Below are 230,760 nucleotides of genomic sequence, written 5' to 3'. Positions count from 1 at the left end.
GCTATGCAGGACTGGCACATGTGGTGCTTAGCTCCTGACCAGCAAACCAGGGTGGAAGGTCTTGGGGCTTTGCTGGGGCGCCAGCCCAGCCAGAGGCAGTGGGAGAAGGAAGGAGGCTGCAGGGCAGACTTTTGGTGTGCTGAGCACTCTGAGCAGGGGCGGATTCTCTGCAAGCACTGCGAGTGGGACATGCCTCTCTGGGGTGGCATATGGAGGAGGAGTGGGGCTAGGAGGGCTACAGGGGCAAACAGGTAGAAGACAGCAACTGGGGGAGCTTGTAAAGGGCCAATGGGTGTGCAGCAGAGGTGACATAACCAGCTGCCATCTGGTGCCCACTCACACTCACCAGCCACAGCAGCTTGCATTGAGTGACGGCTGGAAATGGGACAGGGGATGAGACCCTGTTGGCTGAGAGCCAGCATGTAGTGGAGGCTGAACGATGGACCACAGACTAGCTGCCAGCAACTGGTGCCCTAGTCGAACCATGCAATCTGTGCCCCCACCTCCAAAACCCTCAATGATATTGTGCCACCATTTGGCTCCCCATTTAACTTGGTGCCCTAGGCGACTGCCTAGTTCGCCTATATGGATGGGCCACCCCTGATGAACCAGCATAGAGCATGGCCATATGCTGCAGCATTGCCCTGCTGCCAGCCTTGCATGCCCACCCCCATTGTCAGTCATTGGACACCTCTCTCACTCTCTACTGGTGGGAAGATGAATGGTAAGCAGGATCATCCCGTACTTATGGAGCGAAGACACAAAATATGGGGCAATTTGCCTATTTTTAAGAAAAATTATGGACACCTGCAGGGGGGCTTCAATACAGGACTGTCCCTTTAAAACGGGATATCTTATCATCCTGCTACCAAAACAAGACACTGTACTGCACACTTTTCTCCCTCTGGGGAGAGGAGGAGAGAACAAACAACATGTGACAGATTTGTTGTCATGTTGCTTAATGCTCTTTTGGAAGATGCCCAAATACTAGCGATGAATGCAGTATAAAAACCTGTATAGCAGTCTCACTTGTTGTAACTAGGAGACCTGGAAATAGTAGCATTGTGCACATAGTACATTTGTACTAGTCTGTGGCTGACTGGGAACTACAATATTGTCTAAGCCTTAACTATTAACTTAACTGATAACTATTGGAATAATGTTTATTATTAGCTTCCTATTGAACTGAATTGACTAAAAACTGTACTGTGATTAAAGCAGAAAGACTATAGTCCTTAGTAGAAACTGAAATACATTATATTTGTATTGTGTTGAAAAAGATATTCAAAAAGGAAAATTCTGATGATATCAGTAACTCATGGGTTACTCTGGTTCTCATTCCTATTTTAACTTAAACAAAGACAAGGCCATCAGTCATGTACTGGAAGAGAAGTAGGAATATTCACAACTACAAGTTAATGACTATTTATCTTTCCGTAGCACGCTGTATAACGTTTAGTTTACATTTCTCACTAAAAGTACACTGTATTTTGCACATGGAAACATACACACATTTTATGTCAACTACTGAAGGGGGGGGCATTTAAATTTCAATTTATTTTATCTTCAATTACAGATATAGTGATAATTTCTAAATCAACAGGGTACAAATATAAATTCTCACTCATCAGAAAAACAATTTGGAAATATTTTAAAGTATATTCACTAACTGGATAAAGTAATATTTGTACTTTGGCAGTTTTGAGGATACATTATGTGAATGCAGTTTGCAAAGCCTTGTCCCTTTGGGATTTGCCAGGATGATGACATATGGGATATGCAGAATAGTTATACTTCTAGGAAGAGTGCATAAACAAACAAGAAATCATAGAAATATACACTTGATATTATTCAGGATATTCATGTGTCTGAGAAACAGCTTCTGAGATGCTACAATAATACATTGCTGTCTGGCTGTCAGATTAGTTTTATATAAAACTATGTTTTCTGTGAAATATCCAGAGTATGATGAGATAGTGGTATACTACAAGGCTGTGTCTACATTGGCAAGATTTTGTGCAAAATCTTGCCACTTGTCTACACTGTCCGCGAGTACTTGCGCAAGAACACTGACGTTCTAATGTATAAAATCAGTGCTTCTTGCGCAAATACTCTGACGCTCCCGCTCAGGGATAAGCCCTCTTGCACAACTGTTCTTGCACAAGAGGCCAGTGTAGACAGGCAATGTTAATTTCTTGCGCAAGAAAGCCCAATGGCTAAAATGGCCATCAGAGCTTTTTTGCGCAAGAGAGCGTCTATACTGGCACGGATGCTTTTGCGCAAAAGCACATCTCTTGCACAAAGGCACATGCCAGTATAGATGCTCTCTTGCGCAAATACTTTAACACAAAAACTCTTGCGTTAAAAGTATTTGTGCAAAATCTTGCCAATGTAGACGTAGCCCAAATGTTTTAGCAGCTCTCATTTGGAATAAGTGGCTCACTTGTGGTTTTGCCAATGGTGAACGTGGTTATACCAAATTCATGCCATACTATACTTTCATGTAGTTGCATCCTCTCTAACATTTCCTATCGTTTTGAGTGTTAACGGTTCAACTGCAATGTTCTGCTAATGTAGATTTTTGTATGGATTATTTAACAAAGGTAAAATTAATAGGCTGATGTATACTATTTAACGTAAGTTTAATGTATTAAGGAAACTTTTAAAAGTTTTCCTTCAGATCTGTAATTAACAATTTGTCTTTGTTACCTAAAAGTAATGTTCACAATTTACTACGGACCTGAATGCCAGATGTAAACTGCATAAAATTAAGCTGATTACTGCAGCTACAATTTAACTATAGAGAAGTGGCCTGTGAGAGGAGAATGAAGAAAATGATACTTTCAGTGATTCCTTACCAAAGACTCAATGAGAAAAAAGTAGTCATCTAATGCTACACACTTCCTCTGCTTCACTGTTCAGCTTCATTATAGAATTGTCCTCAAATGGCCTCTGTGTTAAAATAGTCTCATATCTGCTCCTAATATTTTGACTTACTAAAAATATTTAACAAGAATTAACATTTAATGTGAGATTATAGATCCAACTTTCACAAACTTCAACACTTGTTCAGATTAAGTCATATTCACTGTTCCACAGTCTAACCGTGTCTTGTGTGAAAAAGTGTCTCCTTTATCACTTTTGGATTTACCACCTTTCAATTTAATCGCATGTCTTGTATTATTAAGCCAGGGAGAATAGAAGCTCTAGTCCGCCTTGGCCATTTATTATTTGGTATACTTGTCATGTCCCGTTATTCCTGTAAGGTAAACGATCCCGGGCTACTCAAGTGTGTCTCAAATAATCTCAAGCTACTCAATGCCTCTAATTGTTCTTATTGACCCCCTAGATACCTCTTCTTATTTTTCAAAATCCCAAATTATGTTATGGGTGATAATATTCCTGAGGAGACTGCACCATTTATACAATGGCATATTTTCTGTATTATTCTTCAACCTTGTCCAGGGCTACTCAACACCAATGGGCCTGTGGCCTATTTGTTTGCGGCCCACGGAGCAGTTTGGATTTACAAGGGGCTCAGCATGCGGCCCATGGGTCTTTGGTTGATATACGTTTTAGTAGTGAAATTCCTGGACTGTCATTGCTCATTAAAAGTCCTGTCATGTGGGTGGAAATTGGGTAAATATTGCATTTTTATTAATATCAGCAGAACTGACCTAATTGAACCTGTGTGTTGTGTACTCTTCCCTTAATCTTTATATTCATGCCCATCAGTGTGAAAGAAGCTATTTGTACATATTTGTATATATATGCAACCACACTTAAGTTGCGGGCCTCGGCATCTGCTGTGAGGTATCGTGGCCCATAGGGCTTCCAAAGTTGAATAGCCCTGCCCTATTCCTTATGCATCCTAATATTTTGTTTGCTTTTTTTACTGCACCTGCACATTGATCAAAGATGTTTAATGAGCTGTTGACAATAATGCCCATGTCATGTTCCTAAACTGATACAATTTAAACCCTGTAACATATATAACTAGTTTGATTTTTCCCTCTAATGGACATTAGTTTGCATTTATACATATTAATAATCAAGGGTGAACTTAATTTGCCTTCATACTGCCCGTTCATCCAGTTTGATTAGGTTCCTCTGAAGATTTCAGTTTTCCATGGCCTTAACTAATCTGAATAATGTTATGCCATCTGCAGATACAGATATTTCACTGTTTATCTCCTTTTTCAGATTATTAATAAATATATTAACCAACATTGGTCCTACTACCAAATTGAATGAAATTCTGCTGCTAAACCTTTGTCATAACAGAATACTGTTTCCCGTCTCTTAGTTAATTTTTGATGCATGACAATACTTAACCTCTCATCTCAGACTGTTTTCTCACTGGCCTCCTGTGGGAGACTTTCTCAAAGGTAATTTGAAAGTCTACATAAATTGTCAATCTGTTCTTTTTATCCATTAATTTACTGGCTCATTCTAGGAATAATAAATGCGTAGTGAGGCAGAATGGTTATCTCCTCCCTCAGTGAAGGAAAATGATTTATAAATATTTTCAGTTTTGCTTCCCTCCTTGCATTAAATACTGAGGTGATCTAACAGTCACTGTGCTAAACTTAGTTGCAGTTAGAAGTCTGGTGAAGTCTTCTTTCCACTCAGGCCACTTCATTGGCCCATTAAACTGAAAGCCTAGTGGAGAATTGAAATGTGGCATTTAATTTTCCTTTCCTTTAGGCTGGTTTGTGCGGAGTCAACTTCTGAGTGTGTGCCTTGTGACAACAGAAAGGACTGCTTTCTTGTAATACCAAACACTGAACTTTTATTAGACTAAGGAAAACAATATTGGCTCGTTATGGGGCAGTCCCTAACATTATTCCCTATCTCTTTCTGCTTGGTGGGGCCTCCATCTTAATTTATTGTGGTCTTCACCCTGCCACCCGCTGTCTATCCAGACTGCACCTTTCTCTTTGAGGAATGATGTAGGTGTAGCAGGCAAGGTAGGTTTGGACGGTGCTCATGGATTAGCGGGCCTACTTATATATTTCTGACATCTCTCTACAATGGTACTGACTTCAGTGTAGCAGACTAGAGAGAAAAAATTGCAAGTTTTTGTCTTAATTAGTTTCTTCCTTAATTAGGAGAGTGCCCAATGTGTGTAAAGCCAGCGGCAGGTGAAGCGGGGGTGCTGTTGCTAGGGGTGCTGTTGCTAGGGGTGCACCCACTGGCTGGAAGGAATTAGTAGCAAACACCCCTCGATACCCCCAGAGCAGGCTCCCCAGGGACCATGCGCGGGAAAGGGCTCGAGCAGCCGCCTGCGCCGGCCCTGAGAGATGCTTCGGGGCCATTGGAATGTCTGCGGAGCCAGCGAGCGCGGCGGGCAACCAATCACAGGCGAAGGCTGCAAGCCGCTCCATCTCCCCCTCCCCAACCGCAGCGAGAGGGCGCGCGCGCGCCTCTCACCCTCTACGCCTCCCCCCCCCACCCGGCAGAGCGCGAGCCCTCCCCACTCCCAGCGACCGTTGGGGGCAGTTGCGCTCGTTGGGGACTGTCAAGCCGGGTGCGCGCGCAGCCTCTTGCGCCGCAGACGCTTCCAGCGTAGGCGGGCGGGGGCGCGCGGCCGCTCCTCACCCGGCGCCTGCGCGGATGGGCTCCTTTTAGAGCCCATTGGCGAGCGAGAGAAGGACTGGCGCGCATGCGCTTCCTGCCTTCCTCCCTGTTTGTGGTGGTGCCCGCTCTTCCCTCCCCCCGCCCCGGCTCAGGTAGCCGCTGCTGAATGACAGGAATCCTGAGCGGGTGAGCTGCCGCGGCCCCGGGCGCGGGTGCCCGCCTGGCGGACGGAGGGTCCCTCCCCTGCCCCGTCTCCTACGCAGGTGAGCCCGGGGTGCGCCCCCGCCGCACAGACGCTGCCCCCAGCCCCGGCGGGAGCGAGGCCGCCGCCGGTGCCGCCTCCCCGGGGAGCCGCGGCGGGGCATTGTCCATCTCCGCAGCGCTCGGAGGAGGAGAAGCCTCCGCTTGGATCTCGGGCGGGGCGGGCGGCGCCGGGGAGGGTCCGGACCCCGGCAACCGGCGACGGGTTCACTGACGCCGCCCTCCACCCACGCGCCCGCCCCGCAGAGCGCCGCCCGGGCCAGGGGGCGCTGGGGTCCGGGCCTCCTGCGCGCGGTGGGTGCAGCGGAGGGTGGTGACGCCAGGCCGGGGCGCTCGGGTCCCGGCTGGGGGCAGGGCCGGCCGTCTCCTCGGCGGGGTGGGAAGGAGCTGAGCGCTGCCGGGGGTGTCAGGAGCGTCCCCGACTCATCCCAGCCGGCAGCGTAGTGCGCTGCGCGATGGCGAGAGAGCGCGGCCTCGGCCGGTGGAGGGGCCGGCTCCCCGCTGGACGGGACCCGGGAGCGTGGGTTCAAGCGCACGTGTTTGGAAGGTGAGCGGCCCCTCCTCCGGGGCCCCACCGTTTCCGAACGGGTGTGTGTGTGGTCACTGGCGGGGCAGCGCCGGCCGCGCCTGAGTCAGAGGCGGACAGCGGCATGCGAGGGTCTGCCCGTGCTTTCACTTGGGAGGTAGAGCGTTTGTGGCTTGAATGCCTCCGCTGTTGTGAGGTGTGGGCATAGGGGAACTGAGCGCTGTGGCGTGTGGAGTGGGTCTGTGTGATGATGATAAGTGGCTATGGAACAGCTTGAGTCCCAGGATGAATTATAGCATGCACATTTTGAACTAGGATGGATTGCTATGGGTGTGGAGTGGTGCTCTAGCATAGAGACTTTTATAAAGTAGAGGGAAACTCTCTGGCCTGTAGCTGGGAATCATTCTAGTAGAACACCAGTAGGGATGGACTTGTAGACACCAGTCCTTTTTGGACATGATGGCTCTGGGAGGCATGTATATAAGAAAGAGAATTAGATGCAACTGTTTATGCAGACTGGTGATGGGGGGGAAAAACATTTGCTCTTAAACACGCCGTTGGAGGCCACTTCAGTTACTATCTCACAGTTTATTCAGAGAGTTGTATGCTCAGAGGAGGCAGTTTAGCCCAGCTGTTACTTTGTTTGGGATGGTAGGGGGAACGGACAACAGTGCTTCTATAGGTGAAAGAGACTGGTAAGATACTGGATTCCTAGTCAGAGACAATAAAGGGCAAAAACCAAATATCCAGGCAGTAGAGAATTTGTACCATTGCAGTTCTGCTGTTTATTCATTTGAAGGTTGGCAGTTGCTATAGGCAGCTATTTTAATGGAGTTACCAATTTCTTAGAAAAAGTTTGAATTTCTCTAGCTGTAATTATCTTATTGGTACCAGTTTTCTTTGTTAATTTTGTCAATGAGTGATGTATTTTTCAGTCAATTAAAGGTATTACAGTCATAACCAGTTGTAACTGTGCTTCTTATTTTATTGTGCACAGTACTGTAGACTCATTGTTCAAATATTTTAATTTTGATGTTTTTAATGTTACATATACACATATGAAAAAAACTTTAGAACACTTAAGACTTTTATGTGCACCACCAAATAAACACAAACTGTACTGACTTGGACCCTGATTATGTTATAAGATCTTCATGCAGATTATGTAATTCCTGTGAAGAACATCATTTATACCTGGGGAAGTTCTGCAACAAAAAATGAGAAAATCTGTACATAATATTTTAAAATTCTGCACAGTTTATTTGTAAAAATAACAATATAATCATGCCAGTTTCAATTATTTTAATAGTTTATTTAAACTACAATACAGTGGATGGAGAATATAAGTGAGGAGGATTGGAGGAAATCCCCGATTTCCATTTGTCCAATAGTAATGTAGGCATTACCTTTTATTTCTAGTTATTAGTCAACAAATATATGCAGCCATCATATATGTATTACATTATAAGTAAGAAAAACTTAAAAAATAACGAATACTCTCGCAGCACCTTAAAGACTACAAAACATGTAGATGGTATCCTGAGCTTTCGTGGGTACAACCCACTTCTTCGGATGACACTGAAGAAGGTTGTACCCACGAAAGCTCAGGATACCATCTACATGTTTTGTTAGTCTTTAAGGGGCTGCTAAACCAGTGTTTCTCAATTTTATTTGGCCATAGAACCCTTTTAAACTTGAAAGAATTTTGCAGAACCCCTAATATCAGTCTAACATATGGAGCTGAAAGAGTAGACCACAATAAGTAAGCATGATGATAATAAACAAATACTAAACAAGGTCATGAGATCAACATTTAGTATAATTGCACATACAGGCAGTCCCCGGGTTACATACAAGATAGGGACTGTAGGTTTGTTCTTAAGTTGAATCTGTATGTAAGTCGGAACTGGCGTCCAGATTCAGCTGCTGCTGAAACTGATCAGTTTCAACAGCGGCTGAATCTGGAGGCCAGTTCTGACTTACATACAGATTCAACTTAAGAACCCCAGGCATCCCCAAGTCAGCTGCTGCTGAAACTGATCAGCAGCTGATTCCAGGAAGCCCGGGGCAGGGGCTTCCTGTAGTCAGCCACTGGTCAGTTTCAGCAGCGGCTGACTTGGGGACACCTGGGGCAGAGCAGCTGGGGTGCTGCTGGGTTGGTCCAGTGGCGCCCAGAGCGGCACTATGGGACCAAGCGGCAGCGCCCCAGCTGCTGTACCACAGGCGTCCGGAGCAAAGCCGCGGAGCACGGGGGCAGCGGGACAGCCCAGACGCGCCGTGGCTATCCTGCTGCACTCGGGCTCCGTGGCTTTGCTCTGCTCTGCTCCCCGTCCCCCTGGTCTGCAGACCAGGGGGACGGGGAGCAGAGCAGAGCAAAGCCGCGGAGCACGCGGCCAGCCCAGACGCGTCTGGGCTGTCCGCTGGCCGCGTGTTCCGCCGCTTTGCTTCCTCTCCCTGGTCTGCTGGAGACCAGGGAGAGGGAGAGGGAGGGCCCCGTTCGTAACTGCGGATCCGACATAAGTCGGATCCGCGTAACTCGGGGACTGCCTGTATTTAAAAACAAAAGTCACATTTAATGTGTACAAAAAATAAAGCTAAAAAACTAATATGCATTATATTGACAGCTTTCAATGTGAAGAGTGATTTTTCTTCCTTCCTTGGCAGATTCTTTTTATATTTGGTTTAATACTGGAAAGTTGGATTCACATATCTGGCGCGGCATTCAGTTGATTTCTGTATTTCGTTTTTGTTGCTGCGTAATTCGAGAATCCAGTTTTGCACAAGTATGTGCTGGTGAAGGGTAACAACTGACCAACTGTATGTCTTGATAAAGCTGAATATTCTTGACATAAGCCACCCCAAAATGTAATCAGAGAAACTTCTTTACATTTTTGTATTAATTGGCTGTCTGAAGCAATTTTGATCACGTTTTCATAATATTGCGTAGAAAAACCTACTGCCTTTTCTGTTATACTTAATGGATTTTGAATCCAGTTATTGTCATTTATGGTTGGAAACTACTTCATGATGTTTGTGTATAAATCGCGAAGATGATCCGCAATGTCGTTGCGAATATCTTCATCAAGTGGTATATAACGGGTGATCCTGCCACTGACTGACTGCGTGCACAGCGCTGAATAGTGACATTGTCGTCCCCACTCTCTGGCTAAACTGGGATTACATAGGGACAGTAATAGAAATGTAGCCGTGTTAGTCTGGTGTAGTTGAAGCAAAATGCAGGACTATGTAGCACAAGTGTACATAGGGACACTTATTGTGGCAAACACAAATGACCATTTGGGAAACACTGTGCTAGACTATTTGTTGTTTTTAAGCTTCAAAGGAGTAGCTCAGTTAGTCTGTAACAGGAAAAAACAACAAATAATCACTTTAAAGACTAACAAAACATGTAGATGGTATCATGAGCTTTCGTGGGCACAACCCACTTAGATCTGTTTAGTTTCAGACCAATTCCAGAAGCCAGATACACAGTGAAGGATTGGAGCTAAACTTCATTCACAAGTTTAATTCTTATGCTAATGGTTTGAATGGTGATATTGGATGGCTCTCACATTATCAACCAACCAAACAATGAAGGTGCTAATGGTTCTTGATGTCTGTGTAGTATCTGGTGTTGGTCATCTTCCTTTCCTAGTGCAAACTCAAGGTTCTTATCAGCCTCTTGTAACTATTTAGTCTGTGAGATGCTACTAGACTAATTGTTGTTTTTTAAGTTTTTCCAGTTAAGACTAACTTGGCTACCCCTCTGAAGCTTTTGAACGTAAGTGAGGGCTGGGGAATGAAATTGAAAATTTATATTGGCTACTGATCATCATCAGAAAGGCCAGTAGTAAACAGTTCACAAATCACATTTTGATATGAATTTTTTCCAGCTCAAATTTGGACCCATTCTAATCACTAAGCACCCTAAGCATTTATAAGTCCACATTGTTGTTTACAAAAGGCTCCTTTACTACTGGGCAATCTAAAGGAACTTTTAAAACTTGCACTTGTTTTATATGCCTGGGGAAATTCACTAAGAATAATGGGAACAATTCATTAAGCAAGCAGACTACCTCATTCTGCTCTTCCCCATGCCTACCTCAGAAATACCTCAAACCCTGCCACACCACCTTAGGCATGCTGCAATAGTGAGCGAGAGGGACTGAGTTTCTCTCACTTGCATATACATGCCCAGCCTTGCCCCCCCCAGTGGTGATTGATGTCTTCCCATGTTCACAAAGCCCTGCCCCCTGTGTTCCCTCTAAGCTGCTTGGCAGCACAGCTTCACAGGTGATTAATCAGTCCTGCCCAGTCAGTCAGCTCCATGCAGGGAGTCCTGAACCTCTGACTGGGTGGGGCTGATTAATCACCTGTGAAGCTGTGTTGCCAAGCAGCTTAGAGGAAACACTGCCTGCCCCCCAGGGTTGACTGACATCTCCGCTGCTGCTAGGGCGGAGCACATGACCACTCTTGCAGCTCTCCTCCTTCCCCATCAAAAGTCATTTTTCTGCAGGGAAGCAAAAAAATCTTCAGGGGATATGAATTCTGTGTGCACACAGTGGTGCAGAATTCCCCTAGAAATATCCATTTAAGTTAACTGGGTTTTATGCTGGTGCAAGAAGCTGCTTGTATAGATCAGACTGTGGCATCAGGGTCTAGTGCAGGCGTGGGCAATAATTTTTGATGGGGGGCTATTCAAAGAATTTGGTTAGTTGCTCAAGGGCTGCACTCTTCCATGATATTAATGGAGCAGGTGTGCAGTTTGGATGGAGGTTAGGTGCAAAAGGGTGCTTGGGGTAAGGAATTGTGGTGCAGGAGGAGGTGTGGGATCTTGGAGGGAATTTCATAATCTTTCATAATTATTTGGAATTGATACCAGATGTATCTCTATCTAGATTGGGGGTGGGGAACCTTTTTTGGGTGGGAGCTGCTGACCTATAGAAAAATCAATTGCAGGGGGCACGTACATAATTGAGAAGGAAAAAAAATCAAACCCTTACTGATGTGTGGCCCCTTATTGAGAAGGAGAAAGACACTCTCCACGTTCTCCTTGCACACGAGAGCCTGGGGGCCCCAGGCTAGTAGATTTTGTGTGCTCCCACCCCACAGGGGGAAGGTAGGGGAGCTGGAGCGCCAACACAGGCTCGCCAATGCTGAGGGGACCCCCGAGCCTCAGGTGCCCGATCCAGGCAAGCTGGTGGCCGCATCGACCCTGGGGCCTTAGGTTTCCTACCGCTGATCTTAAAACTATTATTTTCCCAAGACAAAGGGGGAATTCCCAGACTTCAGAAGTTTCAGGTTCCATTTGAAAGAGCCAAGGCAATAGCACACAGCTTTAGAATGAGGCAATTTTTGGTTTTATTTCCTTTAGTTAAAATTAAACAGACCATATTACTGCAAAACTATTATCAAATTCAGTAATTTTCATACTGTTGTCTAATAATAATTTTGTTTTTCTGGGCTTAAACAGGTATTTACTTAGCAGTTTCACAAGAAAAACTAGTTTATCCCTGCAAAATCGTGTTTTTTAAAGAATTGTTTGGGACCAAATCTGTTTCCCACTGAAGTCTGACTTCATTGTGACTATATTGCTTTTTTATACCTACTCTGAACCAGTTGAACTTCTGCTTTCATTTAGTAAATGAGGCTGAATTGAAAATTTTGCTTTAGGGTTGGGTAGTGTAATCTGATTACAGTAAACTTCTGATAGTCCGGCATATTTGATAATCCGGCACCCCCTGGGTCCTAAAGGTGCTGGATTATCGGAAGGGGGGGCTATGAGGGGTCTGGAGTGGGGTGGGAGGGGATGCCACCCCAGACCCCTCATAGCCCCCCCCTTACGATAGTCAGGCTCTGCCCCAGGAGTCCCTGATTCAGCTGCTGCTGGTCAGTTTCAGCAGCAGCTGAATCGGGGATGCCTGCAATAGAGCAGCTGTGGTGCTGCCGGGTTGGTCCCCCAGCGCCGAGGGGCGGCGCTACGGCACCAACCCAGCAGCACTCCAGCTGCTTTTGGGGATGCCTGGGACAGAGCAGCTGGGGTACTGCCCGGTTGGTCCCGTAGCGCTGAGGGGCGGTGCTACAAGACCAACCCAGCAGCTCCCCAGCTGCTCTGCCCCAGGCGTCAGGATTCAGCCTGCTGGTGAAACTGACACTGCTGGTCAGTTTCAGCATCGGACGAATCCCGACGCCTGGGGCAAAGCAGCTGTGGTGCTGCCGGGTTGGTCCCGCAGCGCCAAAGGACGGCGATGTGGGACCAACCCGGCAGGACCCCAGCTGCTCTGCCTCAGGAGTCCCCGATTCAGCCGCTGCTGAAACAGATCAGCGGCTGATTCCAGGAAGCCCGGGGCAGAGCAGCTGGGGTCCTGCCGGGCTGGTCCCGCATCGCCGTCCTAATTAGACATCCTTCCTTGGGTAAGATTGTGGTGAGACAAGTCCCATGGTGCCTAGATGCCTTTCATATGTTTGACCCTTATTAGTCTTCAAAGGGGTAACTGAGTTAGTTTGTACAGGATAAACTTAAAAAACAACCCATAGTCTGGTAACACTTTAAAGACTAACGAAACATTTAGATGGTATCATGAGCTTTCCTGGGCATAGCCCAGTTCTTCAGATGACTGGAGTGTTCGTTGTCTCTGTGCTCACTTCTTCAGATGACCAGCTCACGAAAGCTCATGATACCATCTACATGTTTCGTTAGGCTTGCCTGTTGCAATGGATGGTCAATGTCAGACTAATAAGGATAAACTTAAACAAATAGTCTAAAGTGCTATCAGACTATCTCCTCTCCATAGATAAAGGCAAGGTGTCCATACTGGAGACATTAGATTTCCCAGCTACTTTTGATAGTGTTAAGGTATTGCTGACTTGCCTGTAAATTCTTGTCAGGATTATGGGACTGCTCTTCAATGATTTTTTTTCCCCACTTGGACAGATCTCAGTGAGTAGTTGTGAGCAGTTGCTCTTCTTGAAGAGCTGTCAAGTGTGGGGTGCCTCCTGTTCATGCTGTGTGTGGGGCCATTAGGAAGACTAACATAGAGTTAAGTGTTTTCAATGTGTTGGTGACACGTAAGTGTAGCCTTTTGTCTAGTCTTTCTGGGATGATGCAATTCAGCTTCTTCCTCAGTGTTTAATTAGCAGGTGGAAGCCTCACCCAGATAAGACTGATTCTAGATTCAGGCTCTGAGTCAGCATTTGGATGCAGAGGTGCTCAGTGCTAGGGCAGTGGTTTGGAGTGAAGGAGGGGGTTCATGATGGGGGTAGAAGTTTGGGATGTGGGCTCCAGCTGGACACTACTTATCTCAGGTGGCTCCTGGTTGGTGGTGCAGTGGTGCTAAGGCAAGCTCACCTTAATACTTTAAATTTAAATAAAATAAAATGTATACCAGAATATTTAAGCAATATAATGGCAGATTATAGTGGTAGAGAGATTCCCATGTGGGAAGGGGAGTAAGTAGGTATCGACCAAGAGGGGAGGGGAGGTAGCTTAGGAGAAGAGGCAGGGTGACTGCGACTCCTGGTACCTGGTACCTGCCATGAGGCTGTGCTTCTGGATGCCAGTCTTGGGGCCTCCGCAGTCACCCCTACCTTTTCCCCAGTGTCCCCCCTGTTCTCACTCTTCCCCCACATTCCTGAATTTGAGCTCTGCAAGTGAGCTCTTTTATCCTACCAGAGCTTCCTCTGTGCTGCAGAGGAATTGCTGAGCATGAGGCTAGCTTTTACTTCTGAGTGCCTCAGCCTAGGAGCACCAGTGGAGATTCTGGACCACAGGATGGTGCCGGACTATGGAAGTCTAGACTATAGAGGTTTAACCTGTAATAAAATTGATCCAATTTGGGCCTGTATACAGGAATTTCTGGTGTGTGCGTGTGTGTGCGCACGCTTGCTCTTTTTTGTAAATGTATACCACGAGAGTGTGATTGCACTCCTCGTGGTCCCTCAAGTAAGCAGGGAAATCTTTCCCAGCCTTCCTCCGGCTGGTCAGAGCATGGGGTGGGGAGGGAGGCTCAGGCAGCGCTCTGCTCCTGCCTTCCCCTCCCTGGACGGAGCATGCTTACTTAGGGGATGATGGGAGGGAACTATTACACCCTTTGCCCCCTGCTTGTATAGGAGCCTGTAATCGATTTACACCTTTGAAGGAAGAAAGATTGCTCAGCTGTCACTAAGACCATCGTTTGGCCTGGGAAACCTTCATTACTTACGATTACTTGCATGAGAATCCACATCTCATCTCTTGAAGCCCAAATTGAGTTCACAAGGCTAGTAGTGTGTCTTTTTTTTTTTTTTTTTAAAGTGGATGATAACTTTAACTTGAGAACTGAGTACATCTGATATGGAAATTGAGACACATCCTGAGTCATTTTTAGAGGACAGCTGCAATTTAAGCTCATAATACCTTTTGAATACAGTGTGGTAGAGGCATACTTATAAAAAATTATATCTTGATAAAGGTGTAGTGATAACTTTGTTTAAAACTGGGTAGGCAATCTGCCAAGGTAAAAATGAATTTGTAAGCATGTAAATGTTCTGTAGAATACTGAAATTTAATTATAAACAGCAAATGGCTTGAATATATTGGAATATTGGTAAATCCTTGCAAATGCTTATTTAAGGATGATTGTAATTTAAAAATCAATACAAACGTTGAGATTCTAACCATCAAAATATTGTACTGAGATTTACACACTGTTCACACAACGTTTTTCTGTGCCACTAAAGTTAGTGGTACAATTTTGTAGTAATTTGTGTCTGCAGCACGTAACTGGTAAATCATAGCCACGTGCCATCTTACATTGATTCATTTTCTGCAAGTAGTTAGTTACACTTAATTTGATATGTCTGGGCACACAAACTTTGCCATTTTTAGAAATTAATCCAGTCTTCATTCCTTTCCATCGTTCGGTGTGTGCTTAGACTGCTCATAGTCTACATTTCTGTGTGTTGTGGGTTCCATTCTATGTATTTGATCCTGATGACTCTCTCCTATGTGTAAGCTGTCCCAGAGATTAACTGTTTGTGTCTCCTATATCTTCTCTATCCTGTATTTGTAGTTTAAAATGACCAACTTCTCTTGCTGGACATGTTAGGGAAAGCTGTGAGCGGGTAGATGCATTTGAATAGCTATAGCCCATTAATCAACCACATTTGATTGAGAAATAGGCATAGAGCCTGTTAAGGAGATCAAGACCCTGATGGTTATGTGGTGTGAGACTGATACCTGTGATTAAGTGGGCTTTTGCCCATGAAAAGCTTATATATGGGTGGTTAGTGCAGCTGGGGCTGGGGAAAGCAGGCCCCCAGCCTCACCTGCAGTCCTGCCTGAGGCTCTGTCCCCCAAGGAGAGGGGAAGAGGCAGGGCAGTGCACTGAATGTGCCCCTCTTCCGGAGGGGAGGATGCGGGGCCCAGCCTCCCTGGAGCACTGGTGAGGGGAAAAGAGGTGAAGGGGGGCGTGGACGCAGTGTGGCTCTTGGAACACGGGAGTGGGGGGGTGGGTTGTGTGGTTCCAGCCTCCCTGGCGAGGAGCACAGGGAGGGCAGGTGCTAGGGGCAGCAACACTCTTCCCCGCCCCACCGCTGCCTGGAGTGTGGTTGTGGCCAGGCCTGGTGGTTTGGGAAGGAAAAGCCTTCCTCTGCCTAAGCCACCGGATGCCTATGCTTATGCCCAAACAAATCTGTTGCCTTTAAGGTGCCACAGGACTCCTTGTTGTGTTTGCAGATACAGACTAACATGGCTACCCTTCTCATAATTCTGAGAGTAGAAGCAGAGAATATTCCTGGTGCACTTTGGAAAGCCCCAGTTACATGTAAAGCCCTTAATTATTTCAGGAGCAATGTCTGCCTTGATCACATGAACCTACATTCCCATAATTTTAATGTTTTCATTTTGGTCAGTTTCTTACATGGAGATCAACCCCTGGCAAAGAATTCTGCCATGAAGTTGTATTTGGTATTGATAGATAGGTTCTATACTGCTGTAGCAATTCTCAGGTAACGTCCCCACACACAAGTTATATGGATGGATTTTATTGTAAAGCAGCTGTCAGCACTTAAACCAAGTTGAAAGCAGGTCTCCAGTAGGTCTTTTAGCTAGTATAATAATACTGGTTAGGAATATTATTCTTTATAATGATTTTAAATGGGCAAAATGTCCTAGTGTAGGTTCAGTTATCTTGGCATATAAGTCTGTTTACCAGTGTACTTTAATTCATTTGGAGAAATGACTTAAGCTATATTGGGAAAAGTTTGTGTAGCTATCTTCCCTCCTGATGCAGGAGATGAGTGTGCTTTGCCCTTGTTGCTAACAAATCTTTTCTAATGTAGATAAGACCTTAGTTGTCCCCATAAAACTTAGTCACTTTTGTCTACATGATTATTACAAATCTCAAAGGGCTAGCTGTGTTAATCTTTAACTTTAAAAACTACGTGTAGTCCTATAGTACCTTAGAGACTTAACAAATACATACATACACACACACACACACACACACACACACACACACACACACACACACACACACACACACACACACGTACTAGGGGGCTGTGCCCCCTGCTTGCTACGCTCGCCAACCCCCTCTCTCACTGAGCTCAGCTGCGCTCTCTATGGCCCCAAGTCACTTGCACCATTCTCCACTCCCACCCATGACTCCCCTGGATGGGCCCTTCTATCCGAACGCTCTCAGCCCATTCCACCCGCTCGTGCCCTTCAGTCTCCAGTTAGTCCCCCCTGCCCGCACCCTTCCAGCTCCTGCCCCACCTGCCAATAAAATAGTCCATGGCCCACAGCCCTCCTTTCCATCTCTAACCCTACCTCTGTCCTCAATTCCTACACCCACCATCCTCCCTAACCTCCTTTCCCCCGCCCGTCCTCCTCCTTCCATCCCTACCCTCACCTCCATTCTTATACCCACCCACCCTTTCTACCTCCTGCCCCTCCCTACTCCACACTGCCTATCCCTATTCTCTCCTCCTTCCTCCATATTCTTCCACTCCCATTCTTCCCTACCCCCTCCCCCTCCACACCCACACACTGCCCATCCCCCTGCCTCCATTCTTCTATCCCCTCATCCCCATCCTCCTCCTCATTATTGCAGCACCTATCTCCTCATACATCCCTCCTACACACACCCTGCCCCCTCCCACGAACAGGCAACCTAACCAGCAAAGAAATGGCACCAGGCCTGTATGCAGGGATTTATTGCGGGGGAGGAGGGGAAGGAGCTGCTCCTGGTACTGTGATAGGATCTGGGAAGCTACCTGGAGAGAAGGGGCAGCGCAAAGATGGCATTTCTGGGATGCTGTGAAATGGGAAAGGGGGATGTCTGGGCAGAGGAAATGGAAAGGAGGCAGAGAGAGAGCAGGGGTTCCTTTGGAATGCCAGGTTGAGAAGCGGGGATTGGAGTCTGTGAGGGGGCAGGAGAGGGGCTGAGGACACTCATGGAGGATGGAAAGAAGGCTGGGGAGCCATGTAGTGAGGGGGGGTCTCCAGATGCCGCTGTGCAGAGCAGTCTTCCCACTACCTGGCCCCCACTCGGCCACATTGGCAGCTGCTCCAAATGCTGCTGGGCCTCCCCTTTTTAATGCCTCGGGCTGCCGGACTGCAGTGGTGGTTTCCACTGGGGTGGCTCAGTGCTGGTGCAGCCACTTAAGGCGTGGCGGAGTATGGTGCAGCGGGTGACAAGGGACACAGAACCTGCCTCTGTTCCCTACATCAGTGGACTGCACCCCAGGCATCGCATCAGCTGAAGCAGTGCCCCAGGCTGGAGGGCTGAGAGCCCCTGCTTGGGAGGAACACAGCCTTGTGGCTTCTGTGGCTGGGCGGCAAGCCAAATATCAGCCCACCCCACGCACACAATTGCACACTATAGGTAGCCACCAGAAGGGGACATAGCACAGTGGTGGCTTCCCCCAAGCAGGAGCATGCAGCCAGTGCTTCCACTTAGCCACCAGGCTCACATGAAGCACCATAGGGCCTCTGGCCTCTGAGAAGTTGGAGGCCTTCCCCGGGTCCAGCCACCCCAGAGTCTCTATCTGGGACTACACTGCCAATCAATGGCAGTGGTGCTGCTGAAGCTCCATTCCCTGCGGCAGGTTGGTATAGAGTGGCATCCAGTCCCTGGATGGAATTGCTCCGTGCCCCAGACACTGTTTGGGGATGGGTAAAGCCAGGCCTGGGCAGATTCTGCCTCTGATGGGTCCTGCCTGCTCAGCTCTGGTCACAGCCTTTTGGGAAGCAGAATCTGCCCAGGCTGGGCAGCCAGGCAGCTTTACCAGACCCTGAAAAGTGTCTGAGTCAGGGAGACTGAGAGGGCAGAGCCTGTGGGATGCAGTGACACGTCCTGCAGGAAAAGCTTTTATAAATGTGTGTGTGTGTGTGTGTGTGTGTGTAAATAAATAAATGAGAGAGAGAGAGACTGACTCTCTATATATAAAATGTGTGTGTATCTATATCCAGTACTTTATATTTTAGTCCCTAAGGTGCTACAGGACTACTCATTTTTATAGTTCTTACAGATAAAAGGAAAAAGAAATGCTCACCACCTGAGTAACATCAACCTGTGTGGAATTCCTGTTTGGGATTTTCTTATGTTCTTGAATTGCTTCTCTGGTGCCTGTACACAACCTTGTTTGGCATTTTACAAATACGTATTATATTCTGTCAGGATTGTTTAAAGGCTGTATAATTAAGTATTTTGAAGTGTTAGGTAAGAGTACAGTTTTTTTTATGCTTTTCAGAAAGCCTGTGCTAATAAAATATGGATTTACCAATTTTTTATTTTTTATTAGCTTCAGAGGACTAGCCGAGACAGTCTGTAACTGGAAAAATTTAAAAAACAACGAATAACTTAAGGTGCTGCAAGACTATTAGTTTGTTTTTCCAATATGTTTTAGAAAGTGTGCTTGTATGTACATGTTTTTTAAAAATGACTACAGAGCATTTATGAAACTTGACTGTGTGAATAACTTATAATACAATTTGAGATGTGTATATATATGCTGCTAGTTGTGTTTTACTAATATTTTATTAATATTTATGAGGAGTCAAGCAAATTTGCCTTTTTTGGACCTATCATGATATAATAAGTGAGGAGAAACGGCAATTGCGTATAGTAATTGAAATATATGATATGACAGATATATGCTATATATGAAACTTCAATTTGTAGAAATAGAATGTGTGTAACTGATATTGCAGCTAATACCATAAATATAAAAATCAGAAGTGCGACAAAATTAGTTTTATGCATTCTTGAGTGATCGGAAGAGGGAAAGAAACTGAAATAGCCACAAAATAATTCAACATTTCTCTTTTATGTTCATGTGGAGGTATTTAAATCTGGCTTGATTTAAAAATCATATGATAAACTGAACAAAAAATGCTCTTGTATGTCTAATGAAACACAGTGTGGCTAACATATGCAACTTTTGAAACCCAGAGAAGACAAGACTCTTGAGAAACTTTTGGAAATAGCCATGATTGTGTGGAGATATAAATTCAACAAAAGATTCCAAGATTATATTCAACTCTGACTATAAAATATCTAGAGTGATCATATACTGTGTAAGTGGGACTTGAGTGGCCCATTGTTTGAACATTATTATTCTATAAGTTCTGGCCCATGTCCATTCCATGTTGGGTGTGAGCATGCTGCATGCTTTATTGCAGCAGTGTGCAACCTATGGGTCGCTGCTGTTTTTCTGGTGGATCGCAGCACTTTGATCTGGCTTGGCGCCTGACATACATGTGGCGGGGATGGGGGGAGTGGCAGGAGAGCGGGCCAGTGCTTTAAATTAAAGGGCCGCAACAAAATGTTCCCGGCCCCGGTTGTTGTTGTTGTTCAACAAAAATTTTCCCAGCTCTGGGGGTCGCAAATGAAAAAAGGTTGAGCACCACTGCTTTATTGCCAGGAATTCCCTAACCCTACCCCAGTGGTATCCATAGGACTGTCTGTAGTGTCCCTTATAGCTCCACTCCCATGTGCCTATATAAGGGGTGCCACCAGCCTCATGCCCTTCCTCTTTCTTCCTTACCAGCAGTGACAGTTGCTGGAATGACTTTCTATTGTGTTTGCAAGCCTTCTCCAATGAGAAGATCAGGTTAGATTAGATAGACCTCTATCAGGGATGGTCTCGATGGTGCTTGGTCCTGCCATGAAGGTAGGGGACTGGACTTGATGACCTATCAAGGTCTCTTCCAGTTCTAGTGTTCTATGATTCTATGAATGGTTGAATTGGGCAGTTTTTGTACATAATTCATTATATATAGTTGGCAGAGTTAGACACTGCAGGTGCTAAACCAGTACCAGTGGTTGACCCTTATTTGAGCTGCTTAAAGTGCCTTGGAGGAACTCACATCAAGGAGAGGTGTAAAATCTTCTGAGACTTCAGGCCACCCACCTGGAACTAGGGATGTAAAATCCTATTGAATTAGTTAACAAGTTAACTGAGCTGGAGTGGCCTCTCCCTGTCCACCACAACTGGGCAGGAGCTACTCCAGCCCAGTTGCTTCTGACTCTGCACTGGGCTGCCAGCTGCCAGTCCATATGGACTGGGAGTCAGCAGCCTCAAAGGGTTGAAAGGGAGCCAGCAGCTCTTTCCCCTCTCCCTGCTGCCGCTTCTGCCCCTATCTCCCTTGCCCCATGTGAGGCTGCTGACTCCCAGGGCCCTCTCCCCTCCCCTGCTGCCACTTCTGTATCCCCTCCCCAGAAGACTGCTGACTCCCAGCCCACAGTTACCCATTCACATTCCTACCCAAAATTACAGGGACATTCATTTGAAGATATTGTTAATAAGAAGCTGCCCTTGGGCCAGCTTTGGAGCCAAGCTGCTCAGACTTCAGTGGTCCTTTAGCACTATGGCTTCCTTGGCACTGTTTTCCATCCCGATCCCTGAGAGAGCAGCACAAGAAGCAGCATGCCAAAATAGGGTGCTCTTTGGTGGTGAAGAGGGACAAGAGGGGAATGGTTGATAAGGCGAGACCTATGGCAGGCCACTCTTCTTCCCTACAGCTGCACTTGGCAGTGGCAGTAAGTCCACTTGTAGCACTAAGCCTGATTTACGAACCATCACTATTGGGAGTGGCTGGGGCACATTACATCTGAGACCCTATCCAGGCTGGAGATGTTTCAGGCTGCAAAGGACTTCATGGCCCTTCTGGTGCTGCCTATACCTTAGGACTGTCTGCCTGCTCTCTTGCAGCTATTGAAGCTAAAGAGGGAAACTTGCCATTGGACCTCAGCAGTGCTCCCTGAAATGGCACTGATTTCTGGCACTGATCACCAGCTTTGCGTAGTCAGTCTCCAGTGCCAAAGCATCAGTTGCCAGACCCACATCATTATTCCAGTCTCAGGCACTGCTCCCTAGCCTCCATCATAGCTGGCAGGAGAAAATGGTGATGGCTCCACCTTGACCGTTGAGCAGCAAGTCTTCATTGGACTCTAGAGGGGCTTCTCTCCCTCCAGAACATCAACACTGTGGTGTCCATCAACACCTGATGTTTCAACAAGCAAGTAGGAGCTTTCTCTGGCCCTCTGTCAGGAAGTCCTGTGGCTACGGGGCTTATATGTGAAGCATTCCATTCACCTGGTAGCATCACATCTTCTGATTACCATGGTTTACAAAATCCACCTGAAGGTGAAGAAGGACAAAGCCATTTGCAAGAGTCTTCTGCTGCGCCATATTGCCAGATGATAGTAGTAGGGTAGTATCAGAGATTTCAGTTAGTGTATCATAGATATTTCCAAGCTTATGCTGAAGAGGCTTCAAAATCAGTTAGAGGAATTCATTTCTATTCTCTCTTGTATGCCATTGACTTTACCCTTCATATTACTCCTAATTGGCATAGCCGTGGCCATGTAAGTTCTCAATAGATCACAAATTCAAGCTGAAGGCTTGGGGGAATGTCAACTGCTTCCATCTTGGTGTTTGCCAAATTGAAGTTATTTGAGGAAGGTACCTTTTTGCTTTGCTCTCTTATCCGTTTAGCCTTCCTATTAAGATACTGAGCTGTAAATTGTTTCTTCTTATCTGCTATGATTTTAATTTTCTGACAAATTTTGCGCAACGTATTTCAACTAAATTATCAAAATAGAGAACAATGGTAGAATACTATTTAACTAAAAGATAAATGAATCAAAATGATTAGTAAGAAGGATTAAATGTAGAGTAACACATGGAGGAAGAAGAAAAATTATAAATTTTCAGTGCCATGGGACAATGAAGCGTCTAGCTTGTACCTATTGAAACCTTTCCTGGTGAGTTGCTGCGCGTGCGATGACATCATAGTAACATAAGTCTGGCAAATTTTAATTTATTTTATCATTCAACATTTACTTACAACTATTTAAAAATTAAACAGAAGGCCAGAATTTCTATTATTGAACATTATTACAATTGGAAAGAAAGGAATGTATATATTAACATTAGCAGTCAGGTGTTGGAAAATCGGGGCTTAAAGTAATAGTAAACTGTAATTGTGTATTTATTGTAGACTATCTTAAACTTCTAATTCTCCTTTTACAATCTTGTCAAAACCTTTTGCCAGTTTTTTCAAGTCCAATACAGTACAAATTCTTTGTGGGCACAACGTCTTTGGGATCACTGCTCATAACATGGCAGAGCAACTGTTGCAGGGTGATGACCAGCCTTCACTAAGCAGCGAGTAGCACTGACTCAGCTATATGACTGGTGAACACTGAGCTACTGATAGCAACCCGCAGGCAGCAAACCCAGGCAGCACTCTCTTAAAGCTATGCCATGACACATTTTAACTGTATTTACATACCCAACTGGTAATTTGGTGCCCTTTGAAGTCTGGCACCCATGGAGACTGATTAGTCCCCTTACCTGGGTCCTGCAAGCACACATGTACATCTTTCAATATTAGTGTAAGTTCCATACATTTATGGGAAGGATAGTGCACTATGAACGTAGTGGAAAACAACCCATTTTTTTGGAGCCACCCTCCATAGAGGTAGTAGTAATCTTTTTCTGTCTAAAGATGGTCAAATGTGGCTAAATCAGCCCTCTTAAAAACAACCCTCTTCTCCTAAGTCAACCCTCGTAAAAACAAACAGAACCTGCCCCCCTCTCAAAACCACCAAAAACAACCCCTCATTTTCCCAACCCATCTGTTTGAACATGAAGCTGTTTACTATGACTATAACTCATAGGAAACTGGCTAATCCTGAGATATATTGTGCTTTGAAGACTAGCTATTTCCAGTGACTAGCTAAAGCTGGATCCAGGAATTGAGCTGGGATGGGGAAGACTACTAGAAGTACAGTCATTAGGTCAGGGCTCCTGAGACGAACAGGAACTCTTATTTCCATGAGTCCCACTTCAAGGAACTTCTACATTTGATGCTTGGTTTAAGATCTCTCTTAGGCCTTTTAAGGGTTGAAGGCCTGTGGAAGAGCACACATTCACATTCCTCACTAAGGGTAAGTCTACACATCAAAGCTATTTCGGAATACAAGAGGTATCCCGAAATAGCTACCCCATGTCTTTTGAACACATCTGCTATTCCGAAATATAGTGAATGCGCTATTTCGGCATGCCGGTAACCCTCGTTCCACGAGACCGCACCAAATTCTGGAATAGCATATTTCTAAATAAACTCGAAATAAGATACGCAATTTGCATAGCGAAAATTGCGTATCTTATTTCCAGTTGGCAATAGCCTAATATTCAAGCAATGTGACTAACCTTTATAGTAATTCTTCCTGAAGGTAGAAAGAGAGATTGTGCAGATCCTTTAGGTTTAAAACAGCCGCCTCGTGCTGCTATATCTGTAGAGAGTGAAGTATATTTGACCAGGTCTTTCCCTTAGCTGTGCATCTAGCAGATAAGAGACAACTGATTTGTGGATAATATAAAATGGGGGGGAAATGAATGAATGATTTCTAAAAGTGTATATGGCTTGTTCACTGTTCTTAAGATGAAGGCAACAGGATTTGTTGAACCAATCCTTGCAACAAACCCTGTTGCCATCTCTGTGTGTACATCCACTCAAATAACACCATCATAGGTGCTAACCAGGTCAGCCATACCCTCAAGGGCTCATTCACCTGCACATCTGCTAATGTGAGATGCTATCATGTGCCAGCAGTGCCTCTCTGCCATGTATATTGGCCAAATTGGACAGTCTCTACATAAAGGAATAAATGGGCACAAATCAGGCCTCAAGAATGGTAACCTACAAAAAACAGTAGGAAAAACCTTCAGTCTCCCTCAACTCACAGTAAGAGATTTAAAAGTGGCCATCCTTTTTAAACCCCTTCAAAACAGACTTCAAAGAGAAACTGCAGAGCTGCATTTCATTTGCAAACCTGACCCTGTTAATCTGGATTTGAATAGACTGGGAATGGTTGGCTGCTTTGGTATTCACACCTCCTGACTGAATTGGTCTAGTTCCGTGGTCACCAACCAGTAGATTGCGATCTACCGGTAGATCTCAGGGGCTCCAAGAGTAGCTCTTGAGCCCTCTCTGAACTGCGCACCTGTGCAGTGCATTTACATTAGATTGCCTCATGTAATGTAGGCGGGGCTTCAAGGAAGGGGCGGGGCAGTAGATCTTTGCCTGTTCTGAGACTTAAAAAGTGATCTTGGGTGTAAAAGGTTGGAGACCACTGGTCTAGTTAGTACCATCCTTCACTTGATAGAGCAACTCACTTCATTTCACGTGTTAGTATGTTTATTCCGGTATCTGTAATTTCTACTCCAGTGCATCTGACAAAAAGGGTCTTTGCCCACGGGAGTTTATGCCCAAATACATCTGTTGGCCTGTAAGGTGCCACAGGACTCCTCATAGTCTGTATCTGCAAAAACAAATGCAGACTTTGATACCTAAATTATATAATTTTGGGATTATTTGCCTTCTGGCTTTTGATCCTTCAGAGTTTGTTTTCAAGTCTTTCTCTATAACTGTAAGGGCTAGTAAAAGCTGAGATTCTCATGTAAGTAATCTCAAGTAAATAAGAGCTTATATTTTAAGTAAAAAAAATCTTGAAATTCCTGATAAAATTATAGTTGGCAACCCTATACATACTGTAGTCATATAGTTGTAGTTTGTTCCCAGGGAGAATAAACATAACTTTTAGAACTAACTTTCTGATGTGGATATTTGCAATTTTAAAATTGCTTTCTGTGAATGGTTTGCAGTAGCTCCTTGAAATCTGCTGTTAGGGCAAACATTCTTGTGAGTGAACTAAAGTCACTTAATAGAATATTTATGGCAACAGTAGAGAATTTTCTATATTAGTTCTCACCTCTCTATTTATTTTATTTAAAACATTTTTGCTGTTAACAAGCATGTTAGTTTTGGAGACATAAATCCACAGTTTGAGAACTGCAAAACTAAGCATCTCTGGTGGTAGTTTCTAGACTGAGTACTGAGTCCCATTGGGTAGACAGGAAGATTAACCTGAATAATTTATACAGAAGCCTCTGGAACCCCATATGATTGTGTCCCTAATCCATGAACTCTTGGAACTCGTTAACAAAACTGTTCTTAAACATTACTAGGGATGTAAGTGACTAGTGACTCGACTAGTCACTACCCTCCCCCCCCCTCCGCTGCCTCTGATAGAGAGGCACCAAGGGTAGGAGCAGGATATGGTGCTGGGGGGAGCGGTCTTAAAAGCCGGTTCCCCCAGCACTGTGTCTGTGGGGAGAAGGAGCAGGAGCATAGCAGGGAACTGGTGACCCTTTTGCCTTTGAAATGTAACCCGTTTCAAAAGCAGAAGTGCTGTGGGGAGCCTGGGATGAGCTGGAGACTCAAATTGTCACCCACTGGCCCTACACTCCCTGCTTTTGAAATGTACAAGCACCCCTGGAAGTCTCTTGTACATTTCAAAAGCAGAGAGCCCAGGGCCAGCAGAGGACTGCTTGAATCCCCCCACAGGCTGTGTCCCTGCAGGGTTTCTACATTTGAAATGTAGGAAGAGCCGGCAGGGCTCTTGCTACATTTCAAAGTCGGAGGCTCCCTTATTGTGACTAATCAAATAGTCGATCCAAATTACGTGGACTATTCTAATTTTCACATCCTTTTACATATATTGTCTCATACTATAGAATATATTTCATGGGGAAATGAGATCTTTGAGCTATATCTTAATTAAAACTATTTTTAGATAAAATGCTTTTGGACCAAAAAATCAAAAATCTGTTTGTTTTTTTTTATCCACCCTGATGAGGACTCTGGGATCGAATTCTACCATTGTTTGGATGACTGGCTAGTCAGAGGCTGGTCCAAGGCTCAGGTACTATCCAGTTAGTTTCTCATACAGTTAACCTTCAAAGCTCTGGGTCTACTGATCAGTTTAGAGAGAAACTATCCTGTGATCAGTTCAGAAGATAGAAGTTATAAGAACTGTCCTAGACTCTGCTCAAACCAGGGCTTTCCTTATGGACGCTAGGTTCCAAACTATTTGATTTCTTGCTTTAGATCTCAGGCGCAGCCAGTCACAAGAGTTTGAAACTACACAAGAGTCTTGGGGCATATGACCACATGTACATACATAGTCCAGCTTGCCAGGCTATATTTTAGGTTTCTTTAAAGTTGACTGGCTTCTGCTTATATTCCAGGTCCTCACAATTTGAGCTATATGCTGAACAGGCCCTCTGGCATGTTCACTACTCTAGATACAGACTGCGTTGTATGGGCAGGCATTCTATTTGGTCTTAAGTCTACATAAGAATATGAGTTTTTGGCTCCTCTGCCTATGCGTGTTTTCATGCAGTGTTTATCTTGTGACCTTTAGGCTCATGCTGAAAATGAAAGCTAAATTATTTTATAGAATCATAGAATATTAGAACTGAAAGGGATCTTGAGAAGTCATCAAGTCCAGTCCCCTGACCTAATGGCAGGGCCAAGCACCATCTAGAAGCAGGAAGCCTGCTCAGCACCAGTGGGGCTCCTGGGTGATCAAGATGCCAAAGGAGCAATCAAAGACAGTGAAGTCATTGTGGATAAGCTAAATGAATTCTTTCAGTCTTCACAGCTGAGGATGTTAGGGAGAGTCCCAAACCTAAGCCCCCCCCTTTTTTAGAGGTGACAAATGTAAGGAATTGTTCCAGATTAAGGTGTCATTAGAGGAGGTTTTGGAACAAATTGATAAATTTAACAGTAACAAGTCACTGGGACCAGATGGCATTCACCCAAGAGTTCTGAAAGAACTCAAATGTGAAATTACAGAGCTATTAACTGTGGTTTGTAACCTATCCTTTAAATCAGCTTCTGTACCTAATTACTGGAAGATAGCTAATGTGACACCAATACTTAAAAAGGGCTCCTCTAGTGGTGGTTCTGGCAATTATAGATTGGTAAGTCTAATGTCAGTACTAGGCAAATTAGTTGAAATTATAGTAAAGAATAAAACTGTTAGACTCATAGATGAACATAATTTGTTGGGTGGGGGGAGGCAACATGGTTTTTGTAAAGGGAAATCATGCCTTACTTATCTTCTAGAGTTCTTTGAGGAAGGGATGTGAATGACTAGTTGACTATCCGATAAGCAAATGCTTATGGGATAATTGACACACTAGTCACTGTCGTCCGTCCGTCCCCGTCCCCCCCCCCCCGCTGCCTCTATCAGAGTCAGCAAGGGGATGAAGAGGAGGAGGTGCTTCAAAGCCAGCTCCCTTCAGCACTGGCTTGGAAGAGCCGCCTGCTAGGCTTCTTGCCTCTCTTCCCCCCCCCACTCCCCCCACTGGCCTCCGTAGGAGGCAGCAGCATGGGAACAGGGAAGGCTGCTCTGGCATCCCTCGGACAGGGGCTCCCAGGGAGTGGGGCCTGAAACACACTGGCTTCCAGCCCACTCCAGAAGACTATTGAATAGTCGTGTAACTGCTAACATCCCTATTATCTAAGTCATAGATGAAATTTGTAGTGAGGATCAGAGCCCATCAAGGTATTTCGAAGGTTTAATTTTCTTTCTCTAGTGCAGTGTTTCCCAATTTTATTTGGCCATGGAACCCTTTTCAGCTTTTCAAGGAACCCCTAGGTTTGTCAAGTTGAGGGGGGAAAAAAAAAAGAGGGGAACCCATCAATGCATGAAAATCGCATTCCTTCTCTGAGGCCCCATCGCTTTGAAGCATCCATTCTGTTCCCCTCAGCTCCATCACTGGCTATCCCCAGCCCTTGCACAGGGTGGCAGGGGGCTGGGGCCAGGGAAAGGGTGGTGCTGGGTGCTGCGGTGGGTGACAGGGCGCTGGGGCCGGGGACAGGGTGGTGCTGGGTGGTAGGGTGCATGGCAGGATGCTGGGGACAGGGTGGGGCTGGGTTCTAGGGTGCATGGCAGGATGCTGGGGACAGGGTGGGGCTGGGTTCTAGGGTGCATGGCAGGGTGCTGGGGCTGGAGACAGGGTGCTGCCGGGTTCTGGGGTGAATGGCAGGGTGGTGGGGCCAGGGACAGGGTCCTGGGGTGGGTGGCAGGGTTCTGGGGCCAGGGCCAGGTGGATGGCAGGGTGCTGAGGCTGGGGACAGGGTGCTGCTGGGTACTGGGGACAGGGTACTTGTGGAGGGACGGGGCACCTGGCAATCCTGCAGCACCTCTGGGTTCCAGGAAGCGTGCGACTGCACTTCCCCTTCCCAAACAGCTGGCGTGCGTGCTGCCTGAGCAGCAGGGGCTGTTGCACTCCAGCAACTTACTTCCACAATGCTGTCCTGCAGGGGGGGAGTGCGGGGAGTCCCAGGGCAGAGAGCGCTGCCTGCACAGTCAGAGCTATGCAGACTCTGGTCTCCTGACCTCTCCTGTCCCCTCCCTCCCCCCCCCCCCCCCTGCAGAAAGGCTGTGGAACTAAGTTACTGGGTTCCATAGCCCCAGCTGTTCAGGCAGCGCGTGCTTCCCTCCCTGCTGTGGGTCACGTGGGGTCATCCCTGTCTGGTCCCCCCCGAAGTGTGCTGGCTGGAAGCAACTGTTCCCCTCTGCCCCCGCCTCGCTATGCCTCTGCGTCATCAGGAAGGAAGGAGAAAAAAGTGTGCTGCTTCTTTAAGAAGCTGGTTAGCTGGCGTTCTCTCCCTCACCCCCCTGAAAGAGTGCTGGCTCCTCGTGGAACCCCTACTTTCGCTTTGCAGAACCCCAGGGTTCCACGGAGTACCAGTTGGGGAAACACTGCTCTAGTGTCAATTGAGAAGATAATTGTTTTCACTAATTCATTGTGTTCTGGTTTAACTGATCAATAGTTACTATGGCAGTAGAGTAAAATGTTTTTAAACATAACCCCTTCACAGAAGATCAGAAAACAGAAGGTACACAGAAATCAAATAGATTGGTGGATGATCCTGAAAAAATCAGTGGCTTTTTAGAAACCCAAACTTTTATGGACAAAGGTCATAGATAGAAAACTTTATAGTTGATTCCTGGTTCTTGTTCAGAAAAACTAGTTCCTTAAGCATTGTATTTGTTGTCTTTTACAAAAAGTTATAAAAGACAAATGATTCTTGAAGTTGTGTGAGGGGGAAAAAACATAATTTTGAATGGAAAGTCTTTATTCCACAATCGCAGGCACAGCTGCCTGCAACGTATACAACTATTTGTGTGTGTGTGTGTGTGTGTTTGGTTCATTCAACTTGCTGCTTTAAATAGTTCTATCCTTCTGGTGGATCCATGCGATGAGAGGCAGGAGCTGCTTCCTTGCATGAATCTGTTCAGATCCTGTGACAAAGCTGCATCCTCTACTGATTAACTTTTGGCATGAGTCATCTTTGAGCATTGCTACTTTTGAATAGTGGTGGTCAATGAGGTAAGAAACTTGGGTATACTGTAATTGATGTTCAAGTTTTAAGTGGCATTTTGTTTTCCTGTTTTGTTGTGAGTGGGTTTTTTTTTTTAAGCTGAGCTAATAGTTTTCTTCTCTCATGGTTTCCTCTAGGATTCAGTGAACAAACATGTCCATGTTTCATGTCCAGAGAGAAGACTTTTAGATTCTTTTAGATATTTCTGTCTGAAATCTTGCCAGATGCGGTGGTGGTCAAGGGATGTACCAATCTTGGAAGTTGGGCAATCATTGGATGCTGGAGCACAATAAGGAGGTAATTTGAGAGCTGAGATTAGGTTAGGGGCATGAGAATTGGCTGAATTACCACTTCTCTTAACTAATGCCCCCCCTTTTTCTTTTCAGAATTCAAGAATGTTGAAGAGAAGCATCAAAGCAACTACTTGATTATTGTGCCAACTAATAGTAAGAAAGCATATTCACTGGTTGTATGTGCGGGGAGCTGCTTAATTTGTCATTTTTTAAAAAAAATCCTCTGGTGGGAAAAACCAAGAATATTTAGTCTTTTTTTTGTATTTAAACTAAGGATGTTAAAATGCGGTTAATTGACTAGTCAACTAGTCGATGGAATTTCCATCGACTAGTTGATAGGCACTTCCTGATTCCTCCTTTGAAATGTACAAGAGCCCCTGCACAGAAAGAATGCGGAACTCCCCATCTGGGGAATCCCCATCTGATCCCAGGTTCCAGGGAAATGCCATAGGGAGCCTGGAATCAGCTGGGGAGTCCCCAGCTGACTCCAGGCTCCATCGCTGCCCCCTTTGAATTGCGGCATTTTAAAGGGGCAGCCTGCCGCACAGCTGATCCACAGATCAGCTGTGCAGTGGCAGCCTTGGGGTTTTAAAGCAGCAGTGTTGCTATGCGGTGCTGCCGCTTTGAAGTACCCCTCTCCTCTCCCCCCCCCCCTTCCTCACCCCCCCCGTATCAGAGGCAGCAAAGGGGGGGGATATTGATTAGTCAAAAGACTATCTGATAAGCAAATGATTATCGTATAGTTGACTAGTCTTTAACATCTCTAATTTAAAGCATATTTTTGTCATTCATTATTACTCTGGATTATAGTTATTGTGGTTGCATTTATACTGGACAGAATTGAGACTAGCCAAGCACCTCATTGACTGCTTTTTTGCAACTGGTATGTGAGAGATGGAATTGAAAGGTAACCACTATTGATAGGTTGCTGCTATCTAAAATACTAGCAGTTGTATGGCTGCTTTAAATTGCATCAATGGACTAGCTCAACATATATTGTGCCAGGATTTATGGACAGTGAAGAGATCTTGAAAGCTTCAGGATATAGGCCTGTATTTGGAATCCTCCCCACTTTTTTTTTCTTTCCCACAATGAGCTTTTTAATCAGTTTTTTTTCCCCCTTGGAATGCTCAATTACTTATATTTTAGTTATTGCAATTTCTTGGTCTTTTGAATTACCTGTTTGCCAGATGTAATGACTAATGAAGATTACTGCAAGAAATTTAAAACTAAGCTGTATACATTTAAGATTGTTTTTGAAAGAACTATCATGGAGAGGAATAATTTTATTTTGTGTCTTTTGTCTAATGGCCTTTTACTGCAATAAAACACTTTAAATGCCTATCAGATTGCTTATAGTTATATTAAACAGTCTGTTTTTTAGTTAATTGCAACCTTGACACAGTTCTGATTTAGCTTCTATATTTGAAAGTCAAAATTCATAAATAGAAATTCAGTAAATGTTATTAATCTTAAACCATTAAAAGCTGTGCTTGGAAACTGATTCTCAACACAAGGGGGCACTAATATTTCACAAAACTGAAAACAAAACAAACCTTTACATATGAATGCTACTGATACATTTTTTATTGCTTTGGTAGTCCCAAAATATTTTTTGTTACTAAGCAGTTTTTCTATATAGAAGTGAAAACTACAAAAAAAAAAAAAAAAGCATTATAATAATAATACAATTTATGACTTTTAATTTGCTTGTAGGAATGATTGTTCTCTTGCCCTGGAAATGAAGTGACTACCTTGTTGCTATAGATGTAGGGCAGAAGATCAATGGTGTGGGCAGCATGGAGCTAATGAACGGGCAGTCGACCAATGTTAATTTTGCTGCTACTGCTTCAGAGGTAAGGACTACAAGCCTAGAACACCTTACTGGTTAGTCAGATATTTAAATTCATTAAAATGTATAGGGTTACGAAAACATAAGGCAAATTGAAATGGTAACTCTTCTTCTACAAAAATATGTTGTGCAGCAGGGTCTTTTCTGTGGATCTGACGCTTAACATTTCATATTTCTTGTGGTTCGAATTTTTGACTTTTAGAATGCATACCAGTCAGGAGCATGAACCAGAGCCTGTCTGTATTTGCCATAGGCAGTAAGTGCCTTTTCTCAGTTTTTGTGGCTGTGGTAGAAGCTGTTCATTTGCTTTATAGGCTGCATGTTACACAGAAAGAAGACCCAATGATTGGTTGTATGATTGGTGTCACAACTGCTGCTAACTGAGAAAAGGCAGAGTTACTCTTAATGTGGATAAGCAATAGGACATTCAGGCTGCTGGTCAAGCTGGCTGGTCTGTAGTTTCCTGGGTTGTCCTTACTTCCCTTCTTATAGATGGGCACAATAATGCCCTTTTCCAGTCTTCTGGAATCTATCCCATCTTCTCTGACTCTTTTTCAAAGATGATAGCTAATGGCTCAGAGAGAGTATTCTAGGATGCATTTCATCAGGCCTTTGGTGACTTGAAGATATGTAACTTTTCTAAAAGACTTTAATTTGTTCTTTTCCTGTTTTAACTTTTGAATCTCTCCAGCATTCACTGTTAGGTATCCAATCACCATTGACCTGCTTTGTGAAAACTGAAACAAAGTCATCTTTATGCACCTCTGCCATTTCCATATTTTCTGTTTTTCCTTCTTCATTGAATAATGGTTCTACCCTGTCCATGGTCTTTCTCTTGCTTCTAATATATTTTTAGTTTATTTCTTATTACCCTTTGTCTCTAGCTAGTTTGAACTTGTTTTGGATCTTCACCTTTCTAATTTTGCCCTTGCATAATTGTGGTGTTTGTTTATATTCATCCTCTGTAATTTTACCTGGCTTCCACTTTTTGTAGAACTCCTTTTCGATTTTTAGATCATTCAGTATCTCCTGGTTAATCCAGGGTGGTCTCTTGCCATACTTCCCTTTCTTATATAGTGAAATAGTTCACTCTTGCACCCATAATAATGTCTCTCTGAAAAACTGACGACTATCTTCAGTTGTTTTTCCTCTTGGTCTTGCTTCACATGGAACCGTAACTACCAGCTTCCCAAATTAGCTAAAGCTTGCCTTCTTCAAATCCATTGTCTTTATTTTGCTGTTCTCCCTTCTACCATTCCTTAAAAGCATAAACTCATTTCATGATCACTTTCACCAAAGCTGCCTTCTGTTTTCAAATTCTCAATCCAGTTCCTCCCTATTTGTTAAAATCAGATCTAGAACAGCCTCCCTCCAGTGTGATCTTTGGAGCTATTTTGTTTATTTGGTTGCTTTTTTTTCTTCTGAATAATTTGAGTTGTATCAAAAATTGCTGAACATTCTAGGCTAATTCAGTGAAGCAGTCAGTTGGCTTTTAAAAAGAAAGTTGGTATCCTTTTACTCAGCACTGTAATGTGAGTGTTCACATGTTACAAAGCACATTTTAATGGAATTTAACTTTCTACATTATCTTGTACCATATAGTTGAAAATATCTTTTGACTTTAGTATTACAAGAACCTAATGATTGGTGTTTGGAGGCAAGTTACTATTTTTAGACAATTAGAAAAAATGTTTTTTATCATGAACTTTTTTTATTAAAAACTGAAGCATGTGAGGTTAATGAAGATGTACGTCTCTGGTTTTCCTGATGCATATGTTGAAAAGAGATTATATTGTTACAATAAATACATTACTGTAATAGGCGTAACTGTACTTTTCTGCTCCAACAGCTCTTTAAAATAAGTTTAAAAAATGGTGAAGACTGCATTATTTAAAATTTCAGCAGGATTACTTCACTGCATTTCCAGGTATCCGAATACCCATCTATATGTAGCTATAACTGATTTTAATGAGTAAAAAATACTGTGTGCTCTGGTTTTCATGGCAAGATGTTGAGAACATGCGAACAGCTTTCACTAGTTCTTATAGAAAAGTTTCTTGGAACAGAGAGACACTTGAAAATAAACCCTTCATGGTTTGAAAAGAAATGTATGTTTTCTTTTTTTTTCTTTTGACAGAAGAGTAGCAGCTCTGAATCCTTAAGTGATAAAGGCTCTGCTGAACTGAAGAAAAGCTTTGATGCAGTGGTATTTGATGTTCTGAAGGTCACACCAGAAGAATATGCTGTAAGCAATCAAGTTAACTTTTGTGGCAATGTTTTCACTTTTGACTGCTGCTGTTCACAACCTTATTTCTCCCCATCTTCCACCCATAGGTGTTCAAAAAGAGTCCCTCTTTGGTTCTTTCATTACATATTCTGTTTGTCTTAGAAAAGCTCCTTTGGGCTAGTTTGCCGCCTAGCCTGTTTGTATTAAATCTCAGAGTCTTCTTTGGGTGATGTGGGTGCTCCATGCAAGGTGTAGGGATGTCCTGGAGCTATGGAGTGGATTTTTTTTTTTTTTAGCGGTTGTCTGCGGGCTGCACGTGTACGAAGGGAGCCTTGCTGCTGTGCTCAGTTTGGTGCTTCGTGTGCGTGGCCCACCCCCTCTTCAGTTCCTCTTCTACCGTCCTCAGTCATGGACGGAGCTCTTCATACTCCTTGGCTTCTCCTCAGGGGGAGTGAAAAACCTTTTGGATTCTCTTCCCCTACTTCTCCTTTGCATTCTTTATATTGCATTTCATACTGTACATCTGAAAAAAAAAATGTCAGTCTCCCTCCCTCATTATACCTTTTTTTTTTAAACACAATAGCTTCAAATGACAATAATGGATATAGGGGCAACCTCCAATGTAATGCTCACTACGACCCTGACAGTGCAATGCCGGGATCATCTGGCTTTGAAAAATGTCAGTCGTGCCAGGAGCCAATGCCACAAACATGCAGACTGTATCTGCTGCCTCGGGGAAGCGCATGTACCCCAAAAATGTGAGCTCTGTTGCTCTCACAGCGAGAGCAAGAAGGGACAGGGAGCTGTGGCACTGCATGATTTTATTTGACAAGGCGATGCAGCCTGAGTGCTCTCAAGCCTCTCTACTGGCAGCACAGCTTTCAAGAAAGAGAGCCGCCTCACCATCACCTCACAAGCGATCTTAGAAGGGGCCATCCTAATCAAAGTCTCTACCCCAACTCCATTTCTCCGCTCCTCTCCTCTCCCCCCGAGTGCCTGGAGGAGACCAGATGAGCACCGAGTACTTGAACCAGCACCATGACCTCCACGTCGTGTTCAGCCTCGGTGCCAATGAGAGCATCGTCGGCACCAGAAGAGCTCTCGCTGGTGCTCCCGCACATCGGTGCTGGCACTATATTGAGAAATGCGGTACTGAGATCCGTGCCACCACCAGACAAGCAGTCCTCCCACAAGAGACTGCCTTTGAACATAAGCCCCTCAATACCTAACTCAATGCCGCCCCCCCCCCCCCCCCCCATGGAGGCTCCGACATGGGCACAGGATAAGGCCGTCACAAATGGCAGGCGAGAGCTCTCACCTCCTCTCTAGAGAGGCTTCCCCTCTCCCACTCTCTTTAAGACTCTCTCCACGTCATGACGGCTCTCCTGTACTTTCGGAGCATGCTGTCTTTGATCGGGGGACTAATACAGCGTCTTTTCCTCAGAGCACTCGTCCCCTACTACCTCTTCATCCTTGCTACTACCTTTTATAGACCACCATATCCACCATGGTAGTCAGAGTGGCTGTACCCACCATCCCACTACCCACCCTGCTGGGTGTCATGGGACACTGGGGCGCACGGAGAAGATGCTATGCCTCATCATCTACCTTGAGGAGGAGACTCCTTCCCATCTCTCATAGTGCCAACCACCGCAGACTCTGATGATGAGGAAGAAGGCTAACTCTCTGATGAACATACTAAATTATATCACACAGAATCATCCCTTGATACCACCTCTTCAAGATATGAGGAAGTGTTAATACCGGACGATACTTACCTATCAGATGACCTGAAACAATTCCAGGAGCTATTTAAGAGGGTGGTGACAACCCAGAATGTCCACCTCCATTACGTCGGAGAGAAACAGCACTGACTTCTGAAAAACCATCTGCCTCTCTTCACAGGGAAGAATCGCACTTCCTACCAACGAGGCAATAATGGATGTCTCCGGTGAAATCTGGTGAACCCATGCTTCAATTCAGCCGAAGTGCAAGAGATCTGAAGGGAAGTTCTTTGTACCAGCAAAAGATTTAGACTTCCTTTTTTTGCATCCAAAAGCAAGTTCTCTCGTCGTGGATGCTGCTAACCAACGTGCAAAGGCCTCTCAGGCCAGATCAGCATCCAAACAAAGAACACAAGAAGCTAGACCTATTTGGGGGAAAAAGGTCTATTCTTCGAGTAGTGTCCCCGTGGGTGCTCCACTCTAGGTGAAGGGTCGCCCTGAGCTGCAGATCGGAGCTTTGTACAGCAGTTTTCCCCATTGAGCTGCGCGTGCCCAGGAGGCGTCTCGAGCCCTTCCTGCCTCCTGAAGCGCACAGCTCAACCCCCTCCCTTTCAGTTCCTCTTTAACTGCCCTTGTCAGCGGACGGAGCAAACAGGAGCTTCCTGTCAGACTCTCTGACTATTCTCCCTCTAGCTAGTTTAGGCATAGTTGTTTCCCCTGTTATATTCCAAGTTAGCTTTTCCTTGTTTCTTTCTAAAAAACTAGTAATAGGAAGAATACACTTAACAAAATCCCCCCTCGGGAGCTTGAACCCGCTTTAAACCAGGACTCTGATGAACCGGCGTTCTCCCAGCTGTTCAACACAGGAAGGAAGGAAAGAAGAGATTTAAAAAAAAAAAAAAAAAAAAAAAAACACATGGAGACAGACGACAATAACAGCTAAATAAATAAATAGAACAAGCTCAAGGAGGAGAGAACGGGCCATGTCTGGCTCCTCAGGCTTTAAATATGCGATCAATGCCGGGTTCCTATGCCGGCTTCACGTGGCCATTCAAAGTGCATTTGCTGTTTGTGGGAAACTCACTCTCCCCACAGCTGCACTCATTGCAATTCACTCACGGCGAGAGCCAGAAAGGACCGAGAGCTCCGCCTGAGAGTGATTTTATTTGAAAAGGCTTTACAGCCCGCTGGGGAACAGGCGACAGCATGACAAGAGGCCCACCCACCCTCCAGGAGTGAGCCGAGAGGCATACCCTCACCATCCCACTCCTTTCCAGCCTCTTCCTCTCCAAAACATAGAGGAGAGGCACACCAAAGTGGGCAGACCCCTGCCACGAAGGCTTCGGAGCGATCCTCTCACTCCGCCCCGGCATCAGGGCGTGCTACAGCTGAGCGGCCCCGGGAGCGCTCCAGGCAGCCGGCACAGCAAGAAAAGCCGGCGTTGATTCAAACCGTGGCACCGCTTTAAACCTCGGCGGCACCGAAAGCCCCGACACAGCTTAAAGCTGTGGCGCCGATTAAAGCCACGGCACCATAGCAAAACGAGGTCCAGTCTGCTAAGCGGCCGGCACCGGCTACAGCTAAGCAGCATGATGCTGCACTGACACTGCCAGCACACCCAGACAAGCAGCCAGATGAGGCTGCTAGGGATCAGCCCCAGCAGGAAACTGACTCACACAGCAGGCATCACTATCCGTGCCTGCCTTCTACATCTTACTCCCCTGGGAGGTCTCCATCAAGGCAATTCCCTCCCAGGTCTATGTCACCTTTATCCTTTCAAGACACTCCTCTTCCTGAGGACAACCATCACAGGGACTATTCCTCGCAACATGCATCACTTAGGAAGTCTCATTCCCATCATTACAGGGCTCCACCACAACAAAGCCCATGGCACCCATACTGGCCTTACCCCCACCTTATCCACCACAATGGGGACCCTGGGAACACTGGGAGCCATACGGATACCGCTCCCCAGCTTGCTCCACTCCATCCTGGAGAAGCTTACCTCGGCCACAGCCCCTACCTCCAGCAAGTCTTTCGGAGGAAGAGGCGGAACGAATCTCAGACAGTGAATCAGACATTCATTCAATAAATGTCACACACTCTGATGCCCTCGATGCACAACCAGATGATGCCGTAGTACCATCAGACTCTGGAGCAATTGACGATCTAAAACAGTTCCAGGAACTATTCAAGAGAGTAGCGACAAGCCAGACTGTCTCCCTGCAAGAGGTTCAGAAGAAACAATACCAATTGCTAAAAAATCTCCATCCTACACTACATAGCAAGATTGCCCTGCCCATAGACGAGGCAATAATGGAGATCTCGGAAGACCTGTGGAAAACACCCGCATCCGTTCAATCAACTAATAAGAAAATCGATAGAAAGTACTTTCTCTTCACACACTCACAACCTAATTCATTAGTCGTAGACTCAGCACAACAACGTGCAAAGCTCCCACAATACAGGATGGGCAACGCAGACAAAGACCACAAAAAGTTGGACTCCTTTGGCAAGAAAGTATACTCCTCTTCCACTCTACAACTCAGAATATCAAATTACTCCGCTCTCTTAGCAAATCATGACTTTGACAATTACTCGAAACTGGGAGAATTGATGCCACATCTCCCTGAGTCCAAAAGATCCATCTTGAAAATAATAGTTCATGAGGGCTATATGATCGCCTGCACCGCTCTCCAAAATGCAATGGATGTTGCTGACACCGCAGCCCGAGTTACAGCTACAGCGGTGGTGATGTGTAGAGCTTCTTGGCTCCAGTCGTCTGGAGTTCCCCGCAAACTCCAGCCGAAAGTGGAAGACTTGGCATTTGACAAGCAAAAGCTATTTGCAGCTACTATGGACAAAATGCTCCATAACAGCAAAAATTCTAAGTCCACACTTCGCACGTTGGGCAGTACACGCCGCCCTATAAACACAGACGATACACCCCATATAACTCATACAACCGATACCAAAATGGGCAATACAATTGACCACAGAGGCCCTATGAGGACACCAGACCAAGACAACGAGGTCCCAGAAGGCGTCCCAACCAGGCCCACCCACCAACTACCCAACCATCTAAGCAACAAATTTGAAGATTTGGTCGAGGGCCTGCAACACCTCTCTTACGATCTACCACGAGTTCAACATGGCCATCTATTCACCCACTGTTTGTGGCCATTCCTTCCTCAATGGAAATCCATAACATTGGACCGCTGGGTTCTAGAGATAATTCGAGTGGGCTATACCATCCCATTTACCTCTCTCCTCCCTACCCTTCCCGCATCCCGTCCCTCTTCAGGGACCACTCTCACGAAACCCTTCTAAAACAAGAGATCGATTGACTCCTAGTCATCGGAGCTATAGAAAGGGTACCCTGAGAGTTCCACAGGAGAGGGTTTTACTCAAACTATTTCTTAACCGAGAAACAAACAGGGGGTTGGAGACCTATATTGGACCTCTGCAAACTGAACAAGTTTCTCAAGAAACAGCATTTCAAGATGGTCACTCTCTCTCCACAATCATTCCTGCGCTAGATCAAGGGGACTGGTTTGCAGCCCTCGACCTCCAAGATGCCTATTTCCATATAACCATCCACCCCTCCCACAGACGCTACCTATGCTTTGCACTTGGACCAGACCACTTCCAGTACAAGGTTCTTCCTTTCGGTCTCTCATCAGCTCCGAGGGTATTTTCGAAGGTATTGGCGGTCGTAGCTGCGTATCTCAGATGGCAGAATGTCATCATATTTCCCTATCTAGACGACTGCCTTCTAAAGGGATCCTCGTACACCGAAACCACCTCTGATACATATGACCACGGCCCTCCTCAGTTGTCTAGGCCTTCTAATCAACCAAGACAAATTAACTTTGCACCTGGTTCAAGATATAGAGTTCATTGACGCACACCTGGACTTGGTTACAGCCCGAGCATACCTGCCTCAGCAACGTTTTGCAACTATACAGGAAATGATAAGCGGGATGCTCACAATTCCTACCACCACAGTACTTACATGCCTCCGACTAATGGGACACATGGCTTCCACCACCTACGTAGTTCACTATGCTCGCCTGCACTTTCGATGCTTTCAGCTCTGGGTTGCAACTGTTTATATCCCATCACGACTCCCTCGAAACAAAACAGTTACTATCCCACCAAATGTGCTTGCATCGATGGTGGACAGTGCCAAACAATCTTCTGGCAGGGGTTCCATTCCAACAAATCAAAGCCACTATCCAAATCACCACAGATGCTTCCCTGCTTGGCTGGGGGGCACATATGGATGGTCACAAAGTTCAAGGCAGGTGGTCCCCAAACGAGACACTCTTACATATCAATCTCCTCGAATTGAGGGCAGTAAGGAATGCCTGTGCACACTTTGTCTCTGACATCACCAGTCATACAATCCGCATCCTAATGGACAACATCTGCACAATGTTCTACATAAACAGATGGGCGGAGCCCGCTCCCGCTCTTTATGCGCGGAGGCTATTTACCTGTGGAACTCATGCATCCACAACCAAGTCACCCTTATAGCATCCTATCTGTCCAGAGTGAACAACACCAAAGTGGACTCCCTCAGTTGAAACTTCACCTCAGACCACGAATGGAAGTTACATACGGAGGTCACAAACTCAATTTTCCACCAATGGGGATGGCCATCTATAGACCTCTTTGCTTCTACCCAGAACACCAAATGTCCCCAATTCTGCTCACGTGCAGGACTTGGCAAACACTCTCTGGGGGATGCCTTCCTAATTAAATGGACAGCCCCCCCCCCCCCCCACAGTATGCCTTTCCCCCCATACCGCTCATCCCAAGAGTTCTGCTTAAGATCCTGAGACACAAAGCTCTAGTCATCCTGATTGCGCCATCATGGTCTCGCCAAACTTGGTACCCATACCTTCACAGGCTAGTGGTTCAGCCTCTCTACCCACTACCATACCGGATAGACCTACTATCTCAGGACGACGGCAGGATACTGCATCCACAACTCAGTACCCTGCATCTTCAGGCATGGCTTCTCTCTGGTTCTCAGAGATAGAAGATCGCTGCTCCCAGTGAGTAAAAGACATCCTCCTCCATAGCAGGAGGCAGTCTACTTGGAAAACTTACCAACAGAAATGAACACGATTCTGTCACTGGTGTCAGCGAGCCAAAGTGGAGCCCTGTGCCTCCCCAATAAATACCATCCTAGACTACATTCTGGACCTTAAAGCATCAGGATTGTCAATCTCCTCTCTAAGAGTACACCTCTCTGCAATAGCAGCATTTCATACCTCAGTGGACGGCTTCTCCATTTTTAACCATCCTATTACGAAGAGATTCCTCAAGGGACTCCAGAATGTGTACGCACCATATAAAGCTCCATCCCCTTTGTGGGACCTAAATCTTGTTTTGGACTACCTCACCAGACTTCCTTTTGAGCCATTGGCAACAGTACCACTTCCTTTCCTTTTTATGAAAGTCTGTTTCCTCTTAGCCATTACCTCCGTTAGGAGGGTGAACAAACTCAGAGCATTAATGTCAGAATCTCCTTACACAGTTTTCACGAAGGATAGGGTCATACTTAGACCCCCACCCCACGTTTTTGCCGAAGGTCTGTACAGAATTCCATCTCAATGAACCGATCGTATTACCTTCCTTTTTCCCAAAACCGCATTCTTCACAGACAGACGCCAGCCTGCACACTCTGGCCTTCTTCCTAGAAAGAACAAAACCATTTCGTAAATCTGAAAGACTTTTTATCTCCATTGCTGAATGATCCAAAGGGACACCAATATCATCGCAACGAATCTCAAAGTGGATACCAACATGCATAATTAAGTGCCACTCTCTGGGCAATACACCGCTACAGCTCCCACCACGAGCGCATTCCACTCGAGCCACGGCTGTTTCTACAGCCTTTCTGGGCAACGTCCCCTTAAGAGACATTTACCAGGCAGCAACATGGTCTTCAGACCATACCTTTGCTAAACATTACGCTAACCTTCCACAACTCAAGAATGATTCAGCAGTTGCCACAGCAGTGCTCTCCACCACTGCCAAACACTGACTCCGGCTACCTCCAGCCATATATTGAATACTGCTTTGTAGTCCCCTAGACTGGAGCACCCACGGGGACACTACTCAAAGAAGAAAAGGGAGTTACTCACCTCGTGCAGTAACGAGTGTTCTTCAAGATGTGTGTCCCCCGTGGGTGCGCCACAACCCTCCCTCCCTCCCTCCCCTCTGCTCGGAGTCAAAATTACTCTGGCGGAGACGAGGAACTGAAAGGGAGGGGGTTGAGCCACGTGCTTCAGGAGGCGGGAAGGGCTCGAGACGCCTCTTGGGCATGCGTGGCTCAACGGGGGAAACTGCTGTACAAAGCTCTGATCTGTGGCTCAGGGCGACCCTTCACCTAGAGTGGAGCACCCCCGGGGACACACATCTCGAAGAACACTCGTTACTGCACGAGGGGAGTAACTTCCTTTTCCTCAGCTACTCTTCAATTAAGAATTGCCAACTACACAGCTTTGCTGGCAAACCACAACTTCGATAACTGTTTCCAACTGGCTGAGTTGATGGAACGCCTACCAGAATTCGAAAGACCCATACTCAAATCAATCATACACAAAGGTCACACTACTGCTCATTCAGCACTCCTTTCCTCTACAGATGTAGCCGACATGGCTGCCATGGCAAATGCCACAGCCGTGGTAATGAGAAGAGCTTCTTGGCTCTTATCAACTGGAGTACCCAAAGAACTCCAGTCCAGGGTAGAAGACCTCCTCTTTGATAAGCTCAAGCTTTTGGTGGCTACTACGGATGAAGTCCTATACAGTAGCAAGGACTCCTGCACTACCCTTTGAATGCTTTGCTGTATACCCACCCATATCGTTGATGGCACTATACCCCATACAACAAAAATAGAAACCGCTACTACAACCGTGTCCAGCAAAGGCGGTATGATTGCAGTTTACAAACCTAAGCTTCACCCCTTACACAATACAGACTTGCTTACATGGTGGACAATTCCCACCAACCTTCTAACAGGAGTGCCCTTCCACCAGCCTCAACCATCCCTGCAGATCACCACTGACACCTCCCTTATTGGCTTCAACACACAGTTCAAGGTAGATGGTTACCACATGCGTCCTCACTACACATTAGCCTCTTAAACTCGGGGCTGTGGGGAATGCATGCAATCATTTTTTCACCATCGCCAATCACTGTTCATATATTTACCGACAACATGACAACTATGTTTTATATAAAAACTTCAGAGGGGTAGCTGAGGTAGTCTGTAACAGGAAAAAGTTTAAAAAACAACAAATAGTCTAGTAGCACCTTAAAAACTAAATAATTACAAGAGGGTGATAAGAACCATTAGCTTGCACTTGGAAAGGAAGATGACCAACATCAGATTCTATTTAGACATCAAGAACCATTAGCGCCTTGGTTGGTTGGTTGATTGGAGATCCATTAATGAGCGTCCAGGAAGATAAGTGTTCTCCAACAGGTTTTTGGCCAAACTGGACAGTCTCTACGGGAAAGAATTAATGGACACAAATCAGATATCTGAAAAGGCAACACACACAAACCTGTTGGAGAACACTTATCTTCGTGGACACTCATGCAGGTGCTAGTTCTCATGAAGGTGCTAATGAATTCTGCTGACATGGCAGCTTGCTCCATTTTTTCCATCCATAGTCCTGCAAAGAGCTTCATGGCTCCTTCATTCTGGCTTCCCCAGGGAAGTCCAGGTGATGGTAGAAGACTTACCTTTTGAGGCACAAAAATTGTTTGCAGAAAACATAGATGTTTCTTTACACACGCCTGCAGAATGATGGCCGGATTTGCAGAGCTCCTTCTTTAAGATTCCTGTGCAGAGTTTTCTATGCTAGTTTAAGAGGACAAACTTGATTTTCTTTGCATCTCTGAAGGCAAACTTAGGGCATACGTGGTCTCCTGCACCGTGGTGACAGGGATGTTGGTCCTCAGGAGAAATTCCTGGCTGTTGGTCTCTGGTCTTCCTCATGAGGTCCAACAGATCATCTAGGACCTCCCCTTCAAGGGCTTTTACCTTTTGAAGGTGCTAACCTTTTCTCTGAAAAGACTGACATCCAAAAGTTTCTCCTCCCCCCCCCCCCCCCCCATACTTGTACTACTCGGAAACATTTTAGGCCGCAATCCCTGCCATGGTTTTTCCAGCATTGTAACAGGCAGAAAGGCTTCTAAGGGAGGAATACAAATTTCAAAAAGAAACCTGTTCCTCCTTTAGATCAGGGCTCTGGCCAGTTGAAGCCGCCTTCAGGCCAGATATACAGACCTCTTGAAGGTGTACTTGAGAACAGTGTATGACCATGAATACTGGATTTACCCCCACCTTACATTCATGTGCTGACAGTCCCCTTTCTACCTTTTGTGGGCCCATATTACATCAGACCATTGGGTGCTCTATGCTATAGAAAGGGGATATTTCCTCCAATTCTTGGCCCTCCCATCCCATTTTACTGGCCCTCTTCAGGGACCCTTCTCATTAGCAGTTCCTCAGACAGAAGGTACACTTACTCCTGTTACTGAAGGCAGTGGAAGAGGTTCCTCAGGAGCTAAGCAATTAGGGTTTTTATTTCTGGGATTTCCTAATACTGAAAGCCAAGGGCAGACTCAGGCCTATCCTAGACCTCAACAAGAGATTTCAAGTTAATGAAGAAACAAGTTTCCGATAGTCTCCTTGGACTTCATCATCCCTGATCCATGGGATTGGTATGCCGTCATCAAATTAAATGATGCTTATTTTCATTGTAATTACTCCATACCACCTCAGGTTTGTGTAAACCACATTAATTACTAGATCGCTGCCTTCCTGTTTGCCTCCTTAATGGTGGCTTGAGTGTTACCAAATATATGGCAGTGCTGGCTGCTTTCCTTTGCAGGTGACAGGTTTGGGTATTTCCATGCCTAGATTACTGTTTAAGGCAGGGATGGCTGGGCAAAGAGCCATGATAGCAGTGGATCCACCCGGGGCAAAGTTGTTGAGCAAAAAAAAAAAAAGGACTGCAAAGGATGGCTCCCCTGCCCCGGGTCAGCACGGCTCGTGACCCTCAGGTTGGCCACGGCTGGATTAAGGGCTATTCTAGAGATTGTGAAGGCACAAAACGGGTTTGTAACAGTGACCTTCAACAAACTGGGCCTCATCCAAAAGGTGCAGCAATCAACTCAATGAGTTCCTAATACTGGACTAGGAGTAGGCCATGGCATATGTCTTGGAAGCATAGTTCCAGCCTCTGGGCAGTATCATTTGAAGCCTCAGGCAGTTTTTTACTCCTTTTTCCAGATTATTTATGAATATATTGAATAGTACTAGTCCTGATACAGATCTTCAAGGGCCATCACTATTTACTCCTCTCCACTTTGTGAACTGACAATTTATTTCCATCCTTTGTTCCTATCTTTTAACTAGTTACCAATACATAAAAGGACTTCCCTTTTATACTATGACAGCTCACTTTACTTAGGAGCCTTTGGTGAGAGGCCTTGTCAAAAGCTCTCTAAAAGTACACTATATCACTGGATCACCTCTGTCCACATGCTTGTCGGCCCCCCTCAAAGAATTTTAGTAAATTTGTAGGTATGATTTCCGTTTACAAAAAACATATTGACTCTTCTCCAGCAAATCGTGTTCATCAATGGGTCTGACAACTCTGTTCGGGTATGTCTACACAGCAAAGTTATTTTGGAATAACTGTCGTTATGCAAGTGTCTACACAGCAATTCCATTATTTCGAAATAATGGCTGTCTTATTTTGACTTCTGTAAACCTCATTTTACGAGGAATAACGCCTATTCCGAAATAGATATTTCGAAATAAGGTGTGTGTAGATGCTTAATTTCTGCTATTTTGAAATAGCCCCTCACCAGGGACATTCTAAGTTATTCTTCCTGGGACTCTAAATTGAGAGAGCACGTCTACGTTAGGGAAGCCTGCCTTAGATTATTTTTGAGGCTTCCCTGTGGTGTAGACGTGCTATTTTGAAATAAGTTATTTTGGAATAACTATTCTGGAATAGCGGCGAGGAGTCCTGTGGCACCTTATAGATTAACTGAAGTGTTGGAGCATAAGCTTTCGTGGGCAAAGACTTACTTTGTCAGATGCATGTGACTGGAATTGCTTATTCCGAAATAACTGTGCAATGTAGACGTAGCCTTCTTTACTGTAGTTCCAACCAGTTTGCCCAGTATTAATTGTTTAGCTGTCTTCCTGTTTGATGTACTTAGCCAAAAAAAAAATTACTTTGAGTCTTGGTCTAGCTGTTCTTAATTATACTAGTATACTTCATTTGCCAGAGTTTATGCTCCTTTCTAGTCTCCTCAATATGATTTACTTACACTTTTTAAAGTATTTCTTTTTGCCTCTGACTGCTTCTTTTATTTTATTTAGCCATGTTGGCACTTTTTTGGTTCTCTGTTTTTTAATTTGGGAGGTACATTTAAGTTGAGCCTCTATTATGATGTCTTCAAAGTTTCTATGCAGCTTGTAGGTGATTTCACTTTTGGCACTGTATCTTTTAACTTTCGTTTAATTAACTTCATGTATGTGTATTTTCCCCTTTCTGAAATTAAATGCTATCATGTTGGGCTGTTGTGGAGTTTTCTCTGCCACAGAGATGTTAAATTTTAATGCTATTATGGTCTCGTTACCAAGCAATCCAGCTATATTCAGTTCTTGGACCAGATCCTGGTCTCCACTTAGGGCTAAATCTAGAATTGCTCCCTCCCTTATGGGTTCAAAGACTAGCTTCTCAAAGAAGCAGTCCATAAGATGCTAAGAAACTTCATCTCTGCATCATGTCCTGACATGACATGTACCCAGTCAATATAGGAATAGTTGAAATCCCCACAATTAAGTTTTTTTTATATACATGGGCATCAAGTTTGCATTTCATATTCCCAGACATTAAGGATTTAATTGGGTTTGATCATTGTAACAATTTCATCCTGAATTATAATTTAATAACTATAGGCAGGTTTTTTAACAGTGTGGTGAAGTTTTTTTCTTTCAGAAAAATTCACTTTTTCTTGTGTCTTCTAAAATAAAAAAGTCAGTAAAAGGTGTTTCCAGTTACCCAGACTGTTCTGAAATTAAAAACAGCTGTTCTGTTTGTATCATAAATACATAATGTAGACTATTGTAGTTGCTATGGGTCAGAGGTTGCAGAGAGAAACTCTTACATAAAGGGTGAGGAGTATGGAAAAATAATTTATTGAAATTCACCACTTTGTGTTCCATTATTCATTGCCTCTGAAATGAACTTCTGAAGCTGGCTAGGTCAGTCTGGTGTGTCCCTTAGTACAGTGGTGCCCAACCTTTTTGATGATGGGGATGAGCAAACTCATTCACAATTTTTTTTGGCGGACCAGTGGCATTTTATTTGCATATTCATTATGTAAATGAGGAATATGCAAATCACTACTGGTCCACCAAAATCCCGGCCCCCAGAGTTCCCAGTGCCAGTCCTAAACCCCTAGAGCCCCCCCACATCTCCACTACCCCCCAGTACCAGCCATTGACCCTAGAATCACCCCTCAACCCCGCGTGCCAGCCTCCTGCCCTCAGAGCCCCCCGGTGCCAGCCCCCATCCCAAATGCCACAATGCCAGTCCCCCATGAACTAGACCTCCTAGTGCCAGCCTCCTGTTTTCAGAGACCCACTGCACCCAACTGCCCCAGTGCCAGCCCCCAATATTAACCACCCCCCAGGGCTCTCCCCAGTGCCAGCCCTGCCCCCAAAGCGCCCCCCCCCACTACTAGCTCAGCTTCCAAAGCACCCCAGCACTAGCTCTGTCCCTGGAGACCTCAGTGCCTGCCCTACCCCACTTACCTAGCCCTCTGCTGCTGCCTGCGTTGCAACAACTCTATCACTGGTCAAGAAAGAGTGCTTCCCTGCTCAGTGTGGGGGCCATACGGGCTCCTCCTGCAGCACAGGAAAGTGCTCTTTTGTGGCTGCCCAGTGGCTGCTGAGAGAGGTGTGTTCTGACCTGCCTCTCAGCCAGCCAGTGCCAGGCAGGGGCGGGGTCTACTCTGGACCGCAGAAGGGCGCTTCCCTGCGCTGTGGGAGGGCTGCATAGTGCAGCGTCTCCTCCGGGCCAAAGAAGAGCGCTTTCCTGTGCTGCAAGAGGAGACCGCATGGCCCCCACGCTGAGCAGGGAAGCACTCTTCCTTGACCAGGAGGAGACTCCCGCCCCTTCCCGGTGCTGGTTGGCTGAGAGGCAGGGCAGGACAAGTCTCTCCCACAGCCGTGGTGAGTGGTGTATCCCAGCTCTGGCCCCCAGAGCCGCTGTGGCCCGGAAGCCAGAGGTCCATAGCAGCTGGGAACCACTACTTTGAAAAGCAGTGTGCTAAACTCTTTTTCTCATGACCCAGTTGAAGAAAATTGTTGATGCTGGCAGTCCAACATACTTTGACTAGAGAGTGGGCTTTCGGGGTGTAGGAGGAAGCTCTGGCTTTGGAGAGGTGTCAGGGCTGAGACAGGAAGGACTTACCTTGAGCAACTCCTAGTCAGCAGTGCAGTGGGGGTGCTATGCCAGGCTTCCTGCCTCTCCTGGCAAGCCATGCTGCATCCCAGAAGCAGCCAGCAGTAGGTTCCCAGCAAATTGGAGTGCAGATTTAATGTTTGGACAGGGGCAGTACGTGGAGCCTTGTGCGCTCTTCCCTTCCCCCATATAAGACCTGTTGCTGGCCACTTCTGAGGCATAGTGCAGTCTGGGGTGCCAGGACAGGCCACCCTGCAGCAGTGAGACCCAGTGCCTGACATCCTGCGACCCACTACTGGGTCGCAACCCATAGTTTGAAAACCACTGCTTTAGTAGTTAGTTAAAAGTGTAGTGTTAGAATTCAGCATAGCTTCTGCTGTCATGGGGAGAGAAATATTCTTGCTACTTGATTGGGAGTTAAAAATCTATTAATACAAACTGTTAAGAAGGCAGCTTGGGAATTATTATTCTATAATTTTTAAAAGGATCTGAGAAACTTTCTAGTGTCTGATAGTGATAAATGACAGACTAAAAGCAACTAGTTGCATAGTAACGTATCAGTGATTCCAGGGAAACTTGAGAGAAAAAAGTGGCACTAAGACTCCTGTGGTACGTCTATGCAGCATTATTATTTTGAAATGCCAAAATTCTGTCAAGCTGGAGGACGTCTTACTCTGACTCCTGTAACCCTCATTGTTTGAGGAGTAAAGGAAGTTGGAGAAAAAGTGCTCTGTTTCGAAATAAGTGCTGTGTAGATGCTCCCAATTTCAAAATAAGCTATTTTGAAATAAGCTACACAATGGACGTAGCTCAATTTGCGTAGTTTATTTTGAGTTAAGCCCTGCTGTGTAGATACACCCTTGGTTTGAAAAGTCTGTGAATGTTGTTGATGTCCAAAAAAAGTGTCCAAATATGCACGCGCGTGGTGGGTGTGTGTGGGGGGGGGGTGTGTGTGTGTGTGTATAAAATCCATCTGTAGTTGACTGTAAAAATCAGTGTAACTGGGGTTTAGTATCATGCTTATGCCCAGAAATCTCTCTCAGAAGTAAGACATTTTTAAGACCTAGTTCAGTTCTATAACAACATGATCAGTTGATCTCCCAGTGCTTACCCAATATCCGTAATTGGAGGACTAGCAGTTTAAAGAAAGATAAGCATGAGATGTTACCATTTGTAAAAGAGAAGCACCTAAAAGCACTTCTTTCTAAAACATCCCACTGTTGATGGCATCTGCTTTGTGGTTGTCAATAGTCTTGGAGTCCTTTTATGCTCAATTCTGTTAGATGCCCAAATAGCCATGGTAACAAAAATGCCCACAGTCTTTTGGGGGCAGGCAAAGAGATTTTTGGTAAGTACATTGGTTACAGAATTTGTCACAGATTCTCACACACGGGATAAGCTGGCACGACTGCTGCCGCTCCTATCTAGGAGTGAAGCCATGCCCCGAAAGAGCGCTGAGAGTTACAAAGCATAGTAGTCTTTCTGTCTAGCAACCCAGGTCACTTTTGGGGATGTTGTGCTTGTGCTTTTTTCTCTGAATTGGCTTTCCTTTAAATGTGGTCTAACTTCAGTGACTGTCCTACAGTTCAAATCTTTCCGTGCTATTGGCTTTTGTTTCTGGGCAGACGCTCTAGTTTTCCAGCCATGCCCTTCCATAGCAGCCATATTTTACTGGACTCATGAAACTCTCAGCAAGAAGGGGATATGCAGAGTAGTTGAACCCATGTCAGTCCCCGTATATTAAAGAGAGGAGGAGGAGAATGCAATATATTTTTATTGGACCAACTTTTGTGGTGAGGGACAAGCTTTTGAGCCACACATCTCTTTTTCATGTACACAAGAGATGGGCGTTTCAAGGGAACACAAGAAAAGGCTAGATGAAATTCATTGCTCGAAGAGAGATCCGAAATTACCATGGAATTCAGCATTGAAAAATAAACACAAAATCTACCTTGCTCATTAGTTCTTCTCACACGGAAACATAGTTCCCCTGCTCTCCTGGTGTCTCAAACAAAAGTAAACCATGTTTATTAATTCTGTGTGGTGGGAAGGAAAAGAGCTGTTCAGTTATTAATTCCTGGCATATAAACTGGTACAGTGGTGAGTGAGGGATGGCCTATAAGAATCTAGTCAGACAAGAAAAAAATATATTTTTTTTCGTCTTGTGTCTCTTTGGTCAATGGAACCACTCAGCTTTTTGATTCACATGCTACGTACATGAGAAATGACCCCATGATTGATTAATGAGAGGTAGAAATGTTTCAAAAGATACATATATAATGATTAGAGAAGGTTGTTTGAAGCAGAGGGAGAGAGACTGAGAAATTGAAAGTGCTTTCTTGGTGATTTTTTTTTTTTACAAGTCTTTCTATAGTTTATCTGATGGCTTATATGTGTTAAATCCTGATTCACACAAATGCAGGATTAGGTTAATAAAAATAACATACTTGCTTGTAGATAGGATTTTGTTTAATTGAATAAATGTACAATACTGACCACTGGTTTATATTTCACATATGCAGCGTTTCTTAATGGTAATAGCAAAGGTATTTGTTGGTAACTGATGATATCTGATATTTCTTGTATGATTAGAGTGAAACAAGAAAATGCATCAAAGCAAAACAAGCATAGCTGGCATCTTAGGTATGATTTTTAAAGGGAAAGAAAATTAATTTTGAATGTAATGTATGACTTTTTTTTTCAGGGTCAGATAACACTAATGGATGTCCCAGTATTTAAAGCTATTCAGCCAGAGGTGAGTAGTTCATGAGTTTTGTTTTCAATTTAAAACGAAATAGTCAAGATTTTGTGATATCAACCAACAAACGTAATTTCTGGAGCTGGAGAATATATATTCTCAATTATCTTGATTTTTTTTTTTTTTTTCCGTTTCTTACAAAACTTGGAAGCAGATGGCTTTAAAACATCATGAGGATATCTGGATATAATAATGGTGTGTTTAGGGAAAACTGGAATTTAAACGGTCAAGTAATGATAAAACAAAGTTTCTGTCTGAATCTTTCTTTTGCATGGTTTCTGAATGTTAAACATATGTGGTTGACTATATATGATGGAACTTTTAAAGTATTAACTTTTCTTACTAGGTAAAAACCAAAATTGTTATACAGGCAGTCCCCGGGTTACGCGGATCTGACTTATGTCAGATCCGCACTTACGAACGGGGCTTTTCTTGCCCTGGAGGATGCGGGCGGCAGGACCGCCCAGACGCGCCACGTTCCCGCCGCCCGCGTCCTCCTGGGCGAGAAAAGCTGCTCTGCGTCTCCCTGGTCTGCAGTGGGGGGGTCCCCCCAGCAGACCAGGGAGATGCGGAGCAAAGCCGCGGAGGACCCGGGCGGCGGGACCGCAGCGCATCTGGGCGGTCCCCCCGCCTGGGTCTTCCGCGGCTTTGCTCCGCGTCTCCCTGGCCTGCTGGGTGGGAGAGGCGCAGCTAATGTGCCCCCCCCCCTCCTTCCCCGAGCAGGCCAGGCTTTTCTCGGGACACCTGTGGTAGAGCAGCTGGGGCACTGGCGGTTGGTCCCGCAACGCCGCTATCGTAAGGGGGGGGGGCTATGAGGAGTCTGGGGTGGCATCCCCTCCCACCCCACTCCAGACCCTCATAGCCCCCCCTTCTGATAATCCGGCACCCCCTGGGTCCTAAAGGTGCCGGATTATCGGAAGTTTACTGTACTCCACTTAGGAAGGAACAATCAGTTTCACGCATACGGAATGGGAAGCGATTGTCTAGTAAGGAGTTCTGCAGAAAGGGATCTAGGACTCGTAGTGGATCACAAGCTAACTATGAGTCAACAGTGTGATGCTGTTGCAAAAAAAGCAAACATGATTCTGGGATGCATTAACAGATGTGTTGTGAGCAAGACCCGAGAAGTCATTCTTCAGCTCTTTTCTGCGCTGATTAGGCTTCAATTAGAGTACTGTGTCTAGTTCTGGGCACCACGTTTCAAAAAATATGTGGAGGAATTGAAGAAGGTCCAAAGAAGAGCAACAAAAATAATTAAAAGGTCTAGAGAACATGACCTATGAAGGAAGACTTTAAGAATTGGGCTTGTTTAGTTTGGAAAGGAACACACTGAGAAGGGACATAATAGCTATTTTCAGGTATCTAAAAGGGTGTCACAAGGAGGAGGGAGAAAAATTGTTCTCTTTAGCCTCTGAGGATAACACAAGAAGCAGTGGGCTTAAACTGCAGCAGTGAAGGTTTAGGTTGGACATTAGGAAAAACTTCCTGACTGTCAGGGTGATTAAACGCTGGAATAAATTGCCAAGAAAGGTTGTGGAATCTCCATCTCTGGAGATATTTAAAAGCATGTTAGATAGACATACATCTATCAGGGATGGTCTTCTAGACAGTACTGGGTCTCGCTGTGTGGGCAGGGGACTGGACTCGATGACCTGTCGAGGTCTCTTCCATTTCTAATGTTCTAAGATTAATAGCAGTTACAGCAGCATACCAGTTCCCAAGAATCCTGGGTTTGAGACTTGTTATTCTTTGACTCTTAAAATCTCCTGTTCTGGTTCAAGTGGAGCTGGGCACTGCAACCTTGTATACCTTGGTCAGATTGAAGCGCATTGAACAGGGAGCCAAACTTGGTCATCACTAGGGGACAGGAGCTGCAGGAGCCATTGTGTAGCAGGCTTGCTCTGTAACTCCCCAACCACCATGTGTGGCCCTGGCACCTTTCTTCCCCCTTGTATAGCTTCCCATGCTCTCAAGAGCATGACCTGGCCTACTTTAGCTACCTTAAATGGTGGGATGGGATGTATAGTATGCTCAGTCTGTTCATCTCAGACAGTTATGGGGTTTCCATTGTGTTAGCTGTCTTCATGCTTAATATTTTCTAGGCTTTCACATCATCATGTACTCTCTTTCCTTAGGAAGGAGTCTATTGTTCATTAGTAGCTCTTTGGGCCTCTGCCTTGGATATATCTCAATGCTGTCTAAGGTCACTGTTTTTCTGGCATTCGTGCAGAAAAGCCTTGAATTCTGAATTGTGATTTCCATGTACAAATATAGTTTTCTTCATGAGCATATGGCACATTTGATTATTCTGAGATGGGTAAGACTTTTATATCTGCTGAAAGATTTAAGTTAATGCAAGAATTATCAGTAGAAAAGTTCAGCCTTCAAACTCTTAATTGCACCACCGAAGCATGTTTGCAGCCACTATGTAATGAAATGGGTGGTAGGATTTTAAAAAAACAAACCACTTTTACTAGAAAGAACTTTTTCTAATGACCTTCCCTGTATAGGAATGGAATCGTGGCTGTAGCAATTTTTTATTGCTTGAGCTTGCATGTGTTTTATTCTTGATACTCTGCCAGCACTGCACACAGCAAGCAGTCAGCTGTGTACTAGCAACGAGGCAGTGACTCAGATATGAGTGGTCCAGTGTCCTGCAACTCTTCTTTTATTCTTTGTTCAGTGTCACTACTTGCATCGTATGGAGTCACCAGAGGGAGGGGAAGAAAACTCAGCAGCCAAATTTTGCTAGGTTACTCTGTGTAATAAACACACAGGAGGTGGAGGAAAGGCAGAGACAAATAAGTGTAATAATCAAATTCAGTTCTAAAAGAAAAACTAGATAGATTAAGGAGATAAGGGACTTTTCTTTTACTTCTGTGGTCCCCTTCCTTTGCCTAATGGTAATGGCATTCATAAATCAGAGTGGCTTCTTTCTTAGGGCTCATGTAGACTATGCTAACGTATCGAAAGAGGTTATGCAGATTCTGTGGAAATTTGCATATCTTCTGATCTCACTTTCGGAACCTCCTCCTTTTGAGCCATGTAAACCTCATTTTTTTGAGGAAGAGTGTCTTTTTGAAAGAGAGGGTTTGATGAAAAAGCCACATCCAAACTACTTTCACTTTCGAAAGCTCTGCTTTCAAAAGTGCAATCCTCTTTTGACACTTTAGTGTAGTCTAGATGAGCCCATTGTCTCCCCAGATCCTAAGCCCACACAGCCTAGTGACAGTTGTCCCAGAGAACTTCAAATGATTGCCTTATAAAAGCCAAAAACAAATCAGAAACAACCCCCCCCCACCCCCCGAGCTGTGCTTGATTCTATGCATCTATTCTCAAAGACTTAACAGGTGTGATAAATGAAACTGCTACACAAAAAAGACGAAGAACGCAACATAGCCTTCTTGAATGTGACGCTTCAGATTCTATATCACTTGAAGGAAGGAGATTTGTCAGAAACTGACTCTGAAGAATCAGATTCTCTCTCAAAACAGTCTATTTTCCCATGAATATTTTAAAACCACAGTAAGGAGACATTTATCTTAGTTGTACCTCCAAAATAAACCAAGCAGAAATGCCATCTCCTCATAAGAGAAATATTTTCCCTCTAGCTCAAAAACTGAAACCTATTTCCCATCAATGGAGTTGTTGAAGTGATCAGTTTAGAATCAAAATAGCCAATGAAAGAGAGGTGCTTTAATAGACATCTCATGAAATATTATAACTTCCAGAAGGGGGGAAAACATCTGTGTGGTGCAGATTCTGTGTATGTTTCCATGACTGCTGAGACCAAAGAAATAGTCATGCCTATTGACAGATTATTCCTTTTCCCCACTGACAAAGTGTATAGGAAAATACAATTCTCATTGGCTACGTCTGCACTGGCACCCTTTTCCGGAAATGCTTAAAACAGAACAGTTTTTCCGTTAAAAGTATTTCCAGAAAAGTGCGTCTACATTGGCAGGATGCTTTTCCGGAAAAGCACTTTTTCCGGAAAAGCGTCCATGGCCAATGTAGACGCGGTTTTCCAGAAAAGCCCCGATCGTCATTTTCGCAATCGGGGCTTTTTTGCGGAAAAGACTATTGTGCTGACTACACTGGCCCTTTTCCAGAACAGTCTTTCCAGAAAAGGACTTTTGCCAGAACGGGAGCATCATAGTTTTTCCAGAAAAACACTGACAATTTTACAGTAGATCGTCATTGCTTTTCCGGAAAAGCAAGCGGCCAGTGTAGACAGCTTGCAGCTTATTCCGGAAAAGCGGCTGCTTTTCCGGGATAAGTGGCCCAGTGTAGACACAGCCACAGTGTACGGATAATTAAGCCACCGGTGAATCTTTTCTGTCTGGCCTCCTATTTTTGTTTGAATAGATCAAACCTGGTTTAGAGCAGTGGTTCCCAACCTTTTAAAACTGTTCATGGACCTGCTCTGATATATTTGCATATTCATGATGGTAATTTTATCCCAACGTTTTAGAAGGCAAATCAAAGGAGGGGGGACATGATGGTTACCAAGAATTTGAAAAACTGCCACGCACACACATTTTAAAAAACCAGTAAAAACTTTTGTAAAGTCTGAAGACTGTTCCTGAAGCTCCAACTTTTGGGGAACCAAACAGGATAACAGACTGATTGATTGCGTCTGTTCCAAGGGTCTTAACCTTATTTTACTTGTGGCTGACAGATTAATCACATGGAAAATCTTAAACCTTTACAGTACTTTCTTCTTTAAAGACTTGTTGACACCTCACATAATGCCTTAAAATACTCTCTTGGCCCTGGCGGCTGGAGCAGCTGCTTTCCATGTGGCGCTTGGCCCCCATGACCAGGGTAGGCGCTTTCCAAGCAGAGCTCAAGCACCACAGCCACTCTGTGAGATCCTAGCAGCCAGGCTGTGTAGCAGCTACTCCATTAAGGACTGCCTAACCAGGGCCCCGGCCCCGGCTCCAGCTAGAGCACACCCGGCTGCCAGCCCCACCACTCAGCCTACTGCTGCATTGGGAAGTGATTTTTGTGCATGTGCAGGCATGTAGCTTATAGGAAATCCCACTGGGTAGGGCTAATTAGAAATTGAGGGAATGGCCTGGCAGCCGCAGACCGGCAGTTGGGAACTGCTGGTTTAGAGGACTGCTCCTACTGAAATATATGGAGGCAGCCTGCCTTAACATAAAATCTGTCACATCATCCTTCAAGGAAAATGCCACTGTGGATTCAGTCACATTCTCCACCTAGTCAAATGCATCCAGGGTAATTACCAGAACACCTAGGAATCCTATCTGAAGAGCAGACAAGTGAAACAAACACAATTTGTGAAAACAACCTGTGGTTTCCATTTCTTCAGCTGAAAAGGTGATACACACACACACACACACACACACACTAAGGTGGGTGATAGAAACTCAGAAAAGAAGTAGAAATCTTTCTGCTGTAGAAGGCCATAACATGGGATTTCAGAGAGTTCCATCATTTTCTATTTTGATACTCCAGGTTCAACAGAAAAAAAAATCAGATACCAAGCATTAATCAAGCAGGAATTTCATGGGAGGGAAGTCCTGGCAGGAGTGTGGGCAGTCCTTTAGCTCAAACAAATGCACAAGCTCTTCTTTGAAGGTTATCAGTACTGTTTTATATTAAGCAAAATCAAAACCATTCACATCAGAGGCCCGGGCCTTAAATATTTGTAATCTCATTAACATAGGCACAGTACCAAAACCTTGTCTCTTTACTTACTTTTTTTGTTTTAAGGTTTAGTATATTTAACTAAAGGGCTTGATTAATAAAATGTTAAATATATTACCTTACGTTACTCCATTATTAAACCTAAAATGCAAACCTAAAAAGATATAACCCTCTTACTCAAACATCTCCACTTGGAAGAAACAGCATCTCCCTATCTGATTGGAGGATATGTTTCTCTTTCTCTCTTCTTCACTCCCTCCTTCCAATTTGAAAGAACTCCATTGTAGATATATAGGTTCTTATGATAGAGCGAGGGTATTTGAGTTTGAAAAGTTCCCAAATACTTGTATTACAGACATTTAAAAAAACTAACAAATCCTTCAACGGTTTTTGGCAGTAGAACCACTACTTTCCATTGGGACAGTAGAACCAGTTCCCTAAAGAAGTTATTCAAATTTAATTCTATCTCTTTTACCATAAAGAAAAGATCTGGCGTGATTGGGCTTTTGTTGAACATCATAGATGCTCAAGTACAGGGGATTCCAAAGGAGACATTTCAGAATACAGGCAGACCCCGACTTACGCGGATCCGACTTATGTCGGATCCGCACTTACGAACGGGGCTTTTCTCGCCCCGGAGCTCACGGGCGGCGGGTCACCACCCGTGTCCTCCGGGGCGAGAAAAGCTTCTCCCGGTCTCCCTGGTCTGCTGGGGGGGTCCAGCAAAGCTGCTGGACCCCCCCAGCAGACCAGGGACACCCGAGCAAAGCCGCCCAGGCGGCGGGAGTCCCGCTGCCTGGGCGACTTTGCTCGTTTGCCCCGGAGCAAAGCCGCCCAGGCAGCGGGACTCCCGCCGCCTGGGCGGCGGCTTTGCTCTGGTGTCCCTGGTCTGCTGGGGGGGTGGGTCCGGCGGCTTTGCTGGACCCCCCCCAGCAGACCAGGGGGACAGGAGCAAAGCCACGGAGCATGCCCGCAGCGGGACAGCCCGGGCACGCTTGGGCTGTCCCACTGCGGGCGTGCTCCGCGGCTTTGCTCTCCGTCTCCCTGGTCTGCTGGGGGGGTGTGCAGCTAGTGGGCTCCCCCCCCCCCCCCAGCAGACCAGGCTTTTCTTGCCTACCCCTGGGATAGAGCAGCTGGGGGCTGGCGGGTTGGTCCCGCAGCGCCGCTCCGGACCAACCCGGCAGCACCCCAGCTGCTCTGCCCCAGGCGTCCTGATTCAGCTGCTGCTGGTCAGTTTCAGCAGCGGCTAACTTGGGGATGCCTGGGGCAGAGCAGCTGGGGTGCTGCTGGGTTGCTCCAGTAGCGCCGAGGAGCCGCGCTACTGGAGCAACCCAGCAGCACCCCAGCTGCTCTGTCCCAGGTGTCCCCAAGTCAGCCGCTGCTGAAACTGACCAGCGGCTGACTGCCTCGGGCTTCCTGTAGTCAGCTGCTGGTCAGTTTCAGCAGCGGCTGACTTGGGGATGCCTGGGTTTCTTAAGTTGAATCTGTATGGAAGTCAGAACTGGCATCCAGATTCAGCTGCGGTTGAAACTAATCAGTTTCAGCAGCGGCTGACGCCAGCTCCAACTTACATACAGATTCAACTTAAGAACAAACCTACAGTCCCTATCTTGTACGTAACCCGGGGACTGCCTGTACAACAAAAAAATCCCAAACCTTGAATTCAATCAAAATCAAAACCTAAAATCAGATTTTGAAAATTTAGGAGTGGTATTTACATAGTAAACAAGATAGAAATACCATCAAACATACCAAAACAATTTGGAAAAAGTGTAACTGGAAAAAGTGTAACTGTGTGTATTTGTTACTTCTGTGACAACGACCCTCCTTAACCTTAGTGTCTCCTGTGCTTACTCACTTCAGAGGCTCCCAGCAGTTCTCAGGTTAGACCCTGGCTTGCTGTTTGTTGAGCTACTTTCATCATTGGCCAACATGGGGGAAAGAGGGAAAACCAAACATCATAGTCTCTGTGGCCCCTCCAGGTTGTACAGCGTAGGACAAACCCTTGTACCAAAGCCAGTCTCTTCCTATTACTGAAATGGACAGTTGGTGGAGGAGGAACCCAGGACCTGCCCTCTACGCTGGCTTCCAGCTCAGGAACTCTGTAATAACAACTGTCTATAAAGTTTCTGGTAACAGCTGCATGACAGCTATGCATCCCTGGCCCACTTCCCCGCAGCCTTCCCTGGCACCAGATGTTCTTCCTCCTTGTATCTGTTTGCCTTTTCTTCTCCCAGACTCTCCACCACACTTCCTCTTATCAGCTTCTTCCTCTCACACTGAGCAAGCAGAAGGGAAGCCCTTTTTAAACCAATCTCAAGAGGTTTTTAATTGGACCCCAGGTGTTCTAATTAATCTGTCTCCCTTGAGTCTGGAAACCTCCTAATTGATTCTAGGTTAGGGGTCGGCAACCTTTTCAAACCAGAGCCAAACTATTTCAAAATTCAGAAAAGTGGTCAATGAAGAACCAGTGTGAGAGTGCCCATTTATATGACTGAAAATATGCAATTTAATATTATTATTTGACATAATTAGTAATAGCATAATTGAAACATTGTATTCACAGACTTTATTTAATGGGACTTCTGTTGCTACATCTTTGCACACATTTCTTTGAAGTTTATATCATAACTGGTCAAATTTAGCTTCATGCACACGTTCAGGCTGTGTTCTGTCAATCTTGAGCACAAATTACCTTATACTTCATGGCTTTGTATGTGACAGGAAGTTCTTTCCAAGTTTGCAGATTGAGATTATCATCGTGCTCCAATTTCTTCATGTCAGCCCATTTGTGCCATTTTGCCAGTTCTGCACGTTGTTGAGCAAGGCATTCTAAATCAGAATTCAGCTTAACGAATTTTTCCATCCAGGTACATAACTCACTGAAATCTGCCATTTCCATTTTCAAATCGCTGACTGAGATGCCTGGAATGACTGTCAAATCCAGTTCTTCAACGGACGCTTTATATGAACAAATCAAAAACTTAAACAGAGCATTGGTTGCAAAAGTCAACAAAATGAGACTTGAATGCCATCAAGAGCTCAGAAACAAACCTGGCAAGCTGTTGCAAATCAAGGCTGTTTATTTGTATTCTCTCTGATACAAATCACGAAACATTCACACCTTTTGAAAGATTACGAGTCTTCCCATCTTGATATCTTTGAAGAAAGTGAATTTTAACTCAAATCCAAGCATTGCCTGCTGCAGTCTCAGGACTGTATTTTCTTGCCATGTAGCTTAAGATTCAGCGTCTTCAAACAACCAGTTATGTTGACAAGATAGTAAAACTTGAGCAAAAAGTCGTAGTCTGAGCGCTTGGTGTGTTTGACACCCTTCGTATCCAAAAATGACTTACTTTCATTAATGCAGGTGGCAAAATAAGACAAAATTTTGCCACAAGATAATCAGCAAACGTTGTGCATTTACAGATCTGAGTGTTCAGAATCTACTTCCTCGAACTGTCGCTGAAATTGACTGTGATTAATGGCTTGTGCAAGAATCCAGCTGACAATGCGAATGACCAGTCTCATTAGATTTCTGACTTTGGTTCCACAAGATTGCGTACAAAGTGCACAGTGCAATAAATGTTCAAAAGCGGGTGGTTCAGTTGTTCTGGCAAGAGTAGGGAATCCCCGAATTTGCTGACAATGCTAGATGTACCATTTGTACCCACAGACACAAGATATCCAACTGTATTTTTCTTGTTTACAAAGTTCATCACAGTTTTAACCCTTTGTTTGATTTTTTCATTGGTAATATTGCAATTACTTCTTTGTGCACAGCACTTCCGCAAATATATTGTCCCAGAATACACAACTGATTGTCACATGTCAGTTGTCTCATCCAAAGCAAATGAAAAATAAGTAGCTGTACTTAAATTTTGCATTTGTTCCTTGTAGATTTGATGGGCCATTTTCACAGCTCTGTCATGATCTGTTTTTGCAGACAATGGCATGTCTTGAATTTTCTGTAAGATTTTTGTCCTTGCTGTGAAACTCGTCAAATAGCTCATGACCAAATTTTAACATGCAACTCTTCACGTAATCCCCTTCAGTGAAAGGCTTCTCCTCTCAAATAGTGTTGTAAGAGCTCACAAAACTTGCGGAGTTTAGGCTCCCGCCTTTCTTTGACCAAGCCAGCGGGCTATTTTGTCCAATGTTCATTTTTTTGCTGCAGCTCCCCACAGGCTTTTTTGTGTGTCACCCTTCAGGTATATTGTAGCAAATGCGGCATGTTTTGTCATGAAATGCCATTCTAAATTCGATTTTTTTTTTTTTTTTTTTGGTTTCATTTTCCTTGAGGACAGTATCTCACTACAAATGAGACTGTGGAGATCCAGACCTCTCCATGAATGCATAGAAGTCTGTCCACTCTTTTTTGAAAATTTTGGTACATGTCATCTTTCTTTTACTGTTAGGGGGTCAGAGTTCACCATCACTTATAATGATGGAAAGATTTCTCAACCAATCAAATAATAAGAGAATATACATTACCTTCAATGAGTGGAGAGGATTGATGGTTGTTAAAACGAACAGTTAAAGGTGAAATAGACAAGGGCCATCTTGACATGAGTAATTACCTGTTTTTAAAATTTTGAATTTTTCATTTTTCATTAAAAAAGTTGCATGTATTTTGGGAATGACAAAAGAGCCATAGGTTACAGACCCATGATCTAGGTGTTTTTAATTGGCCTAATTGCTCTGAGTCTACCAGGTTTGTGCTGCTTCTGGATCAGCTGTTGTTAGTCTACCCTAAGAACAGAGACCTATTTAATCTGGGGCTAATATATTTCCCCTCTACTACTTTCCTGTACCCCTCTGACCTGACTGTCATACTTCAGTACATTCCATTTAGTTTGTCAAAATAAAGAAAATAAAGATTTGAGTATCTTGAAATGTATATAAAAAATCTCTTTGTAGTGTACTGAACACTCTGATGGCACTCAATAAACAGTAAATATTATAAACTAATTTTTCCCTCGTGTTCCAGGAATTGTCAAGTTGTGGGTGGAATAAGAAAGAGAAGTACAGTTCTGCACCAAATGCAGTTGCATTCACAAGAAGGTTCAATCATGTGAGTTCTTGCATATTATAATGGCAACACGACTATGTATCTGTTAAAAATCATCCAAGTGGAATGTTTAATCTATATGCTATTTGTCATTTACTACTAAAGATTTGGGGGTTGACATGGCTGTGATGTAAATGACTTCCTTAGGTGAAACTGTGATTAATTTAGAGCAAGTCAACTTTGTAATAATTCACATTCTTTTTAAAGGCCTGCTTGTTCTATAAACTGGTTTGTTTAATAATAAATTTTGATGAATAAAACAAGGAAAAGAGGTTAAGTGGGTTTTCCCATAGATATTTGCTATACATTTCCTTTTATAAGGCGATCTGGGTGAAGGATTTAATGTAAAAAGGATTGTTGATGAAATAGAAACATTTTCCCATTATAAGACTATTTAGTGACTTTGATTTATGTAGCAGTTCTTGTCCAAAAAAGATGTTGAATTCCATCAGAATGACTATTGAGCTTCTGAGAAGACTGTTGAAAATGTGGCTAGATGGTCATATACCGCCGCTAATCCCAATTTATGAAAGGTAGTGAGAATCTGACCACTGAAAGCAGATGGTTTAAGTTTATTACAAATCTCAAACAGCCTGTCCTACTGTGCTAAAATGAATTGCCAATGAATCTCCTATTTGAGCTAATTTCTCAGCCAGAAATGACCTGAAGAAGAGCTCTGTATAGCCCAGAAACTTGTCTTTCACCGGTTTCCAGTTTGTCCAGTAAAACATATTACCTCACCCACATCTTGTGTCAACCAATATATTTCCATTTGCTTAAGCTTATGAAATCAGTTTGCCACTTTTGTTTAGTTTTATTTTAAACTAACTTTTTAAATAAGTCCTTGATGTTATATTTCTATAATGCCATATTTTTGTATATCAGATGTGGTAATTCTCCCCTCTGGAGTCTTTCAGGGCTCTTTCCTTGAATGACTCTATGCTTTAACCTCGGCTTTCCTTGTTCTCATGCAAGAATTTAACAGTTGCTTCTGTGATTGAGTCTGATAGCTTTGAATCTCACCTCCCACTGTCTCATCCCTCTGTCATCTTCCCTGGGCATCCATACTCCTGCTCCGCAGAGGAGCTCTCTCCCTAGGGCCCCGCCCTGCTCTTTTCATCAGAACAGGTCGGATTTTTCCTGACGAAGGGGCTGCAACAATAATAGAAGCAGCAGACGTCCCTCCCGCTCGTCTTCCGACAGGAGGGCAGGGCCCTGCAGCAAGCCCCAAGGCCCCAGGCCAAATCTCTGAAGGTGCAAGCAAGGACAGTGCACTAGTCTCAGACTGGAGACCCTTTACCGATCACCTTTTCATCTTCCATCCTGCCTGATCCCATATTACGATGGACCACTGGGTCCTGGATGTGGTAAGAAGGGGACACTTTATTCCCTTATACTTCCACCCCCCCTTCCCATTCACCCTTCCCTTCCCTCTTCAGGGACCCCTCTCACGAGCATCTTCTCAGGGTGGAAGTGCAGAAGCTGTTACCCATCCCCAGAAAAACAGAAGCTAGGGACACCATTCCTACCCATCCTGACTAATAGCTATTGATGGACCTAACCTCCATGAATCTATCTAGCTTTTTTTGAACCCTGTTAAAGTCCTAGCTTTCACTACATCCTCTGGCAAGGAGTTCTGCAGGATCTCTCCCTCCAAATCAGTGTCGGGGAACTGAGAGCTATTCACCTCGTCTGGGGGGGTTTCCTTCTGCAGCTTCAAAACTGGTGCATTTTGATTTTGACCGGCAACACGGCTGCAATGTTTTATATAAACAGACAGGGTGGTGCCCGCTCCTATCTCCCGTGCAAGGAGGCTCTCCTCCTATGGGAGTTCTGCGTGTCTCACAGTATTCATCTGGTGGCCACTAATCTCCCTGGAGCCCAGAAGGAGCTGAAGGATTGCCTCAGCAGGCCCTTCAAGGGGCACGAGTGGTGTCTCAGGGCAGATGTAGCCCTCTCTATTTTCCGCAGGTGGGGGTTTTCCCCCTGTACCTGTTTGTTTGTGACCTGCATCAATAGGAAGTGTCCCTGGTTCTGCTCTCTATTCAGCCACAGCCTGGGGTCTCTGGGAGATGAGCTCATGATCCCCTGGCCTCGGGGACTGCTGTGTGCCTTCCCCCTTTTCTGGTAACCCTCAGGGTCAGGGAATTCCAGGCCTCAGTAATCCTGATAGCCCCGGCAGCATTGGTTTCCAGACCTCCTCACACTCTTAGTGGAGTGTTTGAGTGTAAATGACTAACCGTTTAACTGACCTGGTTAGTGAAATTACTGTAAATTGGAGTATGAAAGACTTCTGTAATTGAGGACTGTGGAGAAAAAGAAGCAGGGAAGCAACCGAGTCTAGATCATCTGTGATAGAGCAGGTTAGATAGATTTCTTAAATATCTCCAGTGATGGAGATTCTACAACCTCTCTAGGCAACGTATTCTACTGTTTAACACCCTGACAGGAATTTTTTCCTAATGTCCAAGCTAAACCTCCCTTGCTGCAGTTTAAGCCCATTGCTTCTTGTCCTATTATCAGAGGCCAAGGAGAACAATTTTTCTCCCTTCTCCCTGTGACACCCTTTTAGATACCTAAAAACTGCTATCATGTCCCCTCTTAGTCTTCTCTTTTCCAAATTAAACAAGCCCAATTCCTTCAGTCTTCCCTCATAGGTTGTGTTTTCTAGACCTTGTAATTATTTTCATTGCTCTTCTTTGGACCACCTTCACTTTCTCCATCTTTTTTGAAATGTGACGCCCAGCACTGAACACAATACTCCAATTGAGGCTTAATCAGTGCAGAGCAGAAGAATGACTTCTCGTGTCTTGCTCACAACATTCCTGTAAATGCATGCCAGAATCATGTTTGCTTTTTTTTTTTTTTTTTTTTTGCAGTGTCACTCTGTTGACTCATTTATTTAGCTTGTGGTCTACTATGACCCCAAGATCCTTTTCTGGTGTACTCTTTCCTAGACATTCGCTTTCCAACTGATTGTTCCTAAGTGGAGTACTTTCAATTGTCCTTATTAAACTTCGTCCTATTAATCTCAGACCATTTCTCCAGTTTCTCCAGATAATTTTGAATTATGACCCTATCCTCCAGAGCAGTTGCAACCCCTCTGAGCTTGGTATCCTCTGCAAACTTAAGCATACTCTTATGGTATCATCTAAATCACCTTTCAGAGGTGGAGTGCTGAGTTTGGACCAATTCACCTCTATGTGCAGGTTTGAGTACTGGTCAATAATAGTCCTACTTACAACAGCTTCATTAATAAATAAATTAAGATGCAGTTGTTACTGTTTAGTGTGATCCTTGGCCTTGCTCAGTTCTCCGATCTCGAGCTCATAGTTTGAACCTGCCAGCTCCATTTCCCAGTGGCAGCAACCCTCCCACTTGCAGCTTCAGCATTCCTCCCCCTCCCCCCCCACTTCCTGTTCCCACCTGCCCGTAGCTGCAACACCCCCTGCTGTCCCCAACCTGCCCGCCCATGGCTTCAGCATGCTGCGGCAGTAACCAGCCCGGCCGCCACGTGTTCTAGGCCTGAAACGCCATCCACCCCACAATGTGGCCTCAGCCAATGGCAGCTGGCCACCCACGGCTGCAACACTCCCCTCCTCTGCAGTCCCCAAGCTGCCCAGGGCTTCAACACACACACACCCTGGTCCTGAGGCCACTTTTGGCTTCAATACCCCTGCTCTAGTCCCCAAACCCCTCTCCCCTTCCCAGTGCAGCCCTGGGCCATCCCCGTCAGCAGAGCGGCCACAACACTTACCTTCCAGGAGCAGGAGGAAAGTGAGAGTTCCTGCAGAGGTGGGCAGGCTTAGATTTTTTTTGTGCATCATTGTGTAGGTACGCACATTAAAGGAATATTGGCACAGGCTGCCAGGGGAGGTGGGATGGGGCTGAGCTCCCATCTCCCATGCCAAGGAAAATCGGCTCCATGTGCCATTTGTGGTGCACATGCCGAGGGTTGCTGATCCCTGATCTAAATCATTGGTGAAGATATTTGAACAGAACCAGTCCCAAAATAGATCCCCTGCGGAACCCCACTTGTGATGCCCTCTGAACCGTAAATAACTACTCTCTGAAAATGGTTTTCCAGCCAGTAATGCTGTGGTAAGTTACCTTAGAGTAACCCCATCTAGGATGTAGTTTAAGCTCATTGCTTCTTGTCCTATCATCAGAGGCCAAGGAGAACAATTTTGGTCTCTCCTCTCTGACACACCCTTTTAGATACCTTTAGATACAGTCTTCTTTTTTTAACCCTTGTCCTGTGGTGAGTCAGATAAGGCCTGAAAATCATTTAATGATTCTTCCCTCAAACTTGAGGAATGGGGTGGGAGAAGATCCCAAACAACTATACACATCCAACAAAATGCATCTCAGGGCTTCTTAGCATTAATACTTTGAATAGCCAATTTCCAGACAACCTACTGGATCACTCCCATCTTCTTACTGATTCTGTTCCTCCCTTAACTATCCAGTTTTATACAGTTTCCTATTGCTGTATTAGTTAGTGACCTTGATGATAATGACTTATTTCCAGAGATTTGTATTTTGGGTGTAATTCCCCCATTGAAGTCATACAGTCTTTTTGAGGAGCTCAGGTTAGCTAAAATTAAGTGATCTATAAAATTACAGACTCTGTCTTGATTAGGTATACTGCATGTCAAACTTTCTCTGTTCCAATGTACACTGAAATTTTGACAAACTGTACCCCAAAGCAATACCCTAGCACCCTCATATTTACCATGATATAATTATGATGATTTTGTACAAAGTAGGCCTTGAGAGGTATCATTTTATAAGTCTTAATCTGCTGGATTGTATATGCTATCCTTGTAAGTGAAGTTGTGTTACTAAAATATGAGGCTGGGAATACCACAACCAGCCTTGTAGGTGCAACCGGGGAGAGGCCAGATAGTTGATCACCCACTAAGGGAAATGGAAATACACACAACAATTAGGGACTGAGATAGCACATACGCATTGGAGGCTGTTTGACTCTTATCACAGCAAATTATCTTGCCAGTAATCAGGAAGAAACTATAAAAGGAGACTATCACTTAACTTTTGTCTTCACTTCCCTGACAACTTGACACCTGAAAACCATGTTTGGAGAGCAAAGACTGAACAAGGGAGGTAGTTGCAGGGCTGAAGAGATTTCTAGTCTGTATATGGAAGATAAGTGGCCCGCTTATATTGTCTGTGAAGGTGAGATTCAAATCCTGTCTAGTCTATAAAACTCAGAATATGGTGTTGTTTTTTCCTTAGATAATCAGCTTTGAGTTGTATGCTATAACTTACACTCACTTAAAATCTACCTTTCTGGTTTACATTTTTTACTGGAAACTGAGTATTGATTAAAATGTAAAGGGAAATCTGCTCAGGAATAGGAACTGGTGCTTTGTCCTCTCCACATTCAAGGAGAGGTGGACAGGGAAATGAACTTCAACTGGTCAGGCTTCTGACTCGGGAAAGATGGTAAAGCTCTGGAAAGGAATTGGAAATGAATATTAAATCACTTATAGATGCTTTTCAGCAGTATTGATCCACTGATTTTGGAAGCAACAACGATCGTGTGCAGTAGACTGAAGTTCATCAAGAGAACTTTGTATCGAGCCACCAACTTTTGTCTATCATTCATGTGTATGCACATTTGGGCTCTTGGGCTAGCTCTGAGCATTCTCAGCTCAATTACTTGCATGGATATAAATGCAGTGCAATATGAGTGTGTACTGCAGTGTACCCCTTGCTGCGGTGTCTTGTTGGACATTTTCTTAGTGCTTTGTGGAATGCCATGGATTCGCTCATGGATTGTGGGAACCAGATTCTTATTTCCCTGAAATGTCACTTTCATGAACACTACACAGCTCATCATAAATCATATTTATGCTGACACAGGATGCATTATCCTCCTGTATCTGTAGAACTTGCAAGTGCAGTGGCTAGATGCTGTTGAATACCAGTGGCAGCATGGCATTTTTCTGACATCATGTAGTATTACTGTATGGTGGATTGCTGCTTCTGTGCCCAAGAAACCAGCACTGATTGGTATTATCACATCATAATGCAGGTGTGGAATGACAAGCTGTGACTGCAGAACTTGTGGATGAAAAAGCCAGAGTTTGGATCTGTGCACCAAGCTTTACCCAGACCCCTACCTGAGAAGTACCATAGCTAAAATTGCACTCATAGAGGAGAAGCAAATGGTGGTTACACTTTGGAAATTTGCAGTGCTGGATTGCTATTAGTCAGTGGGCAATCAGCAGAGTTGGATGAACAACTGCCCCCTCTCCCCCCAAATTAATTTTCCAGTTACGGCCATTAACTATCTACTGCTGCACAGGTCTGTAACTGGGTAATATACTAGAAACAGGATGAATTTGCAACAACAGAGGTTCTCAAACTACTGTGGAGTGATAGCATGCATATCCTATTCTGGCACCAGCCCATCTTGTGACTGAGTACATCAACAGAAATGGATACTTTTCCATGATTATGGAAGTTCTAGTGGTTCCCTGGGACATTTCTGTAATATCTGTGGAAAAGTTGGTAAAAGTACACGATGCTTGCATTATTAAGAACACAAGACTTTTCGGAAAGCTGTAATCAGGGATGTTCTTCCCAGAGAAGCAGATTACCATTGATGATGTTGAAATGCCAATTCAGATTGGACCTCCCTGATCTGGAACCGTTGGGACCTGACCAGTCCCAAACCAGGGAACTTTCCAGACCAGAGAGGGTTCCCTGCCACAGCCCCCAGCTGCCAATTCTGCCACCTCCCGGGGAGGGGGAGGATGGGCACTACCTCTAGCCCTGGCCGGACTGCCTGCTGAGTTTCTGACCCTGCTGCTGATGCCCCAGCCAGACTGCATGCCTGCTGGGTTTCAGTATTTCACACTGCCATGGGCTGCCAGAGACTCTGGCCCTGTGCTCTTGCGGGCTGCCAAAGGCTGGCTATAGCATTGGTTGGGCTGTCAAAGGCTTGGCCTCCGGTCCCAGCCCCGTGGCAGCCCTTGAGCTCTGGTCCCATTTCTGCAGGCTGCCTGGAGCTCTGGTGCCATGCTCCTGTGGGCTGGTGGGGCTGCTGCTAGCCCCAGCCATTGTCCTCTAGCTATGGGATGCAGAGGGCTTGGCTCAGGCTCCTGCCCCATAGCAGCCCACTGGCTGTGGCCTTGCTTCTGTGGGCTGTCTGGGGCTCTGGCTGTGGCCATGGGCTGTCACCAGCCCAGTCCTGTGCTGCTGGAGGCTACCTTGAACTGGTCCTACTGCTGCAGGCTGCTGGTGGGGCTGCCTCCAGCCTGTCCCTCTGCTTCATCCCAGCCCCTCCTGGATTGCTGTCCTGCTACTAAGCTGCCAAGGTTCTTTGATTCATGAATGTCCTGCTGGACCATGGATGTGCCAGACCAAATAATTCTGGTTTTGGGGGATGCAACCTCTACTGATTCTGGGGGACCCAACCTACCCTTTCCTCCCCTGACTCATGAAACTTTTTACTGACTACCTGAATAACATCAAAGAAAGAGCCACCTTCTGGCCAAGCAGATGCAGAATGGTTGCTGAATATGTGTCTGGTAGATTGAAGGGACTCTGGTGCTGTTTACTCACTAGATTGGATATAAACAATGGAAATATCCCCTTCTTGATAGCTGCATGTTTTGTGCTGCATATCTGTGAGGTGAAGAGGGAAGAACTACTGTGAGGGTGTGAGTGAAGAATGAGTGTATTATCTGCTGAATTCCAGCCAGCCATGGAGCAATATAGCCGAGGGAGTCCTTAAGACATTTAACAGTCTGCTTCAATAGTGTGGTTAATGTTTTTATGAAATAATTATCCTGAGTATGGAGATTAAATAGCAGGAGGCAGTAATCCATCCATCTGAATTCTGTACTGCTTTGTGTTAACCAATAAAAATACACATTCTAACCCCCCCTTCCCCAGAATGTTGCACACAAAGAAACAGACAAAATTGAAGTGCTATTAAAAAGCATCAAGTTGAGAACCTGTAGCCAGCTTTCTAAGGGGAGTGAATTATTATTTAATACTCAAAGGAAAAACTGAAGTAAACAGCGAACATTTTTGCTTAAGTATGTAAAACCTACGGCAATGTAACATGAAATGACAAGACATGCGGTGACCTGTGGTTTTCATATATGCATGTGTGTATCTTTAGTGCTTCTAATTGTCACAGGCATGAAATGGTAGGAGTTAGGAAGTATACATTGTTGCCACCTAGGCTACGTCTAGACTGCAAGCCTCTTTCGAAAGAGGCTTTTTCAAAAGCCTCTGTCGAAAAAGAGCATCTAGACTGCAACCTCTTCTTTTGAAAAAGTGAGTCACTTTTTCAAAAGAGAGCACCCAGGCAGTCTGGATGCTCTTTCGAAAAAGCCCTGTTTGCATTCAAGAAGGCCTTTTTTCAAAAGAACACTTTCGAAAAAAGGCGTTCTTCCTCGTGAAATGAGGAGTACCGCCATCAAAAGAAAAGCCGCATTTTCGATTTAATTTCAAAAGAACATGACTGTAGTCTAGACGCAGGTGAAGTTTTTTCGAAAAAAGGCTACTTTTTTTTTTGAAAAAACCCTGCAGTCTAGACACAGCCCTAGTGTGTTGTGAGTGCTGACTATGGTGTTCTCCAGTGATTGGAAAGACTGCTGAGTCTTTTGATATGTAGGTCAATAATGCTTTGCAACATCTGAGTTTGTTTCATGAGAAAACCCATGATGTCCTGGTGTATTTTCTAATGACCTTGTTGAGTCTTTAACATCTCCTGCAGCAACTGTTCTCTCCGCTCTTGGACTTTTCCACGGTCACGGTTATATGGCTTGTCCAAAGCCATAGAGGATTGAGGGATCTTGGAGGCCATGTACTCCATAGTCCTTTTTTCTTCTTTCCGGGATCAGGCATGCAGCAGGTGTGGAGGGAGTCTCTCAAGGCCACCACATTAGAGGCTGCTAATTCTAATAGATAGATTCTTAGACTTAGTTACAGTAAAAGGGGAATCTTAAAATCCCCTTGCATTTTCCCCATAAATGCCTTTAATAAGAAATACCAGTTGTCCTTTGGTTCTGTAGCAAGGTGCTCCAAAAAGTAATCTACAGCTCTAATCATGGTGAATATGGCTTAGCTGAGTGGGGGGGGATATACGTGTTCTGTTGCACTGAAGCTTAAAACACTGGGTGCCCCTCCTGTATTGGTGTAAAAATGCATTGAATAGTGGCAGTATTTTACAGACAGTGCGTAATATTCCCTCTAAACCTTTCTATCCATGTATGGATTTTTTCCATCCATGTGCAGAATCATTTTTATGTCCACCAAGACATGTGCGAATGTATACCACCAGTCAAAACAAAAACCACTAGTGTCCCTCAGAGCCTGGACTGTACAAAGCCACATCACGTGGTAGGTGCATGGGCTGAGCAGGCTGGGGGAGTGGCCCAGGGGCAAGTGGACGCTGGTCAAGGGGGCATGCGGGGATGGAGGCACTTTGTCCTATTTCACAAAGTGGTCACATGGATCAGGCCTCCTGGGGATGCAGAGTGACATGCTGATGTCACTCAGTCGTCCTGCAGGAAATGTTTTCTTTGCTATATAAAGAGAAAAACTAAAAAACCCTTTTTATTCTTAATCTCTCACCCATTCTCTGCCTTTACCAATCCCTCTCATCATGCTGGGTTCCCCTGGTTTTTAAATGTCTCATTTGTAGGCTATCAGTTCCTGTCTCTGGCTGTGCTCAGTGTATCAACCACTTCTGAGGAGACGTGCATACTTCAGAAATGCCCCCACTGCAAAAAGTTACCAGCAAGGTCACTGAAGGGACGATCTCTCCAACTAAAATATCTCTTCATGGAGAAGTCCCTAAGACCCTCTTTGGAACCAGTCTCTACCTCAGCAAGGGTCACTGTCAGCAGCCTGGGATCTGAGTTTACCTATTCCTTTGCCTCAAGATTTAATTGTTGAAAATACCACGAAACAAAAATGGCAGTCGTCCCCATCGAGTGAACAGCTGGCAAAAAAAAGTTCCCCAGGGCAAAATTGCCTTGGAATCACTAGTACCATCCTCATTGGATTGACCGTCTGGTGCTATGTATATTAGCCATGTATGTGTCTGCAATAAAGGATTAATAGACACAAATCAGACATCAGGCATGGTAACACACACAAACCTGTAGGGGAGTATTTTAACTTCCCTGGACATTCAATAATGGATATAAAAGTAGCCATTCTTCTACATAGGAATTTTATCACTCCGTTACAGAGGGAAACTGCTGAATTGGAATTCATTTACAAATTCGGCACTCACAATCTTTATTCGAGCCCACATTGAAACTGGTTAACATAGTACAAAGTCAGTTTTCTGCACATTTGACATTTAAATTTGCATATCAGATGCTACGAATGGGACACATCCAGCCAGACTCAATTAACTAACACATACGCACATGAGCACACACATATAACTTCCCATTTCCCAAATTCCCAATGAAGTGTTGTTAGAGGAGGTTTTGGAACAAATAGAAAAACTTGACGTGAACAAATCACCGGGACCGGATGGCATTCACCCAAGGGTTCGAAAAGAACTCAAATGGGAAATTGCAGAACTGTTAACTGTGGTTTGTAATCTATCCTTTAAATCGGCTTCCGTACCTACTGACTGGAAGATAGCTAACGTGACACCAATATTTAAAAAGGGCTCTAGAGGTGATCCTGGCAATTACAGACCGGTAAGTCTAACATCGGAACCGGGCAAATTAGTCGAAACAATAGTTAAGAAAATTGTTAGGCACGTAGAAGGACATAGTTTGTTGGGCAAAAGTCAACATGGTTTCTGTAAACGGAAATCATGTCTTACTAATCCATTAGAGTTATTTGAAGGGGTTAACAAACATGCGGACAAGGGGGATCCGGTAGATATTGTATACTTAGATTTTTCAGAAAGCCTTTGACAAAGTCCCTCACCAAAGGCTCTTGTGTAAATTACATTGTCATGGGATAAAAGGGAAGGTCCTTTCATGGATTGAGAACTGGTTAAAAGACAGGAAACAAAGGGTAGGAATAAATGATAAATTTTCAGAATGGAGAGGGTGTCCATTTAAATGGTGTCCGCCAAGGGTCAGTCCTAGGACCAATCCTATTCAACTTATTCATAAATGATCTAGAGAAAGGGGCAAGCAGTGAGGTAGTAAAGTTTGCGGATGATACTAAACTGTTCAAGTTAGTCAAGACAGAAGAAGACTGTGAAGAACTTAAAGATCTCACAAAACTGAGAGATTGGGCAACAAAATGGCAAATGTAATATGATGAAGGCTAATTTGGCTATGACAAATCAGGAAGGAGATCTTGGGGTTATCGTGGATAGTTCTCTGAAAACATCCACACAGTGTGCTGCGGCGGTTAAAAAGGCAAATAGAATGTTAGGAATTTATTAAGAAAGGGATAGAAAATAAGACACAGAATATCTTACTGCCCCTGTATAAAACTATGGTACGCCTACATCTTGAATACTGTGTACAGATGTGGTCTCCTTACCTCAAGGATATTTTGGCCTTGGAAAGGGTTCAGAAAAGGGCAACTAAAATGATCAGGGGTTTGGAACAAGTCACATATGAGGAGAGGCTAAAGCGACTGGGACTTTTTGGTTTGGAAAAGAGGAGACGGGGGGGGGGGGATATGATAGAGGTATATAAAATCATGAAAGGTGTGGAGAGGGTGAATAAAGAAAAGTTACTCATTAGTTCCCATAATATAAGGACTAGAGGACACCAAATGAAATTAATGGGTAACAGGTTTAAAACTAATAAGCAAAAGAAGTTCTTCACACACCACATAGTCAACCTGTGGAACTCCTTGCCAGAGGAGGCTGTGAAGGCTAGAACTATAACAGAGTTTAAAGAGAAGCTAGATAAATTCATGGAGGTTAGGTCCATAAAAGGCTATTAGCCAGGGTGTAGGAATGGTATCCCTGGCCTCTGTCAGAGGATAGAGATGGATGGCATGAGACACAATCGCTTGATCGTTGTCTTCGGTCCACCCCCTCTGGGGCACCTGACTCTGGCCACTGTCAGCGAACAGGCTACTGGGCTAGATGGACCTTTGGTCTGACCCAGTATGGCCATTCTTATGTTCATTTACTTTGGTAAGGAATGGATAAAAACTGAGTATGGAATTCAGGATTTTCTTTTAAGAAGGTATAGTTCAGTTCTGAAGTACAATGAATATGAATGTCTGATGCTGAATCTTCATTTCATACAAGAATTATGTCAGAGCTGTTTTACTTTGTGATAGTGAATTTAGTTTAGACCAAATCAGTATAAGTTCAACGGGAATACAGTATTTTAGGGACTTGATTATCCTGGCACTGTTCTGTATAAACAAATAAGGAACTGTAAAACTGCACAGTGTGAGGCTAGATAGGATAAACAAGATTTTTTTTTTTTACTGAAAGTAGACATAAGGATAGTGTCTGGTTATATATCCTGCCGGAGTCTGCATGAAATAATTTATTACTGTCTCAGAAGTTGAAGCAACAGTACAAGTTTGGGGATGGGAAGAGTAGAATATAGCAGAGAATGTTTCTATTTATCCTGTTTTATTTTTTAGAACTCTGGAAACAGTAGTTGTTACATTTTGTTAAGCCTTTTCCAGCATTTTATAGTAGTATAAGTTTCAAGATAAGGTACATCAGTGTTCACTGTTGCTAATTTGTCACAACTAAAAAGTATTTTTATTCTTTGATATTAAAACTTTGTCAATTCTATTTTCATTTTTACATATTTAAAGTGAAAAATTTAAATGTTAATGCAGTTTTTGATATGTTGTATTTGGTAGCAGCCAAACTTTTTAAAAGAGTGTTCCAGTAACACATTTGATGTACACTTCACACAGTGTGGTATATAATCATACTACAGTAGAATCTCAGAGCTTATGAATACCTTGGGGGAATGGAGGTTGTTTTAACTGAAAAATTTGTAACCGTAAATAAAACGTAATGGTTGATCTTTAAACAGTTTACAGCTGAATGTTGGCTTAGTACAGCTTTGAAACTTTACTGTGCAGAAGAAGAAAAAATTGCTTTCCCTTTATTTTTTGAGATAGTTTAGCACACTACTGTACTTCAGTTGTTTTGAGAGTGTGCATGTGCATGCGTGTGCGCTGCTGCTGCCTGCTTGTGTACTTCGGTTTCAAATGAGGTGTGGTGTTAATCCATCAATTTGTAATGCATGTGTTCATAACTGAGTCTGAAGTAGTATATTTTTTTAAAAATCACATTTGTGAATCTTATAAGATTTTAACAAAGAAAATGCATAGTGTAAATTACTTGTCAAAATCAGTTTATCTAACAGTGACAAGATATCATACTGTGGACTCTAGAGTGTAGGAAGGCTTTCCTACTTTAAGCCTTTATTTAGTTTAAATATTATTGGTCAGATTTTCAGAAGCACTGAGCATCCACAAATCCCACTGAAGTTAATGTAAGGTGCAAGTGCTAAATACCTTCGAAAATCAGACCATATAGCTTTGAAGCTGTGTTAACTGTTATTAAGCGTTGTAATTGTTTGTCTTGCAACTGAAACTTTCCTCTGTGAGTGAACTCTTGGCCCCAACTGACAACAATGGGAGTTTTGCCATTGATTTCAACTGGAGCCAAAACTTAATTCAAAGTTTCAGCTCAAAATTGAATGTTTTCTGGGAAGTTTACTCAAAACATATTCATATATTTTTGAGATGGATGATTCGGGGGAAAAACACTTTTCCCATTTTAAACATGAACTTTTTATACAAAGTCAACTCAGACAGCAAAACTTTAAAGCTACATTTATACATGGCTAGTCTTCAGTGAGGAAATCCATGAGAAGTTTTTTGCGGGGGGAAGGGAAGAGAAGAGGATTTAGAAACAACTTTCAAATAAGAAAGTAAGGAATTAGAAATCTGCATATACATGCAACACACTTATTTTACTGAAAGTTTTTAGTTAGGCCTTGAAGTATTGTGGCTACATAATTTCATAGTGAATAAATACATAATTTTGTACTTTCAAATTATATTTTTTCCTTAACTTCAGGATATCATAGGTTAAAATTTGTGGCATCCTAGAAAAACACAATTACATAACTTCATAAGTAAAATTTGTGTAGCTGCTGTTGCTGCAGGGTCTTTCAGTTTATCACTATAGAATAGAATTATGAACTTCATATTGTAGAATAGCATTTAATGTATTTTTAAATGCTAGCAATGTTAATTGTTTTGCATTTTATAACTTAAAGTTGCAAATATACTTGGTTTGTAGTTTTTTAATATAATTTTTTTCCACTTAATATTTGAAACAAATATGCTTTAACTACCTTTTTATGTGTTTTAAAACGAGGTGAATTTTCTTTTTCAGGTGAGTTTCTGGGTGGTTAGAGAGATTCTTCATGCACAAACTTTAAAAATAAGAGCTGAAGTTTTGAGCCACTATATTAAAACTGCTAAGGTAAGATTTTTATTTGTTTTGGGAATTGCAATGCTGAAACTTTCATGTCTGAGTTCACCCTTTCAAAAATGTATGTGCATAAATATTTGTTTAACACTCCATTTGGCTGCAGTGGTGTCTGTTAGCATGTGGTAGTGTTTGGCCTCATCAGTGTGGCCACATTAGCGGAAAGGGTGACACACAGAATTTACATGACTAAAGAAAAATTAACTTCATTTAAGAAAATGCTCTGATTATTTATTTTAAATGTTTACTAATTCTGTTTTTCTGTTCGTATAATTTATCATCCATTTTGTTGGATAATCCTGATAGGCTCTGACTATTTACTTTGCTCTGGCTAAGCTGTTTAAATACATTGTTTATTTTTGCTTTTGAGAAGGAAAGGACCTGAGACATCCTTTTCTTCTAGTAATATCATGGCTAATATCAATCGGTCTATTAGGAAATATTTACATCCAAAAGAAATACAATTTCAAAATACTACTTTGAGTAAAGAGGTAATAGGTCAAGCAGCTGCTGGCCATGTTTCCCTTGTCTCGTAATGTTAATATCTATTCCAGTACATTAGCTAATCATTAATGTACAAATCCTGTTATTTCCTGTGTGAATATCCTTCCCCTGTGCAAGAATCTGGGGAGGCTTCCAGAAGAGTGCAACCTCTGCATGGGGTTGAGCTCCCTATGAAGCTCTAGATAGCTCCCTACAAACCACAATCATTTTGAGGACAAGGCCAATGTGCTATTACACTTCCTCATCCACATGTTTCTTGGTTTTCTATATCAATCATTAGTTTCCCTCACTTCCCCCATAGATTTTAGCACCCATTTGAAAGTCGGGGGGGGGGGGGAGTGGGAACAGTGGGAATTACTTGTTTAGAGTTCAAAACCCAGGTATGTCTCAACAGTGTTGCTTGGGTTGTAGTGATTAGGATTTGTCAGATGTCTTGCAGAAAAAATGTGGAAAATACAGATATCTCCTAGGGAGGCAGTGGTTAACCGTGACCCAGCTGAGCTGAAGCAATCCCCTGCCCAGTGCAGTCCGAGGCCTACTCTAGCCTATCTAGGCTCGCTGTGCCATGAGGAGGGGGGGCATTCCACGACTTATGGCAGGCCTGGCTGGGCCAGAGCAGCTGCACTGTGGGTATGGAGGCTCTCCAGCCCACCCTGATTTAAACAGTTGACCAGTTAAACATAATATTTAACTGGTTAGCTAATTAAACAGAATTTTATATCCCTAATATTTCCTTATGTGAGTACATACAGCTCAGAGTCAAAGGCCTTGTTTACACTGGCACGTTTTGTTGCCAAAAACAGTGAGAGCATTCATGCTACAATGCAACTTTTGTCAGAAAAATCACCAAGTTTGGGTGACACAAAAAACTTCCTCCCCTGCAAGAAAACATTGTCTTTCCCCCTCCCTTTATTGTCAACAAAGAGCCAGTGTGGACTCCATTTGTTTTGTTTAGAGAACTGGCTTCTGCCATTACCTCACAATGCCTGCCCTAATGGCTGTGCTCAGGGTTTTATGATCTCTGCTGCCCTGTAGGTATGTGCCCCTCCCCTTTCAAAGCTCTGGGAAGTATCTGAGAGTTGAGTGAGCTGCTCGGTCGGCTTGTTCCCCAAAGAACAGATCATTGGAGTGCTCCTGTTCTGTCCTGCACTATGAACACAGTAGCAGGCAGACTTCTGTGTTGCTTTGACATTCCTTGGCAGGGAGAACTCACAGCTATAAGGGAACCCCAGGAAATTCAGGGATCAGCTCTGCTTTCCCACAATACTGCACTGTGGGATACTTACACACGTTGCTTTGCTCTAACTGTTGACAGGGTGGTAGCAACATGGCCATGAAATGTCGACAACGGGAGGCAGAAAAAGTGGTTTAAGCAGTTTTCACTTTTGGCAACTTTTGCATGTCAACAGCATTTTTGAATAGTAATAGAGATGTAGCCGTGTTAGTCTGGTCTTGCTGAAACAAAAGACAAGACTATGCAGCACTTTAAAGACTAACAAGATGGTTTATTAGGTGATGAGCTTTCGTGGGCCAGACCCACTTCCTCAGATCAAATTGTGGAAGAAAATTGGCATGACCATATATATCAAAGGGATACAATTAAAAAAAAGTGAACATATATAAAATTGACAAATCAGATTTTAGAACGGGGGTGGGGGGAAGGGTGGAGGTTAGTGTCTGAGATGATGATGATATTAGGGGTGATAATTGGGGAAGCTATCTTTGTAATGGGTAAGATAATTGGCATCTTTAAGGCCCATTTGTAAAGTGTCAAATTTAAGCATGAATGACAGTTCAGAGGCTTCTCTTTGAAGTCTTGTGTTAAAATCTCTTTGAAGCAGGATGCAGGTAATCAGGTCATTGAGACAATGCCCATTCTGGTTGAAATGGTGAGAGAGTGTTTTTCGTTTGTGAAACTGTCTGATGTTGATTTTGTATGCATTGATTCTTCGGCAAAGTGTCTGAGAAGTTTGTCCAATATACATAGCAGACGGACACTGTTGGCACATGATGGCATAAATTATATTTCTGGATGAGCAAGTATATGTGTTCTTGATCTTAAAAGTGAAATGGTTAGGTCCACTTTAAGAATAGGCCTTAACAAAGATGCTGATCTGAAGAAGTGCGTCTGGCCCACGTAAGCTCATCACCTAATAAACCATCTTGTTAGTCTTTAAAGCGCAACAGCATTTTTGTGTGTAGAGCAAGAGCTTCACATATGATGTGTGGAGAATCACAAACAAGAAAATGTCCATGAAATTCTAAAAATAGTAGCTACAATCATCCAAGGATTCACCTGTCATACACTGTAAAGATTTAATTGACACCATTTTTACACTGTTGTACAATGGGTCTTTTATGTATGAGCTTAACTTGTCTTCTGTGTAATCTTAAAGTGTTTGATCAGTATTTCAACCATTGCATTTCCATCACTTTACTGCGTTCAGAGTATTTTTTCAGTTGAATGTGTTTTCATCCACAGAAACTTTATGAGCTGAATAACCTGCATGCCCTTATGGCAGTGGTGTCTGGATTGCAAAGTGCCCCCATCTTCAGGTTGACTAAAACTTGGGCGGTAAGTAAACTCAAATAGGGCAACTTGTGATTCCTCTCCCCCCCCCTTCTTGAAAGATAGATTTATTATAACCTTTTGTAGCTTGCTTCAAGGATCCAATGATTATTAAAGATAATTTTGAATCCATTTATACTGCATACAGTGTGTTTCCAGTCATTTATGTCTCCATTCTCCTCTTGAGTCTTTTTTCATTTTGGCATTGAAATAATTTCATTTTAAAAATTGTTCCCTGCAGATCCCATTATATGCAGTGGTTCCTAATTTGGCCAAATGCTATTTTGTTTTAGTTGTTGGAATATTATAAGAGCCAAAGATAATTTGTATTTTAATTATGGAAGGTATCATACTGTTGGAGTTTTTTTAGCTATGGAGAATAAATGTCCCAAAATTCCTTGATCGTGATCACGTGCCATAAATCATTTTCTTATTTATATCACTTATTTATGTCTTATTTATATCTTTTTCGGTGTTTCCAAATATATTTCATAGTTAGTTAATGTACTGAACAGTATATGTGCACATCTCATTTTTATACCAGATTTTGAAAGAGTGAAGTTCTTTTAGTTTGGTGACCCCTACCCTCAGACTATATTTGGCTAAAGTAGAAAGTTTCATGATCTTTCTATTATATGGGTTTCATTGGTTAGCACAACTTTGGGAATAGCTTTTACTAAGTACAAAGCCAAGAAAAATATTGTCCAATTTTGCCATAAATTATATGCCTGCGTAGCTATACAGATGGGCTTCCACTTTTGCAATGTGTTAAAATATGGTAAGGTTTAATCAGCAGTTGCATTATTTCCATGTGTAAGGCATCCACAGGAATTGACTTGTAAAATGAAGGCTGATAGTTCTTGGTGCGGGCATGTCAGTAGATAGAAATTTCTCACATGCTACTAGAGTTGTCAGGAGGCATTGTGAAAGATAGTATTTTTCATTTAACATGAACTATTGATAATGCTTCTGATGAGGTGCTTTTTTCCTTGAAAGCTTGTGCCCAAATAAATCTGTTAGTCTTTAACAGACAGAGCCCCCAAGGCTGGGAACAGGTCACTGATTCCTGTGCTGCCTCAGGGAGCTATGTAAAGGCGGTCATGTTGCAGTGAGGAAAATGGTGGCAGCCTGCCTACTGCTGGTGGGAGTGTTTCAGGATCTAGGTCAGGGATGAGTAAGACAGCATCCACAGGCTAGGTCCAGCCCACCAAGCTGTTTGGTCTGGTCCACGGCTCCCCTGCCGCTCCCCCACCCCCAGGCCAATCAAGACCTGGGGATGGGGGAGCACACAAAGTCGCCTCCCCCAGCCAGGGGTGCGCAGTGCCTAGAGGGAACTCCAGTGGTTCAAAACAGCTGGTGGTACTCTTGAGGCTCCGTGTACTCCTGGCGGGGGAGGGAGGAGAGATATCACACGCTCCTTCACCCCAAGCTAATTAGGGTCTGTGGGTGGGGAAGCACACCCTGCCTTTTCCATCTGAGACCCCTCCCTTTCTGGGGCAGCCCGCAGCCACTTCAAAAATTTGTGGAATAGCCCTCCTTAAAAATGATTGCCCACCCCCAATCTAGGTGGTGTCTTCTCCCCCCTCCCCTCCATTTCATGAAATTGGCATATCAGTATGTAACTTGAGGCAATTTGGCAAAATTCATCATGACAATTTTTTTAAGTTTTTAAAGTTACAGTCTTTTGAATATGTATATTCTGTTTTTGTGCATGTATAATTCTTTTTTGTGAAGTTAGAAATATGTAGTGGGGATCTGTTTATAATTCTAAATATTTTAGAGGGCTAGGGATGTTAAATTTTGATTAATCAACTAATTGAGTACTCAATGGAATTTCTATTGACTACTTGATTAGTTGATGAGGGAGACACTCGCTGTCCTGCTGCACCTCTTCCTTTAAAATGTACAAGAGCTGCCCAGGGAGATGGTGCTGGGGGGAACCAGCTTTTAAGCACCAGCTCCTGCTCCCCCCTCCTTGCTGCCTCTGCCTGATAGGCGCAGTGGGGGAAATGGGAGGAGGAGAAGCAACTAGTCAAGTGACTACTTGCCTATCCAATAAACTTATACTTATCCGGTAGTCAACTAGTTGCTTACATCCCTATAGAGCAGCATTTCCAACCTTTTCCAGATGGGGACCCATTTTGACAATTCAGGAAGACTTGGTGACCCAGGGCAATTCAAAAACGGGGAGGAGGGAGGGCAGAGCCACCTGGGGAGACACTTGGTGACCCTTTTGAAATGTAATGGCGACCCATATTTGGGTCCCGACCCATAGGTCGGGAAACCCTGCTATAGAGGGATGTTATTGATACTCAGGAAACATAATAGCTGTGAGCCCAGACTGTGGGTTGGACCTAGAAAGTAATGTGACCATGCCACCTGGTGTTGGAATCCATCTTTAATCTGGTATTTTTCCATGGAGATGAGCTTAAACAAAGGGCTTCCATCATGGGGGAAGTCTATTTAAAGAAAGTCTATTTAAGGAATGAAAAACAATCCGTCTTTTGTCTTCAGCTGCCTTTTGAATTTGACTAAGAATTCTAAAGATACAAAGAGCTGTAAACTCAGACCAGAGAATAAATAAGTTTTATCTTGAATAGTGGTAGAAATTTAGCCGTGTTAGTCTGGTGCAGCTGAAACAAAAAACAGGACTGTGTAGCACTTTAAAGACTAACAAGATGGTTTAATAGGTGATGAGGTTTCGTGGGCCAGACTGGTTTTTACCTGAAATAAGGTCAGAGAGTGAGCTATATTCTTTGAAACAATTTATCTAAGATACGTGTAAGCAGCAGGGCTAAAGTTGAATTAAGATAAGGCAACTTCTGCTTCGTCAATTGTGTAATTTACGTCAAAATAGCTTAATTCGGTTTTTGGCGTTGTCTATGCAGCAGGAAGTGGAAGGAAGAACACTTTTCCTTCAACTTCCCTTTCTCCTCATGAATTGAGGGTTACCATGAGTTGGAGTAAGAAGTCTTATAGCTCAACATTGTTTTGAAATAAAGGCTTATACTGAAGACGCACCTTTTGTTATTTCGGAATAACACCATTATTACTGAGCATGAGGTGCTGCTAATTCAAATGTTAGGGCCTCCATCTAAATATGGACAAGAAAGTGATGACGATGCTTTGAAAAATGAACTATTCTGAAGACTTGGTACCTAAATTGTCTAGGGTCTGCTTTTCTCTCTATGCTCTGGCACAGTCTACTCTCTGCAGAGGTGTTTCAACTACTACATATGATCCCAACAAGCCATTATCCTCATGGCTGTCCTCAGCTTTATATCTTTCCCTGGAAATCTGAAAGAACCTAGATATAGTAAACTGTCATAGTAGATGTAAGACTAAATTTTTTCACAGATGGGTGTGGGGCCAGAACTTTAAGTAACACAATTTTCAGAATAGTCTCCCTTTAAAATGGTGTTTCTCTGAAAGTTGGTGTAATGCTTGCTGTATCCTAGAAATGTTAGTCAGCAGAAAATATAGGAAAGAAAGCAAAAGGCATGAAATAAATGCAATTACATTTTTGCAGGCGTTCATAGATTTGTTCAGTCATTGCAATGGAAAGCCAGGTAGATTTTGGTTGTAGTGGCAATGTCAATTCTCAAGATTAGGTACAAAAGTGATTAGGGAATGTAACAGCTTTTTTATGAGGAGAGATTAATAAGACTGGATCTTTTTAGTTTCAAAAAGAGATGACTGGTAAGGGGGATATGATTGAGGTCTACAAAAATCATGGCTGGTGTAGAGAAAGTAGATAAATGCTGTTTATTCATTCTCATAACAAAGAACTAAGTGTCAACAAATGAAATTAAAAGACAGATTTAAAACGAAGTGTGTGTTCAAGCAACACAGAGTGAATCTGTGAAACTCTTTGCCAGAGGATGTTGTGAGGGCTAAGACTGACAGGATTAAAAAAAGAACTAGATAAATTTATGGATGATAGATCCATCAGTAGCTATTAGCCCGGATGGGTATGGGATGGTAACCCTAGCCTTTGCCAGAAGCTGGGGATGAGTGACTGGGAATGAATCATTTGATGATTACTTGTTTTGTTAATTCCCTCTGGAGCACGTGGCATTGGTCTCCATTGGAAGGCAGAATACTGGGATAGATGGACTTTTCGTTTGATGCAGTCTGGCCATTTTTGTGTTCTGTTCTTATTTACTAACATAAGGATATCTCTTCATTGCACTCTTTTAATTCCTAATTACTGTACATCTTCACATACAGCTAAAACTTTGAGAGACTAGGAACACGTGTCAAAACAGTCAATATAAACATTTTTTGTTTCCTTAAATGTTGACCCAAAAATGTGTGTGTGTGTGGGGGGGGGGGGGGAAACCTTTGTGACCACTCAAAGATAGTGCTGTTAAAGTTCATTCTCTCTCTCATAGTATTTTGTCTATAGTTAATTCTGCTGAGTACAGTATAGATTTACAGTAAATGATAGGTTAGTTTTTAAGTTTTGGTGTTATAGCTGATGATTCTATGACATAAAAGATCCAGTACAATTATCTTTTTGCTTATAGAACAAAATACACTGATGGTTTGTGCTCAAAACATTGTACTTTTTTGTGGATAAGGCACATCAAGCCCCAGTGCATCTTTCTCTTTCTAAACAGTATTTTTTATGTCTGCATTAGGCAATACATTGATTTCAAAGAAGTATAAGGCATTTTAAAATTTTCACTATATTTTAATGTTCCTATTTCCTTCACTAGAAAATAAATTTATAGGGGAAGTTCATAGCTTACAGACTATTAAGTTACAAGATTTAAAAAGTCAATAGTAACTCAACCAAAATGGCATAATGGTGAAATGGGGCTTTATTATTATACACTCAAGAGTAAGAGCTGTGATTTCGGCTGTAATAGTCCGTGTTCTTCGTATATAACAAACTGAGTAAATCCCTGCTTTAAGTGCAAAATTTAGCTCAACTCTAAATGAACTGCAACCCTTCTAACTTTGTGTCTCTCTTGTAGTTATTGAGCCGAAAAGACAAAACAACCTTTGAAAAGTTGGAGTACGTTATGAGTAAAGAAGATAATTACAAACGACTTAGAGACTATATCAACAGCTTGAAGATGACTCCTTGTATTCCTTATTTAGGTAGGTAAACTTAATAACTTTAGTGTGCAGTATTAAGTCAACAGTACTTGCAAAATGACTTGCAGAAAAACTAAAAGCCATCTTTTAAACAGTATTTGAGAGTATCTTAGTGCTTTAACAAAGACTGTAGAATCATCTGGATGTCTGTAAATGTTTTATATATAGAAAGAAATAACTTCTTTCTTTAAGAAAAATTTCCATTAAACCTCTCAAATGCTGCTAAGATTTTATATAGAGTATCAGTTTTCTTTCGTGATGTATAGATTTAATGGTTGACTCATGGAGAAGCAGTTAGAGACTGTTAAGCCTGGCAGTGCTTTTCAAGAACTGAACATTTCATTATAGATTGATTTAATAATGAAAAATTTTCAGTCACTAACTTCAGAGGTAAGCATGACTTTTGGAATCCATTTAAAATGCCGTGGAATCTGATTACTGTATAAATTGTCACTTTGATTACACTGAAGTTACTAGGAAATTAGATTGGCTCTACAAAGGAGATTTATAGAGCTTTATTATGAATAATTTGCCTTCCTGTGCTTCTAAGAGGGTATGTCTACACTACAGCGTTATTTCAAAATAAGCTATTTTGAAATAACGCATCTAGACACAAAATGCATTTCGAAATAGTGTTTTGCTATTTCAAAATAGTGCATCCACACTGATAAGATGCTGAATCATATTTAAGGCTGGCTGGAACTGGTTCTGGCAGGGCATCAGGTCAGGAGTTAGCCTCGGCAGCAGCCATACAAGGTATCTGAGACCTGTGCTTAAAGGGGCCCCCCGGACATCCGGTTCTAAAGTTTCCCTGCTTGCTTTCCTACTTGCTGATGGACAGCAAAGCATTTTTTCTCTCTCCATGCTCTGGTTGCCCTCACTCAGGGTACCACAGCACTCTGCAGCATGGAGCCGGAGCCGCCCCTGGGCACTCTGGTGCTTCTCCTGGACGTTGCTGCGAACCTGGCGGCACGTTCTGCAGGCAGTAACAGTCTCCCTGGTGTGCTCCACTGGGGCCTTGTGCCTCATTCCTCCCTCACATCCTTCCACTTACCCCTCCCTAACCCCCCTTCCTGTTGTACACTAAAAGACACATGTGTTCATTACAACAAAGCCTCTATATTGAACAAAACTGGGAGAGGGGGGAATGAGACTGAGGAAAGAAGGTGGGAGAAGGGAGGGGGAAACCTGGGAGGAGGGAGCTGGCAGGGAGAAGAAGGGGGAGAAGTTCAGGGCTCAGGGTTGGGGGTCTCACTGGTTCAACTGTCTCCCAGTACCGTGGATGTGGGGACCTCGGCATCCCTGGGGATGTGGGGAGGGTGAGGAAGAAGAAGTGGGATGGGGAGAAGAAGTGGGAGGAGGAGCAGTAGCTGGGGAGGCAGCAGGGGCTGGAGCAGCAGGAGGCAGCAAGCTCTGCCTCAGGTTCAATGACCACCTGGGGGGCACAGACAGTCCTGCCCCCCAGGAAGCGGTCCATGGCATCAAAATAGGGGTAGGGATCTGGATTTGCCCCTGGTTGTGAGTGGCCCCCTGTGGCCCTGGTATATGCCTGCCATAGCTCCTTTATTTTCAAGCGAACCTGCTCCTGGCCTTTGGTGGCCAGGCTGGCAGCCATCCACCTGTAGACAGCTGTGTTCCTCCGTTTAGTGCGGAGATCATGGACGTTGGAGGCATCCCCCCAAACCTGAATTAGGTCCCTGATCTCCACACTGGACCAGGAAGGCACCTTTTCCAGCCCCTGGCAGGCTTCTGGGAGCTGGCAGACTGGTCCTGGGGAGCAGTGGAGTGCCGGCTGGCACTGGCTGCCTGGATCATGCTGGGGCTACTGGGTCAGGTGCAGCAACTGCTGGCTCTGGGCTGGCAGGCTTGGAGCTGGCATAGGCACTGTGGCCAGTGGCCAGAGTCTGCCCCTTTAAGGGTTCTGGGGAGTGGAGGAGGGAGAGGATTTTTCTTGGTTGTGGCCACCAGGACACCCTGGGAAGGGCTGTAGGCTCCCTATTTTGAAATAAGCATCTACACTGCGCTTATGTCGAAATAGCAATTTCGAAATTGGCGCTATTCCTTGTGGAATGAGCTTTACCAATTTTTAAATAAGCCCTCCGCTATTTTGATTTAATTTTGAAATAGCGGTTTGGCTGTGTAGACGCTAGTCAAGTTATTTTGAAATAACGGCTGTTGTTTTGAAATAACTTTGCTGTGTAGACATACCCAGAAAGCTTTATTAATTTATTTCTATGATTTCTTAGTGTATATAGTTTTTATTGTCATAAATAAACATTTTCACCAACTTTTTTGGATTACTTGACTGGAAAGAACAGATTTAAGCAAGATTAGCGCCTACCAGTGTGTGTAAGATATTTGTCACTGAATGTTAATTTATATAAACTTCTCTTCTGAGATTGTGGCAGCTGATGTCCCTTCAGTTGCTGGGGGGGAAAATTATGCCAAAAAAGCAAGGTTTATTCTTTGACTTCATCCATTCTTATTAAGTGTCACAGTGGGGAGTTTCACCTCCCCTGGGGGTAAAATACATAATTTTCCCCTCAGCAATCCGGTCAAGGTAGAGGTCTCCATGGCCTCCTTTCTCTGTAGCAGTGTCAGTCATGATTGACTTGGGCGGCCAAGATGCAGGCACATGGTAGCAGCCCAATGTGGCCACTCCATTAGGAAGCACCTTGTCTTCCCTTTTCTTGAGAGAAGTGCCAGAACAGCAGTACGCTAGAAGGAAAATCACATCTAAGTGCCTAAAGCTCACACTTGCGACTACCACTCCTCACTGTGGTGCTCTTAGGTCACATGTGAAGGGCTTTGAACACAACATGAATGCCAGAATGTTTAGTAAGGAGCCTTTACTCCTAATCCCATCCCCATTCCTGTCTTCTCTATATCAGACCTCTTAAAGATCCCCTATTAATAACCCAGGTAAGGACACATAAGAGAAAAGGAGACACATTTGAGAAAAAGAGAAAAAGAATGTTCCAATTGTTAAAGTGCTCTTCTATGCTGTAAGATGCAGGTTCACTTCCTGCTCTGCTACAAACATCCTGTGTGGCCCTGGACAAGTCACTTGGTATTTTTGTTTTGTTTTGGGTTTTTTTGTGGTTTGGCTCGCTATTCGCAAAATGTGGAAAACCTCACTACAATGTTGTGATGCTAAATGCATTAAAAATTGTAGGTGGTCAGTCATTACTGTGGAGGGGACCACATAAGACAGGAGAATGTTGCCAATGTGGGATCCCATGAGGTAGAATTGGACAAACCTAATCCTAGAGCAGGGGTGGCCAACAACCCATTTAACAAAGAGAGCCAAATTAGTGGCGGGAAAAAAAGAGCTGTACCAGAATTGTTGAGGGAAAAAAAAAAAGGAACCCCCCCCTCGCCCTGGAATTGTTGAGGAAGGGGGAAAAGGGAAGCCCCCCCCAGAATTGTCAAGCTCCCCCCAAAAAGGAGGCTGCTTCTTTAAGAAACAAGCTTAGGCTTTTTGGTCATATCAGGTTCCCATTGACAGCTACCATCTTGGGTGCCATTTTGAATTGCTGCCCCGGTGAGCACAGGAGGGCTGGGGGGAAGCTGGGGATGGGGGCCATAAGGGGGGGGCGCAGGAGTGGCTTCACAAGCTGCACTTTTGGGGGAGAAGCGCCGCAGGTTGGCCACCCTTGTCCTGGATCATCATGGTTCTGAGGATTCCATTCCTGACCCCCAGCCCACTTCTTGAGATCCAGAGTGAGATTGAAAACAGTAAGCAAAATCTCAAAGAAAAAGGAAAAAGTGGAATCTTACTTGAGAGAAGGGCTGGCAAGAGGATCAATACAGCAGATATTTAAAGTGTAAAAGAAAGCATTATCAGCTAGGCTTGCAGTCATAATGCTATGAAGCTTTGATTAGTAGTTCCATGGCTGTCCTCAGTCTCATTTTTCTATAAATCCACCCTAAGGCTAAAATAACTTCAGAGTTTGCAAGAGTCAATTCAGGCTGAAAAGCTTCATATGACTTTCAGTCAACAAAAAAGAATGGGGGAAAGGAGGAATACTGCATTCAAAGATACTCTTGGGAATCAGCTTATTGAACCTATTTTCTGTCTCTTGGGCAATTCCAGCTTGATTTTAGCAGTGACTCTGCTCATGATTTCATGTGTAGATAGGTTGATCATGTACTTTACAAGCAAATTTTTCAGGTATTCAGATATATTGCATAGGAGATTGATTAATGTGATTTATAATCACTGCTATCAAATCCAAACTGAACTTGTATGGAGGAGGCAAAACATATCAGAATGGAATTTTAAGATTTGACTTCTTCTAAACCTCCCAGATTAGAAAATGTTTGTGTACATTTTTAGAAAGCTCCAACTTCCAATTATTCAAAGGGTTTTTAGCATTAACTTTTATCTGTTATAGATTTGAGATATCAGACCATGCAAAAACAATTTATCAGGTAGATCAGGCTACATTGAGCATCCCGAGAATCCTTCGGATTCTCTGCATCTTGCTTATACAGTCTTTGTTATCTAATGTTTGAGAGAATATCTATTTCACTTCTAAATCTAGTGTATTTGGATTTTTTCCTGTTGCTTCCTTAAGTGTACAAAATATAAATATGTAAAATTGACAAAGAAAAATAGAAAATAATGCAAAACTGTATGATCTTACTTTTATTTCCAGTTTGTGCCAGTGCAAACATCTCTCTTTAGACTTTAATTAATTGATGTGTTCTATCCAAAGATTTACTCTGCGGAAGAATTTAGAAAATAAGGTGTTCATGTGTCTAATGTGTATTTTCTTTCTGCTTAGAAATTAAAAAGGGTTTTGTTGCTTCTTGCTGGGACCAGCTGTAGTTTAAAATCTAATCGATCATCTGACTTTATACAGTAGGAGTTTTTGTTAGTGATAAGAATGCCTTATGTTTCCATTTTAATTCTCAAGAGGGATATTAAATTAGGTAAACTTTTTTGGGGTGCTTTCCCTAAAGTGACTTTAATTCCTTATGGTTAAATGGCTGGAAAAGCGAGTGAAAATGGTTTGGAACAGTAATTTTGGTAAATCTTGGAAGTTTAACTGTTCAGTTCAGTTAATCTTGCCCTGCAGCCAAAAGTGTAATATAGTAAAATCTATTCAGAATTTGAGTATTCTTTCTAAAGCTTGTTAACTAGGGACTTTTTTCTGAAATGAATAGAAGAATATTCAGTAGAAGAGCAATTCACTAACCTTTTGATTTTCTCTTTGTAGACTATAATCTTTGAAAGATTGTTTGTTTTGTTTTTCTGTTCTTTGGTATATAAAATGTGTACAGGAGTATTGCTTCTGTTTTAAACCACATAGAAAATGCTGCTAAAAGATTAATTGATTTAGTGGCTGTGCCGTGGCATGAGAAACATAGTTTGGAAAGCAACTTTATAGATATCATACTCCAGGAACTGGGAGAATGTCATTGCTTTATAAAGGTAACTTTCTGGGCTTACTAGTCAGATTGATTGCCACATGCTTTCTGAGTTCTCTGCTGCTAACAGAGAAAGTTACATTGGTACTGGTTATGAAGGACCTTGCTGGGAGTGAGGTTAGAGGACTCTGCTGATGGTGGGGTTAGGAAGGACACAGAAATAGGAGGATTGTTTCAGAAATTTAAAATGAGTTCAATTTTGTATTCAAAATTAGCATGGGTGTATCTTCATGGCAAAGTTAACTTTAGCTCTTATTTGCATGTTGTCTCTAAACTGTCTTTCATCCGGTTACACAAACCTCTAACATGAGTTTGTTGCTTTTACTCGGGGCTTGCTGATACACCTATGGTTATAGGCTAAAGCACAAGTGAGCATGCAAGCAACGCCATTTGTGGTGATATTTCTTCGATTCCCTTTCATAATTCCCCACTGCTCCCTGAAGGTCAGACACATGCTACCAAATTCACTGGGAAACAAATCAAAGCATTTACACTTATTACACAGCTAAGAACCTTAGGCTTTGCTCCTAGAATTCCTAGTGACATATAGGCCAGTACAGCACCAGAGTGCACCCAGTAATTAGAATCATAGAACCATAGAGCTGGAAGAGACATCAGAAGGTCATCAAGTCCAGCCCCCTGCTCTAGCTAGGCAGGACCAATCCCAACTAAATCAACCCGACCAGGGCTTTGTCAAGCCGAGACTTAAACACCTCTAGGAATGGAGACTCCACTACTTCCCTAGGTAACCCATTCCAGTGCTTCACTACCCTCCTAGTAAAATAGTTTTTCCTAATATCCAACCTGGACCTCTCCTACCACAACTTGAGACCATTGCTCCTTGTTCTGCCATCTGTCACTACTGAGAACAGACCTTTCTCCATCCTCTTTGGAACCTCCCTTCAGGAAGTTGAAGGCTGCTATCTAATCTCCCCCCCCCTTTGCTTCTGCAGACTAAACAGACCCCAACTCCCTCAGCCACTCCTCATAGGTCATATGCTCCAGCCCCCTATCATTTTGGTTGCTCTCTGCTGGACCCTCTCTAATGCGTCCCCATCCTTTTTGTGGTGGGGGCCCCAGAACTGGACACAGTACTCCAGATGTGGCTTCACCAGAGCCGAATAAAGGGGAATAATGACCTCTCTGGATCTGCTGGCAATGCTCCTCCTAATGCAACCTAATATGCCATTAGCCTTCTTGGCTAGAAGGGCACACTGTTAACTCATATCCAGCTTTTCATCCACTGTAACCCCCAGGTCCTTTTCTGCAGAACTACTACTTATCTGTTTGGTCCCCAGCTTGCAACTATGCTTCGGATTCTTCCGTCCCAAGTGCAGGACTCTGCACTTGTCCTTGTTGAACCTATTTCTTGTGGCCCAATCCTCCAATTTGTCTAAGTCACTCTGGACCCTATCTCTGCCCTCCAAGCATATCTCTCTCTCCCCCTAGCTTAGTGTCATCCACAAACCTGCTGAGGGTGCAATCCATCCCCTTCAAATGTGGCTTTTCAGTGTGGCCGCTTGCACCTAGGCTAGGCTAACCTGTGTGCTCAGACTTAGATGCCAGTCACCCAATTCTGCAGTTAAGACATATCATCTGACCAGTTTTTAAAAGGCCAGTGCAAACTTAGAATGTGTAAGCTATGTTTATTTTATTCTGTAGCAAAAAATAACCTCTCTGAAAGGTTTATAATGGAAATTCTTACAAAACCCTAGTTATAGTTGTGCTGCCAGACTACACAGTAAAACAAGTGGGTCATTCTGCTAGAAATAAAAGATGTTTTCTTGGCTTAAAATGCACTACTTCTCGAAATAGTCTTTTATATTTGTGTTTCACTGAAGGTGAACTCAGTTGTGCTAATCTGTGGGAGGGTGTTCTCAGAGTAAAGGTGTAAATATTTGTCTGGTGAGTACTAGTTTGGCAAGTCATAAGGAAAAAATTGTGTGTGAATTATTGCTCTAAATCTGAAAATCATTAAAAATGTTTGTTTATTCTTGTCATAAATTACAGAACAATCTTAAGTGTTGTATTGGGAATTTGGCACTTTGACAATACTCACTCTGTAACAGAGAGAAAGGAAAATTGTGCCCTGCATAGGGGTATGGAACATGATAGATATCCTCCATGTATAATTCTTGTTATGCCTACTTCACCTGCATAATAGGAAAGCAATACAATTTACAGTACTGTCAAGTCTGTTCCCCACTCTGGCACTTGGAGTGTAGAGGTGGGGGCCTGCAAAAGACATTTAAAATACATCGCCACTAACTGCTTTTGCTTAAAAACTCCCCAAGGTTACTCATTTGCTGTCCTTGACTGGTATGCTGCCACCACCCAAATGCAAAAACCACTTTGAGAACCCGGGAAGATGCACTTGGGAATTTCTTCCTGTGAGGTACCCCTGTGCTCTTTAACCTTCTCTCAAAAGAGAGCTTTAAAAAAACCCTCTAATTTTATAATAGCTGACCGTTCAGTATTTGCATGTGCATACAAAACCTCTTGCCTTCTAGGACACAGGAATCAGATTAGAGTCTCTTTAAAAAGGCAATTTTATTATCAAAACAAAGAAAACATAGTTGGCAAAGCTTACTTGTTTGGAAGAAGGAAGATTAAAAACACAGAGAATCGCTTTGCTGGCATTCAATTTTAAAAGTTAGTGTACAGGAGGGTGATAGAAATGTAGCCGTGTTAGTCTGGTGTAGCTGAAACAAAAAACAAGACTATGTAGCACTTAAAAGACTAACAAGATGGTTTATTAGATGATGACCGCCAGTTCTGACTTGCATACAGAATCAACTTAAGAACCCCAGGCGTCCCCAAGTCAGCTGCTGCTGAAACTGATCAGCAGCTGATTCCAGGAAGCCCAGGGCAGAGCAACTCTGCCTGGGGCTTCCTGTAGTCAGCGCTGGTCAGTTTCAGCAGAAGCTGACTTGGGGACGCCTGGGGCAGAGCAGCTGGGGTGCTGCTGGGTTGCTCCAGTAGCGCCGCTCCTCAGCACTACTGGAGCAACCCAGCAGCACCCCATCTGCTCTGCCCCAGGTGTCCTGATTCAGCCGCTGCTGAAACTGACCAGCAGCGGCTGAATCAGGACCTGGGGCAGAGCAGCTGGGGTGCTGCCGGGTTGGTCCAGTAATGCCCAGAGCGGGCGCTGCAGGACCAATCGGCAGCGCCCCAGCTGCTCTGCCCCAGAGTCCAAAACAAAAGCCTGGTCTGCTGGGGGGGGGGGGTGGAAGCACACTAGCTGCGCTTTTCCCCCCCCCCCCCCAGCACACCAGGGACACGGGGAGCAGAGCCGCAGCGGCAGCGGGGTGCCACGCCTCTGAGGCTTTGCTCTGGCAAAGCCTCAGAGGTGAGGGACCCCGCCGCGGCTGTGGCTTCAGTCCTGGAGCCTGTGGTCTGCTGGGGACGGTCCCCAGCAGACCACAGGCTCCCGGACTGAAGCCGCAGCCGCGGGGGGGGGGGGGGGGGTCCCGCGCCTCTGAGGCTTTGCCAGAGCAAAGCCTCAGAGGCGCGGGGAACCGCCGCTGCTGCCGCTTCAATCTGGGTGCCTGTGGTCTGCTGGGGACCGTCCCCAGCAGACCACAGGCTCCCGGACTGAAGCGGCAGCAGCGGCGGTGTCCCGCGCCTCTGAGGCTTTGCTCTGGCAAAGCCTCAGAAGCGCGGGAACCCGCCCGGTGCCCCTGGTCTGCTGGAGACGGTCTCCAGCAGACCAGGGGCACCGGAGCAGCTTACGAACGGGGCTTTCTCGCCCCGACTTCCGGGGTAAGAAAGCCCCGTTCGTAAGTGCGGATCCGACATAAGTCGGATCCGCGTAAGTCGGGGACTGCCTGTATACCAAAGGACACAATTAAAAAAAAAAAGACACATGAAAAGGACAAATCAAATTTCAGAACAGAAGGGGGATGTGGGAAGGGGGTGGGGGAAGGAGGTAAATGTGCATGAGCTAATAATATTAGAGGTGATAATTGGGGAAGCTATCTTTGTAATGGGTAATTCTCTATAGTAGTTCAGAATCCTCCCTAGCTAGCTTTCTATCTCCAGCTGTTGGAGATGTCTGATAATAGCAGTTATAGATGGGCCATATCCCATTGTAGACAACCTTATCAGAGCATCTCCTTCATAAAATTATTAGACTCAGCTTTGAAACATGTTAGCTTGCTCATATATGTTCCAATTAGGTGTGTGTGTACTGTATGCATAGCTGCTGGAAAGTTATACCCTAACTGCTAACTGTTGGGTTGACTGTGGAGCCTCCTGGAATGGCGCTGGTGCGGTGCCCCTATTATATGACCCTGCCAATTCAATTGGCCCTCAGTTCCTTCTTGCTGTCAGTGATGGCTGTTAAAACTGTAGCACTCTTGCACAGGGCAGGGGCAGAGCAGAGAGGGCTTCGCATGCTCTTCTCTCCCCCCCCACCCCTCCCCCGTTCCTAATTAGCCTGGGGATGGGGGAGCACATGAAGTCTCCTCCCACCCTGCCAGGAGCATGTGGCACTTTGAATCGCCGGGTGCTGCTCGCAGGGTGGGTGGGAGAGTGGAGGAGACTTCATGTGCTCCCCCCGCACCCAGGCCTTATTTTGCCTAGGGGTAGGGGAGTACAGGAAGTCTCCTCCCATGCCAGAGGCATGGGCACCTAGAGAGAATGTGGGGCGGGTGGGAGGGAGGCACTCCCTCACTTCCAGACCAATCATTGTCTGGGGGTGGGAACCAGGAAATACTTTGGCCCCGCCCCTTCCACTTGACGTCCCGTCCCTTCCTGTGTGAAAATTTTCAAAGTGGCCCCGAGCAAAAAATTATTGCCCACTCTGCCCTTAAGGAATCTTCAGTCTCAGAGACAGGAGCCGGCACTGAGTGCCATACCTCTCTCAGTCCCAGGACTAGCACTGAAGGACTCCCGTCAGCACTGGTGCTGTTCTAACTCACTAGCACGGACTTCCTGTCAAGCCCTTGGCGTCGGCGCAGACAATACCTGCCACTTCATCCATGCCTTCCACATGTGCGGGCCCTGACAGACTTTGGCCACTAGGCACCAATATGCCAAGCACCTCCCATGCCCTGAATTGTTTGAAATCATCCATATTTGTAGCTTGAATATGGTGGAAAAGATTCTCCCAGGCCAGTTTCCATGCCTAGTATTTTAGAATATTTAATGTACTTCAAGGCTAAAGGGTTATCTATCTCCTCTTTGAAAGTTCATTTGGCAGCTGTGTCATGCTTACTATGCTTTAATTCTTGGTAAAATGTTGTTTAGGCAGTATACAAATAAAATGGGGCTTGTCTGATATGTATTCTCTCTTTGAGGGTTCCTGTCTCCCCTTAGGATCTTAATTTGGTCTTATCTAAACTCTTGAAGCCATCTTTTAACCATTTGGCTGAGTGTCGTTTTTTGTTAAGGTGATATTCATTATTTTATTATCCATGTTAGCCAGAGAGGTGAATAAATTAAATGCTATGATGGCTGATCCCAGATGTTTGCCAAAAGTAGTTCCTGAATTTCACATCCATCAGACAAATTTTGTCTGATTCTTGTTCCAAAAATGACCTGGGTCATAGGGTGTATTCCCAGGCTACTTGTAGATGGTTTAAACAATGCATTGTTGAAAGTTACCCGGTAGTAGAAATTCCTGTGCCTACAATGGTACTATCTCATTCAACCAGAGCTGTGGCAATGTCTTTTGTTTGCCTTACAGTACCCATAAGAGTGGATACGTAGAGTAATTGCAAGAAACTTAGGTTACAAGAAGAAAAATTAATTTCCCATGGAGATGCCTAGCCAGTTCCACTCTCTCCCATATCCCTCTCCCTTTCTAAAAAGCATGGTTCATTGGGGACATAGAATCATAGAACTGGAAGAGACCTGAGAAGGTCATCAAGTCCAGTCCCCTGCTCTAGGCAGGACCAATTCTAACTCAATCAACCTGGCCAAGGCTTTGTCAAGCCGAGACTTAAACACCTCTAGGGATGGAAACTCCACTACTTCCCTAGTAACCCATTCCAGTGCTTCACCACCCTCCTAGTGAAATAGTTTTTCCTAATATCCAACCTGTACCTCTCCCACCACAACTTGAGACCTTGTTCTGCCATCTGTCACTACTGTGAACAGCCTCTCTCCATCCTCTTTGGAACCTCCCTTCAGGAAGTTGAAGGCTTCTATCAAATCCCTCCCTCACTCTTCGCTTCTGCAGACTAAACAGACCCAAGTCCCTCAGCCTCTCCTCATAAGTCATATGCTCCAGCCCCCTAATCATTTTGGTTGCCCTCCGCTGGACCCTCTCCAGTGCGTCCACATCCTTGTTGTAGTGGGGGGCCCAGAACTGAACACAATACTCCAGATGTGGCCTCACCAAAGCCGAATAAAGGGGAATAATGACATCTCTGGATCTGCTGGCAATGCTCCTCCTAATGCAACCTAATATGCCATTAGCCTTCTTGGCTACAAGGGCACACTGTTAACTCATATCCAGCTTTTCATCCACTGTAACCCCCAGCTCCCTTTCTGCAGAACTACTACTTAACTGGTTGGTCCCCAGCTTGCAACTATGCTTCGGATTCTTCCGTCCTAAGTGCAGGACTCTACACTTGTCCTTGTTGAACCTCATCAGATTTCTTGGGGCCCAATCCTCCAATTTGTCTAAATCATTCTGTACCCTATCTCTGCCCTTAGGCGTATCTACCTCTCCCCCCAGCTTAGTGTCATCCACAAAGTTGCTGAGGGTGCAATCCATCCCCTCATCCAGGTCATTAATAAAAATATTGAACAAAACCGGTCCTAGAACTGAACCTTGGGGCACTCCACTAGAAACCGACTGCCATCCTGACATCAAGTCGTTGATCACTACCCGCTGGGCCCGGCCTTCTAGCCATCTTTCTATCCATCTTACTGTCCATTTATTCAATCCACATTCCCTTAACTTGCTGGCAAGAATATTGTGGGAGACCGTATCAAAAGCCTTGCTAAAGTCAAAGTATATAACATCCACTGATTTCCCCATGTCCACTGAGCCAGTTACCTCATCATAGAAGCTAATCAGATTGGTCAGGCACTTTGTGAATCCATGCTGACTATTCCTAATCACTTTCCTCTCATCCAAGTGCCTCAAAATGGATTCTTTAAGGATCCCTTCCATGATTTTTCCAGGAACTGAGGTAAGACTGACCCGTCCTATAGTTCCCTGGATCTTCCTCCTTCCCTTTTTTGAAGGTGGGTACTACATTTGCCTTTTTCCAGTCATCCGGGATTTCTCCCAATCTCCACGACTTTTCAAAGATAATAGCCAAAGGCTCCTCAATGACATCTGCCAACTCCCTCATTACCCTCGGATGCACTAAGTCCGGACCCATGGATTTATGTACGTTTAGCTTTTCTAAATAGTTCCTAACCTGTTCTTTACCCACCACGGGCTGTCCATCTTCATCCCATCTTGCGTCCCTTTGCGCAGAAGTCCAGGAGCCGACCTTGTCCGTGAATACAGAGGCAAAGAAAGCATTGAGTACCTCAGCTTTCCCCACATCATCTGTCACTAGGTTACCTCCTTCATTAGGGGACGCACACCCTCTCTGATCACCTTCTTCTTGTTAACATGCCTGTAGAAACCTTTCTTGTTATCCTTCACATCCTTAGCCAGTCGCAATTCCATTTGCGCTTTCGCCTTCCTGATAACCCCCCGGCATTCTCGAGCTATACCTTTAAACTCCTCCCTGGTCATTTGTCCAAGTTTCCACTTTTTGTAAGCTTCCTTTTTGTGCTTAAGTTCACCAAGGATTTCCCCTGTAAGCCAATCCGGTCTCCTACCATGTTTGCCTCTCTTGCTACGCGTCGGGATGGTTTCTTTCTGTGCCTTCAATAAGGCTTCTTTAAAATACTGCCAGCTGTCCTGGACTCCTTTCCCCTTCATGTTAACATCCCAGGGGATTCTGCCCATCAGATCTCTGAGGGAGTCAAAATCGGCTTTTTTGAAGTCCAAGGTGTGTATTTTACTACTCTCTTTTCTTCCTTTGGTCAGGATCCTGAAATCTACCATCTCATGATCACTGCTTCCCAGGTTGTCACCCACCTCTACTTCCCCTATTAGTTCCTCCCTGTTTGTGAGCAGAAAGTCAAGCTGCGCATGATCCCTGGTCGGATCCTTTAGCACTTGTCAAGAAGTTATCCCCAACATTCTCCAAAAACTTCCTGGATTGCCTGTGTACTGCCGTATAGGTTTCCCAACAGATGTCATCCCATCATTGAGAGTAAAGATACCAACACTAACAGACATCATTGAGAGTAAAGATACCTACACTAACAAGTTTTGTCAAAAAAAGTGTCAACACCTAAAAGTCGATAAAACAAAAATTGGCAGAGGGTGTTCACACTTGCTCCCTCTGTGGACAGATCATGTCCATACTGGGGGCATCATCATTGCCAATGTGAGCAATTCATTATGGGTATGTGTTCCACAGTGTCATGTTTTGAGAAGGCAGAGCTGATCCCTGTGCAGTTATCCTACAGCCTCTTCAGCTGCTAGGAGCAGCATCATGAGTAGCTCTGTGAACTCTCAGGGCTGAGGAATATCAAAGTAGTACAGCAACCTACCCCTCCTCCTCCAGCAGCAGCAGTCTGCCCGCTGCTATATTCCTAGTGCAGGGATGAAGAGGAGCTGTCCAATGATTTGCTCTTAGTTTGTTCCCCAAAAGGAGTAGCTCACTCAGCTATCAGATACTTCCCTGAGATTTGAAAAGGGAGGGGCACATGCCTGCAGAGCAGCAGAGTTCTAGGCTGAGCAGAGTCATTAGGGCAGGCATTGTGGGATTCTGGCGGTAGCCAGTTCTCTTGACAGACAAATAGCAGAGTCTGCATTGGCTCTTTGTTCAACAGTAAAAGGAGGGGAAAAGAAAATACTCTCCCATAAGATTGGAAGTGTTTGTTGCTGAAACTGGGCATTTTCCCTGACAAAAGTCCCATTGCAGTGTGTACGCTCCCACTGTTTGTTGCCAAAAGACAATTTTGATGCCAAAACTTTGTAATGTAGACATAGCCAGAGTACTCCTGCTCTCATTTTTGGTGTGTGGCCACGTTGCAAACAGAAGCAGAAATTGAAGGGAATATCCTCTGTGGCCCAAGCAGCCTGTGCTCGGGCACGTTCAGAGTTGATGGACTCTACAGAAGATTTCACTGTAATCAAAAAACTCCATATTGAGCATATGTGAAGCATGATTTTTCCCCCCTCAAAAACTACTTCTATTTTTGCCAATTTTTGGTGGATTTTCACAGAGATGGCAACAAGGAAGCACACCCCTAATACAAATGTCATGTCCCTATCAAATTTCAACTTCCTGTTCTAAACCAGTGATCAGAGGCATAGAAAGGGTGTTATGCACCTGGGGGCAAAAGCAAAATTTGCATCCCCATCCCGCCACTGCTGTGCTGTTGGGCCCCGAACCTGGCACACAGCTGAGCCCAACTCTGGGGGGGGGGGGGGAAAGGGGAGCTTGTACTGCATCTTCCCTGCCCCCTCCAGTTTGGGGCTGGGTCCCCGCATGCACTAACCCACTGGTAGAGATGGAGGAGGGTGGAGCTGGGAGCAGAGAGGTGGGGAGGAGTTTCCAGCAGGTGGCAGTAGGAGGAAGAGGAGCAGGCGAGCTGAGGGATGAAAGGAGAAGTGGAGGGGGACTAACTTGCCTCCCCCCCGCCCCCCAGTGTGGCACTCGGGGGCAACTACCCCCCTCTACCCCTGCCAGTGGTTCGGTCCACAAACCCCTGCACTGCCAGGTCACACCCCCAGATTCCCCACATAGCAGCAGGGTGAGTGGCCCGGTGAACAACCGGGTATGTGGTGGCTGGAGCTGGGGCTGCAGTGAGACTGTCCATACTGAGGCAGCCTCATTGTGGCCCCGATTCCAGCTCTAACAGCTGCTACATGGCCTTGCTGGTGGGCCCACGTGATGGGTAGCTGTAGCGCTTGGCTGGGGCCAAGTGCTTCATGGAGCCTGGCTGCCGCAGCACTTAAGCTTCCACATGGCGCTTGGCCACAGATGAGCACTGCAGCAGCCAGGCTCCATGTGGCATTTGGCCAGAGCTGAGCACTGCAGCTGCGCTCTGCAGGGGCCCGGCTGACATAGCACACAGCTAGGGCTAAGCCCCACATGGATCCCAGCTGCCGTGGCACTCCGCAGCAGCCCAAAACACTGCGGGCTCTGTGCAGCCCTCCTGCCGTGCAGGGAAACACTCAGCTGGCGGCTGGGAGGCAGTGGAAGGGGTAGGTGGGGGGGGCAGGGGGAAGGGAGGCAGGCATGGGGGGGCATTAGAGATGGGAGGACTGACACTGAGGGGCACTGACATCCAAGATGGGGAGCTGGCATTGGGGGGGCTCTGGAGGTGGGGCTAGTAGTGAGGGATTTGGGGGGCAGTGTTGGGACTGGGGGCTGGCTTGGGGGGACCCAGGGGTTATTGGATGCAGTGGGGCTTTGGAAATGGGAGACTGCAACAGAAGCATTTGGGACAGGGGAGCCGGCACTAGGGCACTCTTGAGGGTAAGAGGCTGGCACTGGGAGGGTTGTGTGCAGGGGACTCTAGGGTCAGTGGCTGGCACTGGGGGAGGGTAGTGAAGGGGAGAGGTGCTCTAGAGTTAGGGCTGTGTCTGGGGGCTGGGGCTTTTTGGACCAGCAAACCCATTCACAAACTTTTGGCAGACTGTTAACATTTTATTTGCATATATGAATATGCAAATGAAGTGTTACAGGTCCACTATAAGTTTGTGAATCGGTTTACCAGTGCCTGGTATAAAAACAGTTGGAAACCACTGCTCTAAACCAGTGTCTCAGAGAAGTCAGTAGCTTTTAACTTGGGCAAAACAAATTTCACACATCTCTTTTCTCAGAAGCTGCTGCATTGTTTTGGTGTGCTACTAGACTGTTTTTTAAGTTTTTCAATTTTCTAAGAATCAGGTTATATTGAAGGAAGTCTAAATTGATACAGCTGTGAAATAACTGTCTTAATTATGAATGTAATTGTAATTTAGATCAGTGAAGGGTGGCCAAACAGGGTAATCTGATTGCGGACCATGAAATATTTTGTTGATTGTCTACAGGCACTGCCCCCTGCAGCTCCCAATGGGGTGGTGCCTGCAAGTGACACGGACACAGGGACGTGCTAGTCACTCCTTCCCATAGTTCCCTTTAGCAGGGAACAGAGAACATTGGCACTGAGAGCTGCGGGAGGGTGCTGCAGATGGCTAATGTCAGCAAAATGTCCCACGGTCTACAATCAGATTTCTCTGATGGGGCCGCAGATTGCCCTCCACGGATTTAGATAATGTGTATTCTCTACATTTTTTCTATCGAAATATTTAAATGAACTCTGATGTGACATTGAGGTGGTAGTTAAAAAGGAAAGCTGAAAACTATTTTAAAGTCCAGTGAAAGCCTTACAGAGAGAATGACATGCTGCATTTAGTTCTGAACAACAAAAGGGACATTGGGAGACAAGACAAGTGAGGGAATATCTTTATTCGACCAACTCCTGTGGGGGAGAGAGAAAAGCTTTCCAGCTGTGCAGGGTGCTTCAGATCTGGGAGAGTATCACAGTTGAATACAGGATCAAACAGCTTAGCATAAGTAGTTAGCACATATTCGGGACCAGTTAGGCTGAAGTAGCCCATGCACAGAAAATACTTTTATATTGGTGATGGAAGAATGCAGCCCCATTTTGAAGTCATAAACTTCTATTTCTGAGAGCAGATTTTTGAGGTTTTTTTGTACTCATATTTCCCAAGAAATTTCAATTAGTAATTAATGGAGGAAAATCTTTTTTGAATTCCATTGTTGCTAACTGAATAAATGTTACATAAATGTTAGCTAATGTTACTCTGTATTTTTCAAGAAAATATTCCAACCTGCAATATTTGTAACCATATTTTTAGTTTTATCTTGTGACTTATTCTCATGAACCTAAGTCTAAAGCACTTAATTAAGCAGGTTAGATTTGTTTAGTATTCACATTATTAGCCAATACATATATGTTAGGCATAGTGCACATTGCTTAAATATTGTTTTATTCAACATGTGCACAGTTACATTAACTGAATTATTTCTTTCCCACAATCCTGTCAACTTCCATTCACTGTCATCTTTGCAAGGCGGCATGTCTATATAGCATGAAGTCAGCTTTGGCACTGGAAAATATGAAACATTCCCAAAGACCAGATATATTTGCTCTCTGTTCTTTTACAAGTTCGAGAGATGTTCACTGGAAACTGGTTTGAAATGTAGTATCCAAAAGTGAGAGAGAAATGTACATCATGGTTCCAGAAAAACAAGATACAAAGATAATTGGTAAAGCTTAGTCTTAGTTGATGTACTAAATGCCTTTACTTAGTAAACAATCATGATGCAAATATCAGGTAGGTAGGCGGAAGGAAGAGGGAATGTATTTTGAAGTGCTTCTTCAGGGTAAAATGAACAGGATGCTGTCAGAAACAAGCTTCTGTAAAGGATTCTGTAGACTAATAACTCTTTTCTTTCTGCATTGAACTGCGTCGTCTTTAGTTGATAAACTTGACTAGGCTTCACTGTTTAGTCTCAACTTTTTATTATCAATTCACAAGTGTAGTTAAGCAGTTGACTATATTATAAGCAGTAACTTTTCAGTTTACCTGTGTATTGATTCTAAACATGAAATGAATAAAAATAAAATATTTACAAAACCATCACTAGTTAATCAGATATATTAATCTACAAAGATTGTGTTTCACACTGTAGAGTGTAGATGGATTGATTGATTCTGAATATATTTTAATTGAAAGAGCTTGCTATTGGTGTGCCAACCACAATACCGTTATACATAACTATCCTAGAACTTCACTCTCAGCACTTCCCAATTAGCTGCTGTTTGATTTACTCTTGTCACTTCTACTGGAAATGCAGCCATCAGTTGTTGTTTAAATATCAGGCTTTAGCTGTCTGGGAATCACTTATTTCCCTGAAAAAAACCTGAGAGAGACTCAATCTTGGTAGGTGTGAGATGTGCCAGATTGCTATCGGAAATCAGTGAGTACTTCTAATTAATGCATTTAATTTAGAAACCTGCATATCTGTTTATATCTAAATCTAGTTTACTTGGGTGATTTCTAGAGCATCTGTTTTGTAATATCTGGCCATCAACTTGGACCTCTTCTGAAGCTGAATTTATAATGTTTACTGGGTGTAGTGTTCCGAGATTTTTAGGGAAGAGTCATAATTCAAACTTCAGAAGTCAAAGTTCCAAAGCTTATTCCTCTAAGCAAGGGATGGAGAACCTTTTTGGATTGGGGACCACTGTCTTACACAAAAATCAGTCAGGGTTGCACATGTGAGAAGCGAACCCCTCCCCACCCCCTACCCCAAAAAACCCCTCCCAAAAAAGAAAACCTTCCTCACTGACATGGCCCCTAACTGAGAAGGAAAAAGACACTCCCCACATTTCCCTCACGTTTCCATCACCAGGGCCTAGTGGGGCCGAGGCTAGTAGATTTTGTGTGCTCCAGTTCCACAGTAGGTGCCAGGCTCTTGCATGTTGATGGGGGGGGGGAGCGAGCCCTGGGCCTCGTGTGCCAGCTCCAAGCAAGCCAGAGGCTGCATCCAGCTCCTGGGCCTGAGGTTCCCCATCACTGGTCTAAGCCACACAGCCTCTCATCTGTCCATAAGATGCTGTTTCTTCTTTTTATTATTGTTTCTGCTCTCCCCGTTTCAGGTCAAGGTAACTATCAGTTTGCTTATCTAGATTTCAATAAGATTAAAGTTGTTACAGCATGTATTACTTGGTGTCTTACTTTTTTTTCCCCAAAAAACTGTAGAGGGGTAGCTGAGTTTGTTGTTGTTTAAGTTTATCCTGTACAGACTAATAGTCTGATAGCACTTGAAAGACTAATGAAACATGCTTTCGTCGGCACAGCCCACTTCTTCAAATGACTGGAGTGTTGGATGTCCAGAACCAAAATAAAATGGGGGGGGGGGGGGAGGAGGGAAAAAATGTGAAGTGGGGTGGTGGGGGGTGGAATAAAGAGGCAGTGGGTATATAACTATCAAAGGGAAAACCTGAGCTGGTCCCTTTGACAGTTAAGAGGCTGATAAGAACCATTAGTATGCACTAGGAAAGGAAGAGTACTAACACCTACTAACAGTGCAGGTGCCAGTGATTCTTGATATCTGTGTAGAATCTGAATAGAGATGTAGCTGTGTTAGTCTAGTCTAGCTGAAACAAAAAACAGGACTATGTAGCACTTTAAAGATTAACAAGATGGTTTATTAGGTGATGAGCTTTCGTGGGCCAGACCCACTTCCTCAGAACAAATTGTGGAAAAAAATAGGCATGACCATATATACCAAAGGAATACAATCAAAAAAAGAACACACATAAAAAGGACAAATCAAATTTCAGAATGGGGGGAGGAGGTAAATGTCTGTGAGCTAATGATATTAGAGGTGATAATTGGGGACGCTATCTTTGTAATGGGTAAGGTAACTAGTGTCTTTATTAAGACCGTGGCGTAAAGTGTCAAATTTAAGCATGCATGAATGACAGTTCAGAGGTTTCTCTTTCAAATCTGGTGTTAAAATGCCTTTGAAGCAGTATTCAGGTAATCAAGTTGTTGAGACAATGCCCTTTCTGGTTGAAATCGCAAGAAACCGTTTTTTCTTTATGATACTGGCTGATATCCGTTTTGTGTGCATTGATTCTTTGGTGAAGCGTCTGAGACATTTGTCCAATGTACATAGCAGATGGACACTGTCTGCACATGATAATATAAATTATATTTCTGGATGAGCAGGAATATGTGTTCTTGATCTTATAACTGAATTGGTTAGGTCCAATAATGGTGTCAGCAGCATATTTACTCTGGCCATGCCTATTTTCTTCCACAATTTGATCTGAGGAAGTGGGCCTGGCCCACGAAAGCTCATCACCTAATAAACCATCTTGTTAGTCTTTAAAGTGCTACATAGTCCTGTTTTTTGTGTAGAATCTGGTGTTTTAGTACTCTTCCTTTTCTAGTGCATACTAATGGTTCTTATCAGCCTCATTTAACTATTTAGTCTTTAAGGTGTTAATAGACTATTGGTTGTTTTTTAAGTTTTTCCTGTTAGACTGGCTTGGCTATCCCTTTGAAACTTATCTACCCACTCTCTCCCCCTACATTTCCCCCCTCCCCTTCTTTTCTTTTTTATTCTTGGTTCTGGATTTCCAACACTCCTCCAGTCATCTGAAGAAGTGGGCTGTGTCCACGAAAGCTCATGATACCATCTACGTGTTTTCTTAGTCTTTAAAGTGATACTAAACTATTTGTTTAAGTTTTTTTTTTCAGGTTAAGAAATAATAGGCTTAAATTGCAGCAAGGGAGATTTAGGTCACCCATTAGAGTGGTTAAGCAGTGGTAGAAATTATCTAGTGAAATCTCCATCACTACAGGTTTTAAAGAACAGGTTAGAGATACATCCATCAAGAATGGTATAGATAATACTTAGTCCTATCTCACTGCAGGGACTTGGCTAAATTTCTTACTGAGGGTTCCTTCCAGTCCTGCATTTCTATGATTCTGAATTCAGAGCTGGCAAATACGATATTTATTTAAGGACCCAAGAAAAGTCTTAAAGTACATGACCATTTTTGTCTTAAGTGCTGAATTTCTCTTCCTTATAATTCCCCAGATATACTTTGTTCCTTAGACCGATGAGATCATTCAGCTAGAGATACAGTTAGGTAGAGATACAATATGTCTTTATAACAGATAAGCAAGATAAAATTTAGTCTACAACTCTGACTCTTACTAGGTATTACAGTGTAAGCTGCCATGTGTATACTGTGCAGAACTTTTCTGTCTTCAGTATAATCTTCTATAGATGTGGTGATGGGATTTTCACACATCTCTTAAATTGTGATATAAGCTTGTTTACTGTGATTTTTTTTAATCTTTAAATGGTATTTCTCAGGCTAAACAATCTGTTCTTATAGTGTTCATAAAGGCAGATTTGAGATAATCACAATTTTGCATATATTCTGTTGTAAATGTTTCAATTTAGGAACTCCTCAGTTCTTAACGTCAGGTCTTTGTAATTTTTTCTGATAATTAACTTTTGAGGCTCATAACATAGAATTGGATTTTAAAACGTTTTGTTGAGCCAACAGTAAATAGTGCTCTATAAGGGACTGTTTTTTGTTAATATTTGTCAGTCAACTTGAGTCTATGAAATGAAGAAACTCTTCACTTATTCTGGCTTTCTTGTGTACCTGGATGGATGAAATGAGATCATAAAAGTATATATCCCTTCCTTCAACTTGTATCTGGATCACAAGAGTATCAGCCCAGATTTGCATTAGAAATATCACTCTTGTCTTGTATGTTGGTTGTCTTTCGTCATCTAGGAAAGCACAAATGTTCTTAGGCTGCATTTATATAAAGTTTAGAGACCAATTAACATAGTAATTAACATTAATTTCTTCAGCTACATCATATTTTCTGAATGAACTATGTAGTGCCAATATGTTATAACATGCTAAATTCTGTTCAAGTCATGGAACTAATATTTACAAAAATCAAATTTTAACTCTGTCTTGGAAACTCAGATTAGATTGGAATTATTTCAAAATGCCAGTTGGATCCTAAATTGCAAAAGGTTGAGAACACGTGTGTATTATATATTTTAATTAAACTGTTTTTACCTTTTTTGCTGATTGTCTGAGTTACAAGTCATCAAGGATTATTCCCCCACTCATTAGTATGTATAAGCACTGTTTACCTGCTATATTTGTGTTGAATAGAGAGACAAATAGAAAAGACATGAGCACTGAGGAATTTACTTATGCATCTATGAGAGTGTTTGTGGTGTTGGTTTTTGTTTTTATTGTGCTAAGAAAACATTTCACCTAAATGCTTTGAGGGAAAACTGATACACATTTCCTGTAAGAAACCGTCTACGTTATTAGCAACTATTTTATGTTGAATTCACAACTTCATGAGGCTATAACTGTTATGGTTTATTTGCAACAAAATACATGTCTGCTGACAAAACTGGAATTTCTCTCCAATTTTCTGTCTACTTTGGAAAACATATTCCATGTATTTGTAAATGTTAAAAGAATAACAATCAGATTTACAATGAAAGTAATCTTATAGTAATGATTTTTAGAGAGAACCCATTAAATAACTGAAAATGAATTCATTTTCATATTAAAATAAGGCACATAGTTGTTTCAGATATTCACAGAATCATAGAATACTAGAACTGGAAGGGACCTTGCGAGACGATCAGGTCTAGTCCGCTGCTTTCCTGGCAGGACCAAGCACCATCTAGGGATGTCTAGCCAACCTACTCTTAAATATTTTCAGTGATGGAGGTTCCACAACCTCCCTAGGCAATTTATTCCAGTGTTTCACTACCCTGACAGGATGTTTTTCCTAACGTCCAACCTAAACCTCCCTTACTGCAATTTAAGCCCATTGCTTCTTGTCCTATCATCAAAGGCCAAGGAGAATAATTTTTCCCTCCTCTTTGTAAAACCCTTTTAGATACTTGAAAACTGCTATCATGTCCTCCCTCAATCTTCTCTTTTCTAAACTAAACAATTCTTTCAGTCTTTCAATATTTACATTTAAAGATTGAACTTATTTGGAGAATCTTGTACTGTAGCCTAAAGACTACTTTAATCATTTTAATGGCTGCAATTAATGTAACATGTAGGGCTTTAATCATGTTAAATATTTTATTTCAAATGTTTAAACCCTTTGATGTTTTGTAAATTATTATATGCTGTATATTTATCACTTATTGTATCACAGTGAGAGTTTATAAAAGCAAAACACCACAAATAGTGGTAGCCCAGTGCAGGGCTAAATTGTGCAAAATAAAAGTTTAAGTAATTTTTTTTTCTGAAGCTCAAACACTGAAAAGTTTTAATATTTGAATACTTGAGACATTGGTTGTGGTATTTTTTTTTCAGTCAATGGGTCTGATCATCATCTGAACTGCTTTCAGGGAGTATGAACCTCCTCTGTACTCAGCCCAAAAAATCCCATCCTGATATTTGCTTCTGTAATGGCCTCCTCTGTACCACACGCCATTAAGGTTAGAATGTGCGCAAGCATTGTACCACCAGCCTCCTTTGTGAAAATGGGCACAATTTCCTGTTGGGAGAGAATAAAATAAGTGAAATCTTAGCACTCCAGAGGGGAAATGATAGACGAGAGGTTCTCAAACTGGATTATGAACTGCATATTAATAGAGTGCTTGTTTTCCAAACCATTTTGCCTCTCTTTGATGATCAGATGTTATCCACTTACAATTCTCTAAACTCCATTGCAATTGCAATAATTGTTTACATAGGAAAGTAATAAAGTATTGAATGTGTTTTTAGTTTCTTTCAATATATCTAAGCTGCTGAAATGAAAGTGGAGAGCCAGTACCATACGATCAGCCAGCGCTTCTCAAGTTACCAACAGTGCTCTGTGAACTGCAGTCGAGTTTAGGAATGTGTGCTGTAAACTGTTTAGAAGTACTGTGGTGGGAGCAATGTGACTTGCGTCTTGGGTTTTAATTTCAGTGATGGAATGGAAATAGTGTTTGGTCTTTTCTGACGTTTTAAAAGTAACAACAGCAATTGTGTTAAGTCCTCATTATTTCTAAGGTACTGGAAACCGAGATGCTATAACATGGTGTGTTTTTCGGAGAGTCTTTTTCAGTTTTTAATCAACCAACAATTTTATATTATATTAAAGCTTTTTATCATAAAATATTTTAGATTATTTCCCTTTAATCTGAAAATGCTGCACTTATTATAGATGAAATATTTAATTTTATACACCTACAAATAGTTCCATCAAAAGGGACTACTGAGTGATTCAAGTTGTGTGCATAAATAAATCTCTGAAGGATGGGGGTATAACGTTGCTACTAATGAAGTAGATCAGAAAAAATAGTAGTTTTTTTTTCTTCATTTCTTTACTCTCCATATATTTGGTTTTGCTGTTTCCTGTATATAATCAGTTGGTTTCTCTCTCTTGGGGAAAAAAGACACTTAAAAATAAAAGGTTGGGGACAGAAAAACTGTTGTAAAATATTTAAAAGTAATTCTTTCAAAGGGCACGCCATTACATTAGCTTTAGTGTTCCTTTGAGAAGTACATACAAAAGCACATATAAGTCTCCCTAATCCTTAGAAAAATAGCCTTTTCTAAACTGCTAACCAAAAGAGTGCTTAAAGAGACCCAGTAAGTTTTGATTTCTATTTTTAAAATAGACTAGATTTCAAAGTAATCCATCCTGGAAATCTTTGAGTCTTTATAATTGCATTCCAGCACCTAGCACAGTGGTAGGTGGCATCGAGGCCTCACTTTAATAATAATCCTATTTCCAAAAATGTTTTTCTCTCCTCTTTCAGTATAGGAAAACTCTCCAGAAAACAGGAGACTGACTGATTTTTGGAGGAGAATCAATAAAGTTACCTTGCAAAATGCACAAAAAAGAAATATTTCTTTTTTTTCCTATGTTTTGGTTATAGCAAAAGGTTATAGGTTAGATGTTGTTTGGTAATAATAGTAAGTACAGCATTTGCAGAGAAGTGTCCCTGCAAGGGAATGGTTATATAACATTGTCAATTAACAAGCATAATAAAATAGGTAAGGAGTCTTGATTTTTTTTCACGTGTTGGTTAAAACAAACTCCAAAACGAAGAAGTTTGCTCCTTTGTAGGATTGCATTTGGCCTATACACAACTAAAATCCCACTAATACATCCAAACCAGGCTTAAATGGGTATTAAGTTATATATAGACCTAGTGATAACTTTTTGGGTGAAGGTTCAACAAGAAAGAGAAATGGCATGATTTCTGAGAATAATGGCAATGGTTTTATATGGAATGGAACAAGCAAATGGCTTTATTCAGTCTTTTTACTCCTGTTGAAACTGACAATTAAAATAGCTACTGGTAAGTCCCCAGTTGTGCAACAGGCTTCATGCAGATGCATGTGTCTGCCTATATGGAGTAATTTGGAGGGTTGAGGTCCATGTTGGTATCCTTTACTACTGAGTGGATTGACTGAGTCATTGTCTATAAGAGAAATTCATCTCAATAAGAGTCTTTAAATTCTTCTGGATCATGAAATATTTGATCTGAGTTTCCACCTTCTGAATTATTTCTTGAAACAGTTATTTACGTAAAAGGTGGCACTACCAATAGAATCCGTTCCATTGAACAGCTTTTACATGTATCATTAAAGTTCCCTTACCTGTGTATGTATCTCTATCTCTATCCAGTGTTGTAAATTGTTTTCCATTGTGCCATATCATGGAATCCCCTGCATTTCCCTGATAAGTTCCCAGACGCAGCCTATAGAATTCACTTTCAGGCTCCAGACGAAAACTGCTGTATTCTGCATAGACTTTCTTATTACTCCAGTCTTCTAGTTCGATCAATAGCCTGTAATTGTCCTGATTGGTCAGCATATATATATTTTCTAGTCCCAGCCAATACTCTCCATCAACATTTCCAAATCCTTTCTGTACAAAGAAAACCAGAATGTGAGGTTAAATCTAGTGGATTTTCTGAATAGATTGAATGAAGACATTTACTAGTAGTATATCCCAGTAGAATTTTTGTGTCTAACCTAAAAAACTGTTAGGCTTTTAATCTTCTGCTCCACCCTTTCAGTTATTTTTTCTGGGACATACTCTGTGTCCCTGTTATTCAATTTGAGTAGTACTTCACTCCATGAGTAGAATTAATTTTATCAGTGGGACTACTGGTAGTGTAATGTATTAATCAGCATGAGTGAAGGCGTCAATCTGGTCCTTTGCACCTTTGATTCCCCGTGTGTGTGTGTGTGTGTGTGTGTGTGTGTGTGTGTTGTAGGTGAGGGTGTGGTTTTTTGGTTTGTTTTTTTTGGAATACTGGAACAATAATTTCTGTGGCACAATAAATGCTATCTTTTAAGACCATATCAGTAACCCATTGCATGAAGTATATGTAGGCCATACAAGCTAAGACAGCACTCAAGCTGCGTAACTTTATGTACCTTTTACTAGACAGGCTAGTATTTCGCTATATATGTAATTGGGTAATTTGTGTGCAGTAGATTTCAATTCTAGTAAATTGAATGAAAACTATTAGTCTTGAATCACAAAACTCATGGTTTAGCACCCTTTTCCTAATATTTTCAAGCCAATGTTTCCTTTCCCTAAGAAAATATCCATTTTGCTACAAACATCTGAAGTATTTGGGATTATTATAAATACCGTATATACTCGAGTATAAGCCGAGTTTTTCAGCACAGTTTTTGTACTGAAAAATGCCCCCCTCGGCTTATACTCGAGTCAGAGAACTGAGGCGGGCAAAGCCTCAGAGGCGCGGGACCCCCCCCGCGGCTGCGGCTTCAGTCCGGGAGCCTGTGGTCTGCTGGGGACGGTCCCCAGCAGACCACAGGCTCCCAGATTGAAGCGGCAGCAGCGGCGGTTCCCCGCGCCTCTGAGGCTTTGCTCTGGCAAAGCCTCAGAGGCGCGGGACCCCCCGCGGCTGCGGCTTCAGTCCGGGAGCCTGTGGTCTGCTGGGGACCGTCCCCAGCAGACCACAGGCTCCCGGACTGAAGCCGCAGCCGCGGGAGGTCCCGTGCCTCTGAGGCTTTGCTCTGGCAAAGCCTCAGAAGCGCGGGAACCCGCCCGGTGCCCCTGGTCTGCTGGAGACGGTCTCCAGCAGACCAGGGTACCGGAGCAGCTTTCCCCCCGACTTCCGGGGCTAGACCCGGTATCTATCTTCATTTTTTACATTTACCAGTAGCTGCCTCATTTCCTACCCTAGGCTTATACTCGAATCAATACTTTTTCCCAGTTTTTTGGGGTAAAATTAGGTGCCTCGGCTTATATTCGGGTCGACTTATACTCGAGTATATACGGTAAGTCATTGTTTTTAATCATGTGGTGTTTGGTAGGATTACAATTTTTCCCCCCGACAAAACGCTCTAGGTGAGAGCTAATTTCAGGGCCATTTTTCCCCCCCAACAAATTCATCGATTTAAAATAAATAAATAAATTAAATGTGTACACACACCGCAAAACTTTCACTTTCTACTGAAATGGTCAGAGTTACTCTTTGAGGCTATTAATCTGAATGAAGTATTTACTTCTGTGTATAAAAAGTTTTTGGTTTTGTGCTTTAGTGTCTTAATCTACTTTTTTTCCTTTTATAAAGGAATGAATTAAAAAAAACCCATGAATTATGTTGTCATCGAGGATGCAGCTTTAATATCAGATTCTGAGAAATGCAAAAGTTAAACCTCTCGTAGTTACCTTAATTGATTTCCTGTGCACATTTAAGAAGTAAAATTTGTAACATGATCAGCTACATATGATGATCTCAGTTCACAGAAAAGAAAATTAGTTTTTGTGGCTTAACTCCTTTTTAGATTTTATTTTTCTGTTTTTATTAATCTCCCCAATTTTTGTCAGTTCTCAAGTAATTAACCATTTTACACCTGATTCTTTTTTCAAATGTTGTTCTTGCAGCACAATTAACTGCAATGAAGTGTTGCCTTGAAAAATAGAATCTTGTGAATATTGATAGCAGATACTAGTGGTTACTGTACCCACCAAAATGAAGCTGTTACCTTTCTGAATTCTCAAATTTACCTTGTAGTTGTCCCAATTCCTGAAGAAATTAACAGATCCATCTGTCCTTTTTTGAATAACTGCCCAGCCTCCAGGGTCCAGGTTGTTCTCACACCATAACTGTACAGGTTCATTGCTGTTTTCAGGTTTGATCATATATATCCCACTGTTGGAATGCCCAGCTTCTTTGGCTTGTTTACAGTCTTTGAATGGACCTGTTTGAAAAGTACTGCCTTAAGCTTAAACTTATTTTTTTAAATATATAGGCAGGTCATAAGCTGTATATAACATGTATTTAGTAGCATATGTACAAGAAGGCTTTGTATTGCAATGCGCAGCTTTATCTTAGAGGTGGTAAATATCTAAGATCCCATTTTATTGCTGTTTCCTAATAAAAATTGCTTATTTTCTCATTGTAAATGTGCAAATATAAATCTTCCCTGGTAAACATTGCAAAATGTCCTTTCCAGTTTATAATTTTTTTTTTAACATTTTGTCTTTCCCCCAGTAACTTTACAAATAGACCTATTTTGTGAAACGGGATGAATTTTTGGATCTTTTGCACCTTTTATTTTGGTAACTTTTCTTGACCGTGTGTATACCAGAGTTACATCTTGATCTTAGACAAGTAATGCAACTTACATTTCATAACTACTTTATTGTGTATAGCCTTACCAAACATTGGATGCTGGCTTACTTCTTCCTTATAGTGCCATGGTGTCCAACCAGTTCTGAAGCAGTAGCCACTATAGTGACTACTGCTACAACAAATTAGCCACACGCAACCGGACAAATAGCCACAAGTGGCTAGAGGCTAGCATGTTGGGCAACACGGCTATAATGTCTACTTTTGAAGTGGTCATAAAGTAAAATATGAACTGAAATTTAATTAGAAAACATTTGTCAAAATCTGCAAACAGGAACCTTTATAAAATGAATGATTTTTATACTTCCCTTTCTTGACAGTAATGATATGCATGCATACTTGTTAGCAAAGGCAGCGTGCAAGAAGTGGACTATGTGTATTTTTACAAATAGTGCTCATTTATTGAGTTTTGAACCTACAGTTATATAGAATGCAGCTACTGATCTTGAAAGTTCTCTTTTAGGTGCTGAGTACTATATTTACAAAACATAGTCTCGACTTCTGAAATAATGTGTTTGTTCAGTAGGAAACACAATCAGCTTACATTTCTGAGATCCTTGCTATATTGGTGTGTCACTCTTAGATTATAGCTGGATTTCTAATCTTTTTATCACTAATCCTCCCCTCCCCGAAGAAATTAATGCTATTAATACATCAATATAAATAGTGATTTTTGACTGGTATTAGAACATCTAATCAGTTTTTTCATAATGAGGGAGTGGATATGTTCTATTAATGGCTAGCTAGTGATGAATCCCTAAAATGCAACTTAGAAATAAAAGTTGTTTGTTATGTTTAAAGAGACTTTTTGTCGTGTTAATATAAAAATATTCATAAATTGTGCAGTTGTCCCCTATGTGCTCATGCTACATCTAAAGTAACCCTTATTGAGTTACTATTATGATACTGATTTGAAACAAATAAACGTAGCCTGCCCAATTAATAATTTAAACAAATAGCAATATAGTGATCTTTTAAATAAATATTTTGAGATGTGTATTTTTCAGTCCTATTTAATGACTAAGATGATGGACTAAGTGCAATTGTCGTAATTTGAGCTCGGCTCTGTTTTTGAATGCCAATGTGGATGTGTAATGACCTATGGTAACCCACCTGCAGAGAGAGAGAGTATATTCTGTGTGTGAGGGAAACGCAATGAAGTTTGATATCCTTTCATTGTTCTTGCTTAGTGAAGACCATTTTTACCCTTAAATCCATCTTAATGTTCTTTACCTGTTCTTTAAAAACCTGCCAGTAGTAGTCTGGTATTAAGTGTGGAAGCCTGTGACAACTGGGATATCCATAGAACTAGTCCACAGCTGTTACAAGTTGATACAGAGCTTGCATGATCATACAGTTTGATATTCTGGGCAAATAGAATCATGACTTATTTATTGCAGCTCTCAAAGAGATTGCATTCGTTATTAGCAAGTCATTAGGGCCTGTAATTCTCCAGAGTCATGCATTTTACGGGTCATGATTATTAAAAGTTTATTTAGTTATAATTATAACTACGTTGAAACATGACAAAGTTTAAAGGAGTTGGGAAAAAATAGTAACCTGATAACAGGTTACAGAAACACCAATAGAACTAAGCTCTTTGACAATTGTAAATAGTTCTGACTACTACAAGATGTTCTACAGGAATTGATTAATGGTTTCAAGAAATTGTGTTGATGTATTATCAATGTTTGTAACTGACGAGACCTTTTGTCCAAGCTAGTGGTGCATGCACACACCAGGTCTTGGCATAGTAAAGGACATGTGGCACTTTAAAGCCCCACTGGCATATGAACAATCCACTTTTACTGGTCAGAAACACTGCCAGTATACTGCAACATTAAGAAGTTTACAATGCATATGACAATAGTTCATCTAGCAAACTAATGCTTTAACACTGAAGAATTTTTACTTTAAGACTTGAAAATTGTATCTATCAGAATTCTGAGACACCTAGGTAACTAAAATAGATTTTGAAGTATAAAGACTGCTTCTTTAACAAAAAAGATGCTTAAATTTCAGAGAAATGTTAATTCTAAAATCTGAAATATAACTTGTTTAGGATTTTCTTTAAAGTTTCTCAGATTCTCCCTTGCCAGTTTTATTATTCATGAGAAATTTAAACGTGAATTTTAAAAAGTTGGATGAGTGGAAAAATAGGGTTTTTAAATAACAAACTAGGATATAAACTAAATGATTGCCGCTTCCTTCGCAATATATCCAAAGCAGTCCCTGCCTTTCGGTCATTACTTCCACCACCTTTGACAATACCTTAACAGTCTACCACTTTGAGTACCATAGTTTTCTTTGCCTTCTAAATACTTCTTCCTATCCAATGCAGCCAAAATGCTGCTGCCAAAGTCATTTCTCTTGCTTGCTGCTTTGAACCATTTTGCTTACTCTCTCTCCGTTCCCTTGCCTATTTTAATTTTCTTCATTCTTTTGTATTATGCCTGAATGTGTCCTGTTGTGAAAATTCCCTACGGCACGAGGAAATTTCTGTAAATTGGCTTAGCACAGTTTGAATGGTGTGTTTAAAAACAAACAAATAATAGTGGCTCCATGATGAATACTATTCTAAAATAATTTTTTAATTATAAAAGATGCGATAGCAGAAAAATAGAAATACTTTATAATGAAGATTGAAATACTGAAACAGTTGAACAGATCTATTACTGTAGCTAAAATACTATATTCTGTGTAGAGGGAAAGAATTTAGGATTCTCATTTCCAGGGCCATTAGAGACCAAAGCAGATGGTGGAGCTGTTTTGATTTGCTGCCAATAAGGTTGCAACAATCTGTTTACATAATAGCTTTTGACCATTGCTTAAATTCAGCTGGCATTAGTCTCTCAGGATGCAGTTTGTCTACATTTTGATGCTTAGGATTGTAGACACTGTTGAAGTAGAATATTAGAGTGGTAGAAGAGGTTTCAAAGTTATGTTGTAGAATAGAGTTGAATGAATCCAACAAATCGCTTAGCTTTGATTAATTATCCTACATCTTTCGTGGGGCAAATACATCCTTTGATGCATTGTGGCATAGGAACTATGATCCACTTTTTTGTGTTTGCTCATTCAAATACTAAGGTATATGACTTGATAAAATTTGCTCTATTAAAGTAAAGGGGTATGTTTCTATGCTAATGAAAGGAATAACATATCCAGTGTACAATTCCTATTATCACTTCATGTAGTATTATCATCCTTGAAGTCTAGTTGTGAAAATGATAATGCCCAAACGTAAATTATACCTTTCTTCCATCAGCAGATTTTTCTGTCACTCAAATTCCATCCAATTACTAAAGTTAGATGCCGGTGTAATTGAGAGCATAATATGGCCCCGTGTTTCTAAGATACAACGGTTTATTGGAAAACCATATTTTTACTACTATGAGCTGTCATTAGCATTGAAGATCCAAATACAGATATTAGAGCGGGATTCTTTTCTGATTCCTACATCAAGAAAATTAAGTTTAAATTATTATTATTTTTATCATAGCCAGAAAAGTTTACTATTTCCTCATGAAAGCCAAATACATACGTTTCTTTAATGGCTTTTGGTTTTTAAGAATTAAATACTGATATGAACAAGACTGCAATTTTGGAATTTTGCTAAATATGGACATACAGTGCCCTCTCTTTGGACATACAATGTATGTATATGTTCAAAAAATGTAAGATCTTGAGAGGAGCATAGGACCCATATCTAACTTATTTCCTTGGATGCTGTTGTTAATTTGCACTCTTTGAGATCATGTTCTAAATTATTACTATTGCAATAACAAAAATGCATTCTACGCGTGTAATTTAGCAAATGGTTGATCTCTAGCGCGTGATATTTTGGCATGTGTTGGTTGGTGACAAAGGAAAATGATGGAATGTTACCTTTTTTTTTTTAAATGGGATATAACTTTTTTTTAAAAAATCCCAAGCTTGATTTGAGTGGAACAGGTAGTTGACGCCCTAATATAGATTGTCCAGCAACTTAGTTATTGCTGAGTTACTGCAATTTGTACTTACATGTCTTTCATGAGTATTTTGGAAACAATAAAGAGAAATCCACAAATCAAGGGGGGGGGGAACTAAACTAAAAATCTGATTATAGAACAAAGATGTGTAAATGTAAATGTTAATTTGTCTTATAAGAAACACTGAAATACAGACGGAAACTATGCTTTCCTTGTTGTGATTTTAGGAGGAGTTAACACCTATGTATAGGACACAACTATCGTTAATGTGCCTAAACATTTATTTTCTAAATGCATTTATCATTTGCTCAAAACTCTCTCAATTTTTCACCTTTCTGGCTATTTCTGGTTATTTCCCAAGTCTGATCTTTGGCTTTTTTGGTGAGTTGGTTGTTTTTTGTTTTGGGGGAGTTTGGAGTTAAGGGGAGGAGTTTGGGTAAAAATGTTTCAACTGGTTTTTGAGTAGAAGAACAGTAGAGGAAAATACTTCATTCCCTTAAACTGGAAATAAGTCATAACTTTTAATAGTGAGTAATTATTCATTGGAGTAATTTACCAAGGATCATAATCAGTGTTCCCTTCACAGGTGATTAATCATCCCTTTACCCAGTCAGTCAGCATCCTGCACAGAGCCCTGAGCCTCTGACTGGGCAGTGCAGATTAATCACCTATGAAGCTGTGCTGGCCTGCAGTTTAGAGGGAACACTGGATTCTCCATCACTTGCTTTTTAAATCAAGATTGGATTTTTTTTTTGAAGATATGTACTGGGAATTATTTTGATGAAGTTCTATGAACTGTGCTATAAAGGATGTCAGACTAGATGATCATAATGGTATATAACTTTTAAAAAAGATACACAATTAAGTAAACCTTCTGGCCTTACACTTTAGGAAATTCAGTGTTCTAAAGCTTTTATTAAAGCAGCTCTGATTCAAAAACTTGGAAATAGACATTTGAAATTGGGCAGAGAGGTTGATCTTAAGGTGGAAAGATGCTTTGAATATTCCACTGAAAATTGGTTTTGATTTGACCAAGTTATGAGCAGCGGAAGACTGTAGTTCACGTACGTTTTACTTTCAACCAACAATTTAAATAAATAATATCTCTGTAGAAATTAAATTAAGTACTTAAAATAAGGCCCCGCCCTGCAGTTCAACTTGTACTGGCGTAAGAGTTCTCCTCCATAGATCCAATTAAAATGTAGGATCAGGTTTATCAATAATTTGTTTTGATAAAATAGTTCCAAATATAGATATTCAGTTTAATTTTCATGCAGAGCAATTTTGTTTTAATTTTTTATAGTAAATTAATTACCTTGCATGCAGATTTTCTCTATCTGTAAGAAGATACTTACAATTGTTGCATTTCCTTATTTCCTGTGCATTCTAACTTTTTTGCTGAGCCTGAATTTTCAGAAAGCAAATTAAGCATGTGCACATTCACAAGAATGAAAATGGCTGCACTGAAGTTTAAAATTACACATTTAAGTATATTGCTTAATTGAGTGTGCCTGAGTTAATGATTTTGCATTTACATATGTATCTTGAATTTGTATAGAAAATGTGTTTTGCCCCTTTAGGAACTTGTCTTCTGTGGGATTGACTTTTCTAATATTTTCACCTCCCTGTAAAAGTAGCTTTCTCAGTGAGCTATGAATTTTCCTCCTGACCCACCACTGAAGATACTATTACATATCCAGAAGACAATTTTATCTTTCATGTGTGCATCTTTTTTTCCTGCATTTTAACAGTATTTATCTGATGAGGACAGCCATATTGGGTTTGCTAGTCTTATTTGGCAGCCTATCCATTTGCAAATATTTTGTCATAATCTTCTAAACTAATCTGCTCTATCACATACTGGCACCTTAATTTCAGGCTTCAGAGCAAGAACTAGGAATAACTCCAATTTATTGTATACTGATACTTTAATTTTAATTATCTACATTTTACCAGCTTTGGAAATACTCAGTCCTTTTTCTTCTACTTCCATTAAGGTTGCACATTCCTAAATTTCACAGACCTCTTTATTTAAAGAAAACACTCAGCAAATTAAACTATTCATGATAGAATAAATTGACTGAGATTCCTTTATCTTAGTTTCCAGAAATGTGTAGAGGTGAGAGATTTTTTTTGATAAACGTTTTAATGAAAACATTCATATGTACTGTTGGTTTTCCTCATATGTACATACCTGTCTGTTTATAATTATAAAGCTGGGGGAATGGGTATCTGGGGAAACAATAAATCACTATGCAGTTTTGCTTTAAAGTTCTTTTTTAAAGAAAATGTTGCCGTTGCTGACTAGACATTAATACAGCTTTTTTATATATTAGCTGTGTTTCCTTTGTGTCACTTACAGATGATTAAGTTTTCATGACATCTGGCATTTCATTTGTACTCTGGGTTAACTTTTCTCCAAATCCCAAGCAAAACAGTCCTTTTTTTTTTTTTAAACAGCTGATTGGTTGTAGTGTGTGCCAAATAGCCACGCAGTATAGGTGTTCTTGCCTCAGTAACCCATTACCTCTGAATAGGGATGTAAGTGACTCAATTAGTTGCTTCCTCCCGCCCACCCTTGCTGCCTCTATCAGAGAGAGGCAGTGGAGAAAGGGGGGGGAGGAACAGGAGCCAGTACTGGGGGGAAGTGGCTTAAGAACTGGTTCCCCACAGCACTGGTAGGGTTCTTGCTACATCTCAAAAGCAGAAGGCCCTTGTACATTTCAAAAGCACAGGACCAGCAAGGGACTGCTTGACTCCCCCAGTAGCCCCATGCTCCCCACAGTGCTTCCACCAGCGAGGCTCTTGCTACATTTCAAAGATGGAGGCGTCCTTATGGACTAATCCAGTAGTCATTGGCAATTCCATCGACGGTTCGATTAATTTAAATTTAGCATCCCTACCTCTCAATGTCCAAATGAGTTTAAAACCTAGTGAAGAGCATTTTGCAATGTAAACTCATGAAAGGCAAGAAAAAAAGATGGTTACTTTGGAAAGCCTGGATTTAAAAAAAGATAATCCAAACTTTCAGGATTGAGAAGAATAAATTGCAACTGTGTGATGAAGTTGGAAATAATTTATTTATAATATATATATATATATATATATATATATAGGAATCATATCCGAGTTACAGTAACTCCCAAATGAAATGCACTTTTCTTTCATTGTCATTGGTTTTGTGTTTAAATGCTATATGAATATGTATGTAATTGGGTGAAGTAAGACAGTGAACTGAAACATTCAGCAAATCTCCTAAATGTATTGCCATGATATTTTCATAAAAAACTCAATATTGTCTTTCCTTGTTAAGTATGTTGTTTTAAATTTTAAATATCCATCGTGTAGATTTTTAAAAGGATCCCAAATGAGACAGGCACCTAACTTCAATTTTGGAGGGAGTTGGGTTGTCTTACTACCTGAGGCTCCTTTGAAATTTGCAGCCTAAAGAGGATCCTTGTAACATCAGATTGTCTTACTGTCATAAAGTCAAAATCAGCTGTAGGTTAAGATTCATTAAAGCTGGAAATATGAAAGTGCAATAATGAACAGTGAGTGTAAGTAGAACTGGAGAGAATAGCAAATATTGCTACATCCATTTACTTCCAGGAAGTTTGTCTCTCACTTTGTTTGCTATTCACAAAATTTTAATGTAACTTATGAACACTAACATTATCTACAGGTCAAGAATTAGTCATAGAAATTACTTGACAAATAAATTGGAGGAAAATCTAAATCTGATGTCAATTTATTTATGATCAGAAGAGGCTGAATTTGTTGAATAAAGTATTTATTTTGAATTATTCAATCCACTCTAGTTATGAATTAGCATTGTAAGTGGGTTGCGTATTTTGTAACATGGCATTCTCTTTATTTTGGACATAATGTTAATCAACTCACCTTCGTTGATTAAAGTTAATGGTGGTATCCTGAAAGGACTTTTTGTAGGAGAAGTAGCTGCATCAGGTGGTGGCCTTATGTCTCTGGGATAACTTGGGTCCCTCTGTATCTCATTACCTCCTAAAAGGTTGGGAGTATAATGCTGACTGTTAGGAATGTGCTGTGGCACCACCTGAACAAGAGGAGGAGATCCGTCGGTGTCCTGTCGTGACAGCATCTGCAAGCATTGCTCTTCCAATAAAGAGATAATCACAGACTGATTATTTACAAGATCAGTTAGTGATGCATATTTTATTTCAAGCTCCCTGTAACGTGTTGCCATCTTCAGCATTTCTGTTGTAACATTGAGGATTTTGTTTTCCAGTTGGGAAAGCTCAAGTGAATTATCACGCTTTCGTATTATCTCATGCAAGAGCTGCATGTAAAGCTGAGTGACCCGGGAGTTCATGTTACGGCTTTCTTTTCTCAGCAATTTTACCTCATTCACAATATTTCCATCCACATCCACCACTAGCTGCAAGATATCAATCTCCCGCTTCTGCTTGGACAATACTTCCTTCAGGTTCTCTATGTCCATCCTTGTGATTTCATCTTTTCTGTTATCTGCTCCTAGTCCTTTGGTGTTTACACAAATTGGTCCTGTTATTTTTTGTTCAGGAACCAAGAACGTGTAACCACATTTTTTCCCTTCCTCTCCACCGTCTGTTGAACGAGGGTGTCTCTTTGGGGATATTTTATTGAGTTTAGACTTTTCTATACAGTGTCCTGTAGACAGTAGTAGGAATAACAACACACTCAAAGTCCATGTAGATCTCTTCATTTTGAGGTGAACGTAGAAGACTAATCATTGGATAAATAGAAAGAAAGTTAATATGAATCCAGTTTCACACCATGGAAGAGTACTAATTTTTACTTATGACACAAATGCAACCGAGACTTCTCTGCTATAGATATTGGCCAAGCTGACATTTTCTTACCATGTTAAAAATTAATATCACAAAATTGCTTATTTATTTGGAATTACATCACACTGACCAACTTGCCTCCTTTCTTGAGGCATATTAAGACCTGAAAGATTTCAAGCAGTAGGTATTTTTTGGCTTAATTCAAATGAATAAATGTTCAGAAAACAAGCACCAGTATATTCAGGTAAAAAAGTAGGTTTTGGTCATAAGCCTGACTGCATGCACATATTTATAAATATTAAAATACAAATTGGAATATTGTAAAATACTTTTGTAGCTCCCTTCCCCAGCAAATTCTGATTTGGGCTTTCTAAAAAATCTGAAGCTGAAACTATTTTTATAATTTGTGTAATATTAGCTTTAATACTACATATTTTATACTTAGGTCTATAGCAAGATTTATAACTAGTGGTCTTGAAGATCACTATATCATGGCTTGCATAATTTTGCAAGTACTATTAAAATGTATTCAAGAAAATTTGGTTAGTAGGAAAAGATCATGATGGGATTAGCTGTGAGATCATATGCCCTGACTTGATTAAAATGTGTCATAGCCTGTCTTCATTCATAAATGAAAACAAGTAAGTGATTAACTTTGTTTTTGTGAAACTAAATGTTTTCTTTTCTTCAGTAGGAAATTAGTTTGGGATCATTAGATGTTTAATATTGACCACTAAACATTACAGAACATTGAACCTGCAAGCGGGGACTACCCAGACTAGTTAGTGTGCAATGTGTTGCTTTACTTGAGAATATTCACACCCCATCCGTGTACATTACTGCACCTTGTGGACAAGCCCACCATTTTAATGAAAATTCTGATGAAACGGTTCATTAACAAAGCATATTAAACTTCTGTGAAATTTTCTCCTATAAATTTGGTTTCTACTCTGAGGTATAGTAAAACAAATATACCACAACACTACAAATCATGGTTGAATGAAATATGATAAAAGGGGAAAAACATTTCCCACAAATGGTTTTGTATTTCAAATTATATTTTCTTCAAGTTAGTTTACTTTTCACAAAACACAAGAGTTGGCTTATGAACTACATCCTGGCAGAAGTGAAGAAACAATAGGAACATACTGTTAAAGTTATGAATGCTTTTAGGTGCCCTAAAGACTATTATGGGTTTTTTATTACCAATTTTTTGCCTTTAATAAACTGTCTTTTTCTTAATGTATTTAAGTTTTTGTCATTATTCCAGGTAACGTGTAAACAAGCATCCCATTAATCTGTAAAAATATCAAGCATGTTTTATCAGCTGTAACTAGTATACGCCTTTTTAAACATGTCACATTAAAATAACGTATTTACTTAAATTATGTAGGGAAAGAAGAATGCATTGACAAATCTGAGAACTATTGATTACATTTTTCCATTTCTCTGTTTTGATGTTTGAGGTTATAAATAGGGAGTGGTACTCAAACCCAGAATAAATTAACTATTTTTTTATCTTTGACTAATTGACTTGTGGGAAGGTGATGGCTTCAGAGTTGATTCTCTTGTCAAAGGAGATCTCTCTACTCTATTGGCGCTTGTCTTGGCTATGGGTGAAGCTGAAACTAATTTTTCCTCCTCAGCCTAATCAGCGGATTGTACAAGATACTGCACCGTGGTCTCTGTGTGATTTATCTAAGTCAGCAGAGTAAAACTGAACAGTTCATCAGTTTCATGCTACACTTGCAACTCCTGCACAAATGCTTTATGTAAGGGTACGTCTAGACTATATGCCTCTGTCTCCAGAGGCATATAGATTAGGCTACCAGACATAGTAAAATGAAGCGGCAATTTAAATAATCGCCGCTTCATTTAAATTTACATGGCTGCCGCGCTGAGCCGACAAACAGCTGATCAGCTGTTTGTCGGCTCAGCGCGATAGTCTGGATGTGTGGGTGTCGACATCAAAGGTATTTGTCGACCACCCAGGTATGCCTCCTGGGATGAGGTATACCTGGGTGGTCGACAAATACCTTTGATGTTGCCACCCGCGCGTCCAGACTATTGCGCTGAGCCGACAAACAGCTGATCAGCTGTTTGTCGGCTCAGCGCGGCAGCCATGTAAATTTAAATGAAGCGGCGATTATTTAAATCGCCGCTTCATTTTACTGTGTCTGGTAGCCTAATCTACATGCCTCTGGAGACAGAGGCATGTAGTCTAGACGTACCCTAAAAGTATCAACCCAGTCACAATCCTCCCTTTCAGGTGTAGGTATCCCTTGATACAATAGATGCCCCACTAAACCCCATTTTCATTGGGCAATCCCTGATTGGAAACAGCTGTTCTGCATCCCACGACCAACAAAACTAAACTGGCAAAGTCCAGAGAGAGACAGAGACTTGTCATTTAGAAGAAAAAATACCCTTAAACCTAAAGGAAGGTGCACTAGGATGCGATTCACTTAGCCACAACTTCTTGTCTTACCTGCGCTATTCACTAATGCTAGGATTGTAAAATGGATAAAAGTTGGAACACTCCTTAGTAGGGAAGGAAAGAGGACAAGTAGAACTTACTTTACTTACCTGATTTTACAGATTGGATGGCAAATGAGATGTTGCACAAAATCATTTCTGGTAGTCGTGGAAAGAAACCAGATCTCTAAGTGAACAATATTTGAGTTTGCCATGCTTAAACAAAAGGCCTTTCGAAGTAAAAGTGACAAATCTATGGTTGCCCTATTTATAGTCACTGCTCTAGTCACTGTATCTCACAGCCCAGGAACTAAACCTAGGCATATTGATTCCCAATATTCTGTTGCTGTCTAGCAAATAATTGTGTAAACTACTGGTGTATTGGCAGGTTCCCCTCTATGATTTGGCCCATATGAAGGATGCCTATTTCTGTTGTCAATTACTCTTTAGCTTAAATTGTAGAGATCTGTGCTATTTATCTCCTGGTTTCAAAAACTGTTGATGACACACGCAGGAAAATACTGCATGTGGCCATGTAATAAAAGGTTACAGTGTATTTGAACAAGGTGTCAGAATTCAGGCTGCTGTTAGGAAATGCTAGAATTAAGATGACTGATTTTGAGTAATTGATTTTGCAAATTTCACATTTTAACATTGTTTTAACATTCAAGACCGTCTCTTAGTCAATGAATTTAGAACATTTACAAAAACAATAGTAATGAAAATGTAATTGAAATAATTTAAATGTTTATATTCATGCATATTTATATACTGCAACTGTTTTTTCAAAAACAAAGCATTCAGAAAGAAAATACATAATTTTAAATACTTTTTCCATAAATGGAAGTTATGTGTTAAATATATAACATCTTCTAAAGCAGTGTTTCTTAAACTGTTCCAGGGCACATTGGTGTGCTGTGGAGAACAGAGTTCAAAATGGCCACCCTTAAAGGAGTAGATGACTTTTTTCTGTTGCTCAATAACTCCCCTCCCCCCACACACACACACTCCCCCCCACCCCCCCCCCAACAAAAAAATCCTTGGTGTTCCTCAAAAAGAAAATTGTTTGGTGTTCTTCGGTCTTAAAAAGTTTAAGAAACACTGTTCTAAAGGTACACTGTCTATGAAGTCAGTAGACAATAGCAATGTTTTTTGTCATGCCATATTTCAGAACAAGTTATGGGGTAATCCTAGTGAAAAGGACAAAAAGTCATAGTTATGTTACACTGTATCACTCATCTGTGTAGCCTAATACATATGAAGGTAATCGCCTCTCCCACATGTGTAATGAACGTAAAAAAATTGTGCAATGCTTAGTGTTGAAAGCTCAAGGTAAACTTTTAGGTGAGCCATGGTAAAAATATCAGAAATTAGCGCCATTTTGTGTCATATACTGTATTTTTCAATAGTCCCTGGACCAACTGAATTAATCAAAATAAACTTGTAAACCCAACCTGGCTCTCTTAAATCTCAAATAATTTTATAACTGCGGTGGATGGAGATCTTAGAAATATTCTCTGTCAATACTATGCTCTAGTCCTTTGCACACAGACATTTTAAAAATAATCTTGTAAAATTAAAGTATGAATATTATGGAATTCATGGTAACTGTCTCAGACACATCCTAAATAACCATTTTTAAATAACTGAAAAAATTAAATAAAATTGGTATACTAAAATACAAGTAATACATGTTTTTAATAGTAAATGCACAGCAATAAAGCACTTAGTCCAATCAGATATTCTGCAGTAATCTACTTTTGTACATTTTTAATGAACTAATTACATATATATGTCTGTCCTGTAAACATGTAGTGCTCCCACTTTATTCATATGATGAATGATGTACCAAATATACTGAAGTGATTTTAGGATTGGAGCTATAGACATTGTCTGACCGTAAATGAAACTAAACGATCTAAAATAGAATAACCAAATGTACAGTTGCTCAAGCTGTGTTTTAGAACTCTAAAATAAACACGTTACAAGCTTTCGCTATATGGACAGCTGGTCTGAAACTAAGATGTGTCTATAAACATGCAAAGAAGAGTTTCTTTTAAGACACAGACATCATTGTTAACCTGTGTGCTGTTACAGACGCTTCCAACTGTGAAAACTTTGGCTCCCTTATGTGTGTGTGTGTTATTCAACAGTTCAATACAGATGTTGGTGACTGACACAGCTGGGGTTCCTAATAAGGTTGTAATAACGAATTATTCTTCATGTGGTTCTGCATATTCTCTCACCAAATAGTAAAATCTTCTCCAAGCAGTGGCCATTGGAGTGCACTTGTGCCCCTCTTCTATCTCTCCTCAGTCTTTCTCAGCATTTTGAGAATGAGGCTATATTGGGGACACTGTAATGTCTATCGCTTCATTTCCTACCGACCTTTGCACGAGATCAAAGTGAACTGTTTCAGTCTGTTTGAATCTGGGAATTTTCTTTATTGATAGTGCCTTCGGTAATTTATAGTTTTTAGTTGTTCGTTTAAGTATAGTGATAAGTGTAGGCAATTTAGTACAGTTGGTAGGCTTGCTTCTATGCAATGATGAAACCAAAGAACGAGCCAGGATTTAAGAGACGTGTTTAATACACAGCTATCTTCCTGGTGCAGGATGAACATTTTAGGAGCCTGAAGTGCACGTGAAGGCTGTTCTTCTGGGTGTTCGTTTGCAGAACTTTCACATCCAGAGGCACAGTGCTTCTAATTAAGGAAGTGCAGGTTCTTCTACTTAAGGAAGATCTAGCTGCAAAACCTTGTTTTGAATGATTGTTTGATTCATAGCTTTAGCTGTTGCAACTGTGAGTTCAGCTTTGAAGACCCAGACATCTGAAGCTGAGTATTTCTCCAAATCTGGTACTCTCCAGGTCAATGAGATAGGAGTGGAGGACAGAGCCAATCTGAGGAGATCTTTTACTGTGGTGACAGATACTCACCATCCAGTGTCTCAATGGTTCTCTGATTTGACCGAGAGGCAGTTGATAAGGAAGAAACAGGCTTCACCACCTCTGCAATCGGCATTCATTCCTTATGAAGAAAAGAGCAGAGGAGACTCACTTTTTCTGTGAGTTCATCTATTCTGCGTTGTCCTGAGAGACTCCTTATAAAATGATCAAGGACAATCTTTTTCTCTCCTTTTATTTCTTTTCCCCTTTTTTTCAGTCTCATGCTCCAGTTCAGTGTTTCCCAAATGGTGTCCCGCGGAACCCCAGGGTTCTCCGACATGAAAATAAGGGTTTAAGGAGAAAATTCCATTACAATAACATTTTAGGATTTAAAAAAAAAATTAAGCATTAATTAATTTTATTGAAAAGTTTTCATTTGTGTTTGCCATGATGTGTTCCTGTGTAATGCCAGCTTAGCCAGAGAGTGGGGACGATGATGCCACTACTCAGCATTGCGTGCGCAGTCAGTTAGTGTTGCGATCGTCTGTTATATACCACCGTAAATCCCCGTTCTCACTCAGGGAGTGTGGATCACGTGGGTGACTGAATATGTATATACTAGCGCTGCGTCAGACAAAGTTGAAGCTTCAGCTGTCAAACTGGTTGCTGCTGTTAGGGGTTACACAAAATTCTTTCTTGTTTAAAAGGGTTCTGTGGTCAAACGAAATTGGGAAACATTGCTCTAATTGATGCAGTCCGTGGTGCATCAAAGATCGGATCCTGATTTTGAGGAAGAATTAAGAGACCTGATTTATTCCAGTTCATAGTTACTCATCTAGAGTTCCCTGACTTCTTTTTTTTTTTTTTGCTCCTTCTAAAAGTATATTTCCTATTGTAGAGACTGCCAGTAATGGAATCCATGGTCCTATTCGGTTCCATCAAAGGACTGAGAAACCATGTTTCATCTAATAAGGGATATGTCTGCAGCTCAGAAAGTTGTTCCTGATATGCTATCTGAAGAAGATGAGGAGCTCCTTTTTGAATGAGAACTGAAAAATGAATTTGATATCAGTTTATCACCTGATGAACTGGTGGGTGTGGCTTCTGCTTTTTCTCCTTCTGAAGCCACTCTACAGTCTTATGACGTGATAGATCAGATGGTATCCACATTAAGCCTGTTTTTGGTGATTGTGGAGGAAACCTCCCATATGGTATTCAATATTCTTGGGGCTACATCAAGAAATCAGCTGTCACTGTCGATTCTGGTTGGTTCTTCACAGCCTAAGATTGTTTGAGCAATTCCTGCTTCTTGCCATCTTCTTTCCAAAAAAGTGGACAAACTGTATCTGATGCCCCATGAGAAGTTTTCTTAGTTTGATACGTATCCTGTGCCTTAACTCGCTGGTGGGGGCTGCCAATCAAGAGGCTTAGGTCCATCCAAGCCCACTCCAACTCCTACTGATGCAGAGGAAAAGAAAACTGAATCTGGGAGATTTTTTTTTTCATGACTCTTCTTGCAGGATAAGGATGGCTAGTTACCAGGCAACGATGACCCATTATTGGTTCCATCCATGTAAAAAGATGGCTGTGTTTGTCCAAGATGATGAAAGAAGACTCATGAATGCTATTTTCACAACAGAACAGAGTGGCAAAGCATGGTCTAATTTGGATGCTTTGGACTTTTCCACTAGAGCATTGACTTCCACAGTTAACTTGATCATGCTTGGCTGTGTTCTTCTTCCCATTGCTGTGATCACAAGAATTCAACTGGAAGATCTCCCCTTTCAAAGGGGAGCTTTTCTGCAAGAAAACAGGTGAAGTGTTGGAAAAATTGAAGGAGACTAGCTCCACTGCTCAGTCACTGGGTCTTTATCTCTGTGTTAAAAGTAATCCTTCTATGTTTTCTTTCTGCTGTCAGGCAGTTTCACCTTCATTCTTAGTATTGCTGATAACATGACTTGAGGAAAAACTATCAGCAAGCTATGTCTTTATGCCAAAATCCGCATAAAACCAGGTCCTAAGAGGAAACAACTTGCCCCTTCCTTTTTGTCTTCCTTTGAATGCCAGGCATTGGTTTTCATGTGAGGATTGAGTCTCATGGAACAATCAGTGAAAACAATATTTTCTTTTATTTGGAGACAAGCTATCCTAATTCATGAATAAATGGAGATTTATTGCATAGGAGAACTGGGTCCTAAAAGTTGCATAGACTGTGTCTTTCAATTCAGAAAAACGATCATCTTTCAATTTGCCACCTTCTAACCGTTTCAGGAAACCTTCTCACAAGGCTATTCTACTTGTGGAAGTACAAAAGTTGTTCCTGATAGGAACTGTCAAGAAGATACTTAAACATCTGTCGGATCATGGTTTTTATGCATATTTTCATATTTCTCTCCAACATTCATCAAAAATATCTCCATTTCAGTGCTAAGAATCTGTAAGTGCCTTACTCTGGTAGCAGCACATCTGAGGAAGTACAGTATTTTTGGTTAGTCATATTTGGACAATTGGTTGCTGAAGTAAGCTGCATGCAAAGATCTGTTTCTGTACATCAGTTGTATAACCTTTCTTCTTTTGGATCTGGATCTGCTTCTGAATGACAAAAAATTGAATTTCTGACCAACCAGAGAATTCTTGTTATAGGTACTGTGTTGGACTTGGTAATAAGGAATGTTTTTCTGTCATGGGACAGTTTTCTGAAAATGAGAAGTCTGTTTTGGAAATACAAACTTGTCAAATCTGGATAGTTATCTGCCTTGGTCTCATGGATTGAATGGCACGGCACCTATTACTTATGTAATTGTTTACTCATCTCAGAAAGAGGCTGATGCAGCACTAGATATCTCAAATCTAAAAACACTATGTAGACAGACTTCAGATTTTGTCACCATGCCTGGTGATTAGTCCAAATTAATTAAAACAATCATGATTACAAAAGTTAATTGCAGTTTTAATCACCACACTAAACAATAAATACCAATTGAAATGTAGTAAATATTTTTGGATGTTTTTCTACATTTTTAATGACAGAACATGAAGTGTACAGTGCTCACTTCAAAAAAAATTTACTCAATTCAAATATTTGAATAGTAAAAATGATAAACAAAAGAAATAGTATTTTTCAGTTTACCTCATACAGGTACAATAGTACAATTTCTTTATCATGAAAGTGCAACTTACAAATGTAGATTATAACATAACTGCACTCAAAAGTAAAACAGTACAAAACTTTAGAACTTACAAGTACACTCAATCCTACTTATTCAGCCAGTCACTTAGGCCAGTTTACACTACACCCAGGAGGTCAGCTTGAGTTACGTAACTCCAGCTACATGAATAACGTAGCTGGAGTCAACGTACCTTAAACCGAGTTTGGCACCATCTCCACAGTGAGAGGTCAATGGGAGAAACGTTCCCATCAACTTCCCTTACTCTTCACGACAGCGAGGACTACGAGTGCTCATGGCAGCACTCAGTATTCGATTTAGCAGGTCTTTTCTAGACCCACTAAATTGAACCTCAGATCAATCACCAGAGCATCAGTGCTCCAGTATGTGGAGATGCGGCCTAAAATAACAAATGTACATTTACAAAAGATAATGCTACCAGGTTCTTATTTACAATGTTACTTGAAAGTGAGAAGAGGGTTCACATGGCATATTTGTACCAGGCTTTGCAAGGAATGTACATGCCAGATACACTATACACACTTCATAGTTCATTCTTTAGCCATCTTCATAGTTCAGCCACCATTCCAAAGGACATATGTTATTAAATTTATGACTCAACTGCTTGGGAGAGAATTGTATATCTCCTGTACTTTGTTTTATCTGCATTTTGAGATGTTACAGCAGTCTCGGATTATGACCCAGCAAGTTACTCACTACAGATTTGACCAAATTTAAAGACTGAATCAATGCAAGATTTCTAAAGATAGCAACACACTTGGCCCAAGGGTTAAAAGTCTGAAGTGCCTTCCATAAATCTGAGGGACAAGGTGTTGGAAAATGCTTTGAAAAGTCTTTAAAAGAACAACACCATGGAAACTACAGAACCTGAATGCCCTCCCTCCCCCCCAAAAAATCAATCTTCAGCTGGTGGCATGTGACGGATAGGAGGAAAATGTACATGAGTTGATCCGTATGACTCTGGAACATTTATTGAGCAGAACCCACTAAAAACCAGGATGGATGTATATCCTCTGGAATGGTGAATCTTTAGTACATTTGGTACATAAAGCACGTGTTGCAAAATATTTAACTTTCAGTTGTCATTGTAAACAAGAAGCAGACAGCATTTTTTCCCTACAAACTTAAACTTGTTTGTCTGAGTGGAGGAGGAGGACTGAGTGGACTTGCAGGCTCTAAACTTTTACATTTTCGAGTGCCATTATTTTTTGTAAATCTACATTTGTAAGTACAGCTTTCATGAAATGAGATTGCACTACAGAATTTGTAATAAGACCTGAAAAATGCCATCTTTTTTACAGTGCAAATATTTGTAGTAAAAAATAGTGAGCACTATTCATTTCATATTCTGTGTTGAAATCGAAAACATTTGAAAGGGTAGAAAACATAAAAATATAAATGGCATTCTATTGTTTAACAGTGCAATTAATGTTTTAAATCATTGAGGCCTATTTCTAAATTTGTTGAGGAGAAGGATGGACAGATCAAATGTTCTGAGAGGTGATTTGTTCAATCTACCTTCACCATTGGTCACCATAACTTCAGATTATTAATCAATTTGGAACACATTTAGGTTGTGTACAATTCAAATACACTGAGCTTTTCAGGAAATCCAGCTAGCTTTTAAATGTGTTTGAATTAAGAACCCTTCATTTGATTCTTAAGTATTTCCTTCCTTATATTGATGTGAAGATGGTTCAGATAGAGATGGACTATGCAACTGTTATATGTTACATCTAACAAACAAGTAGGTGCTCACTCCTTCCAGTTATGTGCCAAAGTCAAATTTTGGGACTGGCGTATTCTTTGCAAAGTGTACCTGGTGGCCCTGCATTTAGCAATGTATTGGTAGATAATCTAAGCAGGAACAGTTTTCAGATGCACAAGTGGTGGTCCTTAAATGTCCAAATAGTACAAGACCTTGTCTCAATCAGTGATTGCCTCAGTGTAGAGCAGTTGTTGCAAGGTTCAGCAAAAACCGTTCTCTCATGTTTAAAGGCAGGAAGGGACAGTCATTCCATCTTGCACATCTTCTTTCTCAGTTGGGGAAAAGGGTCTTCTGTATGCCTTCCTCTACCTGTTTCAGTTAATTCAGAACGTGGCAAAGATTTGTCAGGTCAGCATGAATTATGCTGATTGGTCCAGTTTGACCAAGGGAGCACTCGTATACTGATTTGCTTCAGCTGTCAGCCAGGGTTTGCTTTCAACTCCCTCTGGTTCGATTTCTTATCCCAACAAGGCCAGATCCTTTATCTGGATCCTCAGCCTTTTAAATTACCAGCCAGGGCTGTTAGACTTGGACTAATCTTGAACAGCCCTGTTCCTCATTGTTGCAGAATGTACTATTCAGTTCTACAAGAGAGTCTGCTAGAAAGTGTTACTTTATAAAACGGTATAGATTTGTTGCTTGGATATAGAGAAATATGATTTTAAAGTTCAGCTTCCATTCTCTGTATTTTGGAACATTTAATGGAGCAATTAACTTAAAATCTGAAGGGCTATCCAGTTATTTAAAAGTTCACTAGTCAGCTATCTCAGTTTACCATATGTTGGTTGATAGTCGATTATGTTCGTGCATAGTATAGGTAAAAGTTTTATGAAGGGCGGGTTAACTAAAACAAAACTACTTCTTGAACTAAAATGAAACCACCTTTTGTCATTAAACTATGAGAGGTAAATACCCTGAAGTGTAGGGATAGGGTTCAGAGAGACCTAGAGAAATTGGAGGATTGGACTAAAAGAAATCTGATGAAGTTCATCAAGAACAAGAGCAGAGTCCTGCACATGGGGTGGAAAACTCCCAAGCACTGCTAGAGGTTGAGGACTGACTAGACAAAGCGCTGGTTGGGATTGGCCCTGCTTTGAGAAGGGGGTTGGACACAATGATCTCCTGAGGACTCTTCCAACCCTATGGTTCTATGACAGGCATGTCCAAAGTCCGGCCCGCGGGCCAATTGCGGCCCGTGTTCCGGTTTAATACGGCCCCACATGTAATTTGGCAATATCTATCTTTTAAGGCCCCCAACGAATCCATATGTATTGAGATGAATACATTGTAAAATCTCAGTTAATGTCAGTTGGTCTAAATCAGTTATAATTATATTTGGACACAACATGTATACTTGGTGTTATGTTCCTGTTCATATTTTCTGAACTTAAAAGTTGACAGACAACCTTTATTACCAATAATATGTAATGTACTTTACAGTGTTCCTGACATATATTTCAGCTTCCTGGATTTTTTTTTTCATCTGGCCTTCAGATATGAAAGGCAGAGGGATTTAACACCTGTTTAGATTTGTGATCCATGTGACGAAATGAAAAGTATGCCGTTTGCAATAAACTTTGCATAAAATAGTTAATTTGCATTTAATTTTAATGGTTCAAAGAATGTTAGGCAAAATGGTCGGCCCTCACGCATGTTCACTTCATCAAATCTGGCCCTCTTTGAAAAAAGTTTGGACTCCCCTGTTCTATGAGTATAACCCTTGGCCAGTTCCTTCTTTTATTTATCTAGTAAAACAATATTCATTATTGCTATAACATCAGCCAGAAGAGTGAGTGAACTGCATGCGCTAATCATGCCATTTATGATTTTTCATAAAGATAAGGTGGTTTCTTAAACCTGACTTGGATTTATACCAAAAACGATTTCATATTAATCAAAACACTAATTCACCAGTACTTTCCCTAGTCTTTGTGCTAATAAAGGGGAATCCGTATAACAAACTTTGGATTCCTAAAGGATTCTTGCATATTATTTAAATAGAACAGAGAATTTTAGAAAATCATCTAGATTGTCATGTTTGTTTCTTCTGCCAAGAATCATACAGGTCACTCTGTTCAGACTATTTCCAGATGGGTTAAATAATGTGCTTTATTGAATGTTACTTGTTAATAAAAATTCCTGTGCCTGTTGTTGGGTTTATTCTAGTGTAGCCGTAGCAGCATTTTTTTGTTTGTTAAACATTTTCTGATTGGAGAAATGTGCCTGCTTCTTGGAGGTCAGCACATCCATTCATGCCCTTAAGTTAGGCAGAGCATTGTCTAAGAGTATAAGAATGGCCATCCCGGGCCAGACCAACGGTCCATCTAGCCCAGTATCCTGTCTGCTGACAGTGACCAATTCCAGATGCCCCACAGGGAAAGAACACGTGAGGTAATCCTCACATGATCCCTCTCCTGACACCCATTTCCAGTCAAAACAGAAATTTTGTCTGAAAAGCTTGAGTCATTAATTAAATGGTACTCTGGTTCCATGTCCTGAGCTATCAGCTCTACTTGTGGAAATATGCAGTCACTTGAAGAAATAAAGGTTATGTATTTGTAAGTTGAATTAATCAAGATGACTATGCATACTCCTATTTTTTTTTCTCAAAATCATGTTGGTGGAACAAACTGAGGCAGTAGAGTGCATAGTGCGCATTATATAGCTCACCCTCAGAACTTTTGGAAATGGTGAGAAGAGGGTTAGAAGGGGATGCACATTCGCTCTCACAGGCACTACTTAGAGAGTGTTCTGCCATTAAACACTATCAAGCAACTCGGTATCTACAAATACATGTATAAGGCATGTCTCATCCCCTGTGATCCAGTCCCAGCATCTGGCAGCAAGAGCATTAGGATAACTCAATAGTTGCCCTGTTATGTTCATTCGTTCTGAAGTACCTGGCAGTGTCCACTATCACAAGACAGGATATTGAACTAGATGGACTATTGGTCTGTTGCAGTATGACCATTCTTACATTGTGTTAAGTAGCCTTCATTTCTTGCTTGAATAAATAGATTGTTTTATTTAAAGATTAAACTGAAATGTTTTGGAAACGTCCTGCAGCACCTTAGAGACTGACAAAAATGTAGATAGTATATGAGCTTTCATTTGTTTTAGACAAATACACCTACCTTTCTGAGACTTGAAATGTTTTGAAAAAAATCCAAAATTGATGATAAAATGACCTGAAATTGACACACACTTTTTTTAAAGAAAGAGGTCAAATGAAAGGTGTTTTTTTTTTTTACCTTGTTAGTCCTAGATTGAAGAATTCAGATTCATATATGTTGCCATTAGCTGTTATAGGGATTTTAAAAGATTTTTTTTTAAAGCAGATCAAGGGTCTCTGTTTCATATCCAAGTCTAGAAATGCCTACAACTACAAGGGGACATATAGAACTCCAGAGCTTGAACTCAAGTCTTGACAAGCAAGTGGGGAGAGATTGCAAGCACTGCTGGTTTAAAATGCATTTATTTGTAGTGTTTGACTGTGTCCATGTATCCTGCCAGAGATTAAAGATCACAAACAACAAACCAGGTAGTGCTGGAACTCAGCGGTAGACTCGTCTGGCAGAATATCCGTTTCTGCAGAATATTCACTTTTAAATTTTCTTAAGTTTTGAATACTTAACACAGTGATGGAAATGTACTAAACATGAACTAATGCAGTTAGTGTCTTAATGAGTCTGTAAACAAGCAAATAAATGTTACTTGTTTCAGTATTCGTTACTGTTGAAGAGACAAGTAGTGGAGGTAATATCTTTTAATGGACTGATTTCTGTTGATGAGAGAGACAAACTTTCAAGCCACACAGAGCTCTTGAACTGTTATATTGGTAAGCATTTTAGCAAAAAAATTCAGGTACTGTGGATTCGGGGTGTAAAATCCCAGTTAACCAGTTAGTGACTTAAGTGGGATCCTGATCTGGGGACCACTCCAACCTGCTTGGATCAGCTCCCTGCCCATAGGGCTCCCATGGTTGGGCTGAGACTGCTGTGGCTCCCAGCCCAGCCCAGAGCAGCCCCTGTCTGTGCAGCACTCTGGCTCCCTGTGGACGAGGGCTGCTCTGGACAAGAGCTGCCTCTCTCCATGGCGGATTACCTGCTTCAGTCCCCTTTGCCCTCTGTTACCGGTGAACTGGTACGCAATACCCATTTTGGGTGATGCTTACTGGGTAAAGGGTTAAGCTTTCACATCTTTACTGTAGATAGAGCTTGATTTAGAGTACCATGAGATTTTTTTTTTTTAGACTCAATCTTAAAAGAAAATACAGAGAAAACATTTCAGTTCATCTTTATTTTTGTTTCAAAATTCATCTGGTTTATTTATTACAAAGCTACTATTTAATTGGTAATAAAGAACATTATTCCTATCTTTTTTTAAAAAAAAACCAAAGCCCCCAACCCAATTTTTCATTTGCAAAGTAGCATTGGTTTCTTAGTATTTGTGATACGTTATTTAAAAAATATATTGTATTTATTTGGGTAAGTCAGTGCTGGTAGAGGTATGAAGAGGGGGTAAATGTGAAGGGTATAATTTTGTAATCAGTATATTTGAATTGTACATAGACAACTATTTTTTTCTGATGTGAATTGATGTGGTTTTCAGACTATGCATACAAGAAACTGTAATGTACATTGGTTTCAGTCATGTTACTAAATGTGATCTAACACACTACATATTTTTCAAGCTTTGTTGATTTAAGGTTTGCAGCAGTCTTTCAGTCATGTGGAATTGTTCCTGTTCTTTTGCCCTCGCTTTTATTACTTTATATATTTTAATTACATTTTGTATTTTGCTTCTCAGGATAGAATTTGAAAATCTAAAACACTTAGCTTCTCTAGTAGGGATGATTTGATTTTTCTAATTGATACCACTTTTTTTAATTAGATTTTCTCCTCAGTTATGCATCAGTTATTGCCATTGAAACTGTTGGGAATTTAACGTGCGTACAAGGACACGTTTTTGGCTTTCATGTTTGAGTGGAGAACATGTCAGTGCATTTTTTACTTTCTGGACAGTTCACATTTAAAATGTCATAAATATTAGACATTCTAAAAAAGTTAGAGAAAGGTTGAGGTGCTCTGTGCACATATATGCACATAATTCTGCAGTTCCATAACAAAGCAAACGATTTTTCCACATTGCATTTTTATATTATTTTAACATACATCTGATCAGCTCTGTCCTTGTTGTTCAGCAAGTGCCTCTACTTTGGACTGCATAACTGGATTATATACATTTGTGTTCTCTAGAATCCAGTAATAACACAATCTTGAATTTAGTACAGGATATCAGTATAATGGCACAACAGAATTATGTTTAGCATTTATATTCAAAATATTCCTTTAGACAGACAAACAGGCTGTTTACAAAAATTAAAAGTAGGTAGGCTAAAATCTTAGATTTTTTTAAATAGTTTTTTTTCAGCAGGGAAACTTGCTAATTGCTTTTAAAATTAAAATTGAAAGAAAACCTCTTGTGATTTTAAAGACAGTCTTCCCATACTTTATGAAAATTCAGAAAAAAATCAGTGAAATCCTCAGGGTTTGTTTTAAAGCTATTCAGATTGAAAAGTCCCATTGTATTTCTGATAGCCAGAAGATTTGTTTTTGTTTGCAAATATATTAACTCTATGTAACTTTTTAACAAGCAGAAATACTAGGCTGGTGAGCATTGCACATATTTAGAAATTCCCTGCAGTACTGATATTGAAAACATTAGACTTAGCAGTAGTTAAGCTCTGAAAATTCTTGGTTCATTAATCAGTATATCTCTCACAGACCAGATGAATAACAGCACATCTGAGGAACACCAAGTTAAAACCAGTTATTGCTGTCAGAGAAAACTTGGTAACAGTTATGTAACAGTTGGCAGAAGCTACAAGTTCCAAGAGATTCAAAATATTCTGGATCATTCTTGTTTGGTGACTATGAATATTTGATATTCCATTGATTATTTAAAATAAGCACTTAAGAGTAAACCCCCTTAGTTTAGGTTCCAAAACATATAGCTTTATATTGTTCTGGAATGATTGACTCAGCTGTTCAGATTTTAGGAACTGTTCTAAAATGTGTATAGCAAAGACCTTGAATAACAAAATGTGTCAGTAGTAGTAAAGACTACTTTACAAAACACACAATGTAGACTTTCCAATGGCATTCTGCTTTCTTGGTTGCACTCCATAGAATATTTATAAGGGGGAGCCAGAGGAGGATTAGAAACAGTAATCATTTATCTTTTAAAGGCTATGAACCGGTTCTCAAGAATGTCCAAGGCTTTTGTTTTATGCCATACTTGTTGTTTTTCCCAAAAAACTTTTTTTTGCCACTTTTACATTTTCCTTCAGTTTTTTCTCTAGTATCTCTTAACCTGCAGGTGATTCCTGAGGATTGGTAATACAAAGTTACTTCATATATTTTCCATTGTTCCAGAGTTTTATCTGTTTATGTATTTATCCATCTTGAAAAATGCATATGGAGAGATTAAAAGTGCAAACTGTTTAAACTGTTGATATATTTTAATTCTGCTTTTTTCAGTACTAATAACTAAATTTTAAGTTTAACCATTTTGGTTTTTCAGATATAAAAACCACGAGTGGTTTTTTCCATTTAGCAATAAAACAGTGATAAACTAGGATTCACAAGATTATTTATGAAACATTTCAAGGGCTTTGCACTTTCAGTAATAAACTTCCATTCTCTTAAATTTTAGTCCTGTCGTTTTTGTAATGCATTGAGCACACCAGTAGCCAAATTTATATACAGCTATCCTTTATTATATATACATAGTTAAAGCTTTTAAAGGAAAGAAAAAGGTGAGTATTTGGCTGCAAGAATTTGAACAGCTTGATTATCAAGTTACAGGTTTAATGTTGTTTTGAACCCATATATTCTAATATTAGTCTTGTTTGTACAACTTGAATAATTATTTAATAGAAAAAATGCAACTAGTAGTCTTAGAAATTCTCCAAATAAAACATCTGTTGGATTGATGTGTACTAGTAGCTGTTTGAGTAATTAACTATGCTGGTCTGTCTTCTTTTGAAGTGGTTTTACTTGGATATTCATTTTCTAGCTCTTAGTAGTGCTAACTATCAGTTCACTCTGTGAAATTGGGTGAAATCCTGGCTCTTTTAAAGTCAGTGGGAGCTTTGCCATTGACTTAAATAGAGCCTCAGTGTTACCCATTATGTGCAAGATACATTGATTACGTACACTAAATAATTTATTTTATGCTATCAGCAAATTTTCTATAACAATGTATATGTACTAAGTCAATAAGCTAATCTAAACTAAAATTTACAGATGTAGTAGAATAAAAATTTGATTAGAAAGTGTTTCAGAACAACTCAAACAAATTGGTTAATGTCATGATTTTCCTCAGTTACTCTGGTCTAGAGTGGTAGAAGTTTTTAATGGTTATCAGATGCTATAGAAATGAGTTTGTTGTCAAATAACTCTTAGGATGGTATTATATACATAAATGTGTCAATCTCATGCAGAATTGTATATATGTACCACATCCACATGCAATTTGTTTGCAAATAATTCACGTATGGATTAGCAATTAAGCTTAAATAAAAAACTTACCAAAACAGATTTTGTTGCTGCTTTTTGCTTCTACAAGAGATTGAAAATCCAGAAGACAACTTGTTTTTTTTCTTCTTGTTACCAATGTTATTGTTACTCTGTAGTTCTAGTGAAAACTTTTTTGTCTTGCCCCATTAGATCCAAACTGTTTTAAGGAATTAGTCGTCTTCCTGCTGATTTAATAGAATAAAAAAAACTAACTAAATCACTTTAAGAACCATAACTGAAGTTCCAGTATATTCTATTCCAGAAAAAGGGATAGTAATATGTTTGAAGCTGCTGTATCTTATTGTCTGTCACATGCAGAAATGCTAACCAGCTACAGCTGACCCAAATTCCATATACAGTACGCTTGGATGGTTTTGTTTCTCTTAAACACACACTAGACTTAGATGTTCAGCCCACCTCTGACGTCACTACGAACTCACTGAAGAGCAAACAAAACTCCTTAGGATTTCCTATCGTAGCCTTTTACCAAAAGGGCAGGGGGAGGCTAAAGAGTGATGCACGAGAAAAGATTATTTGCAGGTTAGAGGGAGAACACTCTATGGAAACAGACTGTGCAAGAGTTCAGCAGGCAATTACAAAACTAACATTTTATTGCACAGCCGAAACATGCCTTTCAAGTTGTTACAGTACTGGGCTTCATTTAGAAGAAAGATTCTTTCAGACTGATGAATTCAATTTGTGTTCCCACGAATAAAAGAAGCAGACTGACTGGGTACAACAGGAAGAATGAACCATTTGTAGTCTAGAAGAATGCTGAACAGAACGTCACATTCAATTCTTGAAGCTCACTTAATAGGAAACAGTTTTAGCTGTTATACTCACAAAGAATCTAATACATGTGGAAAATGTTAAAGCTATGTTTGGTGTCGGGTAGGTATTGGAATATTTGATGCCATCTGATTGGTATTAAAAGAAGCAGAAGCCACATGGATTATATACTTTTAAGAAGCAAAGGTTACCATGTTCAGCTTTTAATTCTGTCTCTTGGCAGTTTGTGTATAGAGTAGAGACATTTTGGAGTGTTTTGTATAGCTGTCAGTTTCTTCAGAAATTACACAAATTACATTTTGTTTTGTGTTTTTCTTTTAAAATTGTTTTAGATTTGATAAATAGGTCCAAGGATATACTATGTTGCAGAGTTCTCTAGAAAGGTTCTCTTAATTGTGCCAAAGATTAAAAAAATGCTGTCACTTAACTTTAGGCAAGAAATAATTGTCCAGGTATACTCTGTTCACTAATTTAGACTCATAACCAATCCTGCCCTTTATACCGTATGAATCTCTGCTCTATGACCCAGGAAACATTATTTGCTCTTTTTTTTTTTTTTTTCCTATTTTGCATTATAGACGGCTCAGGGCAAGGACTTTCATTTACTGTCTTTGGACACTGCCTACCACGATGGGGCCCAACATGGTTAAAGCATTTAAGTTCCGCCACAATATAATTGTTAAATTAATTACGTCACAAAATGTTATTTATCGGTGTAATTAATTAATATTCCAATATTAGCTGAACAAAAAATCTTGAATAAAAAATGAGATGAAAATAAAATTAAACTCAATATTAGATGCTGTTAAATAACTTCTTGTTACCTTTCAGCCAGAAGGATTATAACTTGCTTATATGTGCATACAGATTGATTGTATATTAATATTAGAGCAATGGGCAGAGACCTATTCAGCATGAGGAGCTCTAGTGTGTTAGGTGTTGTAGAAACACAATCACTGTGCCCAAAGAAGCGGGTTTTTTTATATATTTTTTTTATCTGTAAAGCCAAAAGTTTTTATTATTCTTACCTAATTATGCAGGTATCAGAAAAAAGAAGAATCTAACTAATTTTAGAAGCCCTCTAAGTATTACCTAAAATAGCATTTTTTGTGCAACGTATTGAATTTAAGAGTGATTATATTGAGACCTTCGAGTGATACAAGTGCTTTATGTCATTAGAAAACTGAGATCTTCCCCGTTCCCAGGGTAATCTGTAAAGTTCATCTCACTCTGTACAACCATGCAGACTGTACCTTGAACAATGAAAGGAACTATTTCTGTAACAGAAGTTTTACATGGTAGCAGAATCAAATTACGCCGAAGTTTGGTGTTGGCATAGTCACAGTAAAGAAGGATTAGTGAGCAGTGTGTAAGCAAAGCAATACAATTTTCTTGAACCTCTTCACTCCAGGAAATATCCATATTGTATGTGCATGTGCACTTCCATCCCTACAGTGAAATGTGCAGACCATAAAAAACTATTACCATGTGCTAAAACAGCAGTAGATGTAGAAATAGTAAATAGAAGACACACAGTTCAAACAAAGACGAGATTTGTACAGCCAGTGTGGTGGTAGAGCAGCTGAAACAAAAGCATTTACTGCTAAAGAATCCAAAATGAGGAAATTTGAGAGAACTGAAAGAAATAAAGACTTTCCTTTCTCCCATAGTTTTGCACAGTTTTCCTTACTGATTTTAGTGGAAAAATATTAGGAATAGTTATGATACATAGCAACCTGCTCTTAAATCAATAAAAATAATGGCAAAATTTCAGGGGGATAAAACCCATACATAACTGTCATTTCTTTACCATAGACAGATGTTTGATATTGCATCTATCCCTGCTACAGAAAAAGCTTTTCAGCACTTTTGAAATCTTGTATTAAAAAATAAGCTATTAGTGAAATGAATTTAAAACTTGTGTTGGTAGATTGGGACATTTATGTATATATTTAGAGTGAAATTCACCCATCCTCCCATAAAGCATGAGGCTTTGCATTGATAACTCAGCCAAGCTTCGAGGAGTCCTGTGGCACCTTATAGACTAACTGAAGTGTAGGAGCATAAGCTTTCGTGGGCAAAGACCCACTTCGTCAGATGCATGCATCTGACGAAGTGGGTCTTTGCCCACGAAAGCTTATGCTCCTACACTTCAGTTAGTCTATAAGGTGCCACAGGACTCCTCGTCGCTTTGCAGATTCAGACTAACACGGCTACCCCTCTGATACTTGTCAGCCAAGCTTGTGATGGAAATGAAATTCAGTAGTGTTTTTTCACTCCTTATGGTGCATTCTTCACCTGCTTTATTTGTGGATGGAGGGCCCCTCTTCCAACATGCAAGGGTTGGATTAAAAGGCAGGTGATGCAAGAGTCATGTTGGTGAAAGGGAGTAATGTTGCATTTGTTGCATCAATACAGTGTTATGGCTGTAACAAGGCTTTTGGAAGTAGAAAGGAGAGGAATATTTGGACATGATGTAATCACCTCCCCTCGCCCCCTCCATTCTTCCCACACACTGCTGTTAAATCCTCCTTGCTTTAACTCCAAAGTTGTGAACCTTTGGGACACAGAATAATTAAGTTACTAGTGGTGAAGAAAGAAGATGGAAGAAGCTTCATAGATGAAACTTGGAATTAAAGCACAAAGTACTCATAATCATTAATGATCCTTAGGAGCTTTTGCAAAGTGAGTGAGGTAGGGCTTCTGGAACAATTTAAGTAATGGAGGTACTGAAAGCTGTTGAAGCAAACTGTAAATCCTGTATCTAATGGAAATCATTTGAAGTCAGGGATGTGACAGACCCCGCCCCCCATAGATCCTAGTTCCAGCACCTGTGTGGAGAGGGTTGTAATTCAAGTGTCCTAATCAGATTTCAATTTGAGCATATATTATGCGTAGCAAATGCTTGACTTGTTGCTGCAATTTTGAGAAGTTTTTCTTCTTTTGAATTTGTTTAGTTGTCATAGAAAGGGAGATTCTTCCTTTGGTCTGTTTCAGCATAGCTAAGATGGAGGAATTAAATATTCATAGAATAAAAGATAATTATCTAGTCTAATAGTAGTATATAACAGGCATAGAACTTCTCCAGATAATTTTTAATTTGATAATATTTTTTAGAAAAATATTCCATCTTTAAGTGATAATTGCTCATGAGTGAGAATTCATCATAACCACTGATAGTGTCATAGTGGTAGTTGCCCTCTCCTGTTCAAAGCTTATACCTTATTATATTTTAACACAATGAAAATGTTTAACAGAATTAATATTTTTGAACATTCTGTGTTGAATATCATTACATACATGTCAAGTGAATGATGATTAATTGTTGGATGAAACAAGCTTAGAAATGAGATCTTGCATAGATGCACATAGTTTGATGCCGACTTTGAAGATTCTGAAATGTTAATATTTTTCCACTGTCAGAGGCCTCATCTATGCTGGCCTGTTTTGTCACCAAAAACCACCTTTTGATGGCACAACAGTGAGACACTGCAATGCAACCATTGCTGGGGAAAAACACCTAGGTTTGACAACAAAAACTTCCGTCCTGGAAAGAGACTTCTGCCAGTAACCCATAATGCCTGCCGTGATGGCTGTGTTCAGCTTTTTGTGATTTTTTTTTTTGCTGCCCGCTGACATGCACCTCTCCCCTTTCAAAGCTCCAGGAAGTATCTATGGCCACATCTATATTTACTGCACTCAAGATGGATCTTCTGGCATTTCATTTAATGGGTCTAGTAATGACCCACTAAATCGAATGCTAAAGGTTCCCCCAGTGGACGCTGATTCACAAAGAGTAAGGGAAGTTGACGGCAGCTGTGGAAATGTTCCCAAGCTCTGCTTAAAGCACATCAACTCCAGCTGTGTTTATGTAGCTGGAGTTGCATACCTTAAGCCGACCATCTAGGTCTAGTATAGACCTGGCCTGAGAGCTGAATGAGCTGCTCTGTTTGGGGAACAAACGAAGAGCAAATCATTGGTATGCTCCTGTTCTGCCCTGCTGGGAACACAGCAGCAGGCAAACTGCAGCTGCAGGGGGAGACGTGGAGAGATTGTTGTGCTGTTTTGACATCCTCCAGCACAGTGCTACAAAAAAATTCCAAGAAGCGCAGGCATCAGCTCTGCCTTCCCATAACACTGCACTTTTGTGGGATGCTTACCTACATTACTATCCCCTTTTCAACAGATAGAGCAAAGCAATGTGTCCATGAAATGTCCACAATGGGAGGCAGAAAAACTGATTTGACCTGTTTTCACTTTTGGCAACTTTTGCGTGTTGGCAGCACTTTTGTTGCCAAACCTTCCGAGTGTAGACATAGCCAAAGAATAAAAGTCAGTGTGTGCCTGGCCCTAGTATATAAGGAAAGCTTCTAGTCTTCCACTGTTCCTGGCCTCTGTGGAGAGAATGAAAGTCCTTACATTCAAAAAGCACAACGCCAGTATTACTTCTTAAGCTGTTCTTTATAAACAGAGCTGAGAAAGGGGAGAGGCAAAACTACTGGACATGTGATGAAGAGGAGTATATACTGAATCCTCTAAAGGGGTAGCACATTACCCCCAAGGAGCTCAAAGCAATATTATTTGTGCCTCCTTGAGATATAAACCAGCACAGAGCTCTTGCAAACTCAGGGCTTTTTCTCCATTGTGCCCAGAGCAAGATAAAAATGAAATACCCCTTAAGTGTGAGAAGTTATGTTCAAATTAAATTGCTTTCAAAAAATATTGAAACATTAAATAAAAGAAATTCTCACTCTAATCTTATTCATTCAGGTATTTATCTCTCGGACCTGACGTATATTGACTCCGCATACCCATCTACAGGGAGCATTCTGGAAAGCGAGCAGAGATCAAATTTAATGAACAACATACTTAGAATAATCTCAGATTTTCAGCAGTCCTGTGAATATGGTAATCTAGCTCATTTATTTCCTTTGCAACATTACTGAGGGCAACTGATTAAGTAAATATGTTAGTCTTCTATTGTACTTTTATTTATTAAGTCTTAACATAAGAATATAACCCATTAATGTACCATTCACATATACAGGCAGTCCCCGGGTTACATGGATCCGACTTGCATCGGATCCCTACTTACAAACGGGGTGAGGCAACCCCGCACTAGCTGCTTCCCCCCAGCAGACCAGGGAGATGCGAAGCTAGCGCCCCCCCCCTCCCCCCAGCAGACCAGGGAGACACGGAGCAGCTTTTCCCAGCAGACACCTCAGCTTGAGAATAAAGGACTGAGGGAAGTGAGGTGTGGGAGAATAAAACTGAGCTCTGGAGAAATGTTTGGCTAGAGTTTCCCCTACAATATGTACCAGTTCCGACTTACATACAAATTCAACTTAAGAACAAACCTACAGTCCCTATCTTGTACGTAACCCGGGGACTGCCCGTAAACCATAAGCACTAGTAAAATGAAATTCTGGAATTGGGCAATCCTCTCCTGTCAGCAGAGAGAGGCAGAATGAGAACTATTCTCTACTTACATCTTCTGTATTTTCAAAATAACTAAATACATTAGTTAAGTTCTCACATAATATATGAATATTTTCTTTCTCACACTTTCAGACATCATTAGTAATAAAAGTAGCAGATATACTTTCTGCACGAGAAACATTAAAATATATGCTGTTTATACTGGTCTTTGTTTTTAGACATTTCAGTAGTTAACAGCAAAGAAAAGTTTGAATGTATTTGTTAACAAACGTGGTCTCCCTAACAGACCAGTTTCTCCTCTGTTTGAAGCCTTCAGTGAAGTGGTATGGCTGGATTTATGACAGCATAGTCATTTTCTTGGCAACTAAAGATCACTTGTAGGATCAACATAATAAGAAATGGGCTGTGAGTGGGACAGCTGTTACTCCAATAACATCTTCAAAATTCCAGACTTGGTACTTTAACTTCCTCCTGGACCAATGAGCCCCTCTGGCTAACTCCGTATCATAGGGAATATGCTCTGAAGAGGTTCACATCTGGCCTTCCTTGTGTGCAGAGGTGACTTGCCCTGCACACAAGCATAGTTATGGTTGAGGGGAACAAAAAACTGCAAAAGAGTGGTGACGGATTGTATTTTATGGCCCCACCTAAGGTCAGCAAGAGAAATGTCTGTTTGTATACAGGTGTTTTCAAGAAAGTACTTTTATCTAACAATTAATGACATTGTGATAACTGATATATTGTGTCTTCCCCAGATATTCCTCTGTTGCCTCATGTTCAAAAATACTTGAACTCAGTTCAATACATAGAAGAGCTACAAAAGTTTGTTGAAGATGACAATTACAAGTAAGTATGAAATTTTACAACTGACACTCTAAGGCTTCTTTCCTTTTTTAAAAAAGTGAGTTTTACGTTACAAACCTTGCATACAATAATGAGCAGGCAAGATAGCTTACTTTCACTTAGGTAAATAAATCCACACTCTTAATTCCGTAAGTCTATTTTTTTTATGTAAGGTAAATGAGAAGAAACTGCAGTTAGAAAATAAGCAACTGTAGTTGTGATTTAAATTTTTGCTTTAACCATGTTATTTTCTGTTACTGTGTGAGGGATGGATATTAAGAAAATTAAACATTATAGTTGGTTTAAAAAAAATCAAGGATAGTATCTTTGCTCTCCCATAAAACTGCAAAATATTTTCAAAGGTAGAAAGCGAACTGAACAAAATTGAAATGGTTTTTTGTTACTCTATTTTAGTAATTGTAGGTGTTCTAACAATAGAAAATTAAAATTGTAGAGTGGAATTAAAATTGTGTTGTGTATAAAGATACACAAAGTAACGAATGGTAAAGAGAAGGTAAATTTGACATTCCTATCTACACTTTCTCACGTAAAAAGTAAGGGGTATATAATAGACTGGAAAGCAATATATTTACATTTGATAAAAGAAAATTGTAATACAACACTTAATGTATAGCTCATTTGCCATAAGATATAATTGATTCTGATACTTTAGCAGAGTTCCAAAATGAACTACATGTATCTGAGTAACAAGAACATCCATAGGTTTATGAGAGTTTAAAAATTACAAGGTATATAAATTGTCATGCTTCAGGGCGTAAGCCAATCAGCTAGAAAGAAAATTCCACATAAGGAAGCTATTTTCTAATTGTGTTTTAGAGATTCTTATACTTTCTTGTGAACCATCTGGCATTGACCACAATCAGAGATTAGATGTAGTGAATTGATCCAAAGTAGCAATTCTTACATTCATTTTATGGACTAGGGAAGTCAGTGGAGCTGAGTAATGTGGTTTAACCAAATGAGGAACATACACCTTTTGTGTATTGAGAAAATTGTGGAGATGATGATCTTAAATCTCTCGAAGGTAAAAGAAGATGGCCATAGTTTGAGGCAACCACCTGAAACTTAAATCTTGTAACACTAGCTTTCTCTTCAAAGCATTACTACCCCTTTCTCTGACAGGCGAGGAATCAGAATGGTAACTATATATACAGTTAAAATAGTTTAAGTAACTTTTCTTCAAGACTTATTTTTAAATAACTATTTCCTTTGTCATGAAGCTGTATTGAACTGGTAATTTTAAAAGTTTAACAATATTGTACACATTTATTCCGATGGCTAACAAATCTTTTGCTTTCTGTTTTCTAAAAAGTTCTTCCTAAATTCAAGTTAATTTAAAAATTAATTCACCAAAATGTTTAGCAAGCACCAGAACTAATCTGAAAAAAGCAGTTTGCAGCTTTCTTATGGTATTGAAGATAGCATGGGAAAAATAAAGAGCTGGAATTATTAACTTAATCAACATGATTATATATTGTACCAAAAAATCTGCGGAAGGATATTTCATTTGTTTTTTAAAATAGTAGAGCACATTTCACTGGTAATGTTTACCATTTCACATAACACATGAACAAGAGGTCATCCAGTAAAATTAATAGGTAGCAGTTTAAAGCAAAAAAGTAGAAATACTTTTCCCGGAATGCACAGTTGACCTGTGGGACTTATTGGCAAGGGATGTTGTGAGTACCAAAAGTATATTAGATTAAAAAAGAATTAAATAAGTTTATGCACGATAGGTCCATCAGTGGCTGTTAATCAAGATGGTCAGGGATGCAACTCCATGCTTTGGGTGTGTCTACACCTCTGACTTGCTACACCTTGAGATTGAAAGAGGGAATGGATTACTTGATAAATTCAGTTGCTGTCTTTTGTTCACTCCCTCCGAAGCATCTGGCACTGGCCACTGTCAGGGTACTGGGTTAGATGAATAATTGAACTGACCCAGCGTGGTCATTCTTATGTCTTTATAGGTTAAAACTTTTATCATGGTTTCCGAAAAAATTAAAACAGAAATCAACAAATGACTTTGTCTACTGTAACTCTTGCACATGCGCTTTTATTGTATTTTCAGATATAGAAAGCAGCACAATAAATATAAACGTGTGTTAAGTAAAAGAAAATATGTGAATTGGTTGTTGTCCCTTTTTGGTTGTGAGTGATATTCATATCTGAAATGCCTAGTACATGTATAGCCTTTCTTACACTTATGGTAGCAAACTTATTTCAGCATAAGACAAAAAGTTAGCTTTCAAAGCCTTACATTAAAATACTTCAGGTTCCTGATCAATTAATACTTCAACTTCTATTCTTTTTTTAATGTAGGCTTTCATTAAAGATAGAGCCAGGAACCAGCACCCCACGTTCTGCTGCTTCCAGAGAAGATTTAGTAGGTAAATGCTTATTAATTATCAAATGCTTATAAATTTGAAATCCATTCTCCACTGCTTTTGAGATGCTGGTAGAAAAAATATTTTCCTAAAAATAAAGTGAGAGAGAAGATTTACAAACTATATTGGTCATAAAATTCTACATTTTATTCTGTATGTAGACTCTGATTGTCATAGGAAACTGAATCAGTTCCTTGGTTTAAATATTACATTTAAGTTCAAATTTAAATATTCCTTGTCTGTTTTGTCACACTAAATAGCTTCATATTTGCTGTTTTCCTTTTAAATTTATTTTCTTTCTTAGAGCAGTGACCTGTCAAAGTGTATATCTTGTTTGAGCTGCAGCATCCAAAATGTACTTTTAAAAAAATTTTATGGTAGGATTTTCAATCCAATAATTTTCAAAAGAACTTATGTTCCAAATTCAGCTGAATGCTTTTGAAAATCCTACTCTTCGACTAAAAGTACAATTATTTCTTTAAAGTAAAAAATTTAATATGTTAAGGAGCAGCTTCTAATATATAATAAAAGAAATGCCATTAAAGAAGATATCTTGTTAATTAGCAAAAGATTCAAGTTGTATAAAGAACTGGTGTAACCACTTATTTTTACAGCAAAATGATTATTAAAATTTAGTTCCAGGGTATGCAGTAACACAAAATGTATAGAATTAGGGCTGGAAGGGACTCTGAGGAAATCATCTAATTCAGCCTTCTGCTTTGAAACAGTATGGTTTCAGTGCTTTGACAGGTGTTTAAAAATCTCCCATGACAGGGATTTCACAAACTCCTTTGGTAGCCTGTTCCAGAGCTTAGCTGTTTTTATACAGGAGAAGCTCAGTAGTTACAAACACTTCTGGAATGGAGGTATTTTGTAACTAAACAAAATCTTATGATTTACAACCGAACGTTGACCTAATGCAGGTTTGAAACTTGACAATGCAGAAGAAAAATGCTGCTTTCCCTGAATTTTTAGCACAGTATTGCACCACATTTGGTCTTTGCTGCTGCCTGACTGCATACTTCAGGTTCCAAATTAGATGTGCAATTGACTAGTCTGTTCATAACTCAAGGTTCCCCTGTAATTAAAAAGATTTTCATGCTACTTAATCTAAATCTTCAGATTAAACCCATTATGTCTTGTCCTATGTTTAGTGGATATGGAAAACAATTTATCACAATCATCTTTGTAACAGCCCTTAATATATTTGAAGTCTTTCCTTCTTTTTCTTTTCTCAAGACTCTACATGCCATTTTTAAGTGCCTTTCTTCATAGGTCAGATTTTCTAAATCCTGTATCATTTTGGTTGCTGTCCTGTGGACTTTCTAGCTAGTCCATGCTAGATAGTCTTTCCTAAAATGTGGTACCCAAAACTGAACATTACTCCAGCTGAGGCCTCACCAGTGCCAAGGAGAGTGGGGCAATTACGTTTCATGTCTTACATACACATTCCTGTTAACACATGTCTGAACAGTATTAGCCTTTTTTCTAGCTGAACCACATGGTTGCCTCATATTCAGTTTATGATCCACTCTAACTCCCAGATCCTTTTCAGCAATACTAATGCCTGACCAAATATTGCCCATTTTATATGTACGCGTCAGTTTTTCTTCATTGCACTTTATTGAATATTATCATGTTGATTTCTGACCAATTCTCTAATTTAAGTCACTTGCAACCCCTCCTAGATGTCATCTGGATTTTTTTTAAAGGATACTCTTCACTTCAGCTAAATAATTAATAAAAATATTGAATGGTACTGGGTATGGATGTTAACTATTGATTATTTTACTTGTCGAGTAGTTGATGGAATTTCCATCGACTACTTGACTAGTCGATAGGCATTTCTGCATTCCTCCTTTGAAATGTACAAGAGCCCCTGCTGCAAAACTCCTGCTGATTCTGGGCTGCACATGGCGTGCCAGCTTTGAAGTGTACAAGAGTCCCCAGTGGGGGCTCTTGTGCATTTCAAAGTGGCAGTGCAGCATGAGTTTGTGATCGATTTGAAATACCACGCAGAGCTGGGGACTCCGCAGATGACTGGGGTTCCATGCAGCATTTCCTCAGAACCGGGGGTCATCTGGGGACTCCCCAGCTGATCCTGGGTTCCGCAGAAATGAGGGCTCCATTTGCAGCAATGCCGCGCAGCTGATCCCAGGATAGAGGTAGGTTGGTGGACGGGGAATCGACTAGTCGACTGCCCGTCCGATAAGCATTTGCTTATCAGATAATCGACTAGGGCTATGTCTACACAAACGGCTGTTTCTTCCAAAAAAAAAAAACCCTTCACTTACGTCCACATTGAAATCGTGTTCTTTTGAAAAAAAATCGAAAGAACAGAGCGGATTTTCTGACATTGGTAAACCCTTTTCTATGAGGAAGAAGCCTTTTTCCGAAAGAGCTCTTTCGAAAAAAGGCGTGTGTGGACGGGGAAGAGAGAGTTCTTTCGAAAGAAGAGGAAAAAGCAAAGGTGCCCTGGTGGCCACTCCGTCCATAGCAATCACAGTTTAAATGTGCGAGAGCATCCATTCAGTGTGTACGCTATCTTTCAAAAAAGCAGATTGCTTTTTCGATGTGCTTTGGCAGTATGGATGCTCTCTTTCAGAAGAAGTTTTTCTGGAAGATCTCTTCCAGAAAAGCTTCTTTCGAAAGAAGCCTGTAGTCTAGACGTAGAGTAGTCAACTAGTCCTTAACATCCCTGGTATTGGGTACTAACGGCTGACTCTTGCCAAACTCCGCTGGAGTCAGCCTCCAAGTTTGGTAGCAATCATTGATAACTGTCTGATTAGTCTTTTAGCCAGCTTTGGAACTACCTTGTAGTAATTTCAGTCACACCACATTATCTTAATTTCTTTATGAGACTGTCACATGAGACTTTTCAAAAGCCTTACTAAAATCAAGATGACATGTCACCATCGTTCCTGATATCCATTAGGCCAATAACTCTGTCAAAGAAGGAAATCAGGTTGGCTTGGCATGATTTATTCTTAATAAATCAAGGCTGGCTATTACTTAACATCTTATTATCTAGGTGCTTACAAACTGATTATTTAAAAAATGTTTGCAGTATCTTTTCAGGTATCAGCATTAAGATAACTGGTGTATAATCCCCCTGGGTCCTCTGCATTCCCCTTTTTAAATACAGTTGCTGTGTTTGCTCCTTTCTGTCCTCGGGGGCATCATGCATCCTCCATGATTTCTTCAAAATAATTACTACAGTATGTGTCTTTAAGTTACAAGATACTTTTAAAAAATTGTATTTGGTTAATTCTAGAATTGTAGGACAAGAACAGGTCTTGAGGGGTCATCTAGTCCAGTTACTTATGCTAACAGCAGGCCTAAATATCATTTAGAGCAGGGGCAGGCAGATGTTTTGGCCTGGGGGCCACCTTGGATAGGGAAATTTTATGGAGGGCCGCGTAGGGAAGGTTTAGGAAGGCTGTGCCTCCCCAGTCAGTGAAGGATGACCTTAGGTCATGCCCAAAACCCACTTCCTATTCAACACACCCATTCCCTGACACCCACCAAACGTTCTCTGCTCCATGTCCAACTCGACGCTTCTTCTTCACCTTCTGACTCTCCTGACTGCCCTTCTGAGATCTTCCCCCTATATGCCACCCAGAGTACTGGGACTGGCAGGGCTGCAATTATGCTGCAGAGCCAGAACTGTAGCCTCAACACCTGGAGCATCAGGGCTGGCTGCGCAGCGATCACACTACCCAGGTACTGAGGCTGGAGTGAAGGAAGGGGGACCAAAAAAGGGCCAAGGGCTAGCCACACCTGTTTGCCATGCTACCTGGGAGTTGGTCTAGTTCCTTCTGGCAAGGCTGTCCCAACTCCACTCCCTAGTGGGAGCTCTGGCCAGACTGATGGGTTCGAGAGGCTGGATGTGGCCCATGGGCTGTTGTCCTCCCCTCCGCCCCGGATATAGGCCATCCTTGACATTTATTTGTCTAAGCTGCTCTTTAAAGAGATTCTACAGCCCCTCCAAGCAATTTATTTCAGTACTTTAAGAAGTTTTCTAAATTTGTTGCTTCTTGTCCTATCATCAGAGTTTAAGGAAAACAATTTTTTTCCCCTCCTCCTTGTAACAACCTTTTATGTACTTAAGCTGTTATGATCTCCCCTGCTCCCCTGTCTTCTCTTCTGCAGACTAAACAAACCCATTTTTTATCTTTCTTCTTAGTTATGTTTTCTAGACTTTTAATTATTTTTGTTCCTTCAGTTGTTTGTCTACATCTTTCCTTAAATGTGGTTTCCAGAACTGGACACAGTACTTAAGATGAGGCCATATCAGTGTGAAAGGATTACTTCTCTTGTGCTGCCTACAACACACTACATCCTGGAATGAACTTTTGGGTTGTGATTTTGTTTTGTCGTTTGTTGTCTTGCAACAGTATTACACTGTTTACTGATATTTAGCTTGTGATCAACTATAACTACGGCCCTACCAAATGCACAGACTATTTTGGTCAATTTCATAGTTACAGGATTTTAAAAATAAATGTCATTATTTCAGATATTTAAATCTGAAATTTTACAGTGTTGTAACTGAGTTCTGAGCCAACTCTGAAAGCAGCAGCACAGAAGTAAGCATTTTATGGTATGGGATTGTCATCTGGACTTCTGTGCTGCAGCTGGTGAGGTGCTTCTTTCAGAGCTGTGTGCCTGGCCAGCAGCTACTGTTCTCCAGCCACCCAGATCTGAAGAAGAATTATTGTGACATATCCCCCCCCACCATTACTGTCCCCACACACAATAACCTTGGCTATGTCTGGACTAAATCCCTCTTTCGAAAGAGGAATGTAAATTAGGGAGATTGAAAGTGCAAATGAAGCACGGATTTAAATATCCCATGCTTCATTTGCATATTTGCGTCCAATCGTTTCAAAAAAGGGTATTTTGAAAATGAAACCACAGCCCAGACGTGGTTCTTTCAAAATACCCTTTTTCGAAACCATGTTCGGACATGAATATGCAAATGAAGCACGGGATATTTAAATCCATGCTTCATTTGCACTTTCAATCTGCCTAATTTACATCCCTCTTTCGAAAGAGATGTCGTTTAGACGAGCCCCTTGTTGCTCCCTCAACTCTCTTTTGGGTAGGGACCTTGAATTTGAGGAACACTGGTCTTCCCTGTGAAATCTGGTCTTTTTGTTTACTTTTACCCTATATTATACAGATTTCACAGGGGAGACCAGAATTCAGTCTGTCTCAGTTTTCCCAGCCATGGATTTGGTAGGGCCCTAACTATGACCCCCAGATCCCTTTCTGCAAGAAGTCTATCTCCAATTACCATATCCAGCTCAGTTGGCATGCTCTACCAGATTCCTTAAAGCATGGGTGGGGAACCTTTTGGGGGGCTGCTAACCCACAGAAAAATCAGCTGGGGGCAATTCAAGTGAGAAGCAAAACAAAAACTCCTCACTGACATGGCCCCCAACTGAGAAGGAGAAAGATACTCCGCACATTCCCCTCACACACCAAACCCTAGGGGGGCTCAGGCTAGTAGATTGTGTGGGGCTAGAGCGCCAGCACAGGCTCTCCAATGTTGGGGAGGAGCCTTGAGCCTCAGAGACCAGATCCAGACAAGCCAGGGGCCACATCCAGACCTGTGGCCTTAGCTTCCCCACCTCTGCCTTAAAGACACTATTTTAGTTCGTACAAGCAAAGGAGCAGAATTAATGTGGTGGTTGGAATCTTGAATCTGAATTTCTTGATCTATGTGCAATAAAATAACAAAGTTATTATTTTCTGAAAACCTTACCCATCAAGAAATCAGATTGGGGTCCAATGCTTTCAAAACCAGTAAAGTTCCTATTAAGATAAAGGTGAATGTGCTTCTCCTGTTTTATTTATTACTTTGAAACAACTATCTTAAGAACAAAAGATATGTAAATGTGCAATACAGTATGTCTACACTGCAATTAGAGACCTGGCAGCTGGCTTGTGCCAGCTGACTCAGGCTAACAAGGCTTGAGCTTTGGAGATTGAGTTTAGGAGTTGTGTAGACTTTTAGGCATGGGCTACAGCTCAGACTATAGGACCCCATGAGATGGCAGGGTCCCAGAATTTGGGCTGCAGCTGGAGCCTGAACGTATACTCTGTTAAACAGGTATGGGCCAGCCACCAATTTTTTAACTGCAGTGTAGACATACCCAGTAATTCCTTTCTAGCTAGCCTCTCCGTTCCCTGTGGATTTAACCTAGCTCTACTTGACCTTCGTAATGCTCCAGGTTTTTTAGCATATTTATTAATCAGAATAATTATTATTTTAAAATGGCGTAGACTAATATAATGTATGGTATTTCCCTCTCTGTGACCGACAGAAGGCTCTTTTCTTTCACAGTGATGTTTTAGAAGGACTATATGATGGTGATATCATGTTAATAAGGATGCAAAGGTTAAGACCAAAATAAACCTTTTCCTTATTCGTTTAGGTACTTCCTTTGTATCAGAATGTCAAAAGATACATTACTTGTCTAATGGGAATGTATCATAAAACAGTTTGACTTTTAAAAAGACTCAACAGTTTGACTTTTAAAAAGACTCAAATATTTATATACTTATTGCTTTTTTAACAGTAATTATTGGCTCCTCTTAAACTGAATCTTAATTTTGAACTTTAGCAAGATCCTGCAATATTTTATAATTATTTTCAATAAAATACAATGAACATTCTAAAAATTGTATAAGATTCTTACTGAGATATATAACCCTCTGTATTCTTGGAGGACTGATGAATGGCATTTGAAGTAGTCACATTAGTATTTTTCATTTTCAGGATTTACTATTTTTCCTTTGCTCACAGGTTCTGAAGTGGGAGCATCTCCACAAAGTACACGGAAAAATGCTGCAGCTGAAGGAGCATTGCTACCACCCACTCCCCCATCACCTAGGAACCTGTTACCACATGGGCATAGGAAATGTCACAGCTTGGGATACAAGTCAGCATTTTATTTACTTTTAAGTGTTTGAGCATTTGCATATTGGACTGTCTTCTGACTACAAAAGTTTTTAATTAGCAATCTTCCTACGTAAAGACCACAAAACACAACTAATTTGCTGAAAGGAATTTGCGCAAGAAACATGGCTTCTCCATTCATTAATCAGTTTTTTTTAAAACTTGCATTTTCATATCTTGCTGCTTGCCTCTGAAAAGTTTACTTCTTTATCGCTAACCTTCATTGTTTTCCGAGTCAGGCTTACTCATAGAAGATGATCTTCCACACTTAGAGAACTTGACCTGTATTTCCTTATTGCACACACAATATAAAACAGCTTTTTAAGTAAAAATAAAAAAGATATGATATTTATGTAGTTAAGAGCTTTCATGGCTTTCATCTTTTCTGCATCTGGGTTTTCTTTTGGAATTTGCAAGAACAGATCCCATAAAATTCCAAATTTGTGGAGTACAATATGATTGGTCAGAACCAGAGCACCTATCTGCATATGAAGCTAAAATAATTCTCTCTCACAAGGTTGCTTGTATAGTATGGTACTTCAAACAGTAGATTATTAAGCTTAAGCAGGTAATATCAGTTACTTTTTAACCCATTATCACTCCAATATTCTCTCCTTTCCTTTATGCCTTCCATAAATTACACCTGAAAAGAATTGAGGCCAAAACAAAGTGCATCCAGATTTTATTCTTCTTCTTCTTCGAGGAGTGTCCCTAAGGGTGCTCCATCTTAGGAGTTTGAGAGCCACTGTGCCTCTAGACGGAGAATTCTGATAGTAGTGCTGTTGGCAGGCTGCACGCATGGAGCAGCCGGCACATGCTATTTGGAGCAGCTACTCTGCATGCACAGCCAACTACCCCTTCAGTTGTTCTCTCTGCCACTGCTGTCTTCAGTCACTTTCAACAACCTGTTAGATTTATAATTAGTTGTAGAAATTAGATAGTTACTTGTTAGTTTATAATTACAAATAATTGTTAGTGTTTTTCACACCAAAAAAGGGTCTTTGCTCTTCCCATGTCTGCAGTAGTTTTTGGATATGCCTGGATCCCCAGGTTTTAAAAAGTCTGTCTTGCAGACTTTCAATTCCAGTATCTGAGGGACACTCACAGTGTGTCTGGTGCTTGGGTCAGCTGCACTCAACTAGTGAGTGCACATTTTAAAAAGCTCACAGCAAGAGCAAGGAAGGCTAACGAGCTTGAACTTAAACTCCTGCTCCTGTAGTCACTCAGTGCAGCCTCTGATCCAGAGCATACAACACCACCAAGACATCTGTCGCCAATGGCAGTGTCAGAGAAGGCAGCTCCCTCAGGGTTGAGCTCCACGGACTCTACTTCAGCACAGTCGTCAAAGAAGTGTTCCCATTCTTCATCCTGGGGTGATTTCCTCATGAAAAAGCACTCTGTCAAAGAATGCGGCACCTGTGTCACCGGACCGTGAGGCACCGGGCACATCTAGCATGGAGACCTACTGAGGAGCGAAAAACCCGGCATGGGTCAGCTCTAAGGCACCTTCCAAGGCAAAGCCTAAGTAGGCACCGTTGACACCAACACAGACCTCCTTGGCACCAGCAAAACTGTTTTCCACCTTGGCACCAAGCGCCTCCATGCTGCCACTTACTACATTGTCAAAATATACCGAGCACTCGGCACCGCTGGTGGAACAGACCATACCAGTCTGGCACTGGTGCCAGCACTGACTCCCTTGGTACCCTTGTCATTTACTACAAATGAGGACATCTTAGTTACCTCAGTGCCTAGAACACCGCTGTTAGGCAGCGATGGCACTCCAACTACCTCTCGCTTCAGCTTGTCAGCCACACTAGCAATATCAATACCCCACTTCCTTGGGCCTTCACACTCCTCGCCACTTTTCACCAAGACCAACACAACAACCACCGTAGTGGCTACCCCCACTGATGCCAGTGCCAACCAATTGGCCATACTGGGACCCATGCTGCTTTATTAGCCAAGTACACACACAGTGTGATCAAACAAATGTCATCATTTATTGAACACTTGCTGGACAGCAAATGAGAACAGTACAAGGCAAATGTTAGTGATTGTGTACTTATCTCTCACACGGCACTCCAGGCTCCGCTAGATTCAGCGGATACAGTGGCACTCTCCATCTTCACCGCAATATTTACTGCTAGTACTGCCACTATTTTCTTATTTTGGGGGTTCTCCAGGGAAATCCAGGCTATGGTAGAAGATTTGCCATTTGAGTGTTTAAAACTCTTCACCAAATACACCAACGCTTTTCTTCACACCTTGAAGGACTCCTGGTATACCTTCAAAATCCTGATGATACACATACTTGTAACCAAGAAAAGACGGGAGAGATTTTTTTACTCAGATACAAAACTGCCCCTTTCACACAGTCCCAAAGACATTACAGCAACAAGCACAGACAATGTCAGACCAGAGGTAGGCAACCTGTAGACAAGTCATCAACTTTGAAACTCTCAACATCTAGACAAACCTTTTGAAGGGTTGGTTGAGGGCCAGAGAGCCCCAAACGCTCCAAGACAGCATCTGATCATCTCTACCCCATTTGGGAACTGCCTAAAATCCTTATATCTAGTACGATCACCATGGACAGATGAGTGCTAAAAATTGTGCGAACCAGTCTTTGCCTGCTTTTTTCATCTACTCCCCTTTCCACCCTGCTCTTCCATCCCTCTTCAGGGACCCATCTTTATGACACAAGCGGTCATTATCACCAGAACCCTCTTCAACAAGTTTGGCTTGCAGCTAAATCTGCAAAAGTGCACAATAACAGCAAACATAATGGTTGGGAATTCATCAGTACTCAGGTAGGTTGTATGTCTGCCTCAAGATCACTCCCTCATCAGAGGTTTCTAATGCTCGCAGATCTTGTAGCAGCATCACAGGACAGGCCACAGGTCATGGCAAAACTCTGTGTACAACTCCTACGCCACATGGCAACAGCTATATCTGGTCCAACTCGCTCGACTACACATGAGGCCATTACAGACATGGTTACGAACAGTATACAGACCACACTATCACCGCATCAACTAGCAGTTGTCTATACCAGCCAGAATACAGCAGTCACTATCTTAGTCAATATAGACAAATCAATGCAATGTCTGTAATGATATCCCTTTCCACCCCAAACCACTGTCTGGAATGATCACTACAGAAGCTTCCCTCCTCTGCTGGGGCACCCATATTAACCACAATACCGTTCAAGAACAATGGTCTCCGGAGGAATCTAGGCTTTATAAATATGTATCTCCTGGAACTCAGAGCGGTGCACAATGCAATTCAACGCTTTCTACCCTTGATTCAGAATAGAACGGTACAAATTTCTACAGTACTGTACAATGTAGTACATAAACAGTCAGGGCAAGGCCCGCTAGTACCCACTAGGCTCAGAAGCAGTTCAGCTACTGAAGTGGTGCATTCCTCACATCATTCATCTGAGAGCCACTTACTTGCCAGGCAAGGAAGATGTTGTGGAAGAAAACATTGTCTTCACTCTGAGTTTGTAAGCAACAAGTAGCCAGAGGCAGTTTTATTACGAGCTGCAGCAAGGGAAAAACTGGTTCGGACAGGGGGGGAGTTCCTCCCCTCACCGAGGCAGATCTTCGAATACAAGCAATTATGAAGCAGTTTATATACTGTCTATTAAATATAATAACAATAACAATTAGTCTCCTTCCCATTACAAACACCAATGGCTAACAGTTATTTAGTTCCACCCTGATGCTCCTTATCTCAAGGTCCTTACCAGAGTCAGCATTCTATCCTTATCTCTGTATGGAGGCGAAGGCAGCGTCTAATTACAGATCTCGCGTTGTCAGGCCACAGACTTAGCCTGACTCTTGCTCTCTTGTTAACAAGACCAAGATGGCTGCACACAAATTCCTTTATTCTTTTTTCCTGCCTCCACAATGTCATGGCAGACAAGGTTAGCAGACATTTTGCTTTAAATCACAAGTCGGAACTCCATCCCAAAATGCTAGTCCTGATATTCAAATGCTGGAAATACCAGACAATAGATTTATTTGCAACCAGCACCAGTACCAAATGCTCACGTTATAGGCATCGGCCCCCAGTCTTTAGGGAGTTCCTTTACAATAAAGTGGGATGCGTCCCTCGTGTACGCTTTTCCACCACTGCCACTTCTCCATCGCATACTCAGCATAAAACAGGACAGAACCACAGTCTTTCTAGTAGCACCTGGTTGGCCCAGACATACTTGGTACCCTTAACTCCTCCAAATGACGACAGTGACCCCGTGGTGCTTTCCATTCCTCACCTTCTCATGCAGAACAAGTGTCAGCTATGTCCACCCGAGCCTAGAGACTCTGCAACTCTAGGTGTGGCTCCTTGCTGGCTGACATTGCTTGAAACGTTTTGTTCTGCATCTGTCCAGGAGATCCTCCTGAATTGCCGCACACCATCTACTAGAAAATCATATTTGCAGAAATGGCTGATTTTCCAGAAGGTGTGATGATCGCCATGTCAGCCCCACTTCCCTATATCCTTGAGTACCTTTTATTTCTCAAAGCCACAGGTATCATCCTTAGTTCTCTAAAAGTAAATTTAGCTGCAATCACAGTATTACGTCTTCCATTAGAAGAGCACTCTGTTTTTGGTCATCCCAGCATCAAGCAATTTATGAAGAGAATTCAAAATTTATACCCCCCCCCCCCTAAAAACTCCAAATCCAGCCTGGAACCTTAACTTAGTACTAAGAGCATTAACAGACAGACCATTTGAACCCCTGGCTTACCTGTTCATTATTACACCTATCCATGAAAGTGGCCACCTTAGTAATCATTACTTTAGCAAGAAGGGTAGGTGAGCTTAGAGCCCTTATGGCATACCGCCTCCTCTTATATAATGTTTTCTAAAGACAAAATTATTCTCTATCCATATCCCAAGTTTCTCCCAAAAGTACCAACCTCCTTCCATTGCAATGAGCAAATATACTTACCTGTGTGTTTTTTTTACAAAATCTCATGCAGACAACAGAGAAACAGCTCTGCACACCTTGGATGTCTGCAGGGCAATTGCCTTTTATTTGGAAAGAAATAAGCCATTCTGCAAGTCTTCAAGACTCTTTGTTTCAATTACAGAAGAGGTCCCAAGGTACAACTATCGCTAAGCAGAGATTATCCAAATGGATCTCTGAATGCATTCAGTTCTCTTATCTCACCTTTAATCAAGACTCTCCAACAGTAATGCAGGCTCACTCCACAAGGGCAATGGCTTCCTCTACAGACTCCCTAAAGAATGTGCCTATAACTGACATTTACAGAGCTGCAACCTGGGCGTCTGCACACACCTTTACCAAGAATTATGCTTTAGAAAAAATACTCAGCCTCTGATACACACTTCAGACACTGTACTTTCTACGGTACAGATTGAGAGTCTGAAGCTCTGTCCTATGAGCACGAATACTGCTTCATAATCGCCTAAGGTGGAACACCCATAGGGACACTCTTTGAAGAAGAGAAGGTTACTCACCTTGTGCAGTAACTGAAGTTCTTCAAGATGGTTGTTCCTGTGGGTGCTCCGCCACCGACCCTTCCTCCTCTCTGCTTTGGAATGTTTCATTTCTGAGGCAGAGAAGAAACTGAAGGGATGGCTTGGCTGCACATGCAGAGTAGCTGCTTCAAATGGTGCATGTTGGCTGCTCCACTTGCGCAGCCTACCAATGACACTGCCATCATTCTCCAACTAGAGGCGCAGCAGCATCCGAACACCTAAAGTAGAGCACCCATAGAGACAACCATCTCGAACTTCAGTTATTGCTCGAGGTGAGTAACCTTGTCTTTTGAACTGTGCTAATTATCTATTATTGTAATTGAATGATTTCTTTCTGTGTACTTGCTCACATGACATTTAACATTTATAATTGTTGTTTAACGGAGTAAAACTTATTATTATTGCAGTGAAACCCTCTCTATTCCAAAAGAATGGAGAGAGAGAGAAAAGTTCCTTTTGTTTTGGACTGCTGTGCTCCTTAATTTTGTCCAACATCTAAATACCATGGTGTAATAAGTCTTGTATAAAAACTAAGACATACAAATACACTTCAGCGGAACTATCAATTTATAGTGGTAGTAAAGCCATTCTCACATGTGTTCTGTCCTAAAAGAACAGTAAAGGAATCACATAGAATTTATTATTATTTACCAAATATTAATATACAGGATGGTACCTACAAGATTTCTATTAATGGCAACTCTAGTCACAAATCTCTCTGCATTGCACTGGAAATTTACTCCAAATAATTGGTTTCAAAATACTTCTGGCTCAGTAGTCTCCAGTAATAATAATGTTTACCTACAGATAAATGATAAACTGCTACTTTCATTTTTTTTTAATATATCTTTTGTGTATTCATAGCAGCTCTTGCTTGCTTCTAAGATTCAGGGCAGTAGTTCTAACAGAGGCTTATAATAAGAAGCTAACTACTATGTGTTCATATACCCCTTATAGCCCAAAGCCTCTGTATAAACTTGTATGAGACAGGATCTATAATTTCCTGTATCCTTCGGCAGTTCTAAAGTCCACATGAACTTAAAACACGTATCTGTGTAGAATGCTATTTTTGGAGAACAAGATTACACTGTTTTTCTGTGTATTTTTTGTTAGTCTGTGGTCAGTCTCTGTAATTAAAACATATTTTGATAATTTTTTAAATAGAAGCATTTCCCACCAAGATACCTATTAGGTTTTGACTTTCTAATGTGGGTTTGTGCCACTTTCTGCTCCACTCTGAACTAGATAGGATCCAACTGCATCATTAGCACTCTAGCCTTTAGGCCTATTTATGTCATTCTTTTAAAGAAGCAGATTCTTCATGAAGCATTGATTTTAAAAAAAATCCCATATTTAAAGTTTAATAAAAATCATAGAGTTTTTATCTGCTCTTTGACTACTCTTAAAAAACACATCAGAAAAAAATCTAGACCAACTTTATATCTCTCATGAAATAAGAATATTTGTATTTCATTTGTTCCAGTTTCATACATAAAATGAATACAGCAGAGTTTAAAAGTGCAACATTCCCCAACGCAGGACCAAGACACCTATTGGACGACAGTGTCATGGAACCTCATGCCCCATCCAGAGGGCAAGCAGAGAGTTCCACCCTTTCTAGTGGAATTTCAATAGGTGAGGCATCTTTTAAAATTTAGCTGTGCTTGTAAAAATGTCTTTTAGTACAGCTGTCTTGAAGGTGTGTACCAGCAGGACTATTATAAAATCAAAATAGCTTTTTAGAACAAAGGTAGGTAGCAATATGAAGGGGAGGGACAGAAGGTGGACTGTGTGTGAAAAGAGGCAGAATAAATAGCATGGCCTAAAACGCTTGACAGATCTTGTTTTTTTTAATTATTGTTGTTAAACCTATTCAATGCAACATACAAAATTAATTGTTTTACCTCTTTCTTTCCAGTTATTTTTCTAGCAAATAATTTGTTCAAATTATGCCAAATTAAAACTTTTGATCATTATTTAAAATGTGACACTGAATGAACAACAAATTTAAATTTAGAAAACAAAGCGGTCTGCTGACTTTGTTAATGAAGAGGGTAGTAGTCTTCAGATGTTTCAGATAAGCACACATTGAGTGTACACTAGCAAGTTATTGATGCAAGTTTCAGGCACAAGAATCAAGTTTGTTAATTATGTGTCTTGAAATTTTATAAAGTATTGCTCATTATTTTGAGTTCCAGATTCTGAAACAGTCTTGGTAGCTAAGGGAGTTTGAGCTGTATCCTTCTATTGAGAGAAATAGATTCTGGCAGGTTATGTGGTGATAGAAAAAGATTAATTACAATAAATACATTCAAAGTAATAGGGGACATTGCTTGTTAAAATTTTCTGCCAATTTTTGTTTCTAAATTTTCCCACACCATTAAGGGCTTGCCTACACTACTGCTGCATTATGTTGCTGTAACTTAGGTTGCTTGGGTATGTAAAAAAGCGACCCATGCAAGAGATGCAAGTTACATCAACCTAAGCGCTGTCCACACTAGCACTGTATCAGACCAACATAGCTTCCATCCCTTGCTGAGGTCAAGTAATTATGCTGACACTATTGTGCTCCCTTTTCACCATATCTTCACGTCTTCACCATATCTGATGCAGCTTTGCCAATGTAACACAGTACTGTAGTCTAATCCGTTGGACTCTTATTTCCTCCTTCTATCATTCAGAAGCCAGGCTACCCTTTAAAGTAACATTTTATGCCCCAATATCTACATTTAACTGACCTTCATTGACTTCATCAGAAGTTGTAGTTGTTGCCTATGAAGTGACTCTCCTGAAATACTTGAATTCCAAATGAGATTTTTTTAAATGAAGTGTGTGTGTGTGTGTGTGTGTGTGTGTGTGTGTGTGTGTGGATAGATGTAGAGTACATACATTAGCTTTCATTTTTGGCACCCTGTCAAGTAGGAAACAATGCCACAGAACTTGTGTGTGAATTGGCCCCATGAACTGCACTGTTGAGGTGTTTGGAGTCCTCCTAAGCCGTGAGCAGCCTGCTTTGGGAAATGAAATCTAGGGCCTAGAACAAGAAGAGAAAACATACAAATGTATGAACATACAAATGAATGACTTTGTTTTCTCCTAAACCTGGATCTCATACTTGGTATTGTATAAAGATACGTGTAAGTTAACTGAGCTTGTGGAAAGGGCATAAACTGAGGAAATAACTGAGGGCTGTGTACACACAAATTTCATTTTTAGTGTGTTACTACAAGTCCAAGACATGCAGCATATCCAATGTGTTGTGTATATGTTTATCTCTTAGGGCAGTATTACAGGCTATGTCTATACAGCTTCCGGCTTCTGCAAAAGCCTCTGCAAATGAGTCATGGATTAGTATATTGTCGTGCTTCATTTGCATAATTAGGAGCCATTTTTGTGCAAAAAGGTGCTGTGTAGACAGCGCCTTTTTACGCAGAAACCTCTTGTGCAAAAACAGACCCTAATTAATTATGCAAATGAAGGGCAGCAATATGCTAATCCTCACTTCATTTGCATAGGCTTTTGCAGAAGCCGAAAGCTTTGTAGACGTAGCCCCATTTCCATCTCATTTTGACAGTAATATTGTTAGCAGTAGATATGTACTACTGGGTCACTTTCTTGGTCTGCTTAATGTTGGTACTATATTCTAAATATTTATTTGTGTTTAGGCAGTTGTGTGTAATTGCTGTTCCAACTAAAAATTCTAAAACCCATTATGATGGACTTGTGATAGGATAGAATTGAATAACTTGGAGCTTGAGAATTTGTAGAGTAGCCTTATTCCATCAGATACTTGCATTGGGACCAGATGCCTGGCTGGGGCATCTGTCCCTCAGCTGCAGCAACTCTCTGCTGGGGACAGAGGAGTGTACCTCTCCCAGCCGATAGATAGGGGACATAAGAAAGAATGATGAAGTTAGTGGCCTGGGGCAGAGAAGTCGGTGAGGATGGGAGTTTGGACCGTTACATCTCCCAGTTGGGCTGCGTTGGGGGGGGGAGAGAGGAGAGAGACTACTTGGATTACAGAACTGGGTTTGACTGCAGCTATCTGTTGAGAAACCTAGCACTCTCTCCCAACCCTAGGCTGGGCTAGAGTTGGGGAGCAAACTGTATGGTGTATGTGGGGAAAATACGGGGGTAGATGGGTGGTTGGGGAGTATGAGCTGTCCTGACTCCCACCTGGGCTGCAGCAAGACTCAGACCCTCACGCTCAGCACAACAGCCCTAGCAGGACCGCAGCTGCTGGTGCAGGGGAAAGATACATGACACTCTCCTGGGCTGGGAGTGGGGAAGCGGGCTGCAAGAGGGGGTGCCAGAATTTCAAGTGGATTATCATGGCATTCTGGGGCATGTGCCTATATGAGAGATGGGGTACTGAGGTAATTCCATTGTCTCATTAATGCATCAGAGGGGGTGTAATCTAAATAAATCTTCTCCTTTCTTGTTGAGTCTAGTGTGAGGACAAGTTGGTGTAATTACAAGATCTAAAATATGCCAGGAAAATATGATGGCGGGGGGGGGGGGGGGGAGAATAATGTAGCACCCTGCTGTTTCCTCTGTTAGACTTACAGAGCAAAAACAAAACAGTGAATCATCTGTTGTTCTAGACCAAAATACTTTTCACCTAGTATCAGCAGGAAAAGATAAGCCTCATTTGCATTAGTTCTTGTGCAAGAAAGCACAATGTAGATGTAGCGCTTAAGTTTTGGAATTTACTTGGGGAGGGGTATTGCAGACCATGAAGGCCTCCCCCCCCCTTTTTTTTGTGTGGGTAATCTGGTATAGTTCTAGTTCCTGAGAGTCAATGGGCATATTCAGCAAGCACTCATTGTGATGCTAAGTATTTTATAGGATGAAGATGTTGTTTGCAAACTCTTTGAAGTATGGGTCTGTCTACAAACTCTGTAGCCATATGTTAATGTGCTCTGAGGCTTCTACTGTTTAAGTTGGTGTCACGCATACAATGTGAGGGTTTCAAACCAGAACTTTTATCTGTTTTTATAGGTCTTTGTTTCACTTGCATATCATGGATCCTTAATATACATTTAAAATACCTATAATCAAACAGCTGATGTTTTACATCCCTTCGTATTTTCAGTGTTGTCAGTTGTGATTGCTGTCTGTTGCTTTACTTTTACTTTTACTGTTCTATGTTTGTATCAAATTAAGAGTACAACCCTGAGTGAAAGCATTTTTCTCTCCTTTCCAGTGTAATAACTGTTTCTAGTTGACTTATAGATTTGTTTAGCATCTTAAAGTTGAGCTTATATGCAGATAATATGCATGCAAAGGCTAGTTTCGTGAACTACAAAAGTCTGTAGATGCTTAATTTTTGTGAGAGCCACTTTAGTGGAGATTCTGAGGATCTAGTGGTGTCTGGGAGTAGGTTGTTAACTTGGGGCTCTAGCACATATTTTTTTATGCTTTTACTTAATGCCCATGTCTTTGATTTATTTATATAGCTGTCTTCATTATGCCCCATTTTTGTGTGTTTACGAGCTTGAGTTGTCAGGATGATAAAATCATGTACTTTTAGGGTAGTGTTAGTTTTCTTTTTATTTGATTTTATATTAAATATACATCTAAAGTATTGCTCCTTGTTAATTACCCCTCATTTTAATATTTTTTTTCTTTTTTCATACCGATGACTAGTTTAAAATAGATATTTACTAAAAGACTTACCTGACATTGCCAGGTAGATCGTGGGGGCAGTGCTGTAGGCTGGGTACAGGGGGTGGGGGAGTAAAGGTTGTGGGGTGAGGAGTGGCTCAGGGCATGGGGGGGGGGGGGTCTGATCCTTTTCTTTCCCTCTGGCTCTCCCCCACCAGCTGCCAGGAGTCTTTTCTCACCCTTTCCTGGCTGCCAGGGGCATTTTCATTCTTCTCTCATCCTCTCCCCCCCCCCCCCCCCCCCGGTGCTGTGGTCAAGGGCCGGGAGCAGAGGAAAGGATTTGGGGCAGACGGACTACTTGCTCAATGTACTGGCAAACAAGATGGCAGAATCCCAGCTGTGCTGGACACTCCCTTGGTAGTCTGACTGCCCCAGTGGACACTCTGCAGGACAGCTCTCCCCTGTGGGCTCGCTGCCCCTCTAGTGACCACTCTCAGTATTGTATTCCTCCGAACAGGCCCTCCCTTTCCATGTTATGGAAAATAGTCACTTTCATGGCACTTCTAGTTGTGCTGGCACAATCAAACCCTGACCTTTCTTTGTTAGGAGAAGATGGTGTTCTTTGATTAGAATAACAAATCTTTTGGATAAGGAAGAAGCAGTAGACATGGTATACCTAGACTTTAGTAAAGCTCTTGATACAGTCTCACATGACCATCTTATTAATTATAGGAAAATACAACCCAGATGTGGCTACTACAAGGTTGGTTAACCAGCTAGTTATGCACCCTTCTCAGAGAATAGTGATTTTAACAGTCGACAGTCATTCTGGAAGGTTATAATAAGTGGGACTGGTTCTGTTCAGTATCTTCATCCGTTATTTAGATAATGGCATAGAGAGTACGATTATTAAGTTTGCAGATGATACCAAGCTGGGAGGGGTTGCAACTGCTTTGAAGGATAGGGTCATAATTCAAAATGATCTGGACAAATTGAAGAAATGGTCTGAGGTAAACAGGATGAAGTTTAATAAGGACAAATGCAAAGTGCTCCAGTTAGGAAGGAACAATCAGTTTCACACATACAGAATGGGAAGCGATTGTCTAGGAAGGAATACTACAGAAAGGAATCTAGGGGTCATAGTGGACCACAAGCTAAATATGAGTCAACAGTGTGACACTGCTGAACAAAAAGCAAACATGATTCTGGCATGCATTAACAGGAATGTTGTGAGCAAGACACGAGAAGTCATTCTACTGCTCCACTCTGCTCTTATTAAGCCTCAGTTGGAGTATTGTGTCCAGTTCTGGGCACCACATTTCAAGAAAGATGTGGAGAAATTGAAGAGGATCCAGGGAAAAATTACTAAAGGTCTAGAAAACATGACCTACAAGGGAGGACTTAAAAAAAAAAAAGGGGGGGGGGTTAGTTTGGAAGAGAAGACTGAGAGTGGACATAATAGCAGCTTTTAAATACATAAAAGATGTCACAAGGAGGGAGAAAAAATATTCTCCTTAACCTCTGATGATAGGATAAGAAGCAATGGTCTTCAATTGCAACAATATAGGATATTTAGGTTGGACACAAGAAAAATTTTCCTGGAATAAGTTGCCTAAGGAGGTTGTGGAATCTCTATCATTGGAGACATTTAAGAGTAAGTTAAACATCTATCAAGGATGATCTAGATGGTTCTTGATCCTTTTGAGAAGGCAGGGGACTGGAGTTGATAACCTTGAGAGGTCCCTTCCAGTTCTAGTATTCTATGGTTCTGAGAGGAAGCTGCATACCAAATTTGGTGGTTTTAGTTCTTACTGTTTCAGAGGAGTTCTTGAACAAATGGACCCCCAGACATACAGATGCACAAATCTCTGAAAAAATATAAATCGATATCTAGGTTTTTTGTTTGTACTGGTAGTGCACATCCACATACCACCTTAATATTGGTGTTGCACATAAGAAAATTCAAACTGCCCAAGGACTGAAAATGTTAGATGACATACTGATTGGGACTGGTGAATTTTTATTAATGATTTTGACAAAACTGTCAAATATATGGATTAAAATGTACAGAAACCAGAATAGGTGTGTTAGGACTTAGCAGTGTAGCTGTCTTATAAATTTAAGTGGAATATGAAATATGATGGACCAAATTCATCGCTGTTGTTAGTCAATGGAGTTACATAAATTATGAATTTGACCCAACTCAAGTCTCTGTAAAATAATGTCCTCAAGTATAAACAGAGTACGCTACAAAATTGAAATACAATTTAAGTAGCCCTCAATTGCTGAAAATATTGTAGTGAAAGAGTCTTATTTTAATAACAGACTTAGGGACACCCTCCCTAACTTCAGCAGAACTGTGCAAGTTTACAGTAAATGAGGATCTGGCCCAACAATTAAATATTATTTAATTGAGCTTGTCCTCCCCCCCTTCTGCATGATGTACAATTAAGGCTGACTTTTTTTTTCCTGAGAAAGGGATCTCTTTCTACTTGTTTTTAGGTGAAACATTCAGGTGCCTTTTAGGCTAGAGATTATCTATGGTGACTGGAGCATTAGAAAAAAAGATGTCATGGGAGTCAAAAAAGGGGAAAAATTTTACTCTGAATTTTTTTAAAAACTATTTGAGCATTGTTTGTGTGATTGGTTTTATTATCACTTAACTTATATGATGAACATTTGGATATAGAAAACCTATGTTAAAGATTTAGTACCATCATCCTTTCAGTCAAGGTCACAGTAAATAATATGAGACTTCTTAGAGGTTATCCATCCAGATCGGTAGACTCCAAACTTGCTGTTCCTGATATTTTGAAGGCTACAAAAAACAAACCCTTTCAGGCCTTGTTTCTGCTTTACAAAGTAGCAAGTATGTACAGAAATCCTCTTTTTATTTAAAGCCTGCATAATTTAAATTCTGACCCCAGTAGTTATTGGCACTAAAGAAAGCTAATGGGATGTGGACTAGTATGTTGCATAGACAAAAGGATTTATTCAGATGAAGAATTTGAAATAGCTAAAATTTCACGAGAAGGATCAATTTGAGATCTTTGGAAAGATCAGCTATTGAGTACATAAAAAAGAAGAATTTAAGATGGTGGTATTTTACAGAAAGTCAAATGCATGAAGTGGGTTTCCTGTTGATAGTCAAATGGTACATTTGGGGTTATTTAAAGAAATGTAGATAGTTATATATAAAGTTTAATAAGTTAAAGTGATTTTCACTTTTGTAGGAGAGCTCCTTTTGATTAGGGTGCAAAGGGGTGCAGCTCTGAGAGAAATGTTTTCTTTGTGCTTTTTTCTTTCTCTGTTTTGGGGATTTTATTTTTCTGGGGGTGGGAGAGTGAGGTTGGTTTTTTGTTGGAGTGTTCTGCTCAAAAGTTTAAAAATCAATATTTGAATGTTGTGTAATGGGGGAATGTTGGGCTTTTTGTGCCCTTATTTTTACTGTTTTAGGATGTGTAAAACTGGTTTAACATTTTTAAATGGTCCATCTTAGATGTGTAAAGAATACAAAGTTTGTCTCTTCCTTTGTGTATTTTTTCAGACCTCTTTGGAGGACTAGCCAACAAATGTAGTAAAAACCTTCTCCAGCCTTGTAAATTAAAGAAATTGTTCATATTTGTTCAGGTATTTGAGGTAAATAGTGTGACTAAAAATCCCTTCCTCTCCATTAGTCAGACTTCACTTCCTTGGTACTTGTGGTGTTATGATCCTACTGGTGGTGGTGGTTGTTGTTGGCCTGCCAATTTCAAAATGGTATCCAACAAGGCAAATAATGTACAAAGATTATTACAGACACATGTAAAGTGTGAATATAAGGGTGTATTTAGTCACCATGACAGCTCAATTTGAAATAATGAATCATAGAACACTAGAACTGGAAGGGACCTCAAGAGGTCATCAAGTCCAGTCCCTTGCCCTCATGGCACGACTCAGTACCATCTAGACCAGAGCTACTCAACATATGGGTCACATGCAGCCCGTTTGTTTGCGGCCCACAGTGGGTTTGGGTTTACATGAGGCTCAAAGCGCAGCCCACGGGTGGGAGCCAAAACAAAAAAGTACTCACTGTAATGGTCTTCTGTTGATATACGTTTTAGTAGTTAAATTCCTGGACAGTCATTGCTCATTAAAAGTGCTGTCATATGGGTGGAAATCAGGTAAATATTGCATTTTATTAATATCAGCAGAACTGACTTAAATGGGGCCTGTGTGTTGTGTAGTCTTGCCTTAATCTTTGTATTCAAGCCCATCAGCGTGAAAGAAGCTATTTGTATATATTTGCATATATATGCAGTCACACTTAAATTGCAGCCCTCGGCATGTGCTGTATCATTGTGGTCCCCAGGACTTCCAAAGTCGAGTAACCCTAATCTAGCCCATCCCTGATAGATGTCTATCTAACCTGCTCTTAAATATCTCCAGAGATGGAGATTCCACAACCTCCTTAGGCAACTTATTCCAGTATTTAACCACCCTGACAGGAAGTTTTTCTTAATGTCCAACCTAAACCTCTCTTGCTGCAGTTTAAGCCCATTGCTTCTTGTCCTATCCTCAGAGGCTAAGAACATTTTTTTCTCCCTTCTCCTTGTGACACCCTTTTAAATACCTGAAAACTGCTGTCATGTCCCCTCTCAGTCTTCTCCAAACTAAACAAGCCCAGTCTTCCTTCGTAGATCATGTTCTCTAGACCTTTAATCATTCTTGTTGCTCTTCTCTGGACCTTCTCCAATTTTTCCACGTCTTTCTTGAAATGTGGTGCCTAGAATGGTGCACAATACTCCAATTGAGGCCTAATCAGCGCAGAGAAGAGTGGAAGAATGACTTCTCGTGTCTTGCTCACAACACTCCTGTTAATGCATCCCAGAATCATGTTTGCTTTTTTTGCAACAGCATCACATTTTTTCTCATATTTAGATTGTGGTCTACTATGACCCCTAGAAACCTTTCCGTAGTACTACTTCCTAGATAGTTGCTTCCCATTCTGTATGTGTGAGACTGATTGTTCCTTCCTGAGTAGAATACTTTGCATTTGTCCTTATTAAACTTCATCCTGTTTACCCAGATCATTTTGAATTATGACCCTATCCTCTAAAGCAGTTGCAACCACTCCCAGCTTGCTATCATCTGCAAACTTAATAAGCATGCTTTCTATGTCAATATCTAAATAGTTGATGAAGATATTGAATAGAACCGGTCCCAAAACAGACCCCTGCAGAACCCACTTGTTATGCCCTTCCAGCAGGATTGTAAACCGTTAATAACTATTCTCTGAGAACAGTTATCCAACCAGTTATGCACCCACCTTATAGTAGCCCCATCTAAGTTGTATTTGCCTAGTTTAAGGATAAGAATGTCATGCGAGACTATATCAGATGCCTTGCTAAAGTCTAGGTATACCACATCCACCGCTTCTCCCTTATCCACAAGACTAGTTATCCTATCAAAGAAAGCTATCAGATTGGTTTGACATGATTTGTTCTTTACAAATCCATACTGGCTGTTCCCTATCACTTTATTATCTTGCAGGTGTTTTCAGATGATTTCCTTAATTACTTGCTCTATTATCTTTCCTGCCACAGAAGTTAAACTGACTGGTCTGTAGTTTCCTGGGTTGTTCTTATTTCCCATTTTATAGATGGGCACTGTATTTGTCCTTTTCCAGTATTCTGGAATCTCTCCAGTCTTCCATGATTTTTCAAAGATGATAGCTAAAGGCTCAGATACCTCCTCTATCAGCTCCTTGAGTATTCAAGGATGCATTTCATCAGGCCCTGGTGACTTGCAGAAATCTAACTTTTCTAAGTAATTTTTAACTTGTTCTTTTTTTATTTCATCTTCTAAACCTACCCCCTTCCCACTAGCATTCACTGTTAGGCATTCCTTCATCATCAGACTTCTTGGTGAAGACCGAAACAAAGAAGTCATTAAATACCTCTGCCATTTCCAAGTTTCTTGTTACTGTTTCTCCTTCCTCACTGAGCAGTGGACCTACCCTGTCCTTGCTCTTCCTCTTGCTTCTAATATATTTATAGAATGCCGTCTTGTTTCCCTTTATGCCTGTAGGTAGTTTGAGCTTGTTTTGTGCCTTTGCCTTTCTAATCTTGCCCCTGTATACCTGTATTATTTGCTTATATTCATCCTTTGTAATTTGTCCTAGTTTCCACTCTTTATATGACTCCTTTTTGATTTTTAGATCATGCAATATCTCCTGGTTAAGCCAAGGCAGTCTTTTCCCATACTTTCTATCTTTCCTACGCAGCAGAATAGCTTGCCTTTGGGCCCTTAATAATGTCCCTTTGAAAAACCTCCAGCTCTCTTCTGTTGTTTTCCCCCTTAGTCTTACTTCCCATGGGAACTTACCTACCAGCTCTCTGGTACTCGGTGTCATATTCTTTAATCGAAAAAGGCATCATCCAAGGGCTCAAATAAATTATTCAAAAATATTTTTTATTTCTAATTAAGGGGCACTTATATCTGGATGAAGTCAGACATTTGGGTATCTAAGTTTCTTAACTGAAACATGTTCCTTTCCTGTTATGGGTTTTGTTTTAAATGGGTCTATATGACCCTTTTGGGAGATGTGCTCATTTGTCTTTTTAACTTAAGTGGTATAACTGTTCTTCACTTCAGATTGGCTTTTAAACAGTTACACGAAATGAAATTAGTATGTTCTGATTACTTTATATCTATGCTGGGCAACCTGCAAGCCACATGCAGCCCACTGGGGCTCCAAGTGTGGCCTGCAGAACCACTAGCCCTGCTCAAAGTACATAACCATATTATCCCAGATAAATACATTTCAATGAAACATATCAAACAAAAGAGGAAAAGATACAGAATAAAAGTTAGAAATACCGAAACAAAGGAAATTTTCTGGAGAAACTAAATAAAAAGCAAACTCAGACTTTGATGACATCAGACATCAGACAAGCTAAGTAGATTTTTGTTTGCCTCCACAAGCTGCATAAATGTACAGTGCTGAAAGGACAAAGCATTAGAGAGCCACAAGGAAATCTTTAGTGATATATTTTCTACCCCAGAGATAGGCTTCTCGAAGTACAACTTTTATTTTGATTTTTTTTTAAAGATTCTGAGCGTTATTGAATATGTGAGATAATTAGAACTGATATAGCAAATACCAAGAACCAGTTTTCTTCCTACATTTTTTATCCATAACTCTGAAGTCATTCCTAAAGTGAGCATCATCTACAGTGTTTGTTATAGATTTATTTCTGCCTTATCTCTCTCTCATAGAAATTCTAATAAAAATGTCACAATTGGAACAGTTAGACTACAGATGGTACAAATGAGGAATACAATAGTTGATTTCAAAGTATTATGCATTCTGGTTTTAGGTAGCAGTGATGGTTCAGAACTTAGTGAAGAGACTTCATGGCCAGCATTTGAAAGGTAAGAAAAACTGCTACATCTAAATCTATCTCCAATTCCATTCAGACCTCACTAGTTAAATCTATCACTCAATTCTTTGCAAATGAAGTGTAATTTTAGTGATGTGCAGGACTCCATTATGTAATAAACTGGGTAAAAACCATTGCCTCTAGCATACAGTGAACCCTTTAGTTCTTTTACAGCCAGCTTAGGGGGGTAATACCTTCTGGTTATCAGCTAACAGAGAGCTGTGTCACATTATCTGTTTATTGTTCAACTTTGTCTCCTTAATTAGCTGGACCACTACCAAACCCCTGAGAGATTTCCCTTTTGTGTATACCTGCATCTCCTGTTCAATATCCTCAACATCTTCACTAGCTCTCAGAACTCCTCTATATATATCTTGTATTCTTGGCTTTCTGCATTCTCACCAAAGTCCTGCTGTTCTAGATGCTTCTTCCTCTGCGGTTCTTCTCTCCTATTTCCTTTCCCAGCTCCTGATTACTCCTTCATCTATTCCTTAGGGAAATCCTGAAGCAATCCTAGCTATATATATGATATAATATGCCCATTACCATGGCACATGTGCACTATTCAGGTGACATTAGCCACTCTAATTCAACTCCCCCAAGTATTCAAGAGAATTAGATGAACATTAAATAGTTAAGTAGAAAATAGTAAAAATTGAAAAGCTAATCTTTTCCTGCAAACTAGTAAGTTGAACCATGAATAAAATATATTGTGTCCACTATGTATACCCAACAGTCTGCTGGTAACGTGGATTATAATTCAGAGAACCCATCAATCTGGAAACTGACTTGGGTAACCATGCCTACCTAAATGCATGGAGACATTTTTGCCTAGAGACTTTACTCATTATAGCCGGGAACTGTATATCCCAAGCCAGCATTTTGCCTCTGTCTTGTAGAAGCAATTCGAATTGTACCAGTTCCTTATGGAGAAGCGACTGAAGTTGTTGTTTGTACCAAAGGTGAACCCCTCAATACCATATCTTCCTAGAAAATCTGTTGCCATGGAAGGAACCATTTCCCTTAAGTATCCAGTAGCTGAGAGACTAGAACAGTCTCTTCAGAGAAATAGACTACTCCTTGGTTACCTGCATGCAGCTCTAGCATACAGCATCATTTGGAGATTCTTTAAAGTGCTCATCCATTTTGACACATGAGAAGAAAGTCAGAAAGAAGAGGATCTGGAACTTGCATATAACTCATTCTTATATGTAATACAGCTTGTGATATCACAACATTTCATTTTGCTTTTCCTGCTGTGTTCCACTTTTGGCAGGAAGTGCATTTGACTAAGATTCTGAGATATGAATTCTATATTAAGTGCCCCTTTGATTCAAGTTCCCTGTGCTAGCCAAAAATTGTATGGGGAAGCTTCAGATACAATGGTGAAAAAAGTCATGGATCTGAGTAAGCTTCTTTTGGCTCACGGAAGACACAAATTTCTGTGTCAGGGTCAAGAAACTTAAAGATTTTAGCAAAACATTGGATCTAATCCTTTCTTGTCTCCAAAGGAAACTTCTCATGGCCCTTATCTCAAGAATTCAGAAGAAAGCAGGTTACCTCCAGTCCCTCTCCCAGTAAATAAGTGCCTAGATTATACTCTCTCCCCAACTTAGGGCATGTTGAAAAGTTGCCTACAGGTCTGGGTAGGAATTATCCAGGACAGTTTTTCATCCTGCACTCATCACCAAATTCCACATCTTTTTGACACTTCATTCTGTCCTGACCAAAAAAGCTTTTTTGGTCTCTTATTTGATATAACCACTTTTTCTGAACATTATCTTTTGTCCCATCCCAGGAAAGGGGCTTAAGATTCTTTATGGACAGTGGGAACATATCTTTCAATTGCTCAGATGGTGAAGCAAAGCTGGGAATTGGATGCAGGGTGTTTTAACTGAAATACCTAAAATTAAAGTTAGTGTGGTACCTTCCTGAACAGTTGGAAAGTTCTGCAGTAGAGTTCCATTCTTGTTTAGGAAAAAGGTCCCTTTGTGAATAAAGGAGAAGCATTAATTAGCTGCAACTGATTGCTTTTAGCAAAATGATGACTCACGAAATGCCTTTGACTACCACCAGCCTGGTTCAAAGCCAGGGAGGGAACTGAAAGCCAGTGTCCTTCAGCTCGTCTTCCATAGTGAGTGGACTCAGCAGATTAACTATTTGTTTCAAGAACTAGAAATTCCATTTCTGGCTCTGTTGTATTTTAAAAGGTTAGTATGTTGAACATGGTCTCACTTGAGAATCAATGTTAGTCAAAGCTTATCTTAGCCGCTCACTTGATAGATTCACTAAAACTGTCCTAAGGCTATTAAATGCCTTAACTCTCTTAGGCACTTTTGGAACTTCCTTTCTGTTTTACGTGTAATTGTAGTAAGAGCTGTCTACTTAATTACAAGGAGTTAGAACTTACACTCCTATCCCTTGATTCACTAAATTACGTCTGGGGGAATTCTGTGCCACTGTGCATGTGCAGAATTTGTCCACTGTAGAATTTTTTGGTTCCCTGCAGACAGATTACTTTCTGATGGGGAAGAAAAAGGAAACCACAAAAGTGGTCATATGACACTCCCCAGCGGTATGTTTTGGGTGCGTAAGGTAGCCAGCTGAGGTAAATCACTTAGGGTGTGTCTAGACTACAGGGTTTTGTCGACAAAAGTGGACTTTTGTTGACAAAACTATATCTGCGTCTACGCTGCCGCTGAGTTCTGTCGACATAATGTCGACAGAACTCATCAGTTTTGTTGATGGCTGTAAACCTCATTCTACAAGGAATAACACCTTTTGTTGACAGAGTTCTGTTGACAGAAGGCATTATTGCATCTACACTGTCCTTTGCGTCTACACTGTCATGTCAATAAAGCAGCTTGCTTTGTCGACAGAACTGGATGTAGTCTAGATGCTCTTTGTTGACCGAAGCTTTGTCCACAGTATCTGTTGACAAAACTTCTGTTGACAAAAGCCTGCAGTCTAGACGTACCCTTGTAGGCGGGAAATGGGACTGGGGAAGTCTCTTGCAGAGTCCCATTGCCATTGAACCCAGAACCCCCCAACAAGTCCCTGTGCCTTCAGATCTGTCACAAACACTTAACTCCCCCTCCAGCCACTTGCACCCAGAGTGCCCCAAACAGAACCCTCTTACCTGAATTTCCTCCTTCTCCTCCCCCTCCCCCCCCACTAAGCCTTTTCACACTTGGATCCTGCCTGCCTGGCACAGAGGGGCCAGGCTCTGGGATTTTTCTGGAGCAGACACAGTTCTTGTATTGTGTCACGGTGGGGTGCAGTATCACCGCTGAGTCTGTGTTGGGATAGGGATCTGCACAGTGATCTCCAACCTCTACCCAGCCAGTAATCTATGCTCCCCAATGCCATGGTATAGCGCCTCCACGTTTATTTGACAGGTATAATTTGCAGAATTTTAAATACTGTGCACCAAATTTTTAATATTTTTGGCATAGAATGTCCTCAAAAGTGAAACATAGTCAGGATTACATCTTTCAGTTAAAGCTCCTACAGACAGCCTGGAGCTCAACTTAAAATAGGGACAATTGACATAACAGCCCTTTGAACTAATGGCTATGATTTTGTTGTCTTTTCTTGTCAGTTGCCTTTATTGTTGTCATCACTTTTTCAAGGAGAGTCAGTGAATTCAATGCCTTGTTGTTAATAACTTTTTTATTTTCCTGGTAAAGTGTTTCTCAAGACAGCATCATCTGGGGTTTTTACTCAAGGTTGTTTTTCCTTACCATTTAAAGTGATGTATTTCATTCCCTTTATTTCCCCCAGTCTTTCTCATCCTGATGATATACAATGGCATTCCCTGGATGTCTGCAAAGGTATTTTAATTAGGGAGAGCACTCTCTAAAGCCAAACTTTCAGTAAATCTGAGTAGGAGTTGTAAAATTGTACAGATGAGCAGGTGAAACTCCTCTATTTAGTTTGAGCTAATTCTATGAAATCTCTATTTCATTGGTAGCAGGAAGTATAGGTTCTTATGAGAAACACTGCGAAATGACAGCCTGATATATTTTCATGCATTTAGCAAACAGCATGGAATCTCTGTCAAAAGCTGGGAATGGGCAACAGGAGATGGATCACTTGGTGATGACCTGTTCTGTTCCTTCCCTCTGGGTCACCTGTCATTGGCCACTGTCAGAAGACAAGATACAGTGCTAGATGGACCTTTGGTCTGACCTAGTATGGCTGTTCTTATGTCTCATCATCATCAGCTACTGGCTTTGGTTATGGTATCTTGCATATTGCCATCCTCCCTTAATCTCTGACTTTTTCTCTCTCCATCTTCTGAGTTCTGAACTGCTTTCTAATCCCTAATATTCCATTTCTAGACTGATGGATTACTTGCATTTGAAAATAAGACTATTGTGTCCTTACTGACTATTTGTTGTTTTATGGCAGGGAATTGATGCTCTGGATTTTCTCTCATTTGTAGGGAAGGTAGCTATATTTAGATTGCCAAAAGCTTTCCATGATCAAAAGTTCTTGTGAGGGTAAGCTTTTGAAGCTCATTGAGGGGAGAGCCTTCTGGTGAGAAGTGCCTTTTCTGTGTCTTCTGAAATTCTGTGCGGTTTTGGCAAAGGGATAAACCAGATATAATCACAATTTCTCCTCAACTGTTCTTATTGTCAGCTAAATTTTGTCACTGTGTTACCTCCTGTGGGAGGTCGTACCACAGTATATAGGTCTGTCATCTTTAGTGCTAGTGGGCATATTTACCAAATATAGTCTGTGTTCAGCCTGATTTCTTGTTATACAAAGACAAATTTAAAGGTTAGAACACAGCTTATTGCCATCTTTGCGTTAGTCAGACAGAAGTCACAAACCTCTGATCTAAATAAGTTCTTGATGCAACAGTTATATTTAATTTATAAAAATTGTTGGCATAGTTTATAATGTCTAAATTATTAGGATCTTTTTAGAAATAAAGAAAACTGACCATATCAAATTTTGCAAATTCAGTGGCACCTAGGTTGCTGAAGGGCAGAGATTAATTATTTAGAACACTGTTTCTTTGGGAAAGAGAGTGGGGTGGAAATGTATACTTTACAGTTCATCTGTGATGAGGGTTCTTATTACAGCATATGCAATTATTTGAATTAGTAAGGTAATGTCAACTTTATATTTTGTTTAATCTTTTTTTATATTACTGTGTTTTCTTCAATACTGCAAAAATTCCCCAAGTATTTTCTGCAAGGCAGATTTACTTATTTACAGCTGGCAGGTTCAGTCTTCTGTAACCCAGAGTGACTAGGAAATCCAGGGAGCAAGAGAAGTATGGGCTTGATCCTTAGCTGAAATAAATCAACATATCTCCATTGTAATATATCACCATCAATTTACATTACACCAACATATCACCATCAATTTACATTACACTAGCTAAGGACCTGACTCTATATAACCAGCTTTGAATCAAGCACAGAACAATATTCAAAAATAAGTGTAGTACCCAACTGCCAGAATTGGACAGCAGAACTGAAAACAGCACTAGTGATGAAGGGCTTAAAAATTTAAAACTTCCTGTGTAACATTTATACTCCCTTTAAACCAAAGCGGTGAGTTATTACAGGTTTGCTATCTTAGAGCTTACGTAATTTGTATGTGACCTTGGACCCATAATATATTAAGCTACATATATTATCCACTTACAAAATTTTGCTTTGTTGACCTTTGCTAGCCAATAAAGATGTAGCCAAATGAAATCTGTTTTAAATGTATAGCATTTTAAATAGATATTGTATCATAGCAGAATGTGTGATTTTTCTTTGTAAGTCGTTGGCCTCTGTTGTTGATTTTGAAATGGTGCCAATACTCAGGATTGAGTTAAGAAGTCTTTGTTTTCCTCTAACTATGGTGTGCCTGTTTCTAAGTTTAGGGGTCTGATTGCCCTTTGCTTCTTGTCACAGAGTATGTATCAATATCTGTAATCAGCATTAAAGGCAGCAGTTTCCAATTTAGTGTCTTACAGTATTTTCATTTTTATTCTGTAAGTTAAAAGAAGCTTTTCTCTTCTCAAACCCATTAATTGAGATGACAGTAAAAATACCCCAGTGAGATGAGCACTGACTTCAAGAACATCAGTTCAAATAAGAAATGGATTTTGAAATCTACTACTGCATGTTTTTTCTTAATGAAATCATCCGCTACTGCTTATTGTAGGAGCAGTAGATATGTGGCACAAGAGAGACTTTATTACACTGTTCTAGCAAATTATGCTGCTTGTATGGATAAAAGTATATGTAATGTATACAATTTATAATGGAATCCAACAGGAACAGATTATACCATTCTCTCGGTCCGGTGACAAGAGTGGCACGAAATGGCTATCGAGGCCACATGAAGGCCAGCAGGTACAATAACCCCTTGCACACAGGGGCCACAGATTTTTCCTCTGGTGTTGGTGACTGACTTGATAATTAACTGGGTGTCTTCTGACATTTCTGATCTTTCTAACTTTCAAGGCAAAATTAAGGTAGTGGCTTATCTTTGAAACAAATTTCCTCTTCTGCGGTTTAATCTATATCCTCATATAGGCTCTCACTCATTCTGGTCTGCCTATTCAGTTTCTAAATATTGCATCTCTACATAAGCAGCTACCTATAGTAAAGTATTGTTAAGTGTTGATCAGGGTAACGAGGTGGTGGTGGTGATAATGATGGTGGTAGACACAATGATGGCAACAAAAGTGTACATATTGTGCTTGAGATTACACTCGAGGTATTTTCTTTAATGGTTCTTCACTGAATTTGCCTTTAAAATAGGACTGACGCGGTTAAATTGCAAGTCATGTATTAAAATGGGCCCTCTGTGTGGTCACACTCATTCTAAGTAGCACTATATATAAAACTGCATGCTCACTCAGCTTTTCGTTCTAAATAAATTACAACTCTGCAGCAGTGTGGTACTGTAGTTGTAAAAGAGAAGGGAGTAACTTGTAATGAATAGCAAGCATTGTGTGTAATTGAGTTAAATTCATGTTCACATTAATGGCTGAATTTGCCAGTATGTCACAGTCAATTAGTAGCTGCAGTGAAAATATTTGCCAGATTTCTGAGTTCTTCTTTGGGTGATGACCCCGTGGGTGCTCCATTTTTGGCAATGGGTCATCCCTGGAGCCGCAGTTCGGAGCTTTTTCCCTAGAAGTTTACTGTCGGGCTGCTCATATGCAGGAGGCAGCTCACGCCCTTGGCAGTTTTGATAGCTGCCTTGCGCACGACCCGACCCCTCTCCTTCAATTCCTCTCTTACCACCCTCCCTCACAGACGGAGTTCCTCAGCTGTCTCTCTCCTCAGAGACATTCTTTTAGACCAGCGCTTGCTTCTTTCAATTTTTGCCTCAGAATTTACCCTCTCTATATTTCTTCTGATAAAATAGACAAAAAAATATTTTTTTTTCTTTTTGTTCTGTTTGGACCACTTCATAAGCTGCATCTCCACTTCTCCTCAGCCAGCTGCCCTTCTCTTCCCCCCCCCCCCCCTTCCTCCCTTACTATCTATTATTTACCAGAGGGGAGAAGGGGGGAGGAGAGGGGCAGGGAACACATGCTCCTGCTTATCAGCTGTTAACAGGGGGAGCTAATTATGGCCTTCAGCTGCCTCATAAAGTGGCTTCTGCTATCTCCTCAGCATGACACCTTTTAAGAAGTATCAACAATGTAAGGAGCCTATGCCTACTTCAGACAGGCATAGCTCCTGCATTCGCTGCCTGTGTGAGTCCTTCACACCTCAGAAATTAAAAAAAAAAAGTCATGTAGCTTTAAAGACTAACAAGGTAGTTTATTAGGTGATGAGCTTTCCTGGGGCAGACCCACTTCTTCAGGTCATATTCTGAAAGTGAAATTGGCATGACCATTATATAACACTGGGATACAATGATTAAAAGTAAACAAATTACAAACTAAGGAATCAGCTACATAGAACAGAAGGTGAGGTGGAGGGGACAAGGAGAAAATTGCTTATTGTAAGAGTCAGTTAAGTGGCTAATCTGGAGTTACTACAAATATCAAAAGGTGGGGAGGCTGTCTTTGTAATGTGTAAGGTAATTCTCATCTATATTAAGGCCCATTCGCATTTAGCATAAATAAAAGTTCTGAAGTCTCCCTCTGTAATCTGGTGTTAAAGTCTCTTTGTAATAAGACACATGTTGTCAGGCCTTTAAGGGAATGGCCACTGCCTCAACCTGTTAGCCAAAGCCAGAAAGGACTGGGAGCTGAATGATACTCTTTGAAAAGGTGCTGCAGCCTTCATAGAAAGATCAGTCTACCTGGTCTGAGAGAGATCCTGAGACAGAGGTGCCAGTTAGTCCCAGTAAAAGTTGGGGCAGGAAGCCTTCCACCTTGAGGTCATTGCCTCTTACGCTGTCCCCCAGTGGGACAAAGGGATATGTGCCAAGCACTTCTATAACTGTGGTGCCAGCACCAACCTCAGGCACAGTGACTGCAACCCCCAGAACTGAAGTGGAGCCAGCACACTCACTCTGTGCCGAAAAACCGCGCTGCTGCACATCAGCACTGCCGCCCACAGTTCTTATAAGCACGGCGCTGGGAAGGAGCAGGGAGCCGCCTGCCAAGTGGTCCTGTAAGACTCCAGCACTGCCTGATCATAGGCCGTCATCCTCACATAGCTCTCGTGCCTCAGAGGCGCTGTTAAGGGGGTGGCTATCAGTGTGCCCGCACCATACTGACTTAGCCATCAGTAACCCCAATTTACTGACATGGCGGACCAATGATGTATCTTTATGCTCTCTTCCCCCTTCGAGGGAGCCTTCCCCAGTGCCCCCTTCCCCTCATTTATGCAGGGGCAATGCCAGGTCTCCATCACCGCATGAGGGGCTTCATTATTATGACCAGAGGAATGTTCTCCTCACAACACTCCCCCCAGCTGCATCTCGACAGTACTATCACTACAATGACCGATCATGCCACACACTGAGGTATCTTGAATGGCACTAACTGCCCTCCCCTTGTTACCCATGCTGTTGGGCTCCATGAGAGCAGTGGGCACCCCGTAGACACCGTGTCATAGAACTGGCTACCTCCTCAAAATGGCTCCCTCCAGCCTCACCATCTCTCACTATTCCCACCACGATTGACTCTGAGGAGGAAGATCAGATCCTGGGGGATGACGATATGCAGGTGCCTCATCACTCTCCAGGCAACAATTCATCCTCAGCCCCAGAGGATGCTGTAATTCCAGAGGATAGGCATGCCTCTGATGATTAACACAATTCCAAGAACTTTTCAAAAGGGTGGCCACCTCTCAGGAGGTCCAGCTCCCAAGAATTAAAGTAGAAGCAGCATCGCCTTTTAAAAAACATACATCCAGCTGCCCAAGGACGAATAGCATTGCCAGTTGATGAGCCGATCATGGAGGTGTCTGACATCTGACAGACACCTGCTTCCATCCAACCAACCTGCAAAAAGGTGGACCACAAATACTTTGTTCCCCCTAAAGGTCTAGAATTTCTCTTCTCTCATCCACAACAGAACTCCCTAGTCGTGGAAGCAGCTAATCAATGCTCAAAAGCCCCTCAAGGGCACACTTTATGATAAAGAGCACAAGAAATTAGACCTATTTGTCAAAAAGATCCACTCTTCAGCCACATTACAGCTTCTCATAGCAAACTATTTGGCCTTGGTAGCAAATCCTGATTTTGATAATTACTCCAAGCTGGCTGAACTGATTGAACACCTGCCAGACTCCAAAAGACCTATTTTCAGGGCAGTGATTCAAGAGGGCCACGCCATTGCGCAAACAGCCTTATTATCTGCCATTGATATGGCAAACACAGCTGCTATAGCCACGGTCATGGCCGTGATCATGAGGAGAGCCTCCTACCTACATGTTGCTGGGGTGCCTCAGGCACTTCAGACGAGTTCAGGATCTCCCATTTGACAAGTCAAAACTTTTCACAGCAGATACAGATGAGATCCTTCATAACAGTAAGGACTCCCAAGCAACCCTCCGCACATTAGGCATGGGCACTTCTCCATATCATTGCAGATACTACTTCCCTAACAAGAACAGGGACAGCTTCTATAGCTGCCCCCACATGAACCTTATGACCATAACCTTCCCAGAGGAAGTGTCTGCCTCAGTCACATTCCTTGGGTTCTCAGGCTTCTAAGCAGCGAATTTGAAGTCTTGGTCGGGGGGTCTGTCCGACCTCCTCTATCATCTAGTGCCAACAAGCCAGAAACAATATTTGACCACAGGCTCCGCCCCTTTCTACATCGTTGGGACGCAATAACATCAGATCAGTGGGTTCTCGAGATTGTTCATGCAGGCTACTCTATCCCACTCACATTGCTTGCCCCTTACCTTCTCTCTCTCTCCCCTCCCTCTTCAGGTACCCCTCTCACAAGCCCTTTCTCAGGCAAGAGATCAATTGACTTCTAAACATAGGAGCAATAGAGAGGGTCCCTACTCCTTATCAGGGAAGAGGGTTTTATTCAACGTACTTCCTGACCCAGAAGCACAAGGTTGGAGACCAATCCTAGATCTGCGCAAATTGAACAAGTTTCTGAGAAACAGCATTTCAAGATGGTCACACTGGCTTCAATCATCCCTGCACTGGACAGAGGGGACTGGTTTGCAGCCTTCAACCTCTAGGATGCCTATTTCCACATCTCCATACTACTAGCCCACAGACCTTTTCTCTCTGTTTTGCAGTTGGGGAGGACCATTACCAATACACAGTCCTCCCCTTTGGCCTCTCCTCGGCACCTTAAGTCTTCTCAAAGATCCTCGTAGTAGTGGCAGCCTATTTCTGCCGACAAGGGGTCGTCATTTTCCCGTACCTCAATGACTGCCTCATCAAAGGACAGTCGTATGCAGAGGTGATAGACATGGTGTTAAAGACCAGGTGCCTCTTCAATTACCTGGAACTTCTGATAAACGAGAAGAAATCTATGCCCAGTCTGCTCCAAGAAATAGAGTTTATAGGTGCTCACCTTGATTCCTTATCAGCTCTAGCCTACTTACCTCAACAGTGGCTCAATATCCTCCGTGGTCTTGTCAATGCGGTATCTACGAACTCAGTCACTGCTGTTCATAACTGTCTCCAAATATTGGGCCACATTGCTGCCATGACATGTTGTCCAGTTTTCACGTCTCCATTTTTGCGCCCTGCAACATTGGTTGACCTCCATTTGCAAGACATCTCATCACCCATTCCACAAGTCAGTTACCGTTCCTGATCACATGCTCCAATCCCTCAGGTGGTGGACATCCCCCCATAGTCTCCTCACACGGGTCCCCTTCCTTAAACCAGAACCCTCTGTGCAAATCACCACGGATGCCCCACTCATAGGCTGGGGTGTACACCTGAGTCACCATACTGTGCAGGGAAAATGGTCACAGTATGAAGCCCTTCTAAACATCAATCTGTTAGAACTCAGGGCTGTCAGAAACACCTGCAAGCACTTTGCCCAACTCATTATCAATCACACAGTCAGCATACCAACAGACATTACGGCCACTATATTCTGTATAAACAGGCAGGGGGGTGCAGATTCCTGGTACCTCTGCACAGAGGCCACTCACCTTTGGAACTCATGTATCCAATATGGTGTTATCCTGAGAGCATCCTACTTGCCCGGCATCAAGAACATAATGGCGGACACTCTCAGCCATGACTTTCCCACAGATCACGAGTGGGAGTTACATCCATCAGTGGCAGCTTCTGTCTTCCGCAGGTGGGGATATCCACTAATCTTCGCAACCAGCAACAACACCATGTGCACAATTCTGCTGCCAAGTGGGTCTCGGTTGTGATTCCAGGGGGGACGCCTTTCTGATCCCATGGGACAAGCCACTACACTATGCCTTCCCTCCAGTGCCACTCATCTCCAGAGTCCTGCTCAAGATACGACTAGACAGCTCTTTTGTCATCCTAATAGCACCATCATGGTCCAGGCAGACCTGGTTCCTGTCCCTCCAATACATGTCGGTCAAACCACCTTATCTGCTTCCTTCCAGAAGAGATCTCCTATCCAAACACCATGGCATGCTACTGCATCCCCGGCTTCACACGCTCCATCTTCATGCCTGGCTCCTCTCCAGTTCCAGGGAGATGAATCCCTTCATGCTCTGAGTGCGTGAAGTCAGTTCTTCTTCTACCAGAAAGACTTACCTTCAAAAATGGAGACGCTTCACATCCTGGTGCTAATAAATCCACCTTGATCCTCAGAATGCCCCATTTCCTTCCATTCTAGACTACATATAGCACCTTAAGGAAGGGGGCTTGTCTGTCTTCATGGTCAGGGTACACTTTGCAGCAATTGCTGCATTCCATGAACAAGTGGATGGCTTATCAGTTTTCGCTCATCCTTCTGTTACCAAGAGGTTTTTAAGGGGCCTCCAGAACCTTTATTCCTCTCTCCCTCCCTCCCCCCCCCCCCAGCACCTGCACCCTGATGGGACCTCAATTTAGTGCTGCCTTATGAGACACCCCTCCCCCCATTTGAGCCTATGGCCACATGTGCACTTTCATTTCTCACAATGAGGGTGCTGTTTTGGTAGTCGTCCCCTCCACAAGGAGGGTCAATGAGATTAATGGCTGGTCCATCCTACACCATTTTTGCCAAGGACAGAGTGACTCTAAGACCGAACCCTTCCTTTCTCCCTAAAGTCAGCACCTCATTCCACATCAGTGAGCCTATAGTCCTGCCCACTCCCCCCCCCCCCCCCAACGCTGCATATGTCCCCTGGGACACGATGCTTCGTATGCTGGACATTCGTCACATTCTAGAGTTCTACATTGACAGAATGCAGGTGTTCCACAAAATGGCATGCCTTTTTGTCTCAGTTGCTAACCATTCCAGGGGCACACCCATCTCCTCCCAACGCATCTCCAAACTGATAGCGTTCTGTATCATCCACTGTCATGGTCTTCATAATAAGCCCTTGACAACTGCCGAGAGCCGTGCCCTGGCAACAACTACTGCTTTCCTGAGCAGTGTCCCTTTGAGTGACATCTATCAGGCAGCCACCTAGTCATCTGAACATACCTTTGCCAGGCATTATGCCATCATGCCGCAACTAGCAGGAGATACAGCAGTGGCTACAGAAGTCTTATCCTCTGCCAGTAGGCAGTAACTCCGATTCCCACCATCCACAGTGGGTACAGCTTTGTAATCATCTACAGTGGAGAATCCATGGGGACATCACCCGAAGAAGAAAAGGAAGTTACTCACTTCATGCAGTAACGAGTGTTCTTAGAGGTGTGTGTCCTAGTGGGTGCTCCCTGACACTCCCTTTCACCCCTCTGCTCGGGTGCAATTGAGGAACGGAAGGTGAGGGGTTGGACCATGCGTGAGACGGTTATTAAACCACCAAGGGCGTTAGCTGCCTCCTGCGCATGTGCGGCCCAACAGTATACTGCTAGGGAAAAAGTTCTGAACTGATGCTCCAGGGGATGACCCTTCACTGGTGGAGAACCCACGGGGGGACACATACCTCAAAGAACAGTCGTTACTGCACAAAGTGAGTAACTTCCTTTTATTTTGTATATGCGTGAAGTTGGTATGGGATTCATTCTGATTTACTTCAACAGAGATGTCAGAATTTTCTCAGCATATATCTAAAGAGCCTTTGCATAACCCTATTTAATTGTATAACTAGTTGATATGAACTGAAATTATCCCTCTTGTGAAAATAAAAATCTTTCCTGTTTTAAAATAATTTATAAGCCAGTCAGTTGCTCATTATTAATAAAGTTTGTTTTCCTTTTCGCGATACTTGACATTGGTTTTGTCATATTCTATTTGGGCATCTTTTAGATTGATAGGGAGTTAATAGTGCTCCAGCTGCATTAAAACACCCACAATTTACTGCTGCGGGACACACATTCTGCTCTCTACTATTGATGCTGCTGTTACTTCTTTCAAATATCTTCTAATTAAATTGTGCATGTTTTGTTGCAATTCTGCTTTTTTCTTTTGTAATTTGTTATATTTATTCTAAAAAAAAATTACTTTTCCCACTAGGATTTAGGAAGAGTCTAATAAAAAAAATCGAACAATGACACAGCATTACATAGTCAAGGAGTAATGGAAAACCTATTATTTTTTTACCAGTTAAAATTAGTTATAATAGAAATATGTCTGTATCCTGAGCTTTGGGAAGTACTTTTTAAAATAATAAACCACTTTTTGGCCTGATTGTTTTTTGTTCCTCTGCAGCATGGTCACTTGCAGATTTAAACTAGTGTAAATGGCGGAGTCTCTGTAACTTGAAGTATTTTTAAGTCATTATTTAAAGCCTTTGGTAACTCAGCCAGAGATTAGGGGTCTATTACAGGAATTGGGTGGGTAAGGTTTGGTGACCTGCAATATGCAGGAGGGCAGAGTACATGATCATGCTGGTTCCTTCTGTCCTTAAAGTCTATGAGTTACAGGATATGTCTGCATTACTATGTATGTCACTCAGAGGTGTGAATAAGCCATCCCCTCAGTGACTTTAGTTACACCCAGCTAAGCACTGGTGTGGACAGCACTATGTTAGTGGGAGATTTTTCTCCTGTCAGTGTAGTTGCCACCATTTTTTGGAGGTGGATTAATCCAGTCCATGGCAGAGTTCTCTCCCAGCAGTTTGAGCAGCTACTCTAGAGAGCTTACAGTGGCACCGCGTTGCTGATGTCCCTGTGTCATTATATGCTCTCTAATGTAGCCATAGCCTGAGTAATCACTCACTTGTGCTTCTGACTGTAAATTCCACAAGAGCAACCCTCACCGCCACCAAAGTTTTTTTTTTTTTTCCTCCCATGATGAAGTGTAATACTTGAAATGCCAGCATTTCTAAATTAAAGTACAGATGTTTACATTATGTTTGGGTAATGATTGGGAAACTGCTTTGGGAAAAGGATTTTTATATATTTTTCACACTATTTTCTTACATCCTTCTTGTAGTTCTGCAGAATCTGAAGATTTGGCTGTTCATTTGTATCCAGGAGCAGTTACTATTCAAGGTGTTCTCAGAAGGAAGACTTTATTGAAAGAAGGCAAAAAGCCTACAGTAAGACTTCAAATATATGCTTAAACCATTTTTCCTCTGCCTCTACTTTTAAAACAATATCTTTAAAACAGAGCAAAGCTATTTGGTTAAATTCTGGAAGTCTCTGCTCACTTTTTACCCACTCCTTAGTGAAAGAGAAATCCTGCTAAAATCAGTAGGAATTATGATTAAGTAGGAACTAACTTTTTAAAAAGTGTGTAAAGACTTCTATGTTTGGAAAGTTATATATTTGCCACTTACAAAGGCTCGTGCTCTTAGATTTGATTTGTTGGAATTCATATGATTTGTCTAAATCAAGGAGTTACTGTTATAGAAGATGGTTCTTCACTGTTCCTTCAAAAGTATTCCATTAATCCTGTACTAACATTTTTGCACTTGCATAAAGTATGTAACTTAAACATTTAATTTACCATAGTATAATCTGCCACTAAAAGAATGAGAAAATTTCTTTAGAGGGCAAGAGCCTGGCAACTGTTGAGATTAATATTTTAACAATCTTTTTGTTTAGTGTTGATATAACCCTACTGACACAAGAGAATTCACATATATAGCTTGTAGAATTCAGTCTCCACTTCCTTGCATACACAGTCTATAACTTCATAAATTATTGAGACATCTCTACAATGCCTGAATTAAATAACACTGGATGTATTAAGGAGGATGCATCCTTCTCAGAACTTTTGCTTTGAACTATAATGGCAACACACTGTTACGATATGTAATAATTATATTTATAACTACTAGATTCCCCCAAGCCAAAGCACTTGCAATGCTGCACAATAAGGTACAGTACTGGACACCCATGCTACAACTGAATCCATGTGGCTAGACCTTTGTGTGTCTGCTATTGATACAACTGCCAGCTTATGCAGATACAATTACAAGATCTAGGTCCTTAACTAGAATGTCAGTTTTGCTGCCATTTATATCCAACTGGAGTGTGGAAGTACTAATCATTTATTTCACTCCCTAACTGTTGAACTGATCCGAAGAGTGAACAAATTAAGGAACCTCGACTACAAAATGTCATCATTCCCTCTCATTTATTGATAGATCTTTAATGACGTAAATCCCATTGGTTACGTGGGCGCTGTCCCAATGAATACCAGCTAAGAATCTGTCCCTTAAGATTATTTTTTTTTATTCTGACTGTCTATAAATATGATTTCTTAATCTATGGCACAAGCATCATGTCTATTCCTATATTTCTTATGTATTTGCAATCTCATTCTACCTTAATATTAAATGCCCTTGTTCTAATATATCAATTTATGCATACATTCAACTGCTTAAAAGTATTGCAAATTATATTGTAATGTAAATACTTTAACTTTATTTGGTCTGAGTTTAGTCATTTTATATTTTAAAAAACCAAAATGTCCTTGTTTGCATAATCCATTGCTTGCATACACTTGTTGACAAATCCCAGCAGTAATGATGTTAACAGGTAAAACCGTGGATTCTGCTTACATGTTTCAGACTACAATGTTTTCACACATAATAAATTTAGAAAAATAAGCTCACTGGCCATTTAAAAAAACTCATTATTGTGTCTTATTAAAATATAGTATGAATGCAGACTAGAATAAATGCAGCACGTTTTTGTCATCGTAATTTGAAGTTCCCAGAGAAGAAGAAAAGCATCTCTGTCCTTTCATAATTAAAGGTTTATGATGCCTGGAATCAGCATGTTACAATGCTGATGCCATACAATAAAAAATGCTGCTTTTTATTAATGCTGCTTCTATCAGCAGGTGGTTTAGAAATTTCTTTTTATTTAAACATTGTCATTGCTATTTGACAAATAGCAGCACATCAAAAATAATCTGTGTAGCTTTTTATAAGCCACAAAAAATGACTATTATTGTAGCTCAGTTGGCTGGTTGGCTGTAGGTTAGAAGTTAGTTCCCATTACGCTAGCTGATAGGGATGGCCATGTTGTAATAGACTCCATAGTTAGTGAGAGATAATTGTACCACTACATAAGCATCAATAATAACTTTGGAACAGAAAGCATGTTCTTCTTTGAGTATTTGCTCATGTTGATTCCATGTAGGGGTGTGTGTCTGTGCTCAGTCATTGGAGATTTTTCCCTTAGTGGTATCCATTGGGTCAACAATGGTGCCCTCTGTTGTGCTGCTGGAGTAAGAGCTTTCATCTTAGAACAAAAATGGAGTGCACCATCGTTTTGAAGGCTCTCCTCAAGGAGGTTGTTTTCCATCTGGTGTCAGAGCCCTCCGGGCTAGACTGCTCAAAGGGTCGCTGTGGTTATGATGCTTATTTCCGAGTCTACCTATATAGTGTCCTACAAGGACAAGGTCAAGCTATGACCACAAACGGCTTTCTTGCCCAAAGTAGTTTTGCAGTTTCATACAGGTCACGATGTATACCTACCCATGCGCTTTCAAAAATCTCATAAGTCGGAAGAGGAGCACAAATTGCACTCTCTGGACATCTGGAGAGCTCTGGCCTTTTAAAGCGAAAGGACTAAGCTGTTCCATAAGTTGACTCAATTGTTTGTAATGGTGGTGGAGAGAATGAAAAGTGTTCCAGTGTCTGTCCAGAAATTTCATCCTAGATCACTGGCAGTATCTGTCTCCTATTATCTGGCAAAATTAAACTAGAGTGAAAACCTTGTTGTTGGTCTTCCTGGCCCAAGGGTCTATTCAAGATATCTGATGGGCTGCTTCTTGGTTGTCCATCCACACATTTACATCTCATTAAATTCTGGCTTCAGTGGAGCAGTGTTGCAAAATCTGATGGCTGTGAATTCTGAACCTCCTTTTAGCGATACTGCTTTTGAATTACCTAGAATGGAATCAACATGAGCAAACACTCGGAGAAGAAAAAGTGGCTACCTACCTTTCATAACTTGTTCTTTGAAGTGTGTTGCTCATGTCCAGTCCATCCAACAATTACGCACATGGGCATATGCACACTAGAATGGAATGGTCATGAGAAGCACATCTCGAAAAACAACCGCTTTTCTTCAAGTGCTGGCTCGTATCCATTTCATTCTAGATGTGTTTGTGCCCACCCAGGTGCACAGCTTTAGTGGGGTTACGGTTAACTGGTGGCATGGCTGGGCTGGAACAGCCTGCCGCACTGTGGGTGGGAGGCTGTGAGTGGAGAGACTCTCCAACCTGGTTGGAGCAGCCCCTACCCATGGCAGGGATAGGCCTGCCATGCCACAGGCTGGGGGCACTCCAGTCCTGCTGGGCTAGCGTAGCACTTCAGCCACCCCTCTTTAAGCAGTTAACTAGAAAACATAACATTTAACTGATAAAATGGGATTTTACATCTGTAAAATGCAGCATGTGACTCAGGAACCAGCAAAGGCTTCTCACAAGGATAAGTCAGCACCCTGAGGGAACGATGGAGTGCTGCCAAGCCCCCAAGATAAAGCAGTGCTCTGCACCGCAGATTGCTGGAATCACAGCCTAGACCCTTTGGGGCTCTTCCTTGGTCACCAGACTGTGTTCATGGTTTCCACCATCTAACACAGGTTGCCTAGAGGAGTGTGCTGGTCCCCATAATACCAGAACCATTCATCTGCCTGCCAGTCATTCTCCCAATTGCTTGCCTGCCTCATTGGAGTGCTCCCCATGCTTCTCCAGTCCCAGTTCTCGATATCTGCACCTATCACCTCACTTCAGGCACCAGTCTCGGGTGATGAGTCAGTCCACAAGCCTAGGCATCAATGGTCATGCTGTAGTCACTAGAAGGGAATTCTTCCACATAGAAGCTTGATTCAGCCTCTTGCCAAGATTTCACTGGTGCGAATGGGCACCCAAGTCCACGTTGACATCGACTGTGCCAACTTGGCCAGTGGCTAGTGTAGTAGCCTTATAGGAGCAAGTGGGGAATGCTTTTTCCTGTGATTCCCCCTTCACACTCCTTGTCGACGGCTGCCTTTGAGCAACAGCTGGCACACCGATGGCACCAGGTTCAGTATATGAGGCATGCTCGGAAGTCAAAGCAGAGGGAACTACAGCCACCTCTAAGCCACCCTTCCCCCACGGGGGAAGATACGCAGAGTTTCACCCAGCAGTGCGGCCATCATAATCTTCAAATGTGGCAATTCCCAGACCCTTAAGGACCAGTTCATTGGACAACTTCAAAGAGCACCAGCGCCCTGCTGTATTGGGTGGCCAAGAATTTGGGCCTAAAGGTGCAAGAAATGGCTAAGCAAAGAGATATCTTCCTTAATGTTTTGTCAGCCTCTAACCCAACCCATGTTGCATTACTAGTGCATGATGGTGTCTTAACATTGCCATGGCCCTCTGGTTAACTTTTTCCTCCATTCCTCCGACCTCAAAAAGGGCCCAAAAGAAATATTTTGTCCCAGACAAATGGTTTGATTACCCTTATACCCACCCTCCGTTGGGCTTACTGGTGGTCTCTGCAGCCAATGAAAGGGACAAATGGGCATGTCAGTTGAACCCCCTCCCCCCCCACAAAAAAAAGAGACCAAAGTAATGGACCTGTTTGGAAAGAAAATGTATTCAACAGCCTATTTGTAGTTCCGGGTGGCAAACCATCAGGCCCCTTAAGCTGTTAGTATTTTAACTTACAGGACTCCCTCCATAAGTTCAAAGAGTCCTTCCCACAGAGTTTGGCCCAAGAATTTGGCACCCTGCTGGAGGAGGACGCTGCGGCTGCCAGATGTTCCCTCCAGATGGCATGGGATTCAGCAGATTTGGCAGTCAAAGTGGTTATGTTGAGATAGTAGTAATGAGGCTGCTGGTTTCAGGCCACAGGACTATCCAAGAAATACAGACCTCAATCCAGGATCTCTCATTCAAAGAGAGCAGTCTGGTTTTGGACCAGACGGATGCGAGGCTGCATGAGCTAAAGGACACCGGGGCCAACCTTGGCTCACTGAGCATGAATATGTCTCAGCCTATGAGAGAGCAGTTTTAGCTGCCCCATTGCCTGTGCTTTAGCAGTCTCATCAGGGGTGTGCAAGGAAAAGAGAAATAGTGACATTAGTTTCAGCCACAGTTGCCCTTTCTCCTCATACTCACTCTTGCAGCCTAATCTGGCAAAACACCCTGGGAGACAGAAGTGCTCATTTTGAGAGTATATTCAAGTGTGACACCCATTCGCCTTCTAAGATCCAGCCCACTCTTTCCTCAACTGCCTTCATCCCCTCTGTTCCACCTGGTCCCAAGCCACCTCAGACTGTTGGTCGTTGGACGTAGTGTCTCAAGGTTACACCCTGCAGTTTATGGCTGCTCTTCCCTTCATCCCACCTCTTTCCTGTCCCTCTTCAGGGACACTTCTCATAGGCAACTCCTCTTCAAGAGATTGAGAACCTCCTGCCCATAGAAGCAGTGGAGGAGGTTGGCAGGGAAAGGTTTCTATGCCAAGTAATTTCTGATTCCAAAAGGGAAAGGGAGTCTCAGACCCATTTTTTTTACCTACAATGCCTTAATAAGTCTCTAAGAAAGTTGAAGTTTCGCCTGGATTCCCTGGCCTCCATCATATCCTTCCTGGATCTGGGAGACTGTTAATGTGCCCTCAACTTGAAGGTCACCTATTTCCATAACTCCATATTCCAAGGTCCCAGAAGTATCCTCTGTTTTATAGTGGATGAATGACATTTCCAATTTACGGCATTTTTCTTTGGCCTTTCATCAGACCCAAAGGTCTTTGCAAAACATATGATGCCAGTGGCTGCTTACCTCAGACATAAAGGGGTCCAGGTATTCCAGTATCTCGACAATTGACTCAAGGGCAAGTCTGACGATCAACAGTAGAGAAGCCTCTATCTGGTGTGTTTCATCTGCCATGACCAGGACCTGTTGGTCAATAATAAAAAAATCCTCCTTAAAGCCAGTCTAGTGCATATTGTTCGTAGGGGTGGTACTCAGCTCCATTCGAGCCAGGGCTGTCTTCCTGGAGGCACGTTTTTGGACCATGACAGACCAGATTTCTCATTTGAAGAACCACCCACTCAACATGATTTACACATGCCTGTGGTCACATGCGTGGTCCCATACCTAGCTCCACTTCCAGCCTCTGCAAACGTAGCTGGTGTTGGTTTATATCCCAAACAGACATGATCTAGAGGAGGTAGATAGGAGTGGTGATGGTGGGTTGGTGATGGAGGTATCCCCTTCATGGCCCCGATTTCTTCACTGACCCTGGTCTCATGCTTCAGACCTGCATTGGGGAGACCACTTGGGTGAGCTCAGGGCTCAAAACCACTGGCTCAGGGATGATTTGGCCTTTCACATCAATGTCAGGGAGCTACAGACAGTTTGCCTTGCCTGCCAAGTGTTCTTGTCCCACCCGAAGGGCAACGTGGGACAGGTCCTCATAGACAATACCATTGCAACATATTACATCAACAGGCAAGGCGGAGTTCATCTTGCCAAGGAGCTCTTAGCCTTTGAGACTTGTGTGAACAGCATGCCATTCATCTGGTAGCCATGCACATGCCTGGGATTAAGAATGTGCTAGCAAATTGCCTCCGCAAGAACTTCTTGACCCACCACAAGTGGACACTCCATCTTGAGGTGGCCAATATAATCTTCCCAAAGTGGGAGACTCCCAAGGTTGACTTGTTCATATCCTGCTAGAACAGGAAATGCCACGTGTTTTGTTCGCTCCGGGGCATGAACTGGAATTCCTTGTCAGATGCTTTTCTGCTTCTGTGGTAGAGACCACTTATGTATGCCTTCCTGCTGATGCCATTGATCCACAGAGTCCTCATGAATATGAAACCGAACGAGACCTCCAAGTGGCCTCACCAGCACTGTTTGGACATGCTCCTGGACCTTTTCGGTAGCCACGTGACTGCTGTTCTCTCACTGGTTGGACCTGCTGTCCCAGAACTATGGCATTCTCCTATACCTGAACTTGGAGGCTTGTAACTTGACAGCTTGTACTATGGCTGTTACATAGTTGAATGTGGAAGAGTGGGAATGTTTGATCCAGGTGCAACAGGTTTTACTGGGCAGCAAGAAGCCTTTCACCAGAGCGACATACTGGGCAGATTGGAAGATTTGTGCGATGGGCTTTGGATTGATACATTTGGGCCAAACAACTTGCTGCAGGTGATCCTGCACCTCAAACTGTAGGACTTGTCCCTATCATCAGTCATGGTCCACCTGGCTGTTTTTAAGCCCATTCCAAGGCAAGTTAGTCTTTGCACATGACATGACAGCTGAGTTCTTGAAAGGTCTGGAGCATCTTAACCCTCACTTTGGGGATCCTGTCCCTCTCTGGAATTTGAATTGCATGCTGTTGAGGTTTCTGGGACCTCCCTTCAAACCTCTGGCTTCCTGCTTTCTTCTCTCTTCCTGGAAGGTTGAATTCCTGATTGAGGTTGCATCTGCCCTCTGAGTATATGAGATCAGAGCACTTACCTCAGCTTCTACAGTGTTCTACAAATATAAGGTTCAGTTGCAGCCTCCCCAGGTGTTCCTGTCCAAGGTAGTTTCCCAGTTTCATACTTTCCAGGACATTTTTTTACCCATCTTCTTTCTGAAGTCACATAAATCTGTAGTGGAGAGCAGGTTACATGCCCTGGACATCCGGAAGGTGCTAGCCATCTGTATTGATAGGACACAGATGTCCTGTAAGTCAATGCAGCTGTTTGTTGCGGTAGCAGATAAGATGAAAGGGCACTAGGTATCTGCTCAAAGGATTTTGTTCTGGATCACAGATTGCATCCAGTACTACTACAAGCTGGTAAAAGTGCCTACATTGGCAAAAGTCGAGGCACACTCAACTAGAGTGCAAGTGTCATTGGCAGCCTTCCTAGATCAGGTGCTGATCCAAGAGATCTGTAGAGCTGCTACTTGGTCATCTGTCAACACGTTCATGTCCTATTATGCACTTTACACAGTGGGCTTGGGCTGGTTTCAGCAGAACAATGCTGCAAGCTTCAAGACTGTGAACTCTGAGCTTGCCTCCATTGGCACTGTTTGAGAGTCCCTTTGTTTGGGATCAACACGAGCAAGTACTGGAAGAAAAAATGGTTACCTACCTTTCATAGTCATTCTTCTAGATTGATTGCTCATGTCCATTCCATTACCTGTCCTCTTGCTCCTCTATTCAAGTTGCCAGTAAGAAGGAACTAAGAGGACATAGGGTCAGTGGAGCCTAATATATCAGCTCATGAGCATGGATCCCAGAAGGTGTGAGCAACACATCTCAAAGAACAACAGTTATGAAAGAAAGCTAGGTAGGCAAGCAATTGTTTTTACCAGCTTGATGATGGATGAGTTCTGAAATGACATCAGCACCTAAAATGGGTCTTAGTAGCTATATTACAAATATTTTATTATAAATCAGTAATTTCCAAACAAATCCATAGTCTAATTCTGGATGGTGTCCTTTGCTGGGAAATATATGATTTTTTAAAAAGGTAGTTCTGTACTCAGTGCAGTATTGAATAAAATGTCTTGGTAAAGTAGAGAAAATAAATATTACCTTGTTTGATGTCTGGATCACTGACATGTTATCAGGACCTCTGTGCACTGCTTTCTTGAGTTATACTGTGTTCCTGGGGGGTATGTATTCTTAATCTAACTAGAAATAGCATCAGTGAAAAGGCAGCTCTTTTTGGCTGGGCTAAGTTCTGGGCGGTTGCTATCCAAGGAAATTTGTGAGAGGATAAGGTATAAACGTACATGCATTTTCCACAAGAAGACAGTTTGAAATATTTTGCTTTATTAATCTGTTCACTCTTTCTCTGTAGGTAGCATCCTGGACAAAATATTGGGCAGCACTGTGTGGAACCCAGCTTTTTTACTATGCCGCAAAGTCTCTGAAGGCTACAGAGAGAAAACATGTATGTGTTAATAGTGCATCTTCTAACACTGCCTCCCAAAATTGAAAGTAAATGCGCTTTCCTGGTACTCAGACCAATGAAATAGTCCAGGACCGGTGCGCCTGCAAGTGAAAACTGTCTTGTCCTTCAGTCATTTTGTGTCATCTCACATTGCTAAAATGTAATAGAAGTGGCCACTGTAATAGGCTATACAGGGAACATGTGCTTAGCATGTGTCATTTGAGCTCAGTGAAATGTTATATTAAACACATTAAGGAAGACATGGAAAAAAAGCAATGACTAATGGTCTTCCTGTGTTTTTACCTATAGACCATATCTTCCTACAATATCTAATTAGAATGTATCACTGCCTCTTCCCAACACCCAAGCAATCAATGACAAATATGAAAACTGAAATGTGTTAAAGAACTGGAGAGTGTATTAAACTCCAGCTTTTGTGGATTATTCTTCCTGCCTGGCCCATCTAATCCAGTAATACCTGGATTGTGGTTTGTGAACGTCCAGTGGTTTCAGAGCAGTTGGTGGTATAGAGTTAGCTTGTCATGTGATCTGGCTCTCCTGTCTGGTTTCCAGCTGTTAAATTACATTGAAAGAAGTAAAAATTAGCTTAAATGCTTCCTTATTACCACTTTTTTACATAACATTTCTTGGGCAAATAAAGCAATTGCTTATGTCATAAGGGATCTGCCAGAGGTGAGGGGAAGGCAGTGTTGACAGCTGGCACCCAGGCCCTTTAAATTGCTGCCACAGTCCTGTGTGGCATGCTGCAGAGCCCCAACTTGTGCGCTCCAGATGGTACTTGGGGGAGGAGTGAGGTGTTCCAGGCTGAGGGCTGACTCTCCTTGCCCCACTCCTTCCGGGAGCACAGATTCTGCTCCCGTCTCCACCATCCCTAGGGGCCCTGTGAGTCTCTTGGCTTGCCTGTACCATAACCAGTGGAAGGAAACAAGGTTGGCCTATGTAGTCATGAAAAAGGAAGTGGTTGTATCTGTTAAGAAATGGAAAAAATTTGGGAGGCCCTGATGGCATTTATGTAGGGCTTAACTATTTTCAGTGTTTTAAATCTTCATTAGCCATCTGAACTTTGTCAGCTATGACTGTACATTAGGTCATTGCTTTTGCATAAAGCTTTATAATTTTAGAAAATTAGAAGCTGTGCTCTGAAATCCTTGAAAAGGGGCTATCTTGGTTTTTTTCTATAGTACAGAATGTTCTTTTCCTCTTATGTGCAGAGGGCAAAGGTTTGAGGCTTAGGTATTTTTATTAAAGGATCTTGGATCTCAGAGTTCTACTCTACTTTCTGTATAAGGATCCACTAGAAATTGTCTATCATTTATATAATAAAATGGGTGTCTTCCAGATTTATTTACACTAGTTAATTTTATCAGGAAACCAAATATTAATATGTAAAGTAGCTTAATAACAGCTTCTTAGTGCACTAAAAAGGCTTACATGACTTCATTATTTTTTTCTCGTCACTTAAATTGGCATTCTGTTTGCTTAGCTGACAGCAATGCTCCTGATTAATTAAATCTGCCAACTCCTACTGTTTAGCTTGAAACAAATGAAGTGCGTTTTTTGACAGATTTATATATGGTATTAATGAAAAAGTTTACATAGTCAAGTCTGCCTCACTATAAGTAGAAGTAACAGAAAACCATGGATAGTACAAATGATTATATTAAAAGGACAATCAAGAAAATAATGTATTGCTAGCATTATATTGTCAAGGGTTTATTGCTTGTTTTTCTGGAGGCACTGAAAATTGACTGTCAGTATGTCATGTTTTGTGCTTCTGTTGCTGACTTGATGGTTTAGGTTTTATTCCAGAGAGTGTACTTTTCAAAAACAGAATCATCATTCTATAAATCTCTCTTGGGCACCGCTGTCTTGCCCCTCCGCCCGCCCCCCAATGCTGCTGCCTCTGAGTGGGGGGAGAGGCAATGCTTGCATGTAACTGTGAAGGTTAACCAATGAGCTCACCGGTTAACTGTTTAAACATGTATGCTAACACATCTCTTCTCTGCATCCAATGAAAGTGCTACTAGTCAGCACACCCTATAAATCTGGGTATGTGAGTACAGTCACAAAACTACCTTAACCTGGAAGACTGTTTTGGTTACGACAATCTTGTGGCCCACTGACATGAACAGCCACTCATGCAGCCCATCCACTAGCCTAGGTTGCCTATAACTGCCCTAGGAGGAAGCAAATGTTCGTTTTGAGCAATCTATGTAGTGGCCGAGGAGGGCATCTCTATCTCTGACCCAGAGCTGGAAAGGTTGCATACACCTTGTCCTTCAGGTATGCAGCATCTACACTGTGAGGAGAGACTTGATACTAGCAAATAATCCCTGAGCTAATGACATAAAAGGAGTTGGTAAAAGCAGATGACTCTCATCTTTCTAAAATACCCATTTCAGTGGGATTTGCTAAACCAAGCACTTGAAAGATGAGTCCTTCAGAGGCTGAACATGTAGTGGGCTACTCATCCTCACATAAGGGAGAAAGGCAAGAATAGTTTACAAGCCCAAGGTGTTGATTCTCCTTGCCCCAAAGGAAATGACCAACTAGGCTTTGTCCTCTTTTTCCTCTAGGGCAGGGTTGGACAAAATACAGCCTATGGGCCACATTCTGCCTGCCAAACTGCTGGATCCAACCCACAGGCAGCCCAGTCCAGCCCCTGGATCGTCCCGCCAGGACCCGCGGGCACAGAGCAGCCAACTGCTTCAGACCACAGTGCTTTAAGCAGCTGGCTGCTCCTGTGGCTCTCTGCTCTGGGTGCCGAGGGGAGGGGAGGGGAGGCTTTGCAGAAACCAGCCAGTGGGATCTGAGAGATTTTACTAGGGGCAGGGGGGAAGCATGTGAAGCGTCCCACCCCCAGCACCTGGAGCAGAGAGCCACAGGGAGCAGCCAGCTATTTAGAGCAAGCTGGTGCTGCAGCAAGCAGGGAGCCTCCTTCAGAGTCCTACAGGGCTGCTGGCTGGAAACTGCCTAAGGTAGTGCCTCCCAGCAACATCCTGGCTCTGGCACCCCAGCTCCTCCTCCTCCCCAACTCTCCACCACCATCTCCTGTCCCAGGTCACTATCCAGACCCTCTGCACCCCCTCCACTCTTTCCTCAGGGCACAATTCCCTCCCAGACCCCACTCCCCTTCCCCAGAATTCTCTCCTGGAGAAGGCACTGCCCCAGATCACAACCCCCATCTTCACCCAAATGCCCTCTCGCACCCCAGTCCTGTACCCTGAGCTCCCTTCTGCACCAAACTTCTGTCCCAAACCCTACACCCTCGCTATAAATCTTGGATTGTCTCTCTCCCCCCCCCCCCCCATCAAAAAGTCCTCCCCATCAAAAAGTATTTCCCCCCTCCTTGCTCTAGGGGAAAAGTTCCGCAGCTCAAATTGAACTTCAGATACCTTGTCACATCCTTTTCCACCAATGACAAAGAATCATTCGTGCTTAAACGCCATCATTCAGAAACATCTATGGATAAAATTATGGCAGAGTAGGAAACCCCCAGGTAAGAGCGGGAGCTCCATTAAATATAGTTTTAAGGTTCTATAACTTGTAAAGGAGGGAAAAAAATCAACGCCCACCCCCATCCGTCATAGATGCAGTTACATCTCTCAGGACACAGAAATCTCTTTTACAATGGATTTTTTTCTCAAGGTCCAAACCAGTAAATCTTCCAGACTTCTTCATCAGCCACACAAGCTAATTTCCTTTCGTATGGCCATTGTTACATGGGCCAGCAATGTGGAAGAATCAGTCACATCCAAAGTCAAGACTGGGCTATGTAAGGTATTCGAGGCTAGTAATTTCATGGCAAATGACAGTGAATTTTTAGAAAGACGTGTTGCCTCAAATATAGCTTCATGCAGAAAGCTGTGACAGAGGTGTAGAAAACAAATGGGTAAAAAAAACAACTCCTTTTCTCTAAGTTCACAGTAGCTGAACTTTTCGGAGAGACATTTCAAAGATGCGTGGCAACAGAAAGAGGAAGAAGTCCCTTTTGTTCCACAAGGAGACGAAAAAGGAGAGCCAAGATTCTACAAACCAGGCTCGCTTTTCATGTCAACAGTGAAAAGCAGAGGAAATCTGCCATCATATACAAGCTGGACCTCCCTGGTCCGGTACACTCAAGACCTGAGTGGTCCTGAACCATGGAGTTTGCCAGACCAAGGGAGGTCAAGGCTCCCCATCTGGCTGTAGGCTCTGCTCCTGGCTAGGGCTGTGCTCCTTACTGTCTGCCCTGCTGCCTCCAGCCCTGCTGCACTAGCACAGGCTGCACACCCAGCCGCTGGTCCCATTATCTCCAGCCCCACCTGCTGCGCTCTCCACCACTAGCCCTGGCTGGTTTTACGCTCCCCACCAGCAGCCCTGGCTGGGGTGCACTGCTCGGGTTGCACCTCTGAACCTGGCCAGCCTGGGCTCTCTGGTCCAGCAATATCCATGGACCTACCGGACCACAGATGTTGCCAGACCAGAGACTCCTAGATTTTAGAGGTTCAACCTGTACTCAAGAGGCAGCTGTTAATCTAAAGAAAGGAGAGATACAACTAATTGTTCTTTCATTGCTTGCTCATGTCCATTTCATGTTAGGTGTGTGTGTGTGTGTGTGTGTGTTTCCCTCAGTGGTATCTCTAGGTGACTGGCTGTAATGCACGGACTGTTACTGTTACTCTAGCAAAATTTTGCCTTCTCACTTGTCATACAAACTTTAATGCATATAGTTGTTTTCTTCCCTTTGGGCACATCTAGGCAGCAGGGCTAAAGCCAAAATAAGCTACACAACTTGAGCTATGTCTATTGCGTAGCTTAAGTTGAAATAGCTTATTTTGGCTTTTTGTGCTGTCTACACAGCAGGAATTCCGAGAGAAAGCACTCTTCCTCCAACTTCCCTTGCTCCTTGTAAAATGAGAGCAAGACATCCTCCAGCTTGACATTATTTTGTCAGTTATTCCGAAATAACACTGTTATGTAATTGTACCCTAAGTGTGTTAGTTTAGTATCCCAGAAAGGGACTTTTCCTCATAAGACACATCCTGCTCCTTGGGATTTAAGAACTGCGACTGGTGCAAAAAGCCTACACTAGTCAGTGATCCTCAAACTAGCTGCCTATGCTTTCTGGATAAGGCCCATATTAGCAACAAGTGTCGCATTTGTAAAAGCTTTGTCACACACCAAAAAGGAGAGGGTCATTAGGCTTAAAGTCTTATTAATGGAGTCAGTGCTGACTCTAGCACCAGACCCAGCTCCAACCAGGATCAGCACACAGCACTGCCACATTGGTGTGGAGAATTCAGCCGGGTCTGTTATCGGAGCAGCAGGTATCTTACCCAGCACTGGCTCCTAAAAGGAAGCAAGCACAGGCCATTCCCCCCTCTCATAAGGGCAAAGACAGGGCTGATGGTGAGTCTGGACCGAAGAACGGCGGCTCATCCCCTCCAACTGGGTGTAGAGGCCCAGTTTCTGGTGAGTGGGCCAGCCCTCTCAGGCACATGCCAGCCACTCCGGACAGTGGCACAGGGTCAGACACCTCACAATGTCATTGACCCTAGAGGCCCTTCAAGCAGAGTTGGACTTCTTGTCCCTTCCAGCCATCCGTGCTGGTGTTAGCACCCAATTGAAGGGTTAAATCTGCAGTTGGACTTCCTCCTCAGTTCCCTTCAGTGTGGCTCTGCTCACTCTTGCAAGGAGCATTCTGTCTGTTTTCGGCTGTACAGAGCCACCATGAAACTGATGTAAGGCTGCCCATGGCACTGGTCTCCATGCTCCAGACACCATTCTTCGAGCTCAAAGAGTCCATCACCCATGAGGTAGTACAGACCAGAGGGGCACACAGTGCCACAGCCCTGGTACTGGGAGCATTGTAGCTGCTTGTCCTCAGTGTGGAGCCTCACTTGTGAGAATCATCATCAGGAATGCAGGTGCTGGTCTCCCACATACAGATTCGGGTTCTCACCCTGGTGTCCTTGTCTCAGCTGTGCTCATGCTCACGCCACCAGTTGCCAAACATTTGGCATTGATTGCTGGGTTACTCTACAGATCCACTGAATGCCATCACCCATCACTGGGGACTCAATGCTCTTGATCATCCCTGCCAGACAGATCCTTTATGACCCATAGTGATGAACATAGGCAGGAGTGGGATGCCTGATCTACCTCGGTATGGTCTCAGTCCCCCAAGTATGGGACTTCCTCCCTGGCTTTAGAGTCCAACCAAGAACTGCTGGTCAAGGGCCTCTGTCCCTGCCACCACCTGTCTCAGTGGCACCACCAATCAACCTTTTGGCCTCAGGGACAGTGACCAGTACTGTGGCTTGTTTACCTGTACTCCATGGGGCTTCTCAGAACTCCATAAGGGCACAAGCTGGCCGATGAGATGAGCATCCTCAATGAGCATCTTCCACCTACAGGAGCCAGAGTCTCCTCTGCTCAGGACTCCCAGACGACCCAGCCTGGGGAAGAATGCCCAGTGGAGCAGGCCATGGAAGTGGCTCCTATTGTGCTAGCATTATTTGGCTTCATCCTTAGACAAAGCTCTTGTGAGGCCATCACCAGTAGTCTGTCAGAACCAGGCCAAAGCTTTCCAAGAGCAGCTGAAAAGAGTTGTCTCAAACCAAGGGTTGCTAATGGAAGAGCTGGAGGAGCCCTCAGATACTGTTTAATGTCTTGAATGCAGCGGCCCTAGCCAGAGTTGTGCTGCCAGTACTCCCTCCTCCCCATTGCTCCCCCTGATATCTATGCAGCAGAGCAGAAGTACTGTGTGCCCACCAGTGTGTCAGAGTAGCTTTATATCCACCCTGCCCCAAACTCCCTGCTGGTGTCAACAAGATGGGGATAACCGGGGTCTGTTCCCAAAAACAAACAGGCTTTTTGGGGGAGAGGGTTATTCATCAGCAAACATTCAGCCTTCTCCCCAGCAGCATGGTCAGCATAAGCAGGACCTGTTCCCAAAGAGTCAGTGTTCTGATGCCGGCAGGGTCTTCAGATCTCTGCCTCTATGCAAGCCAGTTGTACCCCCCCTCCCCCCCAAAGGGGCAAAAACATCTGTTCTGAGGGTGCGCCTGTGTGCAACATTCCATTTGTGACACCAGGTCCTGACCTTTCCTGCTTCTCCAACCGCTGTTCTTTTTTTCTCCAGGCCTGGGTGTCCATAACGTTGGACTGCTGGGTCCTCAGTATTATAGCACAAGGTCTATGCCCTACAATTTAAAATTCCACACAACCTTTCTCTGATCTCCATCATTCCCTCCCTGGATCTAGGCGACTGGTATGCTGACCTCAACTTGAAGAACGCATACGTTTATGTTTCAAAAGGGTAGCCGTGTTAGTCTGTTTCAGCAAAAGTAACAAGGAGTTCTGTGGCACCTTAAAAACTAACACATTTATTTGGGCATAAGCTTTTGTGAGCTGGAACCTACTTCATCAGATACATAAAGGCGAAACTTCAGTTTGGCAAGTAGAAATACATATGCAAAGATGAATGTGTTACATTAGTATGTGGAGGACCAGGGTTAATGAGTAATGTAACACACCCATCTTTGCATGTGTGTATATATATACCTGCCAAACTGAAGTTTCCCCTTCATGCAGCTCCTTAAAATTAGTTTTAATAACTTGAAGAGTTTGAGACTATTGTCATGCTTATCATTTCCAAAGGGTCAATTGCTTATACCTAAAGCAGAGTTCAGAATCAGATTGTTGATGGGGAGACATTAGAAAAGATTTCTAAAATAATTGTTTCTGTTTGGAAAGCAAAGTCCAACAGCTAAACTCTAACTGCTGTGGTAAACCTAAGTCCTTTTTACCAGCTGCTTCCACTCATTCTAAAGCAAGGGCATTGCATCATTACACTGGGTAATTTAAACAACATGTAATTTCCAGTCGCATTTCATAATGTGCATCTGTCAAAATTAATCTGAAACACATTGTGGGATATTAATAAGTAACTTAAAGAAAAGGTTTGCTTTACTCACATTTTAAAAATGTCATATATTCAGTAAAAATGGTATAATTGTGTTATAAAAGTAAGTATTTAGATGTGTAAAGGCCTCCCATCAAATGAATGCTCTGGACACAGAGAATCCAAGTTTTGGTCACAAGCCTTTAGAATAGTATTAGGAGAGCAGCAGCATTTCCAAAAAAGCTACCTTGACCCAGAAGAAGGATAGCAACATTACAGCTACACATGTGGGAGTGGGGAAAGAACTGGGATAATCTTGGGGGTGTCACCCAAAGAAGTATTGATTTGTGGGTTTGTATTTCACACACATGATGGTAGATAATTGTATCATAAATATTGTATTGGCATGAGTTTGCATTGTTCTTGCTATTTACAAATGGCAATGCCACAAGTCAGTTGTAAAGGTCCTAGTAAGTCTTCGTGCCATTTTGCACTATTATGCATTGTATTCATGTGTCTCAACATTCCTGCGGAGCTGGGCCATCAGTCAGCCACCACCACTCTGGGAGCCCAGGTCTGTAGGCAAGAGTGATATAGTATGGTGGTATGGAGGAGTGGGGAAGTTCCTAGGCCCTGCTCCTCTGCCAGATGTGACTCTTAGCCAGCAAGTAGAACAGGTTTATTCTTTCACAAGGATTCAGCATAGCACAGACTTGTTAACACAGGAATCGGAAGTAGTCAGTACAGTCCATCCTAGGGTGAGCAGGTAGGCCCACTCCCTGCATCCTAAACCAACTGAGAAAACACACACCCTCCACAACCAGTCACAGCCCCACAGACAGCCCCGCCTCCTCCTTTGTCCACTTCCTGGGCAAAAAGGTGTCACCTGATTGCATAGCCCTCTCCCTCCCCCATCTAGGCTCAGGTTACAAGAAAGCCTGAGCTCTTGTGTATTTGCTGAGCTGAGGCAACCTCCCCCTCAGTGAGAGTCACTCCCATCCCCAGCTGGGCACCAGTGCAGTGCCCAGGGAAACTGAGACAAACAGTGTTACAATAGAGCAGCACAGGATAGTAGAAATCACATACAACATAACAAATGAACAGAGAATACAGTCCCCACTTAGTCTCACATGGTGTTGCTACCCTTATTTCTGTACTGTTCTCCAAGCTGGACAGCTGGAGACTAAGAGCTGTCAGCTGGGTGCTTAGCTCTGAAGGCAGAATTGCAGCAGTGCAGAAGCAATGATCTCCCCCCCCCCCCCCCCAAATCCTTGTGACCACCATCCCTGCAACACCCCTTTGGGTCAGAACCCCTAATTTGAAAAACACTAGTCTCCCAATTAAATCTCTTTAGTATAGAGTAAAAGTATACGTAAGACCAGATCTCCAGAGGGGAGGGGCAGATTTCACAGTCATGCCACCTTTTCATGTCTGTGAATTGGATAAGACCCCAAAGAGAGAGAGAGAGAGAATAAATATGCACACATATAACCAGTATGATGGTGCTGAAAATACTGAGTCTTGTCAAATTGTACAGTAGATGTATTTATGATCACACAACTTAGTGGTTGTGTTGTTTCCTATTATTCCTTTATGGAAATTCAGAGTAGCATTATTTTGTATTTATGGCAGATTAGCAGAAAGCAGAATTGTTCCTGTATTTCTACATTCTTGTAATATGTGATGCTGTCATTCTGGCTGGACCCTCTTGCTTAACATAAATACATGCTTTCTTTTTCAGTTCAAATCTACACCAAGTAAAAATGTGTCAGTGGTAGGATGGATGGTGATGATGGCTGATGACCCAGAACATCCTGATCTCTTCTTGCTGACTGATTCTGAGAAGGGTGAGTTACATCAGGAATATGGTGATACGCATAAAAAAAAATTTCTAATTCACTTGACTTTATAACCACTTAATCTTTGTTAGGGATGCTCAAATACCAAAAAAAAAAAAAAAAAAAAAAGCTTTGGAAGGGATATTAAATCTTAGAGTTTAACCCAAATTTAGGAACGCCATAAGATTCCTAACTCCTGCTTTCCTAATTTAGAAGTTTTGTGACAGCTCAGCCTAGTGTAAATCATGTAGACTTTATTGAAATTTCAATTACCTCTAGATGCTTCAACATCCAGTCCAAACCATTCACCTAACAACCCCCCCCCCCCCCCCCCCCCCGCTTCCCTTTCAAAGACAAAAACAAACCCTATACTATTCCTGACCAGGACAAGTTTGGTGTTACTAGACTAGGTAGTTTTGAAGATGTCATGAACTAACAAAACAACTAGGAAATATTAAAAAGGAAAGCCATCTCATAAACTGGGCTCCTAATAAAAATCCAGCATCAGCCTTAAGTATGGACAAACTATTAACTCTCTCTAGTATTTAAAAAAATTCAGAAAGGGTATCAAAAGTTGTTCTGGTTAACGTATTCTAACATATATAATATGTTTCCCAGTGACTTAAGTTTTTTTTTTCTTGTTTGTCTACCAAGTACTGAAGGATTGACATGAGTGAACATTTGAATATGCTGATTTATATGAACATGTGAACATGATTTGCATAATTGAAAATGAATATGACCTGTTAGAATCAAGGAAGTTCATTTTAATCCTTATATGAAAAATATTTCTAACATACCTCTTGTAAGAGGTAAAGCAAAATACAGCAGCACAGTATATGAATTATGCCCATTGTCAGTTCGTCTAAATTATTATGCAGTTTGGAATGGGGTCTGTCAATGTTCAGGTAAGTACACCCGTATTCCCCTTCCAGGGCCTAACAGATGTACCCATTATTAGGCTGCCAGCTGCCCAACCATCACCTCTCTTAGACAGAGACTTGTCTTTCTCCTGACCAAGCTATTTCCAGGTTGCACAGTTCCTTGCCTACACTGAATTCCACAGCAAGTCAGACTGCTTCAGCCAGCTTGCATTACCTTCTCTTCAGAAACTATAAACAATATAATTGCAGAGTTAAGTTACCACATAGTTCTTTCTGAGACAGCACATATATTCTTTAAGTAAAAAGCATTACAGAGAGAACATATTAAAAACAACAAAACAATGTATACACATGCTAATATTCTTACCAGCAATCGCCCCAATGCCATTAAGTGCTCTGGCAGGTGAACTGTTCTTCAGACCTTGCCAAGAGATTTGTCTGTGGTCGCAAGTTCATAACAGCTGTTAGCTCAAAACAATCACACTGATGAAAAGAATACTCACCCCTTTATACAGCCAGGATCTTTGAACTGGGAATAGATTATTTGTGTGCAATGGGTCTCTCCTCAGTTAGTAGCTTCAAAAGGTTGAGTGTTTACATAATCAGAGGAGATATTCGTATACTTTTCCCTAGAGATTTTTTTGGGAAATCCACTTAACTTTAAAAGTTCATTGTTTTGAATAGACCTTTGATGCTCATAATACTTCCTAGGGTTTACATTATTTATATCTCCCCTCTAGAGAGATTGTATACAATCTCACCATTATGCATAAACATTTTATAATGGACATCTAAGATACTTAAACTTAATTCATTAAGGTTTGTTCAGAATACTGCAGATAAGTACCTCATCTATCAGAAAGTCTCAGAAGGGTAGCAGTATTAGTCTGTAACTTTAAAAACGAGTAGTCCTGTGGCACCTTAGAGACTAACAAAAATATATATAGTAACATGAACTTTCATGAGCAAAACCTACTTCTTCAGATGCCCATGAAAGCTCATACTATATGTATTTTTGTCTAAAGTGCCACAGGACTTTTCATCTGTCAGAGGTACCATGGACAAAAAATACTTTTTAGACAACAGTCTAAATAATTTGATGGGATGTGAGAGGGAGGCATTTGGGGAAATTTTTGTTTTTATTGACATTTTAATAATTGGTTTGGAGGCTATGAAATTGTGGCAGAATATAGAGCCTCTTTTGTATGAAGTCAAATTATGTTGCTTAAATTAAGATCTGGGGTGGCATGATTGCAAAGTTATATGAATAGAATTATGTCTTTGCACTCTTCAATAATGTTTTAGTTTAGTATTTGTTTGAACTTAGGTAGAATTGAAGTACAGTACTGTATTTGTTCTTGTCTGATTTTTTGAAACAATTTTTTCCTATCCCTGTCACTGCAGGAAATTCATACAAGTTTCAAGCTGGTAACAGAATGAATGCAATGCTGTGGTTCAAACATCTCAGCGCTGCCTGCCAAAGCAACAGACAACAGGTGAGAACAATACAGGGAATTCCCAATTTATATATGGGTTGTGTTCCAAAAGTTCATTTGTATATCAGTTGTTTGGAACTTGGAGCACATTTTCCTGTAGAAATAATGTTATAAATGGTAGTTAAGTTCTCATAGTTAAATTCCTCAAAAGTATATTTAACCCATAATATAGCTGAAATACTCTATATTTGCAATGAAAAATAGTAGAAATATTGTTTTTATTTAACACTGAATGCTGGTACTTGAAGAAAGGCAGGTTTTAGTAGAAGAAGATGAAGTAAGTGCAGATCCTGGAGGGCACTTCGGGGCATCCCCAAACTGTCAACCCATCCTTGTGGGCTCTGCACTGGTTCCTACTGTCAGCCCCCATCTCTACCCTTCCCATCCCATCCACTGTGAGCCCCCACTCACCAAAAGGTAGTGAGCAGGGGGCAGCCACGTAGTTGGCAGCTGGAGAAAAGCAGCAATTTTCCCCCATCAAAGCATTGCTTCTCTGCAGCTCCTAACTGCGCGACTACCTCCTGCTCCTCCAGAGTCCTTGGCCAGCACTTGTTTGTATATGCGGGTTGTTTGTAAGTCAGATATTTGTAAATCACGGAGTGCCTGTATTGTGAAAAGGAACTGAGAACTGCTCATGGGAACTTGGCATTAATAACTAGCTCTAAAAGAAGATTGAGTACTAGTTAGTCATTTTTAGGCAAAACAAGATACTCCTGCTGAGTGTTCCCTATAAGCTGTGCGTGGCTACTCTGAAGAAATACAGATGTCATCTAGCTGATTAGCAGAGCATCCATAGCTAGGATTTTTGTTTTTACTGGTGGTGATATTTACTGGTGGTGATATTTTGTTTGATGCACATAAAAAATGTATTCCACACATGAATGGAAAAGATTAAAGGAAACATTACTCCTTCCAATGCAGACAACTTGGTGATAACATAAAGACTGTATCCACAAACAAAGATTTAAGAAATTATTAGCATCAAATGAAGCAACTGGGCAATTTGGAGGGCAGCAGTCTATCGTCTTAATACTTCTCATATGTTGGCTGGGTTTTATGTTTAACATAATTTGCAGTAGTATATTAAAAGCAACATATGAGGCTATTATAAAGTAATAATCCATTACACTTTACTGGTAATTATCACTATTCTAAATTGTTGTAGTGTTTAGAATCAAGTCTGCAAAACTATGTGTAGTGTCATTTTGTTAAGTATTGGCTCCATAATATAAGTTCTAATTAAATTTTGTATTGCTTATTTATATTTCTAAAACTCATAAAGAAGCACCTGAGTCTGAGCTTAGGTGGCTAGCCTCTGCCTGCACCACCATGTCCCTGCTAGTTTTAGTTGATCTAGCACAAGCCTGCGTACCCAAGCTGATGAAAGCCTAGCTTTGAGCCTTAAGCTGATTTATGATGCCTATTATAGACACACTCATTCAGTGCTTCTGGTGCCTAGTAAAAGGTCACAGCCCCGACAAGTATTCAGTCTGCCTTGTCTTCTCTAGTCAGTCATACAAATATCAGGACAACCACCTCAAATGCTTAGAAGTCAAACGCTTTTTCAGGCCCAATATACAGAGTGCAGTATCAAATTTGGCACTGTCCATGCTGGGACATCTGTCCTAACTTTCACTGTGTAGACACACTCATTTTGAGGTATCAGTAATGGAAAGAGGGTAAGTTTGAGATGACTAATGACCTTGAAACAGCCCCTCAAATATCATATTTTCCAACTAAATGAATCTGAGTTCTTTGTGAACTGATTTCCCTTCCCTGAGTTTTACTGAGTCCCATTGTAGAGAGCTTAAACCTAGTACTTAGTCTGGTCCCAAGAAATCTCACAGGGTTTTTATTATTCTATATACCAAGTATCTCAGATTTATGGAGATCCCTTTTAAGCAAGGGTTTCATGAAACTGATAGGGAGCCTTTGGTCATCCCCAGATTCATTCTTCCAATTCTGAAACAGACAAAGTATCCCTCTGTACCATGTCACTGAAATTTTTTTTGAGTATTTTTACTTAGTGACCTTTAACTTTCATATAACCTTTCCAGCTGATGTGAGATGTACTCGAGAGTAGAACTACTCAAGAGAGATCTTAGAGTCATTGTGGATAGTTCTATGAAAACATCCACTTAGTATGCAGCAGCAGTCAAAAAAGCAAATAGAATCTTAGGAATCATCTTAAAAGGAATAGTGAATAAGATAGAGGATATCTTATTGCCTTTATAAAACCATAATATTGCATACAAATGTGGTCACCCCATCTCAAAAAAGATATATTGGCATTAGAAAAGGTTCAGAAAAGGGCAACAAAAATGATTAGGGGGTTTGGAATAGGTCCCAGATGAAGAGAGACTAAAAAGACTTGGACTTTTCAGCTTAGAGAAGAGGAGACTTAAGGGGGAGGAAGGATATGAGAGAGGTCTATAAAATCATGACTGGTGTGGAAAAAGTAAATAAAAGTTATTTACTTATTCCCATTATATAAGAACTAGGGGTCACCAAATGAAATTAATAGGCAGCAAGTTTTAAAACAAACAAAAGGAAGTGTTTCTTCATGCATTGCACAGTCAACCAGTGGAACTCCTTGCCAGAGGATGTTGTGAAGACTAGGACTTCAACGGGATTCAAAAAAGAGCTAGATGGACGTTAGGTCCGTCAATTGCTATTAGCCAGGATGGGTAGGAATGGTGTCCCTAACCTCTGTCTTAAATTGGATTATAGGAAAGGGATCACGTGATGATTTCCTGTTGTGTTCCCTCCCTCTGGGGCATCTGGTATTGGCCAAATATATATATTTGGAGGGGAGAGCTACACTGAACGTTTTAAACTTGCAGGGTGTGGGTTCTGAAAAGATGAAGCAATAAAAATCCAATTCTGAAATTAAAAATCAGATGATATTTGTTTTGTTTTTTTTGTTTTCAGGTTCCTGCCAACTTGATGACTTTTGAGTAAAAAAAAAAAAAAAAAAAACTAATTCAAAACATGAAAGAGAACAATTTGATGAACTGTTTGTCTCATAATTTGAGCATGACGTCTTGAAGAAAGCGTGCCAGCTGTAAATTTATTTCTGTGCTTGAACAGAACCTACAGGCTCAATCTCTACAACAGAGCACTAGCAGTTTGGGGAATGGATTCCCCTGAGCGAAAAATGAGTTGCAACATGAACTGCCATGGACCATGTTTCTTAATATTTTCTGAACTGACCTGTGGAAACCACTGCCTTAAAGAGTGAAAGGAAAACCAACATGAAACACCAAATAGCGTGTGTGAAACTTATGGCGGTGTTGTGTTTGGGTTAAATAGATTGTAGCTAATTTGTGTTTCTTTTAACTTTATACTGATTTGGGAAATACACCTTTTTAGATATTCTTTAAAAAGGGTATAACCATATTTCTTCAGGGTTTCATCAACAGCTGGGTTTAGACTGGGGACAAAGGTACTTACACATTCTAGGGATGTTGTTTAGACTATACTACCAGCCTTCAATTGGAGCTTCTCTGAGGCTCACTAGATCTTGGAGTATCATTAATTCTTTCAGACCTAGAGTAAGAGAGCTGTAACAAATGTAACATTTTTGTTTGTTTCTGTTTTTGAAGTACTAAACTTGGTAACCTAACTGTTGAGGAACCTTGCTTCCTGCCAGTGGCACAAAGGCTGTGTGTCAATACAGCACACTTATTCTTATAAGCAGGATAATTATACATGCTTGTCTAATTCCTGGTTGAAGTATAGTCTGATTTTTTTTTTTTAAGTGGGCGCAGTGAAGTGACATCAGGTCAGAACTGAGTGTTTTCTTCCCATTGTATTTCTACACGGGTTACTTTCCTCCATGTGATGGTTCCTCTATACAATAGACACTGGATATAACTCACAGGTGTTTTACTTCTCTGGAGGCATGTTTGCCTAGTTACAGTTAAAGGTAGGGAATAGCAGAAGAGCTTCTTTCAGGGTAAGATGCTTCCAAATATCAATTTTATAAGAATTTTCCTTAATTAAGGAGCAAAAATAGGGTGGACTATATAAACAAAACCTTCTTATATATGAGTAATTCTTTGTCCCTAAATTTATTCTCCCAAAGTATTTAAAATCTCAAACTGGAGGACAAATTCAGTGTGTTCTATACGTTAAATTTTCATTCATGCCTTATTTTGTGGTGTTACCTAATTGTAGACTCTTGTACACGAAGCCCTATTTAACATTCAGAACATTGATCTTTATAAATATGGAAGAAATTCCAATATTGTCCAGAAAAACTTATTGAAAAAGTGGTAGGTATTTCATGGACATTGTAATCCTAAAGCAGTAAATAAGCTTGCAAGGCTTTCTAAAACTATTCTGCGGTCTCTGGTAATGAGTTCTTGTCATAATCTTAAATGTTTCCAGAGGTTGTAGTTTGTTTGGTAATGAACATTCATTTACTAAATCAGGGTGAGGGGATGGAATTTCACACATTAAAATTTCCAGAATCAATATCACATTTTCTTAATGGAAATCATTAGTTTGTTTGTGGCAGAGGAGGAAGGTTGCTGTCCCTATTGAGAAAACAAACTAGCATAAAGAGAGGACTATTCTGGGGAAAGGGAGGTGGCATTTTGTGGCATTTCCAAGTGTTATAAAATCTGTTCTTAGTATAAAGAGGATATAGCAGATGCACACTTGTGTCACACTTACAGCAAAGCTAAAAATAAGTTTTGGTTTAGTGACCCCTTGTATATCTTTTACTGTGGAGGTTGCTCATGCTGAATCACTTTTCAGTTCACATGTCACTTAACCCATGTTGGGTGTGTAGCACAGCCAACAGTATTACTGTACAGTAATAGACTTTGCACAGCTTTAGTTTTGCATTTTTAAAATTACTTAGCGTGTGTTTCTTCTCAAAAGTGTTTTTATCAAAATGTATGTAATTTTTTTAAGCATTGTGTATGGTAAACCTGTGGATTTTGAAATTTTTAATAAGCTAATTTAGATGCATTATGGGTTAACTATATCTATTCTTATGTTAGTGATAGGAAACTTGCATCTGGGAGCCACACCCTGACATCACATAGCTTTGCTAAAGACAGGTCAGAGGGTGTTTTTGTTCTTTGCATTTATCCATTTTTTTCCTTCTGTTTTTATAGTATGTAATGTAAGATGGGGAAAGCAGTGCAGAACCCTTGTCAGCAGTTGTCATTGGATGAGTCATTGCCTGTCACTGCTCTCTGCCTATTTAGACTTTATATATCATTTTGATCTTTATATTTCTAGCCTCAAATCTCTCATTTTTCATGGGAGAGCTGTTAGAAAAAGAAGCCTCCTAAAAGGTTTAGGGTTAGCAAGAGTAATAAGAGAAACAATGATTAGTGAAAGCATTTTTAAGATGCAACCTAGTATCAGAGGTTCAATACCTTGTTCTGTTTTATCCTGTATTAAATTCTTCAGAGGGTCACGTTAACACTAAAATTTCACTTTTTGAATTGGAGGATTATTAGGGAAAAGTTGTGATTTTTTTTTTTTTTAGCGAGAAGAAATCAGTCACAAAAAGCTTAAATAGAATGACAACTCCTCAAGTCAGCTATGAAGAGCACAGTAATCCATCAATACGGCAGCTAGACAGAAACAGGTGAAGATGCACTATTCAGAGTATCAGTTGGTTGTGTTTTTTAGTTTATCTTGAAATGTTTTGCTTTTTTATTTTCATTAATTGTTGAAATTTTGCAGCTCATGTTCATAACTTTATTTTGTTTTATTTGTATCTTTGATTGAAAGGAGGTCTTTTGAGATGTCTTGTAAAACAAAAGATCCATCATTATAGGAATGTGGACAAAAATAGCTCAGAGTAGATCTTCCTGGATAGATTCTATATACATGTTGATCATCTGCTGATTGATATACTGCAAAGACACGTTTCACAGTTAAACTTCCTACCTGATTTTTAGTTTAAATACCAATGGAGAATTCACCCAGTTTAGAGAATTAGTTGGTGGTGAGCCTAAATGTAATGCATTTCTAGCACATCTCCAGCTGTCGTAAATTAAAGTACTAAATGCTATCTTAATGTTAACTTTATAACTTCAGTTTAATTTAATCAAATGCCTTCCATTTCCGTGTTCTTAAAGAGCTAATAGTAGTCACAATTGATTTTGCAAAATGGGATCCATACATCCCAAGTTGCTCTGATTTCAGTTAAGTATGTGTCAGATGGTTTTATTACCCAAATTTTAACCTCTCCTATAAGGAATTTTTCAAAGATTCTAAAAGGCAGATACCACTTCAATAAAACCTGAAAAGGAAAAAACTGGAAATCGTGGCAGGGTGATCTTCACTTCCTCAATTCTGTACTGTTTCATGTGCCCCTTTGGGGAATAGACTAACTTTCTCCCCAACTCAGCTGTTATAAAAGAATTTGCAGCAACTTTATTGCTGCTAATGATACATTTACTACTGAAAATGAAAACATATAAGAGAAACAGGAATACAACAGGGCTACATCATCTTATTTTTGTTGATTGAAGCTAACTATGTCATTTAATGCAAATCTGTTCCGAGTCAGGATAAGATAAATCATGTGATGGTGTTTTTCTGGCTCTTGCAAGTGGAATTTTTCTTCATTCTCTTCCTCTTGTATTTTCTTTCATTCATTCATAAGCAGTAGTAGACCTAATCTTTCCATGGCTGTCTTAGTATACTGCCTATTCTAAGCTTCAAAACACTGGAACTGGTACTAATTCACACCAATGAGTTGTTTGTTCTTGCTACAAGGTCAACTTTTAAAGTTATTGTTATTTAAATACTGACGTTTTTTCCTTTCCCTAAAAATGGCTTGTGTCTAAGGTGAACAGATCTGGCATTTGGGAGAATGGTAATTGAAGGAACTACTTCGATGGATATAATGTAACTCGTTTCTGGTCAATGTCAAAGTGTTTGATCTGAGAGAGACTGGTCGGTGCCTTATTCTCAGTTTGAAGTCCAGTTCTGTTGTTCTAGAGCTGAAAATACGGTAGCAGCCACTGGACCAATTTACTTTTTCCCTGATTTCTGCAGCGTGTGACCGCTTTCCCATTATTTTTACTTTCTAACAGAAAGAATTGCTCAAGTTTGGTCTGCTAAGATAGATATAATTTAAATTGCTAAAATATTTTTTTGGGTTTGATCCTTTTTTTAGTAGAAAGAAGCAATTGACAAATTTGTCTGTAGCTTTTATTGGAACTATCTAAACCATCTTGTAACAATTTTTCTTTAAAATATGAAAAATGTGGAATGTCTCGCTTGAAGACAAAAATTAACAAGAACAAATAAGAGCACTCAGAGTAATTTCTAGAGTTCCCCTTGCTAAAAATTAGGATTCTCCTTCTTCTACTCGTTTGAAGCAGAATGCTGTACAAACATGAAAGGACTATACTTAGCAACGTTTTTATTAATTTAGAATAAATATCAAAGGGAAAATGAAAAATAACCTGAACAAACTGTATATTATACCCTTTCTTGACATGAGCTCAAATTATTTGTACAGAGGTTGTTCCTAACTTTCCCTACAAGAGATTTGTGAGCTTTCAAGTGTATATCTTGAGGGAGAAATTAATTAAACTTTCACAGACTGGGTTTTTTTAAGCAATGAAAGCCATATATAGTAGAATATTCATTTTCCTCTTAAGACATTATGGTAGTAAACACAGAATTTCTACACTGCAATGCTTCTAACTTTAGATATTTGAAAGGGAAAGCATACCTAGTGCAGACATCAACCATAAAGGGTTCTTCAGTGACAATTGAAAGAATTAGTCGAAGGTTAAGAAAGCAGTTTTGAGTCTAGCCATACATATTACAGAACAGAGTTGAGGGATTTTCTCAAGGATTTTTACTATATAAAAGTGCCACAATGACATATAGACTTCTGCAGATCAGACAACTGTAGCTAATTGCTGGAGCTTTTCCTAAAAAAGCCAGGATAAACATGAATATTTGTTATTTTTCTGTGCACTTGATTAGTATAAAATTTACTGTAGTGGGAGAGGGATGTGGCCTCCAGTTCCTCAGCAAAGCTCTTACCTCTCCAGAGCTGCTTCCAAATATGGTCCAATAACAGGAAAAAAAATATCAATTAAAATAAGGAAAGAGAGGCTCTTTAAGGTTAACCTGTTTACAGAGTCTTTGATTCCTTGCACACAGATAAATATACCCATTCAAGCCCTACTGCTCTTGAGTGCAGAGGCTGGGGAAATAACCTGTAATAATCTACACACAAAAAAAGATTGTTTATATGGTAAACACAAGCCATTTTCAATGTTATTCCATTTTGATTTGAGATGCTATAATGATAGTAATTGCACTATGACCTCTATGAGTGACGTGCAGTTAGGTGTCCTCCAGCCTTTTTTCTTCTATTTTTTTAAATACTTTTAAGTGTGGGCGTGTGTGAAATTGTGTGTTTGCATAAGCTAGTTTAAAATGACTTTAAGTATGAATTTCAGAAATCTTTCCTACTGAAATAAATGATTTAAAATGTGGATTTGTTCATTTCTCCTAATTGTATTGGTACTGCTGCCACTCAGGCACACCATTTGGTTCTTTCTGAATACATTGATGCTTAGGACCAGTTAGAATTTGTAAGCTCTTTTCAATGGATGTGTGAAGAACAGCATGAAAATAATATATCGCAAATAAACACAAAAAAGAAATCAGTAAACTAATGAAGACAATTCATTAAAAAGAGCTTTTATTGTGTTAATTTTTACAGCTCTGCCTATTATATTTTCTGGTACTTCCATAGATGTGCTTTCTGTTTTTATCAGATTTTCCTATTAACTTCTCCCTCCCCCTTCTCCACCTGTACTCTTTTCCTTTAAAGATGTGATAAACTAAATCCATTGCTCTCTCAGCCATTAATTAACATTCTTTATTCCTATTATCTTAATAAGACACTTCAAAAACGGTTAAAACAGAGCTTGTGAAGAGTGTGGATAATGTGCAAAGTGCTGCTTAAATAGCCCTTAGCATGCATGGCATGTCAACATTCTATGCCTTCTGTCACACTGCAACAAGACCTATGCAACTCTCGCTGGGAAATGATGTAGATTATTGCTTGCCAGGTTATGAATCTAGGACCCCTTTTACCTGTTTCCCTGATGGTTCTGTTTTCTTCTACATTGGGTGCATTACAAAATAAAAAGGGCAGAGCTGACTTTACTCTTCATTATTTCCACATTATGGAACTTTAAGATTGTTGTGTTTAATACTGTCGAAAAATTATATTGAATTAATGTCAGCTATTTTTTTTCTCACTCCTTTTCCAAATCTTTTTGTTACTCATAAACTATTCATGAGTGCTCAGCCCAATATAAGATTGGCCATACTCGATCAGACCATAGGTCCTGTCTTCCAACAGTGGCCGGTGCCAGGTGCTCCAGAGGGAATGAACAGAACAGGTAATCCAGTGATCCTTCCCTTGTTGTCCATTCCCAGCTTCTAACAAACAGAGGCTAGGGACATCATCCCTGCCCATCTTAGCTAATAGCCATTGATGTACCTGTCCTCCATGAATTTATCTAGCATCTCTTTGAAACTCGTTATAATCTTGGACTTCGCAACATTGTCTGGTAAGGAGTTCCACAGGTTGACTGTGTTGTGTGAAGTACTTCCTTTTGTTTGTTTTAAACCTGCTCCCTGTTAATTTAATGGAATGATCCCTGTAGCTTCAGTATACAAAACGAAATGGCACAGACTCCACAAATAGTTTGATACCTCTCCACAGTCAAGGACTGTGGACATTGCCCCGACCTACATGTATGCGAAGGGGTCCCATTCCATCAGGATCCTCCCACAATCACTGAGGCATCCCTCACAAGATGGGGTGCCCACATTGGACAAGTCCTAAAATAGGGACTATGGTCCCCTTCTGAAACTATCCTCCACATCAACCCTCAAGCTCAGAGCTGTACACTATGCATACTTCCATTTCTTCTCCATCACAGGTTACAATATAAGAATCATGATATTGTAACATGCTTACTTCCATTCCCTTTGTACCAAGGTTGTCAAACTATGGAATTGGTGCCTCCAACACAATATGACCATATCTGCTGCATACTACCTGGCACCCAAAAATATCACTGCGGACAAACCGAGTCACTGCTACACCATTCAGCACAAGTGGGATTTGAACAACACCATCCTATGCAGCATTTTTCAATGCTGTGGATTTCCCCAACTTGACCTATTTGCAACATCCCAGAGCCCAAAATGCCACTCGAGGAGATGTCTTCATGCTTCCATGGAATGACATCCTTTTCTGTGCCTACCCACCAACACCCCACTGAACAAGGTAATATAGAAGATCAGAACAGACAAATCACAAGTCTTAAGAGCACTGGCATGGCCCTGTCAATCATGGTATCCCTTCCTGACAGACATGTCGGCCAAACCCCCTTTTCCCCTTCCCCTCTGGCCCAATCTTCTAGCTCAACGCAATGGCCAGATACTTCACCCGCAACATACTGTTTCCACCTCAAAAGTCTGGACACTCAATGGTTCTCTCGCGAAGAGCTAATTTCCTCACAACCAGTATGGACAGTCTTCCTGCATAGCAGTACACTTACCAAATGTACCAGAGATCTGTAGAACAGCAACACATGAGCATCAGTCCACATTTTTGCACAGGGCCGGGTAAGAGGGGGGGGTCCCCGTGCCTAAGAGAGCCCTGGGCACACGGCCATGCGTGGTGCCGTCCCAGAAACACAGTACATGTGTGGCACTGCCCCCTCAAATTGGGCCCTGCACTTCCTAAAGCTGGCCCTGCTTTTGCAGAACACTATGTGATCATTGAGGATTTTTCAGATATCATCCTAGGCTCTCCAGTGCCATCATCTGTAACTGACCTGACTCCAAAGTCCCGGCCCATCACAAGGGGTACTGCTCAGAAATCACCCACAGTGGAGCACAGTAGGGAAACCTCCTGAAGAAGAAATTATGATTTTATGCAGTAATGATGCATAAGATGTGTGTCCCTAAAGGTGTTCTGCACATTCCTCATCCTCCCCTATACTTAAGAGTTCTTTTTAAGTGACACTATGGTAGAGAAGGAACTAAGAGATCGGCCCACCTTCTCACTAGCCTTGTGGCACAGCATGAGAAGAGAGAGCACATGTGCAGGCTTATTGGACACTGCTTCCTAAGTTTTCTGATCAGCAGCACAGGGATGCAAGCAGAACTACAGTGGAGGTGCACACTATGCACCTCACGAAGAACCATAGTTACTGCACAAGGTGAGTAACTTCTTTCAAAGTCTGGATTCTGTTCTTTCTCTGTGTTCACTAATCTGTTCATGAGCTCCTCTGTCCCCATTCTCATTTTCAGTATTGCACTTTTGTACTATGGACTATTACATCCTTGATCACCTGACGCAATGGACTGGGACTTGAATAGAGCTCCAGAGGTAATTTCCTTATCCAGAGGACTGCTTGTTACAGCAGAGGGCCTCAGTGGAAAGTAAAATCAGAGGGTGGGAGAACCATAATCAAAATTTGCACAGGGAGGACTCTAAACCGATTAAGGGCATATATGTTATCTTTTCCAGTATCTTGCATTGGAAGCCTATGGGTCTCTAGTACAACTAGAAATTAAGTTTTGTTATAATTTCATATGTATCCTCGTGAATCCATTATCTAAATGATTTTCCTGTGAAATGTTATAAATTGTGTGGTGGACTAGTGTGTTGCTTTTGCACACTTTCCTGTTTAAAATGCTTGTTTCCCTGTTGCTGTGAAACCAGCATTATAGTAAAGTGATGTCAAATGCACAAGCTTAAAGAGCCTAAGGACATTTTTTCTCCTCTTTATAGTCATGTTAGGTGTTATATGTAAAAATATTAGATAAGACATTTTCACATATGATCTATAAGCACATGATGTCCCTTTAAGAGAAAATATATGCACATAGAGCATTGGCTAGGCACCTTTCTTATAGACAAAAGAAAAAATGCACACAACTGAGAGTTTGTGCCTCTAATTGTAAGTGGCCACTAGTTTCATACAGCTCTTAATAAATGAAGTTTAAGGCAGATGGAATTTACGTGGGATTTTCTTTAAACATTATTTTGACTAATACAAATTAAATTTACGTTAACATGAATTACTATTTTCATTTACATAGAACAATATTATTATTTAAACCCACCTTAGCATTTGTTTAATGTCCACATGGAAAGATTGATAGTGTTATAATGTGTATCTTTCCATGTGGACGTTAAAAAAGTGTCCCTTTTCAATGGCTGATTTCTTGTCAACCTTGGAATTTGAAAATGAAATCCAGAACAAAACTTATCTTCCACTTTGCTGCCTGAGCTACTTTACAGAGACTGCTAGCTGCTGCTTTGCTCAACTGATCTTGTATTGAAAAACAACCAATAGTCTAGCAGCACCTTAAAGACTCACAAAACATGTAGATGGTGGTATGAGCTTTCGTTGGTACAACCCACTTCTTCAGATGACTGGAGTATTAGAAGTGGGTTGTACCCATGAAAGCTCATGATACCATCTACATGTTTTGTGAGTGTTTAAGGTGCTGCTAGACTATTCGTTGTTTTTAAAGTTTTTCCAGTTAGTCTATAACTCGGATATCCCTCTGAAGCTTTTGATCTTGTATGAGCATACTTAGAGCTTGGAAAAACACTATTTAATCTTGCTCTTGTCAGCACAAGAAACAGCCCATATTCCCTTCATCCAAGCAAAGTATATTTTGCTCTTAAAGATGGTGACATTAGTTAGAATTTAACATTTCTTCTATCTAATCGTGAGGATTGAACTTCAAAAGCCAATGGAGAAAGAAGCATACCATGTTGAGAATGGATTTTTTTTTAAAATGTAATTCTAGCACTGGTAAAAAAAAGTCACTATCCATCCTAGACACCTGAAGTTTATCTACTGACTGTAAACAGGAGAAGTGCAAGTGTCTTCATACACTGCCACCAATGCATCTCAGCATTGACTGCAGGGACTATCTCCAATGCTAGTCCAGCCTCTTTCTTATTCAGTCCTTATACTGTTTGAGACTTCCCAAGAGAACTCCAGATGGAATATAAGAAATTACCACATCAGAATGTTCAGACAGCTTTCCAATTTCCTGCAGTCTCATGCTTCAACAGCAGCTTTCTCCCTCCTCCCCCTCAAGAATCTCCCTTAATGCATTTGGCTTACTGTGCAGTAATCTATGGTAATGGAAGAATTTCTTCCTGACCTTAACTGGAGACCAATTTATGTCCAAAGTTCTTTGTATGAAGTTATGTTGATTATAACATGACAATAACCTCTCTTTCGTTCTTTTCTGGTGCTTTTTAGTCCATACTTGGAAAGATTCAATTTTTCATAAAATGAATGAAATTGTGCAGGAAAGAAGAAAAATTGGAATCATATGGGGCTTAGTTATTTTCCACATCAGCAATGGATTTATATTTTGGACTTAAATATACTGCCTTAAATCTCACAGACATGTATGGAAGTATGTAAAATATATCAGAACTATAGCTCATATAAGAATAATATACTTTGCACTTACATTGTACCTTTTTTCTGTACTTTACACAATTCATGCATAGCAGGTAAATGTGTGTTGCTTACAACTTCGCTTTTAGGTTTTGCTGTGTCTGGAATAACAAGTATTTGAGAATAAATACAATAATCATTTTGTTAGCTGAGAATATCTGCTACCCATTATACACGGCCGTAGCATGCATGCTACTATGGTATCCAGTAAACATTTACTAAATGATGTCTTGATTAAATCAAAATCTTCCTGTTTTTCTACTTCCATTTTCCCTTAACTGTACAGAGCTCTCAAGTAACTTGCTGGTTATCAGATCAGAATGTGGGAAAGCAGATCCTTAAGCCTTAAGATCTGTTCCTGTCAAGATCTTAATCTCCATGAGTTGTTGGTGAAGAGCTGCATGAAACCAGCCTGTGGGTCAGTCTTCTGTTTCTCTCTGGCTGTGTCAACACTCAGGCCTGACAACGGGAGGGACAAAGAGGGCAACTGCCCCAGGGCTCGGCGATTCAAAAGAACCGAGTCTTCTGGTCACTGGGGTTAAAAGGGATGAGTGGCATGCTCCGAGCAGTTCAGCGGGTTAGGGAGGGCATGCCATGGTCTAGGCGGCATTGAAGGCTGGCTGGCCCAGTCCCGCCCCTTCTGCCTCAGGCCCCACTCCTCCCAGGAGCACAGAGCTGGCCCTTCCCCCACCTTGCCCAAGAACTCAGTGAAGTTGTCACCTCCCTGTCAACATTACAGACCTTATAGCTACACAATTGTGCCACTGCAACCACGCTGCTGCAAGGTCTCCCATGTAGCTGCTCTATGTTGATGGGAGAGAGCTATCCCCCTGGCATAATTAAGCCACCCCCAACAAGCTATAGGAATTACCTTGGTGGGCAAGCGTCTCCCGCTGACACAGCGCTGTCCGCACCCATCTAGTGTTTTTGTCAGTGAAAAGTCAGTCAGAAGGGGGTGTTTTTTCACTCTCATGATCAACAAAGTGCTAGTGTAGACATTAGCCTTATAACTGTGCAAGAACTTCCAGGAGCACACCTACCGACAGGAACTTGTCTGCCATGAGCACTTGGGGGTGAAATCTCTGCATCAAAGTAGAGCCCCATTGATTTGAAGGCAAAGGGTTGTCATGTACAGAAGAGTTTACATTTCTTCAGGTGCTTTCTTGCCACATGCACAGTCACCACAGATTTCCTCCAGTGGTTTCCAGCATGCCAGCTCTATCGCCCTCGTGGGGCCATGTGTCATATGCTGGTATAAGGCGCCTAGCTGACCCCACACCTTCTCAATTCCTTCTTACCACCTGTGGTGATCACTTGAACAAATGCTCTTGCCTTGGCAAGACATTCAAACAATGGTTCTGTTAGTTTAGTTACCATCTAGTTTATTCTTAGGTTGTAAAGTATATAGTTACACGCACACACACACACACGCCCTTGGTGCTGGCCATTCCCTGATCTCCAGGCTTCAAATTCTGTCTCATTTGGCAAGCACATGCCAGTGAGCAACCCACAGTCCAGCTATTGGAAGTGTCTGGTGGAAGTCCACATGCAAGAACCTTGCCAAATCTGTCACAATCCTAGAACCCTAGGATTGGAAGAGACCTCAGGAGTCATTGAGTCCAACCCCCTGCCAAATAATGTCCAATGGCTCTGCAATCACATTGACCAATTCTCTCGGCACCCTCAGACACATTTGATCAGATCTATGGACTTGTGCATGTCCAGCTTTTCTAAATAGTCCTTAACTTGTCCTTTCTCCACTGAGGGCTGCTCACCTCTTCCCCATACTGCACTTCCCAGTGCAGCGTTCTGGGAGCTGACCTTGTCCGTGAAGGCCAAAGCAAAAAAAGCATTGAGTACGTCAGCTTTTTCCACATCAACAGTCCCTATTCAGTAAGGCTACAGCTACACTACAAGTTTTCTTGGCAAAAAATATGCTAATGAGGGCCTAATTTCCATGAGTTGCTATCTCATGTGCATATTTTCTGCCAATCCACTTTTTTCGCTAGGATTTTTGTGCAAAAACAAGCCAGATCGGTAAACCTCCTTTTTTGGGGCATAAGGCTCTTGAGGGAAAAGGGGTTTTTGTGCAAAAAGAAAACATCCACACTGCTTGTTTTTGCACCAAAAACCTAGTGAAAAAGCAGATCAGGAAAAAATATGCAAATGAGATTGTGACTCGTGCAAATGAGGCCCTCGTTAGCATATTTTTGCTGAGAACTCATAGGGTAGACATAGCCTACTGGTCCCACAGTTTACCTCACTACCTTCTTGTTGCTAGCATACCTATTGTTACTCTTCACATCTCTTGCTAGCTGCAACTCCTGTCGTGCTTTGGCCTTCCTGATCACACCCTGCATGTTCCGCAATATTTTTATACTTTCTAGTCATCTGTCCAGGTTTCCACTTCCTGTAAGCTGCTTTTTTACATTTAAGCTCACCAAAGACTTCCCTGTTAAGCCACGCTGGTTGTCTGCCATATTTGCTATTCCTTCTGCAGATTGGGATGGCTTTTTCTTGTGCCCTCAATAAGACTACTTTGATATAGCCAGCTCTCCTGGACTACTTCCCCCCCCTCATATTAGCCTCTCAGGGAATCCTGCCCATCAGTTCCCTGAGGGAGTCTGCTTTTCTGAAGTCCAGGGTCCATATTCTGGTGCTCTCCTTTCTTCTTTTTTGTCAGGATCCTGAACTCTTTCTCACTGCTGCCTGGTTTGCCACCCATTTCTACTTCCTCTACCAATTCCTCCCTACTTGTGAGCAGCAGGTCAAGAGGAGCATGGCACTTGTCCCCAGTACTCTCCAAAAACTTCCTGGATTGTTGGTGCACTGCTGTATTGCTCCCCCCTGCAGATGTCAGGATGATTGAAGAACCCCACGTGAAGCAGGGCCTGTAATCTGGAAACTGCTCTTAGTTGTCCAAAGAAACCCGTTTCTGCCTCACCCAACATCTGGCATCCTGACAGCACATTTGATGAGAATTCAGGCTTCATTAGTGGCACATCTGGCCCAGATCTCCATCCAAGACATCTGCAGGGCAGCAACCTGATTATCAGTATGTACTTCCCCTCCCCTTACACTATCCCCAGGAGGCAAGGAATGACACCAGGTTTGGTAGAGCAGTGCTGCAACCCGCAGGTCTCTGCACTCTAAGCCCAGCTCAGATACTGCTTGGGAGTCACCTATCATGGACTGGCTTGGGCAGGCACTCAAAGACAAAAATAGTTAAGCTTCTGTTTTTCTTCAAAATATGGTGTTCATCTCTGTTCCATGACCCACGCTCCTGCCCCTCTCTGAGTTGGCCAGCTTAAAAGAACCTAAGAAGTGTGGGGCTGACTTGGGCTCCTTATAACTGGTGCATGAGTACATGGCACCAGAGAGAGACAGAGTCTGCCCAATAGATAGCAATCTCCAGCAGCTGTGCAGTAGCAACACATCTTGAACACCACTTACGGAAAGGTCAGTAACCATTTTGGGGTTACGTTTGCCACATCTATTGAGCTGAATGTTTTCGAACTGCACCTCAATCAGGGTCTAGTTTCAGAAGATGGTGAAGTTGACAAGCTTCACTTGGTTGTGAGAATGAGCTGGCCATCTGCTCCTATGGCTCCTCCGCGGAGTCTTCATTGAGCGGCATTACTGTCAATCTCAGAAAGAATAACTATTCATCTTCCATGCCATTGGTTTCATATAAAAGCAATGGGCTATATATGGTTAAAATTGTGCCTTCTTAACAGATAAGAAGGAAACTAGGGAGCCTTACCTGAATCTTTGCATTAGGACCAGTACAGTAAAGGAAATCACAAACTTCTTGACCCACCCCCACACCCAAAAAATTAGTTAAACATAAAAACCTGCTTATCTAACCTATTCAAATCTGATTATTTTCTATAACTACAACCTAATAGTTTGCGGCACAACTACTGGATCCCCATTTGGTCCATGAAACATCATTTAGTGCTTGAGGGTTGTTTTCAGTGATATATGTAAAGTAAACAACCTTTTTCTGCCTGCTTTCCTCTTACAGTGCAGATGCACAAGGAGCTTTGCCAGAGTCACCCTTCCCCAGCACTTGCTGGACACAGAATTGACAGGAGACCTGCAGCACATACTGGGTGAAATAGAACTCAGGTGGTGTCTCCCTTCTTCTGTGCCTTGTGGCCGGGAGTGGAGGAGCTAGGAACTGCAGAGGAGAGCCAACCAGAGACTCCAAATGGTAGGAGCAAAGGCAGACAATCGGGGATCTGTGGGCTTTCAGAGACCTTTCTATAGTTTTAACTGGGCTTTGTGATGTGCTGATTAGTTGTTTGCTCCAGTTCCTTCCCTCCATCTCTCCCTTAGCCTCCTGCATAGTCTCTTCCCCTCCACCCCACTCCACTCCTACTCTTTTCTCCTCTTACTTTCCACTTAGCTCCTCTACTTCTACCTAAACCCACCTCCCGCCCCAAAAAGGCACTAACATAATCCATTATTCACTCTGCTTTTGTTATACCCTTTCCCCCAACCTTGTGTTTCTCCTGTCTATTTAAATTATAAGCTTTTTGGAGCTGAGGCCATCTACTACTGTGTATGTACAGTGACTAGCACAACGGGGGCCTACTCTAGGTTGCCCCTTAGGCACAACTGTCATAAACAAGGTTAATAATTAGTAGTGATAGTATAGAAAATTCTTCCAAAGGAAGCTTCTAAGATAGAACCTATTTACCTTTAGTATTTAGCGTTTCTTCAGTCCAACGCGAAAGCCCATCACGTATCTAGTTAGGGAACAGCAGTCAGAATCAGAAAAACTTTAATGACATCAACTGAATTTTATAGATGTGCATGGAAGTACTGTATATGCAATGAGAATGTAATATGTAATTGCACTAGAGGAAAATAGGAACATGCAGTTAAGGAACAGTTAAGGTGAAACAGCTGCATACAAGTAACAGAATAAATTCAATTTATCTTGCCACAAGTTCTCTCCAAGGCCAGTTAGACCCACAAATCTACCATGCCTTAGTGATCATATTGTTATAAATCTGTTTCCTAATCCACTCCAGTATAATTTTTACAATACATTATTCTAACACAACAAAATGTTAAGAGGCACTTAATCCACAACTTAAATGTATAAATTGCCTCACAGGCTCTCAAAAAGTTAAATATAAAAGGAAACACATCAGCCTCCAAAAGTTAAAGATTGAAACAAAGTTAAAACTAGAATTAACACAACATGCTGTAAACAGTATTTGAGTTTCTAAGTAAGTGATTAAACATAAATGCAAAGGGTCTCCTTTGCCCTTGGTTACAATTGTACAACTTCACTGAAGTCTGCTAAGTTCCATGATTAAAACTGAAGACAGAATGTAGCCCAAAGGTCTCTTCAGAATTTTTATGCCTTTATATTTAAATTTAAATCTTTAGACACCTATTTAGGCCGCTAAAGAAGAAAAATGAATCTTAGATGGGTTGAACATATAACAGTCTCTATTGACTTCAGTTTAAAATCTAAGTGCTCAGGCTCTCTGAAAAGCAAATTCCATTTAAGTGGTTTATCCAAAGTCACACAGTAAGTCATTGGCTCAGCCAGGAACAGAATCCAGGAGTTCTCTTTCTCCATTCTCTGTCCTACCTATTAGAAGACAAATAAGAAAAACCGTATACACACTATTTTGTATGTAACTTAGTGTAATTGCAGTTTAGGGGGAAGGAAGATGTTCTTTTAATCAACTCTAAAAAAAAAATTAGCTTATGGAGGAAAAATCCATAGCAAACACGTTAGTGGTAACGCAATTTTAAAAGTCAGTTGCATTTTGAACCTTACGGGTTCTATTAACACACATGGAAGCTGAAACTGGATCCTGAAATGTCTTGACAGTGTGTATCTAATTCAATATATTTTGTTTTCAAAAAAATAAAATAACAAAACTCTCAAGCGGTTTAACAGTATTTAGCAGTGCCAGCAGACTTTCCATTCCATTAAAATCTGTTTTAAATGGAAGTAGCTTGTTCTAAAAACATTTTTCTGCTGATGTCACTGAGTTTTTTTATTTTTTCCTAATAAAA

At 41.7% G+C, this 230,760-nt stretch overlaps 2 protein-coding genes across 9 annotated transcripts; one reads left to right on the top strand and one right to left on the bottom strand.

The window, feature by feature from the left end:
* Positions 1-5,644: 5,644 nt before the first annotated feature.
* Positions 5,645-219,686, top strand: RALGPS2 (Ral GEF with PH domain and SH3 binding motif 2). 7 transcript variants are annotated; one of them, XM_075936861.2, is made up of 22 exons: positions 5,645-5,843; positions 30,242-30,401; positions 30,491-30,550; positions 32,114-32,253; positions 34,387-34,494; positions 51,423-51,473; positions 62,143-62,226; positions 76,592-76,681; positions 79,674-79,766; positions 84,743-84,869; positions 145,790-145,927; positions 147,214-147,304; positions 149,645-149,712; positions 156,524-156,659; positions 163,680-163,831; positions 175,165-175,219; positions 181,515-181,592; positions 190,151-190,256; positions 198,970-199,062; positions 208,713-208,818; positions 211,098-211,189; positions 214,121-219,686. In XM_075936861.2, exons 4-22 carry the CDS (start codon positions 32,197-32,199, stop codon positions 214,148-214,150), a joined length of 1,755 nt encoding a protein of 584 aa, XP_075792976.1. In that variant the 5' UTR covers positions 5,645-5,843; positions 30,242-30,401; positions 30,491-30,550; positions 32,114-32,196; the 3' UTR covers positions 214,151-219,686. The 7 variants fall into 7 exon arrangements, with proteins under 7 accessions (XP_075792976.1, XP_075792977.1, XP_075792979.1 ...); XM_075936862.2 differs by having other exon boundaries at positions 30,491-30,623; XM_075936864.2 differs by lacking the exon at positions 62,143-62,226.
* On the bottom strand, positions 101,599-140,721 carry ANGPTL1 (angiopoietin like 1). Of its 2 annotated transcripts, XM_006126957.4 has the most exons (5): positions 140,243-140,721; positions 121,426-122,265; positions 112,930-113,123; positions 110,538-110,808; positions 101,602-108,438 (listed from the first exon to the last, which is right to left on the bottom strand). In XM_006126957.4, exons 2-5 carry the CDS (start codon positions 122,243-122,245, stop codon positions 108,251-108,253), a joined length of 1,473 nt encoding a protein of 490 aa, XP_006127019.1. In that variant the 5' UTR covers positions 122,246-122,265; positions 140,243-140,721; the 3' UTR covers positions 101,602-108,250. The 2 variants fall into 2 exon arrangements, with proteins under 2 accessions (XP_089636733.1, XP_006127019.1); XM_089780607.1 differs by lacking the exon at positions 140,243-140,721 and having other exon boundaries at positions 101,599-108,438.
* Positions 219,687-230,760: the final 11,074 nt, after the last annotated feature.

This window comes from Pelodiscus sinensis, chromosome 9 (genome assembly GCF_052426305.1).
Source record: "Pelodiscus sinensis isolate ZL-2025 chromosome 9, ASM5242630v1, whole genome shotgun sequence".
Lineage (NCBI taxonomy): Eukaryota > Metazoa > Chordata > Testudines > Trionychidae > Pelodiscus > Pelodiscus sinensis.
The sequence above is the reverse complement of the archived record's forward strand: the minus strand, read 5'-3'. Positions and strand labels throughout refer to the sequence as shown.

What these genes read in the sequence shown, in the direction of transcription:
- RALGPS2 (XM_075936861.2), top strand. Translation starts at nt 32,197, where the DNA reads ATGGAGCTAATGAACGGGCAGTCGACCAATGTTAATTTTGCTGCTACT. An exon ending in TCCTTGTATTCCTTATTTAG is followed by an intron (nt 84,870 to 145,789) that starts GTAGGTAAACTT and finishes TTATTCATTCAG; the next exon opens with GTATTTATCTCTCGGACCTG. An exon ending in GTTGAAGATGACAATTACAA is followed by an intron (nt 147,305 to 149,644) that starts GTAAGTATGAAA and finishes TTTTTAATGTAG; the next exon opens with GCTTTCATTAAAGATAGAGC.
- ANGPTL1 (XM_006126957.4), bottom strand. Translation starts at nt 122,245, where the DNA reads ATGAAGAGATCTACATGGACTTTGAGTGTGTTGTTATTCCTACTACTG. An exon ending in ATTAACTTTAATCAACGAAG is followed by an intron (nt 113,124 to 121,425) that starts GTGAGTTGATTA and finishes CTTTTCAAACAG; the next exon opens with GTCCATTCAAAGACTGTAAA. An exon ending in GGAATTGGGACAACTACAAG is followed by an intron (nt 110,809 to 112,929) that starts GTAAATTTGAGA and finishes TTCTTTGTACAG; the next exon opens with AAAGGATTTGGAAATGTTGA.